The sequence below is a fragment of the Myxine glutinosa genome, chromosome 7 (assembly GCF_964187855.1).
Source record: "Myxine glutinosa chromosome 7, kmMyxGlut1.1, whole genome shotgun sequence".
Taxonomy (NCBI): domain Eukaryota; kingdom Metazoa; phylum Chordata; class Myxini; order Myxiniformes; family Myxinidae; genus Myxine; species Myxine glutinosa.
The window spans coordinates 176966663-177217699 of record NC_136267.1 but is presented as its reverse complement, the minus strand read 5'-3'; the positions used below and the strand labels follow the sequence as shown (position 1 = coordinate 177217699).

The 251037-nt window shown below is 46.2% G+C and overlaps 3 protein-coding genes across 9 annotated transcripts; 2 read left to right on the top strand and 1 right to left on the bottom strand.

Annotated features, from left to right (window-relative positions):
• Positions 1 to 16166: 16166 nt before the first annotated feature.
• Positions 16167 to 114158, top strand: LOC137431859 (sterol O-acyltransferase 1). 5 transcript variants are annotated; one of them, XM_078782577.1, is made up of 16 exons: positions 16167 to 16320; positions 26415 to 26528; positions 32570 to 32628; positions 52156 to 52298; positions 52396 to 52455; positions 55603 to 55710; positions 71187 to 71511; positions 72274 to 72340; positions 75856 to 75940; positions 78682 to 78727; positions 79099 to 79228; positions 93725 to 93822; positions 109765 to 109863; positions 110003 to 110138; positions 111276 to 111421; positions 113725 to 114158. In XM_078782577.1, exons 1-16 carry the CDS (start codon positions 16203 to 16205, stop codon positions 113779 to 113781), a joined length of 1791 nt encoding a protein of 596 aa, XP_078638703.1. In that variant the 5' UTR covers positions 16167 to 16202; the 3' UTR covers positions 113782 to 114158. The 5 variants fall into 5 exon arrangements, with proteins under 5 accessions (XP_078638703.1, XP_078638705.1, XP_067979733.2 ...); XM_078782578.1 differs by lacking the exon at positions 16167 to 16320 and adding an exon at positions 31885 to 32106 and having other exon boundaries at positions 26406 to 26528; XM_078782579.1 differs by lacking the exon at positions 32570 to 32628 and having other exon boundaries at positions 16253 to 16320.
• On the bottom strand, positions 113461 to 121399 carry COX14 (cytochrome c oxidase assembly factor COX14). 3 transcript variants are annotated; one of them, XM_068123634.2, is made up of 4 exons: positions 121307 to 121399; positions 121112 to 121179; positions 118385 to 118489; positions 113461 to 114593 (listed from the first exon to the last, which is right to left on the bottom strand). In XM_068123634.2, exons 3-4 carry the CDS (start codon positions 118391 to 118393, stop codon positions 114381 to 114383), a joined length of 222 nt encoding a protein of 73 aa, XP_067979735.1. In that variant the 5' UTR covers positions 118394 to 118489; positions 121112 to 121179; positions 121307 to 121399; the 3' UTR covers positions 113461 to 114380. The 3 variants fall into 3 exon arrangements, with proteins under 3 accessions (XP_067979735.1, XP_067979738.1, XP_067979736.1); XM_068123637.2 differs by having other exon boundaries at positions 118430 to 118489; XM_068123635.2 differs by lacking the exon at positions 118385 to 118489.
• An 18550-nt stretch (positions 121400 to 139949) lies between these two features.
• Positions 139950 to 163102, top strand: LOC137431858 (uncharacterized). Its single transcript, XM_068123628.2, has 5 exons — positions 139950 to 140118; positions 144491 to 144598; positions 158789 to 158859; positions 159786 to 160748; positions 162593 to 163102. The coding sequence occupies exons 1-4, from the start codon at positions 140094 to 140096 to the stop codon at positions 160587 to 160589; spliced, it is 1008 nt and encodes a 335-aa protein (XP_067979729.1). The 5' UTR covers positions 139950 to 140093; the 3' UTR covers positions 160590 to 160748; positions 162593 to 163102.
• Positions 163103 to 251037: the final 87935 nt, after the last annotated feature.

Genomic DNA, 251037 nt, shown 5'->3' with positions numbered 1-251037 from the left:
CAAGATTACATCCAAGACCAAGAGAGTCTAATCACAAGAGATGATATCTTCATGGTGTGGCTTTGAGCCTGGTAAATTATCCCTTATGATTGGAGGACCGCTGATGCAACGCCCTCTGTTAGTTTGGGCAGTAATTTGGAATTTGTTCAGGGTATCGGTGATAGCTCGGTTTCTGAGGTTTGGGACATGGAATGTAGGGCCAATGAAAGGGAGATCAGGAGAAGTGGTGGAAGTATTGATCAGAAGAAGAGTGGACATATGTTGTGTGCAAGAGATGAGATGGAAGGGAAGTGGTGTGAGAATGGTGAAGGGTAGGCAGGGACAGAAATACAAGTTCGTGTGGCAAGGGTGCCCGGAGGGCGTGAATGGTGTTGGTGTCTTGTTTTCTGAGTTTGTAGACAATGTGGTGAGTGTGACTAGAGTGAGTGATAGGTTGATGATGGTGAAAATGATGATTGGGGAGCTCTTGGTGAACGGCATCTCGGGATATGCTCCACAGGTTGGTCGGAGCGATGATGAGAAGGACAAGTTCTGGTGTGCGATAGAGAAGCTGATGGAAAACGTGAAAGATGAGGAAGTTGTTGTGGTAGGAGGAGACCTAAATGGACATGTAGGAAGGAGTATGGATGGTGTTGAGGGAGTTCATGGGGGTTACGGATATGGTGTGAGAAATGGAGAAGGTGAAAGGATTTTGGAGTTTGCTGATGGAGCTGATTTGTTGATTTGTAATACTCAGTTCCAGAAAGAGCATAATAAGCTTGTTACATACACGTCAGGTGGGTCGACGACAACCGTTGACTACCTGATGGTGCGCAGGCGAGATAGGGGGCACCTCCGGGAAACAAAGGTGATCCCAGGGGAGGAGGCTGTTTCACAGCACCACTTGGTTGTCTGCGACATAATGGTGAAAGGTGCGAGGAGAGCTCGGCGGGTGAAGTACCAACCGAGAATGAAGGTGTGGAGGTTGAAAGAGGTGACAGTAACGGAGGCATTAAAAGAGATAGTCAGGTTCACTATGTCAATAAATTATATTTCGTTCAAAATCATGGTAGATTAGCAAACCTATACATTTTTGGAAAGGTTATAGCATAAGGAAACTAAAAATCAATGTTTACATTTGGAGAGTTACCTGTATGGCGGCCATTTTGGATTTTCAAAATGGCCTCTGTAAAATACATATTTTGTTCTATTTCTGCCTCTAATTACCCTATAAACTTTTTAAAATATACTAAACCTATATTTTCAGGGACAAGGAATCCATTGAAAGTATCAAATTAGTGCTATGGGGAATGGTAAGACACGAATCAAAGGTTTTGAATTGCAAAATACTGTCTTTATATTCGCGATAAGTTGCATAATCAAATACATGTTATCATTTTGTACAGGCAGTTAATAACATCAAAATGTGTCACAATAATTCATATCACCAAACATACACAGGCAGTCAGCAAAATCATATATACACATGCAGTCAGTATAACTTCACATCTACATTCTACACGGGCAGTCAATGACAAAATATACACAGGCAGTCAATGGCATCAAACATACACGATTACAGAATATGCCATTTAGAGTTCGTCATCACTGTCCTGTGTGTCGTATCCGACAATATAGTCCGCATCGTTTTCACAGTCCGTTCCACACAAGCAAAGGTCGGTCAAATTGATTGGCAAATCGAATTGGTCGACTGGTCGATCGAAGCAGAGGACCGGTCCCAGTTTTAGGACCGGCAGAGAAGATAACTGAGAAGGAAGTTGAGGAAGCGATAAAAGCAATGAAGAGTGGAAAAGCGGGAGGGCCGACGGGAGTTGTGGGAGATATGTTGAAGGCAGCGGGAAATTGGGGTGTGAAGACAATGACAGAGATCTGTAATCTGGTGGTGAAAGAAGGCCACATTCCAGTGGGTTGGGAACTGAGTACCCTCGTCCCTCTATACAAGGGGAAAGGTGACCCTCTGGAGTGTCGCTCGTAACGAGTGATAAAGTTATTGGAGCATGGAATGAAGGTATTGGAAGAGGTTGGAGAGGAGGACAAGGAAGAAGGTAAAGATCGACGAAATGCAGTTTGTATTTATGTCAGGAAGAGGAACGACAGACACGCTCTTTATTGTGAGGCAGTTGCAGGAGAAGTACATGGAGAAGAGGAAGAAGTTGTTTCTTGGGTTTGTTGATCTGGAGAAAGCATTCAATAGGGTTTTTTTTTTGTTTTTGTTTTTTTGTATACAAGATCGAGGCTCGTGAAAGAGCGAACATTTATCACACAGAAAGACAAACCGACAAACCGACACATAAAACAAATAACATCGGGAGCGGTAGACAAGATGGGGAGAGAGGGGGAAGGACACAAACACAACATTTGAGAGCAGGAACCGAGAGACATGGAGACATCGAGAGATCTGTGGGACGGAGAGGGCTTTGGGGGGAGGCATGGGAAAGGGGGTGGGAGAGGCATAAAACATATGGACACTGCCAGGACTACCAGGAAAGAAGTTGGAATTACAAACAAGGTGGATCTGGGGTGAATTAGTGGGGGTAGAAAAGATCAAGGTTTTGGATGGGGGAAGATAAAAGATGGTGGTGAACAGCTGTTTTAAAGACCTGGAGGGAGCAGTGGGATTGAATGGAGTGTGGGAGTTTGTTCCAGAGGCGGGAGAAAAGAGGAATGAAGGAGTGAAGGTGAGCAGAGAGCCGAGATTTCGGCAGTTTAACCATCAGAGGCTTGCTGGCAGATCTTGTGCGACCTGTAGGAATATTTGGGGGACAGAGCACAGAGAGAGCTGGGGGTGCAAGGCCGGAGAGGAGTCTGTATAAGACAGAAAGACAACCTACCTGCCTGCGGTGAGTGAGTGAAAGGCCCTCAGAGATAGCTTCATCGCGGGAGATTCCAATGATTCTGAAAGCTTTGGTTTCAACAGCGTGAAGCCGAGCTAGGTGTGAGGCAGGAGCACCAGCCCACAGGGGAGAACAGTATTCCATTGAGCTGCGGATGAAAGCCTTGTATGTGGTGAGGAGCTCAGGTGTGCCTAGGAAGGACTTCACACGACGGAGGATGCCCAGTCGGCGACTGGCTTTGCAGGCCAGCTTGGAAATGTGGTTTTCCCAAGAAAGATAATGGCAGATAGTGAGACCCAAAAGCTTGAGTGACAGAACTTCTTGGAGAGGATTGTTGAGAAAGTAGGTGGGAGGGTTGTCCAGTCGATCTTTTCGGAGAGACCTAGTAAGAGTGTGAGATTTGTCAGGATTGAAAGACATGTTCCACTTGTTTGACCAGTCTGTGATTTTGTCCAGGTCTTCAGAGAGTGAGGAGGCTGCAGACTGCCGATCTGAGGGAAGAGGAATGGAGCGGCAGAGAGTGGAGTCATCAGCAAAGAGATAGAGAGGATTTTCCAGAGAGTCGGAGAGATCATTGATAAAGACCAGAAAAAGCACAGGGCCCAGCACACTGCCTTGGGGAACTCCAGCCTGAACAGGAAGGGGAGATGAGAGAAATCCATTCAGGGCCACACGTTGACTACGACCAGAGAGGAAGTCCGCAAGCCATGCATGGAGATTTCCATGGACACCATAGGAGGAGAGTTTGGTGAGCAGAGCTGGGTGCCAGACCGTATCGAAGGCACGTGATATGTCAAGGGAGACAGCTCTGATTTCCTGTTTGGCATTGAGGACCTCCATCCATTGTTGAGACAGGAGAAGCAGCATGTCCAGAGTAGAGTGACCTGGTCTGAATCCAAATTGATGATCAGAGATCAAGCCATTGGAGAAGAGGAAAGATTTCATATCCGAAGCAATGATGGATTCCATGACTTTGCTGATAATTGGGAGCAGGCTGATTGGTCTGTAGTTAAAAAGGATCTGTTTTTGCACCTTTTTTGTGTAAAGCGGTAATGTTTGCTGATTTCCAGGATGCTGGCAGATGACCTTGAGCAAAAGATAGGGTGAAAAGAACAGAGAGAGGGTGAGATAGAGCGGCAAAGCAGGATTTTAGGACCCGTGGGCTGATGCCGTCTGGTCCAGTTGCAGAATCAGAGTCGAGGTTAGACAAAAACGCATCCACCTTGTCAGGAGAGAAGGACACAGAGTCCAGGAGCAGTTGGGTTCGACTGGGAAAGGTGGGAACAGAGAGAGATGGGTTTGGGACTAAAGATTTTGAGGCAAACACAGAGTTGAGGCATTCGACTTTGTCACGTGCGATGTCAACTGTGTGGCCATTTGAGGTAAGGGAGGGGATGGAGGGGGAACAAACACCAGAAACGGATTTGACCAGACGCCACCAGGATTTGCAGGAAGGAGACAGGTTTGAGAGTTCGTTCTTGAGTGAGGAGAGATGGTGCTTCCTGGCACTCCTGAGGGTAGACACACACTTGTTCCGAGCTTGGTGGAAGGAACTGAGATTGCCTTCAGTTGGATTAGCCTTCCAAGAGGCAAAGGCAAGTTGTTTCAGGGCAACTGCCTCACCACAAGATTCGGTGTACCATGGACGGGAGGAAGGGTAAGACAACTGAAGACGAGATGGGATAAATCTGTGCATGAGAGAGATCAGTTTGCTTTGGAAGAATTCCCAGGAAGAATTGATGTCAGAGGCAGTGGAGATGGGAGACCAATCCAAACGATTGATGGCTGCTTGAAGCCCGTCCCAGTCTGCCTGAGTGAAATGCCAGACTCTTCGACGCTGAGGAGGCTCTCTGAGAATGGCCAGAGAGATGTCCACTTTGACAAGCACATGATCAGAAGAACCGATTGGAGCAGAAGAAGAGCAGCAGACATTAGCAGGGAAGTTTGTCATAACCAAGTCCAGAAGAGAAGAAACTCCAATTGGCTGAGATCCGGGTCGGGAAATTGACAGATTGTGTCAATCCCAGTGAGTCACAGAAGTCCTTTGCTGAGGTGCCATGACTGGTGAGAGAGGAACCCACACCCAACCAGGTGGCATGATGACAGTTGAAGTCACCACATATGAGGAAGAGAGAGTTGGGATGAGTGGATAGAAGTTGGTCCATGTTGTCAGAGAGTGAAATGTAAATCGAGTCATCACTGTTTGGGGGACGGTACAGAACACATATGAACAAAAGGTGGGAGCGGAGAGGAAGCCGTAGCCAGAGGTACTCCTGGGGGTGATATATAGAGATATTAAGGAATCAGAGACATCTTGAAGGAGGGAAGTCTCTGTTAAGTAGATCAAGTCTGGATTGTCAGAAGCAACCTGTATGGAGAGATCAGTCAGGTTTGAGCGAAGGCCCCAGATGTTTGAGGTCCATACCGTTAAAGAAGAGAGAGGGGGAGCATCGGGTACAGGACAGGGGAGGGGAGGAGTAGGGTAAGATGAAGGATGAGAGGCGGAGGTAGGGAGAGCAGTTGATAGTGTGTCAGAGATTACAGAAGAGTTCCAAGAAAGGGAAGGATGAGGAGGATGAAAGGTTTGGTGGTGAAGGGATGAGGCAGAGTGAGGGGTTGTTTGAGGGGGGGCATGGGACAGTAGAAGGTTGCGGCGGGTGGAGGCATGAGATAGAAGGGAGACGAGGTGGGGAGGAGGCAACTTTGAGGAGGGGGAGGAGGGAGAATTTGAGAGGAATGGTATGGGGGGAGATTTGAATGGGAGGAGTTGGGGGGGAGTTTTGAAGGGGAGGAGTGAGGCGGGAGTTTAGGAGGGGAGGGGCAAGGGGGGAGTTTAGGAGGGGAGGGGCAAGGGGGGAGTCTAGCAGTGGAGGGGCAAGGGGGGAGTTTAGGAGTGTAGGGGCAAGGGGGGGGATTTGGAGGGGAGGGGCAAGGGAGGAGTTTATGAGGGGAAGGGCAAGGGGGGAGTTCAGGAGTGGAGGGACAAGGGGGGAGTTCAGGAGTGGAGGGGCAAGGGGGGGGATTTGGAGGGGAGGGGCAAGGGGGGACTTTAGGAGGGGAAGGGCAGGGGGGGAGTTCAGGAGTGGAGAGGCAAGGGGGGAGTTTAAGAGTGGAGGGGAAGGGGGGAGTTTAGGAGTGTAGGTGCAAGGGGGGGGGATTTGGAGGGGAGGGGCAAGAGGGGAGTTTAGAAAGTGGATGATTAATGAAAGACGAACATTGATAACAAATTGGGTTTGTTGTGATTTTCAAGTTAGCAATCCGATTCAGAACGATTAGACAGAGAGTATTACGTTCGGTGTAGAAGGGAAAAACTGAGAGCCAAGTAAAACACGATGTAGCCGTAGGGGACTTAAGTTAACAAACACCGACAGGGGTACAAGGCCGCACACGAGGCGCAGAACAGGTTTAATTAATTACGAGTTACAGGAAATTCAAACCAAAACTAACCATAAACAAACAATAACGTATGGACGATAAAGTAACGAGTTGAAATTTGACAAACACACGAATGAAAAAATAACCACTTTGGATGCCCAGAGAGAAACCAAGCCTCAAGGTCGGAAGCTTCAACAACTAGGCCGCGTGGCCGCGCGCGGCACGAGATACTCGACTATTTTTTACAGGTATGAAAGATTAACCCCGATAAAACTTCCGAGGGACACTTAAAAGGTACACACACGTAAGAGAATACAAATGTGACAATGACTTAGCTTCGAGCGTGCGTGAAGATCGTGGAACAGCTTCGAAAATCCGTGACCGCCCCGATCAAGATCTCGCGAGATCTCAACCAATCTCAATTCCACGTGAAGTAGTGACATGGGCATTGAGGAAGTTAGGAGTGGAGGAATGGTTGATCAGAGAAGTGAGGGCAATGTACAAAAGAGCGCGCACAGCTGTAAAGACGAAGGACGGGAACAGCGGTGAGTTTGAGGTGAAGGTGGGAGTGCATCAGGGGTCGGTACTAAGTCCACTACTATTTGTAGCTGTGATGGAGGTGCTGGCTCAGAACGTAAAGGAGGGTTTACCGTGGGAGTTGTTGGATGCAGATGATCTGGTGTTGATTGCAGAAAGTATGGATGGACTGATGGAAAAGATGAACAAGTGGAAGGAATGTATGGAGACAAAAGGTCTGAAGGTGAATATCGGAAAGACAAAGGTGATGGCAAGTGGTAAAGCATGTGGTGAGGTGGAAAGAACTGGGAAGTGGCCGTGTGCTGTGTGCAGGAAGGGTGTCGGAGTGAACTCCATTCAATGTACAATGTGCGCTGAGTGGATTCATCAGAAATGCAGTGTTCTGAAACAAACAAACAACATGCATTTTAAAGGCCATTTTCCCTACTAGAGCGGGGGTTAGCCTTGCGGTCCCCATGACAATCTTCTCCATTTTGCCCTATTTTCTGCATCTCTCCTTGTTAACCGCCTTGCCCGCATTTCTTCTTCCACCATCTTTAGCCAAGTCTTTCTCGGTCTTCCCCGTCCTCTACTTCCTTCGACATTCATTTTCATCACCCTTCTCAACCAGTCACTTTCATCCTTCCTCAACAAATGCCCAAACCATCTCAACCTGTTCCTCTTCACAGCATCAATCACAGGCTCTATTCCCATCATCTTTCGCAATTCATCATTTGTCTTCCTCTCTCTCAACGATACTCCACACATCCATCGAACCATTCGCATTTCCACCCTTTCCAACCTTCGTTACTGCTCTACGTTCATTACCCATGTCTCGCGCCCATAAATCATAACACTTCTCACACATGCAGCAGACACCTTTCCCTTCAGCTTCAACGACACTCCCCTCCTCATCAGCATGCCACTCAGTTCCCGAAACTTCTTCCATGCACATCTCACTCTCGCAACCGTTGCCGAGTCTGATCCACCTTCTCCATTCAGCATGTCTCCGAGGTAGCAAAATGTTTTCACACCTTCCAGGTTCACGCCGTCTCCAAGATCCAACTCAACATTTCCTCCATCTGCAGCTCCCTCTGTGCATCACACCTCTCTTTCGCTATCTGCTTTGCAATCCTGAATACCGCTCTCTGACCCTCTTCCAAATCCAAGCGTTCTCCAAACATTTTCCTACATGCCTCCTGCGCCTTTGCTACCTCTTTCTTTGCAGCCTTCTTGGCTGCCTTATAACTTTCATGCTCTGCCTTTTCTGCCCCCATACCCTTCGCCTTCTGCCACTCCTTGAACTTCTTCCTCTTCTCATCAATCTTCTTTCCAACTTCATCATCCCACCACCATGTTTCCGAGTGCCTCTGTGGTCCTTTTGTCCATTCACATACCTCACCAAAGGCTCCCAACAGACTATATTTCATTGACATCCAACCACTTTCAAGCTCAACCACATCATCCTCCACCATACTCAACCTCTCTTTTAATGCCTCCCTCACTGTCACCTCTTTCAACCTCCACACCTTCATTCTCGGTTAGTACTTCACCCGCTGAGCTCTCCTCGCACCTTTCACCCTTATGTCGCAGACAACCAAGTGGTGCTGTGAAACAGCCTCCTACCCCGGGACCACCTTTGTGTCCTGGAGGTGCCCCCTATCTCGCCTACGCACAAGCAGGTAGTCAACGGTTGTCATCGACCCACCTGACGTGTATGTAACAAGCTTATTATCCTCTTTCTGGAACTGAGTATTACAAATCAACAAATCAGCTCCATCAGCAAACTCCAAAATCCTTTCACCTTCTCCATTTCTCACACCATATCCGTAACTCCCATGAACTCCCTCAAAACCGTCCATACTCCTTCCCACATGTCCATTTAGGTCTCCTCCTACCACAACAACTTCCTCATCTTTCATGTGTTCCATCAGCTTCTCTATCGCACACCAGAACTTGTCCTTCTCTTCATCGCTCCTACCAACCTGCGGAGCATATCCCGAGATGACGATCACCAAGAGCTTTCCAATTATCATTTTCACCATCATCAACCTTTCACTCACTCTAGTCACACTCACCACACTGTCGACAAACTCCTCAGAAAACAGGACACCAACCCCATTCACGCCTTCTGGGCACCCTTGCCACACAAACCTGTATTTCTGTCCCTGCCTACCCTTCACCATTCTCACACCACTTCCCTTCCATCTCGTCTCCTGCACACAACATATGTCTACTCTTCTTCTGACCAATACTTCCACCACTTCTCCTGATCTCCCTGTCATTGTCCCTACATTCCATGTCGCAAACCTCAGAAACCGATCTCCACGTCGGGCATCAGACGTTTCGCCGTCATAAATGGAGTGATTTCCACCCTTGCTTTAATCGGGTTCCCCACCTTCAGCTTTGACGAGAGGGTGTGGTCCCCCATGGGGTACTTCGGGCTGTACCCTGCCCATATGCAGTTGTAGTTGTCATGGTTCTCTTTTTGAGGCAATGTTTTTATGGCCGGATGTCCTTCCTGACGCCAACCCTTTTAGTCTCCTCTTAAGACATGCAGGGATACAGTGTACCTATTCTAAACCGGGGTACACACCAGGTAGACACAATTATACACAAGGGGGATGATAAAATAAACGTTAAAATGTCGTGTGGTGCTTTTGCCTGCTACTCCGCTCCGGCGTCGTTGACCATCTGGGGCGTCACAGGCGTGAAGTGAACAGGCCCGAGCTTCTCCCTCATCCTTCCCACTCGGCTGCACCGAGCCCCGATGTTCCTTTCAGGCGCACACGGCACCAAGCACCGCCGTCACAAAGCCAGCACCAAGGAGAGGAAAGGATGTGTCCACCTTTTCCAAACCCAGAACAGGGAGAGCGAAAATGCGACCAGGACACGAGAGAGTAAATAATAAGCGACCGTGACAGGATGAAATGCAGGTCTTAACAGACAAATGATCGACTCGAGAACCAGGAAACTCAGTTTCACCAAAAGCTGTAGCAAGCAAATGCGAGACTGCTCGCAATGACCACCAGGACGGAAGAAAGAGAAACTACTCTATCGGAGCACACTACTCTATACAAATCTACCTGGGCTAATGTATTTCATTACCTACCCCCCACAAATGTAACAATACCTTTAGTCAGTGCAGTATACTGTTTATTATACCAGGTGAGCGCCAGGGATATTGCCCCTATGTTTTATTTATAAAATGTTGTGTATTATCCTAAACTCACCACATCAATTTACATGTAGAGAGGGAATATTTGGTTTGCATTTATACATGCTACCCCCCAATTTATCTGGGGTGCTTTTATTATTAGGTTTCCTCTGCATACAATGTTAAAACGTTATTTGGGGAGATGCGACAAGTCACATGGTTTGGCAGCAATAAATAATTTCCTTTAAAAATCATCTTCTCTGCAATAGTTGGACCGAATGACAGGAAATTTTCATCATAGAAGCACCTCTGCCTGGAGAATATTTTAATGGTAATTATGATGTCATAGGTCACGTGGTACGTGCGCCATCTTGGAAAACCACCCAAAAGTGGTTGAGGTCGAACGAAGAACGAACGAAAGTCGAACCCTGACCCTTTTACCTGAACCCTGACCCTTTGGACTTCCGTTTCCGGTCCCTGGAGCAAGGAAGCGTCTTCGACCTCTGGACGGCAGCAAAAGTTAAAGTATTTTTTCCATTCGTGTCTTCGTCAAGTTCTACTCGCTTTTTATTGTGCATGTGTTGCAGCGTGTTTTCCAGTTGGTGTTGATTTGCAATTCTTGCAAACTTTTGTATAATTTAATCGTTTTATTTTCCCACCGCGTGCGCAGCCTGGTTTCTCTCGGCTTCCCTACCCCCATAGGTGTTCTGTGAATTTAAGTTCTTTCCTTTGCTGTATTGCTTATTTCTTAGATTTTCTCTTCTCCCCCTAACTTCCCCGAACATCGACCACTTGTCTAACGTTTTAAATCTCTTCAAAGTCTCTTCACGTCTCTTCACGTCTCTTCTCGTCACGTCACGTCACGTCTCTTCAAAGCTGTCCATGCACGCACGCTTTTGAAGTTAAGTAACTTTTCACAATTGTGTTTTTGTCGAAACTGTGTCTTTCTTTCGGTGTGTGTAACTTTTGGTGTGTCTTTAATAGTATTCTTGGTGTTGGTTTTTCATACCTGTGTACAGAATCGTCGGATAGTTCGTGTCACGTATTCTGAGGCCTAGTGTAGTACTAGTAGGCTACCGTGTCTGACCTTGGCTTGAGGCTTTGTTTCTGTCTCAGCGGTTCTTCGATTCCACTCGCAATTACTTTCGGTCTCTGTTTTTCACGTTTCACGTTCGGTCTCTGTCTCTGTTTTCATCTCAACTCAAAGAAAAAAAAAAAAAAAAAAATTCCCTCTCTGTTCTGATCCGTTGTTCGTTCTTATTTGTTCGTTCGTTCTTCGACCACGTTGTTTGTGATCATGTGTTCACGTCATTAAAAAATGTTTCAACTGTCCCCTGAAGAACTGTATTCTGTCATATACTATAACACCTTTTTCTTCTTCTTCTATAAAAGGATGCTTTCGACTTGCTCACCAAATCTATTCATTCCAAAAAAAAATTCCATCTCTTACAGTTACAGTTCCTCTTTTCTACATTCCCTAAACTCTCCAGAACTCCACCCATCCTTCAGCGTCCTCAAACGTATTTTTGACTCGAAGGTCGCAAGAAACTCATTTTGCAATAAACGTTCGTTTCCCATTAATCGTACATTTTTCAACATCCAATCTCACCCCTCCCCTCCAAATCTTCCCCATCACCCCTTCCCTCCAAAACTTCCCCATCACCCCTTCCCTCAAAAACTTCCCCATCAAAACTTGCCCATCACCCTCCCCTCCAAATCCACCCCCTTGCCCCTCCCCTCCAAATCTTCCCCATCACCCATCTCTTTCAAATATTCCCCCTTGCCCCTCCCCTCCAAATCTTCCCCATCACCCATCCCTTTCAGATCTCCCCCCTTGCCCCTTCCCTCCTAAACTCCCCCCACACCCCTCCCCTCCGAGACCCTCCCTCACTCCTCCCCTCCTAGACTCCCCTCTCACCCCTCCTCCTCAAAGCGTCCTCCCCACTTCTTCCCCCTTCCAACTTTCACCTTTATCTCCCTCTGCCTCACTCTGCTGCCTCACTGCTTTATCTCCCTATCTCCCTCTGCCTCACTCTGATGGTGATTCTGCCTCACTCTTCCCCCTCCTCAAATAACACCTTACTGCGCCTCACCCAATCACCATCAAACCTTTTGTCCGCCCCATTCTTCCCTTTCTCCAAGCTATTCTGAAATCTCTGACACACCTTCAACAGCTCTCCCTACTTCTTCCTCCTCTTCCACATCTTACCCTACCGCTCCCCCCCCCCCCCCTGTTCTGTATCCGATGCTCCCCCTTCCTCTTCTTTAACAGTATGGACCTCAACATCCGGGGCCTTCGCTCAAACTTGACTGATCTCTCCATACAGGTTGCTTCTGACAAACCAGACGTGATCTGCTTAACAGAAACTTTCCTCCTTCATGATGTCTCTGATTCCATGGTATCTCTCCCAGGTTACTCCCTCCTCCGGTATGATAGACCTGAGCCTCGTCCTGGAGGGGGGGTTGCTATCTTTATAAAAAAAACTCTTCCTCACTCGCCCTGCACTGCCCTCTCTCCACCTCACCCTCAGGAATACATTTGGCTACAGCTTCCCCTTCGCTCCCACCTTTTGTTCATATGTGTGTTGTACCGTCCACCAAACAGTGATGACTCCATCTACATCTCACTGTCTGATAACATGGACCAACTTCTATCTGCCCATCCCAACTCTCTCTTCCTCATATGTGGTGATTTCAATTGTCACCATGCCAGTTGGCTGGGTGTGGGTAACTCTCTCACCAGCCATGGCTCTTCAGCAAATGACTTCTGTGGCGCACTGGGACTGACACAATCTGTCAATTTCCTGACCCGGATCTCAGTCAACGGAGCATCTTCTCTTCTGGACTTGGTTATGACTAACTTCCCTGAAAATGTCTGCTGCTCTTCTTCTGCTCCAATCGGCTCATCTGATCATGTGCTTGTTAAAGTGGACATCTCTCTGACCATTCTCAGAGAGCCTCCTCAGCGTCGACGAGTTTGGCATTTCACCGAGGCCAACTGGCACGGTCTTCAAGCAGCCATCAATCATCTGGACTGGTCTCCCATCTCTACCGCCTCTGACATCAACTCATCCTGGGAATTCTTCCAAAGTAAATTGCTCTCTCTCTCATGCACAGATTTATCCCATCTCGTCTTCAGTTGTCATACCCTTCCTCCCATCCATGGTACATGGAATCTTGTGGTGAGGCTATTGCCCAGAAACAACTTGCTTTCGTCTCCTGGAAAGCAAATCTAACGGAAGGAAATCTCATTTCCTTTCACAAAGCCCGAAACAAGTGTGTGTCCACCCTCAGGAGAGCCAGGAAACAATATCTCTCCATTCTCAGGACAGAACTCTCTTATCTGTCTCCCTCTTCCAAATCCTGGTGGCGTCTGGTGAAATCTGTTTCTGGTGTTTTTTCCCCCGCCATCCCCTCCCTCACCTCAAACGGCCACACGGCTGACTCCGCACGTGAAAAAGCTGAATGCCTCAACTCTGTGTTTGCCTCTAAATCTCGTGTCCCAAACCCATCCCTCTCTGTACCCACCGTACCCAGTCGTACCCAGCTGCTCCTGGACTCTGTATCCTTTCCTCCTGACAAGGTGGAAAAGTTTCTTTCAACCCTCGACTCTGATTCTGCAACTGGACCTGACGGCATCAGCCCACGGGTCCTAAAATCTTGTTCTTCCGCTCTTTCACTCCCTCTCTCTGTTCTCTTCACCCTCTCTTTTGCTCAAGGTCATCTGCCATCTGCTTGGAAATCTGCCAACATCACCGCTTTGCACAAAAAAGGCGCAAAAACAGATCCCAGGAACTACAGACCAATCAGCCTTCTCCCAATTATCAGCAAAGTCATGGAATCCATCATTGCTTCAGATATTAAATCTTTCCTCTTCTCCAATGGCTTGATCTCTGATCATCAATTTGGTTTCAGACCTGGTCACTCTACTCTGGACATGCTGCTTCTGCTTTCTCAACAATGGATGGAGGTCCTCAATGCCAAACAGGAAATTAGAGCTGTCTCCCTTGACATATCACGTGCCTTTGATACGGTCTGGCACCCCGCTCTGCTCACCAAACTCTCCTCTGTTGGTATCCATGGAAATCTCCACGCATGGCTGGCGGACTTCCTCTCTAGTCGTAGTCAACGTGAGGCCCTGAATGGGTTTCTCTCAACTCCTCTTCCTGTTCAGGCTGGAGTTCCCCAAGGCAGTGTTCTGGGCCCTGTGCTTTTTCTGGTCTTCATCAATGATCTCTCTGACTCTCTTGAAAATCCTCTCTATCTCTTTGCTGATGACTCTACTCTCTGTCGCTCCATTCTTCATCCCTCAGATCGGCAGTCTGCAGCCTCCTCACTCTCTGCAGACCTGGACAAAATCACAGACTGGGCAAAGAAGTGGAACATGTCTTTCAATCCGGACAAATCTCACACTCTTACGATGTCTCTCCGAAAATACCGACTGGACAACCCTCACATCGACTTTCTGAATAATCCTCTCCAAGAAGTTCTGTCACTCAAGCTTTTGGGTCTCACTATCTGCCATGAGCTTTCCTGGGAAAACCACATTTCAAATCCGGCCTCCAAAGCCAGTCGTCGACTGGGCATCCTCCGTCGTGCGAAGTCCTTCCTTGGCACACCTGAGCTCCTCACCACATACAAGGCTTTCATCCGCAGCTCAATGGAATACTGTTCTCCCCTCTGGGCTGGTGCTCCTGCCTCACACCTAGCTCATCTTAACGCTGTTGAAACCAAAGCAATCAGAATCATTGGAATCTCCCGCGATGAAGCTAACTCCAAGGGCCTCTCACTCACTCACCGCAGGCAGGTTGGTGGTCTTTCCGTCTTCTACCGACTCCTCTCTGGCCTTGCCCCCCCAGCTCTCTCTGGGCTCTGTCCCGCAAATATTCCGACAGGTCGCTCAAGATCTGCCTGCAACCCTCTTATGGTTAAACTGCCAAAATCAAGACTCTCTGCTCACCTTCACTCCTTCATTGTTCTCCCGCCTCTGGAACAAACTCCCTCACTCTCTTCAATCCCACTCCACCCTCCAGCTCTTTAAAACAGCTATTCACCACCATCTCTTATCTTCCCCCATCCAAAACCTTGATCTTTTCTATCCCCGCTAAATTCACCCCAATTCCACTTTTTTGAAATACCAACTTCTGTCCTGGAAGTCCTTGGTGTCCTTGTGTTTTATACTTCTCCCACCCCCCCCCCCCCTTCCCACGCCTCCTCCCCCCAAGCCCTCTCCCTTCCACACATCTCCCTGCTCTTAAATGTTGTGTGCTCTCAAGTGTTTGTGTGCTTCCCCTTCTCTTGTATTCCGCTCCCTCTTTTTATATATTTTGTTTGTCTGGTTGATTTGTTTGTGAAGTAAATGTCAGCTCTTTCACGAGCCTCGATTCAGTATACAAAAAAAAAAAAAAAAAAAAAAAAAATTGCACCTCGACATCTCCAAAAGCGCTGATACATGGCTCATACAAAAAATTGATACATGGCTCATTGTAAAGAATTCTCCGTGGAGAACAACTTTTATGTGAATGAGGATGCCATTGGTGCCTCCATTATGACGTCATAATTCGACAAGTAAAAAAACCTCATCCGATCCGGATGAAATTTCTTGAGCATCATCTAGGGATAAATTGATGCAGAAAAAATAAATTATGCCGTCATGGGTAACGTGATTCGGACGCCATATTGTTTTAAGGGACAAGCCTTAAAACCACTAAAAACCCCTTTTCTCCATAAAGGTTGAATAGATGGAGCCCAAACTTTTCATGCATGACCGCATACCCATGACAAACAAAACGTTCGGGGGGGGGGGGGGCTGTGACGTTGTAGGTCACATTGTTTGGGAGCTTTGATGATTTGACGCATAAACCTTTAAAACCTATCTTCTCCCTCATTTTTTATCATATAGAATGAAAACTTTACAATCATGTTCCCCATTTGTAGCATTGATAGCATGTTATATCATGGTGTGAGAGCTTGGGGTAATTATTTTGCTACGTGCGCACGTTCAAAGGAATTTTATTGATGACGTTTCAATGTCACTGGTGTATTCGTGCTAAACGTCGATGATATGGGTATTATTTCGGTGAAGCAGACAATCCAACTGCTGTTTGTGATAATGGGTAGGTGTTTATTTTTTGTTGTTGTTGTTGTTGTTCAGTATAATACCTTAAAACAAATTACATTTGTTGCAGAATATGCCAAGAGATATCAAATATCTTGTTTGAGAAGTGAACATATTGTAAAGTGCACAATCTCCCAGTTATATATTATCGGTTGAAAACAGGTTGTTTTGTTCTGTCACCTTATCAGTTCCCAAAGTATGTATGTGTATAAGAATGGCGCAAACGTTAATGATTTCCCTCCTCACAGACTTGGAACTGCTGGATTTGGATTTACAGAATTTTTTTTTTAAACATTTGGTGCAAACATCTTCCTGCTTTCGTAAGTTTGACAACACGATTTACAAAGTTTGGCGACAAGCAAAGTCTTATCATTCCCTCTACATGTTCGCTCTTAAATGTATACTTTATTTAAATATTTTGAGCTTTTCAGCTGATGCTCTTCCCTATTGTGTACGTGCACAAGCTGACCACACATGATAACAGTGACGTAGTTGAGGATACAGTTCCCTTTGTGTGTTTGACTTTAGAATATACTGAATACATGATCAACCCGATGAGAGCATGAACAACAGACGAGTTGAAAACTCACTGGATGTTCATGGTTTCATTGCACACACTTGTTTACACATCAGTGACATCCATTCATCCATTCATCCGTTCATCCGTTCATCCTGTGTCATTATTAATAATACATGAGAACATGGCTTTCTGAATTTGGCTCTAATTATTTTTGTTCATGATTTCATTGTAATTAATTATTGTTCTGATGGGTTTTTTAACGTCCCATAGCAAGTTTGTAAAAACCAATCACGACTCGGTATCTGAGGATCTTCTATATATAATGGAACAGGTGTTTACGATTATGTATGTATGTATATATGTATGTCCGCTCTTCACCCATTGGTTGGACAGCTGACCTGACGCCACCCACAATTGTAACCTGAAATGCTTAACCTAAAGTACCCAGAGGACTCAAAAGACCCCCACCCCCAAACCTCTCCCCTTCCTCCCCAACCCCCCCCCCCCCCCACCCCAGAGGACCCAAAAGACCGAGAAGACCCTGAGGACCCAAAATACCCCAAGGACCCTAAATACCCCAAAATACACCGAGGATCCAGAGGAACCAAAAGACCCTGAGGACCCAAAAGACCCCAAAGACCAACAGACTGAAAAGATCAAAAAGACCCAAAACGATCCTGAAGACCCTTAAAGACCCAAAAGGCCGAAAAGACCTGAAGACCCCAAAGACCAGAAAGACTGATGCCCTAGAGTGTCGATTTTCGAGATTGCCAGTGACATCACATTGTGAACCGCACCGTGATCCTGACGGCGACGGTACATAGACAAATAGTGCATTCCGAGCTCGGATTCTGATACTGGTTGGGGACGATGAAGGGGGGAAGGGTGTGGGTGGGTGGTCATGGGTAGTGTTAGCTAGGGTGACAGTTGATGGTGGATTGTGAGGGAATGGTGGAGTGGAGTGGGGTGAGGGGTGTGTGAGGTGGTCGTGGGTTTTGTTAGCTAGAGTGATGGTTGATGGGGGATTGTGAGGGGATGTGGGAGGGGGGTTGGGTGGTCTTGGGTATTTTTAGCCAGGGTGATGGTTAATGGGGGATTGTGAGGGAATGGGTGAGGGGTGGTCGTGAGTATTGTTCGCGAGAGTGATGGTTGATGGGGGATTTTGAGGGGATGGGGGAGGGGGTTGGGTGGTCTTGGGTATTGTTAGCTAGGTTTATGGGGGATTGTGAGGGGATGGGATGTGGGGTGGTCGTGGGTATTGTTGACCCACATGACCCAGAGGACACAAAAATTCGTAAGGCTTCGGCTAACGACTTTGGCACTCTCACAATGCTGTACCGTTAAATAAACTGTTCCAACCTGTCATTTTGACGAGCTTTTCGACTCATGTAGATAAGGATCTCTGTACACTGCCCCGTGATGAAATGTGAAGATTTTACATATTTGTTATTAATTAACTGATGAAGACAAAAATAAAACTGGCACTACAATACTGAGGAATGTCTTCATGTTTTGGTGTTTGTTCAATTCCAAGCAAATAAAGCTGGGGACCTGTCTGTTAGCTTAGGTGGTCGGCATTGAAAGATCACATGATGTCTTTCGTGTAGATTAACCGAGTTGTCGTTGCACCCTTGTTATTTGCAAAATGCTAATTCTTGCCCAATCGGCTCCATTTTAATGTCAGGCTTGGCCAGCAATTTTGCGTGAAGGACTTGGGCCAAAATCCAGGTCATTGATGAAGAGGGAATCATGTAGGAACACTAAATGGCCGGTACAATGAGAGAAACTGGAGTGGAGGTATTCAAGATTGCAGGAGGATGTTCTGTCTTTGTCGTACTACTACTACTACTACTACTACTACTACTACTACTACTACTACCACTACTACTACTACTACTACTACTACTACTACTACTACTACTACTACTGTCCCTATTTTAACTGCTCCTATTATTGCCACATTTTGGGATTTGTGCATATGAGACATATTACAGAGGCGATAGAGCTAGTGTGTTAGGGAAAAGATACACGTTGTTGTACACTGCAGACGATTGGTGATGGCAGTGCAGTTATCTCAGAAGGAATCAGCAAGAAAAAGAGTTTTGGAGTAAAAAGATGGTGGGGACGATGACTGCCGACGTGGTTCAAGGAATGATGGAGGCTGTAATGGTAATGGGTAGCTGTGCAGTACGAGAAAGAAAAAAAATCATGAGATTATATTGAGTCTCAGGAAGGAAAACTTGCATTAACCAGTGAGTATAATCAGTGGGTGTAACTAGTGGGTATAACCAGTGGGTGTAGCCATGGTGGGTATAACCATTGGGTAACCAGTGGGTAACCATTGAGTATAACGATGTGTATAACCAGTATGTGTAACCAGTGAGTATAACCATTGGGTATAACCAGTTGGTTTGACCAGTGGGTATAACCATTGGGTATAACCATTGGGTATAACTACTTGGTGCAACCAGTGGGTGTAACCAGTGAGTATAACATGTGGGTGTAACATGTGGGTGTAACTAGTGAGTATAACCATTGGGTATAACCAGTTGTTGTGACCAGTGGGTATAGTAGCCATTGGGTATAACCAGTGGGTATAACCAGTGGGTCTAACCAGTAGGTACAACAAGTGGGTGTAACAGGTTAGTATTGAAGGAGCTGTGCTCCTACGCGAGTCGAAAGGATTGACGCGACAAAAGACGGGAATTCGTCCGAGCTTCTTTGTTGAGCAAACCAAAACTCGGGTACTCTGAAAAGCCCGTTTATCGGGCAGCAATATATATATATGCAATCAAACACATCATGCCGGAGCGTTTGCCCGGGAAAGGCGAGACTGGGCGTGCCCGGGCGGCCTGGGCGAGCCCGGGAAAGGCGAGTCTGGACATGCCTGGGAAAGGCGAGACCGGGCGTGCCCGGGCGGACTGGGCGAGCCCGGGAAAGGCAAGTCTGGGCATGCCTGGGAAAGGCGAGACTGGGCGTGCCCGGGTGGCCTGGGCGAGCCCGGGAAAGGCGAGTCTGGGCATGCCCGGGAAAGGCGAGTCTGGACGTGCCCGGGTGGCCTGGGCGAGCTCGGGAAAGGCGAGTCCGGGCATGCCCGGAAAAGGCGCGTCTGGGCATGTCCGGGCGGCCTGGGCGAGCCCGGTACAGTGATCGCTCCCTGGTTGCGTCTTCGGCAGGTGTAAGGCGATTGTGTATGCTCAGCGGCAACCGCTACACGCGCCCCCCCAGAATCGACTTGCACCGGCAGGGTCAATTTAAGGGGGGTCCTGATGACCCGGCCGAAGCGACCCCTGGAGGGTCGTGGGGGGGGGGGGTCCGGTGTGGTGGTGGGTGGTCGAGCGGGGGGAACCGTGGACGGGGGGCGGCCTCGCCGCGGAGGAAGGGCCAACCGTGGTGGTTGGTCGACGTCCAAGTGCGCCGGCTTGAGGCGGTCCACCGAAATCCGGTCCGACCTGCCGCCGACGTCGACGACGAAAGACTTGTCGTCCCGTCGCAGGGCCCGGAAGGGCCCGTCATACGGCGGCCGGAGTGGCCCCCGGTGTGCGTCATGACGCACAAAAACGTACTCCGCTGTGCGAAGCGCTGGGGGGACGTAGGACTGGGGGCCACCATGGCGGGGCGTTGGCACGGGGGCAAACCTTCGGGCAGCGTCCTGGAGGTCCGAGCGCTGGCGAGCTGCGGACCAGGGACTGGTGGCGTCGGGCACGAATTCGCCCGGGATGCGTAGCGGCTGGCCGTAGACGAGCTCGGTGGTGGACGCCTGGAGGTCCTCCTTGGGGGCCGTGCGGAGGCCCAAAAGGACCCACGGCAGCCGGTCGGCCCAACCGCCGTCCTGAAGGCCGGCCATGAGCGTGGCCTTCATGAAGCGGTGAAAACGCTCGCACAACCCATTGGCTTGGGGGTGGTAGGCCGTGGTACGGTGGAGCTTGACCCCCAGGTTGCGGGCGACCGCGCCCCACAGCTCGGAGGTGAACTGCGGACCGCGGTCCGAAGAGATGTCCGCCGGTGCGCTGAAACAGGCGACCCAGGTGGTGATGAAAGCCTGCACCACGTCGGCGGTGGTGGTGGAAACGAGGGGAACGGCCTCCGGCCACCTGGTGGTCCTGTCCACCATGGTGAGCAGGTGTGTGAAACATCGTGATGGGGGAAGGGGGCCCACCAGGTCCACGTTGACGTGGTCGAAACGCCATTCGGGCATGGTGAAAGGTGCCAGCGGGGCCTGGGTGTGGCGGTGGACCTTGGTCCCGTCGAAGTCCGTGCCAGACGAAACGCGCTGACACCAGCTTCTGGGAAGCTTTCCGGCCCGGGTGGGAAAGGCCGTGGAGGGAGGCGAAAACGTGGCGCTGCCAGGTAACGGGCACGACGGGGCAAGGCTGGCCTTGGGAGACGTCGCAGAGCAGGACAGTGTCCGCGAAGGGGACGTCGGCCAGGCGGAGGCCCGTGTCCGCCGCCCGGAGGGCTTGCACCGTGGTATCGGTGGTCTGGTCAGCCGCCATAAGCACGAAGTCCACGCCGAGGTGGACCGCGTTCGCGCTGGCCCGAGAAAGACAGTCGGCCACGGCGTTGTCTTTTCCGGCGACATGCCGGATGTCCGTGGTAAACTCCGACACGGCGGAGAGGTGGCGCTGCTGGCGGGCCGACCACGGCTCCGTGACTTTGGCCATTGCGTAAACCAATGGCTTGTGGTCGGCGAAAACCGTGAACGGGCGGCCCTCCAGGAGGTGGCGGAAATGGCGAACAGCCAGGTATAGACCGAGGAGCTCGCGGTCAAATGTGCTATAATTTAGCTCGTTCGGCCAGAGTTGCCGGCTAAAAAAAGTGAGTGGCTGCCAAACCCCGTTCACCCATTGTTCATGTACGGCGCCCACCGCGTAGTCGGAGGCATCCGTAGTGAGGGCGATGGGAGCGTCGAGCACCGGGTGAGCAAGCAGCGTTGCGTCGGCGAGGGCCAGCTTTGTGCCTGTGAATGCCGCGTCCATGGCTGCGGACCAGACGACGTCATGCTTGGCCGGCTTGCCCCGGAGGGCTTCATAAAGGGGCCGCATGAGCTGAGCAGCGCGGGGCACGAAACGGTTGTAAAAATTCACCATGCCGAGGAACTCCTGCAGGGCCTTGATGGAGCAGGGACGCGGGAACTCGGTGATGGCCTCGACCTTGGTTGGCAGCGGCATGGCCCCGTTCCTGGTGATGTGGTGGCCCAAAAAGTCAACGGCCATCGTGCCGAAGTGGCATTTGGCCGGGTTGATGATTAAGCCAGTGCTCGCTGAGGCGCCCGAACAGTGTTCGGAGGTGGAGGAGGTGCTCGGCCCGGGACGTGCTGGCGACGAGGATGTCGTCCAGGTAGACGAAGAGGAACCGGCAGGTGGCGCAGCACACTGTCCATCAAGCGCTGGAACGCCTGGGCCGCGTTCTTGAGGCCAAACGGCATCCTCAGGAATTCGAACAGGCCGAACGGTGTGATGACGACCGTTTTTGGGACGTCGGCCGGCCTGACAGGTACCTGGTGGTATCCCCGTATTAAGTCAATTTTCGAGAAAATGACCCGCCCCGCCAAACGGGCGGAAAAGTCCTGGATGTGCGGGACCGGATACCTGTCGGGTGTGGTAACGTCATTGAGGCAGCGGTAGTCGCCACATGGTCGCCAGCCGCCCCCCGGCTTCGGCACGATGTGCAGTGGCGAGGCCCACGCGCTATCGGAGCGCCGCACGATGCCGAGGTGCTCCAACGCGTCGAACTCGGCCTTTGCCATGGCGAGCCTGGCCGGGTCGAGGCGGCGGGCTCTGGCGTAGACCGGCGGGCCCGTAGTGGGTATGTGGTGCTCGATACCATGTCTCACTGCGACGGCCGAAAACATCGGCCGCGTGAGGGCCGGGAACTCTGCGAGCAGGCGAGCGAACTCGTTCGCCGGCGGGAGGGCGCATGCTAGTTCGGTCGGCACGGAGCTGCTCATCGTGCATGCCAGGGAGCTGAAAGTCTCGGCGTTGACAAGGCGACGCCGTTTTATGTCGACCAGCAGCCCGTGCGCGCAGAGGAAGTCGGCGCCTAGCAAAGCCATGGGCACGCTTGCCGTCACAAAGGTCCAATTAAAGCGCTGGCTGCCGAAGCAGAGGGTGACGTTGCACGGGCCGAAGGTGCGGATGGCCGATCCGTTGGCAACGACCAAGGAGGGGCCGCAAACGGCGGTCTGCCTGTCCTGCTCGGAGGCGGGTATGACGCTCAGTTGGGCGCCGGTGTCACAAAGAAAACGCCGCCGTGACGCTTTGTCCTTGATGAAAAGCAAGTTGCCCGAGTGGCCGGCGCTCATGGCTGGTAATGAACGCCGGCCCGGCCGTTTCCCGGCTTGCCGAAAGTGCACGGGGGTCGGCATGTCCGAGCCTTTTGTCCGAACCTAGCGTGGTAATAACACCATGCCTGGTCAAGTGGAGGCCCCGGCCGTCATGTTGGAAGCAGTCGGCGCGGCGTGGCGGCCGCCAGTTGCACCGGCAGTTCGGCCTCCAACCGCACCGGGCGCTCGGGTGCCATGGGTGTCGCCTCGGACGGCGGCGGGCTCCAGGTAGCCGCCCCGATGTGCTGGCCTGCCGAGGCGATCTTGTCGGCTTCCCTGGCGAGGGCGCGGGGATCCGTGATCTGCGTGCCTGCCAGGGCGAAGCGTACCTGGCTAGGCAGCTGGCGGAGGAACAGCTCCCGGAAAAGAAAATCCAGGGAGTGCTCACCGAGCAGCGAGAGCATGTAGTCCATTTGCTCGGACGGGCGCGTGTCACCGAGCTCGGGCAGGTCGAGCACGCGTCGTGCACGTTCTGCCGGTGAGAGGGCGAATGCGTCGAGGAGGAGCGTCTTGATCGCGCCATACTTGTCAGCGGCTGGCGGGTGCTGGAGGAGGCTCAGGGCGCGGGCCGTGGTGGCGGAGCCGAGTGCCGCTACCACATGGTGGAAGCGGGTGTCGTCGGCGGTAATGCCTCGCAGGGCAAACTGGGAGTCCGCCTGGGCGAACCAAACCGCCGCGTGAGCCTCCCAGAAGGTAGGCAGTTTAAGGGCAACTGCCGTGTCCATGTCAGGGGTCACCAGTGAAGGAGCTGTGCTCCTACGCGAGTCGAAAGGATTGACGCGACAAAAGACGGGAATTCGTCCGAGCTTCTTTATTGAGCAAACCAAAACTCGGGTACTCTGAAAAGCCCGTTTATCGGGCAGCAATATATATATGCAATCAAACACGTCATGCCGGAGCGTTTGCCTGGGAAAGGCGAGACGGCGTGCCCGGGTGGCCTGGGCGAGTCCGGGAAAGGCGAGACTGGGCGTGCCCGGGCAGCCTGGGCGAACCCGGGAAAGGCGAGTCTGGGCATGCCCGGGAAAGGCGAGTCTGGACGTGCCCGTGCGGCCTGGGCGAGCCCGGGAAAGGCGCGTCTGGGCATGTCCGGGCGGCCTGGGCGAGCCCGGTACAGTGATCGCTCCCTGGTTGCGTCTTCGGCAGGTGTAAGGCGATTGTGTATGCTCAGCGGCAACCGCTACAGTATAACCATTGGGTATAACCAGAGCCCTTTATACACAGAGTTTGGCCAACTCAGTTTCAGTTTTTAGCGATCACGTGACAACAGGCGCTATATTAAAGCCCTAAAGTGACTAATCAATGAATGAAACTCGGGAACATATAAATAAACCCGTCTCTAATCGCAGAAAGTTGCATGTACGCATCGACTTAATAGTATGTAAGTCTATGCATGCACGCTTGAACGCACGCGCGCGTGCACTTGACATAGGGCTCCAACATGGTGCCTATTACCGAGTTGGCCAAACTCTGTGTATAAAGGGCCCTGGGTATAACCAGTGAGTGTAACCAGCGAATATAACCAGTGAGTATAACCAGTGATTAACCAGTATCTGTATAACCAGTGGGTGTAACCAGTGAGTGTAATCAGTGAGTATAACTATGTGTGTAACCAGTGAGTATAACCAGTGTGTATAACCAATGAGTATAACTATGTGTGTGACCAGTGCGTATAACCAGTGTGTATAATTATGTGTGTAACCAGTGTGTATAACTATGTGTATAACCAATGTGCAACCTGTGAGTACAACCAGTGTGTATAACCAATGAGTATAACTATGTGTGTAACCAGTGAGTATAACTATGTGTATAACCAATGAGTATAACTATGTGTGTAACCAGTGAGTACAACCAGTGCGTATAACCAATAAGTATAACTATGTGTGTAACCAGTGTGTATAACCAATGAGTATAACTATTTGTGTAACCAGTGAGTACAACCAGTGTGTGTAACCAGTGAGTACAACCAGTGTGTGTAACCAGTGAGTATAACGATGTGTGTAACCAGTGTGTATAACCAGTGTGTGTAACCAGTGAGTACAACCAGTGTGTGTAACCAGTGAGTACAACCAGTGTGTGTAACCAGTGAGTATAACGATGTGTGTAACCAGTGTGTATAACCAGTGAGTATAACTATTTGTGTAACCAGTGAGTACAACCAGTGTATGTAACCAGTGAGTACAACCAGTGTGTGTAACCAGTGAGTACAACCAGTGTGTGTAACCAGTGAGTACAACCAGTGTGTGTAACCAGTGAGTATAACGATGTGTGTAACCAGTGTGTATTAATCAATGAGTATAACTATGTGTGTAACCAGTGTGTATAACCAATGAGTATAACTATGTGTGTAACCAGTGAGTATAACTATGTGTATAACCAGTGTGTATAACGTGTGTATAACCAGTGTGTATAACGTGAGTACAACGAGTGTGTTTAACCAATGAGTATAACTATGTGTGTAACCAGTGTGTATAACCAATGAGTATAACTATGTGTGTAACCAGTGTGTATAACGAGTGGGTAACCGGTGACCAGTGTGTGTAACCTGTGTGTATAACCAGTGTGTGTAGCCAGTGACTAACCAGTGGGTATAACCTGTGAGTATAACCAGCGTGTAACCAGTGAGTACAACCAGTGTGTATAACCAATGAGTATAACTTTGTGTGTAACCAGTGTGTATAACCAATGAGTATAACTATGTGTGTAACCAGTGTGTATAACCAATGAGTATAACTATGTGTGTAACCAGTGTGTATAACCAATGAGTATAACTATGTGTGTAACCAGTGTGTATAACCAATGAGTATAACTATGTGTGTAACCAGTGTGTATAACCAATGAGTATAACTTTGTGTGTAACCAGTGTGTATAACCAATGAGTATAACTATGTGTGTAACCAGTGTGTATAACCAAAGAGTATAACTATGTGTGTAACCAGTGTGTATAACCAATGAGTATAACTATGTGTGTAACCAGTGTGTATAACGAGTGGGTAACCGGTGACCAGTGTGTGTAACCTGTGAGTATAACCAGTGTGTAACCAGTGAGTACAACCAGTGTGTATAACCAATGAGTATAACTTTGTGTGTAACCTGTGAGTACAACCAGTGTGTATAACCAATGAGTATAACTATGTGTGTAACGTGTGTATAACCAGTGTGTAACCAGTAAGTACAACCAGTGTGTATAACCAATGAGTATAACTTTGTGTGTAACCTGGGAGTACAACCAGTGTGTATAACCAATGTGTAACCAGTGTATAACCAGTGTATAACCAGTGTATAACCAGTGTGTGTAACCAGTGTGTATAACCAGTGTGTATAACCAGTGTCACAGTGTGTAACCAGTAAGTACAACCAGTGTGTATAACCAGTGTGTGTAACCAATGTGTATAACCAATGTGTAACCAGTAAGTATAACTAGTGTGTTTAACCAATGTGTATAAGTATAACCTGTGGGTAACCTGCAATACCCGTAGCCTTCGTTGGCGGTGTGGAGACCCCTCCAGGTTTGCCCTTGGAACGTTTCTCCCACCTGGTGTGAAATGGATTATTTATTATTCATTCTCTAGGCGGTGGGAATGGACCTGGGTCGAACAGAGTGAAGGAAGAAGCTGGAGCGTCTTATCGTTTCTTCATTTGTACTTTCCCCGCACTCATCATGGCACAAACCTCTGTGCCCAACGGTGAGAGATCGTGATGTTATTAAATGTTAAATGTTGTTGAACCAAATTCGATGACTCTGTAACGGCCCTGTAATACCATGGTACGGTATATGGCGGGAAGCTGGTACGGTATATGGCGGGAAGCTGGTACGGTATATATGGCGGGAAGCTGGTAAAGGTATATGGCGGGAAGCTGGTACGGTATATGGCGAGAAGCTGGTACGGTATATGGCGGGAAGCTGGTAAAGGTATATGGCGGGAAGCTGGTAAAGGTATATGGCGGGAAGCTGGTACGGTATATGGCGAGAAGCTGGTACGGTATATGGCGGGAAGCTGGTACGGTATATGGCGGGAAGCTGGTACGGTATATGGCATGAAGCTGGTACGGTATATGGCGGGAAGCTGGTACGGTATATGGCGGGAAGCTGGTAAAGGTATATGGCGGGAAGCTGGTACGGTATATGGCGGGAAGCTGGTACGGTATATGGCGGGAAGCTGGTACGGTATATGGCGGGAAGCTGGTACCGTATATGGTGGGAAGCTGGTACGGTATATGGCATGAAGCTGGTACGGTATATGGCGGGAAGCCGACGAGTGGATGAGCTCCACGCACGATGTTTCTTGTTTGTCTCCACCTGGATTCGTGATTCGAGCTCTTCATGTTGTACGACCCGAAGTCCTAATATGTGTATACCTAGTTCCGACTGCCAGGGGAGGAGAGGATTTTGTCAATGGCTGACATTGTTCCCTTGTGGGATGACACACGGTTAAATTATCATTTTCATCCCTTCGTTACATGGCCGATCTATTCATTGCCTTATTGTTCTTCCGTTCCTGCGCAGTTTGCTAATTCAAGGATCTGTGTGTGTTTGCGTGTGTTTACATGTGTTTGTGTGTTTTCATGTGTGTTTGTGTGTGTGAGTTTGCGTGTGTTTACATGTGTTTGCGTGTGTTTGTGTGTTTACATGTGTTTACATTTGTGTTTGTGTGTGTGTGTTTACGTGTGTGTGTGTGTATTTCCGTGTGTGTGTGTGTGCTTACGTGTTTGTGTATGTCTGTGTGCTTATGTGTTTGTGTGTGTGTGTGTGTGTGTGTGTGTGTGTGTTTGTGTGTGTGTGTGTATTTCCGTGTGTGTGTGTGCTTACGTGTTTGTGTGTGTGTGTGTTTACGTGTGTGTGTGTGTGTATTTCCGTGTGTGTGTGTGCTTACGTGTTTGTGTGTGTCTGTGTGCTTATGTGTTTGTGTGTGTGTGTGTGTGTGTGTGTGTTTGTGTGTGTCTGTGTGCTTATGTGTTTGTGTGTGTCTGTGTGCTTATGTGTGTGTGTGTGTGTTTGTGTGTGTCTGTGTGCTTATGTGTTTGTGTGTGTGTGCGCTTACGTGTTTGTGTGTGTGTGTGTTTATATGTTTGTGTGTGTGTGTTTACACGTGTGTTTGTGTGTCTTCACATGTGTGTTTGCGAGTGTTTACCTGTGTGTTTGCATGTGTTTGCGTGTGTTTACCTGTGTGTGTTTGCTTGTGTTCACATGTGTGCGTGTGTGTGTGTTTGTGTTTGCGTGTGTGTTTACACGTGTGTTTGTGTGTGTTTGTGTGTCTTCACATGTGTGTTTGCGTGTGTTTACCTGTGTGTGTTTGCGTGTGTTCACATGTGTGCGTGTGTGTGTGTTTGTGTTTGCGTGTGTGTGTGTGTTTACACGTGTGTTTGTGTGTCTTCACATGTGTGTTTGCGTGTGTTTACCTGTGTGTTTGCGTGTGTTCACATGTGTGTGTGTGTTTGTGTTTACGTGTGTGTGTGTGTGTGTTTACATGTGTGTTTATATGTGTGTTTGTGTGTCTTTACATGTGTGTGTGTGTGTGTATTTGTGTGTGTGTTTGTGTGTGTGTGTGTGTGTGTATGTGTCATCGATATCTGGATCCAAAGAATATACACATAAAAGCATTTTCGTTTCACTGCAAACAACCTCACCGAGATGATATGGATCCCTCAATGGTAGTCTGCGTGCTGACGTTTAACTGCCATGCCTCAGCTCAGCTGTATTGTCTGGAAACGGTGCAGGCATGAGCTGTGCGACAAGTGATGTCGGCATTAGCTGTGCCTGTTTGTTTGTTTTTTCGTTTGTTTGTTTTTCGTATACAGAATCAAGGCCCGTGTAAGAGCTAACACATTGAACATGAAACCATACACAGACACATAAAACATTCAATGAAGAGAGTGGAGATAAGACGGGGAGAGAGGGAAGCACACAAGCACAACAACAGAAGAGAACAAGGACGTCGGTAGATCTGTGGAAGGGGGAGGACTGGGGAGGAGGGAGGGGTACACGGTATAATGCAAATGAACACGACGAGGAATTTCAGGAAATAAGTTGAGGATTGAAAGAGGTGGATCTGGAGTGAATTAACAGGGGTAGAAAAGACCAAGATTTTGTATTTTTTTTTTTGGTTTGTGTATAAGTATACAGCGTGAAGCCGAGCTAAGTGTGAGGCAGGTGCACCAGCCCAGAGGGGAGAGCAGTATTCCATTGAGCTGCGGATGAAAGCATTGTATGTGGTGAGGAGCTCAGGTGTGCCAAGGAAGGACTTCGCACGACGGAGGTGCCCATTGCCCAGTCTGCAACTGGCTTTGGAGGCCAGCTTGGAAATGTGGCTTTCCCAAGAAAGATCATGGCAGATAGTGAGACCCAAAAGCTTGAGCGACAGAACTTCTTGGAGAGGATTGTTGAGAAAGTAGATGGGAGGGTTTTCCAGGCGGATCTTTTCGGAGAGACATCGTAAGAGTGTGAGATTTGTCAGGATTGAAAGACATGTTCCACTTGTTTGACCAGTCTGTGATTTTGTCCAGGTCTGCAGAGAGTGAGGAGGCTGCAGACTGCCGATCTGAGGGATGAGGAATGGAGCGGCAGAGAGTGGAGTCATCAGCAAAGAGATAGAGAGGATTTTCAAGAGTCAGAGAGATCATTGATGAAGACCAGAAAAAGCACAGCGCCATAAGAAATAGCACACATAAGAGATGGTGGTGAACAGGTGTTTTAAAGACCTGGAGGGAGGAGTGGGATTGAAGAGAGTGAGGGAGTTTGTTCCAGAGGCGGGAGAAAAGGGGAATGAAAGAGTGAAGGTGAGCAGAGAATCTTGAATTTGGCAATTTCACCATAAGACGGTTGCAGGCAGATCTTGTGCGACCTGGAGGAATATTTGGGGGACACAGCACAGAGAGAGCTGGGGGAGCAAGGCCGGAGAGGAGTCGGTAGAAGACAGAAAGACCACCAACTGGTGGAAGTAGAAGGAAGTAGAGGACGGGGAAGACCGAGAAAGTCTTGGCTAAAGATGGTGGAAGAAGAAATGCGGGCCAGAGAGTTGGAGAGATCATTGATGAAGAGCAGAAAAAGCACAGGGCCCAGAACACTACCTTGGGGAACTCCAGCCTGAACAGAAAGGGGAGATGAGAGAATTCCACGTGATGAGAGAATTCAAGGTGTGACACGTGATGTCGGCATTAGCTGTGCGACACATGATGCCATCTCAGCTACACTACTTCACCATGTAGTGAAGTCTTTAAGTTACCGCTATTGCTTTTGCTGATGTTTTGACCGTATTACAGCTGGAAATTGTATGGAGCTCTATCTACACCAATCGACGGTAACGGTTTTGTTTTTTATTATCATACTTTTAATATGGCTAGCTCTCGGAAATTTGAGTTATGATAGAAAGTGTTATGTAAGTTGTAACAATGGCATGCATAGATTTTTACGGGCAACGCCGTCTAGAACAGCATTTGTCTGTCCGTATGTCCCCACAAACGTACACCAATCAGAGCAGAGGATCTGGTCACATGACAATGGGACATATTTTGTAACCATTACAGTTACATAATTTACTAACAGGAAATATAATAATCTTCTGTGGAACGTTTTGGGGTCCCAGCGGGTATCCTAAGGTAGTTACGAGGTTTCAAGAAATTCCTCAATACAATTATGATTTTGAAAATGTGATCGACACGGACCTTGCTCCAGAATCCGGAAGTGAACAAATAACGGTTTGCTGGTTTGATAATATATCGATATAATCGTGATTTAACATTATATTTTAATATATTAATACAATAGTATTAATTTGTGATTGAAATGATGAATGATGCTGTTTGGAATGAAAACATGGAGAACGTGCTGCCAATGCTGACATTCGACTGAAGGTGGCACAGGAATGTGGAATTTATTGGTTCATCGTTTGCCATTTGCCGTTTTTTACCCAAGTCATTCACGAACCGGCTGTCCATACCTGAAGTGAAAATAAATTAATATTTATATTATTTGCTAACTGCTAACTGAGGTCATATTATCCTCTTAAACTAAATTATCAAACAAGCCCGGCTATGTTGTTGTTTGACTATTCTGTTTTGTTTTTGTTTATAACTGGAGAACGGCGGAAGTGATCTAATTCAAACTTGGTACAGGTATGTATAATGATGTAAAGATTAAGTCATTAGATTTTTAGGTCAAAGGTCAACTCTGTAATAGGTCTATAATTTGTGAACGGCTGAAGTGATCTAATTCAAACTTTGTACAGGTATGTATAATATTGTAAAGATAAAGTGATTAGATTTTGGGATCAAAGGTCAAAGGTCAAATCTGTAATAGGTCTATAACTTGCAATGGCTGAAGTGATCTTATTCAAATTTGGTACGCGTATGTGTAATGATGTAAAGATTAAATGATTAGAATTTGGGGTCAAGAGGTCAAAGTCTAATAGGTCTATAACTCGTAAATGACTAAAGTGATCTAATTCAAACTTGGTACAGGTATGTATAATGATGTAAGGATTAACTGATTCGATTTTGGGTTCAATATGTCAAAGGTTAAAGGTCAAAGTCTGTTATAGGTCTGTAACTTGAATGGCAAAAGGGATCTAATTCAAACTTGGTACAGACATGTATAATGATGTAAACATTAACTGATTTGCTTTTGCGGTTCCAAGGTCAAAATCTAAAGGTCAGAGGTCATGTCAGGTAAAAATGTGAGAACTTGTGAGCAGTTGACGGGATTTAAATTCAAACTTGATACAGGTACTTATAATGATGTAAGCATGAACTGATTACATTTTGGGGTCAATCGGTCAAGGGTCAGAGGTCATGTCAGGTAAAAATGTGCTAACTTAGGCACAGCTGGATGGATTTGAATCAAACTTGATACAAGTATTATAATGATTTAATAATGTGGGTGGAGGCATATCAGTCAACGTTGTGACGTCAAAGAAGAGAGAGTTAATTACTGAAACGCAGATGGGGTGGCAGGGTGGCCAAGAGATATGCACACTCGCCCCAGAGCTGCCTCGCCTGGGTTTGATTCCCGACCCAGCTATGAACTGCCATTGTGGTGTTTTGCAGGCAGGGTGATTCATCGATGTGTGTGACGTCCCTCGGATGAACGGTAAATTGTCGTCCCGTCTGTCAGCATTAGTTGTTGGACATTAAAGATCTCACGGTGTCATTTGCGAAGAGTGGGCAAGCTGTCGCCGGCAACCCGACTTCCTGGGCTGGAGTGGCGACCCAACCAGTATTGTAGCTCAGCAACTGCTTTGGCAGCGCCAATCTTCTTTGTAGCGCATGGTATGGATAAATAAACTATATAAATTAAAATAAATAAAATGGTTCTTCAAAGCAAACAATGTTAAAACAATTAAATCAAATTAAAAGTAAAGCCAACCATTAATTCAAAGCAAAGCACAATGCTTCAAAGTTAAAATAAATAAACTTGAATAAGCGATAGGAGATGCCAACTATTCAAAAGCAATTGGAATTCCAATGAAACCAGTTCATAGGTGGGTTCTCGCAACAGGAGAACAAAGACGGGTCCAAAATAAAAGGAAGAGGTTGGTATGTGGGGTGGCAGGATGGGATTCGTGGAACAAGGATAGTGCGAGATGTTTTGTAACAAAGGTAAACACTCTTTGGCAAGATCTCTTTGTACCGTTTGTTAGAAGTCATAAAATGTCAATAATACATCACGTGGTAATAATGTTTGGATTCAAATGTAAGAAGGGAAAATCTGTCTGGAATTCCTTTCTTTCAGGAAGTGTTTGCAGTAGGAGTGAAACGAACAACATTGTGTCATTTAGGTCAAGGGCAGAAGTAAGTAATTGCATGTTAACGTTGATGCTGACGTCACTTTGTTGCACCATCGTACACTTTTGAGATTACAGACTTTAGCAGAACCAATAAAATGAACTCTGCTCAAAATAATAATGCCTCTCATGTATATATGCCCTCATTCCAGTGTCCTTGGAGGAGCCGGGTGTGTAGCGAATAGTTTGTTATCTGCTACTGTGCCATTGTATCACATTTATGACAGTTATAAGTACACTATGTGTTATCAGTCTTATTATATTTTAATTTTCAACGCATCCTTCACTTCATACTCGTGTGGTAATTGGTGAAATACTTCTGCACTGCCACGTTCAAGTCAGAGAGAGAGAGAGAGACAGAGAGAGAGAGAGAGAGAGAGAGAGAGACAGAAAGAGACAGAAAGAGAGAGAGAGAGAGAGAGAGAGAGAGAGAGAGAGAGAGAGAGAGAGAGAGAGAGACAGAAAGAGACAGAAAGAGACAGAAAGAGACAGAAAGAGACAGAGACAGAGACAGAGACAGAGACAGAGACAGAGAGAGAGAGAGAGAGAGAGAGAGACTTTTTTGTTTTGTTTTTTTGAGACTTTTGCGTCCTTTTATTATAAAAGTATAAAAAAAACCTTTCACAAAGTAGTTGTAAACAGAGCAACCAGTTTAAAGAAACATTTGCATAAGGATCATAAATACACCAAAAAGGAGCAAAGGATATTTAAAAGAAACCAGCAAGTACAAAAATATTTTACAAACCAAACGTGAAAAAAACACAAACAATTTTAAAGGAAATGCTCATGCAAGAGCTATGAATACATCAAAAAGCAAAATTAAGCGTTTCGTTCCTCACAGAACAAATAACATTTTTAACGCACCATCTATCATAAAATTCTTATTCTTTTCCGTACTTGCTGCAATACAGGTACTCAAGCTGTATCCGAGAAATAATCAGGACTTTCAAGGTCAACAAAATATTACAAAAAGAAAATTCACCACCTTCTTTTTCCTTGTTTTGTAAATTGCCATTTTTCCTTCAGCAACCAAAACGTTCGCTAAAGCAGTTTCGGACTTATGCACAGCAGAAATAGGATAACCACAAATAAATTCAACAGAAGAAAAAGAAAGCCTCATTTTCAAAATATTGGCATGCAAAAACTTAAACAAAGGAACAAGTCTTCTGCACCCAACATATGCATGATAAAGCGTTTCACGACTTTCACAAAAGGGGCACACTTCAGAAATGTCATTTGAAAATTTGTGCAGCAAAATGTTATGAGGAAGATTCCAATGCGCAAGTCTCCATTGCAGGTCGCCCGTACGCTTGGAGATTGGGGGTGCATATAGACTGTGCCACACAGGAGTAATAGGTGAAGGAGTTGACAGGTGCTCTCTCCACTGAACTCCAAAAGGGCCTTTTACAAAATCGGCAAAAATAAAGCGCACACAACATTCATGCAACGCCCATATCTCAATGGAGCTAAGGGGTACAAATTTGCCATTAAAATTCAAAAGCAAAACAGGGAAAGCATATTGGTCAAGCAAACCCGCAGGCTCAAACAGGCTCCTGAACTCTACTCCAAGATTATTTGCTGCTCTTGAGATAGCAAAAAAAATCTGGCCAATAATCCTAATGGACCTGAAACCAGAGCTGGCAGAAATTTCGTGAGCAGACTTCCATCTTTCTCTTTGAAAGTCCAACAAATTACGGACAGAGAGAAGATCTGACCCCACAAAGTACTGGACAAAAGTCCTGGAAGAAGGAATGGCTGAAAAAAGGTGGTTGTAGAAGATTGGTTCGTTGAGGAACTTCGAGGTGGTAATGGAACCGGTCTCACGACGCAACGACAAGGCTTGCCAGGCGTTGATGACACTCTGCATGTACAGCGGAAGTGATGAGACATCGATCTTCGGGAGATCAAGCAAAAACAGTTCGTGACCATATCCCAGCTGACCTGCTTGCTTTAGCAAACACAAGGTTAAACTCTCCCAATGCATGGGTCTGTAAAGAAACTTCTTCACAAAAAGAAGGCGGAAAGTCATGAGCCTGCTGTTGACATCAACGAGCCCTTGACCCCCCTCATTACGTGGAAGGCTGAGCACGCCTGGTCGGAGCCAGTGTTTACCACCCCAGAAAAAAATCAACTAAATGTTTCTGGATGGTTTTGATGAGCCATTTTGGTGGCTGTAAGACCATAAACCTGTGCCACAGGGTAGAAGTGACCAAGTTATTGATCACCAATGCTCTTCCATGATAGGATAGGTTGCAAAGAAGCCCTTTCCATTTTTGCAGCTTAGAATGCACTTTCTCAATTAATCCATCCCAGTTTTTTTGAATGCATCGGGAATCACCGAGGTGCACGCCCAAATGGTAAACGCCATCATTCTTCCAGGACAAATTTCCTGGCAGTGGCGGGAAAGAAAAACCTGAAGGTAATCCAAAGAAGGTGGCACAACTCTTTGACCAGTTCACCTTGGCCAAACAAGCAAGACTAAAATTATTGAGAGCTCTGATTAACTCTGTTACATCATCTTGAGACTGTATTGTAGTGCAGATGTCATCTGCATATGCTACAACCTTTATAGGGGGAGCATTAGGGGAAACGGAGAAACCCAAAAATTTCTCACGAAACCGAACTAAAAGAGGCTCAATGGCAAGAATATAAAGGAGACCAGACAAGGGACATCCCTGCCTTATACCCCTTGAAACAGAAAAAGGAGAAATCAGTTCATTATTAACTTTTACCAAACTATAAATATTATGATATAATAACTGATATGATATAAAGGTGGGACCTTTGGAAAGGTGGGAAAGCATGATATAAAGGTGGGACCAAAACCAAAACCCTTCAGAACAGCAAATAAATATTTGTGATCTACACGATCAAAAGCGTGTTATTGGTCTATAGAACGAGGCACACGAGGCCTGTGCTCTTGCGTAGGCAGTCACACACGTCAGAAATGTCACGAACAGCACCAATATTGTCATATATCGATCGTCCAGGCATGCAACAAGTTTGATCGGGGTGGACAAGCGAGTGGACGACGGATTTTAAGCGTGAGGCAAGGACTTTGGAGAATATTTTGTAGTCGGTGCACAGTAGGGAGACTGGACGCCAATTCCGAAGTAGCTGAGTGTCCCCTTTCTTTGGTAGCAAGGACACAACTGCTCGTCTGCAACTTAGGGGAAGTTCCCCAACTTGTAAACTTTCTTGGAGCACTTCCAAAAGCTCAGCTCCAATAATGTACCGAAAAGCTTCATAGAATTCATGAGGAATGCCATCCAGTCCAGGAGATTTACCAGTTGGTACACCGAAAAGCACGCGCCTCAATTCCCCCAGGGTAATAGTGCTCTCCAGCGAGACTCGCTGCGATTCACACAACTTGGGCAATGGTTCAACAAAGGTATGTGCAACATCTAAATCAACTTCTTTAGCACACAAAAGAGAGGAAAAATAATCACTTACTAACCTTCTGATAATTTTAGGTTGACTTACAATCCCACCATCTGGTGATTGCAATGATAGCATTTGCTGTTGTGCTTTATTCTTATTCTCCAAGGAGAAGAAATACTTAGAAGGAGAGTCAAGAAGTTTTAAGTTTTTCGTTCTTAGCCGAACTAAAGCCCCTTGTGCTCGTTCTTTAACAAGGCGATGAAGCAGCTCCTTCTTGCTTACAAAATCTTTGTATTCTTTTGTGCTGCTACTTAACTTGGTAGGATTTGCTTGCAGTTCTAGAATCTCTTTTTCAAGTTTAGAAATCATAAAAAAATTATCCCTCGAGTGATAGATTTATATATTGTTTACAAAAAATTTTGATATGGGTTTTTGCAATATCCCACCATTGCCTCCTGCTCTGGAAAGTGTTTTTCCTAGCATGGAGAGACTCCCAAAAAATCTCTGAATGCATTACAAAAATGCGGTTCTTCTAGCAGTTCCACATTGAGGCCCAATAGGCACTCGTACGAGGGGCGGAGGGAAAAATCAATTTTAGAGAAACCAAATGATGATCCGAAAAACCAGAGGGAAAAATCGCCGTTGACAAAATCAAATTCCAAAACCCATTATTGATGTAAAATTTATCTAACCGAGCAAAGGAAACTCTGTTATTAGAGGCTTGGCACCATGAAAATTGCTTAACCCCAGGGTGCTGCAATCTCCACCCATCAACCAGGTGATATTTTACTAGTCGAGCCGCCAAATGTTTTGCACTCTCAGGGTGAGGTTCTATACCATTACGGTCCAAAGATGGCTCTAAGGTACAATTGAAATCACCAGCTAGGCAGACAAGACCACCAAAATCAATTTGGGCTAAACAATTATCAAGAAGGGAAAAATATTCTTTTCTTTGAGAAGGATCACTTGGGACATAGGCATTCAACAATGTGATCTTATGGCCTCCATAAGAAAAAACAACAAAGGCCAAATGACCTCGCCTGACTTCATGAAATGCTATTTGGCCGGATGAGATTCCTGATCTAAACCAGAAAGCGACTCCAGCTCTAGGACAATCAAATGAACTGAAAAACCAAAAACCTCTTATTGTATTCTGCCATTCGGCTGAACAGGTATCACCACAACGTACATCTTGCAGAAAGGCGATGTCTACATGCCTTTGCTCCAATAATACCCGTAAATGTGTCTTCCGTATAGAAGCACGGCCCCCGTTTATGTTTATACTCGCAATAGATAAAACCATAAGGAGTTTTAAGAGTTTATCAAGTGGCAGATCGTCGAAGTTCTTTCGTTGCTACGGAAACAAATGTTTTCAGTCTGTACACTTGAGACTCATTAGCACCATAGGCTGTCGGATCGCTTATGATGCGAGATGCAGTGACTTGGAACTTGTCCAATTGTGGGAAAAATTCAACAAGTTTTATCTTTTTCCAAAAAGTATTATTAAGAAATTTAATTACTTCGGTAGGAGAGAGGGCATCTAAGTCCTCGCAGTCCTGCGAATCCTCAGCTGCACCCCCTATCTCATTAGGATCCAAACTCGAACACGTGTCGTCCGAATCGCACGACTCCTGCTCAATAACGCGGTCTTTTACCTGTACAGGTGCATTGGACACTGGCATTGGCTTAACGAAAATCAATTCGTCAGGTAACGGATCTTTCCCCCGCAACCTTGGTTACCTCTTCAGAGGTTTCTGGAGTACCAGGTACACCTATTGTTTGACTGTCATGCCTAAGCTCATCATTTACTGATGTACAGTCTGCAGAAGGTTTACCTCCACTTGGAGCATCACCTGACAAGACATGTTGCTGCTCCAGTGCTCCATAGCCTCCTCCTCACCAGGAGGAGGACGACAGGACTCAGCACCGAGGAGGTTCGGACTACCCTCATTCCTATTGAGTGAGACCCTCTTCACTGCGACTGCTTCAGCATATGAAACAGGCTCGACTGTACTTGAACCTTGGTGCCTTCGTTTTCCTCGTGTAACAACACAAAAGCCGCTCGTATCCTCGGTTTGATTTTCAGCAGTTTCATCTGGCTCTGTGGGAGCCTCGTTACCTGGCACAGGTTCACTTTCCTTTTCAGACTCCCCCCTTGGCTGTTCAGACACGCTACTGGGACATTCGTTTTTAACATGTCCGTGCTGACCACATTTAAAACATACCAAGCTCTGTGACGTAGCAAACACCCGGTATGTATAGTCGTCGTGTTTAATTTTCAACATCACCTCCAAATTGCGAATTCCCGGCTTTAAAATAATAAATAATTGACGTCGGAAGGACAGAACATGTTTTACCTGCTGATCCTTAAATCGAACAGGAATGAAAGTTATTTTCGACACGACGTTACCATACTGCTCCAAAGCAGTCTTAATCTGCTCGTGTCGGATGAAAGGCGGAATATTGGACACGATTACTTTCACCGAAGGTGCATCCAACAGTGAAACAAACACGAAGATATCCGGCTCGACAGTCAAACCGTTTTCGAAGAGCTGCGTCACCATTTCCTCTTTCGAGACGAAGATGACGACGCGCCGATTCATCCTCGATGCAGCAATTACATTGTGCATACCGATACATTTACTGACACACAAAACGATCTGCTCCACCGTCACCTCGGAAGGTGGTGTGCACGACAAACCATTTTTCCGACTCAACTTTTCCAAACCGGAAAAATCCTCGATGTTCGCCATGGCCACGGGCATGGGGAAACACTCGATACCTTGAAGCAAACAAGCAATGCGGGATCGAGTGCGCTCTCTCACTCTCAAGAAATGAAATGTGTAGATTAAAGAGAGTAAAGAACAGAGCGGGAGAAAGGGCAGCGCTACCACCCGACGTGCACCACGAGAAACGCCGCGCAGCAACGGGGAGGGAGAGGGAGAGGGAGAGGGAGAGAGAGAGGGAGAGAGAGAGAGAGAGAGAGAGAGAGAGAGAGAGAGAGAGAGAGAGAGAGAGAGAGAGAAAAAGAAAGAGAGAATTTTGAATTTGCAACACCATTTATTTCACAAAAAAACACACCAGGTCAAGTTACATTTTTACAGGAGAGAAAAAAAACAACAGTTCTTAATGTTAAAAAGAAAAGTACAAATTCGATTCATTCACAACACATAAGGCTTCATTAATACACCATTTGCACTCAAAGAGTTTGACATTTTAATTCGCCACATAATAATCAAACTCTAACCTTATTCTTGCAGACACCAGCCCTTTAAACATAGGAACAACATCAAATCCATGCCCATTATCAATTTTAATTTTCCTTGATTTATATATTGAATATTTTGCTACAGCAGCTAAGAAGTTTAGGAGAACACCAGAGTCCTTGCAGGAGGGTCTGAAAGATACACCAAAAATAAAAGAGTGTGAAGTAAAAGGAAAAGACAACTGATCAAAAAGGTGTGTGAGAATCGAGAAAAGAGGTAGTAGTCTTTCGCATTTCACATAGGCATGAAAGAGATCCTCCTTCTGTACACAGAAGGGGCATGCTACTGGCACTGAGCTGTCAAGGTGATGAACAAAGGTGTTCGTAGGGAGAGCCCAATGTGCTAGTCTCCACTGGATATCTGCGAGGAACCCGTAAATAGGTAGTTTGTACATATTAGGCCACAGTGGCGTGGCAGGAGACCCTGGCCCTAACCTTTCTGACCACAAGGCCACTCGCACCACTCCGGAGAAGGGTGATGCTTGGTTTTCTCGAAGGAGCTTGTGAATACCCGCCTTTGTTACCAAATGAAAATGAGATACAAGTTCACCATCCGACTGGAGAGCTGGGAGCACCTTCATTTCAGGGAAAGACAGCCGAAAATCCTCGACATTGTTTATACCTTCCCAGCCAATATTTAACTCCTTAAACTTCCTCTTGACGATGTGTATAATTTGGCTGACAATACGCACGGATCTTAAACCAAGAATGGCCGCCACCCTGCCAGCAGACATCCATTTTGTCCCAGATGTATCCCTCAGGTCACAAACTTTGCCAATTCCTCCTTGAGTAAATTTCCGAATCAAAGTCGGACTATGAAGAATGCATGGAAAAAAACCCGTTATAGAAAATAGGCTCTTGGATAAACATCCGGAAATTATAAGCCTCAAGGCAACGATGAACCCCAAAACCTTTCCAAACTCTCAGCAAACCCTGATAAAAAGTTGGGATTGAAACTAAGCTGACACGGTCAAGGTTCACCAGGAACAAGTGCCTATCATAACACAGGCCTCCCGCTTGTTGCAACAAGAAAAACGCAAATGAGCGCCAGGGCAGCTCTTCAGCATACAACAGACGTTGCACAGACTGTAGGCGAAAAACCATAAGCCGGGTGGACACATCCACAATTCCATGTCCACCCTCCTTCCGAGGATGGTACAGTACTTGCGGCCGAAGCCAGTGGTATCCATTCCAAAAGAAATTAACCAAGACCCGCTGGATGGCTGGTATCAACTCCTTGGGTGGCTGCAAGGCAATTAGTTTATGCCATAATCTTGCTGCTATCAAGTTATTTATAACAAGAGTGCGGCCTTTATAAGAAAGGGATCGCAGCAGTCCTTCCCATCGTTTCAACCGGTGTGTAATTTGTTCAATCATTCCTTCCCAGTTCTTCGTTTCTACTTCCTGGTTGCCGAGATAGACACCAAGATATTTGACCCCATCTGTTTTCCACTCTAAATTATGTGGGAGTGACGGTGGCAGTGTTAAAGAAAGGTTATCTGAACTGCACCATAAGGCTACACTCTTGCCCCAATTTACTTTGGCAGAAGAGGCCGCAGAGTAGTCTTTAAAGCAACGCTGCACCGCAGCAACACTACTTGGGCCCTTAATCAGAACACATACATCATCAGCATAAGCTGTGACCACAAATCTTGAACCAAAAACGGCTCCCACATCCTGAGTTATTCGCTGCCTGATGGATGCTAAGAATGGTTCAAGGGCAATTATATACAGAAGTCCAGAAAGGGGACAACCTTGACGGATACCCCGACGGAAAGGAAAAGGGGGACATAAACTGTTGTTTACTTTCATCATGCAGAAGGTGTTAGTGTATAACAGCTTAACATAGGAAATGAAAGTTTCGCCAAAACCCATCCGCTCCAGAACAGAAAACAAATATGTATGATCAACACGATCAGATCAAAAGCCTTTGTTTGGTCAAGAAACAACAACCCAAAACTGGCACGCAAGTACTTATTACAAGAAATAATATCCCTTATCAGAAAAATATTGTCATAAATTGACCTTCCTGGTACACAGTAGGTCTGGTCAGGGTGCACAATAGAGCTGATCACAGTTCCCAAACGGTTTGCTAAAACCTTCGACAAAAGCTAGTAATCCGCACACAGCAATGAGACAGGCCGCCAGTTCTCGACTAGTTGAGTGTCCCCAGCCTTTGGCAACAGGCACATGACTGCTCTTCTGCAGGACAGGGGAAGCTCTCCAACATGAAGGCATTCATCAAATACCTCAAGCAGGTCAGGTCCCACAAGGTTCCAAAAAGTCTTATAGAACTCTCCAGGCAAACCATCAATCCCAGAGGTTTTACCATCCTTCAAGCTCCGCATAGCAGTTTCAAGTTCAGCAGCCGAAACTGACATGTTCAATGTGCGTTGCTGGTCCTCCTCAAGTCTTGGAAGCCCAGTAGTCAGCTCCTGCAAGGTCTCATTACTTATGCTCTGGGGGGAGTACAAGTTTGTATAAAAACCCTTCAAAACAGACTTAATCTCCTGTTGGGAGGTCACTATTGACCCATTAGCAGCACGTAGCCCGTGAATCTGTTGTGATTTTGTGACAGAGTTCTCCAAACCAAACAAGGCCTTATTTGGCATATCCAACGTTAAAAAAAACTCATTCTCATGCATACCAGGGTGCCCATTGCTCGCTGCCGTACCAGTTCAGTCAACATTGCCTTTTTAGTCCATAGCAGCTGGTCACCTGTTGTGTCTTTCCCAGCCGTATTCATGTTTTCCTCCAGGGCTGCAATTTCAGCCTTTAATGAATCAATCGAGAGATTTTTCAATTTAGTGGCATAAAGACTATATTGTTGACAGAACGATTTGACCTGACCCTTTGCGAGGTCCCACCACAGTCGGAGGTTAGCATGCTCAAATTTGGAGGACCGAATTCTTTCCCAAACGGCTCGAAAAGCCTCTTTGAATCTCATATCATTCAGCAGGTGGGTATTAAGTGACCAATACGCACTACCACCTGAGGCCAGAGGCAAATTAAAACCCATTGAAACCAGGTAATGGTCTGTGAAACCAGTTGGGAGTATCTGGGTTGTGGCCATCACATTTAGCATTGGCTTATTCACGTAGAATCTGTCGAGCCTTGCCATTGATATCCTCCCATCATGGCATCTGCACCACGTTTCGCACCGTGAAGTTGGGTGTTGCAACCTCCAAACATCTTTCAAATGCTGATTTTTGATGATGTTCTCCAAAATCCTTGTAGAAGCCGGATGGGGTTCATGACCGGTCCTGTCTACGGAAGGATTGATAGTGCAATTGAAATCACCAGCAATACAGATGAAAGCGGTTGTCTCCTGTCCTTTTACAAAGTCATGCAGAGTGGAAAAGAACACTTCTTTCCATGGGCTCACTCGGTGCATATACGTTCACAATGATGATCCTTTGCGTGTTGCAATAGAAATCCACCGCTATCAGATGTCCCTTATAAATTTCCTTAAAGACAATCTTCCGAGCAGGGATTCTATCACTCAAGGCGATGGCAACACCAGCTTTGGGTGTGGTAAAACCACTCAGCCACCACTGCCCTCGATAAAGTTTTCCTCATTCAGCAACCAGGGTGTTCGTAGCATGAGTCTCCTGTATCAGGATGATGTCGGCTTTCACCCTCTCCATCGCCTGAATTGTCTGAATTTTTCGTAAGGGGGTACAACCCCCATTGATATTCAGGGATGCGATACATATCTCTCGCAATGCCATTTACAAAGGTAGCTCACCCTCCGCCTGCAATTCCTTATTCGCCTTTGTGACCGCTTTCCGAAGACGCTGAAATTGGGCCTCCGAGATTTCCATTGGGTCATTTCTTTGCAGGAGGGGTCTTGCAGCCCTGATGAAAGTTTTCACATCGGAGAAAATGGTCTTTGATCACAACGTAGCGTTGCCTAAACGTCTCGTTTAGGAAACTGATGACGTTTTCCTTTGTTGCTTCCATCTGTTCTTCTCCCTGATGATCATTCACAGACACAAGGCTTTGAGCTTCCTCATCCAGCTCCCTAACCACATCAACGTTGAAACTCCTTTGTTGTGTGTCAGGAGCTGGCACACCTTCTGTGTCATCACCACTGCAGTCTTCTTGTTGCATCACCAGGGGCACATCTGTGCCACCATAGGTCTGCTTGGACCATCATCCTTGGTCGTTTCAACCGGATGTGAGCAACAACCGTTGTCACTCAGGACCTGGGACTGCTCGTTGTCACAAGGGACAATGGTCCCATCATCACAACCAATACTGGTGCTTTGATTTTCTTCAACAAGAGCAAGGGGTGAAGTCCTACTCTCCTCTGTTTCGTCACCACCCTGCCCAGCTTGCCGAGAATCATCAGGATAGTCTGAGATACTGTTTGTTTGTACGAGTATCACTTTGCTACCTTTGTCTTCCACCTCGGCGCTCAAAAAGGTACGTTTTAGGTTCCTCTTAGCCTCGGTGCCTTTCATCAATACCTCCTCAAAAACCATATTATCTTGAGGTCGCAGCCTCTTGTCCACATCGACTGGGTGCTCCCCTGCTGCACTAACCTCAGCAACACCGCCACCACTTGCCACACCCTGGTCTTCTGGTGTGGATCTCTGTACCCCACCAGGCTCATGAACGGGGGGCACTGCATCAGTCACAGGGGGGGCCGACCCAGCTGCTGTGGCGTACGTCTTCTTGGCGTCTGGACAATACTGCTTGGTGTGTCCGTGTGCTCCACATCCATAGCAGATCAAGGTCTCGGTCGCCATGAAGATTCTATATTCATGCTCGCCTACTTTAAAGGTGTGGGAGGTGCTCAACTCCTTCGCTGCGTCTTTTAAAACAACAAAACAAAAACGTCTAAACGATTGTACGTGCTTCAACCTGCCGTTTTCGTACGTAGAGGAACCCTAATGATTCGAGAGACGACAGTGCCAAACTCACCTAGCTTGTGTAGGATTTCCTCATTTCCTAGAAAAGGCGGAACAATGCTCAGAATGACTTTAACTGCCGGCGTGTCCATCGACGACACAGGAACAAACAGATCGCCTCCCAAGGTCAAAACGTTCTGCACAACAATATCGGCCAGACTTATTTGCGAAATAAATACCACAATTTTGTGATTAATACGGGACGCGGCACGAATGTTACTCACGTCGATCAAATCCCCAATCGCGAGCAAAATATCAGCCATTTCAACTCCCTCCGGCGGGACAAGGCACAGCCCGTGCTTACGCGATAAACCCTCATCGGTAACACGATCGGCAGGCCTTTGGCTACTCCTATTAGCCATATCGTCAAAGGAGAAACGAAGTGAAAGCAAATAGAGTTGTATGATCCTAAAGAAAAAGAATAGAAAAAATATATATTAAATAACTAAAAACGAAAGCACGGTTTAAACCACGTTAGGAAAAAACGTGGTTTAAACAAACCCTCACCGTGCTGGCTCTCCCTCTCTCTGTCTCGAAGGAGGGGAAAAAGAGGGACAGGTGGTAACGAAGCAGGAAGGGAGGAAAAAGGTCAACAGACATGACAAAAGGAAAAAAAACCAAGGAAGGGGAAAGGTAAAAATGGAGGTGGGGAGAGGACGAAAACAACACGAGCCAGGAGCTACAACACACAAACACGAGCACACGCCATCTTCCACGCCCAACAACAGGGGGAGAGGGGGAGAGAGAGAGAGAGAGAGAGGAGAGAGAGAGAGAGAGAAGAGAAGAGGAGAGGAGAGGGACTGACTGTTTCTTCCTTTTATTACAAGAGTGAAAAAAATCAGTTATGTACAGTCACAAAGAAACAAAACACAATAAAATGGTCTCAAGGAAAAGTTATTATCAAATCATCATCAAGTGTGCATATGACATCATTAAAAACCCACTTTTCTTTAAAACATGTTAAATTCTTGTTCATTTTTTTTAAAACCGGTATTCTAGCTTTAGTCTTGCATTTACAAGAGCCTTAAAGGTGAGCAGTACATCATATGACGAGTCAGAAGCGTTTCCCATTTTTTTCTTCCTGGATTTGTAAATTGCAAACTTGGCCTGACCAATTAAAAAGTTCATTAAAACCACATTCCTAAGGGAGGACGGTCCTAAAACACCATCAATAAAAACATTGTGATTGAAGAGGGAACCGAGCTTCACAAAGCGTTCCTGAAGGAATGTAAAAAGAGGTTGCAATCGTTCACACTCAAGGTATATATGCGGTAGGGTTTCAATGGATGCACAGAAAGGGCATAGATTAGAGTTAGCAGTAGAAAACTGGTTCAGTAAAACATTATAAGGTAAAATCCAGTGTACAGGTTTCCATTGAATATCTCCAACATACTTTGGAGTAGGCAAGAGATAAAAACTCCGCCAGTTGGGGGCAATTGGGGGATATTGGGGGTAAAAAATCCCGCCATCGAAGCCTCGGGTGCTCAGAAATGTTTTTGCGTATAAAATTTAAACGTACGCGTTGTACAAAGTTTTCTTTGGAAAGGCGGGAAGGGATAATGCAGTATCATCAGGGCTGTTCAGGCCAGGGGACAGATTAAGTGGCGGGCTGAAGACTAGGAGTTTGGGGAAGTCACCCGCTGTTTCCTCGGGGGAAGGGCCAAGTTCCTCGCAGGTATTACGATACGTTGTGGATATCCCTTGAAGGAACCGCGAGATGATCCTGACAGATTTTATTCCGGTTTTTTGTGCCACAGCGGCAGCACTCAGCCGGCAGCTCCCAGACTCTGTCATGAGGTCTTTCACTCGCAGCAGCTTGGCATCAACAAAACGTTGAACGAGTCCCCTATTATTCAAGCTGTTTTCCAGGAAGGGGTTGTAGCATAGGGGCTCATTCAACAACATTTCCATGTTGTATGTTGCCATTTCACAGGAAAAGGACAGGGCTTGCCAGGCGTTCATCACCCCTTGGTAAAAGGTGGGCAGCAAGGATGAATCGATTTGATGAGGGTTCATCAAGAAAAGTTCTCGGCAGTAGCCCAGCTTGCATGTAAGCTGCAATATGCAGTTAGCCAGAGGCCTCCAGCTTAGGGCTTCATCTCCATATACAAGTTGGCGCACGATATGAAGCCGGAAGACCATAATCCGGCTGCGGATATCAATAAGACCTTGGCCACCTTCAGTGAGTGGTAAGTATGCCACGGGGGGTTGGAGCCAGTGTTTGCCGCTCCAGAAAAAGTCGACAATGCTCTTTTGCAGTGTAATAAGAAGGCTCCCGGGCAGTTGTAGGCATATCATCTTATGCCATAGCATAGAGGCAACAAGATTGTTAATGACGAGAGTTCTTCCGCGGTACGAAAGGTGAGAAAGAAGTCCTTTCCAACGGGCCAGTTTTGCCATTACCTTGTCCGGTAACCCCACCCAGTTCTGCTGCTCAAAGGTGTTGTCTCCTAGGAAAATACCGAGGTATTTGATGCCACTTTTCTGCCAGTTCACTCCTCCTGGTAGGACAATTGGCGGGCAATCTCCAGGTCCTATCCAAAGGGCTTCACTCTTCTTCCAGTTTACCTGGCCTGAACAAGCCTGACAATATGTCTTTAGTGCCTGAGCCACCGCAGTGACGTCAGCACTATTTTTTATATAAATACAGACATCATCTGCATAGGCAGAGACTTTTAGCGGTGTGGTAAGAATTGATTCAGTGAAGCCAGAAATGTGCGTACGTAATTGGAGCAGAAGAGGTTCAATGGCAAGAGAGTATAAAAGTCCAGATAGCGGGCAACCTTGCCGTACTCCCCGTTGTACAGCAATGGGGCTACACAATACTTGATTAATTTTAAGAACACTGGATATATTACAATACAAAAGTTTAACGTACGAGATAAAAATAGGCCCAAACCCAAAATTCTCCAAAACTCTAAAAAGGTACATGTGGTCAATACAGTCAAAGGCTTTTCCTTGGTCAATGAAAAACAGGCCAACATTCGTATTAAAAATGTTACAAAACCGAATGGTATCACGGATAAGAAAGACATTATTAAAAATAGTACGTCCAGGAATACAAAAGGATTGATGTTCTCCTATTAGTACATTCATAAAAGGTTTCATTCGATTAGACAAGGCTTTGGCTAAAATTTTATAATCCGTACATAAAACAGAAATAGGACGCCAGTTCTCTATAAGTTGAGTGTCCGCTTTCTTAGGAATTAAGGTGGTGACTGCTCTCCGGCAACTCCACGGCAGTTGTCCGTCCTCTAAACATTCATTCAATACCCGCAGTAGGTGAGGTCCAATGGCGTCCCCAAAAACCTGGAAAAATTCACTAGTAAGCCGATCCAGTCCAGGGGCTTTATCAGGTTCCAAGGCCTTCAAGGCAGCGGTGAGCTCAGGTAACCTAAGAGGATCCTCCAACTGCTGCTTCTGATCCTCCGCCAATGTTGGAAGGTTAGAAACAAGTTCAGATATTGCATCCTGGTTAATGTCATGCCGCATAAACCGTTGTTTAAAATGTTTCCGGGCACATTCCCTGATTCTGCCATCTTCATAAAGGAGTTCCCCATCATGGAGCAAGCGTGTAATCATTGACGAAGAGGCCCCCCTTTTAAGGCTGAAGAAGAATTTGGTTGGAGCATCAAGGTCGTGTATGTACCTCATCTTCAGGCGCAACAAGGCATTTTGTGCTCGCCTTTCAGATATGGAATTCAGTAAGGCCGTTTTTCCATGAATTTGCTGCCTCATTTCCTGGTAGCTCACACTTGCAGTTCCCTGGAGCTGTTCCTGTAATTCCAGGATTTCATCTTCAAGTAGGGTTGTGGTTTTTCTTTCCTCTTGAACACCATACGCACGATATTGTTGGCAGAACAGTATGATGTGCGTTTTGGCATTATCCCACCATTGTCTGAGGTTTGAGAAATTCCCTTGGGAGGCAACTAGGATATTCCAAATTTCCAGAAAAATGTCCTTAAAGGTACTATCATCAAGTAAATTGTTATTAATTTCCAAAAAGCACTCTTGTGTTTCGGGCAGGGGGCAGAAATTTTGAGAAATGTTGCGCTGTGGTCCGAGAATCCTGATGGGCAAACTTGGGATGACAGAACGAGGCGTTCAAGTGGAGGATTAATATAAAACTTGTCCAAGCGAGCAAGTACAATATTATTCTGAATGCATCGACACCATGTGTATTGCCCGATTGATGGGTGCTGTACCCGCCATATATCTGTCAAATTCATTTGTTTTAAAAATTTGGTGAGAGGGATTGTGGAGGCAGGATGGGGCTCTGCACTGTTCCTGTCTAGTTGGGGTTGGAGGGTGCAATTAAAATCTCCACCAATACAAACATGATTGTCTTGGTTTTTTAGGGCGTTTTGGCTGTCGAGGGACGTTAGGTGTGTCCCAAGGTCATTAAAAAAAACTCGCCGACCTACAGGCGTACTTGGGGCATAGATATTAAAAATAGTATAAAATTTTCCACAGTAGTGGAATTCTAGGGATGCTAGGGATCCCTTGTGTATTTCGTCGAATTTAAGCGATGAAGGCGAAAAGGAGGGGCTAAGAATTATTGCGACACCGCCTTTGTGGGAGTCACCGTTACTAAAAAAGGACAGGCCGGGGAAGAGCCTACACCACTCTGCGACACAGCAGTCGTTGGCATGGGTCTCTTGTAAGAGGGCAATGTCAACTTTCTTCTGTAATAAAAAATCCCTTACTTGAACTTTACGGACAGAGCTACATCCTCCGTTAATATTCAAGCTACAAATGGAAAAACTCATTACAAATACAAGGAGGAGTGACCACCACTCAATTTTTTGATAGCAGTTCATTCTTAGCTTTTTGCAACCACTTCTTTAAACGGTGACGTTGGGAGGAATTGAAATTTAAAACGTGGGGCCGTTTTATCATCAATGTAGCGGAATGTATAAAATCAGGTAGCTCCGGAAAAAAGGTTCCTATAACAACATTCCTTTTTCGGAATGTGTCCTTAAGAAACCTTTTTATCTCGGAGGGAGGGATTGGAGGGGTTTCTTCTTCCTTAAGGCTACCACATTCACTAACAGAGTCATCTATATCAGATGGCTCAGATGATGTGTCATACTGGTTTTCATCATTTAGTTCCTCACCGTCATCACATCCCTCCACATTATCGGATGGGGCATAGTCCATAGAGGGAGGGGGTGGGGAGGGAGAGAAATGAGCCATCTTCAGGGGAGGGGGGGGGGGGGGTACTAATTTTTGCGGTTCAACCATATCAGTTTCTAGGTCAGTAGACAAGGGCGAGGATTCATCCACATCTATGTCCTCCAATACAGAGAAACGATTTTCTGTGACGAGGGACAAATCTGGGGCCGGGGGGGGGGGGGGAGGGGCTGTCGGTTTTCAGTTGTAGGTTTTTTTAAAGAGATGACCGTTTTCATCTGTCGTTTGCAAATGTCTTTTTCCTTTTGGGCAGACTAATTGAAACTCGTCCTGGTTAGTGGGAAGAGATTGCAGGGGTTTGGGGGGAGGGGGGGGAGGGAGGACGTGATCATCGGGAGGGGATTTCCATCGGCTACCACGGCGAGAGAGATAGGATCAGTTGTTGCAGGCAACAAGCTGTGATTTGACGATGTCGCCTGGGGGGTGAGGTCTATCGTTGACAAGAGATGGCTGCAATTAGATCCTTCAGTAGAGGGAGGCGCCCCTGTTTCAAGGGGAGGGGAAGGGGGTACGGCGGGGGAGGGTTTGGATCGGTGGTAGGAGGGCTTGGGTCGGTGGTGGACAGATTGGGATCAGTGGTGGTAAGGCTTGGGTCGATGGTGGGAAGGCTCGGGTCGGTGATGGAAGGGTTTGGGTCAGTGGTGGGAAGGCTTGGGTCGGTGGTGGGAAGGTGGGGGGCTTGCTTATTCCCGGTTCGGAGGGGAGGTTGTACTTGTGGAGAATTCTCTTTTCGGGGGCAGTCATGCTTAACATGCCCAAATTGTCCGCAGCCAAAACATTTTAGAACGTTGGTGGACACGTACACTGTATATTCGTTCTGTTGATGTTTTAATTTTATTATAAGGTTTAAATCCTTCTGGGAATTTTTTAAAATCATAAACACTTGCCGCCGGAATGAAACCACGTGCCTTAAATCGTTGTTTCGTGACCCGAAGGGAATCATGGAGATACGAGACACGATGGTACCGTATCGGGACAACTCTTTAATTAGTACATCGTCGGATACAAATGGGGGGCAATTGGATATCACGACTTTTATCGCTGGGCTATCTAGTGGGGAAATCATAACAAATAAATCTGGATCGATTGTCAAACCCTGTTCGACAATTTGTGGGACACAATCCACGTCGGACAAAAAAATAACGATCCGCTTGTTCATCCGCGAAGCGGCAACAACCTTGTCGATCCCGACAACACGACCGGTTGCGAGGACAACGTCCTCGACACTAACCTCACGTTCCGGAGGTACACAAAAGAACCTGTGCTTACGGGTCAGGCTCTGAAAGGCCGTAAATCGAGATAGTGCAGCTGCCATGCTGGAACAGCTGCACTTACAACCCCTCCCCAACTCGGGGAGGGTGAATATATAATATAATCTTCCCTACCCGAACTCCGGGAATGGGAAGTAATCAGACCTCTCCGATTTCCCTAACTTCGGAAAAGGGAGGCAACAAAACAAACTGAAGGAAAGATAAACGAAAGAAAAAAAAAAGAAAATAGAGGTTTAAGATGAAGGAGCAAACACCGATCGGGCGACGCCCAAAAACGGCGAACCCTTACCAGCGATCACCCTGTGCTCTCCGGCTCTCTCTCCCGTCTCAACGTATATGGGAATCACCAGGAAGACTCCACGAACAGGCACAAGGACACAGAGGGGGGAAACGGGGGGGGGGGGGGGGAATGGAGCAACAACACAGAGCACTCACAGGCCTCCACAAGCAGACACCATGACAGTACAACCAGCATACAAACGGCCAGCAGGTGGCGACAGAGAGAGAGAGATACAGACAGACACAGACAGACAGAGACACAGACAGAGACACAGACAGACAAAGACAGACAGAGATCATTACAGCCAACTGGAGTTCATCGATCACTTTATCCTGCTCAGTCTGGAGAAAAAGGACAATGGGAAGGGTCGTTTAAACTCGTGCTTGTTGCGTTTCTGAGCACGATCTATATTTTATCTGAATCTCGATATTCTCCAACGCTGAGAGCGGACGGCTAATTTGATTGGTCAGGATGGCATAAATGGCATACTATTTTGTCTAAGTACTACTAAACTAAAGGTTTTTGGAAGTGACAACAAAGCGAGTTGTGTTCTACAGCATTCAATTATATGTTAAAAATTAAAATAAAATAAAAGTTTTAAAGGTTGCAGAAAAAAAAAAACCCGGAAGTTCACTGCCGTTGATGCAGCGTATTTTACACCACCTTGTTAAACGCGTTAAATTCGTTATTGGCGCCTGTTGTTTGTGTCCTTTTAGATATCCCTAAAACAGTAAGTTTCCTGTTTGGACTGATTTTCAATTTTGTTTGACTACCAAACGGGCAGACAGATTTTTAAAAATATTTTTTATCTTGCTCCTCTGCACATGCGCAATCGGGAAGAATTCAGATCCAAAGTACTGCTGAACTACAGGTTCGTTTTCCGATTGATGTTCCAGTTCATGTTCAAAATATTCAATTGAAATTAAGTTATTCCTCCATCATAAACTGACGTCTGTAGACACATATTAGAGCGATCCAATTGCTTAGCCCCGCTTTTCGCTTCGTGCACGAGGTAAAATACGGAGGAGTTGAGGGTAAATGAGAAAGTATGAGACATACGGGAACCTTGAAAAAATACCCAGTTTGTATTGTAGCCTTACTGCGTGTACGTGTGATGGTTTGATCAACTGAATGGCGAACTGAAATTCAGGTTACAATTCTGCTTGAGTTGGTATTGTGCTTGTAGTTGATCACGACAATTGACGGCAGGTCTTTCTTCTTGCGGCAGATGCTGAAAGAAGACTTTGGATCTCAGTTGGTCCACCAGGCCGATTGTTTCCTTGTCCAGTCAGCAACAGCCATTGGCACCAAAAGTAGCAAAGACATGCACCTTAACGGCAAAACATCTTCAGTACCAAGCAGAGACCTGAGGTAACAGTATGTAGTCGTGCTGCATACTACAACATTGACTTGTCAGCTGTTATAATTACCTGTTCAATAACAACTTTGTGTTCCTATGCCTTCTAAGTGAGGTAAAGGCACCTCATGAGAAAGGGAAGAACTTTCAAGAAAGAGAATCACTTCTGGAGTAAGTTCACCACAACACTCTCTAATAGCTTTCATCTTATCTTCAAATTGTTTTGCTCATTTCCGAATACTCAAACTCATGTCCAGTCACTGGCCAGTGTCTACCGAGTAACATTTCCATCCTGTTTGATTGTAGCGCGTCTGTGGCTCCAAAATAGGTACAATTGTTGAGACAACTAAACACTGGTTTTGTTGTCTCACCAATTGAACTTATTTTGCATCTACTTTTCAGCTTTCTGGGCAGGCATGCCAGTGGGGATTGGGGACATTTGCATAGGGTAATTAAATAATTGTAATCTATTGCAAACGCTGATTTTAAAAAATTCAAATAGATGTGAACTTTTTATTGGGCACTCCCCAAAACATGACTCCCGAATTGCAGTTGCTTTAAATGTGGTATTAACAGAAAAAATAACATCCTGAGTATCCAACTTTATCTTGACCAATTTTGAAGCAAAAACAGAAAGAAGTAAATCTGCTAAATGGTTATTCTGTTATGTCTGGTTGGTGTATGCTCCTCTTCTGTTAATTGCAGATGTATAGGAAAGCCAGGTTCTTTGTAAACTAAGGTCAACAGTCTCTTTGTTTTCTACTACCTCCTTTCTGGTCTTGCAACCTCTGCTCCATTTCCATGCGCTGTCTCCTCCCATGCCCACCTCACTCCCCAGATTTCTGCATGGCATACATGGGCTGCCAGTAACCCCCTTCTAGTGAAACTCCCAAAAAATCCAGAATCACTGCTCACCTCCACTCATCCTTTTCTCTTTTTCCCCTGGAACCAACTTTCTCATCCTCTTGAATCTCAATCTTCCATCCAGGGCTTCAACACAGCTGATTACCACCAACTCAGATTGTCCCCATCCAAAACCATGATATTCTACGCCCCCATTAACACTCCCCGTGCCCACCTCTTTCTGGGTTCACAGCTTGGCCTTCCACTTCTGTGATTGTGAGTTTGTAGCTGTATCTATCTTGCTCAACCCCATTGCTCTCTTTTTTCCCGACATCCCTTATTTCTCCAAGTCTCCCTATATTTTGTCCCTCAACCATGATGTTGGTATGTTTCCGCACCCCATGATCTGCCTGTACTTTAGCTCCTCCATGAGCCTCGACTCTATATAAAAAATGGGGGTTGGGGGGGGAAGGGGTATATGGCAATGCCCCTGGACTCAGCTGGTAGAACAATTGAACCAATGGTAAGCATGGATGGCCCACAAAATATGTAACAGAGAAGAAAGTAAATAGTACCTGTTTTGGGTGGAAAACCCCTGATTTTTTAAATGTCGTGAACAAACTTTAGTACATAATTGGTGATTAAGGTTGTGGGCAGGATTTATTGAAATCATGTGTGTAGTTTCAGAGAAGAAAGTAAATACCTATTTTGGGGGGTCAAATTTTGGGGGGTTTGTTTTGAACGTGTCCCAGATTTTAAAAGCCAGACAACTGTTAAAATGCCATTTTGTGCGGCAATAAACTTCTCCAATCGGTTAAGAAAGGGTTGTGGAAAGACGTTTCACAGCTGTTTCAAAGACGTTTAATTCATATCGCACAAAATCGACAAATATCGACACAAAACACGATCGCACAAAAGGTGAAAAAACGCAATCGCTTTTCGCTCTGAATTACGTGCAAACGCGTGACGGAAATCACCATAGCCCAGCATCGAGTGCCAACCAAGATGGCGCCCGGTAGCTGCATCTCCACCTATGTGGTGTGAATAGCAATGGTCATTCTATATATTTTCCGTTCAGTGGTCTGGCAGCGAAGATGGAACATCACGTGATCGCTCTGAGCGAATCAGCGAGCTGCTCTGGCACATTTTAAAGATGTCCCGCTATACGTTGTTTTGGCCCCAACTCTCAACGGTGAAGAATCACTTACAAATAAAAAAATTCTCATATTTGGATCCAGATTCGGATCTTCACCAGAATCAAATCAGTTCTCCCTTGTCACACATGCAAACCTGTCCATCACATTTTGTCATAATCCATCCACAACTTTTTGAAATATCCTGCTATATCCTTGGGAGACGACGGCAGGGATTTTCGAAGCTCCACACGGTTCCACGTTTTCAAAGTTAAGTCTGTTCACCTCTCCCACCTCCCCCAAAGCCCTCCCCCTCCCACATTTCTCCCGTTGTCCCTGCTCTCAAATGTTGTGTTTGTGTCCTTCCCCCTCTCTCCCCATCTTTTCTGCCGCTCCCCTTATTTTTTGGTGTTTTGTGTGTCGGTTTGACTTTTTGTGTGATTAATGTTAGCTCTTTCATGAGCCTCGATGTTGTATACAAAACCCCCCGTAGATCCCTGTAAACTTTAATTTTTCGAATGCGGTGAATAAACTTAAGTACATCATGGATGGCGAAGGTTGTGGTTACGTTTCAACAAATTAGTGTGTGTAGTTACAGAGAAGGAAGCAAATACATATTTTGGGTGGTCAAACCTCCTGTTGACCCCTTTATACCCCGATTGTTTTTTAATGTCGTGAACAGACTTTAGTCCATCACTGATGATGAAGGTTGTGGTAAAGTTTCATCAAAACCGTGTGTGTAGTTTCAGAGAAGTTCCGAATGTTTACATACAGCCAGACTGCCTGAGTGACACCATGTGATGATGCTAATACCTCACCTGAACAATTTGTGTTCCAGGTGAGCTAAAATGAATCAATAATTCAGGGTGGTTTGTCGATGGTGGAGATGGCGAAGTCAAGATAAACAAACAACTTTGAATTATTTATTTGATAGTGAAGGTGGTAAAGCCTCCGGAGTTCTAGCTCCTCGAAGAGTCTCAACACTGCATTAAAAATAGGGGCAATACACCTGGGCGCTCACCTTGTAGATTAAAGCAGTATACCACACCGAGTAAAGGAATTTTAAACAGTGTTATAGTATTTAAAACCAATTTCAATGGTTGCTCAGAAACAGGGCAGCATGTATAATTATACTAACGTAATCTTAAGAATTTAATGCCCCTGACCTGACCCTGGGTACCCCAAGCACAAATGCAAAACTTGGCGAAGGTCGGCCAAGCCATTTTTGGTTCTATTAGGAACAGACATACAGACATACAGACATTGCCTCATTTTGTATCGTAGATTTCTGCTTCTGCATGAATTTCTGCTTTGATTCGGTGTTTTCATGCATGTATTGCAGTCAGCTGTTGGAGGTGAACCACATCCAGACAATCCAACACATGTTTGTTGCTTTACTCATCCTCTTTGTCATAAGCACTCTCATTGTGGATTATATCGATGAGGGCAGGTATGAGCATCTCTGTTGGCACACTTTTGCCAGTTTTTATAATTCATGTCGATTTTTATTTATTTATTTTTGGTACCCAAAATCTTGGTCAATGTCGGAGCATTTTGCTATATTATTTTCTCATTCCCAGAGATCATGGGATCATTTTAGATGCAACCAATAATTTACATGGTTCGCTCCTTCATCTCATCTTCATGCCAACATTCATTCCAACTTTTCCGCAATTTGAATAAATCAAATACTGTTGTTTACTCAAATGAATCAATTAATGTTTTCAACTTCAGACAATATCGTCACTTGTATATTGCGTCTCAGGTTCTGACGTCGTTCTCGCAGCAAAAAGTTCTGATCTCAAAGAAGAATTTAAATTACAGGCGGTATTATCAAGTTGTTTGTAAAACATACATGTCGGTTATTATTGCTCCGAAGAAGGGTTTACGTTCAATTTCATGAATGCAGTTTTCCGACCGCTTGCCTGGGACAATCATGGCCCAAGTAGGGAATAACACTCGACAACTCCTGTGTTATCAAAATAGTGTGCTGTATTATCCGAATGGACGGCAAGTCATTTGATTTTTAGGCAAGACAAAGTGAGTGCTGCAGGATACTATTTTTATTAAATAAAGTTGTTTTTGTATTTTATAAACCTTCCCAGAAGGCATCAGATCGGCCAATTTAGCGAAGAAAATTTGCCGATTTGTTTCAGTGTTTTGGGTCAAATGCCAGACAAGTCCAGTAAATCGTGGATATTTTAATAAATACACTTTTTCAACATTAAAGTTGATTATACTTTATGCTTTCTACTTATTCTGTGAAATGAAATTGTAGTACATTACAGTATTCCGTTTGGGCCTGGGATACTGCTGAACACGGACATGAATGTGTGCTTACAGTAGATGAATAGAGTTTGTCGTCCGTCTCACCACCTGGTGTGTACCAGCAAGTGTATCTAGTCAGGGCCCTTAGGGATATTTTGGTTCAAATTCTTCCAAAAGCATCAAATTTGGCGCAGATGTTGCCCATGCCATACTCTTTCGATTTTTGACGGGCGTCAAGGGCGGTATGATCCGGGGACCATACCGGTCCATCCCGCCATGTCACCTGACCTATGACGTCATAATTAGGATATGCATCCAATCACATGGCGTACTATAAGTGGTCAAAGTTCAAAATGAATCGATCGAAAAATGAAGGCAGGGATCCATTTTTAAGGTTTTCATAAAATCCAATATGGCCGCCAGGTCACATGACCTATGACGTCATATTTATGACATGTATACAATCATGTATACATGAACCCGGATCATGATCGCACAAAAATTAAACACAAGGATATGGCATACAGTTCATAAAACATCAAAATCCGTACCTTTGTAATTAGACTGATGAACTGCATATGCCTGAAAATTAGGAAATAGACATGTAAATATTTCCTCTAATTGTCAAAAATAAGGTCAGAGTTCGATTACCCAACCCAGAAACATAAAGTGGTGAACCTCGTGTAAATCTTGACAAAAAACTCAAAAACCGACATGTTTGACTCAAAAATGACCTTTAAGATGACCTTGAGGGTTGACCTTGACCTCGAATCATCAAAATAACATCATAATTGGATTCCTCGACCTCGAAAACCCCTGAAAAGTGGTATCATACATGATTCCAACCCTTTTGGTTATTTAACTGATTTTCCTCTAATCCGGGTGGCGAACATTTAGTATTTCGCCAATATGGGGCCCCCGGGGGGGGGGGGCGCCCGTCTTGGCGCCCGTCAAAAATCGAAAGAGTATGGCATGGGCAACATCTGGGCCAAATTTGGTGCTTTTGGAAGAATTTGAACCAAACGGCCCCAAAATATCCCTAAGGGCCCTGACTAATCGTTATATGTGAGAATTCTCACTCTACCTCTTGAACAACCGGCCCACCGAAAACGTACCAGGACTGCGAAAGGTCGCGACCAGACAAAGAACCCCATCACGGGGTGGGAGCAAGGGCAACTGGTGTCGCAGCATTTCCTGTGCTCCCTGCCAATCAGCGTGAGTCAGCAAGCCTCTCTTGATGTGTACGTCACATAATCTGCATGCGCTAATGACGTGGGTCCGTCCCGCACTGCTAGCGATGATAAAAAGACGGACACAGAACTGATAAGAACACTTTTGGCTGGTGGAAATCGTACCTCCTGGGTGCATGTGCTCTTGCTGGTCAAGGTCTACAACTATTGCTGCCATTGTCATCGCCTTCGCCATCTACCATTTGTGCCTGGTCCTTTGCAGTTTGGTGGTGTGTGGCCGCGAGGCCGAACTGGGTCTCACCCTGTGCGCACAGAAATCGCGCGGGGAGTATGTTTCCTCTCTGTCTTGTCTGCTCTCTCTGTCCATCTCGTTACCCCCCAAGTGAATGCGCTAAGGCCATATTATTTAAGTTCCATCATGGTTCTGAGGGCACCAGAGTTGTTTATAATTCATTTGATATTGTCTAATTGCCGCTTGTGTGGTCGTGTGTATGTGAGGTCCTTCAATGTCGTGGGGTCATTCCATTTTCTTTTTAAGTCCTTGGTTGTAATTAACATTGTGTGGTCACCGGGAAATGGGCCCCGTAGCTTATAGTAGATTGGCAGAATAACCCATTAAGTTGAGCGGTTTCGGGTCCATGCATTAAAGTGAATTTCTGACAAAACTCCGCTCAGCTATGCCCGTCACCAAATATGCTGCGGTCATGTGTCAGAGACGCCGATTCGCACCCAACTTATCCAGACAGACATGGAGACCTTATTAACCCTTATCCGCCTGGGGTGTGATTGGCTTGAAAAGCCACGACCGTTACAATATGTCAAAAATGAGGAGGCATCGAGAAAAAACAAGACCGATAGTCTACAACGGCGTAGCTGGGCTTGGATCTGCTGAGTGGAGGATCTGCTGTCATGTGACCAAAACCTCAGCTCTGATTGATGGACTTTTTGCGAGGGACATACATACACCGGACGGACAGACAAACGCTGTTCCAGATGGCATTGCCCTATGCCCTACGGGCCACACCATAAAAATATGGCTGCTGAATCACGTAACTGATGACGTCATCATTTATTTATTTTTCTTGATCAATTTATCCCAAGATCATGCTCAAGACATTTCATACTGAACGGATCAAGCATTCCACGTGTCGATTTATGACGTTATAATGAAGGAATTAACCTATGTCATCATCATTAACCACCTTTAGAGGCCATTTTTCCCCGCAAGCGGGGGTTGGCCTTTTTCGGGAACTGTGGTTGTTGTTGTTTTTCGGTCCCCTTTTTGAAGCAATGTTTTACGGCCGGATGCCCTTCCTGACGCCAACCCTTTTTGCCGCCTTTAACGACAAGCAGGGAATTACCAGTGAACTGGTACTCAATTTGCCGACCTCGGAAGGATGACAGGCTGAGTCAACCCCCCTGGCGTTATTTCAGCGATTGACCGGGATTCGAACCCAGGATCCTAGGATCCTAAGCCGGCACCCTAGCCGCTAGCCCAACACCAGGGTTTATGTCATCATCATTAAGGTATGTTATTCCCCATGGAGAGAACTTTACAAATAGCCACCTTCGTTTTTTTTCCATTGAGCGGTTTCGGAGATATAGAGGTGCAAACTTTTTTCGTTTTTTCCAAGATGGCCTCAGTACCACGTGACCTATGACGTCATAATTATCATTAAAAATCTACAGGAGGTGCTCCTATTGTGAAAATTTCACATCAATCGGACCAATGGTTACAGAGAAAAATAATTTTAAAGTGAATAAACCTGAAAAATGCTGGCGAAAGGGACACACATGCATACATACATACATACATACATACATACATACATACATACATACATACATATGGACAGACAAACACTATTCCAGACGGCATTGGCCTATAGTATACTCCGTAATCCGTAATAATACTGTTTAAAAAAAAAAAGCATTTTGTTCCCACCTGATAACAATTACTGTAGTTTTTATTAATGTATAATAAAAACGGAAATTGACTGATATACCATGTTTTCATGCAAATAACCTGTCACTTGGTACATCCCGCACCTGGGGAAAAAGTTAAAAGAAAAAAAAAATGGAAAAAAAGTGTTCTCCCAGAAATAATAAATAGCACCGCAAAGCGGGCGTAACCCCACAGCCCATGCATTGTGGAAACCAATTTCAAGATGGCTGCTGTGGCGGCCATATTGAAAATCGCAGCACGCCCATTTTCGAAAGGCACCTTCCTCGACTCAACCCCAACACACACTGCAAAAATGGATTTCATCGGACACGCCGTTCTGCTCAAAATTGACGGAAACCAATTTCAAGATGGCTACCGTGGCGGCCATATTGAAAATCGCAGCACGCCCATTTTCGAAAGGCACCTTCCTCGACTCAACCCCAACACACACTGCAAAAATGGATTTAATCGGACAAGCCGTTCTCCTTGAAATTGACGGAAACCAAAAGTTGACAGACGCCCGGACGCCCGGGCGATGCCCGTGACGACAATACCCCTGAGCCCAATTTGGACTGAGGGGTGAAAAGTGAAAAAACAAATTTCAGGCACTTATTACAGGCACATGTTTGGTCGCGTGGTAAAAGGCTTTTCTTTTTTTCCACGGGCTCTTGTGAGTCAATTCCCATGGCTACTCATCCTCATCTATTAGCACTTGGCAAAGGTAGCAAGTATGCCAGAAAACCCTTCATCATTATTTGAGGGAGGCATTTGGCCTGCAGTGGACTCATATCGGCTGCTTAATGCTTTTATTTGATGAAATTTTGAAGCCAGTGATTTTCCACGAACGCAGCAAATGTACCAATTTCATGGAGTCGTTGACTTAAAAGAGAAAACTGAATCTGACATGGAAAAAGCTGGAATGTAGTAAATTATAGAAAAGAATTCAAGATTAGGTCGAATTACAAATATAATATTCATTATATTGTCTGATTTTGTGTGCGATTCTCCACGGACTTGATTCTCACAGCCTAATGATGAAAAGTAATTTAAAAAGAAAGAGGAATAACACAGCAATGCAATGCACAAGGAATATCGTCGATACCCGGAGTGCGAGCACATCCAATGCTCCAAACGTCAATCGCAACTGCTGTGGACGAGTGACAATATGAATTTCTATCTCTATCTTGATTGCTTGCAATTATCCCCAAGTTTTCACACGACAGTGACACAAACGTGGGGAATAAAACCATGAAACTAAAATTATAAACGGCAAAATGGAAAAATGTGGAAACCGGGTCCACGGGATGCAGCACTTTAAACCAAACTGATCTTGATTACAACATCCATGTCGGCTCACTTACAGAAGAAGTACGCAGTTATGGCAATCTGTACATAATATTGAAATACAGCGTGCGTGTTTGTCTGTCTGTCCTCTGTTCACTCAGACTGAAAAACACCAGATTTAGCATAAAGTCGTGACCAATAATATTGGCACCCTTGCACTTTTTTCAAAGAACTCTTAATTTTCTCGAAAAATGAATTGAAATTGACAAAAGTATTTGGCCTCCACGATTCTTTATTTCACTGTTAATATTACAGAACCTTTGTTTTTGATTTAGAACTTAATATATCCTTTTAAATCAGAGAATAAAAAGAAATGCCATTGACAAAATTATTGACACCCAAGACTTAATATTTGGTGGCACAGACTTTGGACAAAATATCTGCAGTCAAGCACTTCCTATAGCCATGAATGAGCTTCCTACACCTCTACTGGCAGTTTGGCCCACTCTTCTTGTGCAAACTGCTCCAGTTCTCCCAGATTTGAAGGGTGCCTTCTCCCAACTGCTGTTTTCAGATCTCCCTCAGGTGTTCAATGGGATTTAGATCTGGATTCATTGCTGAACACTTCAGAACAGTCCAGCGTTTTGTCTTGAACCATTCCTAGGTGCTTTTTGAAGTGTGTTTGGGGTCATTTTCCTGCTGCAAGACCCATGACCTTCGACGGAGACCCAGTATTTCTGACACTAGGTTGAACATTGCGCTCCAAAATGCCTTTGTAATCTCCTGATTTCATGTTGCCATGCACACATTCAAGGTACCCAGTACCAGAGGCCACACAACAAACCCAAAACATCACTGTACCTCCTCCATGTTTGACTGTCAGGAAGGTGTTCTTTTCTTTGAAGGCTTCATTTTTGTTTCTGTAAACATAGAGATGATGTGCTCTGCCATAAGGCTCTAATCTGGTCTCATCTGTCCACAGGACATTCTCCCAGAAGGATTTTGGCTTGTTCAGGTGTGTTTTGGAAAACTCAGGCTTTATTATGTCTCTCGCTCAGCATTGGGGTCCTCCATAGAACCCCCTTTCATTGAGTTGGTGACGGATGGTTTGAGTTGAAACTATCGTACCTTGTGTCTTCAGGTCAGCTTTAATCTGTTTGGCAGTTGATCCAGGTGCTTTCTCCACCATTCAAACAACCTTTTGCTGCAATCTCCGAACAGGTTTTGTCTTGTGGCCACGTCCAGGGAGGTTGGCTGGAGTGTGATGGACCTTAAACTTCTTGATAACATTGCGTACAGTAGACACAGGAACATCAATGTCTCTGGAGATGTACATGCAGCCTTGAGATTGTCCATGCTTGGCTACAATCTTGTGTCTGACCTCCTCAGACAATTCTCTGGTTTTCTTTCTTTTCTCCATGCTCATTGCAGTACACACCGTGACACAAAACAGCAGAATGACTCCTTTTTTCTATTCAAACTGATTGAATGAGTGATTTTTATATTGCAGGCACCTGCAACTCATCACAGGTGAGTTCAATTCCAAAGTAAAGGAGAATCACCTGCTTGAAAACTAATTATTTTAAACAACTTTTTAAAGGTACCAATAACATTGTCCGAGCCATTTTAGGATTTCTGTGTGGAATAAGCTAAGATTTAGGAATTTTTTCAGCTTTTTTTGTTTTGTTCCACTGCAAACCAAAGAAATACATTTGTGGATACCAAAATATTTTTTTATTTCAACAATTTTCTGGAATAAATACTGCATTATTTGAAAATATTGGAAGGGTGCCAATATTTTTGGCCAGGACTGTACATTTTGGGGGTACACAGGGACAGGTCATGGGCACAAAATAATCCATCCCCGCCCCTGTGATAATTGGTGGACAAGCTGAGATTGTTACTTGTGCACGTTCTTTACTGACCGCTGCTAGAGGGATGTGGTATTACTCCCCACGAATATGAAATCTATTATCCCCCATATTTTTCTTTTTACCCTCACCTCAGGTGAAAAATTTGAGTATTTGTCCGTTTGAGTTTTGTATTGAGTCTGTTTGTGTTTGTTTGTCTGTCTGACTGTCTGTCCGCACAGAATAAATAAAATTTTCTCTGCAATCGTTGGTCCGATTGATAGGAAATTTTCACGAAAGTTTTGTGCCTCCTGTATAATGTTTATGATAATTATGATGTCATAGGTCACGTGGTAAGGGTGCCGTCTTGGAAAAACTGAAAAACTTTGCACCTCTATCTCTGAAAGCGCTGGATAGAAAAAATTGAGACATGGCTCATTGTAAAGAACTCTCCATGTGAAATAACATATGTCAATGATGATGTCATAGGTGCCTCCATTTATGACGTCATAATTCGACAAGTACAAAACTTCATCCAATCAAGATGAAATTTCTTGAGCGTTATCTCGGGATAAATTGGTGGAGAAAATAAAATGATGACGTCATCGGTCACGTGGTCCAGCCTCCATATTTGTTGTAACTCAAACGCCTTAAAAAAACACTAAAAACACGTCCTGGCAAGGGTCTGCAATCTTTGATTGCTCTTTATCGGTTTTTTTTGTTGTTGTTATTTTTGGCAATCTCATCTGTTTCGACAATTTTTCACCATAACAAATAGTTTCTACAAAGGTGGACACACGTGAATATAATGACCAACGTTTTGTTTTCGCCAGCGATCGTAAATTAAGGGAATGCTTTGAACAGTGGGACGCCTTTCAAATGGAAATTCACTTTGACTTGGCTCCGTAGATTGTAAGTCAGAATTTTATAAATAATTAGCAGGGGTACCCGGTCTTGCCCCTCATTGCTGTTATAATCCTGTTTGCATTTTGAAGAATTCAAATTTTGGTTTTTTTTCTATTTTATTTGTGGAGGCCTCAAACATTTCCCTACACCCACCAAGGAATGCCATTTTTCATATTACCCTCTACATAGCTACACAGGCTTAGGCACGATAGAGCAATTTTTTTTAAATCCAACTTTTTGTTTCAAATCATTTTTTCTTTCCCCCCCCCCCCCCACCCCCCCTCCCTTAAAACACTCCCCTTACTGATGAGCCTCTGAAGGTTTGATGAAGGTACATTTGGCCGTCTCTGAAATGGTGACAAACAGACAGACAAACATTTCTCTTATATTATAGATTTCATGCCAACAATCGAGATAGAGATTCACATTGACGTGCGGAGCATCAGCTGTGATCTCGCTCCAGGTATAGATGGTATTAATTTGTGCATCAAATTGTGGTTTTTTTTAAATTCATTAATTTTTTTACTACATTTCGTAAACTTGGCTGTGGAGAATAACATGCAATTTTAAAATATTTTTTCCCCAGTGCCAGTGCACAAATAAAATCTTTTTTCCCCATTGATACCATGAAACGGATTTTGTTTTTTTTTGGAAATGTAAAATCATTGGTTCTAAATATGATTCCACATTGGATTAGGTTGATTCTGCATTCGACACCTCGATTACAAGGATTTATTTCTGGTGCAGATGGGCAGGATGGCTTAGAGGTATGCGTACCCATTTTTGAACTGTCCATCCTGGGTTTGAATCGATCTTCACTCACCAGTAAAACTCTGACCCGAGTGGTTTTTAAACAGGCCGATGTGTGCGTCATCCATCCATGGGAGTCATCTTGTCACATTGATGGGGTGCTCGCTGATGTGGCCCCAACACACAGAAGCTATGTCGTGGGCAGCATGACGGTGATCTCTCGGGGAGGGTGGGAGGAGGCATAAGGGGGGCACAACTGCGACAGTTCTGTGCTTAGACCCAAGACTCCTTTGGTTCCCTGCTGCTCCTCTTCTGTCGACGACTTCAGTCAAACGAGTTCCTGGTTACAGAAAGCGATTTAACCGATGAGGTCACCTAGACCAAGCTAACATAACAACCTGACAAGTGTATAAAGCCCCTCCCCCGCCCTCCGCCACCCCCTTCAATCCAAAAATATAAAGCAGGAAGACCTGCAGGCTAGGTACACATTAAAATGTTAGTGTATTTCACGAATAGGAGGCGAGTTTTTGTGGGTATCCAGGCCAAATTTGAAATTGCTGCTGTAACCTATTGGGGGGTGGGGGGTAGGGAGGAGCACCATCAGTGGCACAGGTGCGCTCACGGTAATGTTGCAAACCTTCAGCCATGTGCTGCACAAAAAGGAATGATTTATTTTTATATGCATGTGCTAATCAACATGCTGCACATAAAATGAATGATTTATTTTTACAAGCATGTGCTAATCAACATGCTGCACACAAATGAATGATTTATTTTTATATGCATGTGCAAATCAACGTGCTGCACACAAATGAATGATTTATTTTTATGTGCATGTGCTAATCAACATGCTGCACACAAATGGATGATTTATTTTTATATGCATGTGCTAATCAACATGCTGCACACAAATGAATGATTTATTTTTATATGCATGTGCAAATCAACGTGCTGCACACAAATGAATGATTTATTTTTATGTGCATGTGCTAATCAACATGCTGCACACAAATGGATGATTTATTTTTATATGCATGTGCTAATCAACATGCTGCACATAAAATGAATGATTTATTTTTACAAGCATGTGCTAATCAACATGCTGCACACAAATGGATGATTTATTTTTATATGCATGTGCAAATCAACGTGCTGCACACAAATGAATGATTTATTTTTACAAGCATGTGCTAATCAACATGCTGCACACAAATGAATGATTTATTTTTATATGCATGTGCTAATCAACATGCTGCACAAAAATGAATGATTTATTTTTACAAGCATGTGCAAATCAACATGCTGCACACAAATGAATGATTTATTTTTATATGCATGTGCTAATCAACATGCTGCACACAAATGGATGATTTATTTTTATATGCATGTGCAAATCAACGTGCTGCACACAAATGAATGATTTATTTTTACAAGCATGTGCTAATCAACATGCTGCACACAAATGAATGATTTATTTTTATATGCATGTGCTAATCAACATGCTGCACAAAAATGAATGATTTATTTTTACAAGCATGTGCAAATCAACATGCTGCACACAAATGAATGATTTATTTTTATATGCATGTGCTAATCAACATGCTGCACACAAATGAATGATTTATTTTTATATGCATGTGCTAATCAACATGCTGCACACAAATGAATGATTTATTTTTATATGCATGTGCTAATCAACATGCTGCACACAAATGGATGATTTATTTTTATATGCATGTGCTAATCAACATGCTGCACACAAATGGATGATTTATTTTTATATGCATGTGCTAATCAACATGCTGCACACAAATGGATGATTTATTTTTATATGCATGTGCTAATCAACATGCTGCACAAAAATGAATGATTTATTTTTACAAGCATGTGCTAATCAACATGCTGCACACAAATGGATGATTTATTTTTATATGCATGTGCTAATCAACATGCTGCACACACATGAATGATTTATTTTTATATGCATGTGCTAATCAACATGCTGCACACAAATGAATGATTTATTTTTATATGCATGTGCTAATCAACATGCTGCACAAAATGAATGATTTATTTGTATATGCATGTGCTAATAAACATGCTGCACAAAATGAATGATTTATTTGTATATGCATGTGCTAATCAACATGCTGCACACAAATGAATGATTTATTTTTATATGCATGTGCTAATAAACATGCTGCACAAAATGAATGATTTATTTGTATATGCATGTGCTAATCAACATGCTGCACACAAATGAATGATTTATTTTCATATGCATTTGCTAATCAACATGCTGCACAAACATGAATGATTTATTTTTATATGCATGTGCTAATAAACATGCTGCACAAAATGAATGATTTATTTGTATATGCATGTGCTAATCAACATGCTGCACACAAATGAATGATTTATTTTCATATGCATTTGCTAATCAACATGCTGCACACAAATTAATAATTTATTTGTACATGCATGTGCTAATCAACATTGTTTTTTCTTGGGTTTGTTGATCTGGAGAAAGCATTCGATAGGGTTCCACGTGAAGTAGTGACATGGGCAATGAGGAAGTTAGGAGTGGAGGAATGGTTGATCAGAGTAGTGATGGCAATGTACAAAAGAGCGCGCACAGCTGTAAGGACGAAGGACGGGAACAGTGGTGAGTTTGAGGTGAAGGTGGGAGTGCATCAGGGGTCGGTGCTAAGTCCACTACTATTTGTAGCTGTCATGGAGGTGCTGGCTCGGAACGTAAAGGAGGGTTTACCGTGGGAGTTGTTGTATGCAGATGATCTGGTGTTGATTGCGGAAAGTATGGATGGAATGAAGGAAAAGATGAACAAGTGGAAGGAATGTATGGAGACAAAAGGTCTGAAGGTGAATATCGGAAAGACGAAGGTGATGGCAAGTGGTAAAGCATGTGGTGAGGTGGAAAGAACTGGGAAGTGGCCGTGTGCTGTGTGCAGGAAGGGTGTCGGAGTGAACTCCATTGAATGTACAATGTGCGCTGAGTGGGTTCATCAAAAATGTAGTGGTCTGAGAGGGTCATTAACCAGTGTGGCAGCTACATTCAAATGTAAGGTGTGCACAGAGGGAGCTGCAGATGGAGGAAATGTTGAGTTGGATCTTGGAGACGGCGTGAAGCTGGAAGGTGTGAAAACATTTTGCTACCTTGGAGACATGCTGAATGGAGAAGGTGGATCAGACTCTGCAACGGTTGCTGGAGTGAGATGTGCATGGAAGAAGTTTCGGTAACTGAGTGCCGTGCTGACGAGGAGGGGAGTGTCGTTGAAGCTGAAGGGAAAGGTGTATGCTGCATGTGTGAGAAGTGTTATGATTTATGGGAGCGAGACATGGGTAATGAACGTAGAGCAGCAACAAAGGTTGGAAAGGGTGGAAATGCGAATGGTTCGGTGGATGCATGGAGTATCGTTGAGAGAGAGGAAGACAAATGATGAATTGCGAAAGATGATGGGAATAGAGCCTGTGATTGATGCTGTGAAGAGGAACAGGTTGCGATGGTTTGGTCATGTGATGAGGAAGGATGAAAGTGACTGGTTGAGAAGAGTGATGGAAATGAATGTAGAAGGAAGTCGAGGACGGGGAAGACCGAGAAAGACTTTTCTAAAGATGGTGGAAGAAGAAATGCGGGCAAGGGGGTTAACAAGGAGAGATGCAGAAAATAGGGCAAAATGGAGAACATTGTCATGGGGACCGCAAGGCTAACCCCCGCTCTAGCAGGGAAAATGACCTTTAAAAATGCCTGTTGTTTTGTTGTTTGCTAATCAACATAAACAAAACAACAACAGGCATTTAAAGGCCATTTTCCCTGCAGGAGCCGTGGTTAGCCTTGCGGTCCCCGTGACAATGTTCTCCATTTTTTTGCCAAAATTTTGCCCTATTTTCCCAAATCAACATGCTGCACACAAATGAATGATTTATTTTTATATGCATGTGCTAATCAACAAATTGCACACAAAAGAATGATTTATTTTTATATGCATGTGCTAATCAACGACATTCCTCCACAAGTGAACGCATTTTAACAATGATTCAGATCGTCACCTAATTTCCCATCGCTTTCCTTCCAGAAGGAACATTTTCCATGTTTTCCATGTTTTCGGCATTTCAGTTTTTCAAAATAAGTACAAAATGAAATTGCAATTTGTTGCTGAGAGTTCAAACATCACTTGAGCAAGTTCATTCGCCAAATTGTTATTCCTGAGCTAAATAAGCATTATTTATTTAATATTAGTGCTCCCCTGCGTTTCTTATCTTCAATCCAAAACTTATATCCCCTTTCCAACCTCGTCATCCCCACTTACTACCTCATCTGTTTTCAGCCTGGTGTTGGCTTGGTGGTTGAGGTGGCTGGCTCAAGATCTTGGGGTCATGACTTTTAGCCCCTGCCATGCCATTAAATAACGGCGGGTGCGTTGACTCGGCCTGTCTTGTCGGAAAAATGGGTATACCAGCTTACTGGTGACAGGGGCACTGCATCAGCGGCATAGCGGTGCTCCCAGAAATGATGCAACCAGCAGCCACAGGCTGCATATGCAACAACAATAACATAACCTCATCTGTTTCTCCTTTGAAATGCTCTTTCTGAAAACCCCCGACCGAGGAAGTTACTACTCCCACCAGCGAAGGTCGGCGGAGATTATGTATTCACCCCTGTTTGTTTGTCTCTGTCTGTTTGTCTGTCTGTCTGTCTGTTTGTGCGCAGTACTACGTCTATACCGTTGCATGTAGAATCGCAAAACTTTACACACATATTGGTCTTGCCCTGGAATAGACTGTGCCAAATTTTTAACTCTCTCGGCCCAAGGCCTCCATTATGACGTCCTAATTCGATAATTCAACAAGTACAAAACTTCATCCAATCAAGATGCAATTTCTTCAGCGCCATGTCGGCATAAACTAGTGGCGAAAAAAAATAATGATGACGTCATCTGTCACGTGGTTCGGCCGCCATCTTGGAAAAACCGAACAATTTGCACCTCTATATCTCCAAAAGTGTTGAATAGAAAAAATTGAGACATGGCTCATTGTAAAGAACTCTCCATGGGGAATAAAATATGTTAATTATGACGTCATAGGTGCCTCCATTACGACGTCATAATTCAACAAGTACAAAACTTCACCCGATCAAGATGAAATTTCTTGAGCATAATCTAGGAATAAATTAGTGTAGAAAACAAATAATGATGACGTCATTGGTCACGTGGTTCGGCCGTCATCTTGGAAAAACCAAAAAACTTTGCACTTCTATATCTCCGAAAGTGCTGAATAGAAAAAAATGAGACATGGCTCATTGTAAAGAACTATCCATGGGGAATCAAATATGTTAATGATGATGTCATAGGTGCCTCCATTACGACGTCATAATTCAACAAGTACAAAACTTCACCCGATCAAGATTAAATTTCTTGAGCATAATCTAGGAATAAATTAGTGTAGAAAACAAATAATGATGACGTCATTGGTCACGTGGTTCGGCCGCCATAGTTGTCCAACATGGCCGATAAAAAGAACATTCCAGCAAGTCCTCGGTCTCTGACCGATTTTTAATTTGTTTGTCTCTTTGCCTGTCTGTCTGTGAACAGGATATCTCAAAAAGTTGTGGATGGATTAGCACGAAATTTGGCAGAGAGGTTGGAGGTGAGACAAGGAAGAAACGATTAGATTTTGGTGAAGATCCGAATGCGAATGCGGCTAGTAGGATTTTTAAAGTGATTCTTCACCACTGAGAGATAGGGCCAAAAACTATACATAGCAGGATATCTAAAAAAGCTATGGATGGATTTGGACGAAACTTGGCAGAGAGGTTGTGTGTGTGACAAGGAAGAATCGATTCAATTTTGGTGAAGATCTGAATATGGATTCGGATATGAGAATTATTTAATTTTTTAAGTGATTCTTCACCATTGGAAGATCGGGCCCAAAACGATACATAGCAGGATATCTCAAAAAGTTATGGGTGGATTTGGACGAAATTTGGCAGAGAGATTGGATGTGAGACAAGGAAGAAATGATTAGATTTTGGTGAAGATCCGAATCCGAATCCGAATCCGGCTGGTAGGATTTTTAAAGTGATTCTTCACCACTGAGAGATAGGGCCAAGAACGATATACAGCACGGTATTTCAAAAGCTTGTGGATGAGAAATGACAAAACGTGGTGGATGAGTTGGTTAGGTGACGAGAACAACCCGATTCGATTTTGTTTCAGATCCGAATCCAGATCTGGCCTATCAGTGGATACAAAACATAAACTGTTGACCCTGGCGGAGGTATGCGCTCTACCGAGCACCGTTCTAGTTATTTTCATGTCATGGTAAAAACAGTTCGTTAACTCCGAGCAAGAAAACAACAAAATAGCGACAATGGACCTGTTTGTATGAAAAATATCCTCTTCTTCTTCAGCTTTTGTGTTTGGGTTTTCAGTTGCTTTGGCTCATCCCCACCATCAAGTAATTATATTTTCATGGGATATTGTTTTTTTGTTGTTGTTGTTGTGATTGGTGTTGCTTTGACATTCAAAAAGAAGCTTCATATTTCATGGCCAACCTTTGTTCAGCTTCCATAACAGCAGGGCCTAGCTAAGAACCTGCAATAAAGCAGTGTGTTTTATACACATTTGTAAATTACTGATTCGGGAAGTGTTTGCTGTTCATGAGAGTGGGTTATCTGGTTTATCTTCTAACGTGAAATGAAAATTTCAATTTACAGATTGGTGTTGGACTTTGAGCTTCTTTCCTTCGCATTTGGGAAGCTTCAGTGGGTATTGACCACGTGGCTAGCCATGTTTGTGGGCACATTGTTCGTGCCGTATTACCTACTGTCACATTGGACGAGAAACTACCAGACTGCTAGACATCACCAACCCAACAACACCAGGCCTAAACCACTGCTGCCGGCTCCTCTTGGCATAACGGTGCTCTACGCTGTGTCCTACCTAGCTTTCCAGCTACTGGGCCTCGGGATGTTCCCGTTGTACTATGTGGTTAAATTTGACCTGCCACCAGCGTCTCGCTTCATTGTTATTATTGAGCAGGTAATTCTCACGCAGGTATGAATGATTTTTTTCACCTGTTTTTTGTTGTTGTTTTATGCAGGGATTTTTTATTTTAAACGATTCATATAAACATTCGTTAAATCATATCACACGCAAATCATCAAAATCTAAACGGTATTTGTAGAATTTCAATAAAAGCCACATCACTGTTCATATCGGTAAATATTATTCCATCGTGTTTGGAAAAACTGGAAAATTGGAAATTGGAAAAACAATATAGTCTATTTTACTCAACGGGGTCCCAGGATTACCCACCCGAAATTTCGTTGCGATCGGTTCAGCGGTTTTTGCGGTACCTGGGAACAGACGGACAGGCGGACAGACAGACAGACAGACATTCGGTGAAATATAGTAAGATGTCATATGGGACCAAACTGGTAACCAACATGACTGTTTGCATAATGCGTTGTCATCACTTATGGTTTGTTGTGAAAAAAAACCATGTTCGGTTAAATTCCGACACATGCAGTGTGTGATGGTATCTTTTGGTGAAGGGCCATTTCCACCTTAGAAAGTACAACAAAGGTGTGAATGAAGTTACCTCTGTAAAGTTGCTCAGTGTTCAGATTCAAAACTATCTAAAATGTCAGCGAATTATGCAAAAACTGCATGACGTAATGGGATGTTCAATAACCTCACCCCCGAGAGGTCTTAGATTGGAGAGAGACGTGGGCATACTTGTGAGGTTTTACATTTTAAGGGCGAGTATGTTCATATTATTTTTTCATTTTCACCATACAGGTTCGATTCATGATGAAAACCCATTCCTTTGTACGGGAAAACATTCCAAAGTGTATGTATATCAAGGGTAAGTAAGCTTTATCCACTAAACACTTGGCATCTGCAACAATTACAATTTCTGACGTTGTTGTATTCCTTTTGATGGAATTTATCCCTTCCAAGGATAATTCCATCAGAAGGAATATTATTGCGATAATTTTGATAAAATCAGTAATGAGATCGGTATTTTATGCTTCATATGCACACACTTCCTTTGTGAAATTACAAAATATATTCCGCTATATCAATTGCTAGCAAAAGTAGTCTTCACTTTGTTTTTTGTTTTTCTGTTGTTGTTGTTTTGTATACAAGATCGAGGCTCGTGTAAGAGCTAACATTGATCACAAAAAAGACAAACTGACACATAAAACATGAAACATATGAAAAAGGGAGCGGGAGAACAAGATGGAGAGCAGGGACATCGGGAGATCTGTGGGAGGGAGTGGGCTTGGGGGGAGGAGGCATGGGAAGTGGGGGGGGGGGGGGTGTGGGAGAGGTTAAAAAAAAACACATGGACACTGCTCGGACTTCCAGGAAAGAAGTCGGTATTTCAAAAAAGTGGATGATGTTGTTGGATTTTATCAAAAGACATGTTGTACTTCACAAACATTTTGTTCTATTCATTCTATAATTTGCCAAGGTCATCTTCCATTTGCTTGGGTAACATCACCTTCGTCAACCATACTTGCTGCTTATATATGGAGCGAGCAAAACGATGGATCTACCCCCCGCCCCCGATACCTCCATGCTTCGTTGGCTCACTAAGAATTGTGCGATGGCTGTATAGTCCAATGCGGGACCCACAGCATCCACTGCAAACATCACAGGTATAGACTGGTCCTTGCGGAGATGGACGTTGGCAGGTTTTCCTTTCTTGCCTCCACTGTCTCTCTCAATAGCAATTGTCTCACATTCAAAGTGGCCCAGGCCTTTGCGGCAAATGTTGTGCCAAGCTGACATGTTTGTGGCCTGATGTTCCCAGGTAACAACTGCAATGGCACAAGACTTTAGTGTAAACTTAAGGACGTCCTTATGCGCTTCCTTCCTTTGTCCACCACGTGACCGTTTACCAAATTTAAGTTCACCGTAGAAAAGCGCTCTTGGGATTATGCGGTCTTCCATGCGTGTGATGTGTCCTGACCACCGAAGCGGTCTTGGAAATGCTCAATTCCTTGGAAATGACAGCGGTCTTGGATTGAGGTGTTAGGTATTCTGTCTCGCCAGGTGATGCCAAGAATCTTACATTGGCATCACATATGGATGTGATTGACGCGTTTGATATGGTGACGATATGGTGTCCAAGATTCACATCCATACAGGAGTGTTGATAGAACAATGGCAGGATAGACACTGATCTTGGTGCCCACGTGAATGCCATGTTTTTGCCAAATATGATGTGTCAATCTTCCAAAGGACGCACATACTTTGCCGAGTCTTGATACTCCTTCCTTGCCCAAAGCTCATTGTTCCTCAGCCTGGTGTTGGTTTAACGGTAAAGGTGGCTGGCTCAAGATCCTAAAATCTTGAGTTGAAGCCCCTGTTGTGCCGTTGAAATAATTTCTGGTGGGTTGACTCAGCCTGTCATCCTTCCAAGGTTGGCAACACGAGTACTGGCTGACTGGTAATGGAGGCACTGCATCAGCAGCACAGCCACACTTCCAGCAATGACGCAACCAGCAGGCACAGGCTACATGCAAAATAATAATAATATACTGTTCCCAATTTGACTAACGAGTACACCCGCTCACTATGGGAGCGGAAAAAGGGTCATTCCTCTTTGGGATATGTAGATTACAGTCTATCTATGGGCGGGCTTCAAGAACATTGGGTGTGTGTTCATTTACCAAGTTTCTGGTGGAGAGATCGCCAAGTGGTTTAAGCATTCGAGCAAGCACTCCATTCAAAACCGTTAAGGAACTGCTGGCTTGGCAAGCGCTAGCCAGCTGCTTGGTAAAGGAGCACAACCCGAGCTTGTCCCTTTCAGTTTCGTATCAAACAGCAAGAGCGAGTTTCAAAAGTTCGCAACGAAAAATGCCACGGTAGCAGGAGAAAGGAGCATGTTATTAATCCAACTTTTGTGGGTTATATAGAGTACAGTAGATCTTCACTCAGTTCTGTAAGTAAAACTTACTTCACGGATGTCGGGATTCCTCCAAATTTCTTCATTTAGTGTTATAAAGAGCATTAGCAACTGTTGAAAAAGCTAAACACACGTATTTGTGGTTTCTAATATTTTTACTTCCTGTAGAAGCCGTTGCTCTCATGGAAAAGCCATTATAACTAAAAGCTATTTATACACGTTATCACGGCAGGAAAAACACCTTGGGGAGGTGGAATATTATTAGTATTTATATTGTTTTGTAATAGCATTATTAATTTTGTTATTGAAAGCATCTTTCTTTGGAAAAACGCCACGATAAATCTCATTTGGACAAACGCCACGATAAAGCTAATTTAACATTGATATACACCTCAACATGCAATGCCATTGATAGCAATGGCGGGGAAACCCCGCTCGGGGGAGAAAACCCCCTTAGGGAGGGGGGCAAATGAATGCGCTACAACCTTCATTATGTAACCCTTCATCATCCTGTCAAGTTTGGTTGAGATTGGATAAGTAACGACGGAATGTATTGGCGTCATAAATTCATCAGACAGACGGACAGACAGACACGAAATGGCGTATTTTAGTATGATTAGTGTTATCAAGAGCATTAGTGACTGTTTAAAAAGCTAATCATACGTGTTTGTGGTTTATAATATTTTTACTTCCTGTAGAAGCCGTTGCTCCCACAGAAACGCCATTATAACTATAAGCTATTTAAACACGTTATCACTGCAGGAAAAACGGCTTGGGGAAGTGGTACACTATTAGTATTAATATTGTTTTGTAAAAACATCAACAATATGCGATTATCATTAATTTTGTTATTAAAAGTTTCTTTGGAAAAACGGCATGATAAATCTTCTTCTTTGGACAAATGCCACGATAAAGCTAATTAAACATTGATATACACCTCAACACACAACGCCATTGACGGCAATGGCAGGGAAAACCCGCTCAGGGGAGAAAACCCCCTTAGGGAGGGGGGCAAATGAATGCGCTACAACCTTCATTATGTAACCCTTCGTCGTCCTGTCAAGTTTGGTTGAGATTGGATAAGTAACCACAGAACGTATTGGCGTCAAAAATTCATCAGACAGACAGACACGAAATGGCGTATTTTAGTTTGATGATGAGATGTGAGAAATTATTTTGATTTATCTTCTTGGCTTTATTTCTCCAACACACAGTATATTTGAAAGACTGTATAGTAATTACCTGTTGTGTGCAGTAATTACCTCTTCAAAACAACCTGTTGCATGTTTTGTCACCTTTTCCATTAGGAGGCTTTCAAACCAGTGGTTTTCTTTTCATTGGTGCTTCAGACGTGCCTAATTTACTGCTTTGTGTACATCATGTTGTCGTTTTGAAATGTCATAAAGTGAAAGTAAATTGAGAGATGGATACAAAATAAGTCTGTAATGTTTGTTCCCTCCAAGATTCACAAGTGGTGTTTCCAAGTCTGTCCCAATACCTGTATTTTTTGTTCTGCCCCACTCTTATCTACCGGGATGCTTACCCAAGGTAAGGCAACAATTACCTTTTGCTCCTCCTGTCCTTTCGTTTTAAAAGTTTCCTTGATTTTATAAGTATGCTTTGGTCAAGACTCATGGTGTAGCTGTTGTCAATTCACCAAACGTATTCACAAGATAAGATATCTGTCCTTATTTTCTTTATTTGTTAAAGAGCAAAGTCACCAAAAAGTACATAAATTTTGATTTTTTCACGTTTCAATGCAGCTTCAGAAAGTTATGCCAAAAAACATGGTCAAGCTGTCAATTTCTATTTTTATTGACATTTCTCAATTCTATGTTTGTTTAATTTGGATTGCCGGTGCACAGGGTGGGTAAATTTAATTTCATCAAATAATAAATTTATAAACGCCGGTCAGACTTAATTACAGGACACAGACTTGCTGACATTGACAAAATGTCACAGCATTATTGAAACACAATATACAGTCACGTGAAAAAGTAAGTACACCCCATGTAAAGTTTTGACTTTTTCAACATATTTCAACATACAGCTATTTGATCTTCATTTCAACAATATTGATAGATAAAAGTGATTATAATAAAACAAATATCATGAAACATTTACATTTTGTAGTCCATTGTATAATTTAAATAAACATAAATGCAAATTTCGCATGTGGAAAAAGTAAGTACACCCCTACATTTATCACTACTTCAAATACCTAAAATTAGAATCAGGTGCACCAGATCAGGTGCAAATGATTAGAACATTGTTAGAGAAGATCTTGGAGGAACCTGTCTAATTTAAACCTCAGACATTTAGTTTGGTTTGCTCTTTGTTGTTCAAGTGTGCGGCGTCACCATGCCCAGATCAAAAGAGCTCTCTGAGGTCTTCAGAAAAAGGTTATAGATGCCTACGAGTCTGTGAAGGGATTTAAAAAGATCTCCAAACAATTTGAAATCAATCCTTCGACTGTCCGGAAGATCATCTACAAGTGGAGAAGATTCCAAACAACTGCCAACTTGTTCAGGCCAGGCCGCCCCAGCAAGTTCAGCCCGAGAGCAGACCGCAAGATGCTGTCTCGAAGAACCCCAGAATGTCATCACGGGACCTACAGGTAGCTCTTGCCACTGTTGATGTCAAAGTGCACGAGTCTACCATTAGAAAGAGGCTGCCCAAATTTGATCTACATGGGAGGTATGCCAGGAGGAAACCTTTGCTGTCCAGAAAGAACCTCAGGGCAAGACTAAAGTTTGCCAATGAACACCTAGGCAAAGACCAGCACTTCTGGAACAATGTACTCTGGACAGATGAGCCAAAGGTAGAGCTATTTGGCCACAGTACCAGAAGACATGTTTGGCGAAACCAAAGACAGCATTTGACCACAAGAACCTGATACCGACTGTAAAGCATGGTGGTGGAAATATTATGGTTTGGGGCAGCTTTGCTGCATCAGTGCCTGGGCAGCTCACCATCATATAATCCACTATGAATTCTCCATTGTACCAGAGGGTGCTTGAGGATAATGTGAGGCCATCTGTCAGAAAGTTGAAGCTCAACCGAAGGTGGACCTTGCAACATGACAATGACCCTAAACATACCAGTAAATCCACCAAGGAATGGCTGAAAAGAAAGAAATGGAGGGTTCTGGAATGACCAAGTCAACACCCGGATCTAAATCCCATCGAGATGTTGTGGGGGGATTTGAAACGAGCTGTGCATGCAAGAAACCCCTCAAACATCGCACAGCTGAAATAATTCTGCATGGAGGAGTGGGCAAAAATTTCTCCCAGTCGATGTCAGAGAATGGTAGGCAGTTATAAGAAATGCCTACTTGCGGTTGTTTCTGCCAAAGGGGGCAATACCACCTATTAGAGCCAAGGGTGTACTTACTTTTTCCACATGCAAAATTTGCATTTATGTTTATTTAAATTATACAATGGACTACAAAATGTAAATGTTTCATGATATTTGTTACATCATGTCACCTTTATCTATCAAGATTGTTGAAATGAAGATCAAATAGCTATATGTTGAAAAAGTCCAAACTTTACATGGGGTGTACTTACTTTTTCACGTGACTGTATAGTGTATATACATTATATTTTTTACTTGCGTCATCAAGGCTCATGGTACAAAGTGGTCGAGAAGGTTCAAAAGGAATGAACTGACAGTGACCGTTTTTAAGGATGCCATAAAGGACACAAACGCATGAATAACTAATGGGATGTGTTAGATAGGGTGGTGTAATAGCCGCTGCATCAATGGTGGTAAACTTCCGAATTGTTTTTTTTTAACGACCCTTAAAATTCTCACATTATTTCAAATGAATTATATACTTAAAACACTGAAGAGCACAAATTGCCTATTTGACATTTTCAAAGCCCTTCTGTTTAGCAGTACTTGGACAAAATATTACGGCATAATTCGTCATCTTGACCAATCAAATTTGCCGCTCGTAGACCCCGCCCATGTTCTTGTTCCTCAAGACTGTGTGGGGTAAGGTGTTCTATGAATTCTCTAGTTATATCTGCAGTATCGAAAAAGAATCAGAATAATTATTGGCATTACTTTTCGGCATATGTGTTCTTAAAATTGCTGACAAATCAGAAAGGCCGTATCTGTCCCGCAGCAAGTTCAACAATAGCCATTACGGCCCTCCGGAAATGAAAGGTTTCCCCAACTGACTTAGACGTTGCTACACGTTTTTACATTGCTTCCTGGAAATTGTCAAATACCTGTTTGCTTTGGTCATATTTATTTTGTGATGCTATCATTATTATTCCTAGAACACCCAAAATACGATGGGCATACGTGGGGATAAAGTTTGCCCAGGTAAGTGTTTCCTTTAATGGATTCGACAGATGTTTTCAGACTGTTTGGATTTTTGTTGCCACAACGAAACAATTTTGGCTCTACATGTCATTTTATGCATACATCTCATTGACAGAATAAACTGTTTTATTGTTTAAAAAATACCTGTGCAAATAGTAATTACAAATGGTTATACTCAATATTGTCATAATGTCACATACAATAGATCCTGGCAACGACTAGAAATATACATCACAGAGGAATTAAAATGGATATTTCAGCCTCAGTTGTAAATTTTCAAATCATCCACCTTTTTTTGACACAATATAATTATATATTGAGGACATATATTGAGGAAGGTTCTGAGCTGGTGCTGCTTTTCCTTTTATTAGGTACTTGGGTGTTTATTTTACACTTACTACATCTTCACACGACTTTGCATCCCGATGTATAAAAACATCCATAATGAGCCCTTCACCATAAAAGTCTTGGTTTTGAACATCTTCCATTCAATCTTGCCAGGTAAGACTACCCTGCTCAACATTGTACTGCTGTCACCTTCCATTCCATTAAATCTCAGCTACACCATTAAAAAACTCTCTCAAAAATGAGGAATATTTCAATTCCTTTGATGCCTTTAGTACTGTCAAAGTGTTGTTGTCATTGTTATTGATGTTGGAAGGTTTCATTTTAAATTTTTAGAAAAGCAGATTTCAAAAGATATTTCAATGGCAAGGAAATGTTTTTTGTTATTATTTTTGTTATTATTATTTTTGTTATTATTTGCCTCCAAAAAGATTGTATATTGTTGCGGTTTTGAAATAAAGGTTAATTTCCCCTCTTAGTTAGTTACACCACAACATGAAGCCTCGCGATAGTTCAGTTATTTCTTAGTAAATGTAAGCGTAATCCTTTCCTGTGTTTAGTTTTGCGTTGAGTAGGCTAGTGAGATTAGGTGTCCTTTTGGCGCTTTGCTTTGATGCTTTTGGTTTGGCACTGGGATGCCACGTGGCAGGCCTGGGCAAGTCTACCGAGGCCAAAGGTACGAGCTGCAGGGGGAGTAGCTTACCACTGCGGCAAGAAGGCGGGGCTTGGAACATTCGGGTAAGATCGGGGAGGTGCCATATAAGGTCCTGCCCCGAGCCCATTTAACTGGAACGCGGCAGAGCAGATGAAGAGAGAGCGCACGAGATCAAGAGAACGAACGGCACGAGAAGGCAGAACGCAGAAGGCAGACGAGAACGCGAGTGAAGCTGCAGAACGAATTGAATTGCCTCGTTATACACGAACTTTCCCCGTTCCCCATGCTCTGCGCTGTATTAATTGCACGCTCGAGAGGACGACCTGCGCCGGGCCACAGATGCGCGATTTTCCTCCTGCCTGCCTTTCCCTGCATACGTGCCGCGAGGATTTCCTCCTGCCTGTCTTTGCCTGGATACGTGTCGTGAACAACGGAGAGCCACGCCGGGCGAGCTGCCCCGGGCGACTGACGGCGAAGCGCGCTTGGCGCGCGAACTTATCTTCCTCCATCTCCCCATGTATGTGAGTGGGCCCATTTGGCTGGGGATAAGTAAGACTGATTACGTTCTGCTCTGTGTCCCTTTCCTTTACCCTGATCACTGTATAATTGTAAATAAACCTGTGTTCTTCCTTCCATTTGACCGTGCATGTCATTTCACATCATTGGCCTAGCATCGCACGAATAAAACCGCTCGAATCGGGTTCCAATAAAAGTAACAGCACGAGTCACGTGATACGCATACCGCTCGGGCGTTCTCAATTAAGCGTGGCTCGTGCGAGGCTCGATCCCCGCTTTCGTGGCAGCGTGGGTACCAAAGGTACGTGCGAATTTGTCCCGAAACCCTTTTTCACGTTTGCCCGGAAGTGGCGATTCGGTCTCGCGGACCCGAAGACCCAGGGGGAAAAAAGGGGTTTAATCTCCCCCTTTGTAATGGGACGGGCTTGGGGAGATCCGCAACAATTTGGTAGTCAGGAGTGGGATTTGAACCCTAATTTATTTATTTTTGGACAAATTGGCCACAGCAAATTGGTGTTTGGGAGTGTGAGATCATTGGACCTAGAGTGCGCTTCACGCACTTGAAATTACGAGCGTACGAAATTTAGTATTAAAATCCAAATTATATTCATACCATGGCTGGCCAAGGTGGTCAAATGTCGGTGGGGGTAATGGAGGATGAAATAGAAGAAGAATTAATGACCCAGGACCCACAGGAGGAGTTGGTAGATGAAGGGAAAATGGATGAGGGTGCGGTAGCTGGCGAAGAAAATGGCGGCGCCTCGCACGTGGCGGCGGAAGCCGAGCCCGCTGTGCGAACCGGGTTTAACCTTGAACTGTTCCTAATCCAAATGAATGCAAAAATGGATAAAATGAAGGGCAAATTGAAGGAGAAAATGGACACCCACGGGGATAAAATGAAAGAAATGGGGGACAAATCCACCCGGGAAATGAAAGAAATGAAAAATCGGTTGGAAAACAAAATGGACACCCAGAGCGACGGAGCAAGGTGTAACATGGAAAAATTGGAAAACGAAATAAAGGAATCCAGATGTGATATGGAAAAAATGAAAACAACAAACAACAACATGCATTTTAAAGGCCATTTTCCCTACTAGAGCAGGGGTTAGCCAAAAAGGGATATTTAAAAAATTGGGGAGGACATTGGACGCAGGTTTAGCGAGGAGGTCGCGGTGGTGCGCGACGAGGTGAAGCGGTGCGCGGAGCGTGTGGAGAGAGAGTTGAGGCAGAATACAGCCAGACTACAGGGGGGTACAGAGGAAGCGACTCGGGAGGTAGAAAAACTGACGGTAGGACAACATGAATTAAAGGAGCAAGTGGGGAAGAATACCGACGTGATAGGGGGGCTGAAAGCAGCACAAAAAGAAATAAAGAAATAACTTATAGCGACAAAGAAAGAATGTCAAATGGTGCACGCGGGGCTGACAAAGAGGTTGGATGACGTGGTAGAGATGTTGGGAACGAGGGAACGAGAGGTTAGGACACATGTAGAGATGACCAGGATGGTCTTAGAAGGGGAGATTGTGGGGGCACACCGGGAGATAGAAGGGGTGAAGCAAAAGCTGGAGGAAGTAGAAGAAGGGATGAGTGAAATTAAGAAGAGACGGAGGGAGACTAAAAATGAAATAAAGGAAGAGGTGATGGAATATGTACAAAGTCTGTGTTCACATCGTGATGACGTGCTTGCTGACCAAATAAAAAGTTTGCAGGTGTTGGAGGAGAAGTGTAGAGGAAGGAGCTCCAAGGTGAGTGGCGATAATGGCGGAAATGTGTTTGGTGTGAGGGGAGGTTCGACGGGCTTGGAGGTCGGAATGGACCCGGGCGTTCGTGAAAGGCCTATAGCGAGGCGTGTGACTGTTACAGAGTGCGTGGAGAAAGAGTGTGTGCCAGGGTGTGCGATAATGGGGTGTGCGGAAGGTGTGTGTGCGCCGGGGTGTGCGAGCATGGAGTGGGTAGCTGGTTGCGAAGAGGCAGCCCAGGCATTGACACCGACCGGGGTAGTCTTTAGTGGGACGGGTAACACACGCGAGCCCCCAAGAGGTAGTGCACTATGGGGGCCCGAACGGTTCGGCCCCGCGTTAACCCCGCAGGGAGCGGCGTACGGGGTCCGAACGTCGGGCGGCCATAAGGTTCTGCTCGCGCCGTACGACGGCAAGAGCGATTTGAGGGCGTACCTGGCGCAATTAGACCACCTGAAAGGGGCCCGGACCTGGAGGACATGATCCGAAGGCTGGTGGACCAGCGCCTCACGGGATCCTGACCATGGCAGGCGGCTCCAGCGGTGGCACACAGTAGGCCACTGACAAATGCCCCAATTCGGGATTACAGGGGGGGCAATTTGGAATTCCGGAGGCACACACCTTACCAGGTGAGGTGTTATAATTGTAACCGGATGGGTCACCGTGCGTGGGAGTGCAGAACCGCGCGCCAGGACGGACCTCGGCTGCCTGGACCATCAACTCCGCCTCGCACGGGTCGGACTAGCTAACCCCAGACACCCCCCCCCCCCCCCGCCAGGGCCCGGGAAACTAATATGTGCCGAGCATGTAGGGCCGCGTTCGGCAGTAGGGGATGGTGAAGAGCCCTCATTGACGCGACAGGTCATCTATTGTGGCCAAATTGGTACTGGTAGTTTGACAATTCAGTGCAAAATTGCCGGCGTGGTGGTCGATGCCGCAGTGGACACAGGAGCTAGCGCCACGATCATCAGCCCTGTGGTCCTTGATTCGAGTGCAGACGGTTTGGATAACATCCAGTGTCTGGAAAATCATAGTTTGCAGTTGGCTACCATGGTAACGGCCCCCATCATAGGGCGTGGTTTTGTAACCCTCAAGTTAGGGTCGGTTAAAAGGGAAATAGAAGTTTGGGTGGCGGAGGTGTGCGACCCATGCCTAATCGAGCTGGACCTGTTGACTGCCAGCGGTTGTAAAATCGATTTGTGCCGGGGGACCCTGCAAGTGGGAATAGATGAGCTGCCATTGGACGGGGTGAGCACGGCCGAAAGGACGGAGCTGGAGGCTTCTGAGGCCGTGACCATTCTCCCGAGGGCCGAGGCCATAGTGCCGGCCCGATGGCGAGCTCGCCCAACCTGGCAGGAGTCCTGCGGCCTGGTCGAACCGGTGGCAGCGCAGTCCGTCCCGGGTTTAGTCGTGGGCCGCACCCTCGTCAAAACGGACGGGCCGGTGATGGCCGTCCTGGTAATTAATGTTAGTACAGAACCACGCACTATAGGACGGGGCACGAAGATAGCTGGCTGCACCCCAGCTAATGAAGTTGCGGCAGTGAGGGACGAGGACATCCAGCTGAGCTGGTCCCGTAGGGAGTCTCGAGCAATTAGTAGGAATTGACCCGATCCCATTTTTGAGATGGTAAACAGGAGTAGTGTAGAGTTGGAGGAGACACAGCGGGAGGCCTTACACAAATTAATTGAAACTCATTTGGACATCTTCTCCTTGTCCTCCGAGGATATTGGACGTATGGGCCTAGTGAAACATCAGATCCACACTGGTGAGGCCCGGCCTATTCGTCAGCCCGCCCGACGGCTCCCTTGGAGCAAGAGGGAGGAAGCTGATGAACAGGAAAAAAAGATGCTCAATGCAGGTATCATTGAGTCCTCGGGAAGTCCTTGGATGTCACCAGTTGTGTTGGTTAAAAAGAAAGATGGAACCACGCGGTTCTGCGTGGACTATCGCCAACTAAACAACGTGACACTGAAAGACTCATATCCCCTGCCTAGAATTGACGATGCCCTCGATGCCGTTGCAGGCTCAAATTGGTTCTCAACCTTGGACCTTAAGAGTGGGTATTGGCAGGTGGCGATGGATAGGGCAGGGAAGGACAAAATGGCATTTTCCACAGGTAAGGGGCTGTATCAGTTCACTGTGATGCCGTTTGGTTTGTGTAACGCCCCCGCCACCTTTGAACGATTGATGGAGCATGTGCTGGGCGGCATGCCATGGCAGTCATGCCTGGTGTACCTGGATGACGTCCTGGTACATGCTAAAATATTTCCCCCAGGCCATAGCTAATTTGGACCAGGTGTTTGGGTGCCTCAGACAGGCAGGGTTGAAGTTGAGTCCAAGTAAGTGCACTTTGTTTGCTAAAGAAGTGGCCTGTCTAGGTCACGTCATTGGTCGCGAGGGGGTGTAAACAGACCCAGGCAAAATTACAGCGGTAGAGGAGTGGCCCGCACCTCGTAACGTTAAAGAGGTGCGGGGTTTTTTGGGACTCTGCTCCTATTACAGGCATTTTGTAATAGGAGCAAAATTTGCAGAGATAGCCCGGCCCCTTCACCGGCTTACGGAGAAGGGGACGAGGTTTAATTGGACAAGGGAGTGCAATGAGGCCTTCCTAGCATTGAAGGGGTGTTTGACATCTGCACCCATTCTAGCTTACCCCTCCAGTGACGGGACATTTACCCTGGACACGGATGCAAGCCAGAAGGGTTTGGGCGCGGTCTTGTCCCAGACACAGGGGGGCGTAGAGAGAGTGATCGCGTATTATAGTCGGGCCATGAGTAGGCCAGAGCGAAATTATTGCGTCACTCATAAAGAGTTATTGGCTATGCTGACTTCCATGAGCCATTTCCACCCATAGTTGTACGGGCGGAAATTTCTGGTTCGAACTGACCATTCCTCCCTGCAATGGCTCCTCCGGTTCAAGGAGCCTGAGGGCCAAATTGCAAGGTGGTTGGAAAAGTTACAGCAGTACGATTTTAATGTGACCCATAGGGCCGGAAAGGCCCATGGGAATGCCAACGCACTCTCTTGACGTCCCTGTTTGGGGGAAAACTGTAAATTTTGTGCGAGACACGAGGACAGGGAATAATTGGCAGACCCCTACCCTCGAAGTCCGTGCTTTCCGGGTGAGAGGGCCAATCTTGCCACTAACCGCCGATGAGGAATTTGGAACTTTGGCTTGGAGCACGGCCCAGCGGGAGGATCCCGTACTGGGACCGGTGCATGAATGGGTTCGATTGGGGAGAAGACCTAGTGGGGAAGAGGTCACCCCCCTCGGGGCGCAAACAAAGGCATATTGGGCTCAATGGCAAACCCTGGAATTGAAAGACAACATCTTGTACCACAAGTGGGTAGAGATTCCCTCTGAGAAAACTTCCTGGCTGGTGATAGTCCCAGAGCAATTTAAGACCACCATTTTGCAGCAGGTGCATGGTACCCGTCCTAGCGGCCATTTGGGCAGAACAAAGACAACATCTCGGGTCCGCCGGAGGTTCTATTGGGTAAATATGGGGCGCGATATGCAGGACTGGTGTCGGAGATGCGACGCCTGTACTGCTAAAAAGGGACCAGCACGGAGGATGAGGGCCGCCCTTCAATTACACCAGGTGGGGGCCCCCCTTGAGCGGGTGGCTATGGACATACTAGGCCCACTACCCCACACCCGCGAAGGTAATAAGTACATCCTCGTAGTAATGGATTATTTCACCAAGTGGCCGGAGGCCTATGCCCTCCCTAACCAAGAAGCCGGGGTTGTAGCACAGGCCTTCGTGGAAGGATTTGTATGTCGGCATGGGATTCCGGAGGAGCTGCACACCGATCAGGGTCGAAATTTTGAGTCAATTATTAAAAGATGTGTGCAGGCTCCTGTCAATTCGGAAAACAAGGACAACGCCCTTAAGACCTCAATCTGACGGGATGGTGGAAAGGTTCAATCGAACCCTGGTCCAACAATTGGCCCTGTTCACCATCACCCGTCAGGACGACTGGGACGAACATCTCCCGTATTTGTTGATGGCCTACCGAACTAGCCAGCACGGGGCCACCGCATGCAGTCCATCGCTGCTCATGTACGGGCGGGAGTTGCGGGCTCCCACCGATCTGCTATGCGGACCCGTGCCAGAAACCCCTAATAGACCGCCGGGGGAGGGCTATGCACGTCACTTAGAGGAAGGCATGGAGAGGGTCCATGCCTTCCCACGTGGCCAGCTTCAGCTGGCGGGTGCCAAGATGAAGCGCAGGTACGACCACCGGAGTCAGGGGAGCCAGTATTCTCAGGGGATGAAGATTTGGTTCTTCAATCCTGGAGACGGAAGGGCAGATGCCCCAAACTCACCTCGCCTTGGCAAGGCCCGGGGGTCGTCCTGACGCAAATTTGTGACGTGGTCATTAAGATCAAAATGGGACCACGAGCCCTCCCTCGGATCGTCCATGCCGATCGAGTGAGACCCTACACGGGCGAGCAGGCGCCCTCATGGATCACCTTGGCCTTAGAGGCCGAGGCAGGACCCAGTACCTCAAATGACAGGGCTCAATGTTCAGAGGACTGGGGGGAGTAGCGTTGGAGAGTAGTGTACCCTACGTGGGGGAATGGTTGTGTCACCATTCCTCACACGCGGGGCCCATGAGCATTAGTTTAAGGGGATGGCAGTGATAGGCACATGGGGGTGCCAGCAATGGTTGCCTCCATGGGGCACCGAAGCTAGCCGAGGGAGGGCCAGGATAATGTTTGGGATCTAGCAGACAGTGGAGACAGAGATTTAAGTTGTGACACCTGTACTGTAGAGGGGACGTAGGTAGCTTAGTTGGATGATAAAGAAAAGGGAGTGCATAGTGTAAATGGACGACGGGGAAGCACGAGTTATAGGGGGAAGTTGTCAGCTAGATGATGCTGTGTGTGTGAGGAGTTGTATGTGGAAAATAAGTGGAATTGTGTTTGAGGTGTGTGAGCACAAAAGGTGTGTGAGATAAATGGTGTGCGAGATAAATGGTGTGCGAGATAAGTGGTGTGGAATAAAAGGTGTGGAATGCATGGTGCGAAGGAGTGAATGGGGAGAGGTGGAACCCATTTGCAAAAGCCCGGGGGGTAGTGCAAAGCAAGGTAGCGGGCGTAGGCAAAATTTGTATGTATATTGACACCTGTGGTGCGGGCAGTAGCAAGTAGTGCTTTGTAGGGTGCGTGAGTCTGTGGAATGGCTGGGCGTGTGGCTTAATTGGTGCATGTGGTTATTGGGGCACTCCACCACTGGTAGTTTGTCGGCCAGGTGAGGCCGCAGGTAGGCTCTGGGAGCCAGTTAGTTATAGTGAAGTTTGTTGAATAGGGCCCGAGGATCCCAAGAGAGGACCCGGGTTGCCCAATGCCAAGGTGGGCATCAGGGGGTAAGAGCCAGGGAGGGCCTTCCCCAGTTAGGTAGTCGCAGGAGCAGGTAAGCTCGGGTGGCGGCTTCAGTGGCGGAGGTGCGTAGGTAGTTGGACCTGCTAGTGAAGCCACATGACCCAGCCCCGAAATTGTGCGAGGGCACAAAGTGAAAATTTGTGGGGGTGAGACCCAAATTCAGAGAGCACCACAGTGTGGGCAATGGGAATTCGGGTTCTTAGAACCACAACATTTAAAGAGGCCGATTGGCAGGGTACGACCCCGGGTAGTTTAAAAGTAAATGTCAGTAGTATAGTTAGGAGATCCCTTCGCACCATCCACAGCCAGTTACCGAGGAGGACAAAGAAATCCCTTCACATCATCCACAGCCAGTCACCGAGGAAGACAGAGCTCCACACCGAGGCTCTGTAGACTGATTAAGTGGTGAGACACATCACGACGTAAGGTGACATTGTTATGTTCCATCCCTTCCTTCCTGGGATGGATTGGGAGACGAATTTGGTATAGCGGGGTATATGGGAGACAAGACATAGTGACGGATTGTAAATACAAGGGGGGCTAGGGTAGTGTAGCCAATGGTGGGGGGTACGGACGGTTAGGGACGAGCCTGCTCTGCTCGCTCTTACACGTACCTCGCGCCGAACCACCTTGTTTTCTGTGTACCGCTGTGTGCTTTCCGCTTGCTTGTTGTGCTTTTCTCTTCCCCCGCCCCCGGACCATTTTGGAGGCCGAACTGTGCAGCACCGTCGGCCTGTGCAGCATCCATTCTGCACCTTGCTGCCCTGTCTTTGCTACATTTGTGCAGCCGACCTGTGCAGCACCTTGCTGCCATATCCTTTTGTTGCACCTTTGTTGCACCTGTGCAGCCGACCTGTGCAGCACTTTGCTGCCACAAACCACCTTGCTGCACCCTTGTCACTCATAATGGACCACAAGCCTTGTGGCAGCACCTCTGCTGTGCAGCATTTTGCTGCAAAATCATCTTGCACCTTCGGACCACTTGGTTGAGTGGCATTGATGCCACGCAGTTGGACCACGTGAGAACGGCCCTCCTGGCCAATGAAAAAAAACAAAAAAACATTTTTGTGCATTTTTTATTCTTTTGTGCTATAGTAGGGGACCAGCTAATAGATTCTGTGACCATTTTCTCAGGACCATGGTTTGAAGGCATATTTTGAACGATTAGGCAATACTAAAAAAAATTAGCGGGGGGACCCCTCGCAAAAGTGTGGGCTAACTCCACCAGAGGGCGAAATCCAAGATAGCCACCAATAATACTGATTTGGCCATATTTACACTTCTAATTAAGTTAGAAAGATGATTTTTGTGTCTAAATACTGTATATGTTTTTGAGGTCAAGGAATTCAAAATGAACAACTAAAATAATGTAGAATTAAAAGTTACTTCATTTCTAAACAAAATTTCACTGTTTCACCACAAATCAACAATTTATATATACATTTGTATGTTCCGAAACTGGTGAAGGCATATTGAACAATAATGACATGGATTAGGACAATAATTTCAATATGAAGACAAAATTAGAAGTCTTAATCAAAGTAATCTGTCAACATGTTAATTAGTCTTGTACAACTGTACATTGTAAGTATTTTTTTTACTAGAGGTAAACATATACTTAAACAGAACTGGTTATATGGATTGCATAAAATTAGATTCATAGGTCAAAGTAATATGCCTACATATCTATTAATACACAACAATCTACATTTGCATTAAAATGTATGCTGAATGGTGTATATATATATTGTTACGGTTCTTAGAACCTTCACTAGTAAATGTTTCCCTTATAAATGTTCCCCTGTAAATATCCCCATCAATTGGCTTGTTAAAGATCGCACCCTAGTTAGTCCATGTACAACACATAGCGAACTATAGGACCTCTCCGTAGTTATTTCATTATTATGTGTTTCAGTTAAGGATCTGTTCCCAATAGTTGAATCTGCGTTGCATTAATCAAATAAGATAGGCCCCTTTCAATTTCCCCAATCGTCTCACCCGCGCTTCAAAGTAGCAGTCGGGCGACATTCGCTGCTCCTTGCCTCGATTCGGTTGTTGGCCCCAAACCGCCATTGCGCACGCGGTCTCAAAGCCGAGGAAGAAGGGGGCGGGACCACAAGAACAAGGTGTGGCACGTCGACGCACCATCAGAGGTGGAGCCAGCGAGCCCTTACCAGCCAACCAGGGCTGACGAAATACCATCACGGGCGTGGCTCTATGAAGCGCGCATTGATCTGGAAGCACGTAATATAAGCGCCAGCGCGAGCCTTTTGAGAGAGTCGACTTGGGTTGGAGATGGCGCTTGGTGGGGTCTGGCTGAGAGAGACGAAGCTGCGCGGAGCTCTTTGACGAGCTGCTTCGAAAAGCCCCTCCCGCGTGAACGAATATGTGCAGCTGCCGCCGGGTTTTCGCCTCGAGCCCGGAGTGTGGACTGGAGCCAACCTCGACGCTGCGCACCGGCCCGGACCTTCCTACCCTGTCACCTGCATGGACCCTTCTCCTTCTTCCAGTCATTCCTGCCTGCCATTCCCTGTCGTGTGAGTCTGTTTGTTTGTCCTGGGGAATAATATAAGACTGCTTGAGGCTGCCCTGTGTCTTCTTCTTCTTCACTCTATATTACTTTCGTTTCCTCTTCTTCTTTGGTTTTGTGCATAATTAATAAATGTCTGTTATTTCTTACCCCTTTTGGTTTCATTCTCCCCCGATCGCTTTAGTCCTTTCTTTCGATTGAGTACCTGTGGTACGATTTGGCCAACGCGCAGAATCGGGTTAGTCAATTGCTAACGGCTCGAATCGCGGATTGCTAAACCGCTCGGCAAATACCATCTTGTCCATGGTTCGAGCGGTACTTGTCTCCCTGCTTTGCGGAGGGATTGGTAAAGGTATTCGGGAGAACACCTTGACCAATAACCCTGACCAATTTCACCCCGCGAAGGAGCGTTATAAGTACCAGGACTAGAGACGGCCAGCTTAACAGGCCAAGGGGATTAACCCCCCCCCCCCCCCCCCACACACCCCACTGCTAAGGGGAGTGCCGTCCCGGAGATCCATAACAATTGGTGTCAGGAGTGGGATTTAGAACCTGGGACTAAATTTATTTAGACCAAATTTTGGACACCAATTGTGCTATTGGCCGTAACAATTGGTGTTGAGGAGTTGGGATTTGGACCCGAACCAAAATTTTAATCCTCCTTAAAAAATTTGGTCGAAATTAGGAGCGGGCGAAATTTTCTTTAATATTCCAAATTAAAGTCGTGCCATGGATGATCAAGGCGATCGGGTGCCGGTCGGGTGAGAAGGTACCAGAGGAGGAGAGAGATGCGTGAGAAGGTACAGAGAGATGCGTGAGAAGGTACAGAGAGACGCGTGAGAAGGTACAGAGAGACGCGTGAGAAGGTACAGAGAGACGAGTGAGAAGGTGCAGGTGAGAAGAGAAGGAGCTGGAGTGCGCGACGAACTGGCATCTCCCCCATCTTGTTCAAGAGAGAGAGAGCGTTGACACGAGCCATTTATTACCTACGGAGCATCCCAGTCCCACCGCTATATGTAACGTCCGCTCGCGGTCAACGATACACGCACGCTGCCTGCCAGGGTTTTCCCGCCACGACACGAGTCGACTCCTGGAGCCAACCTCGATGCTGCGCACCGGCCCGGACCTTCCTACCCTGTCACCTGCATGGACCCTTCTCCTTCTTCCAGTCATTCCTTCCTGCCATTCCTTGTCGTGTGAGTCTGTTTGTTTGTCCTTGGGAATAATATAAGACTGTTTAAGGCTGCCCTGTGTATCTTCTTCTTCTTCGTTCTGTATATTACTTTCGTTACCTCTTCTTCTTTGGTTTTGTACATAATTAATAAATGTCTGTTATTTCTTACCCCTTTTGGTTTCATTCTCCCCCGATCGCTTTAGTCCTTTCTTTCGATTGAGTACCTGTGGCACGATTTGGCCAACGCGCAGAATCGGGTTAGTCAATTGCTAACTGCTCGAATCGCGGATTGCTAAACCGCTCGGCAAATACCATCTTGTCCGTGGTTCGAGCGGTACTTGTCTCCCTGCTTTGCGGAGGGATTGGTAAAGGTATTCGGGAGAACACCTTGACCAATAACCCTGACCAATTTCACCCCTCAAAGGAGCGTTATAAGTACCAGGACTAGAGACGGCCAGCTTAACAGGCCAAGGGGATTAACCCCCCCCCCCCCCCCTTGCTAAGGGGAGTGCCGTCTCTGAGATCCGTAACAGATGAGATGAGATCCTATGATAATCCGATGAGATCCCATCGAAATTGGGAATAGTGACTAGGATTGGCAAATTGGATGGGCAAATTTGATGGGTAAAAATGATTGGCAGTAATGATAGGCAAATTTTGATTGGCAAAAATTGGATGGGCAAAATTGATAATGGAAGACACCAAATGTTACGGATCTCCGGGACGGTACTCCATATTGCCCACTGAAGGTGGGCCGAGATGGCTCTCCCGCTCAGGGGTGGGAGTGCCGATGCTAGTTCACAAAATTGGTTATTAAAGGACCTTTATGATGGTTTACTGGAACTCCTCATTTTGTATGCTGAGTCACCATGGTGTTGGAGAAAATAGGCGTGGGGTGGGCAGAGGGATGGCCAGTAAACTGAGAAAAGAGAAGAGCAGAGGGAATGAGGAGAGATGGGAGTAAGAGCAATAACAATAATGATTATTTGTTATTAATATTATTTAGTGCTTTTTGGAAGGAGATATCTCAAGGCACTTTATGGAAAAATGAGAGAGAGAAGAGAAGAGAAGAGAAGATGGAAAGAGAGAGAAAGAGAAAATTAAAGCAAAGCACTGCTCAAAATATTTTTCTTAGTTATAAAGTTATTTAAGAAAATATTTTCGTTAAATAAGAAAAGTTTTCCTGAAACAAGAAAACCATGAGAAAATGTTTCTTGGCACAAGATGAACCCTTGTTTCAGGAAAACTTTTCTTATTTAACGAAAATATTTTCTTACTAAGGAAAATTAATTTTTGTCAGTGAGCAGTTAACTGGCAATGCACAGCAGCATGGAGGCTTCTGGAAAATAATGTAGCCGTGACAGAAAAAGACAAAAGCACAACATTGCAAAATAAAAGTAAAGTAGGAGCTGTTAGTCTAGGTCCCACGCCTTTTGGATGTTATGAGGAATGGTTATGTGTAATAGGAAAGCTGAATCTTCAATGGGTTTTTTTAATATCTCATACACAAGCCAAGTTACAGAGATGGTTGCCATGGCAACAGAATTCAGCCAATCACAGCCGTAATCTAATCAGGTTGAGATAATATCATGAGGAATAGATATCTGCAAAATGGAAAGCTAAATGTTCAATGGTTTTTGAAATATGGCGAACACAAAAGTACATGGACAGATGATCGATCGGTCAGTCGGACGTAGCTCATTTTAATATGACAGTCTCTGACCATGTAGGAGAGGCGGGGGACAATAATTAATTATTTATGAACATGCAGGAAAAGAAGGAGAACAAGAAAGAGCAATCAGAGATTGCAGACCCTCGCAAGGATGTGTTTTTAGTGGTTTTTAAGGCTTTTGTGTTAAAACAAATATGGCGGCCGAAAAAAAAAGAAAAAAGGGGAAGGACATTCACAATCCCCTTCAGAAACCGAGTAGTGTCGTGTTCCACGAAGATGGTTGTTGAAGAATCATCAGTGCTCACTAGCCAGGGTCGCAGAACCGACCGTGGTATTGGAATGGCTGGCATCATTATAGTTAGGCCTAAGAGATCGCCACCCAGCAAGTGGATGAAACGACACGAAAACAAGGAGAAAAAGACGTAAAATGTCATAGCCCCCGTGATTTCGTAATTTTGCTGTGCACAGTTAAAGACCGCCAGTCGGCCATCTTTGGTTGGATTACAAATCAAAATCTTCTGCAATGCATATACTCTCATGTATTGTCTTTGTGCCAAGTGTGAACAAAATCGGTCTATGCATGTCCAAGACATGGTTGTGGACGGACAGGTGGACGGACCCAGGGCATGAGCTCCCGTTTTTGACTAAGTCCAACGGGGGGCAAACAGTACCTCCTCTACCCACACTGGATACCATGTTGCATATTGTGGTGGAAATTAGTGGGGATGGTTGGAGGGCAGATAGAAGTAATGGGAATGAATGGAAGAGAGGGTACAAAAGTAATAGTAAACGAGGAAAGTAGAGTGAATGTAACACATTCACTGCGAAGATAATCTACGGTCATTGTGACTTGTTTTTCATACATTATTCTATTGATGGCCTGGGGACCCAAGGAACCCTGGGGACCCATTGATGGCTTCTTTTCTTTCTTTTTTTCTATTGATGGCCTCTAATCATGACACCTTTTTGTGCAGGAATTCTGATCTTCTTCTTGGCCTTCTTTTCCTTCCTTCACTGCTGGCTCAACATGTTTGCAGAAATGTTACGATTCGCTGATCGCATGTTCTATGAGGTAATGGTCACTCTTTGTTGATTCAAAGATGACGCTTAATGTGCCGAGTAAACATAATACATGTTTGAGTTTTAAAAAAACATTTCATAAGCTCTAAGTCTAAGGCTTGTCGAGGAACTGTGACACATATGATGCGCACTTAGGTAGAAGAGGCAACTCCATACTTTAATTTCACTTAAACAGCCACTGAGATTTGGGGAAGTGGCTTCACTTCCTGTGACATCATCTTTATGATTGCTTTCCTTCCTGCATTCAGTGGGGCAATTTCCTCCTCCCCATGGATGGGCTCGCGGCTAGGGTGCCAGCTTAGGATCCTAGGATCCTGGGTTCGAATCCCGGTCGATCGCTGAATTAACGCCAGGGGGATTGACTCAGCCTGTCATCCTTCCGAGGTCGGCTAATTGAGTACCAGTTCACTGGTAATTCCCTGTGTGTCGTAAAAAGGCGACAAACAGGGTTGGCGGCAGGAAGGGCATCCGGCCGTAAAACATTGCTTCAAAAAAGGGGACCCAAAAACAACAACAACCACGGTCCCCGAAAAAAGGCCAACCCCCGCTTTGCGGGGAAAAATGGCCTCTAAACGGTGGGGTTTTTTTTTTTTTTACCATGGATGCAAACCTATGGGGTATTTGCCATACTCTATCCTCTAAATGCTGAGCATTAAGGAAGGAAGTAGCACATCCCACTTTTAAAGTCTTTGGTATAGCTCGGCCAGGGTTTGACGCGCAAACCTCCCAGACTAAAAGCGGACACTCTAACCATTGTGCCTCAAAGTCTGCAACATGTTTGGCAGCCCCTCCCCACCCCCACCCTCAAAGCAGCCTATACTAGTGAAAAATAAGTAATTGAGAAAGATTTCAAACGTCACATAAAAAAGTGGAAGTATCATTATCGAGTGAAGATGTTTGTGTTTTCCTGACAGGACAAGGCCCACAGGATGGCTGAGATAGCAGACTTGCCTTTGAGCTGTCTGGTCAGAGCTTGATCCCTGCTCTGATTATATTTCATCAGTCATTGTGCTTTGTGCAAAAGGGGGACCAAAAAAAACAATAACAACCACGGTCCCCGAAAAGGCCAACCCCCGCTTTGCGGAGAAAAATGGCCTCTAAACGGTGGGTTTTTTTGTTTTTTTACCATGGATGCAAACCTATGGGGTATTTGCCATGCTCTATCCTCTAAATGCTGAGCATTAAGGAAGGAAGTAGCACATCCCATTTTTAAAGTCTTTGGTATAGCTCGGCCAGGGTTTGACGCGCAAACCTCCCAGACTAAAAGCGGACACTCTAACCATTGTGCCTCAAAGTCTGCAACATGTTTGGCAGCCCCTCCCCACCCCCATCCTCAAAGCAGCCTATACTAGTGAAAAATAAGTAATTGAGAAAGATTTCAAACGTCACATAAAAAAGTGGAAGTATCATTATCGAGTGAAGATGTTTGTGTTTTCCTGACAGGACAAGGCCCACAGGATAGCTGAGATGGCAGACTTGCCTTTGAGCTGTCTGGTCAGAGCTTGATTCCTGCTCTGATAATTATATTTCATCAGTCATTGTGCTTCATCAGCAGGAGGACGTTGCATCAGCTTTCGGCTTTTTTTATGGAAAGGAACATTAGGGACGATGAGGGGAGGGGGGGGGTGGCCTGTTACCAGTTCTCCCATCTGATTGAATTAACAATTAGAGACCCAAACTCTTTACACAGGTCACAGCTGAGGGGTTTATCATGACGAATCGAGAAATGCATCTCGGCTAGAACCAATCTGGAACACGTGACCACTGCAATGCAGGATACATATACTCGAGTGAAGGTGCTGAAGTTAACTTGTTCAACACATGTGATATCTTGCTGAAATACGCAGTGAAATCTTTCATCAACGACCGGTGCTGGCACACGGGTCCTCTGGCTTTGCATCCGTCCGATTGACGACGCGCTCGCACTGATGCCTCTCCTGACTTGCAAGACCCCAAAATGACCGTTTATAGGTGGGTCGAGATTCAAACCCAGGCTAGACAGCTCAGACAAGAGTGTTCGTACATCTAGGATATCCTACCAGCCCTCTGATTGCCTTTCCTTGAGGATGTTAAAGAGCTTGTGGTACCTTGTAAATGAGTAATCCTTCGTATAAATCATGACCTGCCCAAATTGAATTATTCCCCTAATGTACAGGGATATTCCATTAGTAGTACTAGCAACGGTACCCACCCTATGGACGGGGCTTCAATTGGGAGGCCCAAATGAAAAGGCAAAATATCAGAAATTGAAGGATTTTATTTTATTTTAAACGATTTATATAAACAGCTGTTAAATCATATCACACGCAAATCATCAAAATCTAAACAGTATTTGTAGAATTTCAATAAAAGCCACATCACTGTTCATATCGGTAAATATTAATCCACCATGTGTGGAAAATTGGAAAAATTGGGGGAAAAAATTGAAAAACTAGAACGGGCACTCGGTAGAGCGCATACCTTCGCCGCAGCTACTGTTCTGTACTTGGCATGGGAGTGTAGGGAACAGAACAGTGAACAGTTTGGTGCTGATTTCATGCAAATCGGATAAATACGATTTTGACCTTTTCGTGACCTTGACCTTGACCTTTGACCCGATTGCTCCCAAAATCTAATCAAATGTGTCCCGTATAATAACCAATCATCCCACCAAATTTCATGCAATTCGGTTGAATACTTTTTGAGTTATGCGAATAACATACACACACACACACACACACACACACACACACACACACACACACACACACACACACACAGACATACAAATAAATACACAGCGATCAAAACATAACCTTCCGCTTTTGCGAAGGTAACAAAATAGCCTATTTTACTCCGGGGGTCCCAGGATTACCCACCCAAAATTTCGTTGCCATCGGTTCAGCCGTTTTTGCGGTACCTGGGAACAGACAGACATACGTTTTTTTTTGGTTTTGTTTTTGTATACATAATCGAGGCTCGTGAAAGAGCTAACATTTATCACACAAACAAATCAAACAGACAAACAAACAAAGTATATAAAAAGGGGAGCGGTAGACAAGATGGGGAGAGAAGGGGGAACAAAAACACAACATTTGAGAGCAGAGATATCGGGAATGTGTGGGAGGGAGAGGGCTTTGGGGGGAGGCGGCGTGGGAAGGGGGGGGGGGTGGGAGAAGTATAAACACAAGGACACCAAGGACTTCCAGGAAATAAGTTGGAATTTCAAACAAGGTGGATCTGGGGTGAATTAGTGGGGGTAGAAAAGATCAAGGTTATGGATGGGGGAAGATAAGAGATGGTGGTGAACAGCTGTTTTAAAGACCTGGAGGGAGGAGTGGGATTGAAGAGAGTGAGGGAGTTTGTTCCAGAGGCGGGAGAAAAGAGGAATGAAGGAGTGAAGGTGAGCAGAGAGTCTTGATTTTGGCAGTTTAACCATAAGAGGATTGCAGGCAGATCTTGTGCGACCTGCAGGAATATTTGGGGGACAGAGGCCAGAGAGAGCTGGGGGAGCAAGGCCGGAGAGGAGTCGGTAGAAGACGGAAAGACCACCAACCTGCATGCGGTGAGTAAGTGAAAGGCCCTCGGAGTTAGCTTCATCGCGGGAGATTAATTCCAATGATTCCAATGATTTGGTGAATTATAGAAAGATGACTGTGCCTCAATAAGAATGAATGATCGTTTTAAGGCCATTTTCCCCGCTAAAGCAGGGGTTAGCCTTGCGGGCCCCATGACAATCATGGTTCCCTGTTTGAGGCAATGTTTTATGGCTGCATGCCCTTCCTGACGCCAACCCTTGGTCGCCTCTGACGATGCGCAGGGATACGGTGTACCTATTCTAAACCGGGGTAAACACCGGGATCATTCATCACAGCAAGCTGGTACTCATTTTGCCGACCTCGGAAGGATGACAGGCTGAGTCAACCCCCCTGGCGTTAATTCAGCGATCAACCGGGATTCGAACCCAGGATCCTAGGATCCCAAGCCGGCACCCTAACGGCTAAGCCAACACCAGGCTACTGTGCCTCAATAAGGAAGGATGCAACAAGCAGACTTGCATTCATTGCCAGACAGTGCATTGAATAATTGTCAAATCTCCTTCTGAGGTTTTATGGGGTCTATACTTGGAACAAGATTCATATTAATATAAAGATAAATAATTTGCTTTTTAAGGTTTTATGTTCTTTTAGTTCCCAAATTGGTTGAGAAATCAACCAATTTGGTTGAGAAACTCTCGCGAGATCACGGCGAGGTCACGTCTTTTCGAAGCTGCCATGCGCTCACGCTCTCGAAGCTAAGTGATCTATCACAATCGTGTTTTTGTCGAGACTGTATCGATCTTTCGGTGTGTGTACCTATAGCGTATCTTTTTGAAAATTTTCGGTGCTAATTTTTCGTACATGTATACACAATCGTCGGTTAATGGTATCGAGTATTCTGCGGCCTAGTACTCGTAGGCTTAGACTACCGTACCGTCTCCGACCTTGTGGTTTTGTTTTTCTCTCAGCGATTCGTCGAATGCGCTGAAATTATTTTCGTTCTCTGTTTCGTACCAGTCGTTCACCCCGTACCTCCTTGTTTAATATCTGTACTCACAAACAAAAAAAAAAAACCCCCATAAAAATATTTCATTCCCAGGTCTTATTCGTTTATTTGTTGTTCTTTTTGTTCGTTCGTTCTTCGTTCGCGATCACGCGGTTAGAAATGTATAATCTCTCCCCTGAACAACTATTTTCTCTCATATATTATAACACCCTTTTCTTCTTTTCCTACAAAAGGATGCTTTCGTCTTGCTCACCAAATCTATTCATTCCAAAAAATATATATTATACCATCTCTTACAGTTCCTCCTTTCTACATTCCCTAAACTATCCAGAACTCCACCCCTCCTCCAGTGTCCTCAAACGTATTTTTGACTCGAAGGTCTCAAACTCATTTTGCAAAAAATGTTCGTTTCCCATGAAACGTACACTTTTCAAAATCCAATCTCACCCCTCCCCTCCAAATCCTCCCCATCACCCATCCCTTTCAAATCTCCCCCCTTGCCCCTTCCCTCCCCTCCCTCCTAAACTCCCCCCACACCCCTCCCCTCCAAGACTCTCCCTCGCTCCTCCCCTCCTAGACTCCCCTCTCACCCCTCCTCCTCAAAGCATCCTCCCTGCTTCTTCCCCCTTCCAACTTTCACCTTCGTCTCCCCAAACCTTCTGCCTCGCTCTTCTCCCTCCTCAAATAACACCTCACTGTGCCTCACCCAATCTCCATCAAACCTTTTGTCCGCCCCATTCTTCCCTTTCTCCAAGCTATTCTGAAATCTCTGAAATCTCTGACACACCTTCAACAGCTCTCCCTACCTCTTCCTCCTCTTCCACATCTTACCCTACCCCTCCCCCCCCTGTTCTGGACCCGATGCTCCCCCTTCCTCTTCATTAACGGTATGGACCTCAAACATCCGGGGCCTTCGCTCAAACTTGACTGACCTCTCCATACAGGTTGCTTCTGACAAACCAGATGTGATCTGCTTAACAGAAACTTTCCTCCTTCTTGATGTCTCTGATGCCTTGGTATCTCTCCCAGGTTACTCCCTCCTCCGGTATGATAGACCTGAGCCTCGTCCTGGAGGTGGGGTTGCTATCTTTATAAAAAAACTCTCTTCCTCACTCGCCCTCCACTGCCCTCTCTCCACCTCACCCCCAGGAATACCTTTGGCTACGGCTTCCCCTTCGCTCCCACCTTTTGTTCATATGTGTGTTGTACCGTCCACCAAACAGCGATGACTCCATCTACATCTCACTGTCTGATAATATGGACCAACTTCTATCTACCCATCCCAACTCTCTCTTCCTCATATGTGGTGATTTCAATTGTCACCATGCCAGTTGGCTGGGTGTGGGTACCTCTCTCACCAGCCATGGCTCTTCAGCAAAGGACTTCTGCGACTCACTGGGACTGACACAATCTGTCAATTTCCCGACCCGGATCTCAGTCAACGGAGCATCTTCTCTTCTGGATTTGGTTATGACAAACTTCCCTGAAAATGTCTGCTGCTCTTCTTCTGCTCCAATCGCCTCATCTGATCATGTGCGTGTCAAAGTGGACATCTCTCTGACCATTCTCAGAGAGCCTCCTCAGCGTCGACGAGTCTGGCATTTCACTCAGGCCAACTGGCACGGTCTTCAAGCAGCCATCAATCATCTGGACTGGTCTCCCATCTCTACCGCCTCTGACATCAACTCATCCTGGGAATTCTTTCAAAGTAAATTGCTCTCTCTCATGCACAGATTTATACCATCTCGTCTTCAGTTGTCATACCCTTCCCCCGTCCATGGTACACGGAATCTTGTGGTGAGGCTGTTGCCCTGAAACAACTTGCTTTCGTCTCCTGGAAAGCAAATCCAACGAAAGGAAATCTCATTTCCTTTCACAAAGCCCGAAACAAGTGTGTGTCCACCCTCAGGAGAGCCAGGAAACAATATCTCACCATTCTCAAGACCGAACTCTCTTATCTGTCTCCCTCTTCCAAATCCTGGTGGCATCTGGTCAAATCTGTTTCTGGTGTTTGTTCCCCCTCCATCCCCTCCCTCACCTCAAACGGCTTAACGGCTGACTCCGCACGTGAAAAAGCTGAATGCCTCAACTCTGTGTTTGCCTCTAAATCTTGTGTCCCAAACCCATCCCTCTCTGTACCCACCGTACCCAGTCGTACCCAGCTGCTCCTGGACTCTGTGTCCTTTCCTCCTGACAAGGTGGAAAAGTTTCTGTCAACCCTCGACTCCGATTCTGCAACTGGTCCTGACGGCATCAGCCCACGGGTCCTAAAATCATGTTCTTCTGCTCTTTCACTCCCTCTTTCTGTTCTCTTTACCCTCTCTTTTGCTCAAGGTCATCTGCCATCTGCTTGGAAATCAGCCAACATCACCGGTTTGCACAAAAAAGGTGCAAAAACAGATCCCAGCAACTACAGACCAATCAGCCTTCTCCCAATTATCAGCAAAGTCATGGAATCCATCATTGCTTCAGATATTAAATCTTTCCTCTTCTCCAATGGCTTGATCTCTGATCATCAATTTGGTTTCAGACCTGGTCACTCTACTCTGGACATGCTGCTTCTACTTTCTCAACAATGGATGGAGGTCCTCAACGACAAACAGGAAATTAGAGCTGTCTCCCTTGACATTTCACGTGCCTTCGATACGGTCTGGCACCCTGCTCTGCTCTCCAAACTCTACTCCTTTGGTATCCATGGAAATCTCCACGCATGGCTGGCGGACTTCCTCTCTGGTCGTAGTCAACGTGTGGCCCTGAATGGGTTTCTCTCATCTCCTCTTCCTGTTCAGGCTGGAGTTCCCCAAGGTAGTGTTCTGGGCCCTGTGCTTTTTCTGGTCTTCATCAATGATCTCTCTGACTCTCTTGAAAATCCTCTCTATCTCTTTGCTGACGACTCTACTCTCTGTCGCTCCATTCCTCATCCCTCAGATCGGCAGTCTGCAGCCTCCTCACTCTCTGCAGACCTGGACAAAATCACAGACTGGTCAAACAAGTGGAACATGTCTTTCAATCCTGACAAATCTCACACTCTTACAATGTCTCTCCGAAAGGACCGACTGGACAACCCTCCCATCTACTTTCTCAACAATCCTCTCCAAGAAGTTCTGTCGCTCAAGCTTTTGGGTCTCACTATCTGCCATGATCTTTCTTGGGAAAACCACATTTCCAAGCTGGCCTCCAAAGCCAGTCGCCGACTGGGCATCCTCCGTCGTGCGAAGTCCTTCCTTGGCACACCTGAGCTCCTCACCACATACAAGGCTTTCATCCGCAGCTCAATGGAATACTGTTCCCCCCTCTGGGCTGGTGCTCCTGCCTCACACCTTGCTCGGCTTCACGCTGTTGAGGCCAAAGCTTTCAGAATCATTGGAATCTCCTGCGATGTAGTCAACACCGAGGGCCTTTCACTCACTCACCGCAGGCAGGTTGGTGGTCTTTCTGTCTTCTACCGACTCCTCTCCGGCCTTGCTCCCCCAGCTCTCTCTGTGCTCTGTCCCCCCAATATTCCTTCAGGTCGCACAAGATCTGCCTGCAACCCTCTTATGGTTAAACTGCCAAAGTCTAGGCTCTCTGCTCACCTTCACTCTTTCATTCCCCTTTTCTCCCGCCTCTGGAACAAACTCCCCCACTCCCTTCAATCCCACTCCTCCCTCCAGGTCTTTAAAACAGCTGTTCACCACCATCTCTTATCTTCCCCCATCGAAAACCTTGATCTTTTCTACCCCCGGTAATTCACCCCAGAGTCCTTGCAGTGTTCATATGTTTTATTCCTCTCCCACCTCCCCCCAAGTCCTCCCGATGTCCCTGCTCTTAAATGTTGTGTTTGTGTCCTTCCCCCTCTTCCCCCTCTCTTTTGTGTCCTTCCCCCTCTCTCCCCGTCTTGTCTGCCGCTCCCCTTGTTTTTTGTGTGTCGGTTTGTCTTTTTGTGTGATTAATGTTAGCTCTTTTACGAGCCTCGATCTTGTATACAAAAAAAAAAGAAAAAAAAGAAAGAAAATGGGTCCTACAGGTAATCACATTTTTATTAAACCTTCAAGGCCAGTGTTGCCCATTGGACCAATCACACGATACAATTTTTGTAAATGAACCCTTGGAGGTACATCATAGATAAGGTAATAACAATTACTTGAAACGGTTATTATTTTATTTAACCTCGTCATTAGAACAGCACTGAAGCAACTCCCCAAACAAATAAACATGAAATATGTCCTACATAGCACAACACTTGCGAAATCCATAAAACAAGTTGTTGACCTTTTGGCATATGTTGACCTAAAAAAATATTGGAGGTTTAATTAAGTGACTGCATATGCAAATCCTACTCAAATTTCAAGTCAATCAGAAGAAAATTGAGGATTTTAGAAACATCACCGAAGTTGTTGACCTTTGGCCTATGTTGACCTTTTGGCTTATGTTGACCTCAAAAAGATTTGGTGGTTGAATTCAGTGACCTGATATGCAAATCATCTTCAAGTTTTAAGTCAATCGGATTAAAATTGAGAATTTAAAAAATTTGACAAAGTTGTTGACCTTTGGCCTATATTGACCTTGTGACCTCAAAATCAATCGGCTTTTGCCTTATTACCAACTCTACCATTTGGTGACGTTTCGTAAAGATCGGTTTAAATCGTGACCTGTAGGTGATTTGCAAACAGATAGATCATGATGATGATGACCACTCCTTTTTGCATCTTCAGATGCACAGGGCTGCCATAGCAGTTGTTTTTGTTGTTGTTTTTTTTGTATACAGAGTCGAGGCTCGTGAAAGAGCTAACATTTATCAAACAAACAAATCAAAGAAACAAGCAAACAAAGTATATGAAAAGGGGAGCAGTCGACAAGATGGGGAGAGAAGGGGAGGAAGCACACAAGCACAACATTTGAGAGCAGGGACATCGGGAGATGTGTGGGAGGGAGAGGGCCTGGGGGGAGGCAGGACAGGTATAAAACGAAACGTTTCTTGGCTAGTGGGCACAATCCTGGACCGGATGCCAATCCTACACAGGACACTCGAATAGCTCATTCATCCCAGGAAGCTGGTACTCATTTTGCCGACTTTGGAAGGCTGACCCCACCTGGTGTTAATTCAACGACCAACCGGGATTTCAACTCGGTTGTTTTCACAACTGTCTATCTGTCCGTCTGTGAACAGGTTATCTCAAAGAGTTGTGGACGGATTGGGCCGAAAATTGGTGGACAGGTTGGGTGTGTGAAAATGAAGAATTGCTTCAATTTTGGTGAAGATTCGACTACGGATCCGGATCAGAGATATTTTAAATGATTTTTCACCATCGAATGATGGGGCTAAAACCGATATATAGGATGAAATCTCAAAAAGGTATGGACAGATTTGGATGAAACCTGGTGTACAGGTTGGGTGTGTGACATGGCCCAATCGATTCGTTTTGGTGAAGATCCGGATGCGGATACGAGGATTTTTTTAATGCCTCCTCCCCCAATGGTGGCCGGAGGCATTATGTTTTCGGGTTGTCCGTACGTCCGTCCATCCGGACGTGCTGAACCTGGTTTTTCCACCTTTGCATCTACCCATTGGCACGGGCAGAGTGACACTAGATGGTTTGCCATTGCCTCAGTCAGGGAAGGAATTTGTAATTTGTTCAGGATGCCTCTCTTGGCGAAGGACACCGTGGGATCTTTAACATACACCAACTAATGATAGCAGACGGGACACCAGGCTTTACGTCCATCCGAGGGACGCCACACACACTGATAAATCACCCTGCCTGTGACCCAACGCCATGACAGTATCTATGTCCACTATCTACAAATGTCGGAAACCGACATTGTCCATCTATCTTTGCCTAATCAATAATATTATTTAGTACCGAGTTAAAATGTCAATGCAGTCAAAAACCTTTGCGATCAAGTTCAAAACACAAACAAAACACCACACATAAATGCATAGGCCTACCACGTACTCTGAGGCACTCGGCGCAGAAATGTGATGAAGTCGGTTTCCATCCGAGTCGCCTCACTCTTCCCACACAAAATTTCCTTCTTTCGGCATTTGTGGGGAATCTGTGCATTTTGAATCCCTTTCCGATGAATCCCTTTCCGACCGATTAGATTAGACTCATTAGAGCAACCAAATGCACAGCATCCTGCCATTAGAGCAACCAAATGCACAGCAACCCGCCATTTTGTAAGAATGGAACCGGCCGATTCGGGGCGAATGGAAACAAAATGGCGTACACTGCCCACGTGACTACAACTTCCGGACACGCCATGTTGTGACTACAATATATATGCTCACATTATGATGACGTCACTTCCTGGGATAGTATGACAATCATCCATGTGTTTATATATTGTACACCGCACCTTTCCTATGCCATCTCCAGGCATTGCAAATCGTCATTGCTGGGCACCGAAGGGGGCTCGGCAGTGACGCACGCTGAAAGAGAGTACTCAGTTTTCACTCTGGTTGTTTTCTTGTTTTCTTTCTTTCTTGGTTGTCCGGACGATATCTCAGCCATCCTTTGAGCTAGGAAGCTGAAATTTCGGCACAGTAGTGAGCAAGTCCTTTGTCAAATACGGTATTTTTTGTTTTTTGAATAATCAATTAATTGAGGAGTTATTTAATTATTAGCGTTTAATTAAGTACTTATTTAATTAATTAAATTTCATTTATCTTCTGACCATTATTAACTCAGGCACCTTTTGAGTTAGGAAGCTGATATTTGGACATGCCAATGACCAGGTGATTTGGCTGCAAAGGATATTTTTGATTTATTAATTAATCAATTAATCGATTAATTATTTAATTATTCGATTAATGACAAAAAAAATTTTTTTTTTTAAGTTACAGATTCTGATGAAATAGTGGTAGTTTATGTGTTCTCTGACCAAATTGATTAATAATTTAATTTTTTTATGATTATTATTTATTTATTTTCATTATTAATCATTTATTTATTTTCTTTCTCATTTGGCCAATATCTCAGGCACCTTTTGAGCTGGGAAGCTAATATTTGGACATGAGTGACCAAGTGATGTGGCTATCAAGGATATTTTTGATTTATTGATTAATCATTTCATCTATTAAGTATTTATTGATTAATCGATTAATTATTTATTGAGTAATCAATTAATTATTTAATTTTTTATAAATGACTTATTTAATTAAATTTCTAAAAGATACATCTTCGGATGAAGCACTACTGGTTTAGTTATGCGATTAGCCAATTGATTATGAAAATATTTTGTGATAATCTTTTATTGATTTTAATTATACAATTAATCAATCAATTAGTGTACACCTCTCCCTCCCAATGCAGCCTCAATGAGCTGCACTGCGGTATTGCCGGGCGCCGGAGGCGCCCCGGCAATGCCGCGCTGCAGCATATTTAATTATTTGGCATGGGGCGGTGTACTTTGAATGTATGTGTACTTGTTTTGTTTTTCTTCACTCTGCGGCTTCTGTGTTGAATTATTATTGAATAAAACACACGACACACAATAAAAACACTTTCGCAAAGCTGAAGAGTTCAAGGGGTCATCCCCTCGGCCTTGGGGTGTTACTGTAATATGGGCGACCCAGTTCCCTCAGCGCGTGTATAGCTTTGCTCTCTGTGGACTGTGGAGACTTCATCTTCACCTGTGAGTGCTGCAAGTTCTCCGAAGGTGAGCACTCATGAGAACATCCAGGTGGCATTAGCTGAGACTGTGTGATCATTCGGTGTGATGATGCCATAGCCCCGTTAGGTGATGATACACCACCGTTCACCTGGTTACCACGCTGAGGGGTTGGACTTATAACCAGGATATGCACACACACACACACACACACACACACACACACACACACACACACACACACACACACACACACACACACACACACACACACACACACACACACACATCTTCACCAAAATCGAATCGATTTGTCCTCTCACACCCAACCTCTCCACCAAGTCGCGTCCGAATCCATCCATAACTTTGAGATATCGTGATATACAGTCACGTGAAAAAGTAAGTACACCCCATGTAAAGTTTTGACTTTTTCAACATACAGCTATTTGATCTTCATTTCAACAATATTGATAGATAAAGGTGATATAATATAACAAATATCATGAAACATTTACATTTTGTAGTCCATTGTATAATTTAAATAAACATAAATGCAAATTTCGCATGTGGAAAAAGTAAGTACACCCTTGGCTCTAATAGGTGGTATTGCCCTCTTTGGCAGAAACAACCTCAAGTATGTGTTTCTTATAACTGTCTACCAGTCTCTGACATCGACTGGGAGTTCGGTTGAGCTTCAACTTTCCGACAGATGGCCTCACATTATCCTCAAGCACCCTCTGGGACAATGAAGAATTCATAGTGGATTCTATGATGGTGAGCTGCCCAGGCCCTGATGCAGCAAAGCTGCCCCAAACCATAATATTTCCACCACCATGCTTTACAGTTGGTATCAGGTTCTTGTGGTCAAATGCTGTCTTTGGTTTTCGCCAAACATGTCTTCTGGTACTGTGGCCAAATAGCTCTACCTTTGACTCATCTGTCCAGAGCACATTGTTCCAGAAGTGCTGGTCTTTGCCAAGGTCTTCATTGGCAAACTTTAGTCTTGCCCTGATGTTCTTTCTGGACAGCAAAGGTTTCCTCCTGGCACACTTCCCATGTAGATCAAATTTGTGCAGCCTCTTTCTAATGGTAGACTCGTGCACCTTGACATCAACATTGGCAAGAGCTACCTGTAGGTCCCGTGATGACATTCTGGGGTTCTTAGACACTTCTTTCAGCATCTTGCGGCCTGCTCTCAGGCTGAACTTGCTGGGGCAGCCTGGCCTGAACAAGTTGGCAGTTGTTTAGAATCTTCTCCACTTGTCGATGATCTTCCGGACAGTCGAATGATCGATTTCAAATTGTTTGGAGATCTTTATAAATCCCTTCCCAGACTCGTAGGCATCTATAACCTTCTTTCTGAAGGCCTCAGAGCTATTTTGATCAAGGCATGGTGACGCCACACACTTCAACAACAAAGAGCAAACCAAACTAAATGTCTGAGGTTTAAATAAGACAGGTTCCTCCAAGATCCTCTCTAACGATGTTCTAATCATTTGCACCTGAGGTGGTGCACCTGATTCTAATTTGAAGTTTTAATAGGTATTTGAAGTAGTGATAAATGTAAGGGTGTACTTACTTTTTCCACATGCGAAATTTGTATTTATGTTTATTTAAATTATACATTGGACTACAAAATGTAAATATTTCATGATATTTGTTGTATTATATCACCTTTATCTATCAATATTGTTGAAATGAAGATCAAATAGCTGTATGTTGAAATATGTTGAAAAAGTCAAAACTTTACATGGGGTGTATTTACTTTTTCACGTGACTGTATATATATATATATATATATATAATCGGTTTTAGACCCATCACTCAATGGTCAAGAATCACTTTAAAATTTCTCTGATCTGGATCCAGATTGGAATCTTCACCAAAATGGAATCAATTGTTCCAGGTCACATACCCAACCTGACCAACAAAGTTTCTTCCGAATCCGTCCACAACATTTTTGAGTTTTTTTGCTTTATATCGTTGTTTGCCCTATCTCTGGATGGTGAAGAATCACTTAATAAATTATTGGATCTGGATCCGTATTCGGATTCGGATCTTCACCAAAATCTACGTCCTTCTCACACACCCAACCTCTCCACAAAGTTTATCAGAATCCATCCACAACTTTATGAGATATCCTGTTCACAAACAGACAGACATTTACACACTGAACAGGTTAATTTTAAAAATCTATGCTAAATTAAAAAAGCAATGTAGGGATGACAAACTATAGTCTAAAAAAGGTCCATACAAGATAGGGATGATGTTGGTTTAGAGAGTAGCTAAGAGTATTGCCATCACATAACAATCCCTACATCACTGCCTCATTTACACTTCATCAGTTATTGCTTCAATCTTCCACAAACACTCCACTGGTTACCCCAGTACTTGATTACTCCTGTAGTGCAGCCACATAAGGAGACTCTACAAATTAGCAGCGCAAGTACAATGTTATAATATCAGCACATGATCACCAACTTCTTACAAACTGCATGGACATCTCCAATAACAGCATTCTATAATTATCTCCATTTGTGATTAGTTACTCTAAGTTGATAAAAAAGAAAAGTAGGAAAGGCAACTGAAGTTTTCAGAGATTATATACGATCTTCTCATACTTATGCAGAAATTAAATATAGGAGCTTCTTATACTTATGCAGAAATGAACTCGTAGCCGGATCCGAATCTGGATCTTCACCAAAATCTAATCATTTGGTCATTGTCACATACACTACCTCGTTGCCACATTTCGTCCGAATCCGTCCACAATTTTTTAAAATATCTTGTTCACAAACAGACAAACAAAAAATGAAAAATCACTCATCGAGCGACACTTGGCAAAACAGAACAAAGTAGAATGGCACTCAGTAGAGCATCCTTTTGACCTCAAAAAAAATTAGTGGTTGAATTCAGTGACTTGATATGCAAATCGTCTTCAAATTTCAAGTTAATCGGTTTAAAATTGACAATTTTAGAAATCTGGCCTATGTTAACCTTTTGGCCTCTGCTGACCTCAAAAATAGTTGGTGGTTGGTTTCAGTAAGGTGATATGAAAATCCTATTCAGATTTCAAGTCAATCGGATGAAAATAGAGGATTTTAGAAATCTGAAAAAAGTGGTTGACCCTTGGGCTATGTTGACCTTTTGGCCTATGCTGATCTCAAAAATAGTTAGTGGTTGAATTCAGTTAGCCGATCTGTAAATCCTATTCAAATTTCAAGTCAATCGGATAAAAATTGAGGATTTTAGAAATTTGAAAAAAAGTGGTTGACCTTTGGCCTATGTTGACCTTTTGACCTCAAAAATATATAGGAATTTGTCGAACCACTAACTCTACCATTTGGTGAAGTTTCGTGAAGATCGGTTAAAAATTGTAACCTGTCGGCAAGTATAAGTGAGTGGACAGACAAACACACCCACAAACCGGAGTGATCAACATACTTGGGAAAAAAAAAAAAAAATCTGCCAAGTAACAAACAGACAGACAGGGGTGAAACCATAATCTCTATCCACCTTTGGTGGCGGAGGTAAATATAGGAGCTTCTAATACTTCTAGCTCGGCCTAACCCTCGACAATAGTCTGCAGGCAGTGATGTCGGGATTGTTATGTGATGGAAATACTGTTAGCTACTCTCTAAAGTGTGAAGCCAACACCAGGCTATACAAATAGACAGAATAACGCACAACACCAACCAATATACTTGGAAAATCTAAGATTTTCACAAGTAATAAAAAATAACCTCGTTCTGCAATCCACTTATAGATAAATTACCCGTTTGAAGACGTTGGCATGATTTTATTCCCTTTTGTATAGGATTGGTGGAACTGCACCTCCTTTTCCCAGTACTTTCGGAAATGGAACGTCGTCGTGCACGACTGGCTATTCCACTACGTTTATCGAGATTTTCTCAGGGTATGTCATTCTATGTGATGAAACCACCACACTCCCATCCTTGTGCAAGGTAGCTTCTTCGGTTTTTTTCTGTACTCCACAATAATTTATCAATGAATGTCAACATTGTATTGCTGACAAGTGTACATGTGTTCTGCAGGTATTCCCACGAAGGTTTCGAGTAGCGGCGACGCTTTCTGTGTTTCTGCTGTCGGCGGTCATTCACGAATACATTCTCACCGTCTGTTTTGGCTTCTTCTATCCAGTACTTTTCTTTCTCTTCATATGTTTTGGCAGTGAGTTAATCAAATTATTATTATTATTATTATTATTATTTTTGTATACAAGATCGAGGGTCGTGTAAGAGATAACATTAATGACAAAAAAAATAAATAACAACGGACACATAAAACATATAATAAAGGGGGCGGGAGACAAGATGGGGAGAGAGGGAGAAGCACACAAGCACAACATTTGAGAACAGGGACATCGGGAGATCTGTGGGAGGGAGAGGGCTTGGGGGGAGGAGGCGTGGGAAAGGGGGGGGGTGGAGGGGCTGGGAGAAGTATAAAACACATGGACACTGCAAGGACTTCCAGGAAAGAAGTCGGTATTTCAAAAAAGTGGATCTGGGGTGAATTAACAGGAGTCGAAAAGATCAAGGTTTTGGATGGGGGAAGATAAGAGATGGTGGTGAACAGCTGTTTTAAATACCTGGAGGGAGGAGTGGGATTGAAGAGAGTGGGGGAGTTTGTTCCGGAGGCGGGAGAAAAGAGGAATGAAAGAGTGAAGGTGAGCAGAGTCTTGATTTTGGCAATTTTCTTAAAACTCCATAAAAAAATACAATTATCCAAAAGTCATGCTTACAGTAATGCAATTGGAATGTATTAAACTTTACTAGCAGAGTACCTTCCCTAGGGGCGACCTTGTTCAAAGCATGCAACACGTTCTTCTGACACATACCTTTATTTGGGCGGTGTTTAGGCAACTGACAGCTCCCTCATTCACCTCAGAAAAAAAAAAAAACCAGATACATGCATGAAGCAAAAACATGCCTGCTGCTTATAATTCAAAACAGCTCACTGCACTGGAAAACGTGGGGGCAGGAATACTGTACCGTATAGGGTGAGGACTTGTAATACCCTCTTCCACCTGGAGGTGGCGCTACACAATACACATTTACATAGAGAATTGGCATCCCTCTTCCCCCTCAAGACCACCGGCATAAATAAAAAAAACACCCCAACACATTAATTGGGGTCTTGCTTATCGTATGTAGCAACTTTGGATGTAATCAGGCCAGAACTGTTAGAGTAGCGCAACAAACAAACACACAAACAAAACCAGTCCGTGAAATATAGTAAGGACAACTACTTAAGCACTGAGGATCTTTCCATGATTACAGCATTGAATTGTTTCCTTATTCCTTCTAGTGGTGCTGAAGTTTCTGCTTGATGGTGAAAACAAAGGACCGGTGTACAACATTATGTTGTGGGCCAAGCTTTTTCTGGGCCAAGGTGTCCTGCTGTCTTTGTATTCCCAGGAATGGTATGCCCGGATCCACTGTCCTCCTGCTCAGGTATACCAATCTAAAATGTTTTCCAGGAAAAAGTTCTCAAGTCAACAAGGAATAACAAGTCTTGGTGTTTAATCTTATTGTCACACGCATGAAGCAAAAAGTGGGGTTAAGCAGTTAGTTGACTTTGTCTGTTGGTCTACAGACGTTGGTCTATAATGATCAAGGAACAACTTAATTTCAGCTGAATGTTATATTTTGAACACTGTAGAACATGAATCGGAACATTAACCTGTGGTTTAGCAGTACTTTAACTTTGAATTTGGCAAATTGTACGGAATCTCGTCCTGATCGCATCTCTGTTTGCCTGTCTGGCAGGCAAACAAAATTTAATATCATTCCAAACAGGAAACTTCGTTTTTAGGGACTTCATAAAGGAAACAAACAACAGCCACAAAACTAGTTAAATAACGTGGTGTAAACACGATGCATCAATGGCGGTACACTCCCGGGGGGAAAAAAAATCTACAACTTTTTAAAACTTTATTTTATTTCAACTGAATTCTATACTTAATATAATTAGTTACCTTTAAAAGGAGATCAACTGTTCACTTGATTGATCAAATCTATCAATAAAATGAGATGCGTTGGTCCGTCCATGCACCACACTTCTTTCTAAAGGGTTCCTGCTGTCGTAGAATCATCCTTAAATACACAATTTGGTGTCTGTCTGACCACGATACATTCGGTCGTTACCTTTCCAACGTCAACCAAACTTGACAGGAGGACTAAGAATCACGGTGAAGTTGTAGGGACTTCATTTGACCCCCTCCCCAATGCGTTTTTCCTCTTTGGACAGACGCCGTGTTAATGTGTACAAATAGCTTATTGTGGCGTTTTGTGGGGCATCCCAAACATTATAAACCCATTGGGGAGGGGGTCCAATAAGAATAGCATTAAAAACATTATAAACCACAAACACATATGATTACCTTTTTAAGCAGTCGCTACTGCTGTTTAACACTAAACTGAAAACAACTGTTCCTCGTGTCTTTTCGTCCTCTGCTCCAATTGGTTCATCTGATCATGTGCTTGTGAAAGTCAACACCACTCTGGCTATTCTAAGAGAGCTGCCTCAATGTCAGCGAGTCTGGCATTACACTCAAGCAGATTGGCAGGGGCTGCAAGCAGTCATCTCTCTTCCGGATTAGTCTCCCATATCTACTACCCCTGATGTTAATTCAGCATGGGAATTCTTCCACAGAAGCATGTTCTCTCATGCACAAATTCAGGTTTCTGCAGGGCACTCATGTTACATCATCAACCACCTTATGGCTCCAAAAATACAGAACCACTGCTCACCTCCACTCATTTGTTGTTATTCTTTCCCCACCTGTGGAACCAACTTCCACATTCTCTTCCATTTCATTCTTCCCTCCAGGTTTTGAAGACAGCTCAGACTGTCCCAATCCAAAACCATATTTTCTACCCTCGTTAACTCCCTGCCCCCCTCACCCAAAATCAAGCTCCCAAGCCATCCACCTTTCAAATTTCCAGTTTCCCTCCTGAGAGTTTCCTTCTGTGTCCATCATGTCCACCCCATACATCCTCTCCTGCCCCCACCCATTTTTATCTAAGTCTGCCTCTATCTTGGCTTTCAACTCGATTGGCGTTCTCTCTCTCTCTCTCTCTCTCTACTGTTCCTTTTATCCTATTGTGAATAGGATGCATTCAGTGTACTAGTACTAATTATTCCATGATCGTCGACTATGTATACAAAGAAGTGGAGGAAACCCGACATTTTTGAGGCATTGTATGCATATCACATCCCCCACAGACTAACGGACCCAAACCTAGATCTACTGTAATCTATATACTCCAGAGAGGATAATAACATGAACCTTCCTGTCACTCCTGTATGAAGAGGGTGTACTAGTAATAAAATGCTGCCATTGAAAAGCTAATGATCTATTTTCTTGCCTGGAAAGATAATACTGGTCTTAATTGAAACAAAAATGTGTCTGTTTAATCAAGAAGCCCGTTAAAACCCCTCTTTATGGGATTGAGGATCAAGAAGCAGGAATGTGAGCTTAACGCAGCGGTTCCAACGGTAACATTTATTATTCTACGACAGCAGGAACTCTTTTGGAAGGACAAGGGAGCAGCACACAAATAACAACCACAGCCACCACAAGAACAATTATTGCGTGTTTATAAAAGATCCTTTTTGGGGTTTTACTGCATTTTACATTCTCATTCACACTCAGATAGACATGTAATGTTTGTGAGGTACAAAATGCAGGGCGGAAGGAGTATGACTGAAACCAACCGATTCACCTGACAGTTGCGTTTTTGTGTTATTACAGGGAGTTTTGTGGGATACTGTGGTGCCACGCTCCTGGTCATGCTACCAATGGGGTTGAATCCAAGCCTTCGTCTACCATCCCATTCATATACATGTTCCAAGAGGAGATTTATATCAGGACAAGAGGACTCGTACAAGCCATTTTGGAAAGCAGGATGAAACAAAAGTCTTTGCAATGTTTATTTTTGTTCCTCGAACAAAATACAGGAACGTTTGTTTAATGGGACCATATTTGATCCTCAACATTCGGCCAAAAAAAAAAGATCCTTATGGAGATGAAGCTTCTATATTGCAAATATCTAACTTCTTGAATCAATTTATTGTTCATACCTCTTTTATGTGTGGAAACTTCAGAATATTTTTTATAATGTGAGAGATCTTACAATGATTACAAAGTGAGTGCATGACGTGTAATAAAAGATTTTCAGACCAAGATTTCATTTAGATGCTGAAATAAACAATTTCAAAATGAAACAAAAACACTTAGTCGTTCAGATTGAGAACATTCCAAATACCAACAGATTCATAAAAAATTCATCATGCTTAGGCCAACACCCAAACAAATGACATTATTATCGTTGTCAGGAAAAGAAAAAGGAAATTCAATACATTCTTTAGCGATCTTCCTTGGGGATTTTTTCAACAATTGTGCTTTTTTCAACAATCTGTTTTCGGTTTTATCCGGTCAATTGGTTGCTGCTCTGCTTCGATTTGCCGTGCTTTTCTGTTCATGTATATGGAGTAGACCTGCGAGCCGCACAGTAAAGTGCCATACATCGTAAGCACCATCATTGACCCGGAGAAGATCTTGTAGGCGATATTTGCCAACTTCTGTTCCCGTGCCATTGCTCTTTTGCTGCTGCCTGAAACCTGGAAAGAGCAAGTCAGTCGTTTTAAGATGGTATTAAAGGAGCACATAGAGGGATATTCTGTGGGTAGATTTAAGCAAAATTTACAGTGTTATGTCCTGGCACGATGCAAATGGTGAAGAACTGGATTTTGGACAAGGAAATGCTTTACAATCATACACAACAAGAGCTTAGAAAGCAGCGGTATTTACAGCATGTCATAAATTTATTTCTTAAATTTGTTCAAATTTCCTCGTACAACACAACAACATGCATTTTAAGGCCATTTTCCCTGCTAGAGCGAGGGTTAGCCTTGCGGTCCCCATGACAATCTTCTCCATTTTGCCCTATTTTCTGCATCTCCCCTTGTTAACCCCCTTGCCCACATTTCTTCTTCCACCATCTTTAGCCAAGTCTTTCTCGGTCTTCCCCGTCCTATACTTCCTTCTACATTCATTTCCATCACTCTTCTCAACCAGTCACTTTCATCCTTCCTCAACACATGACCAAACCATCTCAACCTGTTCCTCTTCACAGCATCAATCACAGGCTCTATTCCCATCATCTTTCCCAATTCATAATTTGTCTTCCTCTCTCTCAACGATACTCCGCACATCCACCGAACCATTCACATTTCCACCCTTTCCATCCTTCGTTACTGCTCTACGTTCATTACCCATGTCTCGCTCCCATAAATCATAACACTTCTCACACATGCAGCATACACCTTTCCCTTAAGCTTCAACGACACTCCCCTCCTCGTCAGCACGCCACTCAGTTCCCAAAACTTCTTCCATGCACATCTCACTCCAGCAACCGTTGCCGAGTCTGATCCACCTTCTCCATTCAGCATATCTCCTCGGTAGCAAAATGTTTTCACATTCTATGCCTTACATTATATGTCTCCTCGTACAACATAGAATGATGCAAAATCCTTGATGCAGTACCGTCCACAAAATGTCCAATTGGATGGCACTTATCTAGTCTGGCTTTGATTTCTGACCCGACTACAAACAATCAGATTTGTGCTGCACCTCCAGGTGTTGTGCCTCAGATGGGCCTTAAGTTGGGTGTCCTGTCTGCTATCAATAGTTGGTGGACATGGAACGTCAAGGCGTCCTTCACAAAGAGTAGGTGAGTTAACGCCGGCACTCTAAACAAATTCCTGGTCGCTTTCAGTCAACCCGTCTGACCTGACCCGCTGGTTCGTGCAAGATGGACCAAAAGCCTTTCCCGACCCGACCAACATGAAGAAGGAAATGAAAGTGGTTGTTAAGGTCGTAGTGGTGCTATTCATAAAACATAATTCTCTGAAGGTATATGATATATGGCAAAGTTTTTAATGTTGAAACATTTCCATAAACATCCCTCGTTTATATACTATCGGACCCCGCTATTCACGGGTTCCGCGTATGATAAAATGCGACCTGTTTCTTTATTCGCGGAAAGGTGTCCTGCAAATTCGCAGTTTTATTTATATTCGCGGCCATGTTCGTCAAAATTGCGGGGCTTTTTTTTTCCTATTCGCGGCTGTATTTCACAAATTCGTGGTTTTCAGGGGCATTGAAACTGCCGCGGCATACATGCGCAGGATTTTCAAAAACGGATTATCGGATTATCGTTCACGGATTATCGTTGACATTCTCTGGATTTTCCTCGCCATCCGTGGATTTTGCCTCACCAATCGCGGATTTAGCCTCACCATTCGCAGTTTGGTCCTCTCTATTCATGGGTTTCCACGACTCGGGAACCTATCCCCCCTTTTTCCATTGAAACAATGCCCTGCTCTTCACTATTCGCGGATTTTCCAGGAACTTATCCCCCGCGAATAGCGGGGTCCCAAGGTATTAAAACATCTCGGGCATAGACATCCAAGAAATGAAATGTGCAAAACCAAGAAAAAATGAAAAGAAATGCTAAGTGTTCGATGGAAATTGGAGAGAGAGTTGGAGGGAGAGAGAGAGAAAGAGTTGGAGAGAGGGGAAGTTAGAAAGAAAGAGAGACAGGGAGAAAAAGAGAGAGAGAGCAAAAACGATTGAAAGCATTTCATGCCGAACACATTTCAACGAATCCTGAATGATTTTGGAAGCAGATGAATATCTCTGGCTCCTCGGGAAGTACATTTCATTTGAGGGGTACCCGGATTTCATTCCTCAATCACAAAATCAAGCCGAGGACACTTTACCCATCATATCAGAGATCAACTGTTTTGGATACACTGGAAAACTCGTCTTTTAACCTCGATGCTGTGATTGCTGCCAGAGGCGTGCACGCCCGGGATGGACGTTGTTACTTCCACGTTGGTTCCCCATGTGAAACCATTCGCCACAACACATGGTATCACATGAGCAAATTGCACTACCAACAATCATGTGTTCACTTTTTTTTATGGCAGACGGCACGTGCACACACAAACTTTTATAACTTTTGATGTACACATGGTAGAACTAGAACAGCACTCAGTAGAGAGCATACCTCTGCCTGGTTGGCCATATCACTCAATGCTGAAGAATCACTTAAAAATTGGTAGATGAAATCTTATTATAACAGAACAAACGTATATGGTTATGTATGTCACTATGTTTATATGTGAAGAAAACGTCTTCTTCTTCAAAAAAAAAAAAAATTACCACCCTCTTAATTAACCCTCTTAATTGCGTTAAGACTGCTGAGACCGCTCAGACCTTTGACGACCCTTTAATTCCCCCAAGATCCTTCAGACCACCAATACCACTGAAGACCCAAAACACCCTGAAGACCCCCAAAGACCAAAAACACCCCAAAGACCAAAAACACCCCGAATACCCGAATACCCAAAACACCCCGAATACCCAAAACACCCCGAATACCCAAAACACCCCGAATACCCAAAACACCCCGAATACCCAAAACACCCCGAATACCCAAAACACCCCGAATACCCAAAACACCCCGAATACCCAAAACACCCCGAATACCCAAAACACCCCGAATACCCAAAACACCCCGAATACCCAAAACACCCCGAATACCCAAAATACCCCAAAGACCAAAAATACACCAAAGACCCAAGAAGAACCAAAACACCCAAAACACCTTTTAAAGACCCAGAGGATCCAAAAGACCCTGAAGACCCAAAACACCATGAAGACCCAAAAGACACTGAAATGGTCAAAGATGCCTACCCCTCTGAAACGACGTGTGGTGAGGCGTGCGCAGCGCACCGAGTCACGCTAGTAATAATACTACAACAAACAACATGCATTTTAAGGCCATTTTCCCTGCTAGAGCAGGGGTTAGCCTTGCGGTCCCCATGACAATCTTCTCCATTTTGCCCTATTTTCTGCATCTCTCCTTGTTAACCCCCTTGCCCGCATTTCTTCTTCCACCATCTTCAGCCAAGTCTTTCTCGGTCTTCCCCATCCTCTACTTCCTTCTACATTCATTTCCATCACTCTTCTCAACCAGTCACTTTCATCCTTCCTCAACACATGACCAAACCATCTCAACCTGTTCCTCTTCACAGCATCAATCACAGGCTCTATTCCCATCATCTTTCGCAATTCATCATTCCATCACTTGTTTTCCTCTCTCTCAACGATACTCCGCACATCCACCGAACCATTCGCATTTCTACCCTTTCCAGCCTTCGTTGCTGCTCCACGTTCATTACCCATGTCTCGCTCCCATAAATCATAACACTTCTGACACATGCAGCATGCACCCTTCCCTTCAGCTTCAACGACACTCCCCTCCTCATCAGCACGCCACTCAGTTCCCGAAACTTCTTCCATGCACATCTCACTCAAGCAACCGTTGCCGAGTCTGATCCACCTTCTCCATTCAGCCTGTCTCCGAGGTAGCAAAATGTTTTCACACCTTCCAGCTTCACGCCGTCTCCAAGATCCAACTCAACATTTCCTCCATGTGCAGCTCCCTCTGTGCACACCATACATTTGAATGTAGCTGCCACACTGGTTAATGACCCTCTCAGACCACTACATTTTTGAGGAACCCACTCAGCGCACATTGTACATTGAATGGAGTTCACTCCGACACCCTTCCTGCACACAGCACACGCTAGTAATAATAATAAATAATAATAAATAATTGGTGGATGAAAGTATCATTAAAGTTTTAATACAATACAGTTCAATTTTTAAATTATTCTCATTAAGAAAACTCTGGGGAATTGAGGACGTTTGATTTGAAGAGTTGCTAAAAATCTAATCTTGAATTGTTTTCTTCATGTAACATTTCAACTACCTGGATCTTGTGAGCATGTTCATGCAACAAGGCTTTGAGAAGTTTGTGCATGATTATACGTGGCACGTTTGATGTGGACTTTGTTCAAATGATTCCTGGACAGCTGCTATGGCTTCCTCACCGATTTGTGAGGAAACAGTTTCTTTAAACTTCATCATCCAATTGTTAATCGAGTTCCGGTGTGGTGCACCTTTCTTGTCATGAGTGGTGAATTTTCTTCTCACTGCAGTTGTAGACTTCAGTTCAGCTAGCTATAGCACACAGTCTACCTTTTCTTCTAATGTCGCAATCTTCTATAAGTTATGTATCTGAAAAAATGAAACAGTTGAGGGATAGAAAATTCAACTCTATTGTATTAAAACATTATGAATTAGCCTTTTGTGCACCATTTATAGTTTGTTTCTATCATGTGTACAACAAAAGTTCAAAGTTGTACAAGTTCAGCCGAGCAGAGGTATGCTCTCGACAGAGTGCCATTCTAGTTTTCACCTGCAATTCCTGACATCTCCATCCTGACGTCTATCCATGACGTCATTATCCTCTCCCTTTTTGTAACTCCTGACATCACCCAGACGTCTATATGTGACGTCATTACCCTCTCCCTTTTTGTAACTCCTGACATCACCCAGACGTCTATCTGTGACGTCATTACCCTCTCCCTTTTTGTAACTCCTGACATCACCCCAGTCTATCCGTGACGTCATTAACCTCTCCCTTTTTGTAAATCACCCCAATCAAACACTTCCCCCCCCCCCCGTCTTCTACCGACTCCTCTCCGGCCTTGCTCCCCCAGCTCTCTCTGGGCTCTGTCCCCCAAATATTCCTACAGGTCGCACCAGATCTGCCTGCAACCCTCTTATGGTTAAACTGCCAAAATCAAGACTCTCTGCTCACCTTCACTCCTTCGTTCCTCTTTTCTCCCGCCTCTGGAACAAACTCCCTCACTCTCTTCAATCCCACTCCTCCCTCCAGGTCTTTAAAACGGCTGTTCACCACCATCTCTTATCTTCCCCAATCCAAAACCTTGATCTTTTCTACCCCCGCTAATTTCACCCCAAATCCACTTTTTTGAGGTGACTTTTTACTTCTTTCCTGGAAGTCCTTGGTGTCCTTGCGTTTTATACCTATCCTGCCTCCCCCCAGGCCCTCTCCCTCACATCTCCCGATGTCCCTGCTCTCAAATGTTGTGTTTGTGTGCTGCCTCCCCTTCTCTCCCCATCTTGTCGAACGCTCCCCTTTTTATATACTTTGTTTGCTTGTTTGTTTGATTTGTTTGTTTGATAAATGTTAGCTCTTTCACGAGCCTCGACTCTGTATACAAAAAAAAAAAAAACTGACATCACCCCGGTCTATCCATGACGTCATTATCCTCTCCCTTTTTGTAAATCTTGACATCGCCCCGGTCTATCCGTGACGTCATTACCCTCTCCCTTTTTGTAAATCTTGACATCGCCCCGGTCTATCCGTGACGTCATTACCCTCTCCCTTTTTGTAAATCTTGACATCGCCCCGGTCTATCCGTGGTCATTACCCTCTCCCTTTTTGTAAATCTTGACATCGCCCCGGTCTATCCGTGACGTCATTACCCTCTCCCTTTTTGTAAATCCTGACATCGCCCCGGTCTATCTATGACGTCACTACCCTCTCCCTTTTTGTAAATCCTGACATCGCCCCGGTCTATCCGTGACGTCATTACCCTCTCCCTTTTTGTAAACCCTGATATCGCCCCGGTCTATCCGTGACGTCATTACCCTCTCCCTTTTTGTAACCCCTGACATCACCCCGGTCTATCCGTGACGTTATTACCCTCTCCCTTTTTGTAAACCCTGACATCGCCCCGGTCTATCCGTGACGTCATTACCCTCTCCCTTTTTGTAAACCCTGACATCGCCCCGGTCCATCCGTGGTCATTACCCTCTCCCTTTTTGTAAATCCTGACATCACCCCGGTCTATCCGTGACGTCATTACCCTCTCCCTTTTTGTAAATCCTGACATCACCCCGGTCTATCCGTGACGTCATTACCCTCTCCCTTTTTGTAAATCCTGACATCACCCCGGTCTATCCGTGACGTCATTACCCTATCCCTTTTTGTAAATCCTGACATCACCCCGGTTTATCCGTGACGTCATTACCCTCCCCCTTTTTGTAAATCCTGACATCACCCCGGTCTATCCGTGACGTCATTACCCTCTCCCTTTTTGTAACTCCTAACATCCATACTTCTTCCTGAAATCATCCCGATCCCCTCCCCTCCATCGTTACATTTATATACTGTACATGTACACGTGCATACCTTCTCTCGATCCAGGTGTCACTCTTCCCTGCAAGACTAGAAAGGTTCACGGAAGTCGGAAGGACAAGCTGCGGAAGGGCAGACACGGAGTTATTTAACACGAACCTTGCAATACACAGCACAATCACATCGTGCTTTAAATATTACACGATACTTTCATCCTTTGCTAAGTTTTCCGAAATACACAAAACAAACCTCAATCAAACACCAACACAAAAATCGAATAGCGGAAGCATGTGAATGTTGTTGTTGTTGTTTTACTGTCCCGAGAATCGAAGGCAGTAGCCGATGTAACTGAGGTGATAAATTAAAATATTTAACAAGATATTTTCAAATAATCACTAGAATTGAGCGGAAACACACCCAAACCACCCCTACACACACCATTTTACACCGAACGACCAAATATAAATCCAACTCAGTTTTTTAACTAACCCGGAAGTGACGTATAACCCCTCGAAACAATGAATATTTAATATCGTTGGATGAAATTCCTCTGTCAGGTCTGCAATACTATTTTTTGTATGTTAGTCACGCATTGAAATGGATTATTGAACTGGATATAAATTATATTTTACTGAGAATAAAGGAAACGGGATTATTACAGCGGTGTTCCGCTATCAAGCGGCTTGCTTATCGCTCGTCAAGCGGCTTGCTTATGGCTCGCCAAGCGGATTGCTTATCGCTCGCCAAGCGGATTGCTTGATTCAAAGTGCTCAAGCCCTACAACGGAACAGGGTGTTCGGCATTTTCTCAATCGAGAGGTTTCAGTACCCATGATGCAGTGCGGCGGCGCCATATTGGGTGTAAGCTGAACAAGCGACAAAATGTAAACAAGACCTAACAAAGCCAAGTAATTAGTTAGAATGAATTAGCCAAAGAAGACTTAGTGTAACCTTCAATTGTAGTAAGTCAGAATAAGGAGACATCTATGGTCATCAGTCATCTCACTGGAGGCAAGTCTCCTACCGACTCGGTTTTGGAGTGAAATCTGTACCTGGCGTTTATCAACGTGTCATGGACAGTTGAATTTCCACCGAACACAATGTGGTTTGTTACCAACATGATGTTCTGGTTACCGATCATGCAAATGCTGAACATCTACAAAAACTGGATCGAGTTCTGAAGAAGATTTCGGACCTCGGCCTAGGCCTGCGTCAAGACAAATGCAGGTTTATGGTGCCTCCTGTCGCTTACCTGGGTCATACAATTGATGCCGAGGGTCCACACCCAGCTGATGAGAAGGTCCGAACTTTCAAGGATGCACCTGCTCCACGAGACGTGACCAATTTAAATCATACCTCAGTTTGGTTCAGTTCTATGGTTGTTATATCTCGAATATGAACAAGTTTTGGGCCCTGTTGACCAAAGGAGTCTCCTGGATCTGTGGGTCCACTGAACACTCAGCATTCCAGACATCCAGGGATCCACTCAAATCATCCAACATTCTCATTCATTTTGATCCAGAGAAGGATCTCGTGCTGACATGTGATGCCAGTTGGTATGGAGTGGGTAATGGTAATGTGTTATCTCATGTGATGCCAGTCGGTATAGAGTGGGTAATGTGTTATCTCATGTGATGCCAATCGGTATAGAGTGGGTAATGTGTTATCTCATGTGATGCCAGTCGGTATAGAGTGGGTAATGTGTTATCTCATGTGATGCCAATCGGTATAGAGTGGGTAAGGTGTTATCTCATGTGATGCCAGTCGGTATAGAGTGGGTAATGGTAATGTGTTATCTCATGTGATGCCAGTCGGTATAGAGTGGGTAATGTGTTATCTCATGTGATGCCAGTCGGTATAGAGTGGGTAATGGTAATGTGTTATCTCATGTGATGCCAGTCGGTATAGAGTGGGTAATGTGTTATCTCATGTGATGCCAGTCGGTATAGAGTGGGTAATGGTAATGTGTTATTGTTACGGGGTCCTCCCCTATCCCCTGGTCTCGGTAAACCTCCGAACCCCGAGAGGATCCCCGGCAGAAAAATATGTTATCCTTTGTTGAAATTAATCAATAATGAAACTCTCAATGAAAGCATCAAATGAAACAATCAAATCAATCATGAAACCACACCAAGGGTTATGAACAAATATTATATTAAAAACACACCAAAAAGCACCCTACAACAATGGGGGCAATCACCCCTGCAATCCAATCTTAAGATGGTACCCCAGCTCAGACTCACGGCACCCCCAGTGACTGAAGCAGAGCCCTTCTCAATGTCTCTAGCACACAACGGTGCTCCCGGTGTAGAGGCGATGGCGATGAGGCGGGAACGGAGATGTAGGTAAGGCGGGGACCATCACGTGGTCCCAGCCAACCCCAATTGGCGGTGGAAAGAGGAATCCCCAAAGACGCTATCCAAACGTGCACCTACACAGTGCAGTCGCGAACCGCACCGTATTCTTCAAAGGCCGCTGTCGCGCACCCACATCCTCGGCAAACCACCGGAGGGCTGGACCAGCGGACGTGACTAATCAAGGGTCCGCGAACGACGCACGAGGTCCCGGAAATGGCGGTATCTTCTTCCTCGGATCGCAGCCGCTAGGCGAAGATTCTCCGGAATCTCCCACCTGTACCTGGCTTCACAGGCTTTTCCACGACACCAGCAGTATCAACGATCGCGCGAGATTCCTTTCCAGGACTCAAAGTTCCCTCTCCATGGACGCTCGACCAAACTGGGTGCAGAGCTGCTCCCAAACGCCTCGTTTTTTCTCCGCCTTACGCACTCTTCTTCCTCGCTCCCTTTTGCCTTCCGGGTCACCATCCGATTTCCGGCCACATTTTACCAGGAGCACTTTTAAACCTGTTAACCACAATAACCCTTACTGAGAACCAACAATAAGAATAATACCAACAATAATTAGGGCCAAATCCGTAACACTTCCCCCCCTCAAGAAAGAAAGTTTGAACACAGCGAAAACTTTCTTTGTAGGCAAATTCTTGAAACCCACACAAGCAATAAATGTTTCCCCAAAAATAAAGCAACAACTTCGAACAACTTACAGAGATTTCCAAAGTTAATTCACTCTGGCCAAAGCATCAGCAACGACATTGTCCCTGCCCTTTACATGTTCAATTTCCAAGTTACCCCTGCAAAGCCAAACTCCATCTCATCGACCTCTGATTTTTACTTTTAGTTTCTTTTGAATGAAGGTTAAGGGGTTGATCAAAAATCCAAAGTCAAGCAACTCGATAGCACTTTCTCTGGGAGGCCGAGCTGAGGGCCAGGTTCCATGGTGGTTGGGTGGTGAGGCCTGGACATTTTCACTACATGGACGCCTTTAGGAACGTGGAGTTCACGGTTAGTCCATGTAGGAAAGTTCACTACATGGACGCCTTTAGGAACGTGGAGTTCACGGTTAATCCGTGTAGGAAAGTTCACTACATGGACGCCTTTAGGATCGTGGAGTTCACGGTTAGTCCATGTAGGAAAGTTCACTACATGGACGCCTTTAGGAACGTGGCGTTCACGGTTAATCCGTGTCGGAATCTTGGCTCGGCTGCTCCGCAGCATTCAGTGCTTCCACACTTTCTAACTTCCAAACAATCACGGTTGGACCACTTGTCACTGTAGTCACATGAATGGCGGTCTCCTTCTCGGCCACTGCTCTGATAAATCTTTCCTTCGGGAGCTGCCATAACTCTGGAAGCCTCCATAATAATATTGATTGCGGCCACCACCACCACTACTCCATGGTCCTCTGTAGCCCCCTCGACCCCTAGGAAATGCCTTCCCTACTGTGATGGTCCGACCATCCAACTCCTTGCTATTCAGATCCTTTTCTGCAACTCTGGCGTCCTTTGAGTTTTCAAACGTGACAAAGCCAAACCCTCTTGACTTTTGTGTTTCCCTGTCTTTTATCCGCAGCACTTCCAAAAGCGGTCCATATTTGCTGAAGGCAGACTCCAGAACCTCTTCCTTTGTTTTGAAGTTCAGTCCCCCTACAAAGAGCTTGCCAATATTGCCTCCATCCCTGACGTGCGTGTGCCGACACTTAGTTTCAGGGTATTTCCTCTTCTCTTCAGGGCGCTTCCTACTAGGCTTTTCAGCAAACATCGGGTTACCAGAAACTTGGCCACCGGCCAAATCATTCCCGATAACAAAAGATACTCCTTCTACAGGAAGAGTGGCTTCTAAACCGACGGTGACCGGTCCTGACACCAAATCGGACTCCAAATGGATGACATGAAGTGGAGCCCTAACACAGCCACCAATCCCCTGTAAACGAACACTAACCCCAGTTGCCGTCTCCTCGGACAATGGCAAGATGCCTTCAAGCATTAAAGATTGATGTGCTCCTGTGTCCCTCAATATCCTAACAGGTCTCCGGTTAGTCGAGGCTCCATCCAGTGACAAAAACCCCTCTGAAATAAATGGTTGGTAACTCTTTTGAGGGCGATTTCTCACAATGGCCATTGCATTTGGAGTCGTACTATTCGAACTCCGCTCCTGATTTTCCTTTCCCAGAGCATAACAGTTGGATATCAAGTGTCCAGGTTTATGGCAAAAAGTGCAAGTAGGCCCGGAGGAGAACCTCGTGGTCTGCCAAGGCATGGGGGCAGCGGTCTGCCTCGAGCCCCCCGGACGATAGGTCTGTCTTGGAACCGCAGTCTTCTGATTTCTAGAAGTCGTGGTGTCAGAGTGGTCCTCATTTTCATCTCGAGGCCGACCCCATGGATTTTCATTCTCCACCCCTGATGTACCATATCTCCCCTGGCTAGGTCTGGGTGAGAAGTTCGGTTTGTGGAACCCCATCCTGTGTGTTAAGGCATAGTCATCTGCCATGGTTGCTGCCTCATACAACTTTGGTACTTTCCTTTCCTCCAGATGTACTTTAATGTCCTCGTGGACACACTGTTGGAATTCCTCCACCAGGATCAATTGTCGCAATAGTTCGAAGTCTTTCCCCACTCCTTTTGAATCACACCACCTATCAAACATGGTTTCTTTCAATCTGGCAAACTCCACATGGGTCTCACTCTCCCTCCTCGTGGCATTCCGGAATTTTTGCCGGTAAGCTTCCGGGACCAATTCATAGGCTTTGAGAATGTGTTTCTTCAATACCTCAAAATCTGCTAAGCTTGATAAGAGGATAATAAGCTTGTGACATACACGTCAGGTGGGTCGATGACAACCGCTGACTACCTGCTTGTGCGTAGGCGAGATATGGGGCACCTCCGGGACACAAAGGTGATCCCAGGGTAGGAGGCTGTTTCGCAGCACCACTTGGTTGTCTGCGACATAAGGGTGAAAGATGCGAGGAGAGCTCGGCGGGTGAAGTACCAACCGAGAATGAAGGTGTGGAGGTTGAAAGAGGTGACAGTGAGGGAGGCATTAAAAGAGAGGTTGAGTATGGTGGAGGATGATGTGGTTGAGCTTGAAAGTGGTTGGATGTCAATGAAAGATAGTCTGTTGGGAGCCTTTGGTGAGGTTTGTGAATGGACAAAAGGACCACCGAGGCACTCGGAAACATGGTGGTGGGATGATGAAGTTGGAAAGAAGATTGACAAGAAGAGGAAGAAGTTCAAGGAGTGGCAGAAGGCGAAGGGTATGGGGGCAGAAAAGGCAGAGCATGAAAGTTATAAGGCAGCCAAGAAGGCTGCAAAGAAAGAGGTAGCAAAGGCGCAGGAGGCATGTAGGAAAATATTTGGAGAACGCTTGGATTTGGAAGAGGGTCAGAGAGTGGTATTCAGGATTGCAAAGCAGATAGCGAAAGAGAGGTGTGATGTGATGGGGGTGAGTTGCTTGAAGGATGAAGTGGGACAAATCGTTGTGGACCCAGATGGAATTAAAGGAAGATGGAAGAGATATATGGAAATACTGTTGAATGCAGAGAATGAATGGGATGGCAACATGGAGAGTAACCCAGTTTTAGGACCGGCAGAGAAGATACCTGAGAAGGAAGTTGAGGAAGCAATAAAAACAATGAAGAGTAGAAAAGCGGGAGGGCCGACGGGAGTTGTGGGAGATATGTTGAAGGCAGCAGGGAATTGGGGTGTGAGGAGAATGACAGAGATCTGCAATCTGGTGGTGAAAGAAGGCCGCATTCCAGTGGATTGGGAACTGAGTACCCTCATCCCTCTATACAAGGGGAAAGGTGACCCTCTGGACTGTGGCTCGTATCGAGCGATAAAGTTATTGGAGCATGGAATGAAGGTATTGGAAAGGGTGTTGGAGAGGAGGATAAGGAAGAAAGGGAAGATTGACGAAATGCAGTTTGGATTTATGCCAGGAAGAGGAACGACAGACGCGCTTTTTATTGTGAGGCAGTTGCAGGAGAAGTACATGGAGAAGAGGAAGAAGTTGTGTCTTGGGTTTGTTGATCTGGAGAAAGCATTCGATAGGGTTCCACGTGAAGTAGTGACATGGGCATTGAGGAAGTTAGGAGTGGAGGAATGGTTGATCAGAGTAGTGAGGGCAATGTACAAAAGAGCGAGCACAGCTGTAAGGACGAAGGACGGGAACAGTGGTGTGTTTGAGGTGAAGGTGGGAGTGTATCAGGGGTCGGTACTAAGTCCACTACTATTTGTAGCTGTGATGGAGGTGCTGGCTTGGAACGTAAAGGAGGGTTTACCATGGGAGTTGTTGTATGCAGATGATCTGGTGTTGATTGCAGAAAATATGGATGGACTGAAGGAGAAGATGAACAAGTGGAAGGAATGTATGGAGACAAAAGGTCTGAAGGTGAATATCGGAAAAACGAAGGTGATGGCAAGTGGTAAAGCATGTGGTGAGGTGGAAAGAACTGGGAAGTGGCCGTATACTGTGTGCAGGAAGGGTGTTGGAGTGAACTCCATTCAATGTACAATGTGTGCTAAGTGGGTTCATCAAAAATGTAGTGGTTTGATAGGGTCATTAACTTGTGTGGCAGCTACATTCATGTGTAAGGTGTGCACAGAGGGAGCTGCAGATGGAGGAAATGTTGAGTTGTATCTTGGAGACGGCGTGAAGCTGGAAGGTGTGAAAACATTTTGTTACCTAGGAGACATGCTGAATGGAGAAGGTGGATCAGACTCGGCAACGGTTGCTGGAGTGAGATGTGCATGAAAGAAGTTTCGGGAACTGAGTGGCGTGCTGACTAGGAGGGGAGTGTCGTTGAAGCTGAAGGGAAAGGTGTATGCTGCATGTGTGAGAAGTGTTATGATTTTTGGGAGCGAGACATGGGTAATAAATGTAGAGCAGCAACGAAGCGTGGAAAGGGTGGAAATGCGAATGGTTCGGTCGATGTGCGGAGTATCGTTGAGAGAGAGGAAGGCAAATGATGAATTGTGAAAGATGATGGGAATATCCTCCGCTTCCGGTCCGGTCTTCCGCTTCCGCCCTCCGCTTCCGGTCCGGTCTGAAGAGGACGCAGGCGTCACATGCTCACCGCTTCTTCTACTGGGCCACTGTCTGTGGCTTGCTTTTTTGGTGGTCGTGCATATTTTCTGGCCATTGAGTCTGCCCTCCGCATAGTCCCGGCTCTGCTCCCTGCTTCGCCTACCCGGCTCCTTCGCCTGCTCGCTGTTTCCTCGGGCACGCTCTCGTGGGTTGTGTCCTTCGCAACGGTGTGGCGGTGGTTTTCCCGCCGTGATCTTGATTTGTAGCGGCGGCGGTTGATTGCCGCTGCATTTCCCGCTTTGCCGTGATCAACCTTGGCCTCGTGATCGTCTCTTTGCTCCTGTCTGCCCTCTGCTTGGTCCCGACTCTGCTCCTGGCTTCACCTACCTGGCTCCTTCGTCTCCTTCGTTTCCTTGGGCCTGCTCCCGTGCGTTGGGACCATTGATTCACCTCCTCAACCTTGGCCTCGTGCTCGCCTCTCCGCTCCTGCCTGGCATGGCTCTGCGGTACACCGCCGCAAGGCTCCTTCTGCTCAATACCCGCTCCACCCCATCATGCATCTCTGCCATCAAATCAAATGGACTCCTCCGACGACCCAGGTACATTCACCGTGGCTCCGGTCGTAAGTTTGTATATGTACAATCAGGTCACTCCATCCCCGTCCTCTGGTCGGCTCAGCGCACTCCCACTCATCGTCCCAGCGCACCTAGTCACGGCAACGCACAAAATCGCACCTCCTGCCTGCGAACCCTGGCTAAATCACCTGAATTCATCCCCGCTGTTCAAAACAACATCAGGCTCACCCTGTTCAACACCCGGTCCCTCAACAACAAATGCCTCATCCTGAACGAATACATCCTGGATAACAAACTGGACTTTCTCTGTCTCACCGAAACCTGGCAACAACCACTGGACTACTACACGCTCAACCTCACCACACCCAATGGATATTCCTACGTCAATAAACCACGCTCAGAGGGCCGAGGTGGTGGAATTGCCGTTATCCACCGTCAAGACATCAGGACCAGCCTCATCCCCATCGCCTCATCCTCATCCTTTGAACACCTGGCTTTTAAACTCTCTGGTCGCACGCAGTCAGTCATGGCTGTCGTCTACCGCCCTCCCAAACCACACCCATTATTCCTGTCTGACTTCTCCTACTTTCTGACCCAGCTATGTTCCCTCTCCCCCTCAATCCTCCTCCTTGGTGATTTCAATATCCACATGGACTCCACTGACTCCACAATAACCACTGACTTCACTGATTTACTCACCTGCTTTAACCTCACTCAACATGTCAACTTTCCTACGCATATCCGTGGTCACATTTTGGACCTTGTCTGCTCCACTGGATTAATTTTGCACCATCTCTCTGGCTCCGACCTCACCCTCTCTGACCACTTAGCCATCACTATGACCATCAACATCCCCACCCCAACACCAAGACATTATCGCACTATCAACTTCCGTAAGCTAAATGCTCTTTCACCTACCTCATTCTCATCCACCCTCTCTGAAAAAATGTCCACTTCTCCCTTCATTGACCTCCACACCCCTTCCGACCTCACTGACTACTACAACCACACTCTCTCCTCCTGCCTTGACCAGATTGCGCCTGTAAAAACCAAAACAGTTTCTTTCACCCATTCTGCTCCCTGGTTTACCCCTGAACTCCGCCTGATGAAAACTCATGCTCGCCAACTTGAAAGACTCCGCAATAAAACAGGTCTCACAGTTCACTCCCAAGCCTACAAGGACCACCTACAACACTACAAAGATGCCCTCTCCCACGCCCGCTCCGCCTACTACTCTCAAATTATCCACTCTGGCTCCGGAAACCCAAAAGCACTCTTCTCGACAATAAACAAACTCCTCCGCCCCCTGGACACCACCACCCAGTCATTCACAGTAGACAACTGCATCTCCTTCCTTTCTTTCTTCCAACGCAAAATTGACAACATCTACAACAGCTTGACCACCGCCGCACCCGCTCCCCCTCCAACCACCTGCCCCCCCTTATCCTGCCTTCCCCTGTCTCAATTCTCCCCGGTCTCCCCTACTGACCTCTCTGAACTCATAGGAATGAAAACTGCCACCTGCACTCTTGACCCCATCCCCTCCAGCTTTGTCAAGGCCTCCCTCCCTGCTCTCTCTCCACTTATCATTGCAACAATAAACTCCTCCCTGTCTACAGGCATCGTCCCACCATCCCTCAAAATTGCTGCTGTTACCCCCATTCTAAAAAAACCTGGTCTAAACCCTGACACCCTAAACAACTTCAGACCCATCTCCAACCTACCCTTTCTGTCGAAAGTTTTGGAACGCGCTGTAGCCACTCAACTCAAACATCACCTCTCTGCCAATAACCTGTATGAAACATTCCAATCCGGATTCCGCTCCAACCACAGTACTGAAACTGCTCTCCTCAAAATCACCAACGACCTTCTCCTCTCCTCTGACGCTGGCAACCTCAACATTCTCGTCCTCCTCGACCTCAGCGCTGCCTTTGACACCATCGATCACACCATCCTCCTCACCCGACTTGAATCCACCTTTAACGTTACCAGCACTGCCCTCTCTTGGATTAAATCATACCTCTCTGACAGACGCCAGTTCATCTCCATCAATAACTGCAAATCCCCCACTGCTCCCCTCCCCCAAGGTGTCCCCCAAGGTTCAGTTCTTGGCCCCCTCCTCTTCATCCTTTACCTGTCCCCCCTCGGTCACTTAATCCGCCGTCATGGTCTCCAATTCCACTGCTTCGCCGATGACATCCAGCTTTTCATCTCCACCAAGTCCGTCTCCACCGACACCCACTCTATCCTGACAAACTGCATCTCTGAAATAAAATCCTGGCTTCAAATCAACTTCCTCAAACTTAACTGTGATAAATCTGAAATAATCATCATTGGCCCAAAAACGCTCACAAAATCCACCCATAACTTTGCCCTCAACATCGACGGTATCCCAGTATCCACCTCCCCTCTCATCCGGAATCTTGGCGTCATCTTTGACCAAACCCTCTCCTTCGACAAATACACTAAACAGATCACAAAGACAGCCTTCTTTCACCTGAAAAACATCGCCCGTCTCCGCTCATCCCTCTCCTCCACGGCTGCAGAAACCCTCATCCACGCCTTCATCACCTTCCGTCTGGACTACTGCAATAACCTCCTCTATGGTTCACCCTCAACAATCACCAATAAACTCCAATACATTCAGAACTCCGCTGCCCGTCTACTTACCCATTCCCGGACCCGTGACCACATCACCCCCGTCCTTTACAAGCTTCACTGGCTCCCCATCTCCCAGAGAATCCAGTACAAAATCCTCCTATTGACCTACAAAGCCCTCCATAACCTGGCCCCATCCTACCTGGCTGACCTCCTCTCCAGACACACTCCCACCCGCAACCTCCGCTCTGCTGGTACAAACCTCCTGACCCCCCCCCCATCCGGACCAAATTCAGATCCTGGGGGGACAGGGCCTTCTCCATCGCTGCTCCCACCCTCTGGAACTCACTACCTCACACCATCAGAGACTCCTCCTCACTCACCACATTCAAAACAACACTCAAGACCCACCTGTTCAGCACTGCATTCAACATTCAACCCACAGCATTTAACCCCTGACTATCACTTCTCCTTCAATCCCTGGTGTTAGGCTAGCGGCTAGGGTGCCGGCTTAGGATCCTCAGATCCTGGGTTCGAATCCTGGTCGATTGCTGAATTAACGCCAGGGGGGTTGACTCAGCCTGTTCATCCTTCCGAGGTCGGCTAATTGAGGACCAGTTCACTGGTAAATTCCCTGGTTGTCGTTAAAGGCGGCAAAAAGGGTTGGTGTCAGGAAGGGCATCCGGCCGTAAAACATTGCTTCAAAAAAGGGGACCGAAAAACAACAACAACCACGGTTCCCGAAAAAGGCCGACCCCTGCTTTGCGGGGAAAAATGGCCTCTAAAGGTGGTTTTTTTTTTGTTTGTTTTTTATCACTTCTCCTTCTCCCCCCTTTTGCTTTAAATATTTCCCTATTGATTCTTGTCTTTTTGCAATTGTTGTTTTCATGTTTTGTTATGCATTATGTTTTGCACTCTGTCAAAGCGCCTTTGGGCTTCATGAAAAGCGCTATTCAAAATAAATGAATTATTATTATTAATATTGCCTGTGATTGATGCTGTGAAGAGGAACAGGTTGAGATGGTTTGGTCATGTGTTGAGGAAGGATGAAAGTGACTGGTTGAGAAGAGTGATGGAAATGAATGTAGAAGGAAGTAGAGGACAGGGAAGACCGAGAAAGACTTGGCTAAAGATGGTGGAAGCAGAAATGCGGGCAAGGGGGTTAACAAGGAGAGATGCAGAAAATAGGGCAAAATGGAGAACATTGTCATGGGGACCGCAAGGCTAACCCCCGCTCTAGCAGGGAACATGGCCTTAAAATGCCTTTTGTGTAATCATCGAAAAGCCATTGCCACTATGAGTTGTGACCGCGGAGTGTGGATCTATTTCCGCTTCCGGTCCATTTTCGTTTCCTGAGAGTCGATAAATGTACGACAATCGATCGTTGTCTGTGGAGTTACATCACGGTACTTTGTATCGACCGATAGGCCGGATCTGGATTCGGACCTGAACCAAAATCGAATCGGCTTGTTCGAGTCACCGAAATAACTCTTCCACCAAGTTTCCTCTCAATCCGTCCACAACCTTTTGAAATATCGTAATCACAGATATTAAACAAACAGATAAGCGTTATTAGAGCGTCTTTTCTGACTTTGTGGGGTAGGAGGTTCAAAGCCCGTTCGAGTAAAACAAGAACACCAACATTCAAACAAGTAGAGCTACATTCAGAGTACCCATGATAGATAGATAGATAGATAAATAAATAAATAAAATAGAGAATAAAATAAAATAAATAAATAATGAAATAAAAATGAAAAATCACTCATAGAGCGACACTTGGCAAAAGAGAACAAAGCAGAATGGCACTCAGTAGAGCCTCCTTTTGACCTCACAAATAGTTGGTGGTTGAATTCAGTTGGCCGATATGAAAATCACATTCAAATTCCAAGTCAATCGGATGAAAATTAAGGATTTTAGAAATTTGAAATTGTTGTTGACCTTTGGCCTATGTTGACCTTTTGGCCTATGCTGATCTCAAAAATAGTTGGTGGTTGAATTGAGTTAGCTGATATGAAAATCCTATTCAAATTTCAAATCAATCGGATGAAAATTGAGGATTTTAGAAATCTGAAATTGTTGTTGACCTTTGGCCAATCTTGACCTTTTGGCCTATGCTGATCTCAAAAATAGTTGGTGGTTGAATTCAGTTTGCCGATATGAAAATCCGATTCAAATTTCAAGTCAATCAGATTAAAATTGAGGATTTTAGAAAGTTGAAAAAAGTGGTTCACCTTTGGCCTATGTTGACCTTTTGGCCTATGCTGATCTCAAAAATAGTTGGTGGTTGAATTCAGTTTGCCGATATGAAAATCCGATTCAAATTTCAAGTCAATCAGATTAAAATTGAGGATTTTAGAAAGTTGAAAAAAGTGGTTCACCTTTGGCCTATGTTGACCTTTTGGCCTACACTGATCTCAAAATTGTTGGTGGTTGAATTCAGTTAGCCGATATGAAAATCACATTCAAATTCCAAGTCAATCGGATGAAAATTGAGGATTTTAGAAATTTGAAATTGTTGTTGCCCTTTGGCCTATGTTGACCCTTTGGCCTATGCTGATCTCAAAAATAGTTGGTGGTTGAATTCAGTTCGCCGATATGTAAATCCTTTTCAAATTTCAAGTCAATCGGATGAATATTGAGGATTTTTGAAATTTGAAAAAAGTGGTTGACCTTTGGCCTATGTTGACCTTTTGACCTCAAAAATGTATAGGATTTTGTCGGACCACGAACTCTACCATTTGGTGAACTTTGGTGAAGATCGGTTTCAAATTGTGACCTGTAGGCAAGTATAAGTGAGCGAACAGACAAACAAACAAACACACAAACCGGAGTGATCAACATACTTGCAAAAAATTATATATTTATAATTTATTTAATTATTATTATATTATATTAAAGCGCGGCGTTACGCGCGCTGCTTGTGAGCAAGGAGGAAGCGGACAAGCGGTAACATATAAACGTCTTTATTGCAAGACTACACTGTAACACTGAACTCCTCCGGGCTGGTCGCCCGGTGTATATCATGAGGCCACGCCTACCCCTCGGGCGTGGCCACCGCCCACTTGGTGCGTGGAATGATGTCACCACGCCAGTGGGCTTTTGTGTCCGCCACACGCGCCCCCCCAGAATTCCCGCGCACCTGGAGGGCCAGTTTGTGGGGCAGTCGAATGACCCGGCCGAAGCGCCCCCTGGCGATCGGCGGCGTCCGGGGTGCAGGGATACCAGGTGGGATGCCCCTGCCTGCCCCTGGGATGGGTGCAGGACCGGGGGGCGCCGTGGCGGCGGGGCTGGGCGGTGCCGGGGGTCCGCCCGCAGGAGGGCGGCCCCGACGTGGGGGTCGGGCCACTGGCGGTGGATGGTCCACATCGAGGTGGGCCGGCTTGAGGCGGTCTACCGAAACGTGGTCAGGAGTACCGCCGATGTCCAGGGTGAAGTGCTTCGCCCCGGTCTCCAGCACGTGGAAAGGCCCGTCGTACGGGGGCCGCAGTGGTGTCCGATGGGCATCGTGGCGGACGAAGACGTACTCCGCCGTGCGAAGCTCCGGGGCGACGTGCGTCGGTGGGTGCCCGTGGCATGCCGTTGGCACCGGGGCGAACCTCTGGGCGGTCTCTTGCAGAGCGGAGCGCTGCTGTGCCGCGGACCATGGTGCCGTGGAGTCGGGGAGGAACTCGCCCGGCACCCGCAGCGGTTGCCCGAAGACCAACTCCGCCGCGGATGCGCACAGGTCCTCCTTGGGCGCCGTCCGGAGGCCCAGCAGGACCCAGGGGAGCCTGTCGACCCAGCCGCCGTCGCGGAGGGTGGCCCGGAGCGCGGCCTTCAATGAGCGGTGAAATCGCTCACACAGGCCGTTAGCCTGGGGGTGGTAGGCCGTGGTTCGGTGCAGCCGGACCCCGAGCCCCTGCGCAACCGCCCCCCAGAGCTCCGAGGTGAACTGGGGGCCGCGGTCGGATGAGATGTCTGAGGGGGCGCCGAACCGGGCGACCCAGGTGGCGATGAAAGCCTGCGCGACATCGGCCGCCGTTGTCGACGCCAAGGGCACGGCCTCCGGCCACCGGGTGGTGCGGTCCACCATGGTGAGGACGTGGGTGAAACCCCGCGAGGGGGGCAGAGGTCCCACCAGGTCCACGTGGACGTGGTCAAACCGGCGTTCCGGCACCGTGAACGGGGCCAACGGGGCCTGGGTGTGCCGGTGCACCTTGGCGCGCTGGCACGCGAGGCATGTCCTGGCCCAGCCGCGGACGGCCTTCCGGAGGCCATGCCAGACGAACTTGTCGGCGATCAGCCTTTGGGAGGCCCTCGCGCCCGGGTGGGACAGGCCGTGGATGGCGTCAAACACCTGGCGCTGCCAGCCCGCGGGCACAATGGGGCGAGGACGCCCGAGGGAGACGTCGCACAAGAAGGCCGCGCCCGCGCCGTCGAACGGCACCTCGGTGACGCGGAGGCCCATGACGGCGGTCCGCAAGGCCTGGACGTCGGGGTCAGCGGCCTGGTCCGCTGCCATCCGGGCATAGTCGATGCCGAGGTGGACTGCGTGGGCGACGGCCCGGGAAAGGCAATCCGCAACCGGGTTGTCCTTCCCCGCGACGTGCTGGATGTCCGTCGTGTACTCGGACACGGCCGAGAGGTGACGCTGCTGCCGGGCCGACCACGGCTCGGTGACCTTGCCCATCGCGAAGATCAGCGGCTTGTGGTCGACGAAGGCAGTGAACGCCCGGCCCTCGAGCAGATGGCGGAAGTGCCTGACCGCCAAGTGAAGTCCGAGCAACTCGCGGTCGAAGGTACTGTAACGGCGTTCGGGCGGGCGAAGCTGCCGGCTAAAGAACGCCAGCGGTTGCCAAGCTCCACGCACCCATTGCTCGTGCACTGCGCCCACCGCGTAGTCCGAGGCATCGGTGGTGAGGGCGATCGGTGCATCGGGCGCCGGGTGCGCGAGCATGGTGGCGTTAGCCAAGGCGAGCTTCGCGCCCGTGAACGCCGTGTCCATCTGCTCGGTCCAGGTAACGTCGCCTTTGCCCGGCTTACCTCGGAGAGCTTCGTGCAGGGGGCGCAGGAGCTGGGCGATACGGGGCAGGAACCGATGGTAAAAGTTCACCATGCCCAGGAACTCCTGCAGCCCTCTGATCGTGCGGGGGCGCGGAAACCCCTTCACCGCCTCCACCTTGGCCGGCAGGGGGACGGCTCCGTGCCTGGTGACACGGTGCCCCAGAAAATCGATTGTGGCGGCGCCGAACCGGCACTTTGCGGGGTTCACAATCAGGCCATGCTGGCCCAGGCGTTCGAAGAGCGTGCGGAGGTGGCGTAGGTGCTCTTCACGGGACGCGCTGGCGACGAGGATATCGTCCAGGTAGACGTAGACAAAATCCAAGTCGCGCAGGACGCTGTCCATCAGTCGCTGGAACGCCTGAGCCGCATTCTTCAGACCGAAGGGCATGCGCAGGAACTCGAAGAGTCCGAATGGCGTGATGACCGCCGTCTTCGGGACGTCCTCCGGCCTGACGGGGACCTGATGGTAGCCGCGTATGAGGTCCACCTTCGAGAAGAAGGACCTGCCCGCCAAACGGGCGGAAAAGTCCTGAATGTGGGGGACGGGGTAGCGGTCGGGAGTCGTGGCGTCATTGAGACGGCGATAGTCCCCGCACGGTCGCCATCCCCCGCCGGGCTTCGGCACGATGTGCAGCGGCGACGCCCAAGCGCTCTCTGAGCGCCGAACGATGCCGAGTCGCTCCAGGGTAGCGAACGCCGCTTTTGCCACCGCCAGCTTCGTCGGCTCGAGGCGGCGTGCCCGGGCGTAGACCGGTGGCCCGACGGTGGGGATGTGATGGGCCACCCCGTGCTTGACGGCCCCCGCCGAGAAGGTGGGCCGCGTGAGGGCCGGGAAGCCGGCGAGGAGGCGGGTGAATGCGTCCGCTGCCGGAAGCGTACAGACCAACGTGGCCGGAACCGAATCGTTCGGCAAGCCGCTTGGCAAGCCGCTCGTTGAGCTGGGCAACGCACATGCGAGCGAGCTGAACGTCTCGGCCTGGACAAGCCGTCTGCGCTTGACGTCGACCAGGAGCCCATTAGCGCACAGGACGTCCGCGCCAAGCAGTGCCATGGGCACGTCGGCGGTGACGAACGTCCATCGGAAAACCTGCCCTCCAAACCGCAGAGAGAGGCAGCGTTTTCCGTACGTACGGATGGGCGTCCCGTTCGCGGCAAGCAGCGCGGGGCCCCCACCCGCGGCGTGCTTGTCTGACGTGCTGGCGGGAATGACACTCACCTGTGCTCCCGTGTCGCACAGGTAACGGCGCCCGGAGAAGGTGTCCGTTATGAACAGCAGGCTGCTCGAACGGCCGGCGCTCATCGCCACAATTGAGCGCCGGCCCGGGCGTTTCCCGACCCGTTGAAGGAGCACGGCGGATGACACCGCCGAGCTTCGTGGCCGAACTTGGCGTGGAACCAGCACCAGGTGGTGGAGCTGGAGGAGCGCGGCTGGCTCCGCCAGGCCGGTGGAGTCGACGGGTTTCCCCGCGGTGGCAGTTTTCGCCGCGGCGGTGGGCGGGGCGTGGCGGCGTTCACGAGGTGCGTATCAGCATGCTGCTGAACCTCAGCGTGCTGTAGAAGATGATGCTGTGGAACATCAGCGTCGAAGGCCGTGACGGCCACGCCAACGCTCGCCCGCGTGTCCGAAGCGGCGAAGTACTTGTCCGCCTCGGCCGCCAATGCTCGGGGTTCCGTTAGCCCGGTCCCGGCCAACGCGAGGCGAACCTGCGCTGGAAGTTGGCGACGGAAAAGCGCCCGGAATAGCGAACCGGGGGCTTCGTCGCCCAACAGTGACAGCATATGGTCCATTCGGACCGACGGGCGCGTCTCACCGAGCTCGGGGAGATCCAGGAGGCGATCGGCCCGTGCGTCGTCCGTGAGGCCGAACGTGGCTAGGAGTAGCCGCTTGAGTGCCTCGTACTTGTGGCCGTCCGGTGGGTGGCGAAGGACGGACACAACTCGAGCGGCCGTGCCGGGCCCGAGGGAGGCGACGACATGGCAGTAGCGCAGGTCGTCGTTGGTGAGGCGCCGAAGCTGAAATTGGGCTTCGGCTTGAACGAACGAGACTTCGGCCTGGGCCTCCCAAAATTCGGGAAGTTTAATCGCCATGGCCTTGTCGTTGGCCATTGCAATGGCGTCGTGTTCGGAAGGATCGCTACGGCAGATCCAACGTCGAGGGTCACCAGTAAAGCGCGGCGTTACGCGCGCTGCTTGTGAGCAAGGAGGAAGCGGACAAGCGGTAACATATAAACGTCTTTATTGCAAGACTACACTGTTACACTGAACTCCTCCGGGCTCGCTGGTCGCCCGGTGTATATCATGAGGCCACGCCTACCCCTCGGGCGTGGCCACCGCCCACTTGGTGCGTGGAATGATGTCACCACGCCAGTGGGCTTTTGTGTCCGCCACAATATATTATATATTATATTATATATTATTATAATTATTATATATAATTAATTATTAATTATTATATATAATTAATATATAATTACTAATTACTATATAATTACTAATTATAAACATTATATATTATTATATATATTATATTATATATTTATTTAATTTATTTTAAAAGTATTATTTTTTTGCCAAGGACGGTAATAAAACATCCAACACGCGAGTGTCGGCGAACGGGCGTGGAATGGAGCGGTGTATAACAGTGGAACACGCTGCTGCCTGGCTTGATATTCAGCATTTAAAAAGGTTTGGCAACTCGGGCAATCAACCGTAGGTTGGCAGCCATTGCGTAGGCTTGTTGGGCCAAATGGCTTTCCCCTGCATCGAAGTTCCTTGTAAAGGAAGTCATGCCATTTTATTTATTTATTTCTTGAAGTTTTCAAGAGAAAGTGAACGGAAGTTGCCGAAGCTGCAATGCATTGTGGGAATTCATCGTCGGCAAATTACAAATTACAATCACTGAAAATCTCTATTTTGCACGAATGTTGCAGTTGTATAGCTCATAAAATTGATATTTAAATTGTAAAAATGCTTATTGGATGTTTTTGGGACACTTCTAAAGAAAAATAGACTTTGAATACATATTACCAATGCTTTGTATTAATTATATTGATCGATACAAATGACCAAAAATAAAATGTCAATTTATTAAAAATATGAATGACGTATTTGAAGTTTCCTTTCATTTGAGGGAACAATTGTTCCATCTGCTTCCTCCACTTTTATTGCATTTCTGCAAACAACTTATGACGTCACTGAGGTACGGCATATGTGTCGCCGGTGGCTGCGGTGATTGGGCGGTGTAAGAGCGCACATGTTTCCAGGGTTTGGGCGGTGTAAGAGCGCACATGTTTCCAGGGTTTGGGCGGTGTAGGTGGTGGAAGGATGTTGGTGGTTGACGCGACCTGCAGATCTGCAGCAGTTTCCCTCACGAGTTAAATAAAGTACAGGGGAGTTCGAGTTGGCGGGTAAAGGTGTTGGAGCTGCAAACATCAGGACGATGAGGAAAGGAAAAAGAGAAAAAGGTGACATTGTTGCGCTTGTGTCCGTTTCCATATAAATTACAACAAATGCTTCATCCACATCGTACCGTATTGAATAGCCTGTTCCTATTCGCTTACGGTGTTTATTTATGTCCGTTCCGACGATAAAGAACGTTCGTTGTACGGATGAAACACCTGTTATTAATATTATATTATTGACGTCCATGTAATCTGATCGCAATATGAATATCTTTATTAAAACCACGACCTTGAGTGAGAACCAAGTATCGGGTTTAATCGTCGCTTGTTTTATAAAACCTTCATATAAAACATAACATTCAAAGGGAGTGAAATCGACAAGAGCCAAGACTCCACCACCTGGATACTCCTCAAATTAACTCTTCACCTCTCTGTCTCTCCCCTCCCTTCCCTCTCGTCCCTTCCCTCCCCTCCCTCCCCTGCCTCTCCTCCCTCCCCTGCCTCTCCTCCCTCCCTCCCCTGCCTCTCCTCCCTCCCTCCCCTGCCTCTCCTCCCTCCCTCCCCTGCCTCTCCTCCCTCCCTCCCACACACAACCACCCATCGCATTAACTGTCCGCCCTGCTCCACCGCAACCCTCAAATTAACTGTCCGCCCCCCCCCCCCACCCGCAATCACCCCACCCCCTAATTAACTGGCCGTCCCCTCCACCGCAACCACCCCAGCTCCACCACAATCCTCAAATTAACTAGCCGCCCTCTCCACCGCAACCACCCCCTCCAACGCAACCCCCCCCAGCTCCACCGCAACCCCCCTCAAATTAACTAGCCGCCCCCTCCACCGCAACCACCCTCCTCCACCGCAACCACCCTCCTCCAACGCAACCCCCCCCAGCTCCACCGCAACCCTCCGCAACCCCCCCCCCAGCTCCACCGCAACCCTCCTCAAATTAACAATCCTCCCCCCTCCAATGCAACCACCCCTCAAATTAACTGACCGCCCCCCCTCCACCGCAACCACCCCTCAAATTAACTTTCTGCCCTCCCCCTCCACCGCAACCCTCCTCACATTAACTGTCTGCCCCACTCCATCGCAACCACCCTGCAAATTAACTGTCTGCTCCCCCCCCCACCCCCCACCGCAACCCACCTCATATTAACAGTCCGTCCCGTCCCCCCCAACCTCCACCGCAACCACCCCTCAAATTAACTGTCCCCCACACCCACAACCACCCCTCAAATTAACTGCCCCCCTCCCCCACCCACAACCACCCATCAAATTAACTGTTCCCCACCCGCAACCACCCCTCACATTAACTGTCCGCTCCCCTCCACCACAACTCCTCAAATTAACTTTCCGCCCTCCCCCTCCACCGCAACCACCCCTCACATTAACTGTCCACCCCACTCCACCGCAACCACCCTGCAAATTAACTGTCTGCTGCCCCCCCACCCCCCACCGCAACCCTCCTCATATTAACAGTCTGTCCCCCCCCCCCCCAACCTCCACCGCAACCACCCCTCAAATTAACTGTCCCCCACACCCGCAACCACCCATCAAATTAATTCCCCCCCCCCCCACCCACAACCACCCCTCACATTAACTGTCCGCCCCTCCACCGCAACCACTCCTCAAATTAACTTTCCGCCCTCCCCCTCCACCGCAACCACCCATCACATTAACTGTCTGCCCCACTCCACCGCAACCACCCTGCAAATTAACTGTCTGCTCCCCCCACATCCCCCACCGCAATCCTCCTCATATTAACAGTCCGCCCCCCCCCCCCCCAACCTCCACCGCAACCACCCCTCAAATTAACTGTCCCCCACACCCACAACCACCCCTCAAATTAACTGCCCCCTCCCCCACCCGCGACCATCCTTCAAATTAACTGCTTTCCCCCCTCCACCGCAACCCTCCTCATATTAACTGTCCGTCCTCCCCCGCGACCCCTTAAATTAACTCTCTCCCGCCCCTCCCCCCCCACCCGCAACCACTCCTCAAATTAACTGTCCCCTTCCACCACCCGCAAGCACCCCTCAAATTAACTGCCCCGTCCCCCACCCGCAACCACCCATCAAATTAACTGCCCCACCCGCAACCACCCCTCACATTAACTCTTCCCCCCCCCCTCCACCACAACCCCTCCTCAAATGAACTGCCCCCCCCCCCCTCCACCGCAAAGACTCCTCAAATTAACTGTCTGCCTTTCTCCACCGCAACCACCCCTCACATTAACTCTCCCTCCACCCCTCCACCACAACCCCTCCTCAAATTAACTGTCCGCCCCCTCCACCACAACCACCCCTCAAATGAACTCCCCCCCCCCCCCCCTCCACCGCAACCACTCTTCAAATTAACTGTCCGCCCCCTCCACCGCAAAGACTCCTCAAATTAACTGTCTGCCTTTCTCCACTGCAACCACTCCTCAAATTAACTGTCCGCACAACCACCCCTCACATTAACCGACCACCCCCTCCACCGCAACCACCCTTCAAATTAACTGTCCGTCCACCCCTACCCACAACCACCCCTAAAATTAACTGTGCGCCTCCCTTCCCCTCCACCGCAACCACACCTCAAATTAACTCTCCATCCCCTTAACTTATTCTGCAATTAACTCATTTAATTGAGTTAGCATTAACTTTCCAATTAAATCTACCAACTCTCCAGACTTTAAACAAACAAAAAACTACCTATTTTGGGGAGAATCCTTCCCACCCTCCCCCAAATCCGTATACCTCCTCAGACCCCAATTTTTCTAATGCCTTGAACAAACATTGGTACATCACAGGTGATGAAGGTTGTGGTTTCTGAGAAGAAAGCAAATACCTATTTTGGGGGAACCCCCCCCCCCCCCCCCCCCATAATAAAGGGGCAGATTTTTTTTTTTTTTTTTAATGTTGTGAACAAACTTTGGTACAGCATGGGTGGTGAAGGTTGCGGTGAACCTTAGTCAAACGTCAAACTTTAGTCACAACACAACAAATATCATTTGTGCCAAATTTGGTCACAATCTGTTCAGCGGTTTCGGAGAAGTTGCAAGTGTTTACGGACGAATGACGCGCCATCGCATAATTCCCCTGAACTTTGTTCCAGGTGAGCTAAAAATGTGATTCAAACTACCAGCTGCAGAGGATGGACTCTTTCGATGTAATTCTCAGTCTTGAGAACAGAATGTTCATGTCTGCTAAGCAAAGTTTGTGGGCTCCAATTGTCAAATGTATTCTTCTGTTATCTTACTATAATTCACCAAATGTCCGTCTGTCTGTCCGTTCCCAGGTACCGCAAAAACGGCTGAACCGATCGCAACGATATTTTGGGTGGATAATCCTGGGACCCCTGGAGTAAAATAGGCTACATTGTTTTCCAATTTTTCCAATTTTTCAGTTTTTCCAAACACGATGGAATAATATTTACCGATATGAACAGTGATGTGGGTTTTATTGAAATTCTACAAATACTGTTTAGATTTTGATGATTTGCGTGTGATATGATTCAACGGATGTTTATATAAATCGTTTAAAATATAAAAGCCTTCAATTTCTGATATTTTGCCTTTTCATTTGGGCCTCCCAATTGAAGCCCCGCCCGTAGGGAGGGTACCGTTGCTAGTTCTGTCAATGACTGCTGTATAATAGTAACAAGTTGCATTTGCCCAATCAGATGGCGTTATTTAGATTTTAGTAAAACGTCAAGAAGATTGTTGTTTATAGCCTGAGCAAAAATTAACTAGGGGGTGCAGCATAGACAATATGGGCCAAATTACTTGCCCGTTTGCTTGTTACCCTCGCTTGAGGACAGGGTATTGCATTTGAGTCCGTCTGTCTATCTATCTGTCTGTTTGTTTGTCCGCACAGAATAAATATGATTTTCTCTGCAACCATTGGTCCGATTGACAAGAAATTTTCACCATAGGTGCACCTTCATCTGTAGAATTTTTTAAAATGATAATGACGTCAAAGGTGACGTGGTCGGGCGCCATCTTGGAAAAACCCAAAAACTTTGCACCTCCATCTCCGAAAGCGCTGCATAGAAAAAATTGGGACATGGCTCATTGTAAAGAACTCTCCATGTGGAATAACATCTGTTAATGATGTCATAGGTGCCTGCATTATGACGTCATAATTCGACAAGTACAAAACTTCATCCGATCAAGATGAAATTTATTGAGCATCATCTTGGGATACATTGGTGGAGAAATAAAAAAATGTCAATCGGTCATGTGGTACAGCCGCCATATTTATTTTAACACAAAAGCCTTAAAACCACTAAAAACATGTCCTGGCGAGGATTTGCAATCTCTGATTGCTCTTTCTTGTTTTAGGTTGTATAGGAGCCTGCAACCACTCCTTACACTTGGTGGATCTTTTGTATGACACTCCATTCTACATTTGGAATATAAATATTAAAATGCAACTGGTTTGATTCCTGACAGAGAATCACCTTCGAACACTGAAGCAAGGAGGCAAAAGCAAAGCTGCTCGCCTCTCCCAACCAAAGGAGACACCCAATATAGGACGACGGTCGATTGGCCAAAACGCAGGTATTTCACGTTTTGAATTCAATTTGATTAATTGAATTGAATTATTTTATTGTGACGTTGACCTTCCACATGTGAAAAACTGTAATGGCACTCGGTAGAGTGAGTTCAGTGAGCAGTTTGTGTTTTGTCACTCCGATAGGCTGAATCTGTATTCGGACCTCAACCAAAATCGAATCTGATTGTTCTTGTGATCTACACACTCATCCACCTAGTTTTCTCATAACCCAACCACAATTTTTGAATAATTGTGCTATGCTGCATATCGTTTTGGCCCCATTTTTCAATGGTGAAGAATCGCTTAAAATTAATCAATTTGTCATCATACACCCAACCTGTACACCAAGTTTCGTACAAATCCGTCCATAATTTGAGATATTGATTTTCGCACTATCACTCAATAGTGAAGAATCACTTAAACAAAATTCTCGGATCCAGATCCAGATGTGGATCTTCACCAAAATCGAATCATTTTGTCTGTCACATACATCCAACCTCTAAACCAAATTTCGTCCGAATCCATCCACAACTTTGAGATATCCTGTTGTCAAACAGACAAACAAACACGGGTGAAAACATAACATTCATCCACCTTTGGTGGTGGAGGTAAAAACTAGGCTTTACAAATAGAAGCCAAATTCCACCATGGAAACAGAGATTAGAGACACAAAGAGAGCAACTGAGGAAGGAAGTAGGACAAATACAACAGTTCAGGAAAGGAAACAGAAACCTAAAACTAAAAAAGAGAATTCAAAGAATAAATAAAAAATACAAAATTTAAGCCAAAGACCTTGAGAGTTTGGATGCTAAAAAAAAAATCAAAATACACTCGACAGCAAGGAAGATCAAATACCGAGGAAGGAAACCGGAGAAAACAAAACCATATGTTTGAGATTAACCCAAAGAGAGTCTACCGCAAATAAGAGAAGATATACAAAATCAATCCCCAAATAATCAAACTGATTGAGAAAACAATATAGCTCTGGAATACCACATTGATATTACAGCAAGGAAATATTGAAATACCAGATGTGAAGATACGGCGTGGAATCTTCTAGGGAGACGGTCTTTCCCCCCTTCTGTTTTGTCTGGTTCTGGACCCACTAAGTAACCTCATCAATGAACAAGGACACTGACCTACCAACCAATACAGGTATACAGGTGACCGACACCCTAACAACTAACAGATGAACAGAAAAATAAATAGGAAAGGTGACACATCTAGTATACCTGGTGTTGGGCTAGCGGCTAGGGTGCCAGCTTAGGATCCTAGGATCCTGGGTTTGAATCCCGGTCGATCGCTGAATTAACGCCAGGGGGGTTGACTCAGCCTGTCATCCTTCCGAGGTCGGCAAATTGAGTACCAGTTCACTGGTAATTCCCTGTTTGTCGTAAAAAGGCGACAAAAAGGGTTGGCGGCAGGAAGGGCATCCGGCCGTAAAACATTGCTTCCAAAAGGGGACCAAAAAACAACAAGAACCATGGTCCCCGAAAAAGGCCAACCCCCGCTTGCGGGGAAAAATGGCCTCTAAAGGTGGGTTTTTTTTGTTTTTTTTACACATATAGTATACATGGTTGATTTGAAGCTCTTCTCACCAAATGACAAAAAATTGACAGAACAACTAGTAAAACGGTTTTGCAGAGGATATTCAAATGGAATTTGGTCTACACAAGTACGCCAAGTGCACATTTGTACGAGATAAACGAACAAAAACAGACAACATAAAAAGTCACCTTGCAACAGCAATACAGCAGTTAGAAAGCTATGCATCATACAAATACCTCGGAGTAATAGAAGGCCACCAAATGTCACAAACAAATGCGCAGAACAATCGCCAAAGAATACCTACGAAGAATGAAGCTGATCCAGAAAACATACCTCTCCCCAAGAAACACAAGCAAAGCCATAAACCAGCTCGCAGTACCAGTGTTCCAATATATCTGCGGAATAATAAACTGGCTCCAATCAGAAATCGACAAGTTAGACATCAAAACAATAAAACTCCTTACCATTCACAAAATGTTTCACAAAAAAGAGTGCATCCTGAGAATGTACCTGCCGAGACGAGAGGGAGGGAGTGGCCTGATGGAACTCGACCAGTTGCACAGAGCAGTGAGTGTAAGACTAGCTGAGTATGCCAAATGTTCAACACACTATTGTGTGCAATTTGTAAACAAACATGAACACAACAAACCTGAAAAAGTATCCCTAACTCACCTTGCAAAGAATTTCCACAAACATGTGCGAATAGAAGAGGCCGCACAGGGAAATGAAACGGCAACAACGACAGCCCCAACAATTGCAAAAAAAAGAAAAGAAATGTAAAAAATAAATATCAACAAATATACACCAACAATTGGGAGAATAACAAAAGAGCAGGAGAATGCAAAAAATAATTGGACAGAGGTGGGATAGACAAAGAAGGCTCATTGGAATGGTGAAGAAGAGGTCAGCTCAACTGGGATGCTGAAGGAATCAGAAATGCCCAAGATCAAGGACACTACAACAACAAACAACAACAGGCATTTTAAGGCCATTTTCCCTGCAAGAGTGGGGGTTAGCCTTGCGGTCCCGATGACAATCTTCTCCATTTTGCCCTATTTTTTGCATCTCTCCTTGTTAAACCCCTTGCCCGCATTTCTTCTTGGACCATATCTTTAGCCAAGTCTTTCTCGGTCTTCCCCGTCCTCGACTTCCTTCTACATTCATTTCCATCGCTCTTCTCAACCAGTCACTTTCATCCTTCCTCAACACATGACCAAACAATCTCAAACTGTTTCTCTTCACAGCATCCATCACAGGCTCTATTCCCATCATCTTTCACAATTCATAATTTGTCTTCCTCTCTCTCAACGATACTCCACGCATCCACCGAACCATTCGCATTTCCACCCTTTCCAGCCTTCGTTGCTGCTCTACGTTCATTACCCATTTCTCGCTCCCATAAATCATAACACTTCTCACACATGCAGCACACACCTTTCCCTTCAGCTTCAACGACACTCCCCCCCTCGTTAGCACGCCACTCAGTTCCCGACACTTCTTCCATGCACATCTCACTCCAGCAACCGTTGCCGAGTCTGATCCACCTTCTCCATTCAGCATGTCTCCTAGGTAACAAAATGTTTTCACACCTTCCAGCTTCATGCCGTCTCCAAGATCCAACAACATTTCCTCCATCTGCAGCTCCCCCTGTGCACACCTTACACTTGAATGTAGCTGCCACACCGGTTAATGACCCTCTCAAACCACTACATTTTTGATGAACCCACTCAGCGCACATTGTACATTGAATGGAATTCACTCCGACACCCTTCCTGCACACAGCACACGGCCACTTCCCAGTTCTTTCCACCTCACCACATGCTTTACCACTTTCCATCACCTTCGTTTTGTCCGATATTCACCTTCAGACCTTTTGTCTCCATACATTCCTTCCACTTGTTCATCTTCTCCTTCAGTCCATCCATACTTTCTGCAATCAACACCAGATCATCTGCATACAACAGCTCCCATGGTAAACCCTCCTTTACGTTCCGAGCCAGCACCTCCATCACAGCTACAAATAGTAGTGGATTTAGCACCGACCCCTGATGCACTCCCACCTTCACCTCAAACTTACCACTGTTCCCGTCCTTCGTCCTTACAGCTGTGCGCGCTCTTTTGTACATTGCCATCACCACTCTGATCAACCATTCCTCCACTCCTAACTTCCTCAATGCCCATATCACTATTTCATGTGGAACCCTATCGAATGCTTTCTCCAGATCAACAAACCCAAGAAACAACTTCTTCCTCTTGTCCATGTACTTCTCCTGCAACTGCCTTACAATAAAAAGCGCTTCTGTCGTTCCTCTTCCTGGCATAAATCCAAACTGCATTTCGTCAATCTTCACTTCCTTCCTTATCCTCCTCTCCAACACCCTTTCCAATACCTTCATTCCATGCTCCAATAACTTTATCACTCGATACGAGCCACACTCCAGAGGGTCACCTTTCCCCTTGTATAGCGGGACGAGGGTACGCAGTTCCCAATCCACTGCAATGCGACCTTCTTTCACCACCAGATTGCAGATCTCTGTCATTCTCTTCACACCCCAATTTCCCGCTGCCTTCAACATATCTCCCACAACTCCCGTCGGCCCTCCCGCTTTTCTTCCCTTCATTGCTTTTATCTCTTCCTCACCTTCCTTCTCGGTTATCTTCTCTGCCGGTCCTAAAACTGGGTTACTCTCCATGTTGCCGTCCCATTCATTCTCTGCATTCAACAGTATTTCCATATATCTCTTCCATCTTCCTTTAATTCCATCTGGGTCCACAACGATTTGTCCCACTTCATCCTTCAAGCACCTCACCCCCATCACATCACACCTCTGTTTCGCTATCTGCTTTGCAATCCTGAATACCGCTCTCTGACCCTCTTCCAAATCCAAGCGTTCTCCGAACATTTTCCTACATGCCTCCTGCGCCTTTGCTACCTCTTTCTTTGCAGCCTTCTTGGCTGCCTTATAACTTTAATGCTCTGCCTTTTCTGCCCCCTTACCCTTTGCCTTCTGCCACTCCTTGAACTTCTTCCTCTTCTCGTCGATCTTCTTTCCAACTTCATCATCCCACCACCATGTTTCCGAGTGCCTCGGTGGTCCTATGGTCCATCCACATACCTCACCAACGGCTCCCAACAGACTATCTTTCATTGACATCCAACCACTTTCAAGCTCGACCACATCATCCTCTACCATACTCAGCCTCTCTTTTAATGCCTCCCTCACTGTCACCTCTTTCAACTTCCACTCCTTCATTCTCTGTTGGTACTTCACCCGCCGAGCTCTCCTTGCACCTTTCACCCTTATGTCGCAGACAACCAAGTTGTGCTGTGAAAACAGCCTCCTCCCCCGGGATCACCTTTGTGTCCCGGAGGTGCCCCCTATCTCGCCTACGCACCAGCAGGTAGTCAACGGTTGTCGTCGACCCACCTGACGTGTATGTAACAAGCTTATTATCCTCTTTCTGGAACTGAGTATTACAAATCAACAAATCGGCTCCATCAGCAAACTCCAAAATCCTTTCACCTTCTCCATTTCTCACACCATATCCGTAACCCCCATGAACTCCCTCAAAACCATCCATACTCCTTCCCACATGTCCATTTAGGTCTCCTCCTACCACAACAACTTCCTCATCTTTCACGTTTTCCATCAGCTTCTCTATCGCACACCAGAACCTGTCCTTCTCTTCATCGCTCCGACCAACCTGCGGAGCATATCCCGAGATGACGTTCACGAAGAGCTTTCCAATCATCATTTTCACCATCATCAACCTTTAACTCACTGTAGTCACACTCACCACACTGTCTACAATCTCCTCAGAAAACAGGTCACCAACCCCATTCATGCCTTCTGGGCACCCTTGCCACACAAACTTGTATTTTTGTCCCTGCCTACCCTTCACCATTCTCACACCACTTCCCTTCCATCTCGTCTCCTGCGCACAACATATGTCCACTCTTCTTCTGACCAATACTTCCACCTCTTATCCTGATCTCCCTGTCATTGTCCCTACATTCCATGTCCCTAACCTCAGAAACCGATCTCCACGTCAGGCATCAGACGTTTCATCGTCATAAATGGAGTGATTTCCACCCTTGCTTCGATCGGGTTCCCCACCTTGAGTTTTGACGAGAGGGAGTGGGGTCCCCCATGGGGTACTTCGGGCTGTAGCCTGCCCATATGTAGTTGTAATTGTCATGGTTCTCTTTTTGAGGCAATGTTTTTATGGTCGGATGCCCTTCCTGACGCCAACCCTTTGTCACCTCTTACGACACGCAGGGATACGGTGTACCTGTTCTAAACTGGGGTACCCACCGGAATCAAGGACACCACACCAATGGATTTAAAAAGATGGCAGGACTGAGCCAGACGTACAAGTGTAGATTTTTCAAGACAGAAGCAGAAAGTACGAGTCACCTGCTCTCGGGTTGCAAAAAACTATTATCAGAATAGTATGGCAGATAGGTGCAGGAATTGTGCCTTTGATGATACAAGCATTGCATTTAGCACACAGTCAGAGTATGCCCTAAGGAAGATATTTGCCTATTGGGCCATCGCAGATTTGTCCTGTGACAACAATGGTGGCCATTTTTCAAAATGGCCTCCATTGCTTGTTATTTTGACATATATTTGGTACATTAGGCATGCATAAAACTGTACATTTGGTCATACAATCATAGAATTTAGTACACAATTAAAGACATGTCACACCTGTTTAGTCTATGTAGAATGCGCATCAGTATTAACTAAATGTGAACTTTGAGGGTGGTATTTACCTTAAATCATGTTTATTGCCATAAAACAGGTGAAAACCCCTCCCCTCCCATGAATCGTACACTTTTCAAAATCCAATCTCACCCCTCCCCTCCAAATCCTCCCCATCACCCATCCCTTTCAAATCTCCCCCCTTGCCCCTTCCCTTCCCTCCCCTCCCTCCTAAACTCCCCCCACACCCCTCCCCTCCAAGACTCTCCCTCGCTCCTCCCCTCCTAGACTCCCCTCTCACCCCTCCTCCTCAAAGCATCCTCCCTGCTTCTTCCCCCTTCCAACTTTCACCTTCATCTCCCCAAACCTTCTGCCTCGTTCTTCCCCCTCCTCAAATAACACCTCACTGTGCCTCACCCAATCTCCATCAAACCTTTTGTCCGCCCCATTCTTCCCTTTCTCCAAGCTATTCTGAAATCTCTGAAATCTCTGACACACCTTCAACAGCTCTCCCTACCTCTTCCTCCTCTTCCACATCTTACCCTACCCCTCCCCCCCCCCCCTGTTCTAGACCCGATGCTCCCCCTTCCTCTTCATTAACGGTATGGACCTCAAACATCCGGGGCCTTCGCTCAAACTTGACTGACCTCTCCATACAGGTTGCTTCTGACAAACCAGATGTGATCTGCTTAACAGAAACTTTCCTCCTTCATGATGTCTCTGATGCCTTGGTATCTCTCCCAGGTTACTCCCTCCTCCGGTATGATAGACCTGAGCCTCGTCCTGGAGGTGGGGTTGCTATCTTTATAAAAAACTCTCTTCCTCACTCGCCCTTCACTGCCCTCTCTCCACCTCACCCCCAGGAATACCTTTGGCTACGGCTTCCCCTTCGCTCCCACCTTTTGTTCATATGTGTGTTGTACCGTCCACCAAACAGCGATGACTCCATCTACATCTCACTGTCTGATAATATGGACCAACCTCTATCTACCCATCCCAACTCTCTCTTCCTCATATGTGGTGATTTCAATTGTCACCATGCCAGTTGGCTGGGTGTGGGTACCTCTCTCACCAGCCATGGCTCTTCAGCAAAGGACTTCTGCGACTCACTGGGACTGACACAATCTGTCAATTTCCCGACCCGGATCTCAGTCAACGGAGCATCTTCTCTTCTGGATTTGGTTATGACAAACTTCCCTGAAAATGTCTGCTGCTCTTCTTCTGCTCCAATCGGCTCATCTGATCATGTGCTTGTCAAAGTGGACATCTCTCTGACCATTCTCAGAGAGCCTCCTCAGCGTCGACGAGTCTGGCATTTCACTCAGGCCAACTGGCACGGTCTTCAAGCAGCCATCAATCATCTGGACTGGTCTCCCATCTCTACCGCCTCTGACATCAACTCATCCTGGGAATTCTTTCAAAGTAAATTGCTCTCTCTCATGCACAGATTTATACCATCTCGTCTTCAGTTGTCATACCCTTCCTCCCGTCCATGGTACACAGAATCTTGTGGTGAGGCTGTTGCCCTGAAACAACTTGCTTTCGTCTCCTGGAAAGCAAATCCAACGGAAGGAAATCTCATTTCCTTTCACAAAGCCCGAAACAAGTGTGTGTCCACCCTCAGGAGAGCCAGGAAACAATATCTCACCATTCTCAAGACCGAACTCTCTTATCTGTCTCCCTCTTCCAAATCCTGGTGGCATCTGGTCAAATCTGTTTCTGGTGTTTGTTCCCCCTCCATCCCCTCCCTCACCTCAAATGGCTTCACGGCTGACTCCGCACGTGAAAAAGCTGAATGCCTCAACTCTGTATTTGCCTCTAAATCTTGTGTCCCAAACCCATCCCTCTCTGTACCCACCGTACTCAGTCGTACCCAGCTGCTCCTGGACTCTGTGTCCTTTCCTCCTGACAAGGTGGAAAAGTTTCTGTCAAGCCTCGACTCTGATTCTGCAACTGGTCCTGACGGCATCAGCCCACGGGTCCTAAAATCATGTTCTTCTGCTCTTTCACTCCCTCTTTCTGTTCTCTTCACCCTCTCTTTTGCTCAAGGTCAACTGCCATCTGCTTGTAAATCAGCCAACATCACCGGTTTGCACAAAAAAGGTGCAAAAACAGATCCCAGCAACTACAGACCAATCAGCCTTCTCCCAATTATCAGCAAAGTCATGGAATCCATCATTGCTTCAGATATTAAATCTTTCCTCTTCTCCAATGGCTTGATCTCTGATCATCAATTTGGTTTCAGACCTGGTCACTCTACTCTGGACATGCTGCTTCTGCTTTCTCAACAATGGATGGAGGTCCTCAACGCCAAACAGGAAATTAGAGCTGTCTCGCTTGACATTTCACGTGCCTTCGATACGGTCTGGCACCCTGCTCTGCTCACCAAACTCTCCTCCTTTGGTATCCATGGAAATCTCCACGCATGGCTGGCGGACTTCCTCTCTGGTCGTAGTCAACGTGTGGCCCTGAATGGGTTTCTCTCATCTCCTCTTCCTGTTCAGGCTGGAGTTCCCCAAGGTAGTGTTCTGGGCCCTGTGCTTTTTCTGGTCTTCATCAATGATCTCTCTGACTCTCTTGAAAATCCTCTATCTCTTTGCTGACGACTCTACTCTCTGTCGCTCCATTCCTCATCCCTCAGATCGGCAGTCTGCAGCCTCCTCACTCTCTGCAGACCTGGACAAAATCACAGACTGGTCAAACAAGTGGAACATGTCTTTCAATCCTGACAAATCTCACACTCTTACAATGTCTCTCCGAAAGGACCGACTGGACAACCCTCCCATCTACTTTCTCAACAATCCTCTCCAAGAAGTTCTGTCGCTCAAGCTTTTGGGTCTCACTATCTGCCATGATCTTTCTTGGGAAAACCACATTTCCAAGCTGGCCTCCAAAGCCAGTCGCCGACTGGGCATCCTCCGTCGTGCGAAGTCCTTCCTTGGCACACCTGAGCTCCTCACCACATACAAGGCTTTCATCCGCAGCTCAATGGAATACTGTTCCCCCCTCTGGGCTGGTGCTCCTGCCTCACACCTTGCTCGGCTTCACGCTGTTGAGGCCAAAGCTTTCAGAATCATTGGAATCTCCTGCGATGTAGTCAACACCGAGGGCCTTTCACTCACTCACCGCAGGCAGGTTGGTGGTCTTTCTGTCTTCTACCGACTCCTCTCCGGCCTTGCTCCCCCAGCTCTCTGTGCTCTGTCCCCCCCAATATTCCTTCAGGTCGCACAAGATCTGCCTGCAACCCTCTTATGGTTAAACTGCCAAAGTCTAGGCTCTCTGGTCACCTTCACTCTTTCATTCCCCTTTTCTCCCGCCTCTGGAACAAACTCCCCCACTCCCTTCAATCCCACTCCTCCCTCCAGGTCTTTAAAACAGCTGTTCACCACCATCTTTTATCTTCCCCCATCGAAAACCTTGATCTTTTCTACCCCCGGTAATTCACCCCAGAGTACTTGCAGTGTTCATATGTTTTATTCCTCTCCCACCTCCCCCCAAGTCCTCCCGATGTCCCTGCTCTCAAATGTTGTGTTTGTGTCCTTCCCCCTCTTCCCCCTCTCTTTTGTTGTCTTCCCCCTCTCCCCATCTTGTCTGCCGCTCCCCTTGTTTTTTGTGTTTTGTGTGTCGGTTTGTCTTTTTGTGTGATTAATGTTAGCTCTTTCACGAGCCTCGATCTTGTATACAAACCCCCCCCCCCCCCCCCCCAAAAAAAGCAGCAATTTTATGAATACTTATCATAAAATAAATGAATGAAAGTATATAGTCACGTGAAAAAAACAAAACAAGTAAATACACCCCATGTAAAGTTTTGACTTTTTCAACATACAGCTATTTGATCATAAAATAAATGAATGAAAGTATATACAGTCACGTGAAAAAAACAAAACAAGTAAATACACCCCATGTAAAGTTTTGACTTTTTCAACATACAGCTATTTGATCATCTATCTATAATTCCAGTAATCTCTGTGTGTGTGTTTGTCTGTGTGTATGTCTGTGTGTCTGTGACCGCTGTTTCTCGACAACCACGGGTCCGATATACTTGAAACTTGCCAGGTATATTGCTGGGGACCTGAGGATGTGCCTTTTCAAGGTTTCATATTAATCGGAGAAGTAGTTACCGAGCTATGTCCAAAAAACGATTCAACCAATCAGAGAGCAGCGAGCTATCACGTGTGCCGAACGTGCCGAACAGACTCTGCCTCGGACGGCACATTTGAGAGCGTATTCATTTATTTCACGTTGGCAAACTATGTTGGCGTTAAACTATGTTTTAAAACTAATTTAAACTAATTTGCGATTCATCGTAACTGCGATATGCGACCTTCCGGACAGTCAAATGAGGACGTCACTTCCGGACTTACGGATAGTCATAGTGACGACGTACTGATGCTGAACGTGGCGAGCAGACGCTGTAAGGTACGATCGATTGTAGTACACGTTTATAATAACTCTGCCGATACAGGCCCGATTAACTGCAGCGCCATCCGAGCTGCGGCGTCGGGACGATACATTCATTGTACGGTCACATCACGAACTTACGGGCACGCCCATGGGCCCATGGGCACGCCCATGCATGCATGGGCGGAGACATTTTTTTTTTTTTTTTTTGGCAAGGAACGGGCACCCACGTACGGGCACGTCCTAGGCGAATGGACCAAACCATTTCATGTAAATAGAGGGGGGGGGATATAATTTTAGATATATATATAGTACGGGCATGCCCTAGTTTCAACAATATTGATAGATAAAGGTGATATAATATAACAAATATCATGAAACATTTACATTTTGTAGTCCATTGTATTATTTACATAAACATAAATGCAAATTTCGCATGTGGAAAAAGTAAGTACACCCCTACAATTATCACTCCTTCAAATACCTAAAATTAGAATCAGGTGCACCAGCTCAGGTGCAAATGATTAGAACATCGTTAGAGGGGAACCTGTCTTATTTAAACCTCAGACATTTAGTTTGGTTTGCTCTTTGTTGTTGAAGTGTGCGGCGTCACCATGCCTAGATCAAAAGAGCTCTCTGAGGCCTTCAGAAAGAAGGTTATAGATGCCTCCGAGTCTGGGAAGGGATTTATAAAGATCTCCAAACTATTTTAAATCAATCATTCGACTGTCCGGAAGATCATCTACAAGTGGAGAAGATTCCAAACATCTGCCAACTTGTTCAGGCCAGGCCGCCCCAGCAAGTTCAGCCCAAGAGCAGACCGCAAAATGCTGAAAGAAGTCGCTAAGAACCCCAGAATGTCATCACGGGACCGACAGGTAGCTCTTGCCACTGTTGATGTCAAAGTGCACGAATCTACCATTAGAAAGAGGCTGCACAAATTTGATCTACATGTGAGGTGTGCCAGTAGGAAACCTTTGCTGTCCAGAAAGAACATCAGGGCAAGACTAAAGTTTGCCAATGAACACCTCGGCAAAGACCAGCACTTCTGGAACAATGTGCTCTGGACAGATGAGTCAAAGGTAAAGCTATTTAGCCACAGTACCAGAAGACATGTTTGGCGAAAACCAAAAACAGCATTTGAACACAAGAACCTGATACCAACTGTAAAGATGGTGGTGGAAATATTATGGTTTGGGGCAGCTTTGCTGCGTCAGGGCCTGGGCAGGTCACCATCATATACACAAAGAATTAAGTTAAGCACCCCCCCCCCCCCCGTTCTTTTACAACCTCGCACATTACAAGTTTGTTGTCGTCAAAACAGTGTAATATACCCATGATATTGCTATATTTTCTGGAGAAGTGATATTATGGTCACATAAAAACATAACAATCATGCCGTTTTCAATATTTTATTCTGAATAATTTAAGGTGAAATTTTTTGGGAATTTTAGGCATATTTTCACCTCAATTTAAGTATGGAGCTATAGGTCCATCACGGACAGTGTGGATGACGTTTATGTTTTCTAACGTACAGTCATTGTTCTGAGAAGACCTCTAGCGATCTTTGCGCCAATAACGTGTGTAGGACCCACGTGATCGGATCACTGACTCAACCAATCACTTTTTTTCACTTTGATCACTCAATTTCATCAATGGATAATTGCTAATGTCATACCAATCATTATTTGATCTCACATACCTTAGAATATATGCCAATGTATACATATACACAAAGAATATATATTAGGGGGTGCTTACCTTAATTCGTTGTGTAGGGGTGCTTAACTTAATTCTTTGTGTATATAATCCACTATGAATTCTTCATTGTACCAGAGGGTGCTTGAGGATAATTTGAGGCCATCTGTCGGAGAGTTGAAGCTCAACCGAAGGTGGACCTTGCAACATGACAATGACCCTAAACATACCAGTAAATCCACCAAGGAATGGCTGAAAAGAAAGAAATGGAGGGTTCTGGAATGGCCAAGTCAAAGCCCGGATCTAAATCCCATCGAGATGTTGTGGGGGGATTTGAAACGAGCTGTGCATGCAAGAAACCCCTCAAACATCGCACAGCTGAAAGAATTCTGCGTGGAGGAGTGGGCAAAAATTTCTCAATGAAGAACGAAGAGTTTAAATGAAGATCAAATATTGATATGTCCACATATCTTAAAAAGATAAAAAACATTTCATGGGGTATACTTACTTTTTCCACATGCGAAATTTGCATTTATGTTTATTTAAATTATACAATGGACTACAAAATGTAAATGTTTCATGATATTTGTTATATTATATCATCTTTATCAATCAATATCGTTGAAATGAAGATCAAATAGCTGTATGGTGAAAAAGTCAAAAGTTTACATGGGGTGTACTTACTTTTTCACGTGACTGTACATCGGACAATGGGTCTAATTAATGGCTTTTGAAACAGATTGGAGATTGGCACTCATTAAAAGGGTCTATGGAACGGGGGCGGGGGGGAGGGGGGGGGTGTAAGTTGGAAGTCGCTACAACCTCAATAGTGTGACCATAGTCCTCCTGTCAAGTTTGGTTGAGATTGGATAAACCACCACCTGATGTATTGTGGACAGTCCGACACAGTCAGACACAGACAGACAGAGAAGTACCAAGTTGACAGACACAGACGTGCATGTGTGAAACTATTCTCTGTCAGGTCGGTCTTTTGAGTGCCACAGGTGACATGTAACCCACTGCTGCCTGCCGCATGGTCGGGTTGTCGGTGACTGAACCGACACCCCTCATTTGCTTTGCTCGTGGGAAGGGTGACTGTGACCCCTGCCTGGACTAAAAAAACAACACCTGGGAAAGGGCGGAGGAGCTCCTGGAGGGAGCCAACGGTTATCCAGTAAGGAGATTGTGTCTCCTGAAAAAAAACACCCATCCGGTTTGGACTGGTTCAAGTCGTTCCGAAGACTTTAGAAATGGTACATGCTGCTTCCTTACTTGAAAAGGTTAGAGCACGGACAATCCCCATCAGTTGGCATCCATGGGGGAGGAGAAAATTTCTCTTGAGGAAACGCCCCGCTGAGTTCGGTGAGAAACGTGGTGCTATTGTTGGGACGTCGCTGGTACCCAGAGTATCCCGGGAAGTGACGATAGTGACGGCACTTCCGTGTGTGTGTGTGTGTGTGTGTGTGTGTGTGTGTGTGTGTGTGTGTGTGTGTGTGTGTGTGTGTGTGTGTGTGTGTGTGTGTGTGTGTGTGTGTGCGTGTGTTTTCTATTACGAGCCTTGACCCATGTATTAAGTCAAGAAAAAGTTGCTTACTTTAGTTGCTTACTTGTGTGAAAATCTGAAGAGAAGAAGAAGAAGGAGGAAAGTTTTGGAAGTTGATCATTTGTGTTGTGTTGATCATTCATTTTTATCTTTTTAAAATGAAGCTTAACTTTTAATATTTTTTTCCAAGGTGTGGACCATTTGATGTGCAGTATTTTGTGAGTTTGATGCCCTTAATCGTTTGTGTAAAATTATTGTACTTTTTTTTTTTTTCTTCCCGACATATTTGCATATTTTAGATACCATTCAAATCAAGAAGGAGATATATTCTAAGTCAAACGTTTTTCCAACTGCACAAGTACACAATGAGGTAAGGATGCAGGCTGCTCTCCAAATATAAAACTCAACTACTGTAGATATACTTGTTTGTTTATATTTTCGACTCGTCTTCCTCGATGAAACTCATCTTCCTCATCTTCCTCGTTGAAAAACATCGCCCGTCTCCGTCCATCCCTCTCTTCCACGGCTGCAGAAACCCTCATCCACGCCTTCATCACCTCCCGTCTGGACTACTGCAACAGCCTCCTCTTTGGTTCGCCCTCAATAATCACCAATAAACTCCAATACATTCAGAACTCCGCTGCCCGTCTACTCACCCATTCCCGGACCTGTGACCACATCACCCCCGTCCTTTACAATCTTCACTGGCTCTCCATCCCCCAGAGAATCCAGTACAAAATCCTCCTCTTGACCTACAAAGCCCTCCATAACCTGGCCCCATCCTACCTGACTGACCTCTCCAGATACACTCCCACCCGCAACCTCCGCTCTGCTGGTACCAAACTCCTGACCCCCCCCCCCCCCCCCCATGCGGACCAAATTCAGATCCTGGGGGGACAGGGCCTTCTCAATCGCTGCTCCCACCCTCTGGAACTCACTACCTCACACCATCAGAGACTCCTCCTCACTCACCACATTCAAAACATCACTCAAGACCCACCTGTTCAACACTGCATTCAACATTTAACCCACAGCATTTAACCCCTGACTATCTCTTCTCCCTCTCCTTCCTTTTGCTTTGATTATTTACCTATTGATTTTTGTCTTTTTGCACTTGTTTTTTTGTACTCTGTCAAAGCGCCTTTGGGCTTCTTGAAAAGCGCTATATAAAATAAATGTATTATTATTATTATTATTATCTTGATGTGGTGCATTTTGAGTGTTTGTCGAGTTAATGTAACTTGCATGCATTTCAGCGATAAGTACATTTGTTGTATTGTGTTCATTTCGTTACAGGCCCAAAGAGACGTGTCAAAGCACGGGATCAAGCTCGGAACAGTGGTTATCCCCCCTTCAACATTTTTGGAACATCTTTCACATATGGATGAATCTTTGGTGACAAATGGATTCATGCTGGATTTATTCGATTACATGAAAGCCGCAAAACCATTCACTTGGAAGGAAATGAAAAAAGCATTATCGTTATCCATACCATCAGTTTCGCACATTTCGAATTCGGCTTTTTATAGCGGCTGCCTGGCAATTAAAGACAAGAAGCTTGCGATGATGAAAAATTGTGATAAAATTAAGATGTTAGATTTTATGACGAAGAAGTACAATCCACCATCAGCGAAGTCAAAGAAAAAACATGCGCAACAAGCATCGCCATCATCGACTGAAGTGACTTCTCCCTGTTTATCCAATAATTTCATGAATGAAGTCACAGTGAACGTGAACAAAGATATTTCTTTCGAACTTGAGCGGAAAAAAGAAGAACACGCTTTGGTTCTGGAAGATAATTTGGAACTGAAGGCAAAATGTGAGCAACTGAAAGCTAAAAACAAAGAATTACGTTCTCTCGTAATGGTTGCCGGTGAACCCATGATATTTGCCCAAACCATTAAACGCAAGGATGCGTCCATTTCCCTGTGGAAGACGCGGTACCTTACTTTAAAGGCCAAAAAATCTGAAGAGAAGAAGAAGAAGGAGGAAAGTTTTGGAAGTTCCAAGCCTACGGAACAGCACGGCGAAGGGATGGGAGGTGTCGAAGAACAAGAGTCTGTTAAAGAAACGAACATTGAATCGAACTTGGTGATTTGAAGACCTTGCTCTTTTGCTCTATTTGAGGCATTAATTGATTTGTACGTGAAATTGTGGTGTTCGCTTTACCCTTTTGGTGTTTGGCCAATGTGGGTTTGTGACATTTCACTACACAACGAAGGATGGACCCAAACATTTTTATACTAATTTTTGAGTCCAGTGAACAATATATACTAATTTTTTATTTTATAGTGGCTTTTTCATTTGATGAAAGATCAGAAGCAAATGTGATTTAAATTGTTGGGATAGAGCATTAATAATTTAATTTTTATTTATAGTTGCTTTTGGGGGTGGGGGAGGAGGGGAAGGGGGAAGGGGGGGGGAAGGATGGGGTGGGTTTTCCTCCAATCTTTCACATTAATCTGCAACATGATGCCGATCACTGCATATGTCTCATACAGTCGTGGCCAAAAATATTGGCACCCTTGCACTTTTTTCAAATAACTCACAATTTTCTCTAAAAATAAGTTGAAATTGACAAAAGCATTTGGTCTCCACAATTCTTTATTTCACTGTTAATATTACAGAACCTTTGTTTTAGATTCAGAACTTTATCATATTAAATCAGAAAATAGAAAGAAATGGAATTGACAAATTTGACACCCTAGACTTAATATTTGGTAGCACACACAGCCTTTGGACAAAATAACTGCAGTCAAGCGCTTCCTATGAACATGAATGAGCTTCCTACATCTCTCGACTGGCAGTTTGGCCAACTCTTCTTGTGCAAACTGCTCCAGTTCTCCCAGATTTAAAGGGTGCCTTCTCCCAACTGCTGTTTTCAGAACTCCCCACATGTTCAATGGGATTTAGATCTGGACTCATTACTGGTCACTTCAGAACAGTCCAGCGTTCTGTCCTGATCCATTCCTGAGTGCTTTATTAAGTGTTTGGGGTCATTGTCCTGATACAAGACCCATGACATTTGATGGAGACCCAGCTTTCTGACATGGTTGAACATTGCGCTCCAAAATGCCTTGGTAATCTCCTGATTTCATGATGCAATGCACACATTCAAGGCAACCAGTGCTAGAGGCAGCACAGCAACCCCAAAACATCACTGAACCTCCTCCATGTTTGACTGTAAGGAAGGTGTTCTTTTCTTTGAAGGCTTCATTTTGTTTTCTGTGAACATAGAGATGATGTGCTTTACCAAAAAGCTATAATTTGGTCTCATCTGTCCACAGGACATTCTCCCAGAAGGATTTTGCCTTGTTCAGGTGTGTTTTTGAAAACTCCAGTCGGGCTTTCTTCTGGCTCTCAGCAGTAGGGTCCTCCTGGGTCTCCTACCAAAGAAACCCCTTTCATTGAGTTTGCGATGGATGGTGTGAGTTGAAACTGTCGTACCTAGTGTCTGAAGGTCTGCTTGAATCTGTTTGGCAGTTGATTGAGGTGCTTTCTCCACCATTCGAACAATAATTTGCTGCAATCTTCAATCAAGTTTTCTCTTGCGGCCACTTCCAAGGAGTTTGGCTAGTGTCATGGGCCTTAACATTCCTGATAACATTGCGTACAGTGGACACAGGAACATCAATGTCTCTGGAGATGGACATGTAGCCTTGAGATTGTCCATGCTTGGCTCCAATCTTGTGTCTGACCTCCTCAGACAATTCTCTGGTTTTCTTTCTTTTCTCTGTGCTCATTGCGGTACACACGGTGACAGAAAACAGCATAATTACTTCTTTTCTCCATTCGAACTGGTTGAATGAGTGATTTTTATATTGTAAGCACCTGCAACTCACCTTAAGTGAGTTCAATTCCAAAGTAAAGGAGAATCACCTGCTTGAAATCTCATTATTTCTAACAACTTCTAAAAGGTGCTAATATTATTGTCTGGGCCTTTTTAGGATTTCTATGTGGAATAAGCTAAGATTTAGTAATTTTTTCAGCTTTTTTTGTTTTGTTCCACTGCAAACCAAAGAAAATACATATGGATACCAAAATATTTTTTAATTTCAACTATTTTGTGGAAGAAATGGTGCATTATTTGAAAAAAGTGCAAGGGTGCCAATATTTTTGGCCACGACCGTACAAGCTCTGAAACGTAATCATTGAGAGAACAGTTTGCCGTAAATGGAGGTGATGTGTTCTCACTGAATAGTTTCTCGGGGAACTCTTGTATGGGTTTTTATTTTAGTTAAAGTGTACAAACAGCTTTTATTTGTTTTAGTCTAAACGATGGTTTCATTGCCCGGACCAGTGGGGACTCAACACAGGTGGAAGCTGGCGACTAAACTTGCTGATTGCCAACAGGAGTCCAGTGAACATGGCTGCATGTCACAGGAGGGAAGGTGGGGGGGAGGGGCAGAATCACAATGTTAAAGAAAATATTCTCCCAGTTTTCTTCTTTAAAAAATATTGAAAAAAGCAAAAAACAACTGTGTTAACCAGGCTTGCTGTTTTTACATTTAAAAATTTCCTTGTCGTTACATTTCCCTGTCAGGTCATACCTATGTGCTTTAGAACCAATGCACAACTCCACATTATCCTCATAAACATCTTTTGAAATTCTGCTTGCTGAATTGTTTTTCTTTTTGATTGTTTGTGCGGTTCCTGCAATCAACATGATGAGTCACATCTCACTTCAACTTCTGTTCAGGTGTTGTAGACACTTGTTTCTGGCTGCTTTTGCAGCCTTTGCATAGGATTATACGGTGTAGCATGACAAAGTTAAAGGTTTTCTTGTTAAAGATCGGTTGATATCGTTAGGTTTGTGGAGCGTGGGTGGGGAGGTTAGAGATTAACTTAGAAGAGATAGAACTGTATAGAGTAGTATGGTCTGTGTGCAAGTAGGAAGCCAATCTCGATGTAAGGAAGTAGTAGGGACCTGTAAGCTTTAGGATTGTCTGTTTGATTGTGCACATATGGAGGATGGTGCTTGTGGTGGATAGCAAGGGATTAAGTTAAGGAAACTTGTGTAAAACCTCTTGCAACCATCCGCTGAGTGCACTGGGTCACATCTCTGTGGAGCAGAGAAGAACGAGGCAAATAAGAGAGGTGAGGCGGAACTATTATTGTCTCCCGAAGGGGTGGAGCCCAATGCCTGGAGTGGCAGAAGGTTGTCAAGAGAGAAGAGGAAGGATCCAGTAGCTCTCGGTTCGGTGCTCGGATAGGATTGCGCCATCTGAGGAGAGCTTGCTTGTTGTGAGAGGTCTGGAAGTTTGAAAAAAAACAAACTGTGGAGGTTTGTGTCAAATTCCCCTATTTGGTCAATCTTCCCTGGTTATTTGTCCTACACATTCCACGTGTCCAGCCCACTTCACCTGTTTTTGTTTTTGTTTTTTTGTTTTTTAAATAAACGAATCTCCTTTCAAGCTCATCTGCACAAGTATCTACCTCAGTTCATCCATCCTCCTTCTATCCACCCTCTTCACTCCTGAAATCCTCATGACACAATTATCGCAGACCTGAACCCTTTGTTGTCTTTCTGTCAATGGCACCGTCTCCAGGCCGCCAAGGTAGGTTGACATCACACAAGACACCAGAATCCCCTCCACTCCACCCATTTGCACCCGTCTGAATCCTCCTCCTCACCTCTGCCTCCGACCTACCATCCCAAGTCGCTGTCCTCTCCCCCTCCCCCCCCCCCCCCCCCCCGATACCCAAACCTATCTCCCTGTCTGATCTCCTTCCCCCTCTCACCTATTTTTTCATTGCTGCCTGACCACATCATATCAGTCTTCCCCATATGCCTCTTCAATCCATGCTTCCTTCCAATCCTCCAGTGCTCCCTGCTTATCCGGCCGACTCTCCACCACAACAGTCTCCCCAGAATACCTTTCATATTTGCCTTGCTGACTACCAGCCCCATCACCATGATAAACATGAGTGGGCTGAGAGCTTCCTTCCATCAAACCGATCTTTACGTTGAACTACTCTGACAATTAAGTCAGGAAATTGTGTTCATTTTTAAAATGCCTCAGGTTTACACAAATAGGTGTTTACTCGTAAGACCGTGGGCCTAAGTTGTTGCATTGTTTATAGCTCTTAAAAATATATTTTTGGAATTCGAAGAATGGGGAAAAGGCACTTCATTTTTTCATTGTTCTTAGCTATGGTGCTTTAATTATTTCACTGTTTTTAGTCATGGACGCAGAGCCACCACCAAAATCTTTTTGCAGTCAAAAAGAAAACGTTTCGTTGAATAATTGCTTACATTTACAGTATGGGAAGTGTGAGTATGGGAAATGATAAACAGGTATAGCCATGCAAAGCATAGTTCACACTATTTTTGTACAAATCGTCGAGGTTCATGGAAGAGCGAGAACATCGAACGGATCAGGACGTAACAGAAAAAAAGGAACAGTAGAAAGAGAGAATGAGGGTGGAGGGAGACGCATCACCAGCAAGGATGAGGGAACAAAATCGATGGGACTTGGGGGAAATGAGGTATGGGGTGGACAAGATGGATGCAGGAGCAAACTCCCAGGAAGGAAAAACTTGAAATTGGAAGGAGTTGGGCTTGGCGAGAGAGGTTAACGGGCATAGAAAAGATCACAGGTTTGGATCTGAGTTGGTGATGACCAGCTGCCTTCAAGACCTGGAGGGACGAAAGAGATTGAAGAAGATGTGGAAGTTGATTTCACAGGTGGAAAAAGAGGAAGGAATTTGTATTGTTTCTGGTGACCACAGTGTTCCTGTATTTTTGGAATTCACCAGAAGGAGTTACTGGTGGACCTTGTTTGTCCTGCAGAAACCTTAGGGAGGTAGGGGGAACAAAGCTCTTTTCAACTCCAGTGGTTTAGGAGTGCGTACCAGTCAAACACACTCCGAATTGTATATGATAGGATGATTTGTGATCTTTTCACATATGGAAAGTTAAGACAAATACTAAGACATTAGTTCGGTTAAATCTTTTGTCAGGATGGTGTTTTTAGTAGCACTCGTACAACTGAACCGTGTTGCTTCTTTTCAATTCACGACCCTACTATAAAATGTTGGATTTGTGATTCACAAGCAGGAAGCTGCATCACAAAGTGCACCATACTTCAGATGGACGTTAGAGATCCCACAGTCTTTCACAAAGGGTTGGTGATATATCCCCAGTAACCTGAACAAACTTCAAATCTTTGCCACTTTCAGTCGACCATCAACTGGTTAAGTGAAAGACTTGGGCTGGACTTCAATCTAAGCCAACCCCAGAAGATGTGAACAATTTTGTATGTTCAAGAGTCGAGATTTCTGTAACTGAACTGTCTCCACTCCTTGTGCTGTGCACATATTCAGTTTCAAGGCTGATTTACAAAAGTTGTGTTATATTTAGCAATCGCAATTGCAAGAGTTTAAACACTCAGGCATTCTTGCACTGGGATGGGAGGGCATGGGTCATTTGGCGAGCGGGATGGTGGTGTATCCCCGGCTCGGGGTTGGTGCTAGTGATGGTGGCATTAAAGTTGATGTATAATTCAAGCAGCAAGATAGCTCATTTGGTTGTTTGGTCACGTATTATGTGCTCATCTGGCGTCAGTTCGACTAAACTGTGCCAGCAGAGGGAACTCTCTCATAGATAAAGCTGTCATTTTGTGGAGCTCGGTTATCTTGTTTTCAAAGTGGATGTTCATTTTCTTTTCTTTTTTTCCACAAAAGTTTACTCGCTATTCGTCGATGGCCTTTGAGCATGGACAAACAACCATAGGTAAGTGAGGCTTACACTACTGGTGTAATAGCTACCCATGCCAGTTTCGCTACAAAGGCATAGACTAACTCCGAATGACATGGCAAGATGAGTACCAATGTGTGATGGTTCAGTGACCGAATTGAAAGGTACCCAAATTGGATCAACGCCTTGTGGTTCAGTGAAGAAGTGCACTTCCACTTGAATGGTGCTATCAACAATCACAGCAACTTCTTCTGGGGTGAAGAGCATCCTGAGGAGGTGTCTCCGATGTCTCTCAAGGGCCCCAAGTCCATTTGCTTCTGTGCATTGAATGCCAGATGGGGTATGCTGGGACTGCATTGGTTCAAGGACGCCAATGGTAAGATGTTCACGGTTAATGACGAGCTGTACCGTGAAGTTTTACGCCGATTCCACACTGATCTCATTCAACTACCGTCTCCAAACCAACACAGACTTACATGGTTCATGCAGGACGGTGCCCCACCGCACACTGCAGGTGAAAGCCATCGAATTGCTCCACCAGCTGTTTGGAAATCACGTACAAGCCTGGGCACAGCGCATAGTGGGTGCTCCACAGCCCGGATTTGAATCCATTGGATTTTCTTATTTGCTACCAAAGGTCAAATTTACAGCAACAAATCTCGAACCCTGGCTTTCCTGAAGCAGGAGATGGAGGATTACAGTCGGGCTACCATTCCAGCCATTTGCAGATGAGTTGTGGAGAATTTCAGTCAGGATCAAAGCCTTTTTGAACAGATGGAGCACACATTGAAAATGTTAATTACAAGCAGAATAATGAGTGATTTGAAAATGGCATGGTGTTTGCTTTCCATCAATGTATCACTGAACTTGTTACATTTGTAATTTCCTTCAATAAAATGTTCAAATAGTCCACTTTATTTGAAACACCCTGTATTTACATCGAGAGAATTGGGGTCTTCCCCATCCCCCCAGATATGCTACCCCGACAGAAACCATACTTGGGCTACCCTTGGGCAACATGCAAAATTGGGTTGGATTTGGTTTGGTGTTTTCTTTGTTTTTTAAGCATATATAAATAAACATGAATAGAGCATTATATATTAGATGCTTTCATATGCCATTTCCAGTTTGCTTCTCAAGTTTGCATCCAAAGTTATAAAGGCTCTAGTGTTCACCAACAATTTGAGTAACAGGAGATGAGGCCAGAGGTACAAGCATATACTTTTATTTTTTGTATACAGAATCGAGGCTTGTGCAAGAGCTAACACATTGAACATGAAAGCATGCACAGACACATAAAATATGCAATGAAGGGAGCGGGAGACAACAGGGGGAGAGAGGGAAGCACACAAGCACAACAACAGAAGAGAACAGGGACGTCGGTAGATCTGTGGAAGGGGCAGGAGTGAGGGGTACACGGTATAAAGGAAATGAACACTTCTAGGAATTTCAGGAAAGAAATTGGGGATTGAAAGAGGCGGATTTGGGGTGTTTTAACGGCGGTAGAAAAGATCAAGGTTTTGGATGGGGGTAGTTAAGAGATGGTGGTGAACAGCTATTTTAAAGACCTGGAGGGAGGAGAGGGATTGAAGAGAGTGTGGGAGTTTGTTCCAGAGGCGGGAGAAAAGAGGAGTGAAGGTGAGCAGAGTCTTGATTTTGGCAGTTTCACCAGAAAAAGGGTTACTGGCAGGAATATTTGCGAGCAGAGCACAGACAGAACATGGGAGCAAGGCCAGAGAGGAGTCTGTAGAAGACAGAAAGACCACCTACCTGCCTGTGGTGAGAGAGAGAGAAAGGCCCTCAGAATCAGCTTAATTGTGGGAGATTCCAATGATTCTGAATGCTTTGGTTTCAACCGCGGGAAGCCGAGCTAGGTGTGAGACAGGAGCACCGAGCTAGGTGTGAGACAGGAGCACCAGCCCAGAGGGGAGAGCAGTATTCCATTGAGCTGTGGATGAAAGCCTTGTATGTGGTGAGGAGCTCAGGTGTTCCAAGGAAGGACTTCGCAGGACAGAAGATGCCCAGTCGGCGACTGGCTTTGGAGGCCAGCTTGGAAATGTGGTTTTCCCAGGAAAGATCATGGCAGATAGTGAGACCCAAAAGCTTTAGTGTCATAACTTCTTCAAGAGGATTGTTCAGAAAGTAGATGGGAGGGTTGTCCAGACTATCTTTCCAGAGAGACAAAGTGAGAGTGTGAGATTTGTCAGGATTGAAAGACATGTTGCACTTTGACCAGTTTGTGATTTTGTCCAGGTCTGCAGAGAGTGAGGAGGTTGCAGACTGCCGATCTGAGGGTTGGGATATGGAGCGGCAGAGAGTGGAGTCATCAGCAAAGAGATAGAGAGGATTTCCCAGAGAGTCGGAGAGATCATTGATGAATACCAATAAAGCACAGGGCCCAGAACACTGCTTTGAGGAACTCCAGCCTGAATGGGAACGGGAGAAGAGAGAATTCCATTCAGGGCCACACGTTGACTGACCAGAAAGGAAGTCACAAGCCATGTGTGGAGGTTTCCATGGATACCATAGGAGGAGAGTTTGCTGAGCAGAAGTGGGTGCCAGACCGTATCGAAGGCACGTGATATGTCGAGGGAGACTGCTCTGATTTCCTGTTTGGCATTAAGGACCTCCATCCATTGTTGAGACAGCAGAAGCAGCATGGCCATGGTAGAATGACCTGGTCTAAATCCAAATTGATCTGAGATGAAGCCATTGGAGAAGAGGAAGGATTTGATGTCAGAAACGATGATGGATTCCATGACCTTGCTGATTATTGGGAGCAGGCTGATTGGTCTGTCGTTGCAAGGATCTGTTTTTGCACATTTATTGTGAAAAGCGGTAATGTTTGCTGATTTCCAAGATGCTGGCAGATGACCTTGAGTAAAAGAGAGGGTGAAAAGAACAGAGAGAGGGTGAGTTAGAGCGGCAGAGCAGGATTTTAGGACCCGTGGGCTGGTGCCATCTGGTCCAGTTGCAGAATCAGTCGAGGTTTGACAGAAACTTCTCCATCTTATCACGAGAGAGTCCAGGAGCAGCTGGGTTAGACTGGGTAAGGTGGGTACAGAGAGAGACGGGTTTGGGACACACGATTTTGAGGCAAACACAGAGTTGAGGCAGTCGGCTTTGTCAGGTTCACTATGTCAATAAATTATATTTCGTTCAAAATCATGGTAGATTAGCAAACCTATACATTTTTGGAAAGGTTATAGCATAAGGAAACTAAAAATCAATGTTTACATTTGGAGAGATACCTGTATGGCGGCCATTTTGGATTTTCAAAATGGCCACTGTAAAATACATATTTTGTTCTATTTCTGCCTCTAATTACCCTAAAAACTTTTTAAAATATACGAAACCTATATTTTCAGGGACAAGGAATCCAATGAAAGTATCAAATTAGTGCTATGGGGAATGGTAAGACACGAATCAAAGGTTTTGAATGGCAAAATACTGTCTTTATATTCGCGATAAGTTGCATAATCAAATACATGTTATCATTTTGTACAGGCAGTTAATAACATCAAAATGTGTCAATAATTCATATCACCAAACATACACAGGCAGTCAGCAAAATCATATATACACATGCAGTCAGTATAACTTCACATCTACACAGGCAGTCAATGACAAAATATACACGATTACAGAATATGCCATTTAGAGTTCGTCATTGTAGTGAAATCGTATTCGTACTGAACCCGGGGTGATGCTCGTTGCTCGGTGACACCACTAGGGGCGTGACTATAAGACCCGCTGCTGCGGACGGAGCTCCGAGACTTCTCCTGTGACACGTTACATCTAGTAGACTCGCTAACGGTACGCATGCATAGAATATCCAGCTTGCTTGCATTGAATGTTATGAATGGTCCCATGTGATGTCACATCGTATACTGATTGTATTTCCTACTTTACAGGATGATGTCATGATCTAAATGCAATTAAACCAACCCGTTGGACTAAAGTTGTGTGGACCTGATTGGTTTTCCACAACACTTAATTGCATTTAAGATCTACCGACATGGCTGGCAACAAGACGCTGACGGTGTCCGTATTCTGCGCCGACCCGCAAGCCCCGGATGGTGGCTTGCAACTGAAGCACTGGCTCAGAACACTGGAGAATCTTTTTGATGAGCCTGAGACCGCGCCGACTGCTGCCGCGAAGCTAGCCACACTACATTCAAAAATCGACTACCGGGTGTACAACTCTATCGCTCAATGCGCGACGTATGACCTCTCCATCGCGGAGCTCAAACGGCTGTACATAAAGGAAAAAAGCCCGGTGTATGCACGATATTTGCTGCAAACGCGACGTCAGCAACCCAACGAGGCGATGGACCACTATGCCCAGGAGCTCCGGCAGCTCTTGTTGGACAGCGTTAGGGAGCCACGGACTCCCGCGCAGGCTCAGGATGATCGTCTTTTAGATGCCTTCATTGCAGGGGTCTCCTCCCAGGAACTAAGGCTCAAACTCTTAGAGAAGACCGACCTGACCTTCGCTACGGCACTCGAGCAAAGGACAGTATACACTGAGGCGCGGATGCAATCGAACACCTATGATCGCACGCGCCTCTTGGCGGGCACCACACTACACGCCCGGCCAGAGAGTGCTACCGCCGAGGACGCGGATCCGCTCGCGGAACTCCGGGATGCTCCGGAGGAAGACCCAGCCCTAACGGCTGCCGTTACGACCAGACCCAAGGCCTTACGCGGGGCCGCATGCTTTTTCTGTGGGGGGCCACGCCATGCCCGGGTCGTGTGTCCGGCACGAGACGCTATATGCCATTTGTGCTCGCAAAAGGGACATTACGCGAGAGTGTGCAGGAAAACGGCACGCGGCTCATTGACTCGCGCGGTCGCGGTCGCGCGGGCGCGGCGACCTTGAATGGGCTCATTGCGGAGCCCGAGAGCCGAGCCCGAAACCCGGCGCTTTACCCGAATTCGAAGGGGAGGGCCCCTCTCTGCGGGCCCCTGGGCGCTCAGACGTCCTTGGCGGGCGTCACCGGACAGCCACCACCGTCTCATCCTCCATCGGGCACGAAGTACGTGTCCTTGACCAAACTCCGGGCCACGCAAGGGGCTTTGAAGCCTCGCCAAGCCCCAGCGGAACGTTCTCATGTCGTCCACGAGCTAACGGTGGCCCACGCCCCGACAAAGGCGATTCCAAATACTACGGAAGCCTTTTGCTGCCAAAAGTGTCAAAAGGCGATTTCAAATACTACGGAGGGCTTTTCCCGTCAGAATTGTCAGATTTTGAATCGCGAAACACCGGAATGCTTGGGAAAGCCCTCTGATGGCGTTAATGGATTCCCCATGGTCAACGCAGACTCCGGCCACGACCGCAAAACTGCTGCTGGCGTAGGATCCACCCGCGAGGCTGGTCCGACCCATTCGGGGGGCTCAGTCCCGCTCCCAGCAGCCTCGTCGGGCCTGGCTCAAGCCCTTATTCCCCTCATGGTCGAAGGCCATTGTTATCGAGCCTTGGTGGATACAGGGTCTACGGATAGTTTCATCGACCAGCGACTTGTGCTCAGGCATGGATGGCGGATCTGGAGGTCTACGAGACGGATCTTCATGGCTTCCCAGGGGCTTCGACTCAGCACGAAGGGGGAATGCCGATTGAAACTCGTGCTAAAGGGACGGGTTTTCCCTGATGTACACCTTATGGTTTTACCCGCTTTATGTGCTGATATTCTGTTAGGACATGATTTTCTTAAGCTGCATGGACGTCTGGTAATGGAGTTTGGTGGGCCTGACACGCTTGTTGTGGGGGCGGACGACGCGCTTGCGGTGTGCGCCCTAGCGCAAATGGACGTCCAGCCGCTTTCGCTGTTCCCCAATCTAACCTCCGACTGCACCCCTGTCGCGGTGAAATCACGGCGCTACTCTCGCGCAGACATGCAATTTATTGCGGACGAAACGGCTCAGCTCTTGAAAGACGGCATCATAGAACCTAGTAGGTCGCCGTGGCGCGCCCAGGTCTTGGTGGTGCGCAGCGAGGCCCATCGCAGACGCATGGTAATCGACTATTCCCAAACGATTAACCGCTTTACACCGCTGGATGCCTACCCCCTTCCGGGGATGGACGCGCTAGTGCAACAGGTGTCCCAGTATTCGGTCTATAGCACTCTCGATCTCCGTAGTGCGTACCACCAGATCCCTATCTCTAGGGCGGATCGTATCTATACCGCCTTTGAGTCGGGGCAGCGGTTGTACCAATTTACGCGATTGCCTTTTGGGGTAACGAACGGGGTCGTTTGTTTCCAGAGGGCCATGGATGACCTCGTTGCGCGGGAGCACTTAACCGATGTTTTCGTCTACCTCGATAATCTTACGGTTTGTGGATATGACCAAGGGCACCATGATGCTAATCTGAAGCGCTTCCTTGAGGTCGCGCAGCGGTATCACTTAACTATGAACGAAGATAAGTGCCAATACTCCCTACGCACGATAGATCTTCTGGGGTACACCGTGACCCATGGCTCTGTCGCTCCGGATAAGGAGCGTCTGCGACCTTTGCTCGACATGGCCCCTCCCTGTGATCGGGCGTCCCTGAAGCGCGACCTTGGGCTGTTCGCCCATTACTCCAAATGGGTGCAAAGTTTCTCCGCGAAACTTCGCCCCCTCGTGGCCTGCGACACCTTCCCCCTGAATCCGGCCGCTTTGGCGGCCTTTGAAGGCCTTAAGGCCGACATCGCCCGTGGCGACGATCGACGAGAGCGGCTCGTTCGTCCTCGAAAGTGACGCCTCGGATCAGGCCATCGCGGCGACCCTCTCCCAAGGGGGGCGTCCCGTGGCTTTCTTTTCACGGACTCTTACCACCGCTGAGCGGAGACACTCGTCCGTTGAAAAGGAGGCGTATGCGATCGTCGAGTCTATTCGGCGATGGCGCCCGTACTTACTCGGGCGGAGCTTCCAAATCATCACGGACCAGCAAAGCGTTGCGTTCATGTACGACACCTTACACGCCCAGCGCATTAAGAATGAGAAAATCACTCGCTGGCGTATCGAACTCGCCGACTTCTGTTACACCATCAAATATCGCCCGGGGAAGGATAACCAGGCCGCCGATGCCTTATCACGACCGGCTAAATGTGCGGGTATCACCTCTTTGGAGGGCCTACGGGTGCTGCATGCCACGGCGGGCCATCCCGGCGTAACGCGTTTCGCTCATTTTGTGCGGTGTGGGAATCTCCCATACTCGATTGACGATATCCGCCGTATCTGTCGCGACTGCGCTATCTGCGCGGAAATCAAACCGCGTTTCTATAACCCTCCCATGGGGACTCTGGTGAAGGCTACACGCCCGTGGGAACTCTTGGCGATGGATTTCAAGGGCCCATTGCCGGGGTCGAGCGGCTCTCGCTACCTGCTCACTATCGTTGATGAGTACTCGCGTTTCCCCTTTGCTTATACGTGCGCTGACATGACTGCTGCCACGGTGATGCGATGCTTACAGAACTTGTTCTCAATGTTCGGTTACCCGGCCTATGTCCATACCGACCGGGGTGCGGTCTTCTTGTCTCAGGAGGTGCGTGGCTATCTGCTCCAAAATAACATTGCTTCTAGTTACACCACGCCGTACAGACCCCAGGCTAATGGGCAGATCGAACGCTTCAACGGGATTATCTGGAGGGCCGTCATGCTCCACCTCCGGACCCTCGGCCGGGGCCTCGATAAATGGGCTTGGTCGCTACCTGCGGCGTTGAACTCGATCAGGGCTCTCCTGAGTACGGCAACCAACCAAACTCCCCATGAGCGACTTTTCCACCACCCCAGGAGCTCGGGGTGTATACGGTCTTTGCCCAGTTGGCTCGCTGGGCCCTGGCCGGCTTACCTTAAACGGGCGGTTCGCGCGAGCAAGTACGACCCCCTAGTGGACAAAGTGCAGATTCTCCAGGCTAATCCTGAGCATGCTCGTGTGATGACGACTGATGGCCGTGAGACTACTGTCTCCGTCCGTCACCTTGCCCCTTGCGGGGTCGACGACCTAAGTAGGGAATCGGACGAACTGATCGAACCCATCTATGAGACTATGGCCTCTCCCGACGCTCCCATCGCCGAAAGTCTACCGACCCTCCCCTCGCCGAGACTACCTGGGCCCGACGACTTGGAGTTACCCCCTTCGTCACCCGACCCTGTTGGCGCCTCCGACGCCGGGGACACAGGGATACGTGATGCCGTACCTGGGGAATTTCGGACGCGTGCTGGCAGAGAAATTCGCCGCCCGGCCCGATACGGTTGGGTCGACTGATGTTCCGCACCCTATTCGTGCTGACGCTCACTCGCTTTTAGCCGCGCTGCCGTATAATTCTGACGGGGGGAGAATGTAGTGAAATCGTATTCGTACTGAACCCGGGGTGATGCTCGTTGCTCGGTGACACCACTAGGGGCGTGACTATAAGACCCGCTGCTGCGGACGGAGCTCCGAGACTTCTCCTGTGACACGTTACATCTAGTAGACTCGCTAACTGTACGCCTGCATAGAATATCCAGCTTGCTTGCATTGAATGTTATGAATGGTCCCATGTGATGTCACATCGTATACTGATTGTATTTCCTACTTTACAGGATGATGTCATGATCTAAATGCAATTAAACCAACCCGTTGGACTAAAGTTGTGTGGACCTGATTGGTTTTCCACAACAGTCATCACCGTCCTGTGTGTCGTATCCGACAATATAGTCCGCATCGTTTTCACAGTCCGTTCCACACAAGCAAAGGTCGGTCAAATTGATTGGCAAATCGAATTGGTCGACTGGTCGATCGAATCGAATTCGATGAATCGAATCGAATTGGTCGAATGGTCGATCGAAGCGATTGGTCGATTGGTCGAATTGGTCGAATCGAATTGGTCGTAATTGGCAAATGTAAACATTGATTTTCAGATTTTCCATGTAATAACGTTTCCAAAAATGTATAGGTTTGCTAATCTACCATGATTTTGAACGAAAAAACATAGTGAACCTGACTTTGTCACGTGCGGTGTCGGCTGTGTTGCCTTTTGAGGTGAGGGAGGGGATGGAGGGGGAACAAACACCAGAAACAGATTTGATCAGACGCCACCAGGATTTGGAAGAGGGAGACATGTTTGAGAGTTCAGTCTTGAGAGTAGAGAGATAGTGAGTGCTTCCTGGCTCTCCTGAGGGTAGACACGAGGAGACTTTGGTGAGCGCTTGGTTAATTTGAAGTGGTTAATTCCAACCACGTGCTTCTCAGCAGATGGTGCTCAAGCATATATCAAACACTTGGTTTGAATCAATGGATTAAAATTCATATATATTTTTGGCTACATACAGTACACTTCCTCCCTTCTAGATGGATAAAGTTAACAGGCAAAGTCCTTCAAGTGGTGACGACACTTTCAAATGCATACAGGTGAAATAGGGTGACTCCGTGACACAAACAGATTCTTCCTGATTTGGTAGGGGTGACCAGAAGGACTCGTTACATTTTAAGCATCAAGTGCATCGAATTTGAGGGTTGGTGCATTTGTTCTGATCGGAACTGACTCAGACACACCTTGGACCAACTAGTCCAGGTGGTGCTGGAATTTCTTGGGTTGCTGATTCAACAGAAACCTGATGTGGTGGTACAAGTCCAGAATCGATGTGCTGGTACCCACTTACAATTGTGTAAATAGCCGCACATCATCACAGGCTGACCTACTTCAATGGTATCACCAAGTTTTGGACATGACACAGACCCCAACAGGTCTCAACAAATCTAGTCTAATTAATGATCTCTACCATCCTATATCAAAGATATGAACCATGCCATACAGATTTTTGTTCGATTCCAGTTTTCGAGCAACAACAACATTTCTATTTACCATGGACATTCCACTACTTTGCACTTCCTTCCACCCAGCTCTTAACTACACGTGGGAGATTTCAGATAATTGTGTTACATTTTTAGACATCAAACTTTCTGTGGTAGACACTGGTTTAATGACCACTGTTCACTACGAACCAACAGATTCACGTGACTAATGTGTTCATGTTCTCATCCTCCATGTCAAGAATTCCACTCCTTATTCCCAGTTTCTGAGGCTCTGTCACCTCTACAATGATGAATTGGATTTTGTATCTGAAGCCAGTGAGATGTCTGTTTTTCACAGATCTTGGCCATCCCAGCTCACTCGTGTAAAATTATCTAAACCGTGTCTGACCAATGAACAGACAAAATTTTCTTCTTCCAAAAATAAACCCAGAGAATGAATGAATTCCTCTCACTTTGGTGTCCCATCCCAAAAGCCTTGCAGTTAAAGAAACCATCCAGAAAAACTTTCGGATCTTACAGAAGTTCCATCTTCTCTCAACCACCTCTTTTTTCAATCAAACGCGACAAAACTTTGCGAAATTTTCTGGTTAAAGGCATGAAGGGTTACGGAGCTTCCAACCGGAGCTTCCAAACGCCGGAGCTTCCAACCTACCACCTGGAATATTCAAATGTTTGCGTAGTCGTTGGAACACCTGTGATCTTATCAACCCCACAATATCAGGACCAAAGCACGATATCAAAGATCATTTCACCTGTATCATTTTCAATGTCATTTACTGTATTTTATGTTCACTTTGTAACCAAAATGATGTCGGTGAAACTGGACAACGGCTTGGAGACCGCTTTAGAGAACACCTCAACGAAGTTAGAACCAATGATGATGATGTTCATGAACTGGTCTCTCATCACTTCAACATATGGCTTGATGCTCCACCTTCACTTTTTTGTCCCCGCCCCTCCTTTTTCTTTCTCCCTCTCTCTCTTTCCTTTCATTATTTGACTTCCCATTCAACCTCCCTTCTTTCCTTTCCTCTTTCTCCTTCTCCTATCCAGCCTCCATCAACTTGCCACTTAACGTTTTTACTCTGGATTATACGTCACGTATGACGTGTTCACCTCTGGCCAATCGGCATTTCTCACCCCCACACGTCAGTGATGACGTAATTTCCGGACTTTATTCTGCACCATACCTGCCCCATTCTCCCTTTACTTGTTCTGACGAAGGGTAAAGCCCGAAACGTTAATTCTTCATTTTATTCCCGGCGGATCAACGACCATTTCAGGTATTTTAAAAGGTTAGTGCCTTTCACTCACTCACCGCAGGAAGGTTGGTGGTCTTTCCGTCTTCGACCGACTCCTCTCTGGCCTTGCCCCCCCAGCCCTCTCTGGGCTCTGTCCCGCAAATATTCCTACAGGTCGCACAAGATCTGCCTGCAACCCTCTTATGGTTAAACTGCCAAAATCAAGACTTTCTGCTCACCTTCACTCCTTCATTCCTCTTTTCTCCCACCTCTGGAACAAACTCCCTCACTCTCTTCAATCCCACTGCACCCTCCAGGTCTTTAAAACAGCTGTTCACCACCATCTCTTATTCTCCCCCATCCAAAACCTTGATCTTTTCTACCCCCGCTAATTTCGGTCCCCTTGTGTTTTATACCTCCCCCCCCCCCCGCCCTCCCCCTCCCACGCCTCCTGCCCCCAAGCCCTCTCCCTCCCACACTTCTCCCTGCTCTCAAATGTTGTGGTTGTGTGCTTCCCCTTCTCTCCCCATCTTGTCTTCCGCTCCCTCTTTTTGTGTGTTTTGTTTGTCTGGTTGATTTGTTTGTGAAATAAATGTTAGCTCTTTCACGAGCCTCGATTCAGTATACAAAAAAAAAAGAAAAAAAAAAGCGTCCGGAAAACAAGCCACATGTCCATACAACCACAGCTATCGCTCACGGACCATACAAGTGACAAATCTCATCTGAGTCTCTCTCAGCAACTGCTCATTGGACACAAAGTCCGACCAGCGATAGCAAAGCATTCTCCGAAGAGACTTGGTTCCGAAGGAGTTAAGTCTCATTTTCTGGCCCTTGGTAAGGGTCCAAGTCTCGCATCCGTAGAGCAAGACTGGAAGCACCAAGGACTTAAAGACTCTGACTTTCGCCCTCCTGCATAGATACCGACAGCGCCACACCCCATGATCCTGACCCAGATGTCTATCAACCTCTGGCTCACAACATGCGGAGACATGAATAACACTGCCAATGTAAGTGAATCTCTTCGTGACCTCAACATCTTCGCCACAAACAGGCACAGACAAGACAGCAGCATCCAATATGTCATTGAAAGCCTGGATTTTGGTTTTGATCCAGGAAATCCGTAATCCAAGCTGCTCCGCCTCCTCATTCAGTGCTTGGAGGGCTTGATTCATTGCATGCAGTTCTGTGCTCTGTCTGGCAGCACAGGCATCATCCCAACTCACTGGAAGAGGGGCCTTGTTGTCCTCCTCTGGAAAGGGAAGGGTGATCACCAGGACTGCAACACCTACCGAGGGTGACGCTACTCTCGGTGCCGGGCAAGGTCTTTACTTGGATTATTCTTGAGAGGGTTCGCCGCCATCTGCTCAAGCACCAGTGACCTGAGCAGTCGGGCTTAACACCAAAGAGGTCAACGATTGACCATATCCTTCTGCTTCGGGTCCTCACCGAATGCAAGCGAGAGTTTCGTCGGGGGCTGCTTGCAGCCTATGCTGATCTCCGCAAAGAGTTCAATTCGGTAAATCGGGATGCCTTCTGGAGGTTTCTTGGTCTTCGTGAGGTGCCACCAACTCTGATCAATCTGATCTCTGAACTATACTCTGGTACCGAGAGTGCTGTGAGATGTGGTGGCTCCATTTCTGACTTATTTCCAGTTTTTACTGGAGTTCGGCAGGGGTGTGTAGTGGCTCCCACACTCTCCAGCGCTTGCATGGACTGGATTCTGGGGAGGATGTCTGAGAGGTCAGGCTGCGGTGCACAGTTTGGGAGTGTCAAGATCCCTGACCTTTGATTTCGCAGATGATGCAGTCATCTTTGCGGAGACGCTGGATATTCTTACGGGGGCCCTCCAGGCACTGAATGAGGAGGCAGAGCCGCTGGGATTACAGATTTCCCGGGTCAAAACCAGGATCCAGGCTTTCAATGACATCTTGGATGCTGCTGTCTTTTTCTGTGCCTGTTTGTGGCGAAGATATTGAGGTCACGAAGAGATTTACTTACCTTGGCAATGTTATTCATGTCTCCGCATGTTGCAATCCAGTGGTTGACAGACGTCTGTGTCGGGCCTCGAGAGTCATGGATTCACTGGATCATGGTCACGGACAATGAGCCATTAAAAAAAAAATTCCATTGAGTGGTTTCGGCGATTATAGAGGTGTAACGTTTTTCCAAGATGGCGTCCATACCTCATTACCCATGACGTCATAATTTCGAATAAAAAATATTCTACAGGTGGACATGCTCCGATGGTAAAAGCTCATGTCAATAGGACCGACGGTTGCCAAGAAAATTAATTTTTAAAATGCAGACACGCACGCACGCACACAACTGATAGCTTAACCCCGCTTTTTGCTTTGCGAGTGCACGGTAATGAGGGTCATCAAGTATATTGAAAGCAATGGCTTCCACGCAGGTGTGGCCCATGTGTTAATTAAGCAAATAGCATCCCAGCATGTATAGCTTAGGCTTTGGTTGCCTATAATTATGGCTAGCATGGCTGCAAGAGAAGTCAGTGACTCTGAAAGAGGGGTGATTGTTGGGGTGCGTTTGGCAGGAGCTTCAGTGAAAAAGACAGCTCAACTCGCTGATGTTTCATGAGCAACGGTGTCTAAGATCATGTTGGTATGGAACTCCGAGGAAAAGGCATCATTGTCGCTCAAGCTTTTGGGTCTCACTATCTGTCATGATCTTTCCTGGGAAAACCACATTTCCAAGCTGGCCTCCAAAGCCAGTCGCCGGCTGGGCATCTTCCGTTGTGCGAAGTCCTTCCTTGGCACACCTGAGCTCCTCACCACATACAAGGCTTTCATCCGCAGCTCAATGGAATACTGTTCCCCCCTCTGGGCCGGTGCTCCTGCCTCACACCTAGCTCGGCTTCATACTGTTGAAACCAAAGCTTTCAGAATCATTGGAATCTCCTGCGATGAAATTAACTCCGAGGGCCTTTCACTCCCTTGCCGCAGGCAGGTTGGTGGTCTTTCTGTCTTCTACCGACTCCTCTCCGGCCTTGCTCCCCCAGCTCTCTCTGTGCTCTGTCCCCCAAATATTCCTACATGTCGCACAAGATCTGCCAGCAACCCTCTTATGGGTAAACTGCAAAAATCTAGGCTCTCTGCTCACCTTCACTCTTTCATTCCTCTTTTCTCCCGCCTCTGGAACAAACTCCCCCACTCCCTTTAATCCGACTCCTCCCTCCAGGTCTTTAAAACAGCTGTTCACCACCATCTCTTATCTTCCCCCATCCAAAACCTTGATATTTTCTACTCCCGCTAATTCACCCCAAATAAACTTTTTTGAAATTCGAACTTCTTTCGTGGAAGTCCTTGCAGTGTCCATATATTTTATACCTCTCCCACCTCCCGCCCAAGCCCTCTCCCTCCCACAGTTCTCTCAATGTCCCTGCTCTCAAATGTTGTGTTTGTGTCCTTCCCCCTCTCTCCCTATCTTGTCTACCGCTCCCCTTATTTTGTGTCTTATGTGTCGGTTTGACTTTCTGTTTGATTAATGTTAGCTCTTTCACGAGCCTAGAACTTGTATACAAAAAAAGAAGAAAAAAAAGGCAACAGTGAGTGGAAGCGCATACTCCAAGATCGTGATATCCGTGTATTAATTTGAAGTGCAAGGCAAAGCAGGTGAGCAACAGCAGATGAATTGACTGTAATTTCAACTTGGGGGTCGTGCAGCCAGTTCCATAAAAAATGGTCCGCCGATAACTCCACAGCACGGGACACCATAGTTGGGTTGCACTGCTCAAACCACTCATCACACCTGGCAATTCACATTTGCGTGTCCAGTGGTGCAAATATCACAGGCAATGGACTACTGAGCAGTGGAGAAATGTGATATGGTCAGATGAATCATCCTTCGCCATGTTCTCGACAAACGGAAGAGTGCACATGTGGCACCATCCCAAAGAACTCGACAACCCAAATTGCTTGGTTCCAACAGCGAAGGGTTCTGGTGGTTCTGTAATGTTTTGGGTGCATTTACCAGGCATTGTTTGGGTGCAATCATGCCCTTAGAAGGCAAGGCCAATGCCATTCGCTACTTAATAGTACTGAGTGATCATCTTCACCCCATGTTACATTTTCACCTCTTTCCTGTCGGGAGGTGTGTCTTACAGGATGACAATGCCCCCATCCAAAGAGTATGTGTGGTTGCCCAAAGGTTATTAAATATGACACTGATGTTATCCATATGGTTATATTATCCATATGTTATCCATATGCCTTCTCAGTCACCAGATTTGATCCCAATCGAGCATTTAGGGGATATTCTGAAACGACGCTTGAGACAGCGTTTTCCACCTCTATCAAACAAGTGTGAGTTGATTGACTTTATTGCGAAATAATGGTGCCGCATTCCTCCTGCAGAATTCCAGACACCGGTGGACTCTATGCCATGGGCGCATACAGGTCGTACTGGCCGCACATGGTGACCCATCGCCCTATTAAGTGATTTTACATTGGTGTTTGGTGCCTGAGGCTACCACGCATCAATAACTTTGTGACTTCATGCTGCAGCAGGTTTCTAGTCAACCACGAGCGCCAACCAGTTAACTACGTGTTCCAGTGTCCACCGTCTATTCCCGTTTAACTAGAGGTCACCTGAGCTCCGTGCCGGGGCACGCACCCTCAACTTGCACCCCCTTATCTTAATTAGATCTTGATGCGGCCAAGCATTAAACCATGGGGTACATGTCGGCCTAACTAGCCAATTAGTCGGGGAATGATAATCTCCCTAGCTAAACTAAGTGTGAACAGCTGGATCAATGGAGGAAATTACAGAAATGGACAGATTGGAAAGGAACGTCAACAAGGGATTTATTGATACACGTAGGGTTAATCATGTAAAAGAAGGGGGGAGGGAACTCAAGGATTTTAATGTTCAGTGCACGCAAATGGTGAAAGGTGCACGCAAAGGGAACAATGGAGGAATGGAGATCAAAATGTAGAAGCGATTGCAAGCAATGTAGGGTGCAGCGATACTTACAAGCAGAAAAGAAATGTACGAGATGCAGAACTTAACCCGATGCCTTACCTACCAGATAAACACTATACAGGACACCCATCAGACCATTTGCAGAGGAAAAAATGAAACAGAAGATAAAGTGTGAAGGCCAATGGCCTCTTGCTTACCGGGCAGAAGCAGACGTGCTTCGACTACCCAAGCGCTAAAGGAGGAGGGTAAAGAGGGAAAATACTGAGGTAACGAGGGTGGATTGTGTGTACAGTTGCAGGTGATGTGCGTGTAATGCGGACGATGCAAGAGAAAATGTGAATGTGCTTCTGCGTTCAAGAAAGAACAAAAAGGAGAAAACAATGTGTGAAATGATAGCCTGCGGTGTGAGAGTCTAAACAGTATGTGTAAGTGTGGCTTGGTTTGGCCATAATTTGTTTGCTTGCTCTGTCAACTGTTACGTGCTCCTCCCCAACCCCCGGTCACGGTGTGCCTCCGAGCCCCAAGAGGAGTCACGGCAGAAAAATGTGTTATTCTGTATGTCAAAGATCAATGGTGAAGCCACACCAATTGTTACCAACAAACAAATATTGTATTAAGATCACACAAGAATAACAGTACAACAACAATAGTAATCAATTGTACAACCAATATATATTTCCTATGATGGTACCATCAGGTTCGTACAATATAACTCACTGTGCTCCAAGTGAGCGAAAATAAGAACATTCCCCAATGTCTCTATTCCGGCATCAAGCCCAAGTCAATCCGCTCCAGCGATCGTCAGAACGATGTCCAATCGAGATCAGAATCCTGTTTGGATGACAGTCACAGTCACGCGGCCAAAGCTGCGCAAAGGCTCCCTCAAGGCGACCGGGAAATCACACCCTCGGGTATGGACGTTCCACGGCTCACAGTCGGCGAACCGCAAATTAACCTTCAAAGGCCAAGTTGCACACACACACACACCAGATTAATGTCTAAATGCGGTGAAAATGGTTGAAGCGAGATGAAACCTTGAGCGAAGCACAAGTCCTGCGCGAGTCAAAATGGCCAACAGCCTGTTCTCGAGGCGTAACGGCACTCTGATGATTCTCTCCAGAATCAACCACAAAACCTGTCACGCAGGTTGATCCGTCACAGCGATAACACCTCTGTCGCAGGAATCCCTTTCCTGGGAAACCTAAAGTTCTCTCATGACTCTCGTTCGTCAACGTTCGCTCAGACCTCAAAGCAGCTCGGCTTTCTTGTCGAATTCACTCGCTCCGCCTTCTCTTTCTCTTCTTCCTCTTCGTCGTCCGGTTCCAGTTTCATTTAAAACATTAACTTTTTTACCTTTTGCAAATAGTAACCTCTAACTCCCGTAAACGACAACAATAATCGTACCTGGAATCAAAAATGTTTACAGTGGATGAAAACCACAACAAAGGAAGTGACGAATCCATAACACTTCCCCCCCTCAAGAAAGAAAGTTTGACCATAGTGAAAACTTTCTTTGCAGGCAAAAACTCTTTTAACAAACAAAAGTAAAACTCACACCCAAATCATCAATTCCCGTGAGCAACAATAATTACTATTTCCCAAAAATAAAGCAACAAAACTTCCAAACAACCTACAGAAATTTCCCAAGTTAGTTCACTCTGGACATAGCATCAGCAACGACATTGTCCCTGCCCTTTACATGCTCAATTTCCAAGTTGAACTCCTGCAAAGCCAAACTCCATCTCATCAACCTCTGGTTTTTATTTTTATTTTTATTTTTTGAATGAAGGTTAAGGGTTGTGATCAAAAATCCAAAGCAAAGCAAATCTAGAGCACTTTTTGAAGGAGGCCGAGCTGAGAGCCAGGTTCCATGGTGGTTGGGTGTTGAGGCCTGGAAGTATTCACTGCATGGACGCATTTAGGAACGTGGAGTTCACGGGTTAATTTGTGTAGGAATCTTGGAAGTATTCACTTGGATCTTGGCAGGAAGTATTCACTGCATGGACGCATTTAGGAACGTGGAGTTCACGGGTTAATTTGTGTAGGAATCTTGGCTCGGCTGCTCCTGAGCACTCAGTGCTTCCAACTCTTCTCTTGATCATAAAAATCATAATCACGGTTGTAGAGTCGGGTGCTGTAGTCACGTGAGTAGCGGTCCCCATCTCGGCTACCACCGTAATAGTCATCCCGTAGAGAGTTGCCAAAACTGCGCTGCTGCTGCTGGGAGCCACCGTAGTAATTACGACTGTGGCCACCTCCAAAACTACTACTCCCAACCCGGGAGCCATAGCCACCCCTGAAACTACCTCCACGTTTTCCTCCTCTATAGCCCCCTCGATGCACATGGCCTGCCTTCTCTACTGTTATGGTCCGACCATCCAAATCCTTGCCATTCAAATCCTTTTCTACATCTTTGGCGTCCTTTGTGTTTTCAAACGTGACAAAGCCAAACCCTCTCGACTTTTGCGTCTCCCTGTCTTTATCAGCCGCACTTCCAAGAGTGGTCCATATTTGCCAAAGATAGAGTCCAGAACATCTTCACCTGTGTCAAAGTTCAGTCCACCTACAAAGAGCTTGCCAACATTGTCTCCATCCATGACTTGTGTCTGCTGACACTTAGTTTCAGGGTACTTGACAAGACGTGACTGTGCAAAGCGTGACGTCAGTACCTTCTCCTTCTCTTCAGAGCGCTTCCTACCCATAGCAGGAGTCGCGGCACAGGATGGAAAGATATCCGGAATCTTCTGCTCTAACTGTGCGGTGTTATTTTCCATACTAGGCTTTTCAACAAACATCGGATTACCAGAAACTTGAACACCGGCCAAATCATTCCCGATAACAAAAGAGATTCCCTTTACAGGAAGAGTGGCTTGTAAACCTATGGTGACCGGTCCTGACAGCAAATCAGACTTCAAATGGATGACATGAAGTGGAGCTTTAACATAGCCACCAACCCCCTGTAAATGAACACGAACACGAACACAAGTTGCCGTTTTCTCTGACAATGGCAAAATGCCTTCAAGCATCAAAGTTTGATGTGCTCCTGTGTCCCTCAATACCCTAACAGGTCTCTGGTTCGTTAAGTCTCCATCCAGTGACACAAACCCCTCTGAAATAAAAGGTTTGTAACCCTCTTGAACAAGGTCGTTCTGTGATGCCGTAACTTTGGCATGGGAACCTTCACAAGGCACTGTCTTCCAAGAGCGATTTCTCGCATTTGCCAATGCATTCGGAGTTGTTCCAGTCTGACTCCGCTCCTGATTTTTCCTTTTCAGGGCATAACATTGGGACATTAAATGCCCAGGTTTCTTGCAAAAAGCGCAAGTAGGCCCGGAGGAAAAACTCGAGGTCTGCCTCGGGCACCCCGGAAGATAAGTCTGTCTTGGAACTGTAGTCTTCTGATCCTTAAAAGTCGCGGTGTCAGATTTATCCTCCTATAGTCCTTGAGCCAACCGGCCATATTTTGAAGTGAATGCTCCGGCGGGGGGAGTAATTCTCATTATGATTTTCCATTAGACCAATGTCTCAAGTGTCAGAAAAGGTGTGATGGACATCTGAGAACGGTAGCTTAGTGCCCGGATGGACGCCATCTTTGAAACCACCCAGCTCGAAAATGCCCATTTGGTGGGGTACATTGTTGCACGTGTATCTGGACTTCTATACTAGCTATCGATGTGCGGTTGACGACTAAATATACGTCCGATGTGTACCGTCTAAATAAAAAATAATATGAAGCATTTTGTTTTAGATTAATTATTATAAAAATCAATTATCGAAAAAAAATCATATATTTTTCAATATTTTATTATTAGACTTGTACTTTTTTTAGTGAAACAACACTGGTATGATTTTCCAAATTATGCATTGTGCTACACCGTTTATCTGTCTATAAAAATAACTCAAAAACTAAAACATATCATCCACCACGAGTGTACACAAAAAATATATGAAAAGGCATGCACTTTCCACAAACCGAAACTATGTCAGTTGGAATTTCCCGCCGATAATCAACCCACAGAACCCAGTGCCGAAAGTGACGTCAGTCTATTCTATATCTATATTCTATATTCTATATCTCAGTCTGAGATTTGTTGCGGTGACCTGATTAATTTCTGAGGGGGGGGGGGGGGTGGGTGGCTTAAGAACTAAAAGTGAACATGTTAGATGGCGCCACATACAACTCTATTATAGAGTTGTATTGTGGCGCCATCTAACATGTTCACTGACTTGGATGAGTATGTCTATGTAAGCTGGCGAGCTTTTCGGATATCGGAGTAATCTAACGTCAGTCTTTTTGTTCTTTCAGCTGAGATGGCCGGTGTCGAGGCGAAACGGGCGAAGATTGAACCTGAGTCCGGAACGTGCATCCTGTGCAGCAAGAAGTCGCCACTCTCTGAACTAAGCAAGGCAGCGGGCAACAGTTCTTGGAAGACATTGTGTGACGCAGCCGCAGTTAGAAACTTTTATCTAATTCTAAAGCTAGTCCAAGAAGGCGCAGTTGAACTTCCTAATATTCCAATATTATACCATAGGGCTTGTAGATCAGACTTCACTCACAAAAACCACCTAGCTACTTTCACCAATGCAGCTAGAAGTTCTTCAGTTGATACTGGCGATGCGGTGCGACGGCGATCATCACGGGAAGAGACAGGATCAACTTCAACGGTCTACGATGATAAATGCATTTTTTGCCAGCGTGCTTCAAAATTCATAAAAGGCAGTCGTACCCATGAAACAGTTGTCTTGGCTGTTGAACTTCGAGCAGATAAGACAATAAGAGATGCTGCGACAGCTCGCAATGATGAGAGAGTTTTGGCATTGACTACACGAGATATGGTTGCAGCTGAGGCTCACTACCACTTCTCCTGCTATAGAAACTACACACGGCCCCAAAAACCTCAAGTAGAAACTGACATTGAAGATAATATCGAGAAAAAAGAAATGATACGTACGATGTATATTCAATTTCATTCGCACTGACTTGTTCTTGAACCCGAGGATTGTTCCAATAGTTGATGTTGCAACAGATATCCTGTCTTCAGATACATTTTCAGTTGATGTTCGTGACTCCATCAAGAAGAATCTGCAGCGCACATTACAAAGAGAGTTTGGAGAATCGCTCATCTTCTTCAATGTGAAACACCGTGTATACTTGATGCCCGATAATCTGACAAAGCGAGAGATTGCTGCAGAGTGCGTAAACCTGAAAGCAGAAGTGAAAGCATTTGAACGAACGGACGGTGAAAGTAACATTGTGCGTGCAGCTACTTCACTGCGACACCAGATCAAAGATGCTCATTACAATGAACGTTGGCCGCCTCAGCCAGCAGAACTCACTTCAGATTACGTGAAGATACCAGATTCTCTTCGTGTATTTCTGCATACTTTGATTTGCGGGAGTGGGGGTAGCTCTGCGCGTGCCGACACACTGGTATGGTCGATGGCTCAAGATATCATCAATGCTGTACACCGGGGTACCATCAGAACATCGAAGCATGTCCTACTTCCGTGGGTCATGAAAACGCTCACCGGTAATACAGAGGTCATCAGAATATTGAATCGACTCGGGCACGGATGTTCGTACACAGTTCTGGAAGAAATCGAGACAGCGCTATGCATAGACAAATTAGCAAGTGTGGAGAAAGATACAGTACCACTTCCGTCACATGTGCACCCTTCGGTCCCGACTGTATTAGCATTCGATAACATCGACAGGCTAGAGGAATCGCTGAGTGGTGGCGGAACATCGCATCGCGTCAACGGTATCATCGTCCAACCGAAGTCGCAGTCGTGTTTGCCGTCCCAACCTCCATCGGCAGTATCCAAAGCAGATAAGAAGCGATCTATCCCGTCATCCAGCGATTTAGTTCCAATATACAGCGGTGGGAAACGAGAGGGCCCACCTGCAATCAAGCCTGCAGATCTTTCTGACACTCTTGCAGGCGCAACATCCCTTGCGCAGCGCCGAAATCACGTATGGATTATGACTCGCATGCTGGAACCATGCGACCAGACAATCAGTTCGTGGACTGGTTTCAACATCATGACTAGAGATCGTGTTCAGGTGACGGAAGATGTAGTTGGCTACCTGCCGACTATAAACGCGCCTGCCACAGATATGGCAACAGTGCAAGAAATCCTCAGAGAAGCTCTGAACATCATGTCATCACTTCAGCTTGAGCGTGAAAGGGTCAATGAAAAAAACGAACAAAGCTGCACTTGCGAAACACATGGAAGGTCTTGTGGAACCAGCCGAGAACGTTGACAAGCGAAGTGCAACAATAATTGATGCGATGGCTCTCATACAAAAGATGCATGGCGAGAACGACACGTTCGAAGAACTATCTGACCGCATCCTTGCTGCAGCACTTCACGCTGGTCAAGGCAGTGAGCGCATCGATGTTGTCTTTGACACATACACAGAAGAATCCATCAAAGCAGCTGAGCGTGTGAACCGCGGTTCAAATGAAGGCATCAGTTTCAGCGAGATCAGACCCGCACACAAAATCATGAACTGGCGGCGTCTCCTTGCTTGTTGCCAGACAAAGGAGAAACTGGTTGTGTTTCTGGCGGAGTCGTGGAAACATGAAACAAATCGCGAAAAGCTAGGCAACAGAACACTGTATGTCACCTGTGGTGAAAAATGTCTGGTACTGACCCGCGATAGGTGGAAGTTGGTGCAAGCACTTGAATGTAGCCACGAGGAAGCAGACACGCGTATGTTTCTCCACGCAAAGCACGGCGCTACCCACTACAAGACGATCATCTTAGTGGCAGATGACACCGACGTTCTGATCATCAGTCTTCATCTCAGCAGAACCATCGATAGTCAGCTCTTCATCAGACGAGGAACAAAGGTTCGAGTCAGAATGATCGACGTTGGAAAGTTGGCTGCGGTATTGGGGTCTGGAGTTTGCAGTGCATTGCCAGGGCTTCATGCATGGAGCGGGTGTGACACTGTGAGTGCTCTGGCTAGCCAAGGAAAGATAAAGGCTTTGAAGCTTGTGCAAGCGAATGAGCTGTATCTTCAAGCATTCACAGATCTGGGATCTTCGTGGAATGTACCAACAGACGTCTTCAATAGCATTCAGGCCTTCACGTGTCAGCTGTACGCCAAGAACACGAAGATCGTCGGTGTTAATTCGCTCCGTTATCACATGTTCTGTGCAAAGAAGGGCCAGATCGAATCTGGACAATTGCCGCCTTGTGAAGACTCCTTGATGCAGCATACGCTTAGGGCCAACTATCAGGCGGCTATCTGGCGACGCAGCCTTGAAAACCTACCAGACGTCCCAACACCATCAGCAGGACATGGTTGGGAACTCGATGATGGCGGTTCGCTCACAATCCGATGGATGGCGGGTCTACCAGCTCCAGATGTCGTCTTGAATCTCATCTCATGCACATGCAGAAGGACGTGTCGACCGTCAGATTGCTCCTGCATACTGAATGGGTTGAAGTGCACTGTTGTGTGTAAGCTGCAGGGATGCTCCAACATGGTCGCTCAAGATTTTGGGTCTCACTATCTGCCATGATCTTTCTTGGGAAAACCACATTTCCAAGCTGGCCTCCAAAGCCAGTCGCCGACTGGGCATCCTCCGTCGTGCGAAGTCCTTCCTCGGCACACCTGAGCTCCTCACCACATACAAGGCTTTCATCCGCAGCTCAATGGAATACTGTTCTCTCCTATGGGCCGGTGCTCCTGCCTCACACCTAGCTCGGCTTCACGCTGTTGAAACCAAAGCTTTCAGAATTATTGGAATCTCCCGCGATGAAGCTATCTCTGAGGGCCTTTCACTCACTCACCGCAGGCAGGTAGGTGGTCTTTCTGTCTTCTACCGACTCCTCTCCGGCCTTGCACCCCCAGCTCTCTCTGTGCTCTGTCCCCCAAATATTCCTACAGGTCGCACAAGATCTGCCAGCAACCCTCTGATGGTTAAACTGCCGAAATCTCGGCTCTCTGCTCACCTTCACTCTTTCATTCCTCTTTTCTCCCGCCTCTGGAACAAACTCCCTCACTCCCTTCAATCCCACTCCTCCCTCCAGGTCTTTAAAACAGCTGTTCACCACCATCTCTTATCTTCCCCCATCCAAAACCTTGATCTTTTCTACCCCCGCTAATTCACCCCAGATCCACCTTGTTTGAAATTCCAACTTCTTTCCTGGAAGTCCTGGCAGTGTCCATATGTTTTATACCTCTCCCACCGCCCCCTTCCCATGCTCCCCCCCCCCCCCCCCAAAGCCCTCGCCCTCTCTCAGATCTCTCGATGTCTCCATGTCTCTCCGTCCCTGCTCTCAAATGTTGTGTTTGTGTCCTTCCCCCTCTCTCCCCATCTTGTCTACCGCTCCCGATGTTATATGTTTTATGTGTCGGTTTGTCTTCCTGTGTGATTAATGTTCGCTCTTTCACGAGCCTCGATCTTGTATACAACAAAAAAAAAAAAAAACAAAACAAAACTCTTTTAACCTTTCCTGGCTCTGCAGTTGCATCTCCATTTTCCGGGGCTCCACATTTTCTTTTTCCTCGGGTAACCAATCCAAGGCTACCTCTTTCCATGTTCCTTGTCCCACCAGAGATTCTACCACCAATGTCTGCATCTCTGCTTTCTTCATATGAGCTCGGACCTCCAAGTTAAAATGTTTGGCCAATATCAAGAGTTCCGATCTTTTTAACACTTGGAACTGTGCCTCATTAGGGGACGTCGCAAACTTTTCTGCATCAAACACCATGGTGACTATTAGTTAGCACCAGTTAACCTTCACACAAAAATTTCCCAATTATTTTTTTTTTTTAATTTGGGAATGTTAGAAAAGTTCCAAATTTGGTCATTTTGGGAATGTTAGGCAATTCTATCCTGGACGAAGATGTTAGGGAATTCGATCCCGGACAAGCCCCCAATTTCTGTTACGTGCTCCTCCCCAACCCCCGGTCACGGTGTACCTCCGAGCCCCGAGAGGAGTCACGGCAGAAAAATGTGTTATTCTGTATGTCAAAGATCAATGGTGAAGCCACACCAATTGTTACCAACAAACAAATATTGTATTAAGATCACACAATAATAACAGTACAACAACAATAGTAATCAATTGTACAACCAATATATATTTCCTATAATGGTACCATCAGGTTCGTACAATATAACTCACTGTGCTCCAAGTGAGTGAAAAGAAGAACATTCCCCAATGTCTCTATTCCGGCATCAAGCCCGGGTCGATCCACTCCAGCGATCATCAGAACGATGTCCAATCGAGATCAGAATCCCGTTTGGATGACAGTCACAGTCACGTGGCCAAAGCTGCGCAAAGGCGCCCTCAAGGCGACCGGGAAATCACACCCTCGGGTATGGACGTTCCACGGCTCACAGTTGGCGAACCGCAAATTAACCTTCAAAAGCCATGTTGCACACACACACACACACACACACACACACACACACACACACACACACACACACACACACACACACACACACACACACACACACACACACCAGATTAACGTCTGAATGCGGTGAAAATGGTTGAAGCAAGATGAAACCTTGAGCGAAATGCAAGTGTTGCGCGAGTCAAAATGGCCGACGGCCCGTTCTCGAGGCGTAACAGCACTCTGATGATTCTCTCCGGAATCGACCACAAAACCTGTCACGCAGGTTGATCTGTCACAGCGATAACACCTCTATCGCAGGAATCCCTTTCCTGGGAAACCCAAAGTTCACTCGTGACTCTCGTTCGTCAACGTTCGCTCAGACCTCAAAGCAGCTCGGCTTTCTTGTCGAACTCACTCGCTCCGCCTTCTCTTTCTCTTCTTCCTCTTCATCGTCCGGTTCCAGTTTCATTTAAAACATTAACTTTTTTACCTTTTGCAAATAGTAACCTCTAACTCCCTTAAACGACAACAATAATAGTACCTGGAATCAAAAATGTTTGCAGTGGATGAAAACCACAACAACGGAAGTGACGAATCCGTAACACAACCCCAAGGCTTCCAGCTCCACTGACCCGCCAACATGAGCCCCAACCCTCAAGCCCAGATCGTCCACTAATGCACATGCAGAGAGAGAGAGAGAGCCTTCAATCTGGTTCTGGTGTGCAATTCGAACAAGCTTTTGGCGCAGCACGGAGCTAATAAACTAAAACACGGAGCACAATCACCCACTAGGAAACGAGAAAAAAAGGGAAAAACCCTTAACCAACATATTGTATCACACTATAACCCGCTACACAAGGGGAAGGAGCGACTGACCTTGCAGTACAGAAATAACTACACTAAGGGAAGTTTATGTTGGGTGCCATTATCTCTGGAGTTTGTTCATAAAACCACAACAATATATATATATATATATATTGTTGCGGATATGAGGATGGCATTTTTTTGATTATGTGTATTGAATTGTGGTAAACTGCTGTGTACCATTGGTTGGATATGGCCCCTCTTGCCTCCAGAGTTGTATAAAGGTAAAAAGGGCGTCTCGGTAATTAGTCCATAAAGCATACACGTCAGCCAATCATAGAATACCCCTGTTCGATAGCTTATATCTTATTATGTGTCTCAGGGTAAGGCTGTGTCTCCCATTAACTTAAATACTCCATTGCACCGAGTGAAATAAGAGTAGATTCCCTTCATTCCCATTCCCAAAACCTCCATTTCCCCTTTCGTCATTGCCAGGCCTCAATTGCCATTGCCAATAACATCCCCTCCAATTGCCGCCATTGACCACGAGGCAGGGTCGGAGAAGAAGGGCGTGTCTCCACCTCGTCATAGAGGGGAGGAGTGAGCCAGCCCCGAACAACCAACCGAGCAAGAGGGGTTTGGCTTGAGAGGGCGGAGAGAGAACGTTTGGGGGAGGTTCGCAAAGGTTGAGGGGCGGGGCCTATATAACCCGCGGCGGGGCGTTCCCCGGGCAGATGAGCTTTTACAGAGAAAGGAGAGGAGTCCAAGGGAGGAGACAAGCAGATGCGCTTTTACTGAGACAAGGAGACGAGTAAAAAGAAAAGAGCTGGGTCGTCAGAGCAAGAGCGCGTAGAGAGGAGAGAACCCGTCACGCCAGACCCCCCCACCAGCGCGTCGGCTCCACCAAGCAGCTCCGACCCGTGATCCCGCGCACACGACAGGCTCGGTGGCATCAGCGGCCGTCGAGGTCCAGCCCGACGTCCCATGCGGGATCCAGCTCCAGCCAGCTCCGTGCCGTCCTCCCCCTCCAGCCACACACCTCCTTCCAGCCAATCCACTCTGCAATTCCCCGTGTGAGTCAGTGTCTTTGTTTGTTCTGTCCTGGGTAGGTAATAAAGCTTGTATAAGGAATTCACTGTGTCACCTGCGTCTCATGTCCCTGTACATAATCGTGACTGCTCCTTTTTGCTTGTGTGTGTAAATAATAAATCCCGTTACTCTTCTGTACGTCTTCTTCCTCTTTGCATTCGGTCGCTTTAGAGTTTTCCCGATTGAGTAGCTGTGGCGCGATACGGCCAACGTTCAGGGTGAATCGGGTTTTAGTCGGGGAATAACTGTTCGGCCGCGGTTACACCACCGCTCGGTAAAAATAACATCTAATCCGCGGACCGTAACAATATATATATATATATATATATATATATATATATATATATATATATATATATATATATATATACATATATATATATATATATATATATATATATATGTCGGATCGAGACTTAGAACTTGGGACTCAGAAGACTCAGAGAAAAGGAGCAACGGATATATTTATTAGAACTCGATTACACAAGCTTGCGGGGAGCAGGTGTCGCAGGAAGGTTCACATGGAATGACCAACACTACAACAAGATGCTCTGAAATAATTCGATTAAAACTTGCTTTATATAAGGAATATCGGGTGTGGCTTTAGCTCACAAGATACAGAGACAGAATGGGCTCATTGGCCCTCCCACCATAGTCCCATCCTGTTGTTCAGTTAGTTAGAGGAAGCTCATCAAGGCCACTCATAGGTTAACTCAGATAAGGAGATGGTCAGCCATATGTGGCAACATGTTTACAACTTTCTGTATAGAAACCTTGGTAGGGAAAGTACAAAAGGAGGGGACACTCGTAAATGTGTCAGCCCACAGGATATGGGCAAAGTCTAAAGGGAGGCTGAGAGATAACAGCTGCCACCAAGGCCAGGGAAGGGGAACAAGAGATTGTGTGTGCCCACACAGGCAAAGAGCTCACAAACACAGAACTCCTTATTAGGATATTACACATCCTCAATGCATAAGAAAGGACTAAGTATTATGAAAGAGTACAGCAATCAGTCAAAACACATATAATTGGTTATACTTGGTAATTGGTAAAGCAGCAAGGAAATAAAAAGGGGGAGGGGCATTACAGCTCCCTACATACCGCCCTTTTGGATCTAAGATACAAAGTTATCTACGAGCCAATCAAAGGCCTTTATTTCAATCAAAGCAGAAACAAAACCAATCAGGAAAGTCATTCAACATATCACGCGAAGGCAGCCCAGTAAGCATGTCCCGTACCCAAAGCACCACACATACTCAGTAGGATGATTCGCGTCTGTATGTGAGTATACAAAGTATACAGTGTATAAGTCCGTAAAAGCAGGGTGATCAAATGGCATGAAAAATCCACCAAGAGAGGTGAGAGAGACAGTGTAAAGGGTTCACTAAACGTACCACGTGAATGCAGCCCAGTGAGCATGTCCCGTACCCAGTACCGCACATCGCACTCAGCAGGATGATCCGCGGGTGTGTGGGTGTAAGTGGGTGTAAGTGGGTGTATGATGTAAGTCAGGTGTAGATGGGTGTATGAGGTGAGACCGTAGAGGCATGAAGATCGAATAGCGCGTCAAATCCACAACGAAGACCTCTGGTTCCACCGGGGTCCACACCCAGGAAGATCTCCCGACCCACCCTTGGAGCACAGAGGTGCGGCCAGGACTCCTCCCCAACTGGAGCTCGCCCAGGCTTCCCCAGGTGAAATCCTTGTAGATCTTCAGCGCTCAATCGATATTCATGTTCATGAGGTCTCTTACATGCTGGTGATCTGGGGAAGACACAACATCGTCAGTATCAGGTGGCTCAAACCTATGGCCATAAAATAAAGCATAACGGTCCAAAGGAGGGAGAGCGACTTCCTTTGGGTCAAAGTCGAGATCGTCCGAGGCGATGCTGCTTGCATCGCTGCTATCCCTGGACGAATTCGTAAAACAATCAGATTCGGAACTCAGAGTATCTCCACGATCGAGTTCCTCTCCATCCGGGCTTGGGTTTGCAGCTGGGCCCAAATCCCGGACTGGGTCAGTGGCGTTTGACTCACTGTGAGCTTGTGAGACATAAAGGTGAGCTCGTGAAACATAAAGAGGCAAGGCCTGCATTGAGACATAAACATCAGTCGGGGACCCTTGCAAGTGGCCCACATCATCATTGGTAACATCAACAGTAACATTATTCTCAGGTGGCGTAGGCCTGCGGCGTCGGCGGCCAGCAATAGTCATAGCCTTACACATCGCGAAGAAACGAGAGGAGTCCCTTAGGAACTCGTTGACGTCTGCATGCGACGTGTTGGGGCCCAGAGTAATCGGCCTCCTGGCAGCCTGAAATGCTTCGAGGTCCGCAAAAGTGTAATCAACATCATTATCGGTAATATCAACAATGGAAGAACAATCTTCGGAAGCGGAGATCTCATTGTCGCGGCCCAGTGGCTCGTTCGGGTCGTCGTTCCAGGATCCGCGGTCTGCAGTCACGTCGACGGCCAGTGTGTCATCTGGACCCGCAATCAGCTTATCGATCATCACCATGGCCTTTTCTGTTGTCGTCTTCAGTGTCCATCCTGTGGAAAACTTTCTCACACACGCAAGGACTAAAGCCTTGATTATTACACAACTGACCACGATTCCAAGGACTATTGCCAAGGCGGTCAGTACCCACTTTACTATCGTACCTGTCCACCCTTTGAACCAGTCGGTAAGCCACTGGTGGGAGGCTTCCCGATCCATTCGATCCCTTGTCAATATATGAGCGCTTTCCCTTAACCTTATAATAGCAGCACTGACCCCCTGTGAGGGGTCAGGAATAAAAGTGCAACATCTACCCTCAATTATCCCACATACCCCTCCTCGTTCTGCCAGGAGCATATCTAACGCAACCCTATTTTGCATAACCATTGTACGCAGGTGGACAACTGTGTCCAACATTTCGTCATGTGCTGTAGCGGTGGCGTTGGCCACACTTTCTAAGATTAACGCAATTTTGTCAATGCGGTAACTGCTCATGACCGTCCCAGCCCATGGGAAGAAGAAACTAACGGCCTTCTCCCAATCAGCGCCATGTAAGGTGGTGGTGCCGTCGTCGTGCCAATAGGTGCTTCGTTGTGTCCTTATGAGTGCAGGGGTATTATGCAAGTGTTGTCGCATTTCCATTTCTGGGAAAACTGATCCTAAATAACAAATTCCTCCCCAATTATCAGGTAAATACGGGTAAGCTTTGTTCCCGCATACAAACATGGTCCCGTGTGGAGCCACTAAATGAGTGGTCATGCAAGTGCGAAGGTCTGCGATAGTGTTTGTTCCGTTTTCCCCTTCCCATGCCAACTGGAGGTGTGTGAGGTTATGTAAAGGCGAGCTTGTAACATTTACTAACAGCATGTGTTTCCCTTCCCTAGGGTCCGCGAGGAGGGTATCTCTACACACAGATTTGCCTACCGTTATTTGGCCCTTTCCTTCTAAGCAGAGGGCCCCCTTAGCCGGCTTAACCCAAACCGGCGCCGGACGTTCCTCAAAGTGTCGGGGCTGGATGGGGGGCGAGTACTGGAAAACTCGTTTACACGCGGTTCCGTCAGAACCTTGGCTTGTCAGGGTTGTACTAAGGCATTTGGTGTCTAGTGGCTTCGAGCACAAATCATTGAGTGATAGGGGTAACACTACCATTGGTATTCCTGCTGTGCTGGTGCGGGGAAGGTGCATACACATCCAACACCGTGTCCTATTCTGTAATGTGGCCATATGCCGTGCGACCTTCCAGTATGTGTTCTCCTCTGGCTTCCTTCTTACTTCCTGGGCAGGCGGGGTTTTAATGACGTAAGCGGCGCAACTAGGTCGTAAGTAGGGTGCAGTTCCATTTGGGATTGTCATGCGAGGGGGCCATATTCCACATTCAAGTATCATTGTTGTATCCGGACCAATGGGGGTATAATGTAACATGAGGGTAGTATTCTCAATGCCCTTGCCCCATCGATATCCTGGGGCATATCGGCTGCTTATGTCCCCAGTGTATGTTCCATTTTCCACTTTCCTAACCTTAGTCAGGACTAGGCGTGGTCTTGTCATGCGTGCCTGTGGTGTCTTATTGTGTACCACTATAGCTTCCACCCATCTTACAGATAACCACTTAAAGCTCGTTTCCAAGTTACAGCAATTCACCGCTATTTTGTCTCCCCAGCGAGCCGTTATATACTTGACGGGGTAGAGGGGAAATGCTGAATAATTGTCGGGTCCTGGGTACTTGGGGAGGTCCTTTCTCGATAGCTCAAAGTGCAAGAGCCTATCTTTGGCAGGGGGTTTGCGGCAGCTGCCCAGAATTCCCATCATCATGACCGTCATCGCCGCCCTTAGGAGACTGTGGTGCCCTAGACGGTGCATTGTCTTCAGCTGTGTGGGGTGTAGTGTCTTGTGTGGCTTGTGGTGCGGGGATGGACAACTTACAATGGGTGGCGTGGATCCACGAAGGTTTACCCTCGCAGAAGACTGCCGTCGGTGTGACCAGTAGCACCTGGAATGGTCCCTTCCACCGTGGCTCCAAAGCAGCCTTGCGGGTGAAGTGCTTTACGAGCACCCAGTCGCCGGCTTGGAAGTCGTGAATGGCGTGGCCTATTGGTTCAGGCAGCACCTCTCGTACTCGAGCATGGATGCTGCGTGCCACATTGGACAAGCCTATGCAAAATCTCAAAAGCATGTCATCCATTACTGGCAAAGCAAGGGTGGACATGTCTGTTGGTGCTGAAACGGGCAAGCTCATAGGTCGTCCCATTAATATTTCGTGGGGGGAAAGGCCCGTAGTGCGGCCCGGGGTGGAACGGATGCTCATCAACGCAAGCGGGAGAGCCTCTGGCCACCTCAAGCCTGTGTCTGCGCAAAGTTTCGCTAGTTTATTCTTTAAAGTCTTATTCGTTCGTTCCACAAGTCCCGATGACTGTGGGTGGTAAACGCAATGGAAGGACTGTTTAACGCCCAACGCCTTCAGGATGCCTTTGACCACCTGCGCCGTGAAATGACCCCCTTGATCCGACGAGATTATCTGGGGAATGCCAAATCTGCACATAAAATCCCTTACGAGGCGCTTCGCTACTGTCGGTGCATCGGACTTGACGCATGGGTAGGCTTCGACCCATTTGGTGAACGTATCTACGATTACCAACACATAGCGAAACGACATGCTTGGTTCCAATTCTGTAAAATCGAACTCGATAGTTGCGAACGGCCCACTAGGCGGGGGCCGTCCCCCGTCATGTGCATGTCTCGGCGGCGCCCCTCTATTGTGTTGCTGGCAGACCACGCACGATCGGCACACTTCGGATACAATCCGTGACAGTCCTGGCGCTGCCCAAGTGTAGTTTATCTGTCCCATCACCCCCCTTTGGCACACATGACCATTCTGATGAGCCATGCGTGCCAGCCAAGGCAATAAAGCCTGGGGTGCTATAGGTTTCTCGTCAAGGGTCCATATTTCTCCTGGCCCGAGGCGTATCGCCCCTCGTTTGAGCCAGTCCTCATGTTCGGCCGTCGGTGCAGCGTTCTGCAAATTTATGATATCGTCCTTAGTTGGTGTGGCGGGTGGTCCCACAGTCGGTATGTCAGCAATCTGTGCGGATGTCGCCTTTGCTCGTGTCACCATCGGCATGTTGCGTTCTATCTGTTGGTTGGCGGCCTTTCCTGCCGCCTCGTCCACCCTTGCATTGCCCCGGGCAACATCAGTGTCCGCCCTTTGGTGGCCACGACATTTAATTACCGCGATAGCGCGGGGAAGTAAAATACTTCGGAGGAGCCCTTCTACCAACGCGCCATTCTTTATCACTGAACCGGCAGATGTGAGGAAACCTCTCGTCTTCCAGATGGCTCCTTTATCATGGACTACGCCGTGAGCGTAGGCCGAATCTGTGTAAATGTTGACGGCAAGGCCTTCCGCCAAGCTGCACGCTCTGGTCAAGGCACACAGCTCCGCCTGCTGTGCGGAAAATGTAGGTGGGAGACGCCCGCTTTCCACCGTTTCGCTATCCGAGCACACGTCGCGTACCCGGACAACAGGGACCCGTCCCATGCGCGCCTAGCTGATCCATCGACATAATATGTACAGTCGGGGTATTCTAAGGGATTGTCCTTTAAATCCGATCGCACCGTGGAGACTAGCTGCACAACGTCGGCGCACACATGGGGTTCGCCCTCCTCAGGGGTGGGCATCAGTGAGGCTGGGTTGAGTGTCGTGCAACGTTCGATCGTGATGTTGGCTGCAGTGATCAGTGCGGATTCGTATTGCATTAATCTAGTGTTAGACAAATGCTGTGTGCTTCGCTGTAACAACAGCGAAGTGACGCAATGCGGTACCCGTAGCGTTACTGGGTGTCCCATAACGATGTCCGCTGTTCTTTCTACTGCATACCTGGCCGCTGCCACGGCTTGCAGGCACACCGGAAACCCTCGTTCGACCGGGTCTAACTTTTTACTAAAGTAGGCTACCGGCCGCTCCTTATCCCCATGGGTCTGTGTCAAAACTGACTGGGCGAAACCTCCCACGGCGTGAGTGTAAAGGGTAAAAGGTTTCGCATAATCCGGGAGTCCTAATGACGGTGCCGTGACCAACGCCTGTTTCAGCCCGTCAAAACATCGCCTCAATTCATCCGCCCATATCAATGGGTCCGGGGCGTTTGCTTTGGTCGCCTCGTACAGTGGCTTAGCCAGCAGCGCAAAATCAAGTATCCAAGTGCGGCAATATCCCGTCATACCTAGGAAGCGCAGCATTTGCCGTTGCCAGCGAGGGCGAGGCAGCTCCATAATAGCGGTCACCCGTCCAGCATCCAATTCTCATTTTCCGTGCGAAATGGCGTGTCCCAAGTAAGTTACAACCTTCCGCACAAACTGAAGTTTTGGTCTGCCTACTTTGTGGCCTTTGGCCGCCAAGGCCTTTAATAGGGCCATGGAATCCATTTCGCACGCCTCCTTCGAAGGGGAGCAAATCAACAAATCGTCAACATATTGCAGCAACACTGACCCTCCCTTCAATTCCACATCCGCCAGGTCGCGGTGTAGCGCCCGGGAAAACAGAGTGGGGCTATCTGAAAACCCCTGAGGTAGTACTGTCCAAGTATACTGGCGCCCCCTATGGGTGAAAGCGAACAAGTATTGTGACTCAGGCGCGATGGGCACAGAGAAAAACGCAGAACAAAGGTCGATAACTGTGAAGTATGTTGCGTCCGGCGGGATTGACATCATGAGGGTTTCTCCGTTTGGAACTAGTGGGTGTATGCCCTGTATCACCTTGTTCACCTCCCTTAAATCCTGTACAAACCTCCATTTGTCCTTCGACGGCTTTTTTACTGGCAAAATTGGTGTATTACATGGGCTGTTAGTTTCCACGATAATTTTCTGTTCCACTAGGGATTGAATTACTGGTGCTATGCCTACGTCGGCCTCAGGTCGTAGCTTATACTGTTTTACATTTGGCAAGCGCATCCCCGGCTGCACTGCTATCACTAGAGGTTTGGCGTCTCGCATCCGTCCAACCTCACCGTCACTCTTTGGCCATAAATTGTCTGGCACCTCCGCTAGGAGGTAATCTGACTCACCCGGGTCCGTCAGCACTGCCCTCATGGCATAGGTGCCCTTAGGAGGCAACTCTGCTACTTCGAACACTCCATCCCTCCATTGTGTCTTGAAGTCAATTGAGAACCCTTCGCCATTTTGGAGCCGTTTCAAAGTCCAGCGGCCTCTCTTACTCCGATAACCTTGTAAGGGAACTTCTCGTAACCGCCCCACCATCCAACCTACACTTTCCGGCGGCCACCCCTTGGCAGTAGTGAGGGTAACATGGGCGGCCGCTCCTTCGGGGTATTGGGTCAACGCATGCTGACTCGAGGTTAGGACTGCCTCGATTCCTATTCCCTCACGGCCGATCCATATCCGTGATAAGTGTAGAGGCGTGCGCTTGCCCAGCTTTTCCTTAACCTTATCTCGATAATTCTCATCCTCGCCCGTTGCATCATAGTACGCAGTGCAATGGGGTGGATTATCCTTTATGTTTTTTATCGAAATTTGGTGCAGTTGTAGCCAATCTCTCAGAACTGAACTGTCCAAACACACATTATCTATGATATGCGTCCAAGTAGCCAGAGCCCCTTCATCCATGCGCCACCAATACACGGTGGGGCCGGGCCGAGACAATGCCGTCATTACCAAGTCGCGTTTAGATTCCGCGACGTCTACAAAAACTCCCTCCTCTGTACATGAGATTTGACAGCCCAATCGGCACAACAAGTCCCGTCCCCACAAATTTGTCGGGGCGGTAGTGGTCATCAGGAACGCATGTTTAGCCTACAGCGGGCCGCATGTTACTCACACTTCCTCCGAAATAGGAAGCGCTTGGGGTAAACCTGAAACACCCAGTATTTGAACGTTCCTCGCCGTGGGGCGCAAAGAGGACAACTGCCCCTTGTTAATTGTGCTGCGAGTCGAGCCCGTATCGACGAGAAATTCTAATTGTCTTCCCTCCACGTCCAACGTCAAGGTCGGTTCCTCTTCCGGTGTCATGGTCAAAAGAGGACACTCCTTGGGCGACCCGCCAGCGTCCCGTCAATAGGCCCCTCTATTGTATTGGGGCGGAAACCCCTTACGAGCCTTTGGGCAATCACGTATCCAGTGTCCCATTTGCTTGCAATAATGGCACGGTTCCTGCGGAACGGGTGGTGCGGAGGGCATAGGTCGTCCCTCTACAGCGCCCCTTCCACCCAGCCGGCGTTCTGGCGGCCCCCACTGTGACTGGTTTACAGGTTGCCATTGCGGCGGACCCCGAGGCGGGGCCCAGTTCCCCCTTGGTCCATTCTGCATCCCACTATTGGGGGGTGGTCCTGGGGTTTGGAGAAGGGGTCTTGGTGGATACCAATTTTGGGGAGGGGGCCCTTGCACAGTCCAAGTTTGAGGGTTTTGAGGGGGAGGGGGAAGAGGGGGTGGTATTGTCCATTGTTGTTTTATCTCGTCCATATTAATTAGTCCAAAGTCTTCCTCAGTACAACCGTCGCAGTTTTCATTTTCGTGGTGGATCCACTCTCCGTTGGGGAATTGGCCCCTATAGAAAGGCCAACACCCCCTCCTATGTTCCTCAAAACCTCGGACAGGCCCCCACTTCTGGCACTGTTCGCGTATGTAGTTCTGACTCTGATCCCCCTTTTTATTTTGATTAAATTGAGCCCGTTTCTCTTGGGGTAAACCTGAATTGGACAAATTGGACAATTGGACAAACATTTGCAATATTTCCTCCTTAATATCCTTCTTCTCCTCTAAGGAGGAGCCCGGGCATTGTTCCAGCTTGTCGCATAATTCGTTGGTTGTCATTCCCTTCCAGCCGAAGAGGACGGACTGTACCTGTTTCTTTAATATCGGCCGAAGCCCCTCGATTAGATATTGATTTACCAATGGTTGGGGCAGCCCTCCCAGCTGCATCGGACCCAGTCCTCCCCAGCGCGCGATGGCCTTTTCCAACCTTTCTCGGTACTCTCCAATTGGTTCTCCTGGTTTTTGTTTTATGGCCCCGATTTTTCCCCAATCCGGACCCCCTGCTGGCAACAGCGCATGTTCGATGGCACCCAGCAGCCGGACCTTCAGTGCGTCCCATTGCGCTGGTGTTATCTGGCCCGCTCCTGCTGCCCTTGGATCGTCGTGCGGCCAGTGTGCTCTTAGTCTAGCCCTTTCCCATACTTTGGGTGGGAGCACGGATACTCCCATATGAGTTATGTCTCGATAGTCGCACTCGCCAGCTATAACCCAATTCGACATGGTTGGCACTATCTGTCGTGGATCCTCAATAAGCAAATGTTGAATCCTTTCCCGCATTACCGTTAAAGAGGATTCTTTCCATGGTACCCTTTCTCGAACCCCATGACCTGCTGCGTCAACTCCGATAACTTGTAGGGGGCACAATGTTTTCCTTCCCTCTATTTCCTGACATTCCAATGGGGTAGTTTGTGAGGTCTCTTTCCCATTACAGCCTACCAGTGAGGGGTATAACCCATCCTGTCCTATCGGTGGCGGGAACCCTGCGATGTCGGTCCCGTCATCTATTCCGTTAGCCCCGAGTTGTGCAAACGGTCTTCCCTGGCTCGGGTGGTTCTGGGGTATCTGGGGCGCGATGGTAGCGGGGTTATAGGGAGGTGGTGGCGGGAGCGCAGAAAGGATAGGTGGTGCCTGAAACCCCGGGACAGGGCTTAGGTCTGGGGCTGGGGAGGGTAGATTGGTCACTACTTCCCCTACCGCGGGGTCTGGGTTTTCAACGAGCGACATCAGTCGCGCGTTGGCCTGCCTCTCTATTTCCTTAAGCGCTTCATCCTGCACTTTATTCGCCTGTTTCCTCAGACCCTTGAGTTTTGTTACCTCACCGGCCAAGCTGGCCTGTTTCGACTTTGCGTGTTGCTTCATCGCTTCTTCCTTCCACCAACCAAAGACTTTCCAATAGTCAGGCGGGAAGTGTTTCGTGGCCTGTTCCAACTTTTCTAATGCCTCATACAACGCGTCCAATTTTTCCAGCGCAAAAGACCCTCCTTTGGGCCACGGTTCACCTAAATCCTTCGTCAGTGCAACCCATGACTTCCCTGGTCTCGCAGCATCATAGCCATACCTCCGAAACATGAAAAATGCTGGAGTATTTCTAAGCGGTTCACCTGCCTTTACAATCTTATTACCCATTCTGTTCCCCATCCTAGGAAAATTTAGTTTACCGACGTAGCCTTGTACCGTGAGGATCGCCCGCCTCGCGGTACAGCCGTCTACCTAACTCTGAGAGGCTCGCAGCCTTGTACCCGTGAGGATCGCCCGCCTCGCGGTACAGCCGTCTACCTACTCTCCTGAGAGGATCGCCCGCCTACTCAGCCGTCTAACGTCTATCCTACCCTTACTGTACTCTCCTGGCGTCCTACGCCCGTGTAATACTTCTAACCTTACTTATAATTCCAACGTCTCCCGGGTAGGCTTCGGATCGGGACGCCGCCCTTATCCTTACCCTCACAACCCAGAGATCTATTACTCCTTACCCTCAGGCGCCCAACGTGGGGCACTTTCCCTTACGTAACATTACCCTAACGAGTCCATAAACAGTCAGTTGCTCCGGACCCAAGCGGTCCGTATTTAAATTTAGGTTCGTGGATCAGGTTTGAGCAGGGAACGGAACAAACGGCACCCGAGCAAGAGAGTGGGTTACAATTTGGACTGACCCCCAGGCTACAAAGGAAAAACAAAAGAAAACCACAGCTCACCTGACCCGGATCAATTGCCAGCTGGTCTCACCACTCACTTGCCTGGGACCGCGTCCCGGACTGCACAGACTGATCCCACCGCTGCCACCACTTGTCGGATCGAGACTTAGAACTTGGGACTCAGAAGACTCAGAGAAAAGGAGCAACGGATATATTTATTAGAACTCGATTACACAAGCTTGCGGGGAGCAGGTGTCGCAGGAAGGTTCACATGGAATGACCAACACTACAACAAGATGCTCTGAAATAATTCGATTAAAACTTGCTTTATATAAGGAATATCGGGTGTGGCTTTAGCTCACAAGATACAGAGACAGAATGGGCTCATTGGCCCTCCCACCATAGTCCCATCCTGTTGTTCAGTTAGTTAGAGGAAGCTCATCAAGGCCACTCATAGGTTAACTCAGATAAGGAGATGGTCAGCCATATGTGGCAACATGTTTACAACTTTCTGTATAGAAACCTTGGTAGGGAAAGTACAAAAGGAGGGGACACTCGTAAATGTGTCAGCCCACAGGATATGGGCAAAGTCTAAAGGGAGGCTGAGAGATAACAGCTGCCACCAAGGCCAGGGAAGGGGAACAAGAGATTGTGTGTGCCCACACAGGCCAAGAGCTCACAAACACAGAACTCCTTATTAGGATATTACACATCCTCAATGCATAAGAAAGGACTAAGTATTATGAAAGAGTACAGCAATCAGTCAAAACACATATAATTGGTTATACTTGGTAATTGGTAAAGCAGCAAGGATATACAAAGGGGGAGGGGCATTACAGCTCCCTACATATATATATATATATACATATATATATATATATATATATATATATGTATATATATATATATATATGTATATATATATATATATGTATATATATATATATATATATATATATATATATATATATATATATTGTTGCGGTTTTGTGTTTTACAAATAAAGGTTAATTTCCCCTCATAGTTTAGTTACACTACAACACGTAGCCTCGCGATAGTTCAGTTATTTCATAGTAAATGTAAGCGTAGTTCTTTTCCTGTGTTAGTTTTGCGTTGAGTAGAATAATGAGAGTTAGGTCTCCATCCAATACTTATGCTGCCTCGATGCTTTGAGTTTTGGCGCAAAATACCACGAGGCCGGCCTGACAAGTCGATCCAGGCCAAAGGAAGGCAGGGCAGGAGAAGTGGGAGTGACCGGTAAGCACGAGCCGCAATCAGGGCTCGAGGGTAGTGGCTTAGCCCTGCAGCAAAAGGCGTGGTTTGGAACATTCAATACGGGCCAGGCGTGGCAATATAACCCTGTGCCCGAAGCCCCCACCTCAGTTATGGGGAGAGGTGCTTGTGAGTTCTGAGAGTGCGCGGTGTTGAATCAAGTTATGAGGCAAGCCCATCAGTCGGTTCGGAGCGCCATGTTACGAGAAGGGAGGCAGCCGAGTTACAAGTTGAGTTCGCGGTTGAGCTTGAGTCAGGTCCTCCGATGAGTTACGAGAGTGAAAGCGCGCAGTGGTATAAATCGCGTTGTGAAGGACAGCCGTGTCGGGCTACAGAGACGCACGTATATTTTCCCGCCTGCCTGCCTTTGTCAAGATACGCGCTGCGAGGATCCCTCCCGCCTGCCTGCCTTCGTCGGGTCGGGGGACATGCTGTGACCGGCAGAGGGCCACGCCGGGTGAGCTGTTCCTGAACGACCAAGCCGGCGCGTTCAGCGCATGAACAATCCTTCCTTCATCCCCCCTGTGAGTGTGAATGGGCCCATTGTCTGGGCGATAAGTTAAGACTGACTAAGATCTGCCCTGTGTCTCTGTTCTTCTACTAGTCAGGTTCACTATGTTTTTTCGTTCAAAATTTTGGTAGATTAGCAAAACTATACATTTTTGGAATATTCAGAGCATGAGGAATCCAAAAATTAATGTTTTCATTTGCGTAGACACCTTTGCAAAAATGACACTCAGGACAGTGATGAAGATCTGTAAAAACATATTCCTGAACGGTATAGACCTCGTAGATCCTGTGTATAGGACTTATAGTTCAATCTGATACTACCTATAACTTCCTATAACAACCTATAACTTCAAAGGACTTGCAATATCATGTATTATGTAATACAGTTATATCACAAATATAAAGACAATGGTTTTCAATTACATTTGTTTGTTGCTTTTCTATAATCCTGAGCACTATTTTGAGGCCTTTATTGGATTCCTTGACCCAGAAAACATAGGATTAGCATATTTAATTAAGTCTCTACCTTGACTAGAAGCCGAGATCGCGCAAAATATGTATTTTATGGCGGCCATTTTCAAAATCCAAAATGGCGGCCATGCAGGTGTCTGTGCAAATGCCAACATTGATTTTCAGATTCTCCATGCTCTGAAGATTCCAAAAATGAACAGGTTTCTAATCCCAAAATTTTGAAAGAAATTGTATTTGTTAACATAGTGAACCTGACTATCTTCATCACTGTCCTGAGTGTCATTTTCGCAAAGGTGTCTACGCAAATGTAAACATTAATTTTTGGATTCCTCATGCTCTGAATATTCCAAAAATGTATAGTTTTGCTAATCTACCAAAATTTTGAACGAAATTATATTTGTTAACATAGTGAACCTGACTATACCAATCATTGTAAATAATAATTAAACGTGTCATTTCTTTGATTCGACCGTTTCGTCCCTTCCATTATTGACTGAGCGTGGTACGAATTATATCGCTCTAATCGGGTTCCAATAACAAGGTAATAGCACGGACCACGTGGTGCGCCATCCGCTCGGGTGCACTCAAATTATGCGTGGTTCGTGCGAGACTTGATCCCCGCTTCCGCGGCGGCGTGGGTACTTAGGTACGTGCGAACATTGTCCCGAAACCCTGTCCCGCGTCCGACCAGAAGTGGCGACTCAAGTCTCGCGGTTGCGATGACCCAAGGAGAACAAGGGGCTTAATAAGGGAACGGGGGTCGTGCAAAACCGTAAATATATATATATATATATGTATGTATGTATGTATGTATGTATATATTGGTACAGCCTGAATTTAAAATGAATTAAATGAAAAAAAATTGTCACCAATCCACACAAAATTCCCCATAATGACAAAGTGTACACATTTTTAAAAGAAATTTTTACGAATTCCTTGAAAATTAAATACAGAAATATCCATTTTACATAAGTATTCAACCGCCTGAGTCAATACTTCATAGAAGCGCCTTTGGCAGCGATTACAACTTTGAGTCTTCTTGGGTATGTTTGTATCAGCTTTGCACATCTGGATTTGGGGACTTTCTCCCATTCTTCCTTGCTGATTTGCTCAAGCTCTGTCAAAATGGATGGGGAGTGTCGGTGAACAGCAATCTTCAAGTATTTCCAGAGATTCTCAATGTGATTCAAGTCTGAGCTTTTGCTGGGCCACTCAATGACTTTTATGTTCTTTTTCTGAAGCCATTCCAGTGTTGCTTTGGCTATATGTATGGGGTCATTGTCCTGTTGGAACGTAAATCTCAGTATAAGGTCTTTTTACACTCTGAAGCAGATTATCCTCAACGATTTGCCTGTATTTGACTTCATTCGTTGTTTCCTCTATCCGTGCATGTCTCCCAGTCCCTGCTGCTGAAAAGCATCCGCAGAGCATGATGCTGCCACCACCATGCTTCATGGTAGTGATGGTGTTAGATGGATGATGGGCTGTACTTAAGTTCTGCTAAGTTGATTGGCGAGTGGCTGGGTCACTCAAGGACTTTCACGTTCTTGTTCTGAAGCCATTCTATTGCTTTGGCTGTCTTATTGGGGTTATTGTCCTCTTGGAATGTAAATCTTCACCACAGTCTAGCGAGTCAAGTCAAGACTCTATGGCCTCTTGCACTCTGAAGCAGATTATCCTCAACGATTTGCCTGTATTTGACTTCATTCGTTGTTCCCTCTATCCGTCCATGTCTTCTGGTCCCTGCTGCTCAAAAGCATCCCCATAGTGTGATGCTGCCACCACCATGCTTCATGGCAGGGATGGTGTTACATAGTGATGAGCTGTGCTCGGTTTCTGCCAGATGTAGCGCTTTGCATTCAGGCCAAAGAGTTAAATTTTTGTCTCATCAGACCACAGAATATTTTGCCTCGTGCTCTCACAGTCTTTCACATGCATTTATCTACACACTCCTGGCGTGCTGTCATGTGCCTTTTTTCTCAGGAGTAGCTTCTCTCTGCCACTCTCCCATAAAGCCTAGATGTGCGAAGTGCTGCAGAGATTGTTGTCCTTCTGTCAAGTTCTCCCATCTCAGCCAAGGAACTCTATAGTTCTGTTAGAGTGGTCATTGGGTTATTGGTCCCCTTCCTGACCAAGGTCCTTCTTGCCTGGTTGCTCAGTTTGGTTGAACGGCCATCTCTAGGAGGAGTCCAGATTCTTTCCATTTCCTAATGATTTTCTCAAGCTCATTTTCCTCATGCTCATTGTGCTTTTGGGAACTTTCACACTCTAGAAATTGTTTTATACCCTTCCCCAAATCTGTGCCTCCTCACAATTCTATCTCAAAGTTTTACGGACAGTTTATTGGACATGGGCAAGTTTCTGCTCTGCCATGCACTGTCAACTGTGGGACCTTCGATACTATAGAAAGGTGTGTTTCTTTCTAAATCACGTCTAATCAATTGAATTGGCCACAGGTGGACTCCGATCAAGTTGTAGAGACAGTTCAAGGATGAGCAAAGGAAATTGGATGCACCTGAGCTCAATCTGGAGTGTCATAGCAAAGGGGTTGATTACTTATTGCCTCAAGACATTTCAGCTTTTCATTTTTAATTATTTTGGATGAATTTCTAAAACAAAAATTGTACTTTGACATTATGGGGTATTACGTGTAGATCAGTGACAAATACATCTCGATGTAATCCATTTTAAATTTAGGCTGTAACACAACAAAATGTGAAAAAGTGAAGGGGTGTGAATACTTTCAGAAGGCCCTGTATAAGATGTACTCTGGTGCTCTTCCAGCAAAAATCACAAATCTACACAATGTTTAGCTGCATAAATCTACACGATGTAAGCCCCTTGTTGTTTCAAACCCTACTCAGGTTCCTCTACAGCTGCAGACATTTACAAGTAGCCGATGCATGAGAATCCCAATGCCGCATGCTCCCTCACCTGCCGGATCGGTTTCATCACGTGTCGGTGAGTTATTTGTGGCAGCAGAGACAAGGTTTTAGTTTGTTTTTAAAAAAATCGTCCTCGAGGGTTCAAGGTGAGAGGACTCCAATTGTCTCTGTAAATGTGTATGATATAGCGCCGCTCCCAGGTGGGATAGGGTTAGTCAGTAAAATACAGCAATTCTATGGGAATTAACCCATGTGTGAGGATGGGTTCTTCGCTTGTTATTTCTTATACCGAGCAAGCATGAATCGATGATAAGTCGTAATCTGCCAGCACACTATCGAGGAATCCTTCGGCCCACGAAACCCTTCCGTTGATCTCTCCCGATAATGTGAGAGCTTGCGGTGTGTGCTCCCCAATGCAGCTCCACCGCCGCACCCAGAGCGAGAGGGCCGGTATTAAAGGCGGAGCCCTGGTCTACGCTCCGGACATCATTGCTGCCAGGATCCGCCGTTGCCCTACACCGTGACCGTCAGAGGAACCCAAAAGCGGGGAGCTAGCGGGAAACCTTGGAGCACAGGTGGAGGTGAGCCCGGGCGTCATTGCGAAGCGGTCGGACGACGTCGCACACACCTTGGCGCGTTACCGGCTGCAATAGCGGACGCGCATACGTGTGCGGGCGTGCGTGCGATGTTGACGGCATGATCATGAGATGTGCTGTACATTGATGGGTTTCGGCAAATCCTATATGGCGATTTGTTCGTGTTACCTGTACATGGCATTTAAAGAGCATTTTGATCAAACTGCAAATGTGCTGGCGAATGCAAGTGGTCATATATATATATATTGTTTCATATATATATATATATATCTATATATATATATATATATATGTATTTTTTTCATATATATATATATATATATATATATATATATATATATATATATATATTATTTTTTTCATATATATATATATATATTTTTTTTCATATATATATATATATATATATATATGTATGTATGTATGTATTTTTTGATATATATATATATATATATATATATATATACATATATATATATAGATAGATAGATATATATTGTTTCATATATATACATATACGTATTTTTTTCATATATATATATAATTGTGTGTGTGTGTGCAAAATTTTAGCACATTTCTTGTTCTGTTATTGGTTGAAAACAACAGGAAAATGAACCTGTTAGTCCTTGTTTCTTTTTTCTTTTTTTCTCGTTACATTCCTCTTCGTATGTTTGCATTTGTTGGCAGGTAAGATCCTGACGTCTCTTGTGATGACATAATGATATAAAATGAAGCCGATAAGGCTCCGTAAGTGGCTCTACTACTCCTACATCTACTACTACTACTATTGCTCCCACTACCACCACCTCCACCTCCATGTGGCATTGGCCAGAGAAAGATATTGCCTAAAGACTTTCACAAACCGGTTTTCTGTTCTGATGTTTGATTGAAGGTGGGAGGAATTTGGAATTTTTTTGGGGGATGCTGCTGATGGGTGATAACGCGTCTACTCTCCACTGAAAAACACTGTTAGATCTTTAACGACCACCAGCTAATTGTATCAGAGGAGACGTCCACCTGAGGGATGGAGTCCACCTATCTGAGTCATCAGAGTATTTCCAGCTCTGGTGACTCACATATGACCCACAGTAGATGTCTCCTATTTCCTGTATTTAATGATTCGTTCTCTGTGAACCATGGGGATTGAAATGAGAATTCATTTTTTCAGCATCAAATCCACGGATATTGTGGAAGATTAAGTTCTGTGCAGGTGAGACCCTAACGGTATCAGGAATGGAATAAACCCTTGCTTTGTTTGAGGATGACTGCCATATATGTACATGGTATGCTCTTGTTCATTACTTGAGCACCATTCTCATGTGAATGTACTGAACAAGTCCCGCAGATAGTTAGAAAATGCATCTGGATTTGTAAAAGGTTTTCAATATTCCATCCTATTTAACTTAGTATAAGTATTCTGCAGCAAACAGAGAAAACAAAGCAGTACTTCCATTTTTTATCGACGCCACCAAAAGTGGAAGGAGGTTGTTTCCATCCCTGTCTGTTTGTCTGTCTGTGAGCAGGATATCTAAAAAAAAGTTGTGGACGGATTTGGACGAAACTTGGTGGACAGTTTTTGGTGTATGACGAGGAAGAATTGATTCCATTTTGGGGAGGATTCAAATTTGGGTACTAGAATTTTTAGTCATTCTTCACCATTAAGATAGGGATAACGAGAATGACACTGTTCGACATCACGACGTCGACCGATATGCCTCCACCCACATCGTTATAATACTTGTACCAAGTTTGATTTAAATCCATTCAGCTCTTCTCTAATTATCGCATTTTTACCTGACCTCTGACCTTTGACTCCAAAATGTAATCAGTTCATGTTTACATCATTAAACATACCTGTACCAAGTTTTATTTTAAATCCCTTCAGCTGTTCACAAGTTATCACATTTTTACCTGACATGACCTCTGACCTTTCACCTCTTGGCTCCAAAATCTAATCAGTTCATCATTATGTCATTATACATAATTGTACCAAATTTGGTCAGAGTACCATCACTGGTTCACAAGTTATTGCGGTAACAGGATTTTTACCTAACATGACCTCTGACCTTTGGCCTTTGACCTCATGACCCCAAAATCTAATCAGTTCATCTGTACCACATTATACATACCTGCACCAAGTTTGACTAAGATCCCTTCAGCCGTTCTCAAGTTATAGCGGTAACGAAAACCTATCACGGACGGACAGACAGCCAGACGGACAACCTGAAAACATAATGACTCCGGCAACTTCGTCAACGGAGGCATAAAAACTATGTATATCACGATATCTCTAGAAGTTGTGGACGGATTCAGTTGAAATTTGGCGGACAGTTTGGATATATTACAAAGAATAATTGATTCAATTTTGGTGAAGATACGGATGGAGATGCAGCCTGTCATTGGATACATACGTACTACGTAAAACGTTCACCCTGGCGGAGGTGCAGTCATGGCCAGAAATATTGGCACCCTTGCACGTTTTTCAAATAACTCACAAATTTCTCTACAAATAAGTGGAAATTGACAAAAGTATTTGGTCTCCACAATTCTTTATTTCACTGTTACTATTAGAGAACCTTTGTTTTTTATTCAGAGCTTAATATTTCCTTTTAAATCAGAAAAAAAAGAAATGATATTGACAAAATTATTGACACCCTAGACTTAATATTTGGTAGCACAGACTTTGGACAAAATATCTGCAGTCAAGCGCTTCCTATAGCCATGAATGAGCTTCCTACACCTCTCTACTAGCAGTTTGGCCCACTCTTCTTGTGCAAACTGCTCCAGTTCTCCCAGATTTGAAGGGTACCTTATCCCACCTGCTGTTTTCAGATATCCCCACAGGTGTTCAATGGAATTTAGATCTGGACTCATTGCTGAACACTTCAGAACAGTCCAGCGTTTTGTCTAGAACCATTCCTGAGTGCTTTTTAAAGTGTGTTTGGGGGTCATTGTCCTGCTGCAAGACCCATGACCTTCGACGGAAACCCAGCTTTCTGACACTGGGTTGACCATTGTGCTCCAAAATGCCTTGGTGCTCTCCTGATTTCATGAAGCCATGCACACATTCAAGGCACCCAGTGCTAGAGGCAGCACAGCAACCCCAAAACATCACTGAAGCTCCTCCATGTTTGACTGTAGGGAAGGTGTTCTTTTCTTTGAAGGCTTCATTTTGTTTTCTGTAAACATAGAGATGATGTGCTTTAATGAAAGCCCTAATTTGGTCTCACCTGCCAGCAGGACATTCTCCCAGAAGGATTTTGGCTTGTTTAGGTGTGTTTTGGAAAACTACAGCCAGGCTTTCTCAGCAGTGGGGTCCTCCTGGGTCTCCCACCATAGAACCCCCTTTCATTGAGTTGGTGACGGATGGTGCGAGTTGAAACTGTCATACCTTGTGTCTGAAGATATGCTTGAATCTGTTTGGCAGTTGATCGAGGTGCTTTCTCCACCATTCGAACAATCCTTCGCAATATTCGATCAAGTTTTCTCTTGCAGCCACGTCCAGGGAGGCTGGCTACAGCGCCATGGGCCTTAAACTTCCTGATAACATTGCGTACGGTGGCTACAGGAACATCAAGATCTCTGGAGATGGACGTGTAGCCTTGAGATTGTCCATGCTTGGCTACAATCTTGTGTCTGACCTCCTCAGACAATTCTCTGGTTTTCTTTCTTTTCTCCATTCTCATTGCTGTCCACACGGTGACACAAAACAGCAGAATGACTCCTTTTCTCTATTCAAACTGGATGAATAAGTGATTTTTATATTGCAGGAACCTGCAACTCACCACAGGTGAGTTCAATTCCCAGGTAAAGGAGAATCACCAGCTTTTCCACTGCAAACTAAAGAAATACATTTGTGGATACCAAAATATTTTTTAATTTCAACAATTTTCTGGAAGAAATGGTGCATTATTTGAAAAAAGTGCAAGGGTGCCAATATTTTTGGCCACGACTGTATGTGCTCTACGAGTGCCGTTCTAGTTTCTTATACTAGTAATCGTTGAAAACAACAACCAGGTTGTGACAAAACAGTGATTTCGTGGTAAATGCCCTTGTAATTCGCAGGACTGTCATGTATGACTCCCATGGCTAACTATGATCAGGGTAAATGTGAATAAAGCCAAAGTCGTGATGCCATGATAAGTGCATTGCACTGACAACATTGATTGATCACCTCAATATTTACCTCTGACACTGAAGGTGGACGGATGTTATGTTTTCACTCCTGTCTGTCGATCTGTCTGTGAGCACGATATCTCAGAGAGTTATGGACGGATTTGGCCGAAACTAGGTGGGCATGTTGGGTGTTCGATAAGGACGAATTGATTCGATTTTGGTTCAGGTTCAGATCCAGGTCTGGTCTATCAGTGGGATACAAAACGTAAACTGTTCATCCAGGTGGACGTATGCACTCTAGTGTCTTTCTAGTTAACATTGTAAATATGATTAAGCAAAACGAAATTGCATGTCGAAACGAAACAAGATGGCGAAGATGCCATTGGATTTGGTGCTTTCTCCAGTGTTTCGATAACCCCATGGATTAAATGGATATTTCTTTGGATTATAGCCTCGTCCAGATTTTTCCATAATTCAAGCCTTTCCTTCAGAGGGATCATATTTGTGGAATATGGTTGTGTCAATCGCAGTTACCCATCAAAATGTTCCAATGGGGGTGATATGGTGGTTTGCGTTCAGCGTATAAGGCACCAATGGGAGAAACTTGATGCCCTCTTGTCATTATCAGGAATTATTTATGGAGCTGACAGGTGGCAGAGTCTTCATGCAGTTTGTGTTACAAATCCAGTGAGATATTTATTAAACAGCGGTAAGAGATTGTTCTCGAGGTGAATAGGTATACGATTGTGAGTAAACAATTACCACAATCAATTGCGACAGCTAGTATTGTCTAATTCATGGTGACTTTCGTTGCTGTTTAGCCATTGTAGTCATGCCCACCTATTCAATTTCTCTACCCCCATTAACCCAACCCAACTCTCCGAATGCAGGTAAATGGTTTCCTGCACTCCTCTCTCTACTCTTCTCTCATTCCTTCTTTCCCTTTTGTGTGTTGGGTCCATACTGTATTCATACTGTCAATACATTGCCATTTTTCTCTCTGTCAACATTGCTCTTCCATGAGCTTCGATTCTCAATACACGACAAAAACTGTTCGGTTTATCTGCTGAACACGCCTTCCCCATATAAACTATATGATATTTAAATATTTATTATTAGTCTCCCCCTCCCACTCCTGGAGCAAGAGACGAGTATTGCAATAGCTTCTGTGCGTGCGTGTGTCTGTCTGTCTGTCCAGGCCATAACTTTTTTTAACCATTTGAACTTTTGTCATAAAATCTTCAACAAACCCCTATGACAATATGGAGAACAATAAATAAATAAAATGTACAATTTTTTAAACTGTCGTTTTGTCAAGTTTAGTTTGAGTACAAAGTGGACAAGTGGACGCCTTCCATTTTGAGATGCTTTCTAGTTCACCTTTGGATGGTTTGTTATCGTTCTCATCTGAACCCCTGGCTCATGCATTAGGGAACAGATGCTGAAATCTTTTATAATCATATATTTATCCATTGTCTACTAATGTCTTAATTAATGTAAAAGTATACTGATGTTTACTCATGTCTTTTTCTTGCATGTGATTGATGTACAAGATCTTCCATGAGCCGTTGATCACGATTTAAAAAAGAAAATAATATGGGGGTTTTATTGAACGCACTTGTCAATACAGGACTTTAAAAATGACGTAATATGCCCCCAGAATGCCCTGCAGTCAGCAGAAACTCTGGAGATAGCGATCCATGTGGCATGTGAACTGCTGAGGATTGTTACCTAAAATGGCTCACTAAGCTTCTAAAATTAGGTGAAAATACTTGGAAAGTTACCTGAGAGAAAAGTTGGGGGTGCATCTGCACAATTAAAGAATTGGAGGGAGATACAGTACCATATTTTGTTTGGATGTTTTGGAATACCAATGGGAAGGTCCAGTGGCGTCGTGATAGGAAGGGAGCAGAGGGGAGGGGGGGGGGGGGGGGGTGAAGGGGGCGACCACATCCGGCACTGATTGTGATTTTATGATTTCATGATGCCATGCACACGTTCAAGGCACCCAGTGCCAGAGGCAGCCACAGCAACTCCAAAACATCACTGAACCTCCTCCATGTTTGACTGTAGGGAACGTGTTCTTTTCTTTGAAGGCTTCATTTTGTTTTCTTGTTTTCTATAAACATAGAGATGATGTGCTTTACCAAAAAGCTCTAATTTGGAGCTTTTTGTCCAGAGGACATTCTCCACAGGACATTTTCCACAGCATCTGTCCAAAGGACATTCTCTCAGAAGGATTTTCAGTCGGGCTTTCGAAGCAGTGGGATCCTCCTTTGTCTCCTACCATAGAAACCTCTTTCATTGAGTTGGCGACTGGTGGTGCAAGTTGAAACTGTCGAAATCTTGTGTCTGAAGGTCCGCTTGAATCTGTTTGGCAGTTGATTGTGGTGCTTTCTCCACCATTCAAACAATCCTTTGCTGCAATCTTCGATCACAATCTTCAATCATTCACGCCACGTCCAGGGAGGTTGGCTACAGTGTCATGGGTCTTAAACTTCCTTAATAACATTACGCACGGTGGACACAGGAACATCAAGGTCTCTGGAGATGGACTTGTAGCCTTGAGATTGTCCATGCTTGGCTACAATCTTCTGTCTGACCTGCTCAGACAATTCTCTGGTTTTCTTTCTTTTCTCCATGCTCATTGCGGTACACACGGTGACACAAAACAGCAGAATAACTCCTTTTCTCTATTCAAACTGGTTGAATGAGTGATTTTTATATTGCAGGCACCTGTGTCCAGCAACTCACTATAGGTGAGTTCAATTCCAAAGTAAAGGAGAATCACCTCCTTGAAATCTAATTATTTCTAACAACTTCTAAAAGGTGCCAATAATATTGTCCAGGCCATTTTAGGATTTCTGTGTGGAATAAGCTAAGATTTAGTAATTCTTTCAGCTTTTTTGTTTTGTTCCACTGAAAACCAAAGAAATACATTTGTGGATACCAAAAGATTTTTTAATTTCAATAATTTTCTGGAAGAAATGGTGCATTATTTGAAAAAAGTGCAAGGGTGCCAATATTTTTGGCCACAACTGTGTTGCATTTCCGAAGATGGAAAAGTAATTTTAACTGGAATGTGAAACAAATAAGGCGGAAGAAGCCAATTAAATGGTTAGAGTTAGAGTTATCCACCACAGGGATCACAAGGTCCTGACATTTCAGACTTTACCCTTCGCCAGAGAAAAAGGGGGGTTGCGGTAGGGAGCATAAGAGGTTGTGGCGGGGGAGGGTTGCAGAAGTGGGAAGTGTTGCTTGTGAGTGTTTCTGTATTGAGAGGAATTTTCTGTTGAGAGCAAATTAAAAAATAATCTCCATAATCTTTACAATGTACTCGGTGTTCTGCGGTTCACTTATCCAGTGGAATCCATCTTGGATCCCTGCAACTGAAGGATATCTCTTGGCAAAGCACGGATGGAAAGGACGAGCTATACACATGGGTAGATGGAAAAAGCTTTCAGAATTCACTGGTTCCTCCAGACTTGTCGATTGGTGCGATTTTAGAAGCATCCAGACTTGTCGATTGGTGCGATTTTAGAAGCATCCAGACTTGTCGATTAGTGCGATTTTAGAAGCATCCAGACTTGTCGATTGGTGCGATTTTAGAAGCATCCAGACTTGTCGATTGGTGCGATTTTAGAAGCATCCAGACTTGTCGATTGGTGCGATTTTAGAAGCATCCAGACTTGTCGATTGGTGCGATTTTAGAAGCATCCAGACTTGTCGATTGGTGCGATTTTAGAAGCATCCAGACTTGTCGATTGGTGCGATTTTAGAAGCATCCAGACTTGTCGATTGGTGCGATTTTAGAAGCATCCAGACTTGTCGATTGGTGCGATTTTAGAAGCATCCAGACTTGTCGATTGGTGCGATTTTAGAAGCATCCAGACTTGTCGATTGGTGCGATTTTAGAAGCATCCAGACTTGTCGATTGGTGCGATTTTAGAAGCATCCAGACTTGTCGATTGGTGCGATTTTAGAAGCATCCAGACTTGTCGATTGGTGCGATTTTAGAAGCATCCAGACTTGTCGATTGGTGCGATTTTAGAAGCATCCAGACTTGTCGATTGGTGCGATTTTAGAAGCATCCAGACTTGTCGATTGGTGCGATTTTAGAAGCATCCAGACTTGTCGATTAGTGCGATTTTAGAAGCATCCAGACTTGTCGATTGGTGCGATTTTAGAAGCATCCAGACTTGTCGATTGGTGCGATTTTAGAAGCATCCAGACTTGTCGATTGGTGCGATTTTAGAAGCATCCAGACTTGTCGATTGGTGCGATTTTAGAAGCATCCAGACTTGTCGATTGGTGCGATTTTAGAAGCATCCAGACTTGTCGATTGGTGCGATTTTAGAAGCATCCAGACTTGTCGATTGGTGCGATTTTAGAAGCATCCAGACTTGTCGATTGGTGCGATTTTAGAAGCGCACGTTCCGATGAGCGTTCCAAAACCGACTAGTTGATCTGTCTCGCAGCATCGACTGCTTGTGTGTGTTTCTAAGTGTGCACATTATTTTGGGACGAGCATCTAAGCAAATTGAGTGTGTTGGTGTGCCCAAGGCAATTCAAGTCTACCAACTAATGCTGCAAGATGGGACGCCTGGTTGAACGTCTGTCTAGGGCCGGAACACATTGATGATTCACCCTCTCTGTGAAACACCAGGAAGACAGTTTATTCAAACTCAGGGTATCCAGCTTGGAGGCGAGGCTTGACAAATGTCCTCCTGACAGGTAGCATGTCACCTAGTGGTGGTGCTTGTGGATCATGAGAGGTCATTTTATAATTGGCGAATGCAATTCTCTCAGGAATACAAGTCATATCATGTGAGACATAAATTTATATTCGTGATTTAGGTTTGAATTGGAGGTGTTGTCCTTTGGACTGGTAGTCACCTGAAATGTTCTTCACCTGAAATGGTAGTCACCTGAAATGTTCTTCACCGTATGGTGGACACTACCCAATACTCGACTCCGAATTGCTCAGACACTTTGTGCAATTTCATGGCAAGACGGGCTGACTGGGTCGCCGAAAGGTCACCTACTTGTCCGTGAACTGTCTACTTTGGGTTTCCTTTCTGGCCCTACTGTAAACTGTCATCCAGGTGCTTTGCAGGCACACTGAGTGTCCTTCTGAGGGGATGTTCTGATGGAATTCTGGCTGTTTCATTTGCTCACATTTGATGGTGAGTGCCAATCGTCTTACAGTACCTTTTTTAAGAGTGGGCCATTGTGTGCTGTTACCCTGGCCAGATTCTACATTCCTGCCCTGATCTATGGATATGAGGGGAGGTAGGCGGCCACCCCATCAGTGGCATTGCTTTATCAGTTGGAATATGATCTGATATTCAAGTTTTAATGGAGGGCTGGCAAAAGTGCCTCAACGTATGTCCACTCGCCTTTGTGCCGTCGAGCCTGGATTTGAATCCCGGGCCAGCTATAAACTTGTCACTTTGTGTACATATGTGTCACCTAACACTAACCCTAACCCTAACCCTAACAACCCTAACCCTAACCCTAACCCTAACCCTAACCCTAACCCTAACAACCCTAACCCTAACCTGGATGTCCCATCTGCTAACATTCTTTGGTGGACCTTGAAGATCCCACGGGGTCCTATATAAAGGGGAATCGATTTATCGTCGGCACCCTGGCTCCATTGTACATTACTGTCCAAATTCGATCGTCAGGCCTGGTCAGCCGGTTCATGAAAAGCTTGGCCAAAAACATCCCCCAGCTGACCCCATGAGAAGGTGGGAATGATTGAGGCCGTTAAATATAATTTGGAGTCAGTAGTCGTAGTTGGAGTTTTGATGGATTGGGAAATGTTAAATATGGAACCTTTTAGCAAGTCGTAGACGGGTCAAAAAAGTGAGGCTCACCCTGTTTTAGTTTGAGAAAATGTTATACCTTTCGTACGTACTAGCCGTGCTTACCGTCTACCTGACAGGTTTAATCAGAAGACCTCATGTTGCATGTCACAAACATGTTGCATGTCTATCTGTGAGTGTCATTGAGATGTAAAATGAAGTGAAACATGTGAAAAATAGATTTTTTAAATAACACATAGTTATTGTTTTTGGTGTTGTTGCTGTAGTTGTGGATGTGGTTGTTGTTGTTTTTGTTTTTGTGCTCTTTCCATGTACTGTTGTATATTTTTCTATTGCATCAAGAACTTGTGGAGCTATGCTCGCACGATAAAGCCGGACAAAATGGACGACACCAGGAACGAAGTTTCACTGAGCTATTTATTCTAGCTCAACTCGAAACAACGCAAAAGCACTGACTAGCCCGTTAACACGGGCGGCAATTTATATTAAAAGTTCACCACACAAAAGCCACGCCTCTCAGGCGGGGTGTGGTATGCAAATAAGTCAGCCACGCCTCTCAACGGGGCGTGGTATGCAAATCGAGAGTCCGCCCGGGCAAGGCAAGTCCGGACACGTCCGGGCGAGTCCGGGCAAGTAACCGCCCGCCGGTTACGTCATCGGCCGGTGCAAGGTGATTGTGTCATGCTTCCGGTAACCGCTACATGCGCCCCCCCAGAATTAACTTGCACCAGGAGAGTCAGTTTGAGGGGGGTCTTGATGACCCGGCCGAAACGACCCCTGGTGATTCGTGTGGGGGTGGTAGGTGGCGTGGCGGTGGATGGTAGGGCGGGTGGCTTGGTTGATGGGGGACGGCCCCGTCATGGAGGAAGGGCCAACCGTGGAGGTTGGTCGAGGTCCAAATGGGCCGGCCGTGAGGCGGTCCATGGAGATGTGGTCCTGTTTGCCGCCGATGTCAATGATGAACGACTTGTCGTCCCTCTTCAGGACCCGGAAAGGTCCATCGTATGGCGGCCGGAGCGGTCCCCGGTGTGCGTTGTTCCGGATAAAAACGTACTCCGCAGTGCGAAGTGCTGGAGGGACGTGGGGTTGGGGGCAGCCGTGGTGGGACGTGGGCACGGGGGAAAATCTCCTGGTGGCCTCCTGGAGGACCGAGCGTTGGCGAGCCGCAGACCAGGGGCCGGTGGCATCAGGGATGAACTCGCCCGGCACGCGCAGTGGCTGGCCGTAGACCAGCTCGGCGGTGGAAGCCTGGAGGTCATCTTTAGGGGCCGTTCGGAGGCCCAATAGGACCCAACCCTCGTCCTGGAGGCTGGCCCTGAGAGCGGACTTCATCGAGCGGTGGAACCGCTCACACAAGCCGTTGGCTTGGGGTGGTAGGCTGTGGTGCAGTGTAGCTTGACCCCCAAGGCCTGGGCGACCGCGCCCCAAAGCTCGGAGGTGAATTGCGGGCCTCTGTCGGAGGAGATGTCCGAGGGGGCGCCGAAACGGGCAATCCAGGTGCCAATGAAGGCCTGCGCCACGTCGGCGGATGTTGTTGATGCCAGCGGGACGGCCTCCGGCCACCTGGTGGTCCTGTCCACCACCGTGAGGAGGTGGGTGAAGCCCCATGAGGAGGGAAGGGGTCCCACCAGGTCCACATTGACGTGGTCGAAGCGCCGCACGGGCACGTCGAATGGTGCCAACGGGACCTGGGTGTGCCGGTGGACCTTCGCGCGCTGGCAGGCGACACAGGCATTGGCCCAGTCGCGGACACTCCGCACAGGCGGAGCCTGTGCCAGACGAACCTTGCTGCCACGAGCTTCTGCGACGCTTTCCGGCCCGAGTGGGAAAGGCCGTGGAGGCCGTCAAAAATGTGCTGCTGGCATCCGGTGGGCACGATGGGGCTAGGTTGGCCCCCTGGCCCAGGGAAACGTCGCACAGGAGAACTGTGCCTGTGTCCTCAAAGGGGACGTCGGCCAACCGCAGGCCTGTGTCCGCTGTCCAGAGGGCTTGCACCGTGGGGTCGGCGGTCTGGTCGACCACCATGCGGGCGAAGTCCACACCCTGGTGGACGGCGTTCGTGCCAGACCGGGAGAGGCAATCGGCCACAGCGTTGTCCTTGCCCGCAATGTGCCGGATGTTCGTCGTAAATTCGGACACGGCGGAGAGGTGGCGCTGCTGGCGGGCCGACCATGGCTCTGCAACCTTGGCCATGGCGAAGACCAGGGGTTTGTGGTCCACAAACGCCGTGAACGGTCGGCCCTCTAAAAGATGGCGGAAGTGGCGAACGGCCAGGTAAAGGCCGAGGAGCTCGCGGTCGAAAGCGCTATACTTGCGCTCGTTAGGGTGAAGTTGCCGGCTGAAGAAGGCCAGCGGTTGCCAAGCCCCATTCACCCACTGTTCATGCACGGCGCCCACCGCATAGTCGGAAGCGTCCGTGGTGAGGGCGATGGGTGCGTCGAGCGCCGGGTGCGCTAGCATGGTCGCGTTGGCGAGGGCCAGCTTAGCGCCTGTGAATGCCGCGTCCATCTCTTTGGTCCAGGCGACGTCGTGCTTGGCCGGCTTGCCCCAGAGGGCTTCGTACAGGGGGCGCATGAGTTGGGCGGCACGAGGCACGAACCGGTGGTAGAAATTTACCATCCCCCAAAATTCCTGTAGGGCCTTGATGGAGCGGGGGCGCGGGAAACTTGTGACGGCCTCCACCTTGGTAGGCAGCGGGATGGCCCCGTGCTTCGTGATGTGGTGCCCCCAGGAAGTCGACGGCCGTTACGCCAAACTGGCATTTCGCCGGGTTGATGATGAGGCCATGCTGGCCGAGGCGCTCAAAAAGCGTGCGCAGGTGGGTGAGGTGCTCTGCCCGGGAAGTGCTGGCGATGAGAATGTCGTCTAAGTAGACGAAAAGGAAGGTGAGGTCACGCAGCACGCTGTGCATCAGCCACTGGAAGGCCTGGGCCACGTTCTTCAGGCCGAACGGCATGCGAAGGAACTCAAAGAGGCTAAAAGGTGTAATTACCGCCATCTTTGGCACGTCGGCCGGCCGGACGGGTACCTGTTGGTAGCCCCGAATGAGGTCGACCTTGGAAAAGATCACCCGCCCCGCCAAACGGGCGGAAAAGTCCTGTATGTGTGGTATTGGGTACCGGTCGGGGGTGGTGGTGTCGTTGAGGCGGCGGTAATCGCCGCATGGTCGCCATCCGCCACCCGGTTTGGGCACGATGTGCAGTGGCGAGGCCCACGCGCTATTCGAGCGCCGCACAATGCCCAATCGCTCCAGCGCGTCGAATTCCGCCTTCGCCACGGCGAGTTTGGTCGGGTCGATGCGACGAGCCCTGGCATAGACCGGTGGACCTGTGGTCGGGATGTGGTGTTCAAAGCCGTGTTTGATGGCGACAGCCGAAAACGTCAGCTGCATGAGGGCGGGAAACTCGGCGAGCAGGCGGGTGAAATCGTCTGCGGCCGGGAGCGCACAGGCTAGCTTGGTTGGTGCGGAGCCGGTCAATGAGCAAGCAAGCGAGCTGAAGGTCTCCGCGTTGATGAGCCGACGCCGTTTGACGTCCACCAAAAGCCCATGCGTGCACAGAAAATCTGCACCTGGCAAGGCCATGGGCACGTTCGCCGTGATGAAGTCCCACCTGAAGCGCTGGCCCCCGAAGCAGAATGCGACGCTGTGCGAACCGAAGGTGTGGATGGAGGAGCCGTTTGCGGCGACCAAGGCGGGGCCACAAAGCGCGGCCTGTTTGTTCTGCACCGAGGCGGGTATCACGCTCAGCTGAGCGCCGGTGTCGCACGGTGTCGCCGCCCGGACGCTGTGTCCGTAATAAACAGAAGGCTGCCTGAATGGCCGACGCTCATGGCAGGCAGCGGCGCCGGCCTGGTCCTTTCCCGACCTGCCAAAAGTGCACAGTGGGCGGCACGTTCTGGCCTTCTGCCCGAACCTGGCGTGGTAGTAGCACATGGTCCGCTCTGGTGGAGGCTCCGGCGGTCGCGTCGGGTTCGGTCGACGGGGCGTCACGGCGGCTGCTGCTGCCAGTGGCGCTAACCTGGCTGGTGGTGGCGCCGGTCGTGGCGTGGGCATTGCCTCAGTCGGCCCAGGGTTCCAGGCGGCCGCTTCGATGTGTCACCTGGCCGAGAAAAATTTATCGGCCTCCTCGGCCAGGGCGCGAGGGTCCGTGATGGGTGAATTAGCCAAAGCTAATCGTACCTGCCCGGGTAGCTGCCGGAGGAACAGCTCGCAGAAGAGGAAATCTGGTCTGTGGTCACTGAGTAGAGCAAGCATGTGGTCCATGCATTCGGATGGACGGGCCTCACCCAGCTCCGGGAGGTCGAGCAGTTGTCGTGCGCGTTCGGTCTCCTTGAGTCCAAACGCACTGAGGAGTAGGCCTTTGAGCGCGCCATATTTGTCGGCGTTCGGCGGGTTCTGTAGGAAGCTCAGGACCCGGGCAGCGGTGGAGGCGTTGAGCGCGGAGACCACATGGTGGTAGCGCGTCATGTCCTCCGTAATGTTCCGCAGTGCGAATTGAGAATCCGCTTGGGCGAACCAGACGGCTGCGTGCGATTCCCAAAAGCCAGGGAGCTTCAAAGCTACAGATGACTCCATCGCCATGTTCTTGAAAAGGGGTCACCAATTGTGGAGCTATGCTCGCACGATAAAGCCGGACAAAATGGACAACACCAGGAACGAAGTTTCACTGAGCTATTTATTCTAGCTCAACTCGAAAGAACTCAAAAGCACTGACTAGCCCGTTAACACGGGCGGCAATTTATATCAAAAGTACACCACAAAAAAGCCACGCCTCTCAGGTGGGGCGTGGTATGCAAATAAGTCAGCCACGCCTCTCAACGGGGTGTGGTATGCAAATCGAGAGTCCGCCCGGGCAAGGCAAGTCCGGACACGTCCGGGCGAGTCCGGGCAAGTAACTGCCCGCCGGTTACGTCATCGGCCGGTGCAAGGTGGTTGTGTCATGCTTCCGGTAACCGCTACAAACTATTGCTTTGTATAATTTTGTGTGCTCTTTCTGTGTCCGTCACACTTTATTCTAAAGGGTTCCTGCCATCGTACTTTTGGAATCGCTACAATAATGATGATGTCGGGTCTCCTCAGGCAATAATGGCATGTGCCATCATATTGCCTTTCTATGGCTGGTACACACAGGTAAGTGTGTGGTATAGGCAGGGGTCGCCACTCCTCTCCGTCTCTCGGCCATTGGGGAATTCACCCTCTTCCGCCCAAGCTGCTGGAGTCGACGGGACTCTCATCCACCAGATGTGCAGAGCCATCTGCCATTGAAACTGCATGGCTGCGGATCGTTACCTTCGTAAGGGGGGCTGACAGGTACTACACCTTTCCCACAGGTACCTGGGATTATGCAAGGCAGGGGCATCCATCCCCCTGAGGTATCAGGACACACCCGCATACCCGACAATAAACCTCCGAGTCCTGCTTCTTCCTCTTCCTTCAACGAAACACGGGCTTTTAAAACAGGCATTTTTATGATTGAACGGACATAATTTTTTGTTGCAAGTCAATCCATTAGGACCTTTCCAACCAAGTTAATAGATTGTTATCTATCTATAATTCCAGTAATCTCTGTGTGTATGTATGTATGTATGTATGTCTGTGACCGCTGTTTCTCGACAACCACGGGTCCGATATACTTTAAACTTGCCAGGTATATTGCTGGGGACCCGAGGATGTGCCTTTTCAAGGTTTCATATTAATCGGACAAGTAGTTACCGAGCTATGTCCAAAAAACGATTCAACCAATCAGAGAGCAGCGAGCTATCACGTGTGCCGAACGTGCCGAACAGACTCTGCCTCGGACGGCACATTTGAGAGCGTATTCATTTATTTCACGTTGGCAAACTATGTTGGCGTTCAACTATGTTTTAAAACTAATTAAAACTAATTTGCAATTCTTTCGCTTTCCTGCGCGTTTGTGCACGCTATGGCGATTTCTTTACCAAACTCCGCAAGCCGTTCGCTTTGGACCAAACCATTTCATGTAAATAGAGGGGGGGGGGGATTGTCACCGTACTCGCAAGCCGTTCGCTTTGGACCAAACCATTTCATGTAAATAGAGGGGGGGGGAGGATTGTCACCGTACTCGCAAGCCGTTCGCTTTGGACCAAACCATTTCATGTAAATAGAGGGGGGGGGATATAATTTTAGATATATATATAGTACGGGCATGCCCTAGTCTTTCCAATGGCATAATTTATTATTATCCAATGACCGCAGGAACCACTTAGAATAAAGTGTGATGGAGACACGCATGCACACGGACGGACACACGCATGCACTCGGACGGACACACGCATGCACACGGACGGACACACGCATGCACTCGGACGGACACACGCATGCACACGGACGGACACACGCATGCACTCGGACGGACACACGCATGCACACGGACGCACACACGCATGCACACGGACGGACACACGCATGCACTCGGACGGACACACGCATGCACACGGACGGACACACGCATGCACACGGACGGATGCACGCACATGGACGGACACACGCATGCACTCGGACGGACACACGCATGCACATGGACGGACACACGCATGCACACGGACGGACACACGCATGCACACGGACGGACACACGCATGCACACGGACGCACACACGCATGCACTCGGACGGACACACGCATGCACTCGGACGGACACACGCATGCACATGGACGGATGCACGCACGCACATGGACGGACGCACGCACGCACATGGACGGACACACAATCCACTCGGACGGACACACAATGCACACGGACGGATGCACGCACGCACATGGACGGACACACAATGCACACGGACGCACACATGCATGCACATGGACGGATGCACGCACGCACATGGACGGATGCACGCACGCACATGGACGGACACACAATGCACTCGGACGGACACACGCATCCACACGGACGGATGCACGCACGCACATGGACGGACACACAATGCACACGGACGGACACATGCACGCACACGGACGGATGCACGCACGCACACGGACGGACACATGCACGCACACTGGCGGACGGGAGCTTCTCCATCAATATAGAGTGGAATGAGCATAAGTCGGACTATTTTTGAGCATCTCGTTCGTATAACTTTTTGAGCATCGTGTGTGAGCATTACATAATTGCTCTCCAATTAATGATGCCCCAATTAAAATACATCAGACGCTGCCAAACGTGTCTGCGGCTCAGCTGTGTTGCCCTTGTGCTTGTGTGTGTGTCTGTGTCTGCGGCTCAGCTGTGTTGCCCTTGTGTGTGTGTCTGTGTCTGCGGCTCAGCTGTGTTGCCCTTGTGTGTGTGTCTGTGTCTGCGGCTCAGCTGTGTTGCCCTTGTGTGTGTGTCTGTGTCTGCCGGCTCGGCTGTGTTGCCCTTGTGTGTGTGTCTGTGTCTGCCGGCTCGGCTGTGTTGCCCTTGTGTGTGTGTCTGTGTCTGCCGGCTCAGCTGTGTTGCCCTTGTGTGTGTGTCTGTGTCTGCCGGCTCAGCTGTGTTGCCCTCGTCTGTGTCTGCAGACATGGTAATTTTTCTGTAGTGGTTGCCACAGACTCTGCTATTCTAACCACCACAAAGGAGGGAAACACAACACCTGGTTCAGTGCAGCAATTTCTCACTGCTCTGTGTTTCAGGTTGCAGTCGTGTGAATTATTCATGGACGACAACCAACGGTAACACTGCAGGTAGACGAAGGTGGCGCGATCCACAAAAGTAGATTTATTTTCATCACAGTAAAACCACAATGATGTGATTGAACCTTTTCATTCCTTTGGTGTCGATGTACGTGTACGCAGCATCGAAAACATTGCCTCTCATTCGATACGTGTTTAATACATTAAATAGTGACGGTGTTGTTGAGATACCTATTACCTGTTTCAATTAACAGCATTCATCACCCAGGAGGTTTTTCTCTTGGTTTCGGTAGTTTGTGGACACAAATAACACGGAACTGCACGTTTCATCTTCTTGATCATCCCTGGTGATTCGTGCTGTGCCGTCCAGTCGTACACCCTTGCCTTTCTCGTCCATGGTAACCATTGCATCAGAGGGTGTGTTCAGCACATGATGATGTTGTTGCTTTAGTAATTACCTGTTTATCACCTTCGGGCGAGCCCTGTTTTGAAATATGACAAATGTAATTACCTCCACCACCGAAGGAGGATGGAGGCTATGTTTTCACCCCTGTTTGTCTGTCCGTTTGTCTGTCTGTTTGTCTGTCTGTTTGTCTGTCTGTTTGTCTGTCTGTCTCTTTGTTTTGTTTGTTTGCCTGTTTGTCTGTCTGTTTGTCTGTCTGTCTATCTGTTTGTCTATCTGTTTGTCTGTCCGTTTGTTTGTCTGTTTTTGTTTGTCTGTTTGTCTGTCTGTTTTCTGTTTGTTTGTCTGTCTGTCTGTTTGTCTGTCTGTTTCTCTGTCTGTTTGTCTGTCTGTTTGTTTGTCTTTTTGTCTGTCCGTTTGTTTGTCTGTTTTTGTTTGCCTGTTTGTCTGTCTGTTTGTCTGTCTGTTTGTCTGTCTGTTTGTCTTTTTGTCTGTCTGTTTGTCTGTCTCTTTGTTTGTCTTTTTGTCTATCTGTTTGTCTGTCTGTTTGTTTGTCTTTTCGTCTGTCTGTTTGTCTGTCTGTCTGTTTGTCTGTCTGTTTTTTTGTCTTTTTGTCTGTCTGTTTGTCAGTGAGCACAATATCTCAAAAAGTTGTGGCCGGATTTCGAACGAAACTTGGTGGAGATGTTGGGTGTGTGACGAGGAAGAATCGATTCAATTGTGGTGAAGATCGGGCTGCAGATCCGGCCTATCAGTCGGACCCAAAACGTAAACTGTTTAACCTGGCGGAGGTGTGCGTTCTTCCGAGTGCCGTTCTAGCTGTGAATAGTCTTTCCTGTCACCCATGAACAAACTCCCTGACTCTCATTCATCAGCTGTGGTTATGAGTACAGTCTAGTCGACAATACAGCTCAGATAGGATGAAGTGCTCACTGCTGCAGCAGACTTCCTGTAAAAAGACCAGGATGAGAGTTTATAGTCTGTTGCAGCTGCTGCTTGTCTGTTGGCGGAGGACGATACAATGTCGAGTCATCTGCGAAAAGGAAGAAGGAGTTTTCCAGAGCATCAGAGAGGTCACTAATGTGGATGCTGAATATGGGCACAAGACTGACTGCTTTGGGGCACTTTGTCTTCCACTGGGAGAACAGAAGAGAGGGTTCCATTGATAGGAACTGCACAATGGAAGGAGTCAGAAAGCAAGGTATGAGGGCGACCTTGTGTGCCGCAGGCAATTGGGCCCCCGCAAGGATGCCAGACTGTGTCGAATGTCCAAAATATGTCCAGGGAGACGGTCCTAATAACCTCTTGTTTGAGATGTTCACCTACAACCGTTTCCAAGAGATGAGAGCAGCGTATCCAGAGTACAGTGAAGGACGAAATCAAAACTGATCATTATACATCCTCTTCCTTTTCTACCCGTTTCCCTACTTTTCTCCAAGAAAAAATTTCACTTAATTTACCCAACTCCCACCAATGTCCAAATAAGATGTTGATGCCCTTCTCTGCAATGTAGTTAACTTTGTTTTTAAAGATTTTTTTTTGTTCGGTGGCTTCGTAGAACAAAGTCGTAGGAGCTCTAACGGACGGTAACCACATAAGAATAATTTACCTACATCTTTGCTGTACATTTTAATGATATTGTGGCACAGACGACAACCACCCGATAACCACAACTGCAACCAAAGCAGTTGGTGACCACACCAGATGTACCACTCCAGGAGTTAAACCAAGTGGTCATTTTTACTCGCGCGCAGGCGGTAAACGTAGATCTGTGCTGCAGTGTGGTACCACGTACACCGGCCGGTTATTAATCAGGATTACTGAAATGATAATCCTCCGGGAACACCGAATAAACCCAAATGTCAGCGCAGAAAAATGGCGGTGACACAGGGCACATGCAGTCTCTTAAGAAATAAATACTTTATCAAAGGAAGGTGCAAAGCGCCTCTCCCTTTACATAAGGATCTTTTCTCTGTATGCATCCTTTATATATATTTTAAAAATACAAAAAAAAAAACCACCTTTAGAGGCCATTTTTCGCCGCAAAGCAGGGGTTGGCCTTTTTCGGGCACCGTGGTTGTTGTTGTTTGTTGTTGTTGGTCCCCTATTTGAAGCAGTGTTTTACGGCTGGATGCCCTTCCTGCCACCAACCCTGTTTGTTGCCTTTTACGACAAACAGGGAATTACCAGTGAACTGGTATTCAATTAGCCGACCTCGGAAGGATGATCAGGCTGTCAACCCCCCTGGCGTTAATTCCAGCGATCGACCGGGATTCAGAACCCAGGATCCTAGGATCCTAAGCTGGCACCCTAACCGCTAAGCCAACACCAGGCAACATCTTTTGTATTTAAAAAAAAAAAAAACACCTTTAGAGGCCATTTTGTCCCCGCAAAGCAGGGGTTGGCCTTTTTCGGGGACCGTGGTTGTTGTTTTTTGGACCCCTTTTTGAAGCAATGTTTTGCGGCCGGATGCCCTTCCTGGCACCAACCCTTTTTGTTGCCTTTTACGACAAACAGGGAATTACCAGTGAACTGGTATTCAATTAGCCGACCTCAGAAGGAATAGACAAGCTGAGTCAACCCCCCTGGCGTTAATTCAGCGATCGACCGGGATTCGAACCCAGGATCCTTGGTTTTTCTATTTATAAATCCTAAGCTGGCACCCTAGCCGCTAGCCCAACACCAGGCTAGACATCTTTTATATGGGGACTGAAAATTCATTTCTCGGCTTCCACTGGATGAAATCGGCTGCAAATTTCAGAAGTAAATACTTTGTACGTTTAGGTAATATGTTCCAAATTTTAGCAACGTCTGTTTCTGCATTCTTGAGTTATATTTAGAAAACCCTCGAAATCACATTGGTGTCTGTCCGTCCATGCTTCCGTCCGTCCGTCTGCCCAAAATGTGTTGACGCTCATAGCTCAAGGGCCATACATTGAAACTATCTGAAACTTGGAATATACATCGACCTATTGGTCTAGTTAATGGCTTTCGAAACAAATTCCACCTTCGTGCCATAATTTATGCGTTAAAATTAAATTTCATATAAATATACATATATACACACTTTTATAGCTCTTTTAAAATATTATTACACAAATCTAACATGCTGGCACAATGGCATAATGTATAAAGCATCAGACTCTCAAGCTGGGGATTGTGGGTTCGAATCCTCTTGGGGTTGAATTTTTTTTTTTCCCCCTTTACTTTTTCAAGTCTTTTATATCGTCTTCAATAAAGTCTTGTACGATGAGCAAATGCATTTTGTTCGTATTTAAAATGTATTTTGTGAAAAAATGCCAGGGGCACAGAAAGGGCCCCTTTATATGGTATTTACCAGGTGGCGGGCTTCGAGCTCTCCACGGCATCGAAGTTTGAGTGTTTTCCCATTCTTGGCTTTGTCAAATTTCCACTGGTTATTTTGCTGTGTACGTGTTATTGTGTGTTTCTAGTTGGTGTTGGTTTGTGGTTCGTGCAAACTTGTGTGTAGTTAATCGTTTTCTGAGTCGTACCTCGTGCGCGGCCTGGTGACTTGGGGCTTCCCTCCCCCCGTCGGTGTTTTGTCGGTTTGGGTTATTTCCTTCGCTGTATTGCTTGTTTCTTTTATTTTGTTTTCTCCCCCTCACCTCACCTCCCTAGACAAAGAATTCTATATTGATTCTTTCTCTCCTCCCGGACACGTGCTTGTTCGCTCTCCTCCTCGTCTCGGCTTGTGCCCCGCCCCCTGTATCTCGTTTTCTTCCGCCTCTGCTCCTTCTTTCTCAAATCCACGTTCTCGCTTGGAGACTTTTCCCGGATTGTTTTTTCATCGTTCTGTTTGGATATTGTTGGAATATGTTTAAACCGCAGCCGTGATGCTGACCCCCCCCCCCACCCCCCCACCCCCCCCCCCCCCCCCCAGAATTTACATGTTTTAAACGTTTCCCAGTGTGTACCCTGGTCAGAATAGGTACACCGTATCCCTGCGTGTCGTAAGAGACGACTAAGAGGGTTGGCGTCAGGAAGGGCATCCGGCCATAAAAACATTGCCTCAAAAAGAGAACCATGACAATCACAAGTACATATGGGCAGGGTGCAGCCCAAAGTGGAGATCGGTTTCTGAGGTTTGGGACATGGAATGTGGGGACAATGACAGGGAGATCAGGAGAAGTGGTGGAAGTATTGGTCAGAAGAAGAGTGGACATATGTTGTGTGCAAGAGACGAGATGGAAGGGAAGTGGTGTGAGAATGGTGAAGGGTAGGCAGGGACAGAAATACAAGTTTGTGTGGCAAGGGTGCCCGGAGGGCGTGAATGGTGTTGGTGTCCTGTTTTCTGAGGAGTTTGTAGACAGTGTGGTGAGTGTGACTAGAGTGAGTGATAGGTTGATGATGGTGAAAATGATGATTGGAAAGCTCTTGGTGAACGTCATCTCGGGATATGCTCCGCAGGTTGGTCGAAGCGATGAAGAGAAGGACAAGTGTGCGATGTGTGCGATAGAGAAGGTGTGCGATAGAGAAGCTGATGGAAAACGTGAAAGATGAGGAAGTTGTTGTGGTGGGAGGAGACCTGAATGGACATGTGGGAAGGAGTATGGATGGTTTTGAGGGAGTTCATGGGGGTTACGGATATGGTGTGAGAAATGGAGAAGGTGAAAGGATTTTGGAGTTTGCTGATAGAGCTGATTTGTTGATTTGTAATACTCAGTTCCAGAAAGAGGACAATAAGCTTGTTACATACACGTCAGGTGGGTCGACGACAACCGTTGACTACCTGATGGTGCGTCGGCGAGATAGGGGGCACCTCCGGGACACAAAGGTGATCCCGGGGGAGGAGGCTGTTTCACAGCACCACTTGGTTGTCTGCGACATAAGGGTGAAAGGTGCGAGGAGAGCTCGGCGGGTGAAGTACCAACCGAGAATGAAGGTGTGGAGGTTGAAAGAGGTGACAGTAAGGGAGGCATTAAAAGAGAGGCTGAGTAGGGTAGAGGATGATGTGGTTGAGCTTGAAAGTGGTTGGATGTCAATGAAAGCTAGTCTGTTGGGAGCCGTTGGTGAGGTATGTGGATGGACAAAAGGACCACCGAGGCACTCGTAAACATGGTGGTGGGATGTTGAGGTTGGAAAGAGGATTGACGAGAAGAGGAAGAAGTTCAAAGAGTGGCAGAGGCGAAGGGTACGGGAGCAGAAACAGCAGAGCATGAAAGTTATAAGGCAGCCAGGAAGGCTGCAAAGAAAGAGGTAGCAAAGGCGCAGGAGGCATGTAGGAAAATGTTCGGAGAACGCTTGGATTCGGAAGAGGGTCAGAAAGCAGTATTCAGGATTGCAAAGCAGATAGCAAAAGAGAGGTGTGATGTGATGGGGGTGAGTTGCTTGAAGGATGAAGTGGGACAAATCGTTGTCGACCCAGATGGAATTAAAGGAAGATGGAAAAGATATATGGAAATGCTGTTGAATACAGAGAATGATTGGGATGGCAACATAGAGAGTAACCCAGTTTTAGGACCGGCAGAGAAGATAACTGAGAAGGAAGTTGAGGAAGCGATAAAAGCAATGAAGAGTGGAAAAGCGGGAGGGCCGACGGGAGTTGTGGGAGATATGTTGAAGGCAGCAGGAAGTTGGGGTGTGAAGAGAATGACAGAGATCTGTAATCTGGTGGTGAAAGAAGGCCGCATTCCAGTGGATTGGGAACTGAGTACCCTCGTCCCTCTATACAAGGGGAAAGGTGACCCTCTGGAGTGTGGCTCGTACCGAGCGATAAAGTTATTGGAGCATGGAATGAAGGTATTGGAAAGGGTGTTGGAGAGGAGGATAAGGAAGAAAGTGAAGATCGACGAAATGCAGTTTGGATTTATGCCAGGAAGAGGAACGACAGATGCGCTTTTCATTGTGAGGCAGTTGCAGGAGAAGTACATGGATAAGAGGAAGAAGTTGTTTTTTGGGTTTGTTGATCTGGAGAAAGCATTCGATAGGGTTCCACGCAAAGTATTGACATGGGCATTGAGGAAGTTAGGAGTGGAGGAATGGTTGATCAGAGTAGTGATGGCAATGTACAAAAGAGCACGCACAGCTGTAAGGACGAAGGACGGGAACAGTGGTGAGTTTGAGGTGAAGGTGGGAGTGCATCAGGGATCGGTACTAAGTCCACTACTATTTGTAGCTGTGATGGAGGTGCTGGCTCAGACCGTAAAGGAGGGTTTACCGTGGGAGTTGTTGTATGCAGATGATCTGGTGTTGATTGTGGAAAGTATGGATGGACTGAAGGAAAAGATGAACAAGTGGAAGGAATGTATGGAGACAAAAGGTCTGAAGGTGAATATCGGAAAGACAAAGGTGATGGCAAGTGGTAAAGCATGTGGTGAGGTGGAAAGGACTGGGAAGTGGCCGTGTGCTGTGTGCAGGAAGGGTGTCGGAGTGAACTCCATTCAATATACAATGTGTGCTGAGTGGGTTCATCAAAAATGTAGTGGTCTGAGAGGGTCATTAACCAGTGTGGCAGCTACATTCAAATGTAAGGTGTGCACAGAGGGAGCTGCAGATGGAGGAAATGTTGAGTTGGATCTTGGAGACGGCGTGAAGCTGGAAGGTGTGAAAACATTTTGCTACCTCGGAGACATGCTGAATGGAGAAGGTGGATCAGACTCGGCAACGGTTGCTCGAGTGAGATGTGCATGGAAGAAGTTTCGGGAACTGAGTGACGTGCTGATGAGGAGGAGAGTGTCGCTGAAGCTGAACGGAAAGGTGTATGCTGCATGTGTGAGAAGTGTTATGATTTATGGGAGCGAGACATGGGTAATGAACGTAGAGCAGCAACGAAGGCTGGAAAGGGTGGAAATGCGAATGGTTCGATGGATGTGCGGAGTATCTTTGAGAGAGAGGAAGACAAATGATGAATTGCGAAAGATGATGGGAATATTGCCTGTGATTGATGCTGTGAAGAGGAACAGGTTGAGATGGTTTGGTCATGTATTGAGGAAGGATGAAAGTGACTGGTTGAGAAGAGTGATGGAAGTTAATGTAGAAGGAAGTAGAGGACGGGGAAGACCGAGAAAGACTTGGCTAAAGATGGTGGAAGAAGAAATGCGGGCAAGGGGGTTAACAAGGAGAGATGCAGAAAATAGGGCAAAATGGAGAGGATTGTCATGGGGACCGCAAGGCTAACCCCCGCTCTAGCAGGGAACATGGCCTTAAAATGCATGTTGTTGTTGTTGTTGTTACCAGGTGGCAAAGTATAGAAAAGAATGGACATTCCATAGATTGTAGAAAATGCCAAACAATACAAAACAAGAATTCTGAGTATTGTGCTGCAATACATGTCCCCTACCGGCAGTCTGTCGTCTGGAAAACTGTTGGGGAAATTGCCAAAGTTCAAAATGCCATAACTTTGTCAAAAATGATCGAAACGTCGTGAAGTTCGAACTTGATCTGTAACTTATCATGAGGAAACCATGTTCCGAGTTCGCTCCATGGAGCAGCCTGCACGTATTGCACTGTGTGAATTATATAATTACCAACTCACGGTCTGAGGTAACTCGGCTAAAAATTATCCGATTTGCACCAAATAAAGTTCATGAATGGTTGCACAAACTCCTACTTTTCACTAAAAGGGGAAAAATAATGTAAATCTGAGTTAAAATAAGCCTGCAAGGTCGCTCCGTGGAGCAGCCTGCACGTATTCCACTGTGTGAATTATATAATTACCAACTCACGGTCTGAGGTAACTCGGCTAAAAATTACCCAATTTGCACCAAATAAAGTTCATGAATGGTTGCACAGACCCCTGCTTCTCACTAAAAGGGGAAAAATAATGTAAATCGGAGTTAAAATAAGCCCGCAAGGTCGCCCCGTGGAGCAGCCTGCACGTATTGCACTATGTGTGAATTATATAATTACCAACTCACGGTCTGAGGTAACTCGGCTAAAAATTATCCAATTTGCACCAAATAAAGTTTATGAATGCTTGCACAGACCCCTACGTCTCACTAAAAGTGGAAACAGAATGTAAATTGGAGTTAAAACGATGAATATTAACAGCTTTGACTTACCACACTCCAAATTATAGTCCGGAAAACTGTTGGGGAAATTAACAAAATTCAAAGTGCCATAACTTTGTCAAAAATGATCGAAACGTCGTGAAGTTCGAACTTGATCTGTAACTTATCATGAGGAAACCATGTACCAAGTTTGAAATCATTAGCATTAAGAGTTTAGAAAAAAAAGTCCGGAAAACTGTTCTTTGCGTGACTGACGGACAGACGGAGGGACGGAGTACAAACCTATAGTCCCCTCCGGTGTACACCGGGGGACTAATAAGGGGAGTAATAAGGGGCGTTCAAAAAATCTCGTGTGCATGCTGGACTACCCTTATGTTCTGAGGAGGAACCAAGTAATGCTCTAGAAAAGTTCATATAAATGGGCACTAATTTGATTCATGCAGACACATGAAGAAGTGAATGTATTTTTTCCCCCAGATGTAGGGGGCCCCTTTACATGAACTTTTCTATACTTTGCCATCTGGCAAATATAGTATTTGCATATCGGGTCATATAATTGGTTCACCAATCAAAAGCTAGAAGCTGATTATTGTTTTAGATCTAAAGCTCAAAGGTCAAGGCTGCATCAAATCATCATCTTGCATTTTTATTTTTTAAAACTGTTTTCGTTATTTTGAGCATACGGAAGAAGAAGATGTCTGAATACAAACAGATGCGGACAGGCTTTGCATTTTCAGGTGCTTTTTGGGATCCCAATTGCAATATGAGGTCTCCTGACCTATAGTGATCTCAATGACTGCAATCACCAAGGTTCATATTTTGTTGTATTGAGGAAAGTTTTCAGGCTGGCTTTTAACAAACCTGAATTGATTTCACTCTGCCACAACATTCCTATCACACCTGTTTGATGTGGAGCCGGTCTTCTTCTCCTGCTTAGTCTGCCTTCTGAATCCTGAAAGTGTCCTTGAAGCAGCTCGATTGCCTCTTAATCTAATCCCACACCGCACCAAGGCCCAGAGCACACTTAATTATTATTTTCAAAGGGGGTGGGAAAATATTGGTGTGCGCACGACTGCAATATGACTTCAGGACATCGGACAGCGATGACTCCATCACTTTTCATTTGCCAACATTGCTTTGCGGGGCAGCAGGTGTGGTGTTGTTGAAGATAACCACAACACCATGGCCACTGGGATACTGTATGTCCTAATAGAGCGTTAAATATGATGGCTCAGATGGGGTTTTTAATACTGTGACATATTTATTATCTTTTCCATCCATTCTACTTGTTGAACAAGTGGAAGAAGGAATGGTTTTTGCCATAAATCGAGACCCATATAAGACCCATATAAGATATTTTGGTCTCGTAAGCTGCATGGTGACAGCATGCGACATCTTCTTCTAATTGGTGTTTTTGCATTTGGAGAAAATGTAAGTTTTATGTCATGATTGAAGTAGTGGTGAAAAAGAGGGAATGCGACCAATACAAGATGTTGTTCACACATTCTTATCTTAATTAAGAATCTATTGATTTGTTATGTTTATTTATTTAATTTATTTTTACCCTCGCCAGAGGAGAAGGTATTGCATTCGGATCCGCTGGTTTGTTACTTGGCCAAAAAAAAAAAAAAATTGACAAGTATGTTGATCACATAGGTTTGTATGTTTGTGTGTTTGTTTGTCTATCCGCTCACTTATACTTGCCTACAGGTCACAATTGTAAACCGATCTTCACGAATCTTCACCAAATGGTAGAGTTCATGGTCCGACAAAATCCTATATATTTTTGAGGTCAAAAGGTCAACATAGGCCAAAGGTCAACCACTTTTTAAAAAAATTCTAAAATCCTCAATTTTCATCCAATTGACTTGAAATTTGAATAGGATTTACTTATCAGCAAACTTAATTCAACCACCAACTAGTTTTGAGATCAACATAGGTTAAAAGGTCAACATAGGCCAAAGGTCAACAACCATTTCAAATTTCTAAAATCCTCAATTTTCATCCGATTGACTTGAAATTTGAATAGGATTTTCATATCAGCGAACTGAATTAAACTACCAACTATTTTTGAGATCCATATAGGTCACAAGGTCAACATAGGCCAAAGGTCAACCACTTTTCACAAATTTCTGAAATCCTCAATTTTCATCCGATTGACTTGAAATTTTAATAGCATTTTCGTATCAGCTAAATTAATTCAACCACCAACTATTTTTGAGATCAGCATAGGCCAAAAGGTCAACATAGGCCAAAGGTCAACAATTTCGAATGGCTAAAATCCTTAATTTTCATCTGATTGACTTGAAATTTGAATAGGATTTACATATCAGCAAACTTAATTCAACCACCAACTAGTTTTGAGATCAACATAGGTTAAAAGGTCAACATAGGCCAAAGGTCAACAACCATTTCAAATTTCTAAAATCCTCAATTTTCATCCGATTGACTTGAAATTTGAATAGGATTTTCATATCAGCGAACTGAATTAAACTACCAACTATTTTTGAGATCCATATAGGTCACAAGGTCAACATAGGCCAAAGGTCAACCACTTTTCACAAATTTCTGAAATCCTCAATTTTCATCCGATTGACTTGAAATTTTAATAGCATTTTCGTATCAGCTAAATTAATTCAACCACCAACTATTTTTGAGATCAGCATAGGCCAAAAGGTCAACATAGGCCAAAGGTCAACAATTTCGAATGGCTAAAATCCTTAATTTTCATCTGATTGACTTGAAAACTGAATAGGATTTGCATATGAGCTCACTGAAACCAACCACCAACTATTTTTGAGGTCACCATAGGCCAAAAGATCAACATAGGCCAAATTTCTAAAATTGTCAATTTTCATCCGATTAACTTAAACTTTGAAGACGATTTGCATATCAGCTAACTGAATTCAACCACGAATTATTTTTGAGATCCAAAGGATGTTCTACTGAGTGCCATGCTACTTTGTTCTGTTTTGCCAAGTGTCTGATTTTTCATCTGTCTGTTTGTTTGTTTGTTTGATTGTCTGTTTGTTTCTGCACAGAACGAGATCATGCTTTTCTCTGCAACCGTTGGTCCGATTTCCAATAAAATTTCACCATAGGAGCGACTCCTCCTGAGCGACTCCTCTGTGTTCCAATTTTTTAAAATGATGATTATGACGTCATAGGTCAAGTGGTACGGGCGCCATCTTGGAAAAACTGAAAAACTTCACACCTCTATCTCCAAAACCACTCCATAGAAAAAAATTGAAACATGGCTCATTGTGAAGTACTCCCCATGTGGAACAACATGTATTCGTTATGATGTCATCGGTGCCTTCATTATGACGTCATAATTAGACAAGTAGAACGCTTGATCCAATCAGTTTGAAATTTATTGAACATGATCTTCGCAAAAATGGTATTGGAGAATTAAACTGACTACGTCATAAATCACGTGGTTTGGTGGCCATATTGGATTGAACATAAATCTACGTCGTCAATAAACCACACAAACACAGCAGCTAATAAACACCACACAAAATACACCAAACAAACCCATCCTGGTGAGGGTCTGCAATCTCTGATTGCTCTTTCTTGGGTGCTTCTGGTTGTTTTTTTCACAAGAAAATTCCTTGTACTAGTGATAAAACCAAAAGATGTGACAAGGGCAGTAGTATGTAGAAAATCAGATTTAAAGTCTCATCCAATGAGCGTGCTCTATTTCTATGTATTTTCTCCTCAAAAGGAAATGTCATTTTTTTTTCCTTTCGTGGTGCCACCATAAGGTCATTCAATGACATACAGGCCTGCCAGTCGTGCCATTCTGTTGCATGAAATTTATATATTGGACTGCCCTTCCTGGGAATCACTTACAGCACTGAATGCAAATCTGGCCGTGTTCCAAATGTGCTTCATTCCATCGGTTGCGGAGTCCGCTAAACCCGACAATAAATTGAATTATTGTGAGTACGATCAGCACATAAATTTGTAAGTCAATCAAAAGCACTGTGCAGCGAGTGGAAGCATTTTCATCCCTCTTGGTGACCTTTGTACAAGATCAACTGGAACAGCACTCGCTACAGAGCATACAGTTAGGTTTTGTGTCCCACTGATAGGCCGGATCCTGAACCAAAATCACATAGGCTTGTTCTTGTGAACCACCCAAATCATCCACCAAGTTTCGTCCGAATTCGTCCACAATTCTTGAGATATCCTCCTATGTATCGGTTTTTTTGCCTTATCTCTCAATGGTGAAAATTCACTTTTAAAATTCTCTGATCAAGGTCCGGATCCGGATCTTTTACAAAATCTAATAATTTCGTCCATGACACATACCCAACATGTCCACCAAATTTCGTCCGAATCTGTGCACAATATTTTCAGATATCCTGTTCACAGACAAACAGACAGGTGAGAACATAACAGACAGGTAATAATGGTTAGTGCATCCCCTCTGAGTATGGGAGGTCGGTGGCTCGAATCCCGGCCGAGTCATACCAAACACTTTAAAAATGGTTCGTGCTGCTTCCTTGCTTGACATTCGGCGTTTAAATGGACAAGAGCACAGACAAATAATCATAGGTTGACAACCATTGTGAAGGTATGATAGGCCTAATGGCTTCCTCCGTTGAACTTCATTGTAAGGGAACTCGTATTGAAATTGTTCAGAGCAGCATTGTGGCAAAGAATGATGTAATATGTGACCTTGAGCAAATGCTGCACTTCTTCTCACAAATGTGCTTTGGTTCATTGTTATGAAGGATGCACACTTAGGGATTGATCATTGTTTCGTGATAGACTGTTGACACTGTTTGAGGTGTGAAATGAATATGATCGACACTCACCAAAGTGCGAAATTGATAAGAATGTCTATCTGCAAAGTAGATGCAGCGCTTTCAGAAAGTATTCACACCCCTTGACTTTTTACACATTTTTTTTTTGTGTTACAGCCTGAAATTAAAATGGATTAAATTTAGATGTTTTTTGTCCCTGATCTACAATACTACCCCATAATGTCAAAGTGGAATTTTTTTTTGTTAGAAACTTTTACAAAATAATTACTCCCGCCAGGGAGTAATGCATTCACTCGTGTCCGTGTGTGTGTGTGTGTGTGTGTGTGTGTGTGTGTTCGTGTGTTTGTGAACAAGATATCTGGAAAAGTTCTGAACGGATTTGGATGAAAGTTGGTGGGATGATTGCCCTTGGGATAAGGAAGAATTGATTAGTTTTTGGTGAAGCTCAGGATATTATTCCCGATCCAGGAATTTTTTGAAGGATTTTTTTACTATTGGAAGATAGGGCTCATTTTTTTTTAACATTATCATCTATATATTCTATATTTAACATTGTGATATGAAAATAGTTTTCGTATTTGTTGTAAATTTAGTTTGAACTCGTGGTTATGCGTTAGAGCGGTGTATTTTTTTTAGCAGCACCGTCTTCAATGTTCTTTTTTTTTTCTAATAAAGACATATTCTGTCGTTTTAAAACCACCAAAGTGTGTATTAGGTTTCCCCGTTTCATAAAATGTATCGTTTGATACGTATAATGCTTTAAAACTGTTTTTTTTTTTTGTTTTTTTTTACCTCAGAAGAGATATCAACATTTAGCTCAGCGAATGTCAGTCACGGTGTCAGTATTTGATGAACCTATAAAGACTTAGTTCCAGATTTGTCAATGGCTGAGGTATATTAACAAACGAATAAAACAGATTTGGCAAAATTCCAACTTTTTTTAAAAAGATCGCATATTCACCCAGGGTTGTGAGAGGTTGAAGAAGAAGAAACCTCGCATGGGCTTCCCAGACCAATTAAATAATTCTGGTTCTGGCTCTGCGATTTTCAGGTTTATTCCTCCCGCCAGGTAGTAACGCATTCGATTGTGTCCGTCCGTGTGTGTGTGTGTGTTCGTATGTTTGTGTGTTTGTGAACAAGATATCTGGAAAAGTTCTGAACGGATTTGGATGAAAGTTGGTGGGATGATTGCCCGTGGGATAAGGATGAATTGATTCGTTTTTGGTGAAGCTCAGGATATTATTCCGGATCTAGGAATTTTTTGGGGAATTTTTTTTGGGAAAGATTTTTTCTGTTTTACTGCATTAAAGCTTTTATTCTTATTCTTAAATGATGTTTTTCTCCTCTAATTCCGAGATATATCAAAATAAATTATCTGACAGTTAGGGCCCACTTTCTTTTTCATTTATTGTTTTGGAGAGAGGGGATGTTAAACAAAACGTATTATTCCAACTAAACCCACGGCGGGAGTATGCGCTCTACTGAGTGGCGTTCTAGTTAAAAATGAAATACAGAAATATGTAATTTACATCAGTGTTCAACCTAGGCCTGGTGTTGGTTTAGCGGTTAGGGTGCCGGCTTGGTGATCCTTGGATCCTGGGTTTGTAATCCCGGTTGATCGCTGAATTAACGCCAGGGGGGGTTGACTCAGCCTGTTATCCTTCCGAGGTCGGCAAATTGAGTACCAGTTCACTGGTAATTCCCTGTGTGTCGTAAGAAGTGACTAACAGGGTTGGTGGCAAGAAGGGCATCCGGCCATAAAACATTGATTCAAAAAGGGGACCATGGTCCCCGAAAAGGGCCAACCCTCGCTCTGCAGGGAAAAATGGCCTCAAAAGGTGGTTCATATGAGTATTCAACCTCCTGAGTCAATACTTTGTAGAAGCACCTTTGGCAATGATTACAGCTACGAGTTTTCTTGGGTTTGTCTGTATCAGTTTTGCACATCAGGATTTGGGGAGTTTTTCCCATTCGTCCTTTCAGATTTGCTTAAGCTCTGTTAAGTTGATTGGGGAGTGGCTGGGTCACTCAAGGATTTTCACGTTCTTGTTCTGAAGCCATTCTATTGCTTTGGCTGTCTTATTGGGGTTATTTTCCTCTTGGAATGTAAATCGTCACCACAGTCTAAGGCCTTTTGCACTCTGAAGCAGATTATCCTCAACGATTTGCCTGTATTTGACTTCATTCGTTGTTCCCTCTATCTGTGCACGTCTCCCAGTCCCTGCTGCTGAAAAGCATCCCCATAGCATGATGCTGCCACCACCATGCTTCATGGTAGGGATGGTGTTAGATGGATGATGGGTTGTACGCAAGTTCTGCCAGATGCAGCACTTTGCATTCAGGCCAAAAATTGTCGTCTCATCAGACCACAGAATCCTTTGCCTTATGCACAGAGTCTTTCACGTGTCTTTTTGCAAACTCCAGGCGTGCCTTTTTCTGAGAAGTGGCTTCAGTCTGGCCACTCTCCCATAAAGCCTAGATTTGTGAAGTGCTGCAGAGACCGTTGTGCTTCCGGCAGGTTCTCCCATCTCAACCAAGCATTCTCAATCATGCCCAATCAATTGAATTGGCCACAGGTGGACTCCGATCAGGTTGTAGAGACATCTCAAGGATGAGCAAAGGAAATTGGATGCACCTGAGCTCAATCTGGAGTGTCATAGCAAAGGGGTTGAATACTTATTGACTTGAGACATTTCAGATTTTCATTTTTAATTATTTTGTATGAATTTCTAAAACAAAAATTCCACTTTGACATTATGGGTTATTGATTATGTGTAGAACAGTGACAAAAAATCTCAATGTAATCCATTTTAAGTTCATGCTGTACTTTCTGAAGGCACTGTATATCTTTTACCAGTTATTAAACGTGTTTAAAAAGACAAAAAGTTAATACCAGGTTTAGGCTCATGGAAGAGCTCGGAGACAGAGGGTTAAAAGACAACGAACCGACATTGGTACAGTGGAAGCACATTTAGACAAAGCAAGCGAAGAAAAAACGAACAGAGAAGGGGATAGTTAGAGGAGGGGAGGAGACACCGCAACCTGAAAGTAAAGAGGGTTCAGTTATTTCTGGTAAATGGGGTACAGAGGATTGTAGATCGGGCTAGATGAAGGATGACATGGGATGATGGGGCATCTTTGTGGACATTATCCATTTAAAGAAAGTCATTTTATAAGACAAATGACATCTGATGAAATTATATTTCATGATGTAAATATATATATATATATATATATATATATATTGTTGCGGATATGAGGACTGTATTTTTTTTATTGTGTGTTTTATTATTATTATTATTGTTTATTCTGCGCCTCCTGCCTCCGGAGTTGTGTAAAGATAAAAAGGGCGTCTCGGTAGTTATTCCATAAACACCATATTGCAGGACCCGATAAAACCCTTGTTCAGTAGCTTATATCTTATTATGTGTTTTAGAGTAAGGCCTTGTCTTCCATTAGAATAATACTCCATTGCACCGAGTGAAAAAGAGATAGATTCCCTTCATTCCCATTCCCAAAAACCTCCATTCCCCCTTTCATCGATTGGCAATTGCATCCCCTCCAATTGCCGCCATTGGCCACGAGGCAGGGTTGGGGAAGAAAGGCGTGTCTCCACCTCGTCATAGAGGGGAGGAGTGAGCCAGCCCCACTCGACCAACCATGAACAAGGGGTTTGGCTTGAGAGGGCGGAGAGAGAACGTTTGGGGGAGGTTCACAAAGGTTGAGGGGCGGGGCCTATATAACCCACGGCGGGGCGTTCCCCAAGGAGATGAGCTTTGAAAGAGTTGAGACAAGGAGGGAGGAGACAAGAGCTGGGTCGTCAGAGCTGAGCTGCGTGCTTGAGCCACCGAAACTGCATCTACAGCAGCTTGAGCCACCGAAACTGCATCTACAGCAGCTTGAGCCACCGAAACTGCCTCGACAGCAGCTCGAGCCACCGAAACTGCAGCCACAGCAGCGTGGGGCCTGGACGGCAGTTTGAAGCAGGGCCGCGAAGGAACGGCGGCTGCCCAACGAGCCGATCGTGCTGCAGGACCAGTTGGACCTCCCTATCCCGCCAGCCATCCACCTGCCATCCCTATCATCATTCCCCGTGTAAGTGTGTTCGTAGTCTGTCTTTTGTCTTGTCCCTGGGTAGTAAGTAAGCCTGTTAGATAAGCTAAAGATTTCACTGTGTCACCTGCGTCTCATGTCCCTGTAAATAAACGTGACTGCTTTCTTTTTGCTTATATGTGTGAATAATAATAAACCCAGTTACTCCTCCGTACTTCTTCTTCTTCGTCATTCTCGTTCGGTCGCTTTAGAGGTTTCCATATTGAGTAGCTACGGCGCGATACGGCCAAAGTTTGGGGTGAATCGGGTTTTAGTCAGGGAAGCACTGTTCAGTCGCGGTAATACCACCGCTCGGTAAAATAACATCCTAATCCGCGGTCCGTAACAATTGGTGTCGGGGAGTGAGATACGAGGCCCGGAGCGCGCTTAACGCGCTCAAAATTACAAGCTGCTGGAAATTGTTTTGTTTTTAAAGGAAAACCCGAATTTTGAAATCGCGCCATGGCTGGTCAAGGCGATCGGATGCAGGTGGGTGAGCTAGAAGAGGGGTTAGGAGTAACCCAGGATCAAATGGAGGGGAGCCATGAGGAGAACAATGAGGAGGTGGTTGCGGAGGTTTCAGACGCGCAAAATGGCGCTCTCGCGCACGTGGTTGTAGCGGCACCAAATTTTGCCGCGCCCGTGACCGTAGCAGCACCAAATTGCGCTGCGCACGTGGTCGCGGCAGCCGAGCCAGAGATGCCATGCGAGTCTTTATGATTCAAATGATGGCAAAAATGGAAGTAATGAGGGACGAAGCGAGGGCTCAGAGTGAGCAATTGGGGGTAATGAGGGACGAAGCGAGGGGTACCGGTGAGGGGTTAGACAATAATTTTAAGGGATAAGACAAGAAATTTGGGAAGTTAGACGACAAATTTGAGGGGTTAGACAACGGGATAAAAGAGGTAAAGAATGGGTTAACGGGGGTGGAAAATAGAATGGCTGCCCAGGAGAATCAGATAGAGGGGGTGAAAAATGGGTTAATGGGGTTAGAAAATAGGATGGAAGGCAAATTGCGGGAGATAGGGGAGCAATCCGCCCGAGAAATTAAACAAATGGTAGAGCAGATAGAGGAGGTAAAAATCGGGGTAGAAACCAAATTGGATGCTCAGAGGGATGAATTGGGACAGATGAGGGTGGCATCTACAAAAGAGAGGGAAGAGATGAAAGAGGAGATACGACGAGGTGTAGGTGAGGAGGTCTCGGGGGTACGCGAGGAGGTAAAGCGAGGCGAAAAGCGTATAGAGAAAGAGGTGAGAAATGGGACGGCAAAGTTACAGGGGGGAATAGAGGACCTGACGGAGGAGGTGGAACAGCTGACAGAGGGACAAACGGAGTTAGTGGAGCAGGTTCAAAGGAACACTGCGGTACTAGGAGGGTTAAAAGCGACACAAAACGACATAAAAAAGGACTTGATAGCGACACAGAGGCAATGTCAGATGGTACGTGAGGGACTGACAATGAGGTTGGATGAGGTGACAGAAGGAATGGAGACGAAGGACCGAGAGGTGAGGACGCACATAGAGACGGTCAAGATAGCCTTAGAGGACGAACTTGAGGAGACGCACCGGGAAATAAAAGAGGTGAAGCTAAAATTAGAGGAAGTGGAAGAAGAGGTGAGTGAAATTAAGAATAGTCAGAGAGCCTACTACACTCTATTTCAACCCATAGCATACAAAAGGTTTGACCCCCTAGAGTTGTTGGGGGTATCAAGCTGAGTAAAAAAAAGTATGTAAGATTGACCCCCCCTGCTGGAACTAGTCACCAGACCCCCCTAAAATGACCCCAATAATGGGTTATTTCAACCCATCTCATACATGGACCAAATTTGGTTACAATATAGTGTCATGTCAGGACATTACAAAAATGTCAAATCTAACAACTTACCCTGCTGGAAAGGTGATGTTAGACCCCCCGCAAAGTACCCCCCAAAATGGGTTATTTCAACCCATCTCATACATGGACCAAATTTGGTCACAATATAGTGTCATGTTAGGACATTACAAAAACATCAAATCTAACAACTTACCCTGCTGGAAAGGTGATGTTAGACCCCCTGCAAAGTGCCCCCCCCTAAAAACGGGTTATTTCAACCCATCTCATACATGGACCAAATTTGGTTACAATATAGTGTCATGTCAGGACATTACACAAACGTCAAATCTAACAACTTACCCTGCTGGGTAGGTGATGTTAGACCCCCCGCAATCTCCTATTGCATATACGAACCAAATTTGGTCACGATGTACAAATATAACAAATCTAACGTTACCCTTCTGGAAAAGGTGGGTGATGTTAGACCCTTCCTCAAAACAATCTACACACAAAATACATGATACTTCAAATATATAAACTCACCATCAGTCAATGAGGATTACTATTTATTATCACAAGACTCAAACATAAACGAAACATGACTTCCTGTCAGCAACAGAGCTCTTATTTTAGGGAAGACATCATGATTTATCGTTGTTTTAAAATTCATTTAAAACAATAAATGATACAGGAATAGGTCATTGGTGTGGTCATCAGCATCATCATCAGCGTGGTTTATTAAGTTTATTAAGGCTACACAGAGAGAAATGTTTACACAGCTTGTGTACAATTTTACACATTTCTGATGTTAAAATAGAACTCCAAAACTGTTATGTAAACATTTACATAGGACCTGATATGTAAAATTTTACTAATTAATTATGTTAAGTTTTACATAATTCATATGTAAAAAAAAATTACATATGAAATCAGCATACACACTACAAGTTACAACTACAAGTATAGAAGTTTGATTTAACTATTAATCTCCATTGTAAGAGGCTTCTGAGCTTTATTAGTTAATCTTTGTAATAAGATTAAACATTTTAAATTATCAAACCAATGCATTTCAAATAATGTTTGATTGTTAAACATTTTAATATCCTCTAATGTGGAACAAATATCAACTTTGTTATCATTATTAACCAAAAGAAGAGGGGAATGTCAAGAGGAAAACATAAATTCTTCAGATTAAGTTTCCATACTTACTATATGAAAGCATGTTGCTTAAAAACTGGAAAATCTAGAATATGCAGTTCCTCAAGGAGGGGCTCGTTCAGTATCTGTGAAAGTTAAATACAAAATGTATTTGCTATTTGACCATATAATGCTCATGAAATTTAGGATAGTATGCCTACAAGTCAATCATCTCTGATTGGTTTCATTCAGGCTTCTATTATTATATTATATTTGATCATGTCATGCTATTATAAGTGCATCAACAATATTTTATTGGTTGTCCTCTATTGGCTTCCGTAGTTTACAAAAAATATTACCAAGGAGGGCCTAGCAAGGTCATTTGCATACTTTTACTAAACTAGGGGCATTAAATGATGATGTATGTCAATGTACAGACATGTCTTAAGCTGTTAAGTTGTTACATTTGATAATTTGTAATATCCTGATGACATGATTGTGACCGAAGTTGGTTCATGTAAACGATGGCTTGAAACAGGGGTACTTTGGGGCCGGGGGGGGGGGGGGGTCTAACATCACCTACCCAGCAGGGTAAGTTGTTAGATTTGATGTTTTTGCAATGTCCTGACATGACACTATATTGTGACCAAATTTGGTCCATGTATGAGATGGGTTGAAATAACCCGTTTTTAGGGGGGGGCACTTTGCGGGGGGTCTAACATCACCTTTCCAGCAGGGTAAGTTGTTAGATTTGATGTTTTTGTAATGTCCTAACATGACACTATATTGTGACCAAATTTGGTCCATGTATGAGATGGGTTGAAATAACCCATTTTGGGGGGTACTTTGCGGGGGGTCTAACATCACCTTTCCAGCAGGGTAAGTTGTTAGATTTGACATTTTTGTAATGTCCTGACATGACACTATATTGTAACCAAATTTGGTCCATGTATGAGATGGGTTGAAATAACCCATTATTGGGGTCATTTTAGGGGGGTCTGGTGACTAGTTCCAGCAGGGGGGGTCAATCTTACATACTTTTTTTTACTCAGCTTGATACCCCCAACAACTCTAGGGGGTCAAACCTTTTGTATGCTATGGGTTGAAATAGAGTGTAGTAGGCTCTCTGACTAGAAGGGACGGACAGAAACTAAGAGGGAGATATAGGAGGAGGTGATGGAATATGTACAAGGTCGGTGCTCAACTCATAATGGTGTGCTTACTAACCAAATAAAGAGTTTGCAGGTGGCAAAGGAGGTGCGACGACGAGGTACCGAGGTGAGTGGCGATATACGTAGAAATGTACATGATGTGAGGGGAGCTTCAGTCGGCTTGGGGGTTGATGTGGACCCGGGTGTTCGTGAGAGGCCGTTGGTGAAGTGTGCGACAGGTCTGGTGTGCGAAAAAAGAGGTGTGCGAGAATGTCGGACCATGGGGTGTGTGAGGAAAAAGTGCGCGCTGAGGAGTGAGGGTGCTGTCGAGAGTGAGTCGGTCGTAGCGCGTGTGCGAGGGAGCACATGGAAGCGCGTAGTGAGAGTGTTACAGAGGATGTAACGGAAGCATGCACGCCTGTGGTGAGTGTTACGGAGGAAGTAACGAAAGAGTGTGCGCAAGAGGATGCGCGAGAAAGGTGTGCAACGGACGTGTGCATGGGGAAAGAGTGCGCTGTCAAGAGTAGGGGAGAATGCATGCCTGTGGTGAGTGTTACAGAGGGTGTAACGGGAGAGTGTGCACAAGAGTGTGCGCGAGAAAGGTGCGTAACGGACAGGGGCATGAGGAAAGAGTGCACTGTCGAGAGTAAGGGTGAGTGCGCTGTCAAGAGTGGTGGTGAAAGTAGTGAGAGTGACACGGAGCGTGAGTTGGTTGTGACAGGTGAGCGAGGATGAACACCTGGAATGGAAGGATGCACACCTGGAATGGTAGAGCGTGTATGGGAATGCACGCTGGAATTAGTAGTGAGGCAAGTGGTTGGGTGCGCGAGTGAGAGCACACCTATGATTGTCACAGAGGAGGTGACCGAGGAGGGGGCGCGAAGAGGTGTGTTGGTGAGGTGTGCGAGCGACGAGTGTGTGCAAAGGTGTTCGGTGGTCAGGTGTGTGACCAAGTCTGTGAGCGGAATGAGTGTACCTGGGTGTGTAAGAGAAGGTGCAATGACCAAGAGCAGGGAGACGGCTGGATGTATGAGCAAGAAAGGGGTAGCGTATGCGTGTAAGCATGCAGGTGAGGCATCGACGGTAACCGGGTTAGCGGTTAGAACGAAATTTAGCCGAATCGGGCCCTCGGTGCACGTCGGGCAGCTTCGCGTGCCGCGAGGACCAGCGGGGATCCGAACCACGGCGGGTTCGAAAGGACCGCCGTACGCGATCCACGCTGGGCATTGCTTTGAACGGCCGCGTCCGTGCTCCACTAAGCGGAGCGGGCAGCCCGATAGGAAGGGTCGTCATGGCGACCCCTTTTTGTTGAGGCATTCCGGCAGGTCGAGATCGGGCCATGGGATGGCTCCGTGCCGAGATGGTGCGTGTGATCTCGGCCCGGGTAAGCATCCTTCCCTGCACCGAGTGCCGGACGCATCCAGCCGCCGGCACCAAACAACCCGCATTCATTGCTCGGCTTTACGAAGCCGGGCTGTAGACGTGAATTGGCGCACCGAGAGGATCTAATAAGTAGACGGGTGATGAGGTTAGTGTTTTGGACCCAAAATTATAAAAAGGCAAAATTTGATGATTGGAATAGAATTGGCAGTAAATAGAAAATTTTTGATTGGTTGGAATTTGGACGAGCAAAATTGATAGTGGGACCTCCCCGATGTGGTGGGATGGCAACTCTGTCATCCCTCATGGGGGGGGGGCAAAGGAGCAATAGATTATGGGGTTGATGGCAGTGAAAACTAGCCCGGGTGGGTTAGGATATATCGTGTGGAGGGATCTAGCGAAGATGACATTAGGTAACGTTAAGATT

Coding starts and splice junctions, on each gene's coding strand:
- LOC137431859 (XM_078782577.1), top strand. CDS start 16,203: ATGTGTATAAGAATGGCGCAAACGTTAATGATTTCCCTCCTCACAGAC. Junction 52,299..52,395: donor GTACCAAGCAGAGACCTGAG/GTAACAGTATGT, acceptor ATGCCTTCTAAG/TGAGGTAAAGGCACCTCATG. Junction 110,139..111,275: donor TCTCTTCATATGTTTTGGCA/GTGAGTTAATCA, acceptor TATTCCTTCTAG/TGGTGCTGAAGTTTCTGCTT.
- LOC137431858 (XM_068123628.2), top strand. CDS start 140,094: ATGAGGAAAGGAAAAAGAGAAAAAG. Junction 140,119..144,490: donor GAAAGGAAAAAGAGAAAAAG/GTGACATTGTTG, acceptor GATTCCTGACAG/AGAATCACCTTCGAACACTG. Junction 144,599..158,788: donor GTCGATTGGCCAAAACGCAG/GTATTTCACGTT, acceptor TGCATATTTTAG/ATACCATTCAAATCAAGAAG.